General features: G+C 43.2%; 7 protein-coding genes across 11 annotated transcripts; 3 read left to right on the top strand and 4 right to left on the bottom strand.

Annotated features, from left to right (window-relative positions):
* Positions 1-54,088: 54,088 nt before the first annotated feature.
* On the bottom strand, positions 54,089-55,687 carry LOC306934433 (uncharacterized protein; the record flags this gene model as incomplete). Its single annotated transcript, XM_079517002.1, has 2 exons — positions 54,682-55,687; positions 54,089-54,097 (listed from the first exon to the last, which is right to left on the bottom strand). Exons 1-2 carry the CDS (start codon positions 55,357-55,359, stop codon positions 54,089-54,091), a joined length of 687 nt encoding a protein of 228 aa, XP_079373128.1. The 5' UTR covers positions 55,360-55,687.
* A 16,884-nt stretch (positions 55,688-72,571) lies between these two features.
* On the top strand, positions 72,572-118,177 carry fam81b (family with sequence similarity 81 member B; the record flags this gene model as incomplete). Its single annotated transcript, XM_079517001.1, has 8 exons — positions 72,572-72,615; positions 74,671-74,878; positions 79,504-79,622; positions 102,939-103,068; positions 103,622-103,728; positions 113,822-113,957; positions 114,957-115,158; positions 118,044-118,177. 8 exons carry the CDS (start codon positions 72,572-72,574, stop codon positions 118,175-118,177), a joined length of 1,080 nt encoding a protein of 359 aa, XP_079373127.1.
* Positions 118,178-162,222: 44,045 nt separating this feature from the next.
* nol6 (nucleolar protein 6 (RNA-associated)) lies at positions 162,223-205,530 on the top strand. Its single transcript, XM_079517169.1, has 26 exons — positions 162,223-162,430; positions 164,373-164,606; positions 165,085-165,201; positions 166,424-166,603; positions 167,621-167,789; positions 168,009-168,143; positions 168,489-168,649; positions 170,451-170,571; positions 170,822-170,880; positions 171,322-171,423; positions 172,209-172,324; positions 173,637-173,814; positions 174,494-174,616; positions 175,002-175,150; positions 180,908-180,983; positions 182,804-182,944; positions 183,738-183,855; positions 184,304-184,458; positions 185,364-185,527; positions 186,207-186,359; positions 188,417-188,514; positions 190,212-190,336; positions 198,079-198,168; positions 199,866-200,066; positions 200,827-200,928; positions 204,724-205,530. The coding sequence occupies exons 1-26, from the start codon at positions 162,392-162,394 to the stop codon at positions 204,871-204,873; spliced, it is 3,456 nt and encodes a 1,151-aa protein (XP_079373295.1). The 5' UTR covers positions 162,223-162,391; the 3' UTR covers positions 204,874-205,530.
* On the bottom strand, positions 176,153-180,736 carry LOC306934556 (E3 SUMO-protein ligase ZBED1-like). The gene is made up of 4 exons (XM_079517173.1): positions 180,389-180,736; positions 179,609-179,842; positions 177,995-179,017; positions 176,153-177,521 (listed from the first exon to the last, which is right to left on the bottom strand). Exons 1-4 carry the CDS (start codon positions 180,647-180,649, stop codon positions 176,970-176,972), a joined length of 2,070 nt encoding a protein of 689 aa, XP_079373299.1. The 5' UTR covers positions 180,650-180,736; the 3' UTR covers positions 176,153-176,969.
* On the bottom strand, positions 193,190-195,710 carry LOC306934563 (cocaine- and amphetamine-regulated transcript protein-like). The gene is made up of 3 exons (XM_079517183.1): positions 195,515-195,710; positions 194,477-194,560; positions 193,190-193,310 (listed from the first exon to the last, which is right to left on the bottom strand). Exons 1-3 carry the CDS (start codon positions 195,650-195,652, stop codon positions 193,203-193,205), a joined length of 330 nt encoding a protein of 109 aa, XP_079373309.1. The 5' UTR covers positions 195,653-195,710; the 3' UTR covers positions 193,190-193,202.
* Positions 205,531-222,912: 17,382 nt separating the features above from the next.
* Positions 222,913-239,541, top strand: LOC306933336 (aquaporin-3-like). The gene is made up of 6 exons (XM_079515517.1): positions 222,913-223,116; positions 230,335-230,461; positions 235,311-235,448; positions 236,102-236,217; positions 236,796-237,013; positions 238,146-239,541. Exons 1-6 carry the CDS (start codon positions 223,009-223,011, stop codon positions 238,351-238,353), a joined length of 915 nt encoding a protein of 304 aa, XP_079371643.1. The 5' UTR covers positions 222,913-223,008; the 3' UTR covers positions 238,354-239,541.
* LOC306933335 (uncharacterized protein) lies at positions 228,985-286,923 on the bottom strand. Of its 5 annotated transcripts, XR_013791213.1 has the most exons (8): positions 286,770-286,923; positions 284,575-285,002; positions 282,259-282,409; positions 277,805-277,903; positions 276,983-277,073; positions 275,881-276,018; positions 270,768-272,764; positions 228,985-229,030 (listed from the first exon to the last, which is right to left on the bottom strand). XR_013791213.1 is itself a non-coding variant. In XM_079515513.1 (7 exons), exons 1-7 carry the CDS (start codon positions 286,825-286,827, stop codon positions 272,566-272,568), a joined length of 1,164 nt encoding a protein of 387 aa, XP_079371639.1. In that variant the 5' UTR covers positions 286,828-286,923; the 3' UTR covers positions 269,020-272,565. The 5 variants fall into 5 exon arrangements, 4 of the variants coding, with proteins under 4 accessions (XP_079371639.1, XP_079371640.1, XP_079371641.1 ...); XM_079515513.1 differs by lacking the exon at positions 228,985-229,030 and having other exon boundaries at positions 269,020-272,764; XM_079515514.1 differs by lacking the exon at positions 228,985-229,030 and having other exon boundaries at positions 269,020-272,761.
* Between the last annotated feature and the right edge of the window lie 1,435 nt (positions 286,924-288,358).

Genomic DNA, 288,358 nt, shown 5'->3' with positions numbered 1-288,358 from the left:
AAAACGCACTTTATAGTTTTGGGCCGCACTTCAAAAAAACCTCTGCGTCCACGGGATGCACTACTGTACTCAGCGTACAGTAATAATAATCCACGTGGGGGAAAAAATCGCGGGAAAAAAATGCGGTAAAACAAATAATCTACGGACACGATCATTTTGCATGGCCGCATGCGACCTCATCCTACGTTATAAACGATAAAATCCACGTAGGACTCGTTGTAGAACCACTAGTTTGTAAGTTAACAACAACACAGTCTGACGGGCGCCGCCATCTTGCTCAGAGACGAGCGCTGAGCGGAGCGCAGCCTGGAGACCAGAGCCGTTTAGAGAGAGAGAGTGACGACAACATACCGTTCAGTGACTCATGAAGCTCCGTGAATAAACAGTGAACGGGGTTGTCGCAACTCTCTCATCTACACGGCGCTGCCTCCGACAGAAAGACAGGCGAACATTTTTGAGCATGACAAACAGAGTAGACCCGATTGAATGGGAAACACACGTTGTGTACTGTAACAAACGCCGACACTGTTGTATGTTGTGCGTTGTGGACCGGTGCCACCACACATTAACATGCCCCCCCCACCCCCCAAAAAAAGAAGTGCCAAAGCCAACTGCAGGGCAACAAAACATATTAGCAACCCTATTTTCTAAATCTAACATCATCATCTGCTAATGATGATGATGTGTGCTGCTGTGCACAGCCTACCTCCTCCATGACTGCTTCTACTTAATCTCCAGGTTAGTTTTGTAGCATTCATTTTTATTTTGTATGTATTGTGTAATGTGTCATAAAAACAACATTATTAACAGTTAAAACTGGCAGAATTATTATAGATTTCATATAGCCAAAATCATATGAAATATGTATGTAGTATGAATGTAGAGCATTTTTTTTTAATTCTAATTTATTTTGCTAGCTTTAGTTATAATAATAATTTCTTCTTCGTTTTCTACATGAATATAACCACATTATAACCATATAAGATGAAATGGGAGTTAAATGCTGCAATTTGTAAAAATGGCAAAATATGACTCTTAAACGTCGCTGAAGTGGGACTCATTAAATGTCCCTGGGACTCATCTAAAAGACCACCCCTGCATCCCGGGACTCATTACATTGAAAACCTATTTACATCACTGAGTAAGTAGAGCTTAAAGGACCACTTCACCACTTTTCAACCTATCTATCATCATCGTTGGGCAGGTTCTTTTTTAACTAATATTGTTTTTTACAAAAATGTTTGGATTTTTATTATAGTGAGGCTTCCATTTTCGCATTGCAACTTTTCAGGACTAGAAAGCCTGCAGCTTCAATTAGCTTGGATTCCTCACCGATGATGTCACTGGTGGACGGGTTTGTGAACTGCCCACAGCCCTCCCGTGAGACACAGACAGAGTAGGAAAAAATGGTGCCATTTTATCATGATTATTACCAGGATTGGGAAGGTTACTTTTAAAAAGTAATCCCCTACAGTTACAAGTTACTTGATAACAATTGTAGTCAGTAACGTAATCCGAGTACCACAATTTAAAAAGTAGGGGGTTACTTTCAGTTACTTTTGGATAACTTTTAAGCAAAACTCTATTTAATTAGATAAAACACGTTTTACCATTGATAACCAGACTAGGCAAGGCACATGTTCAGTTGTTCACACAAAAGGCAAATTCATTCCAAATCATAATAATATATACAAATATAAAGAATATAGGCCCTAGCCAAAGTCATGCTGTAGGGCACTGTAGACTACAACATGATATTGATAAAAACAGGAGAAATTTGTTTTGGCAATTTAACACTAAGGGCTCCATTTTCGTCACCGCTAAACTCCTTAACCCTAAACATCTTTGTCTTTTTTTACTATTTTGCAAAACATTTTTGAATAGTTAAAATGGACAGTCTATAACCTCCCAACATGTCAATGTAGATTGGCTAGTTGAACTATTCAAAAATGTTTTTCAAAATAGTAAAAAAAAAAGGCAAAGAAGTTTAGGTATAAGAGGTTTAGCGGTGACGAAAATGGAGCCCTAAGTTGTCACAGGCAGGCAGGCAGGCAGGCAGGCAGGCACGCGCACACGCGCACACACGCACACACGCGCACACACACACACACACACACACACACAGCTTTCTAGCGCAACAGAGCTGATGAGTTTCAGACTTTGCAATGTGTGACCCAGCGCAAGGCATCTGATCTATCTATTGGTCACAGCTTAAATTAATCGCATATTTAATTACAACTGATTCAACTGAAACTCTTTGGATTTGTATGCTGCTGCATGTTATTATTATGTCCATAGAGTTGTGTTTTTTAGCAAGCCTACAGTGTTAAAGTGTCATTTGAACGGTGTCTTTTATATCATTTTTCCACTCCGTGTCAAAATCTCACCCAGAGCGCTCCAGTCAGTCCACCCCGCCTCGGCGCCTCCTCTCACTGTCCCCGGGTACAGTAGCCTACAGATCATTGTCCGCTGGTTACAGATCACAGCACTATATAATGAAATATAACATAATATAATGGGTCGGGACTGGGGAGTCTGACCGCGGGGGAAACCACTGCCTGGGACCGATGTGGCTCGTGTTGGAGCCGAGCCGCGCGAGCCTGTGTGTTCACTGCCAGTGGGCAGCAGCAGCAACACACACACAGCGCATCATGTGCCATGCCCATGAATACTATTAAGACTTGATTATTTTATTGTTTGGTGTTTTAACTTATTTGTAGCCCTAAAATTGATGAGGGGAAGGGGAGATTGTAATCAAGCCTGTATCCCCCATTACTATACGTCCGTTACTACTGTAATCCAGATTACACATTTTAAAATGTACCCTAAGACGTTACAGTTACTGCTTTGTTTTACTCCGATTACGTAACGCCGTAATACGTTACTTCCCAACCCTGATTATTACTGAGGAGGACCTATTATATGAAGATAGGTTGAAAAGTGGTGAAGTCGTCCTTTAAAGGAGAATTCCGGATGAACCATTTTCTTAGCTTAATATGATGTTATTATATTCCATAACGAGTGGTACAGGTGAAAGATTACATAACTCCATCTAGAGTGTACTGCAGCTTCGATCACTTATTTTGATCGCTCGAAATTCATATATTTTTCTACACATCTGTCTTTCATAATGACCAAAGTCGTTGCCCAGCGGGCTTCTATAAACGAGGCGAACGAGCCTAAGACATGCTCTGAGCTGCGGTCCGCTCTGAATGTTTTTTCGCTTTTCCTGGTTGTTGGATATAATAACGTCAGATTACGGTACTAATAGGCATATTTCACAGGCCGTCTCACACAGCTCTAATCAACAATGCTGCTATACCTCGTGAAATCGAGCCTGCGTTAGTTCATGCAGGGACATGTTATGCAAATGCCTCAGCATTGCAGTAAATGGTTAAAGATGGAGTGCCGTGATTTTTTTTCCACCCTAAAACATCATCATCAGGTCTTATTGTTATATAAGGAGGTATAATTCTTTCAAAAAAAGTGTACAGTATTTGTTAAAATGTTGTCTTTATGTGGGCACGCCCACCAGTTCATTAAGTATGCCTGGTTTGCCTGGTGATCCACCTGAACTGAAGCCACACCCACAGCTGTAGTTGTATGATAAAGGGGGAAGGGTTAGGGGAGGGGCTGATGTCACTATATTACTGTTTATTTCATTGGCCCGTTTGACTGTCAAGGGTTCAGCCTCCAGGAAGAAACCCTAAATACAAAGTTAATACACCATTGGACAAAAACGACTCCAGGGTGTCTAATGAAGTACTATCACCTCATAGACACATGAAAAACTGGAAAAATACAAAAATTGTGGCACTCCCTCTTTAATCTATTCTGATGTGAGTGTTTCCTGTCTGAACCGCTCAAAAAGAAGGAATAAAATCTGCACTCAGTAATCTTTTAGAGTCTTGTTTAATAATAATATACAGTAGGTCATTAGGTCAATAGTGTGTGAAAACGTGTACGTACATTACAAGGACAAGGAAAATGTTGTGAACAAACACGGCTGTTCTTAGATACTTTGTTGAGCGTTATGTATCTGCGCCCGTGCGCCGTACAGCCGAGATCCAAGCCATTCTACGTATTTTTGTAAACTCGTCAATCTGGGTTCCTTGATGCTGTCTCCATGCTGGAAAGCTGAAAATCTAATTCCGTTTTCTGGCTCATTCCCTCGACGTGACCTGCTGTGGCACTTATTTACTGAACAAGTCTGCACCATTGTGAGGTCAGTTTAAAAAAGAACGTATACAAGAACACCTGATAGTCGCTCAATGTAAACAAACCAGACAAGCCAACAAGTATGGCGGCCGCTACCACGTGACACATATGTTGACTCCAGGAGATTTTGGTACATACTATAGGTCAAACCAAACAGACACGTTTGGGCGTGCAGGCCTTCATCAGTGTAGGAATGTGCATACAAGCGGAAATTACATAGAATTTCTGATTAATAAAAAGAAAACTCTGGCAGACTGTCCTTGAGTTGAGCGAGCCTTTCGCTTGAAGTCACCTCTCAAAAAGAACACATCAGATGAATGAGCAATGTGTCAACCACCTTTAGCACTCAAACCATTTCACAACAACCTCAATGACGGTGAAATTACTATATTGAACTAGATCGGTCGATCGACCTCTCAAAAAGAACAAATCAGATGACTCAGCAGTGTGTCAACCACCTTTAGCACTAAAACCATTTATCCACCTTAAATTTAAAGGGATATTTCACTTTAAAACAACAAAAAACGTTTTGTCATTTTATCATCTACCCAGACAGCTTCCCCGCCCCCTTCCTATACCAACTCATTGTAACCTCAAACTCCGTTTTAATCGTGATAGATTCATCGAAAACACCCGTCATTTTTTCGATAACAATGGGCTTAATGGCAAGTATATATATATTATTATCACAGCAGAATCAGCATCACAATATTCCTGTAAAAAGAAACTCACCATGGACTCCAAGCTCGTGGATGTAAGACGCTGTGCGTGTGCGCGGCAGCAAATTATAAGTGTGTCTGTTTGCTCAAACGCTTGGCCGTTTGTTTACATCCAAAAATGTGCGGACAGAAGTGCGAGCGCACATAATCGCGCGTGTGCGTGCGCGTGTGTGTATGTACACTGTATGTCTGTGTGAGTAATACGTATGCACAAGGGTTTGTATGTGTACAGTACACTGTATGACTCTGAGCGAGAGCGTGTGAATGCCAAATCATCATCCCCTGAAGAACAGGCAGCGTGTCAATAGCAGATGTGCATACTAAATGAGGAGAGGAGGGGAGGGATCGAACCCCTGTCTTAAAGGCTCTGGGTATCATGTGTCCCCATGGAGGGGTTGCAACGCGCACGCGCACGCACACGCACACACACACACACACACACACAGTCTACATCATCAAACGATGGCTGGCTAGTACTTCTCACACTTCTATTTGTGGAATTTTACAACGCTGCCATGCTCTGGCAGCATCCCTGGTATTTGTCCTCAGAGACCGAGAACACAGATGGATGAGAGACACAACATACCGAGACAGAGAGAGAGAGAGAGAGAGAGAGAGAGAGAGAGAGAGAGAGAGAGAGAGAGAGAGAGAGAGAGAGAGAGAGAGAGAGGGAAGGAAGGAAGGAATGATAAAGGGAGAGAAAATAGATCGGAAGACAGAGGGTAGACAGAAAAATAATAAAAGAGGTAAAGTCAAGTTTGTCACAAATCACAATCATTGCATGAATGCCTACGGTATTTCAGATAATCATAATTATTTTGCAAAAATAGCAGAAATGGCAGATCTACAAGCTCGGCTATGTCTGCTATTTAAAAATACATAAAAGGGTAAAATGATTAAATATGATCACTTCTTTATAATGTTTAAGTTTTTTGTCATAGCTGCTCAATTTTGTTAAAAAATAATTAAACATTTAGATTCAAATTCACATTTTCATACATAGCAGATCTACAAGCTTCGTGCCGCACTATGAGCTTGTAGATCTGCTATTTTTTATTTGCCAAAGTATAAAATAAACAGTGGATACAGTCGTTGGAATCTAAGATGACACATGCAGATGCATTCCCGGGTGTGAATGAATGGGTCAATTCACAAACAATTAGTTTGTGAATTGACAAATAGCAGCCACCTGTTGCCATTGGCCTCCGTCACTCATCTCTGGTTCCATGGACACTGAGGCGCTGTGGGGGCGTGGCCTGAGGTCAGGAACTGGCCAATCACGTGTCTGTCTCTGTAACCGTCAACCTCGCATTCAGACACGGCCACAGATCCAGTGATGGATTTATTATTATTCTTTTTTTTTTACTTGAGTAAAAGTATCAATGCCCTATTGTAGATGTAGTCTGTTACAAACTGTTCTATTGTAGATATAGTCTGTTACAAACTGTTCTATTGTAGATATAGTCTGTTACAAACTGTTCTATTGTAGATATAGTCTGTTACAAACTGTTCTATTGTAGATATAGTCTGTTACAAACTGTTCTATTGTAGATATAGTCTGTTACAAACTGTTCTATTGTAGATATAGTCTGTTACAAACTGTTCTATTGTAGATATAGTCTGTTACAAACTGTTCTATTGTAGATATAGTCTGTTACAAACTGTTCGGTATTCGAAATGTGCTGAAGTATAAAAGTACAAAAGTAAAAAGTGCTCATTATGCAAGTTTTCAAATCATTATAATGGAGTAAAAATGTTCAATATTTGCCTCTTTGTGATTAGTGGAGTGGAAGTATAATAAAAAAATAGAACTTTGTAAATAGTGAAGTACGTAAGAAAAAGTACAGTTGCTTGAGTACATTTACTTACCACCACTGGACTTACATACAAAGACAGTGTCAAGTACAAACAGATGGCTTAATCCAATCATATGCAGACACACACACACACACACACACACACACACACACACACACACACACACACACACACACACACACACACACACACACACACACACACACACACACACACACACACACACACACACACACACACACACACACACACACACACGTTGCCGGAGGGTTTTATGTCAATGTTGATTTTTCAGGGAAATGCATTTGAGCTGACCTTTTGAATGTTTGCAGTACAAATAGTAACATCGGTTTTGAAAGTTGATAAACTCTTCTTTTGTCCAACAGCTCATGCAAATGAAAAATCGGCATCTGAGAGGGGGAAATTAAGAGAAAACAAGCCAAATGAAATGAATCACTCTGGATTACACCGTGACATTCAAGGTTCTAACTTCTCTCACATTTTAAATTCGGAGCACACAACTTTCACTTGATTGAAAACAAAATCACTTTCCCCAAAGGCATTAGTGAAGCAGACCAAGTGACACTTTCAATTCGCTCTTTATATATCACAGTGTCTTTATATGTCTACACTGATTTTAGGACCACTTGTAAAGCTCTTTTTGGCAAAGTACAAAGTAGCAGTTCTTAAATCAAGGGTTGTTGCGACCGCAGGTCGCAGTTAACATTGAAATTGTGCATTTCCCGTCAGTCACGCCCCATATGGTCACCCTTACAGCGCTAGCATTTATTGAAATATTAGGATCAAATTCACGCCAGCATTTTTTCCAGTCGAGCTCTTATTTTGAAAAGCCACATCTCCAGTCTACCGGATGTAGTATTAACCTAGGACGCTGAACGGAGCCGAGACAGGCCTTGTTTACGATATGACCAAACCGGGGCACTGGAGAGCTCCACATCGCTGGCTCTGTGCCGTCAAAGAAACGCTGTTTTGACCAAAATGCCATCTGATACCTGTCCATTTAACCTCTAGACGGGCCTGCCCCATAGTTATTAGTGCAGCCGCACTATTCCATATGTTGATCTGACCCCCCATGCCAAAGCGCCAGCGCTCGCCCAGCAGTCTGCTGTCACCCAGGCGGATATGTTGATCTGAGCCCCCATTCCAAAGCGCCAGCGCTCGCCCAGCAGTCTGCTGTCACCCAGGCGGATATGTTGATCTGAGCCCCCATTCCAAAGCGCCAGCGCTCGCCCAGCAGTCTGCTGTCACCCAGGCGGATATGTTGATCTGACCCCCCATGCCAAAGCGCCAGCGCTCGCCCAGCAGTCTGCTGTCACCCAGGCGGATATGTTGATCTGAGCCCCCATTCCAAAGTGCCAGCGCTCGCCCAGCAGTCTGCTGTCACCCAGGCGGATATGTTGATCTGACCCCCCATGCCAAAGCGCCAGCGCTCGCCCAGCAGTCTGCTGTCACCCAGGCGTGCTTCTTGCCCTCAGGCATTTAACTGCTGGTATCCCAACCAAAGAATGGATTTCCATTTCACTTCCCCATCTCTCCCTCTTTCTTTATGTCTCTCTCTCCCTCTCTCTTAAAAGGTGTAGGGCAACGGAAATGGTGGCCATTTTATTTTGAAGTTTTAGCTGGAAACGCTGGCTCTGAAGTTTCTGAACCATATATTCTTTCAGAAGACTTAATGTGTCTCTCTCCCCCCCCTCTCTCTCTCTCTGAATGTAAATGTAACGGGTGTGTCAGAGGCAGTCAGTGCTGCAGTGTCCTATCGTTGTGACTGTCTGTGTGTATGGGGGCGGCAAAGGGGTTCTGTAGGCACAACGAAAAGTTTCTGAAAATATATTCTTTCAGAAGACTTAATGTGTCTCTCTCCCCCCCCTCTCTCTCTCTCTCTGAATGTAAATGTAATGGGTGTGTCAGAGGCAGTCAGTGCTGCAGGTACAAGCAGCAAAATGTTGGTGTGGCACAAGACTGTGCTACAACAGTAGTACAATTAATATACACAAGATGCTACTGTATAATAAATAAATAAATAAATAAATAAATAAATAAATAAATAAATAAATAAATAAATAAATAAATAAATAAATAGTTTAAAAAGAACAGATAAGATCCAAGCTGTAAACTTTCTGTAAAAGGAACTTTCAAAGCAAATAAAAAAAGCAGTGGGGGGGTGTGCAATAGGGAATTTAGTATAAGATGTATGTGCTGTAAGCTGTGTACATCTATCAGTGTTCAAGTTTGTAGTCTGTTGGTTCCTTTGTGTGTACTGTAGCAACAGCCGTGCATGTAAGAGGAGATAAAAGAGCGAAAGGTGCACCATATTGGCCGATTACAAACACCGGAGCACGATTGATTTCCCATGGATCATAGTCATACCATGGATTCTCTTCCGCCAACCTATCTGTACGAAGCAGAGAACTGTTCCGCTCGGTTTCCGATCCATCTCGGCAGAACTTTGTCGTATCTCAGAGAAGATTCAATCCACGTTCAATTCAACAATTGCTTAGCCTTCTCCAGATGAGATGGAATCAGTAGGATTAGACTCAGCAGCACCACCACAAAACACTCACTGCTCCTTATACCACTAGAATACAAGTGGTCTATAAAACGAAGTACTGAATGATACGACAGGGTAAAGCCGTTTCGAGGTGGTAGGGGCATGCACCATAGTATGATAAATTAGCTAGCATATTATGCTACCTAATTACCTGACATCTCTCATTACATGGCATAGCTAGTCATTACCAGAGAGTTGGTTCCTCCGGAGGTCCCTCGAGCTACAGAGACTATCAAATTGGAGAGACACATTTAATGGGATTGTGATGAACCACTTTGAAGTGCAGGCCTGAGTATGTTTTAATTAATATTGCCAGAATTGTTATCAGTTAACTTATCTTACAATAAATGCAAGGAATGTCTGTACATTTACGTTTGTAATTCTCGTGTCACGAGAATCGTTCGACAGACCTTTCCACAAAAGGCAGGCAGGCAGGCGGGCAGGCAGGCAGACAGACAGACAGGCAGACAGGCAGACAGGCAGACAGACAGACGGTTATAATGGGTATTGCGTAACAGGATGGGTCATGCATTCCCTTTTTGCATTGTTCACCTTCGACAAACGGATTAGCTCCGTGGTAAGAAGCAGTTTCTTCCAACTTAGACTCCTATCCAAAATCAAACCATATCTCCCTCCCAAACAATTGGAAATGGCCATTCATGCATTTGTTTCGTCACGACTGGATTATTGCAATGCATTGTATGTTGGCATCGCACAGTCTTCTCTTAGGCGCTTGCAGCTGGTCCAAAATGCAGCTGCCTGCCTCCTTACCAGCACCAGAAAACGCGACCACATCGCCCTCAGTTTAGCTAGATTACACTGGCTCCCTGTCAAGTTTAGAATTGTTTTTAAGGTACTTGTATTCGTTTATAAATCTGTACATGGGCTGGCCCCCTCATACATATCTGACCTCTTGGATGATTATACTCCAGCCAGACCTTAGAGAATTTAAGATCTAGAGGTGATCGTGCCTTCGCTGTTGCAGCACCCATGCTCTGGAATAGCGTCCCTTTTTATATCAAAAGTGCCCAGTCCATTGAACTGTTCCAAGTCTTAACTTTTTCGCTGCTATCTACGTTTATACACGTAGCTAGGCTATCGGTACCTACTGGTGCTAACTACGCATACGTTTGTAGACAACTGTATACTCCATATATGAAAGCAGCGACCGTCAATTTACCTTTTAGCATTGCTCCGGTTAGTATGGAGAACCTCCGTCCCCACCAGCTATGGGATTTTTAAATCCAGCTCGATTGAGCCTTCATTATAACAGGATTTTCAAAGCGCTGTATCTCAAAAGGTTCGAGCGCTGTCCATGGTGAGCCGCGACGGCTCACCATAGTTTTTTTTCTATGGCTTTTGATCATTCCTGATTTTTCGTTGTTGAATGTCTTGTTGCCATGTGAGTGTTCAATGTTTTTTATTTTAAATGCATAACTGTTTCTAGATTGTATTGTGTGAAGCACTTGTCAATCTCGATTGTTTTAAATGTGCTATATAAATAAAGCTTGATTTTTAAATAACGCTTCTAAATAAAGCTTGATTTTTTTTACGTAGGTGTGAAGCCCGAACCTCTATTTGCTTATGATTATGTTAAATTGCTTTATGAATGGGGCACCATTGCGTGTTTTGCCCGTTTAAATGAAGGTCAAATAAAAATCAGATAAATTGTGGTTCACCCTCACTGAGCCCTCTCCCCTTGCCTCTCACACCCTTCATGTATATTTCACATTGACATTTATCGCTCACTCCATCCCGCTTACATTTTAATTTACACACACACACACACACACACACACACACACACACACACACACACACACACACACACACACACACACACACACACACACACACACACACACACACACACACACACACACACACACACACACACACACACACACACACACACACGACGAGGTGGATCAAGTGGTGCACAAGAGGATGGAGAACTATGAACATGAAAGAGGAGAGGATTACACGACATCACTACACTGCTCTCAACGGCTGCTCTTCAACACAAATAGGATCAAGAGGCTACGCTAAAGAACCTTCAAACAAGAATGATGCCACATACGGTTGGAGGCCATCGATATTGTCCTTTTCTTTTTGCTGAGGTTTGCGTGATCTGCAGTTAACCCATTTTGGGGCGGGAACCCCTTTTGGTGTTTTAAACATTATGTTATAATTTAGCTATTGAAAAATAGCAGATCTACAAGCTCATAGCGCGCCACCGAGTGGCGCGCTACGAGCTTGTAGGTCTGTTATTTTTGAAAAATCGTGAAAATATTTATTTCAGAAAACTTGAGGATTTAGAAGGATTTTTTTAAATTTTGAGGTCAGGCCTAAATGGGTCAAATGATAAGGGACAATATCGGTGGCACCCAACTGTACAGTGATTATTATGCCAGCTTGTGTCACACTAAACCCCTTGAGAAGTAGGCTACTGTCATGACTCTAGCATCTTACTGAACCATTACCAAAATTGTATATCCTTACAGAGAAACTTTCCTGGCCGGATTCACCGGGTTTCCTGCGCAAGTGCCGAATGTTTTTTACCATTGACCAAATAGAGATTTGTAGGTGAAACAGGACCTTCGACACAATCTAAATGTCTCAATAGAAGAGCAGGGAGACAAAATACGACATATGGAATGAATTCTGTACTGGCCATATATGGAGCGTGTCATTTCAGTCTTTTTTATTCACTTATTTTTCTCAAGGTGTTCTTAATGTATTGTGTGCTTATGTGTAGTCTAGTGGTGTATATATGTATGTTGCTATGTCTTGTTGTGTGTAAAAAAAACAATAAAAACAATTTAATAATAATAATACCACTTTTTTTGAGTGGTGTAAACCACTCCTACAACTGGCTTTGTTAGTCTGTGCGCAAAAAATGAGCACGGTTGCTATGGTCACCCAGTTCACACGGGTGTGATTTCATTACGTCAGACATTAAGACATTACGTCAGACCACAGCTGATCAGACTATATAAGACCTTACACCACTCAGTTTTTTTGGTACGGACAGACACGTAAACTAACAAAGCCAGTTGTAGGAGTGGTTTACACCACTCAAAATATATATATATATATATATTAGGGCATTCACTAAAAAATCGATTTATCGATTTATCGATTTCATTAACACAAGTCGATTCACATTAGGACAAGTCGAAAGTTGAAAAAGAAAAAAAAAAAAAAAAGTTTTCCCCATATCATATTTTGTATTGTGTTATCGGGCCGCTGCGCTGTGCTGCGCGCTGCTGCTGGCGCTGTGTGCCAATGATGATCCCTCTCCTGTTGTGTTATCTTTTCTGGTCTGTGTTGAGTGATCCAACTATTGCAACTTCAACGGGGGAGAGAGAGAGAGAGTCGCGTTAGAGAGAGAGAGAGAAAGAGAGAGAAATAGAGAGACGCGTTAGAGAGAGAGAGAGAGAGACTCAGAGAGAGAGAGAGAGAGAGAGAGAGAAGGGTGGTCGCGTTAGCAACAGGCTAAGCTCACAGCATATCGCTACGTTCGTTCTATAAAGGGTAGATCCTAGGTCTAAAGTGCCTGCCCAATTTGAGGCTTTTTTATTCCTTTTCTCTTCCCCGTGGCCGGCGGCCCAACAAACGGTTCGCGACCGGGCCGTGAGCCTCTCCGCGGTAGCCTGGCTAATAAGCCAGACTAATATCACACAACACTGTCGCGGTATAGGCAATTTTGTTTTGCCAACGGCTGATTCGGTCTGGTTTATTAACCAGGCTGTCTCCGCGGCCCACGGGGACGCGCGACGCACACACTGTTTAGTATTTACTATTATAGTTTTATGTTTTGATAATCAGCGCTTTGCCATATAGATGATACATACACTGTGCCATATTGGAGAGGCCACTGTGTGTGTGCGCAGTGTTTGTTTGACATGCTCCGTATTTGAGCGCGCGCACCTCCACCCCCCCCCCGTCGTACAAAACGATAAATCGACTCAACTTCGACTTTACTGTCTGACAAGTCGACTTGGAAAAATCTCAAGTCGTTAATGCCCTAATATATATATGGAGCGTGTCTTGTGTAACTGCAGTTTTAAATAACATATTCAACTCCTTTGAACACTGTTTCAGAGACTGTTTCGAATTTCATTCTTATTAATGTACTTAAATCTATTGATCTTTATGTCTCCTGAGGTGGTGTGTCTGAAGCCTGTCCTGGACGCAACCCTGTTTTCCGCTTCCCGCTTTGGGAGGGGCTCGAAGGAGAGCCGCGGCTTGTGATTGGCCATGATTTAGCACGCTCGGTGGTGTCTCTTGTGGCTCAAGTTCGCTTGAGACCCCTCCGTCGCGGTCTAAAACTATAGGGCGAAAAAGGGGGACAGAAACCTGTGTCTAGGGTAGGTACCCTCACAAAAAACATGCAGTAATCCTGGTCTCTAAACTACCTCCCCCTGGTTTAGATTATTATACCAACTGATGCACATTTCCCTCTTTATGTAGTACAGGCAGTTGTGATGCCATAGCCTGAGAGGACGTTCGGGTGAATGTGTTGCGCAGCGACTTTAATATAGACCAGCGGGCGCTTCATACAAGCTTGTAAAAACCTCCCTCTCTGATGTTGAGCAGTGTGAGCAACTGTCACACAAAGCATGCACTTGTGCATTAGCTAAACTCAGCGGTTATTTATGTCTGCTTGTCAGGTATGGATATGTAGACAGGCAGGCCATTTTACCTGCAACCCGTCACAACAAGGCGGCATTGGATGTCAGGCTGATGTAAACAAATCAGCACATGTATGCTGGCAGCGGCTGAGGAGGTAGAGGGGTTTGGGAACTGGGCACCAGTTCCCAGTTCAATACCCGGCTCCTCCAGGCTCAAGTGTCCTTGAGCAGTAACGGCTCCCAAAGGCGTTGTTCAATACTTTGCCCACTTCTCCTAAAAGTTAGGATGGGTTCGAGCAGGCAGCAGGGCTTCTGAAAGTGGGAGGCGGGTCCAGGGTTGCCTCAGAATACTAATATTTGGAATTCATCAATGTCTTCACTGCAGTTTAACCACTTAGATCCCTTATAGACTAAACAAGATGGAACCGAGTTAAAGTGTACTTGCTGCATTATTTTTCAGCCTGCAGTACACCGAGGGCCCTATTGTTCACAGGTGCCTTTTACTGCCTTACCCCTTATCCCTAAACTTCTTTGCTTTTTTGTTTTATTATTTATTTATTTTTTACTATTTTGAAAAAACATTTTTAAATAGCCGATATACAAGCTCACAACGTGTCGATGTAGAAGTATTTTAAAATGTTTTTAGGTCCCAAAGGTCCCCAAGTCTCATCGCCAAAAATAGCAGATCTACATGCTCACAATGTGAGCTTCTAGATCAGCTATTTTAGGTGAAGTCCCCCCCCAGAATAGGAATGCTGGGGTTTAAATGGTTTTCAGTAATATTTCACCAATATTATCTCTTCTCTCGTGACATACTCCATCTTTGGGGGGGGAACTTTACATATTTACATACCGTTAATATGACAAAAGTAAAGTAACAATGTAATTCAGGGGTACCGTGTGGATGAAAAGGTTATTTACAGGGGTGAGCCAAAATGTTTGAGAACCACTGGGTTAGAGGTGTATGTGATTGGCCAATAATACCTCAACTAAAGGGGATACATTTATCATTATTATTGTTGGAGGGCAAGTCTGTAAGGATGCAGCATAGGTCGGTCTCTCTCTCTCTCATGTGACAAATACAGTCTTGCTCTTTAACTCAAAGCTTGTTTGGCTGTAGGGCTTTATGTTAGAAAGATGCAAAGGAATGTGAACAAGTAAAGGTTATGACGGAATATCATTATGAATCCATTGACTAGAGACATGCCGATTGTTAGCTACTGTAGTAGATGAGCCAAATACAGTAAATATGAATTATGTATGAGTGCTCTCTGAAACAACAAAGCAGAGTTTATGTTGATTGAGTTGATTGAATGTTTATTCCCAGCCAAGTCTCTCTCCTTTCCCCCTCAGTGCCATTGGGCACATGTACTTCTTTGTGCCATCAGTTACAGTTTGGTGCCACCGATATTGTCCCTTATCATTTGACCCATTTAGGCCTGACCTCAACATTTAAAAAAATCCTTCTAAATCCTCCAGTTTTCTGAAATAAATATTTTCACGATTTTTCAAAAATAGCAGACCTACAAGCTCGTAGCGCGCCACTCGGTGGCGCGCTATGAGCTTGTAGATCTGCTATTTTTCAATAGCTAAATTATAACAATGTTTAAAACACCAAAAGGGGTTCCCGCCCAAAATGGGTTAACTGTCCTTTTGCGCAGATCACGCAAACCTCAGCAAAAAGAAAAGGACAATATCGATGGCCTCCAACTGTACTTCTTTGTGCCATCAGTTATATCTGCTCTTAAGAAAGCCATATCCATTTGTACCAGACTACCAGTAGGTGGCGCCAAATGTCTTCTGAGTTTGAATCCAAATACAGGAGAAGCAAAGGCCTCTACCCTTTCTTGGGGAGGCATTGTTTTGTGTCTATTTGTTTTGTCTTGTGTTCTTGAGAAGTCATGCTGCTATGGACGACCTCATTGTTGAGCCTTTTTTCCGATGGCTACAGGAGGGTGACAGAAAACATTGACTTGGAAAATGTCCTTTGTGCCAGTAGCCATTAGTCCCCACAACCCACTGCTGCTGTAGGCCGTCTAATCTGAGCACGAGCACCATCAGGAACATCACAAAAAAAAAAAATATATTTTGAGAAACATCGTTAGAGTTTGTTCTTTTTCCCCGACACAGAAAAGTGTGTGTGTGTGTGTGTGTGTGTGTGTGTGTGTGTGTGTGTGTGTGTGTGTGTGTGTGTGTGTGTGTGTGTGTGTGTGTGTGTGTGTGTGTGTGTGTGTGTGTTTGTGTGTGTGTGTGTGTGTGTGTGTGTGTGTGTGTGTGCGCAAATGCATGCTTTTATGTTCGACTCCTGTCTGGTTTGCAAAAAAAGAAATAAATGAAATTGGTCAGTTACAGCTTGTTCAGAACACAGAATGCTGACAAAGCCCACACATTAGAGCACACATTACACCCATTTTAAAGTCCCTCCGTTGGTTGCCTGTTAGTTTTAGAATACATTTTACGGTCCTTTAGAGTGTTTTTGTTTTTTAATCATTAAATGGAAATGCACCCACCTATTTATCTGAATGCTTCTTAGGAACAGTACATTATGTACCTAAAAGAACTGGAACAGAATAGCAGCCTTCATCTATTACAGTCCTCGCGCCTCACAGAGGACCTACGGCTCTCTGAATCCATTGAGATTAAAAAATATGCCTATATATGGGGTTTAGGTCCGAGTCGGAGTGATGTTAGAGGTCCTCCCGCCCGCCGACAAGCAGACTGGCCCACCCTCCCATTAGGCAATTTTAATATAGGATAAGATATCCTTATCTTAGTGATAAATAGCACAATGTCAGAGCAGCATTTAGCCTTAGCAGGCCTCTAATTATGAGCGCTAGCATGAGTATAATAATCCAAGGACATCGCGGAATGCCTGGTGGCTTCCTTATGTAACCTATTGGCTACTGGCACAAAGGACCAACCGAGTCATGGATGGGGGGGTGGGATGGAGTTCATCAGGATAGCCTCCCACTTACTCCTCATCCTCTCCCTCTATGCCACCACCTGACCTTGTTGACACACGTGTTCCACACCACCACAGGGAGAGCAGTGCCCAGCACGAAAGCCCCTGCCCAGGCTCTGGACATGGCCCAAATTAGCCAACTGATCACACCTGATCACCCCTAGATGTCCATATATATGGAGCTGGCCTGTTCTGTCCTGCATTTCCAACTTGCATCGTTCCAAGTAGGCCAGTGCCCAACGGGCACTGCTCTAGTATGGATAATGAGTATGTATGCAGTGCATCAGCAATGAATGTATGAGTGAATATGCAGTAAATTAATCTCCCAACGGTTATCTGTCATGGTTCTGTGGTGCGGTGCACATCCCGGGGCTCCATGTGCAAGTCCCGAAGAGTCAAGCAGGAGTAATCAATCCAAGAACAGAACGGAACATTATGGAGATCAGGCTTGGTTGTGACAGCTGATGTCTAGTGGCACAAAGGAGTACAATCTGTAGGTAAATTTGGTAAATGGTTACATTTGGTTGAATCAGAACGCTGCTGCTCGAGTCCTAACAGTAATACCAAGAAAGTGGAGCATGTCACTTCAGTTCTTAAATCCTTGCACTGGCTCCTTGTGTGTGTCAAAAATATTGATTTTCAAAATACTACTGATGGTCTTTGAATGGTTTAGGGCCAAAATACTTTTCTGATCGATATCATGAACCAATAGATATCCTTATTTTTTGTGCTTCCCCAGAAAAAGGAAATGTGGGGAAGCAGCGTTTAGCTTTCATGCACCACAGAGATATGGAACAAACTCTCAAATCTAGCCTGAATCAGATCGGTGTCACTTCAAGATAGAAATCCGATTTTTTTAAATAAATCTAAATGCAGACAGGTCACATGGAATCCGATTTTTTCAAATGTGACTCGAGTCACATCCAGAGGTGGTTTCAAATCCGATTTAAATCCGATCCGAGGAGATCTGTCTCAGTCACATATCAAACTATCCAAACGTCACCCGCAGCGCGACGCGAGCGCTACTGACGTGACTTCATTACAGAGCGCGAGTATTTTTATTTAAGTAAACAAACAAGAGAGAGAAAAAAACAACCAAACGAGAGCAAAAGAAAACAAGCGAGAGGACAGAAAAGAGAGGAAAACAATATTGCAACACACGTTTGTTTTATAGGAATAATGTAATAATAGTCTCATAAGCATTGTGGTCCAAAAAGAAATAAACTGTCAAAACGATATGTCGGGGAGGTGTCTCTGTATCGTTACAACAGTCAGTCACTCATATTTGATACAGTCTCTTTCTAGCAAAAATGTTAATAATTCGGCAGCAGTAACATTAGAGTTTTCTCTCAGTCAGTTGATTCTTTATATCCATTTGAATCAAACAGCTGTGATCATTTGTTTATTTTTGAAACACAGAATTCCGAAGGGGGGGGGGGGGGGGGGGGGGGGGTTAAATGCAAACCGGGTAGGATGTGAAATGACAATGCGCTCCTCGATCCTGTCATGTCGCTTGGGGAGGAGACACACTGGAGGACGCCTCCGTTACTCCGTACAATATTCTAAACTTCTCTAAATGTACAGAAACAAGGCCGTTTATGAGGATATATGAGGAGAACGGCTACACGCGGTCCTATCTGCAATGTCAGATAGTTGTTGGTTAAAATAGAAAGGCGAGCTTGTAGTCCCTATGCCAAAAATACTTTTTAATGTATTGTAATGACTCTCAGAGGTAAATAAAATCATGCAAAGGACATACAATGAGTGCTGGCATTTTCTTCACCTCAACTTATATCTCGAGCCTTGAACCTACGTAGAAGGATTTTGTTTTAACCTGGAGTGCTGCGTGTTGTTACAATGCCATAACTTCAAAAAGCTTCAATACCCAGTAGGCTACATCAGTATTGCACCGCATTGTTCTTCTTTCTCTCAGAGGAGAAAATATAATAAATAAAATAAATACCGGTAATTAAATAGCAGCCTCTACTCTTCAGTCATTTGTTAATTTTTCTCTTTGTTAATTACCACCGCTGCTGTCTATTCTAATAATTGTCTCAATAACATTTTCTGCAATTAGGATGTGCGGACACAGCAATTAACAATTAGCTAAGTAGTTCTCGTGTTAGTATGTTACTGTTGTTATCTTTGTAAACAACAGCTGTTGCTCTTATTTTAACAAACTTTTATATTGTCTGCTAAATGCAGGGTGCTTGTTGGTGACAAAGAATCAATCAAGCAACGTCGTCTTTGTTCCTGAGCAGTATTTTGTGAAGCGCGACGTCCCCAAACAGAGAACACATCGTGATCAAGGTCAGTGACTCTGCAGCCTTGACATTCATTTACCGCCAGCCAGACCGGCAAGTGACATTGGCTGACTGAGAGGGTACCGCACGCACGCACGCACGCACGCACGCACGCACGCACGCACACTGACAACAGTGAGTATGATTAAGGTTGCACAGCTCGTAGGCACAACAAAACATTTGAACTGCCTTAGTCAGTCACACACCCCAAGCCCATCACCAATCTGATACCGAGGCATGCAAAACAAACATTAATATCTGTTAAAGTGCAGCCACAAATTTGTTAAAGCGCAAATAACATGCATTTTAAAACTGCTTTTAATATTTAATATCATATTGTCTATGTCCCTCAAAGTTATTTCTAATGGTTTGAGCCTCAATCACCACTCTGATATAACCAGTCCTTGTCATTTCTTTCTGGACTTTGAAAGCAGTTTAGCTGCAGTACCACAATGTCCTGAGGTGGTGGGGGTGCTGATATGCAGATTATTTAATATTTGAGTCATTATAATACTGATGCTAGATACAACCAGGCTTGTTTCCATTCCATGCCAGCTTGGAAAATCAACAATGGTGGACATTGTAAACAAAGTGGAAATGCAAATTTGGAACTGAAGACTAAAGAAGAGGAGGAATTATACAAAGTAGGGTGACATTGATGACATCACGATGAGACCAAAATCAGTTGAGCTGTTCATGAGAGCAATTTCCATTAAAGCACCCATATGATATGAAAGCCTGATTGTTCAAAATTGGTTATTTGTGGGGATAGAAAACACATATGGGAACCCCAAAAACACAAAATAAATTGAAAAAGTTGAATTTTATGTTATAGGTATAGTAGAGATAAGAGTATATTAAAAATGTCTATAATAAATTAAATAGCATCATGTGATTCTGTACATTAAGTGGTATCACGTATCGGAATGGCTTAGACTGACACAGGTGCCTCATGCACACGTGCCTGCATGACTTTCACACCGAATCACACCTGCGTGCATGTGTGATTGCGTGCGTGTGTGCTCATAGCCATCAGGGAAATATTGTGACTTCTGAAACCACTGCAGGACAAACTAGAATAAAGTGCCCCTCCACCAGGCCAGGTCAGGTTGTGGCCTCCTGGTGGCGCTATAATAGGCCAATGTTTTTTTTTTATCCCTCGATTTTTTGGCACCCCTGTGCCAATTATCTAATGTGATCCTGGGCTCTCTACACACCCTCCGCCAACCTAGGGGACATGGGGAGAGCAACGGACTTGAACTCATGCTTCCTTCCTGTCTGAGTGTCCAAGTTGCTCCTTTACACGTGACAGGGGGGAGTTTCCCTGGTTGGACAGCGCGTGGAAGGAACACGTTATTCCAACCAGTTCCTTTCCCCTCCATCAGGCGCCCCGGCTGGCCAGGGGAGGCAGTTTGTTTAGAGACCAGGATTACTGCATGGAGATTAGCTGGTAACAGACGGACAAACGGACGGACGGACGGACGGACGGATGCACACACAGACGCACACACACACGGACAGAGTGCAAAACATACTCTCTGCCCAATTCCCCATGCCTTCGGCCTGGTGGAGACAATAATGTTTTCCACCCATTCTGACTGACGAAGGTGGGACAGATTCTTCATTTTATTGAGCGACACTTATTGAAAGGGTTGAGTGATGAAGTACTAAATGAAGTTGACAATGCAATCTCAGGTGTTGAAAGCACTGACCGGCCTCCACACAAACGCTCTCTATCTAGTGAACTTTTCTTCTCTCCTCTCGCTTTTTATTCATCTCAACTTTGGCTCTCCATTCCTCTCCTCCTCACACTTTCTACCCCAGGGGTCAGCAACATGTTTGACATGAAGTGACATGAATGTTTTCATTTTCTTGATTGTCAGCCATATAAACATCAAGTATAATTATGACACCATATAAAAATGAAATATTTCCAACAGATTTTGATTGTCCAAAAACATTTTTCGTCTTCATTTGAAATATTTTCTTTCACATCAGGATATCGAGATGACCCACCTATTTCGCAGACGCTCTCCCCAGTCAGATGTAAGAGTTTGAAGGAGTATAGAATTATGTAGAGCATGTAATTTGCAAACAGAATTTAATTGACTACATTTTTTTTTTGAGTGGTGTAAACCACTCCTACAACTGGCTTTGTTAGTTTACGTGTCTGTTCGTACCAAAAAATGAGCATGGTTGCTATGGTCACCCAGTTCACACGGGTGTGATTTCATTACGTCAGACATTACGTCAGACCACAGTTGATCAGTCTATATAAGACCTTACACCACTCAGTTCACACGGGTGTGATTTTTTATTATTATTTACCAAATATCCTCTCTCTCTCTCTCACACACACTTATGCCAGTGTCCCAGTGATTACCCTCCCTCCACTGTGTCAATGTTGGCACCCATGCTCTATCCCAGCTCCTCTGGCTCTCACTCTCCATTTCTCTCTCCCCTCACTCCTCATTCCTTCTCTCTAGGAACCCACAGGGGGGCAGAAAGGAGCCATGACGACCGACCGACCGACTGACCACTCCAGAGCACAGCCAGGACAGCCGCCAGAATCTACTGTACATCCCCACCCGGAGTCTCGTCCCTTTCCCGTGGTCCCTCACCTGCACCTGTACCTGCACCTTCCATTAACGCAGGGGTGGGCAACTGGCGGCCCGGGGGCCACATGCGGCCCCCACCTTCACTTAATGCGGCCCTCAGGTTAATGTCAGAATTCTGATATAATATTGGTTTCAGCTGATTACAATTCCACAACATGCAAACATGACCCGCTTTAATTACTTCCGTCTAAATTAGTAGCTCAATGCTTCAACACAAGTATAATTAAAGGCATTACGACCGTAATATATGGCCCTAGGGAGTGAGTGTTGAAATATAGTGGCCCTCTCCATCGTCAAAGTTGCCCACCGCTGCATTAACGTGTTAACCCATTTTGGGCGGGAACCCCTTTTGGTGTTAGCATTATGTTATGCATTAGCTATTGAAAAATAGCAGATCTACAAGCTCATGAGCTTGTAGGTCTGCTATTTTTGAAGAATCGAAGAACGACTGACATAGAAACATAGCTTTTTCAGAAAACTGTCAGGATGTAGAAGACATTTTTAGAATCTGATCTCAGGTCAAAATGGGTTAATAAATCGCACCTGTACCTTCCATTAATTTACGTGTTAATACATCATTTAGCCTTCAGTAGAGCTAGTGAACCTAGAGCTAAGGGCTCCCCAAAGAAAGGAAGAACACACTATAGTGTCATTTTCCTAGCCAATTATCTCTGAGAGCGATGAACTTAAACCCCTGGTAGTCAAAGTGAGGTCCGGGGAGTTTCCAGGGGGTTCCAGGGGGAGTTTTCCAGGGGGTTCCAGGGCACAATTTAGGGGCAGTTTAAAGACAGCCATATTTTATGTTTCAGCTACTCGAAAATAGCAGATCTGGTTCACAAGTCGCTGTTAAAAATCTTGACAAATCTTCTCTTATGGGGGTTCACTTTACTACGGCACAAAGATCTTTTCTGTGGATAAATAGTTCATATCAATCTGGGGGTTCTTCTTGACATTAACATTTTTGAGAACCACTGCCTGTAGTGCCTTAAACAACAAACATAATGACATATACCTTTAAAGCATTTCCACATCCAGTTCAGTGGAGGGAGACAGGACAAATGGGATCAGTTGTGACACAGTGTATTAAAGTGTGCACCCATGTGATACACATCAACACTTACACGCATTATTTGGCTACATATAGTATTAGTATAGTATTTAAGTCTCTGTTTCTACTCACATATTCCTGACCATTTACTATGCATCTGTGTATGGCAGGCAGCCACTCTTGCCACGCTCTCTCCCTGTATGTCAAGTATTTACATGGGTAAATATTACCACTGTGTGGCCATTTGGGGTCCGTGCCTTCAAATAGTTTGAAACTGCACCCTGATTCAGCCGACTCTAATCCACAGAAGACATACGGCTACAGGTATTTAACCTGAGACGAGACCTTACAGTTACGGTCACTCACAATGGCCCAGTTTCTCAGCCTTGGGACAAATAGAGCACCAAAGTCCTGGCGTCACTCGCTCATCCCCTCGATTCCCCTGGTTCACGGAACTAATTTCTCTATGGAGAATAACAAGGGGTCATCTTAAATGCGTTTCATATAAGCGCTGTGGTCCAAAAATAAACAAGCTGTCTCAGTGTTATTGTCGGGGAGGTGTCTCTGTATCGTTTGCGACCGCCAGTCACTCATATATGACAGTCTGTTTCTAGCAAAAATTGAACTAATTCAGTAGCAGTAACATTAGCGTTTTCAGTTGATTCTTCATATCCATATGAGTGCAGCGGCCGGGGTGACATGTTTATTTTTCAAACACAGTACTTATATGAGGCGATCTAAAATCCCCCTATGGGGATTACAATGCAAATAAAAAGTACATGAACCCGTGTATTTGCGCCCTCTACCGATATTGACGTCAGACTTCGGTGCTCTATTGAACTGAAGTAAAAGTCAAGGAAACAAAATGATTAAATTAACTACATTGCTGTGTGATCCATCTTTTACCTAAATAAATCCTATTGGCATTGGGAATGGAACCCAATTAATTAGACATCAAAGGACTCAGAGACTGGTTCAAATAAATGTCATCCATCTCTATAATTTTTCTGGCCTTTACCTTGGCTCAGACTCTGCCTTGTAATTCTCTCTCTCTCTCTCTCTCTCTCTCTCTCTCTCTCTCTCTCTCTCTCTCTCTCTCTCTCTCTCTCTCTCTCTCTCTCTCTCTCTCTCTCTCTCTCTCTCTCTCTCTCTCTCTCTCTCTCTCTCTCTCTCTCTCTCTCTCCCCCTCTCCCTCAGTTCAATAAAAGGATAAATTAGGTCATATGTGCCTCAAATATTACGTACATTTTGTTCCCACACATCTCATTTGCCATTGACAATGAGAGGAACAGTTACGTCATATGTAGACGAGCAAATCAGCGAACCAATCACATATACAGCTTTTGTCCACACACGTCTCATATTTGCCATTGACAATGAAAGGAGAAATTAGGTCAAATGTCCACCAAATATGATGATATGATAATTTGTGGCAACACAAACATTAAATGCCATTGACAATGAAGTTAGATTTACGTCATATGTAGACGAGCAAATCGGCTAACCAATCACATAAATTCAGTTGTTTATGAGATGATGTATGGTGATGTATAATATCGCCCCTCACTTCACACGGGTGTGATTTTTCTTTCTATCGTGGTTGGCTAAGTTGACTTGTTGTCCAAACATCACATTCTGTTCCTCTTTCTGTTTAGCACTGACTCTCACTGTATGTCTCTGTCTGTCTCTTGCTATCTCTCAGGGAATCAATATAGTGGCTTTTAACACTTTGATTGCTACAAGATCTCGGCAGGCCTATTTGGATGTTGCTACCGTTTAACATTGCACAAAGGCCTTGTTCGGGGGCCCACAGCAAAATGTTCTCTTATAGCGAGAATCACACGCATACATCAAAAGAAAGCTGAACTTGTCCACTTCAATTAAAAAAATACATTTTGATTTTACCATGTTCCATTCTGGAGATATTGACCTTTTTGCAACACCTGCATTTGCCTGGAAGTGGTTATCTTGAACAGCGAGCAGAGTTATGGATGGTTTAAAGTCAGAGACATTGACAGGCAGATATACAATTGAACCCAATAAATATCCTATACATCCTATACACCGAATGAAAGCCCTGAATGTGTACTTTTACGAGGAAAAGAGTAAACATTGATCCCATGTACAGTTAGACAGTAATTGGTTATTGAATGCAGCTTGTGCCCACCAGATAACTTCAGAGAAGACATGGACGTGAACTCCTCAATATTCACAAAATAAGGCCTATAGCGACATATAAATACTATATACCGTATGAAACAGAAGACTCTCTGCTTTCATAAGAAAAAAACTTCTACTGTAGTAATAATAAAAATCACACCCATGTGAAGTGAGTGGTGCAACTCTGTCCCATATTCTGTTCTCTGCTTATTCAATACAGCTCGCTATATACAGACTGAGGCAGAAAGTCATGTAAACCTTTTATTTACAGTTTGGTCTGTAAACTTCTACTGTAATAATACAAATCACACCCCTGTGAAGTGAGCGGTGCAACTGTTCTAGAGAACAGTTGTGTTTAGGCAGCGATCCGTTCATTTTTTTTCCGAGAGACAGAGCCAGGACAGAGCCCCCATCTCGCAAGGCCCTCCTCCTGCAGGAGAAACAGGAGGGGAGGGGGGAATTGAGTAGTATAGTGTTGTGTGAAAGCCAATAGGTGGAGGAAAGCCTGGTGAGGCGAGGTTAGGTGAAATTTGATTCTTTTCACACACCGACTAGATCGGCATGGGCGCGTCCATTTTACACAGGCTTCTACACGTAAAGCGGCCCGACCTCCTGTTTTCAGGAGGGGAGGGTTTTTTTTTTTTTTTTTTTTTTTTTTCTGATCACGTGAGCGGGACTAAGCAGCAATGATAGGGGGCTGGTTCTTCATTGTCCGGGTGGGTAAAAAGATGAATGAAAGTATGCTATAAAAAAGTGATTAAAACGTATGGATACGTGGTTCGCACCCGACGTTTGATTAATTGATAACGTATTGATACGCGATTCGCGTCGGCTGTGTTAAGCGATTATAGCTTGTCTCAAGAAAAGCCCCAGAGATGACAAATGACAAAGGCAGAAAGAATAAAGAATTGAATTTACACAAATCTCTCCCCAGAGCATTGTGCTACAAAACGATGGCTAAGCTCTCCATGGCTATAAGCCAGGGGTTCCCAAACTTTTTTGGCCCAGGTACCCCTTGGGCAGAAGATTGTTTTCTAGGTACCCCCTCATCCTTGCAACACCGACATTTAGATGCCATTGGAACTATTTGTATTAAAACTTTTCAATCAAAGTCACAACACATTTTCACAAAATGTATTCAAGATGCTATCTTAGAATAGATGTAGACCAATTTGACAGTGCAGAAACATTTGCCTTCCTTGATGCATCAATTACACGTCAACGACCATCAGCTGGTCACAGTCAGACACTCAGCCTCTGCAGCACTGTAACTGAAAGTGACTGCATGGAGTCTGTTTCATTTCTATACAAAGGCCCTTGAATGATGGAATATGATTAAGATTTACTGTGATTATGGTAAACTCTGGTGTAAAAAAATATCGATATGAATCGGTAATCGATTTTAACCTTAACGATGCGACTACACCGATGCACGTGTGTCTGGATCGGTCAAAATAGCGTCCGAATTGGACGTTGGTTCGATCCTAAAGTTGTGAATCGATATAATTCAACTAACTGCGGGAAAAACACAGATGTACAAGCCCAAACCGCTGTGCATTGCGACGGGTAGATAACTTGTAGATCTGCTACTTCCAGCGCAGGACGGGCGCATGCTTATGACACTCTTAACTATGCATCAGCAGCCAGCGACAACACACGTCACACGAGCAGCATAAACCACTCGTCGTCAAACGGGGGTGCACACGCAGATATGACACAACATTATTGCACACATCTGTGCTTTCATCCACGCTTCCATAGCCTTTTAAATCTTATTTCCCATCCACGGGCACATCAAAGTGATATCAGCAGCTTCCACCCGATCTGGGTGGTGGTGGTGTTGTCTGACGAGGGTAGCTACTTGCTAGCATGGGAGTTAACATTAGTTTAACTCTGGTCCATATCGTTAGGAGTCCTCCTTAATAACACTATGGTACTTTCCATCCTTTCCTCAACCCCTCACACTCGATGCTGCGTTCACACGAGCAGACGCAAAGACGAATGGGAATATCATTTGGAGCAGCTACACGTCTTTGCATCGACATGTTGCTGGCTTCCTTTAACAATGAATGATAGACTGTATCCTTGCGTCTGCCCATGTTTAATGGTCAGGGTTTCACTGTCCACAGCAGGCAGACCTGTCAAAACTATATGCACTTCCCAAAACTCAGAGACATACCACCACCCTAAATTCAAACCCACCTCTAGAATATTGCTTTCCCCAGCTATCTCATTCCACTGTTTTGTTTTAATTTATTTTATTCCATAGTCTTAGTTTTTCCCTAATAAAGTTGTTTCTTATGTTCCCCTTGTAAAGCATCTTTAGGTACTCGATCAGAGAAGCATTCATATAAATAATATTATTATCACTATTATAACTACTTGTTTTATCTTATGTAGTCACTATTGATTCACAGATTAATTCATCACAAAGCCTCAAATTAATTAGATAACGTTTTTTAATGAAGTCCCAACCCTATTATTTATAGATCTAGCTTCAAATAAAAAATAAAAAAGGTTAAATGTGTCTGATCACACCGTATCGCATCAAATTCCACGAAATTCCACAAATTTGAAATCGCAGGTGTTGGAGGGGCTAGCTAACACCCCTCAATAATACAGCAACATTGTACTTAAAGGGGCATTCCACTCATTTTCAACATTTTACCATGTCATTAATATACCTTAGAGCTGTAAATAATAAAAAAGTCCCCCCATTCTGTGTTTCCTAGAACTGTAATTATGAAAAAAATCATTAACATGGTGAAACACATCTTGATGATGTCATCAAGATGTGTTTCACCATGTTAATGATTTTTTTTTCAATTACACAATTACTTACACGAAGACAATGATTTATTGTATTACAAATTTGACATTTTTAAATATGCGAATGAAGCATTATGTAGGAACATATGCAAAATAATCACAAATATGAAAAAGCTACTACTGTGGAAGGGTTATCATGTATTAATTTACTTGTATTGATCTTATAAACACTTTAATATAGGTCTAGTTTTTCCCAAACTTTTTGGAGCTCCGCCTCATGGACAGGACTAAGAACCTGTGTGTGTGTGTGTGTGTGTGTGTGTGTGTGTGTGTGTGTGTGTGTGTGTGTGTGTGTGTGTGTGTGTGTGTGTGTGTGTCTTTTGTAAGGGGTTTGGGTTTCACTCCAAAGCCATGAGAACTTAGTGGCTGCATACAGTACAAGAGGTCATTGGGAACTTCGTTGTGAACTTTGTATTTGTTGTTATGATACTATGAAACCAGCGGACATTTGTATGTATGTGCGCACCGCAAATATGTCCTGGCAGAACGAACAACTCATAACACAATAGTTCCGCCTTAGAGAATTTTGGTTCCTACCTAAACTACTGCGCTGAAACTGACACAGAGGCAGTTATAGCGGACCCCTGCAGATAATAATAATCAGTTGGTAATTCATTGATTTAATCAATTCTTGTTTATGGAAGAGAGACTATATGCTGTATGTCTATACCTCCAGTACCTAGACATAAAGAAGTTCTGGACCAAATGACAGACCATATCGGACCAAATCATAATGCAATAATTAACGTGTTCTTAGATTGGGGTCCCAGAGAGGCCTATAATGCAAATGAGGGTCTATAAATATGAAAAGGTTGAGAAGAACTGCAATGGACACTCCATTCAGTTTGAGAATAGAGGCTTCCCTAATTAATTAAGTTGTGCCATTGACCTTAAACAAGACCCTGCTATTTGAATGTCACCAGAGAAAGCCAATAGAAAAGGACTTCTTGACTAATGAGCATCACTCATGGCACAAGTTCAGTTAGGAAACTCAGTACAGTTGCTGGTGGACGGTCGGTCGGCGGTCTCTAAATCTAAGCCGCGCTTCTAATTTCAGTCACATACAGTTGGAGGCCATCGATATTGTCCTTTTCTTTTTGCTGAGGTTTGCGTGATCTGCGCAAAAGGACAGTTAACCCATTTTGGGGCGGGAACCCCTTTTGGTGTTTTAAACATTATGTTAGAATTTAGCTATTGAAAAATAGCAGATCTACAAGCTCATAGTGCGCCACAGAGTGGCGCGCTACGAGCTTGTAGGTCTGCTATTTTTGAAAAATCGTGAAAATAGAAATAGAAAACTGGAGAATTTAGAAGGATTTTTTAAGATTTTGAGGTCAAATGATAAGGGACAATATCGGTGGCACCCAACTGTACTCACTTCAATAAATAGAGGACCCCAATTAAACGGGGAAGTTTAAGGCATTGCTCACCCCTTGCATGTGGTTTGCTGTTGCTTTGCATGCTGCTGGTGCCGCTTGTCCGCTGCTGCTGTAAGATCGCTCCTCAGCCACTGCCACCCCAGGCAGCTACCGACCCGTTGTTTTGGATCTATGTTCATGTACTATGAGAGATTTTGAAGGCCCCTAAAGCTAGGGCAGATGTAGTGTGCTCCCTCGGAGCACTTAAAAGCAGATCCACTCATTGCCAAACCCAATAAATGTATGGCATTAAAAATCACACCCGTGTGAAGTGAGGGGCGCTATTATCATTGCACATCATCCATTCATTGTCAATGGGAATTTAATCTTTGTGTAGGACAAAAATAGCCAATTTGCTCGTCCACATATGACGTAAATTCTCCATTCATTGTCAATGGGAATGTTTGTGTAAGACGAAAATCTACACTATAGCCGAATATAGGAGGGGCTAGCGCCCTTCAAAAATATTATAATTGAATTAATGAGTTATCCAGGGCCAGAGTGACTGTCCTCCTGACACAGCACAACTAATTGGGATAGGTAATTACTATTAGTTCTACGTTGGGAACACTCATACAAAAAATATGACAAACACAGAAAGAATAAAGAATTGAATTTACACTAATCTCTCCCCAGAGCATTGTGCTACAAAACGATGGCTAAGCTCTCCATGGCTATAAGCGACTATGCTCTCTATTGTGTGCCCTAGGGCTTTTACATTCTTCAAAATGGACAGTGGTGGAAGTAGTACTGACATTTTGTACTTAAGTAAAAGTATCAATACCACAATATAGAAATACTCAAAGACCTGTATTCAAAATGTAGTAAAAATACAAAAATATTGGTATCAAAATAAAAGTAAAGTTACTCTTTATGCATAATGTCCCCAATGTCCCCATTTCACACATTTCCAAATGTATATTAAAAAGCCTTTGAAAATAGCCGTTTTCAATTTACATAAACCACCCTAATTCAAGCACTACACTGCAGCCTCATTTGCATGAGGCAAACAGTCAGACAGTCAGTGCAATGCTGTTGTTTGACTATAGAGCGCCAAAGTCCTGATGTCACTCGCTCATCCCCTCACTGGAAGGGGTTCAATAGCCGTTTTCAATTTACATAAACCACCCTAATTCAAGCACTACACTGCAGCCTCATTTGCATGAGGCAAACAGTCAGACAGTCAGTGCAATGCTGTTGTTTGACTATAGAGCGCCAAAGTCCTGATGTCACTCGCTCATCCCCTCACTGGAAGGGGTTCACAGAAGTAATTTCTCTATGGAGAATAACATGGGGTCATCTTAAAATCGTCTCATATAAGCCTTGTGGTCCAAAAATAAACAAGCTGTCTCTGCGTTATTGTCGGGGAGGTGTCTCTGTGTCGTTTACAACAGTCATATTTATGATACGGTCTGTTTCTAGTGAAAATCAAACTAATTCAGCAGCAGTAACAATAGTCAGTTGATTCTTCATATCCATATGAGTGAAGCGGCCTGGATGATATGTTTATTTTTCAATCACAGTTCTTATATTTGGCGATCTAAACCCCCCCCCCTATGGGGATTACAATGCAAATAAAAAGTACATGAACCTGTGGATTTGCGCCCTCTACCGATATTGGCGTCAGACTTCGGTGCTCTATATGGGGTTTGCTCTCCTCCAAGTAGATTGTGGACTAATGCAGCGGTTCTCATTTGCATGCCTTGAAGGGGACCACAAACTGATTAGGCCTCAGACTTTGTGCTTAGGGACCACCATAAGAGAAAAATGTCTGTTGTTAAATTAGATTTAGAATACAATACAATACTGCAGGTGGGGAAATAGCAGATGGTGAAAATCAGCCATCCTCAACTGCTGGGTTACAGCCTCAGACCTCCTTCCAGAGGTGCTGCCAAATAGTTTTTTAAACTATCAATTTAAGTATAGATAGATTTTCTTCAATGAGACATTTCACACCAATTTGCACAGTGCTAGTCAGCAGACTGTTGGCCCACTTCAGAATGCACTGGAAACACTCGTCAGAACAAAGATTGAGAACCTATACTGTGTGCAGTCCTTTTGAAATACAAAATACAATGTTCAAATAACACAATCTTGTTGACCTACTTTTTCTCAACACATTTTGAGTAAAATTAATTACAAATGACTTTTATAATAAAATAAATATATACTCATACAATGATTGAGAGTATATTACACCCTCCTGGCAGCTATTGTTAGAATTTCAGCTTATTTAGAACTTCTTGCTACAAATGTGATACGGATACTGATCAACGTGGAGTTTTTTCAGCATAGTAAGCAATGATGTGGAACCGATACACACCCACCCACCAGCAAAATGCTTATTTTATGACCACACAATGAAAGAGAAGAGCAAAAGAGAAGGAGACTGAATGAATGTAAATTGAAACACGTACTCATTTACTACTGGGACAGAAGGCTTCCTGTTTTAAGGGAAGCTCATTTGCAACTATCCAATATCGTTTAACCACCAAGGCCACTTCCTTGGTGGTTAAACAATATTGGATAGTTGCTTTGCATTGAGTTGCAAATGGCCCAGATTGTATTAGCATGACAAAGGGGGAAAACAACATGCCACATGCTTTTGTTCCAGAGGGAATAATCATAGCACACCTGCACCCCCTGTTCTCCTGTCGGTCTGTCTCTATCTGGGTTACAATTTAGGCATTTAGCAGGCTCTCTTAATCCATAGCGCCCTCCAGTAAGCAAGAACAACACAATCGCTCTCTTCCTTCCTTACCACGTGTCCGTACCATCGCAGCCTGCCTCTCCTCACCACATCCACTATGGCCTCCACTACCATCCTCTGTCTAAGCTCTGCACTGGTCTTTCTGTCCCTCAGTGACACACCACACATCCACCTGATCATCCTCATCTCTGCTCTGTTAAGCTTCTCTTCATGCTCCACGCACAGCACGTCCCCATCTGCTTTAGTGCTTTACCTTACAGTATATTCACCCATCCACACAATGACAGTGAAGGCAACCTTGCAAGGCACCAACCTGCTCATCGGGTTCAGTGCCTTGCTCAAGAACACTTTGATAGGAGGAGGCCTGGGATTGAACCAGGAATATTTCTGGTTCCCAAGCAGCCGCTCTTCTTCCTGAACCATTGACACCCATACAACAATGACACACATTCATGAGCGAGCACACACACACACACACACACACACACACACACACACACACACACACACACACACACACACACACACACACACACACACACACACACACACACACACACACACACACACACACATTACCCACAGATAATTAACACAAATTGAAACCGATGCCTGGGGGGAAAAAATCTGTTTGCCAATTTCCCCCCTTTTAGTCATCCTAATTCTGTAGCAGACAGAAAGCGCGACCTCTTCTTCATGGACATGTTGCTGTGTGTATACGAGTGTGTGTGTGTGTGTTAGGGCTACAACGACCAATTACATCAAAGGCCAAGAATAATTTCTGACTGCATACAATTCATTAAAGACAAGCACCATATGTGTATGTCTAAAATGTCACAGCACTCTTTTACAATTCAAATAGGTACTAAAAAAATACCACGCCATATTTCTGCTCTTCATCCTACAGTAAAAACGATTTAAAAAAAATAGCAGACCTACAAGCTCGTAGCGCGCCACTCGGTGGCGCGCTATGAGCTTGTAGATCTGCTATTTTTCAATAGCTAAATTATAACAATGCTTAAAACACCAAAAGGGGTTCCCGCCCAAAATGGTTTAAGGTTATTGTAGCAGTCAATTTATATTGGGGTTCTGCTCTTCATCCTACAGTAGACATAGTTGCTGATAATGTACAATAGACACTTCATCTTCCCTTTTTGGATACCATGTGATTATGCATAGGGCGCCACCATTGTTGTGTGTGACTCTGCACGTGCAACTATTAGCACATTGTAAGGGAAGGGAGAGCTCACTCCTAGTGAAAAAACAACCACGATTCATAGCACAAAACACCAGCAAATACTGGCCATTTCGATTTCATAGTCATTACAGTCATACCAATGATACTGTTAATGTTGCACATATCTGTACAAACACACTGCCCTCTTGCTTACATTTTGGTGTTTCCACTATTTGTTTGGGTAGACTGCTATACAAACAGTTGCAACTGTGTCTCATTCTTTGTTACGGTTTATGTTGCAGACTTTTGCCTACCTATACTACCTGTATTTGTAAGGACTAATTATCCTTCATCCTTGACAACATTCATTATTCCTTCATTCTTGAAGATATTTTGGTACCGTTCTTTGACACCACTGTCCCCCTGCACATTACATTTCTCCCAATTACTGCTGCCAACTACCTACCTCACTGTTCATACTCAATACTCTTTTGTACAGTCATTTCATGTTACTCACTACAATTACTCTTATATCCAAAAATAAAATTGCCTATGACAAAATATGCGGTGTGTAAATTTGTCCACAGATACAGATCTCCGTATTTGCCCAAAATGTGCTGAGCACCAGTCGCCTGTCGCCAGTGTGTGAGGGCCGCGCAACAGCCGGAACGTCTAGTCAGCTTAATTTGTATAGTGTTCCAGTTCAAATGTTGTCTTCTCATTTCTTTGTGTCATCACTTCCCATTGCATTTGTTCAATCTGTATCCTAATGAGTTCTCTATCCTGGATATAATTGACATCCTGACCTGAAAATACATTTCCTGTTTAATAAAGAGATTGTGAGACATGGAGACTCCGCTGAACAACAACATGCCATACAGCAATGAGTACTAGCAGAATATAGAGCGATTTAACACTTTTAACTTTATTTTAATACTTTTAACAAAAGAAAATCACTTGGTAAAACCTACCTTTAATCATATGCCTTCACAACACATACAGTACACACGATTAACACAGTGTCGCTTTTGTAAACCTTCAAACATACAATCATTACTGTACCCAACTCTTCCATTCAGCCTGGGCTCCATAGAGTATATATATAATAGAGACTGAACTGGCGCGAAGCTCCGCCCCCCCAGCTATTCATGTCAGTGGAAGTTGCTCAGTGGCGTTTTGAAGCACCCGGAAGACTGCCGGAAGTCCCTCCCAGGACCTCAACTTTGAGGTCCTGAGTGACGTAGGGCAACCGAGCGCTCAACGTTAAAGCCCAGCTGCACGGGGTTTCTCGGTCATGAATCCACGGGTCCGCCTGTAGTCCCTCCTCCTACCACTAGGACCCAGAGCTTCAACGTTGGAAAGTCTGCCTGCCCCCTTGCTGGGCTCTCCAGTGTGACGTGATTTAGTCTCCCTGTGTCTATTCATTGATCCTCACGCTGATCTATGTCTTTCCCATCTCTTGTTACTCTGACCGGTTGTGTGCACGTGTGTACGTGCGTGTCAGTGAGGAGGCTATGGATACGTGCTTGATCAGTATGCCTGGGTATTATGAGAAGAAAGAGCCAGAGGTCACTGTAACTCCCACATATAACAGTAAGACCAATGTCCTCTCTCTCTCTCTCTTCCTCTGTCTCTCGACAGCCCCACCCTCTCACTATCACCGCTCTCCAGGAGGGTGCTACAATACTCCTGATTTATTTAGTAGTCTGCGCAGTCACACTTAACATTATTTACCGTACACTCAGTGGCTCTATCACAGGCGAGCCCTCTAGAAATGAGGCTGTGAGGCAGTCAGTCAGTCAGTCAGTCAGTCAGTCAGTTGAGCACACTGCCAGTTGGCAAAGGAAGTAAACACCCCACATTTATTTGCCCACATACAGCATGTTTTTTGGTGTGCGTGTGACTGCGTGCGTGATTGCGTGCCACGTACGTTGTGTGTGTGTGTGTGTGTGTGCGTGTGCAACGTGCGTGAGGTTAAAAAGAGCAGGGTTCCCATTCCAACACTGCAGACAGCCTGGTTCCATCTGGTAGTGCACAGGGTGATATTTTGGTTTTTGTCCTTTAGGAAACTCAGCCCCCTGAGAGGTGGCATCAGATCAGAGACAGGATCAGACAGGAGACAGACAGGTAAGGCTGTCCCACAAGGACAGACACAGGGAGGGAGAACAAAAGGAGCCCATAGAAGAAGAGAGAGAGAGACAGTTTATAGATCTTTGGATCTAAGAATGTTGTGGGACAAAGAAAAAAGGAGTTGACCCGTGTGCTTCGGGGCATGACATTTACACACACAGCAAAATCCTCTCTTTTGCTACGAGTGTAAGATGGTCTTGTGTACTCTAGTCTACAGCATTGGTCTGCAACCTTTTTAAAATTAAGTGCCATGTTTTTATTTTCGAGATAGTCAGTGTGCCATGTTCAACATGCATTTTAATGACACCACATACACACAAAAACAACAACATATTTTGATTGTCCACGAATATAACCTTTTTCCCATTAAATATTTATAATGATCATTAGACTCATGCTAGAGCAATAACCCACCTATCTCCCAGACTCCCTCCCCAGTCAGTTTTAATGAATGTAGAATTATGTGCAGGATTATTTTAAACCAAAAACCCTCTATCACACACTTATGCCAGTGTGCCAGTGATCACCCTCCTTTGTGCCAATTCTATCACCGGTGCCAAAGGTTGCCTACTCTTCCTCTACAGCAGGGGTTCTCAACCTGTGGGTCGCGACCCCTCGGGGGGTCGCCAAATTATTTTAGGGGGTCCCCAAATTATTTAAAAAAAAAAAAAAAAAAAAAAAGTTTTCTTTTTTCTTTTCACGATTTAAAAAAAATAGCAGACCTACAAGCTCGTAGCGCGCCACTCGGTGGCGCGCTATGAGCTTGTAGATCTGCTATTTTTCAATAGCTAAATTATAACAATGCTTAAAACACCAAAAGGGGTTCCCGCCCAAAATGGTTTAAGGTTATTGTAGCAGTCAATTTATATTGGGGGTCGGGAGGGGGCGGGGCGGGGGTCCCATGACATTGCCAAAGCATTTCCGGGGGTCCCCGGCCAAAAACGTTGAGAACCCCTGCTCTACAGCACAGGTTTTCAAAGGGGAGCCGCGACAGACAGGGGCATTATAGGGGGGGCCAAAGGGAAAGGAGCGGAAAATGAAATATGTATTATATTAAAATAAATGATATATATAATTTTAATGTCAAACCCCCCTCCCCTTTTGCTAAGTCTGATCTAAAAGCTCTCAATGTGTCGTGCTGCCTGCAAAACAAAGAAGAAATCAATGGGAAAGGGGGAAGAGAGATCAATAAAAAAACAAATGATCTACATATTATTTACACATGGTACTGAATATCTATCCGATGTTGTAGCCTACCTGACCTACGTCCTTGACTACAAAAGGTGAATAACTCAAGTGGTCATGGATGGTTGAGCAGTGTTGGGAAAGTTATTTTTGAGTGGTGCAACCACTCCCTTACGGAGCTATGTGTGTGGGTGCCTGCCTGGTGGGTATGCCTGGTGCCGGCTGGTGGGTATGAGCACGAAAATAGCATGGTTGTTTTTCACCACCTGTGCACAACCTACTGTAACACACACACAAGCACATATTAACTGTATATATATATGATTTCGGGAGTGACAGTACAGTACAGTAGAGGGTACAGTAGAGGGACCCCCACACGGTAACTCTGTCATTTCTCTACCGTTTCGGACGGGGGGCGGCTCACCGGAAACCGGGCCGGCACCCTGGCCGTGGTCCTGTGGGTCTGGAACTTCCAGGGACCCCCTGCGGACCCCCACACGGAGTTGCACCACTCACTTCACACGGGTGTGATTTTATTTTATGAACTAGTTCAGTTCACAGTTCAAAAATTCGAACTAAAGTTCATGGTTCCAAAAAATTAACTATTAGTTATTTTGTTGTTTTTTTGTTTGTTTTTTTAATTATTGTCACAGCCCATAGGAATAAAGTCTGCTATTGGGAATGTCTGAACTCCAAACTTTGGGATTAATAAAGTGACAACTTTTACAATATCTCCATTACCATTATCCAAATTAATTCCTTTTTTACATTTTGGAAATAATACAGTAGCTCTTTTGCAATGTGAAATGGAACCGAATTCTTAATCCTTTTCCTTGTCTTCATGGGCCAACTTGTGAAAGCTGCATGTGAAGGCAAAGGTTTCTGAATGTTCTCGGTTCTCACAGCCTGCATATCTCTGCGTGCTGAACTACTGCTGATCTACAAGCTCACAACGTGTCACAACGTGTCGCGGACGTGACACGTTGTGAGCTTGTAGATCAGCATTACTGCGCTTCACTCACTGTGGGAGGGAGATGTCTTTTGTTGGCCGTTCGGACGATATGGACACTGTATACCTCCTCGACGCAAAAATAAAGAGCTATTGGAAGCTATTTTTCGTGGCACATTATGTTTAATCGAACAACACTGTTTCCTCAGTGTTTGGGTCAGGAGTGGGGATGTTCTGTGTCTGCTGTCTGCCTGCATGACAGGATCATCATGCAGTTTCGCGCTGTGCGCTCCAGTGAAATTGTACGGCTGAAAAAGATTAGTAAATATTTGTCGGATAAGGACTTATTGGTGGGTTTTCCGCTAGATATTAAGGACTGTTTAGGGTGTGTTTTAGCACTGGGGATTTTGCCTGGAAGGCTCTATGGAAACACTCACTCTTGAACGAAGTTGAACACGAGAAAGTGATGTCCACACACGCCAGAAATGAACACGTTCACAATGATGTTCATCAAGCAGAAATACAGTACGTTCAGTTCACGTTCACCCAAAATATGAACGCATTAGTGAACGATTGTTCTTTGAACGCGTTCAGGAACAACACTGGGTTGAGGTGCACTGGTACAGTAGTAGTTGGACAACTGTAAAGGTTACTCAGCAAGCTAAAAGGAAGACCCAATTGTTAAATGAGGATGTGGTCATGTTTACCGTTCAAAAACAGAAATTACTTGCTGATTAAAACCAATGATCAGGAAACTGTGGACATTCTGTCACAGTATGATTTACACATATGAACATACTGTACAGTATTTCTCCTATTCCATTACAAATTCCTCTCGTCACCTCCATTCCCTCCTTGTCTCCCAGTCCAGTGTTCACCCACGCCGTGCCATGTACTGTGCCTCCCTCGTGCACGCATGCTGGCATTCTGAAGATTGGAGTAGAAGGCAATAGTAGACCAAAAATCCAAACACTGACTGACAAATATCTATATGGACTAACATGGGACCAAAATAATGACCTGACCACTAATGCCAAAAAAAAAGAAGGGTCATTAGCTGTATCAGAGAGATTAAACATAAAGTCTTGATTTTGTTGCTAAAGCTGTCACGGAACCAGCATAGTAGCAGGGCTAAGAATCCCTTAGGACAGTTTTATTTTTACATCCAATTACAAAGTGAGAGCTAAAAACCCATAAATCTTGTGATGCCCGGGCAGCTTGGAGGTCTGGGCATCCTTGGACTGCCAGAGGCTGTCGGTGATGATAATGGATCTTCATCATTTGAGTCGCCATCATCCACACTGCTCCAGAACGGAGGCTGTCAGCTCCTTCCATGGAAAATGCCAACAGCGATGCTGCTGCTCAGACCAGCAGACCAGCACGGGTAACACTCTCTAATAATGAGACAGCATGCATTCACAGCTCGACTCACAGGGCCATGCTATCAGTGAACAGTACACAACACACCGGACATAAACATGTTGGCACCATGTCCAAATAAAATGTTTTATCAAATTGTTGGTCTAAAACAGGGGGGGACAAAAAATAAAATAAAAACTTGATCACAACAAAAAAAAAATTTGTCTAAAATCGAAAGTAAAACCTAGTCGTGGATTCTGAGAATTGCGAGTTGTGACACCCCTCCAATACAACACCCATGGGACGCACAGATTTCTGAAGAGAGTACAGAGATTGAATTGGGCAGATGCAGGAAAGAAAATGCTATACATACAACATACAGTAGTTATAGTCTATTAACGTGCTATACTGTATCAATGTGCTCCACCTGTTTTGCACTTGCTGCTCCAATTCTGTCAATAATTAGAAAGAAGAAAAAAACGGTAGGTTACAACACTTTTTTTGTTGTTTTTCTTTGTAATTATTTGTTTGGTCCAAAATATTGTTTGTGTTGTCATGAGTTGTCACGACTCGAGTTGGCTTTGTCCGCGGCGTAAACGTCTTTAAATAAATACTTTCTGAAATGTCTATGAGGAAAATGAACGGAGAATCATTTCCTGGTCCAGGGTAGGGGGCGGGACTGCGACGCTCTATTAAGCTGTTTTGGACGGTTACTAATAACCTTCATAGTAGATTCAATGTTGATTAAATCATTTTGGCAGGATCATTTCAGCAAATGACAAGCAGTGGCACAAATCAACTAAAGAAGGCTTCTCAAGTTGGTTGGTTGGCTTCTCTTCATTTACAGTATAAATAAATGTATTTGTTTTCCCTTCTGACTTTTTTTTGTAAGATATTTTATGGGCTTTTTCTGCCTTTAGCCGACAGGAAATGGGGGGAGAGAGATGGGGAGTGACACGCGGCAAAGGTCGTGGGGATCGGGAGTCCCCATACCAAAGACTGTAAAAATGGGACCCAATGCCTCCCTGCTTGACACTCAGCATCAAAGGGTTGGATTGGGGGTCAAATCTACTAATCAAATGATTCCCGAGTGCGGCACACGCTGCGGCTCACCGCTCCAAGAGATGGGTCAAATGTGGAGAACAAATTTCACTGCAGTAACGTGTGTGACAAAAATCACATGAATTTGACTTTGTTTATGCTTCTAGTCTGACAAGTACCAGTATTGACATTACACTGATGTATTTGCACTGTGCCCTTCTTTCCTGTGTTGTTTAACAGCTGGTGACGTGGTGGCTGGTGGGGTGGTTGGAAGAAGGTGAGCAAGCTATCTGTGTATGTGTGTATGATAGGGCTGGGTGCAATAACCGCCATGCGGTGGTTACAGTTGGAGGCCATCGATATTGTCCTTTTCTTTTTGCTGAGGTTTGCGTGATCTGCGCAAAAGGACATTTTGGGCGGGAACCCCTTTTGGTGTTTTAAACATTGTTATAATTTAGCTATTGAAAAATAGCAGATCTACAAGCTCGTAGCGCGCCACCGAGTGGCGCGCTACGAGCTTGTAGGTCTGCTATTTTTGAAAAATCGTGAAAATATTTATTTCAGAAAACTGGAGGATTTAGAAGGATTTTTTTAAATGTTGAGGTCAGGCCTAAATGGGTCAAATGATAAGGGACAATATCGGTGGCACCCAACTGTACTTCTGGAGCTGGAGAAGGACAGTCGGGACCTACAGTAGCAGGCAACAGCTGGGGGTCTCCGAGTCCTATGCTAAGAGTGACAAAATACGACGAGACAGCAATGGTGTAAGCAGACACCGTGACACACTACTTGGCTGAAGAAATGGTACCGTTTGGCACCGTGGAGAAAGGGGCATCCAAGGACATGGTGTACAGCAGGGGTTCTCAACCCGTGGGTCGCGACCCCTCGGGGGGTCGCCAAATTATTTTAGGGGGGTTTTTTTTTTAATTTTATTTTCACGATTTTTCAAAAATAGCAGACCTACAAGACCTACCGAGTGGCGCGCTATGAGCTTGTAGATCTGCTATTTTTCAATAGCTAAATTATAACAATGCTTAAAACACCAAAAGGGGTTCCCGCCCAAAATGGTTTAAGGTTATTGTAGCAGTCAATTTATATTGGGGGTCGGGAGGGGGCGGGGCGGGGGTCCCGAGACATTGCCAAAGCATTTCCGGGGGTCCCCGGCCAAAAACGTTGAGAACCCCTGGTGTACAGTACTTCCAACAACCCAGTGCCAAGACCACTCGGAAGAGTATGTGTATCTCTGTCCGAGGGGTTAAGATCTGGAATGGCCTACCAGAGGAAGTCAAACACAGTAGTAACTTTTCCAAATTCAAAACATTGCTCAAGCGAATCCTTTTGGCCAAATACAGCATACTATAGTGAAATTACGTATATTGTGGATGTTGACGTTATTGTATGATCAACTGATACATTTTGTACAGGTATTGATGGTGATGGTCGTATTGATAGTCATTAGTGCTGTCATTATTATTAATTAATTAATTTATATTATTGTAATTATGTTAACATTAAAATGTGAACAAAATGACATTACTCAGCAACAACATACATGATAATGATCATTGGTAATGAGGGTAATGTGAATAAGGATAATAACAACAATAACTAGAAAAAGTGCCCCTCGGGGCACAGGTCTCCACCAAGCCAGGTCAGGCCTCCTGGTGGCGCTATAATAGGCCAATGTGAAAAGGGTGCCATTTCTTCATACGCCTTTGATGGCAATTGGATGATTTGAGGCATTTTGTTCCAAAAATGTGTTTTGCAAAAATCAACCTGTTGGTGGTGCTATAACAGGCCAATGTGAAAAGGGTGGGATATATTCCTCAGCCTAGTAAGAAAATGTGTGAAAGATTTCACGTAAATTGCATGCTGCGTTCATGATTTGAGGCTTTTGTTCCAATTATAGCCAATTAGGATGGAATATGAAATATCGGACAGATCCGACTTGAGCACATGACCATAGAGATACTGTGTAACGATTTGTGAGATTTTTGGACAGAATCTGGAGGAGTAATATCAAAAAATGTGTTTGACAAAAGTCAGCCTCCTGGTGGCGCTATAAAAGGCAGATGCGGAAAATGCAGGTCAAAGGTTTGTCCTTGGCCTCTAGGGAGTGTGCATGCAACGTTTCACGCAGATCGGTACAGTTTTAGGTAACAAATTTGAAAATCTGCCTCATGGTGGCGCTATAACAGGCCGTTCTGGAAAATGTGGGGCAGAGGTTCATCGTTGGCTTCCAGGGAGTGTGTGTGCAAAGTTTGGCATCGACCGGGTTAACGGTGCCGGAGATTAGCTGGTAACGGACGGAAGGAAGGACGGACGGACGGACACACACACACACACACACACACGGACGGAGTGCAAAACATACTCTCTCCCCATGCCTTCGGCCTGTCTCGGCCTGGTGGAGACAATAATGTGTAATCTAATGGTTATATAGTGCTATGTAACTCATATGGATCCTGGTGGATCTCTACGGTGCCACTGGGGGGGTGGGGGGGGGTGTAGGGTGGAATTCTCGTATCTGACTTTTGTTTTGTGAATCTGTTAATGTAATGAGTATTACGAATCATGTTCTGTTGTAAGTAGGATAGGCATTTAAAAGCTTTTAGCTTCTGCCTACTCCTTTTGATCATCTTCATGTTTTGTTTTGTTTTTGTAACAGCTTCCATTCATTGTCTTTAAATATTGTATCTGAAACTGAAGGATGATCAACTAAACTAAACTAAACTAAACTAAACTAAACTAAACAGTACGTGTTGGACAGACAATATACACTACCTGACAGAAAATACTTTTCTGGGAAAGCAGTGCCGGCTTTGTATGATACAATGAAGGAAGATATTGTGCTGGATCTGAAGGATGTTGACTTCTACTCGTTGACAACAGAAGATCTATATCGACCTCACTCTGACCGTCACTACGGTCATAACAACGAATGATGCCCTCATCTTCCTCTTCTCGAGACCAATATATCAAAAATGTCATGCCCACATGACCCGGGGAGGCGGTCTCACCGTATAAGTTATGCCCGGTGAGGGCGGCTCCGCCTCTTTGCCTCTCTCGCCTCTCTCGCCTCATGAGACCTGTACGGTAGGTAAATGGTATCGTATCTGTTGAGATATATATACTGTTAATGCGGAATGCTTGGTTTTCGCTAGTAGTCTTTTTCCACACTCAATGCTTTGGTAACCCGTACACTTCGGTGCAGGCGCCTTGCGTTCCTGTGGGTTGCAGTGTTGTGTGACTTTATAGCCTACTGTGATTGTTTGCTAAAGCTAAACACTTTGTTGTTGTGTATACTTGTGTTGTTTGGCCTACAGGGTTTTTCCCTTCAGTTAGGCTGCCTTAAGAGTTCCGTTTGTTGCGGAACGGCCGGGATACGGCTACTTATTTTTTTGTTATTGTTTGTACACGTTGCTGCGCTGTCCGCAGCTGCGGGGGTTAAGTGGAGGCTCCATCCAAGTTGGTGGTAGTCCTGTCAATTCCGTGTGGGTTCGCATGCGATGTAGTTATCACACTAGTATTTCTAGTAGAGTCACAAAGTGATATTTTCTTTAACTTGTCCACCCTCCATACCGAGTGTATTGTGAGTAGGTGAGAAGAAGCTGTTTGCTTCAGTCACGTGAGTTCCCACAGACCGCTGTGCGCAGCAGGTGGGATTTGTTTTTGTTACTTGCTATTCTGCTATTCCCTCTCATACGTTCGCGTATAGTGAGTAAACGTTTTGATTAACATTGTTATTATTTAGTGCATAGGCCTACTGCTATTTACTACCCCTGGTGCTACGCTGTCCGCAGCTGGCAGGGTTTATTTTTGTTGCGTTAATTATTCCCTCTCATACGTGCGCGTATAGTGAGTAGACGTTTTGATTAACATTGGTATTGTTTGGGCATAGGCCTACTGCTATTTACTACCCCTGGTGCTACGCTGTCCGCAGCTGGCAGGGTTTCTTTTTGTTGCGTTAATTATTCCCTCTCATACGTGCGCGTATAGTGAATGGACGTTTTTGGTTAATATTGTTATAAAGTGTTGCATACGGCTATCTGCTACCCCTGGTGCTACGCTGTCCGCAGCTGGCAGGGTTGTTTTCACAAGTGGAAGTGCTTCTCTGCCTGGTGTGCTGCCCAGCAGGCGAATCCTGTCACCTGCAACGTATCCCTGGTTTTACGTTTTCTCCAGTCCCTCTTGGATGCTGGCAGAGCAGCCAGCACCATCAGGGTGTATTCCGCCGCTATTTCTCTCCGGCATGAGGAGGTTGATGGGCTACCAGTTGGTAGGCATAGTTTTGTCACTCAGTTCATGGCTGGTGTCAAGCGGCTACGCCCCGGACGGGCCTTGAGGGCCCCTGCTTGGGATCTCCCTCTGGTACTGCGGTCCTTGATGGGAGCCCCGTATGAGCCGATGGATCAGTCCGATCTGAAATCCCTCTCTCGTAAGACGGCACTTCTTTTGGCGCTTTCCTCTGCCAAACGCGTCGGTGAGCTGCAGTCAGCCAAGACTGCATGAGGTGGAAACCCGAAGGCACGGGGGTGTCGCTGTGGCCTAACCCGGCATTTCTGCCCAAAGTAATTGTTATGACCGTAGTGACGGTCAGAGTGAGGTCGATATAGATCGTAAGTTATGGCTATAACTATGGATCTATGAGACCGAACGATGACCGTCACTATCTCCTGTCGCTCGGAACGTTATGAGGCGTTCGAGGCTGGAGGCGGAGCCGCCCTCACCGGGCATAACTTATACGGTGAGACCGCCTCCCCGGGTCATGTGGGCATGACATTTTTGATATATTGGTCTCGAGAAGAGGAAGATGAGGGCATCATTCGTTGTTATGACCGTAGTGACGGTCATCGTTCGGTCTCATAGATCCATAGTTATAGCCATAACTTACGATATGTGGTCAAGCGTAAACATGATGCCCTACAAGAGCCTTACGTTACACTATTTGACGAAAGAGTGGGTGTTAAAAGTGAAGTGCTTGGAGACAGAGTTTCTACCAGAAAGCCAAACTGCAACAAATTTGGCTGCTGCCCTCAGAAACGCCCTCAAACACTGGAAACTGGACGAGAAGCGACTGCCTTGCATTACTACGGATATGAGACAGGAATTTGTTTTTCTTGTAAATGAGAGAAAGTAAAGGAGTCCTCACCACAAAAGTACAATTTCCACCTAAACAAATGTATGTTTAATGGACAATATTTCAGATTTTTTTTAGGTAAATTACAAATATAATATAAATGCATTGAAGAAGAATTTCTGCAAAAGGCCTTCTGGAAAGAAATGTTATCACTGTTATATTTTCAGAAGTTCACAGCAGTCTTTAGAAGTTACCTCACTGTCTGGAAGAAATCAGACCGTGATGAAATTGGGTCGGGTCAGATGGTTGTTTTATGTGCATTAAAAGGGGTCGGGTAGGTTCAGATAGGCCTTTGTGCGGAGTCGGCTCGCCGCAGGTTGAAAAAGGACCCGACCACTGCATCACTAATGATTGCCCAAGTGCTTTATTAAATGTGATTTTCCACCATCGATCCAAAGAAGATTATATTTCAAAGCTGCTATTCCAACTTCTATCAAACCATTCCATCACAAGTCAACATCTGACACAGCATAGCTGTGCGACTTATCTAATGCTAAATATTTTACAGTGCTCCATTTAAGCAGAGCTTGGAACAAGGCGGGAGTGAGCGGTGGAAACAGGGTCACGATGAGCCTGAAGAGCTGTGGTACAATTCAGAATTTGGGAATTTAAAATCACCAACTGGGAACACGATGTCAGGTTGGTTTAAATAAAACATTTTCGTTTAATCAGTCAAGTCGAAAGGGAAATTTAGATGTGCAGCACTCCACGATATTAAATACTGCACAGACTCCCTTTATTAACACTTATACCGCCATTGGCCCGAGATTAAAGCTCATTATTTAATAAAACCCTCAACACCATTGCCGTAGATTAATGGCAATTGCGCTTTTATAGCGCTTTCGATCGACCAAGCCATAATGCTACTTACGTTAGCATCGGGTTGCTAGCTGTTGTCATAAATGGTAAATGGAAAATGGTGCATTTATATAGCGCCAAGGCGCTTTACATAGATTGTGCATTACATTCACCCATACATACACACCATGCAAGGCACCAACCAGCACATCAGGAGCAATTAGGGGTTAAGTGTCTTGCTCAAGGACACTTCGATACCAACTCTGGGGGAGCCCGGGTTCGAACAAGGTTGCCATCTTGCCACTCTACCCCTGAGCCACCGCCGCCCCGTCATAACACTGGGTCGCCCATCTTAGATCGTCGGCACCATAAACACCCATTCTATCGGTTTCTTTCAATCGCCTGTATCTCCAATTCCTTGTCCCAGATGGCCTTTTTGGTCAAAACAAGGTTTATTTGACGGCACAGAGCCGACGATGTGAAGCCCTCCACTACACTGGGTTAGCTCCGTCTGATACACAGGACCTAAACACGCATCGTTCAACTTCCTAGTTTATGATCTGTTCCGGAAGTCTGGAAATGTGGCTTTTCAAAATAAGAGCTCAACTGGGAAAAATGCTGGCGTGAACAATATCATAATTTGTCAATAAATGCTAGCGCTGTAAGTGTAAAAAAAACAGAATTGTATTTATTTACTTATTTAATGAGGAGTTATACCAATAGCCGGATGTGACATACTGTACTTTACCCGATTAAAGAGCTGATTTAAACCAAGAAAAAGACCAGGCTTTATCGTGAAGGTCAAGGGCGTCGTAGACTCTCTGAACCACATCAGAGAGAGAGGGGGCAGTTTGAGATACGGTACCAGATGGGCTCTGCTGGAGACCAGCGAGATAATAAGAAACTGAATAAGAGTAGAGTCAAGTGAAGTGCCAAAGTGATTCTCTACAGAGGATAATGGATATCCTTTCAGAAAGAGAAAATATAGCCTGGTAAAAGGTGAAGCCGTTATAAGTGAAGGGGTGGCGGATAAGAGGAAAAGACGGTATTCCAGAATTGCATTGAGGCCAACCTGTACCCAGCTTGGGCTGAACAGACAGAACCAGTACAGGCCTCAACAGGTGACGTCTGAAGTACATTGGAGTGTCATACCCATGCAAACTGCATACAGCTCCAATTGACCATTGTGGACATTTTATGCCTTCATCTGAACAATGCATTGTACAGTTGGGTGCCACCGATATTGTCCCTTATCATTTGACCCATTTAGGCCTGACCTCAAAATTTTAAAAAATCCTTCTAAATCCTCCACGATTTTTCAAAAATAGCAGACCTACAAGCTCGTAGCGCGCCACTCGGTGGCGCGCTATGAGCTTGTAGATCTGCTATTTTTCAATAGCTAAATTATAACAATGTTTAAAACACCAAAAGGGGTTCCCGCCCAAAATGGGTTAACTGTCCTTTTGCGCAGATCACGCAAACCTCAGCAAAAGGACAATATCGATGGCCTCCAACTGTATATGCATAGAGCACAGAGGAGGGTACTCTCTGGCACACATAAGTGTGTTTTAAATGTAGTCAATTCAATTTAGTCCCCTCACATCTGTATGCAAAGAAATTCTACATTAATTCTTCAAACTCTGAACTAGCTAACTAGGGAGGGAGTCTGGGAAATAGGCATACAGCACATAATTCTACATTCATTCAAAGTAACTCTGAACTCTTGACTGGGAAGGGAGTGTGGGAGATGGTGGGTTATTCTCAGTGTAATGATTCTTACAATGTCCTGATGTCACAGAAATATTGTATTTTGATGTGGTGTCAAAATGAAACGTAATGTGTTGATATGGCATGCCGACTATCAAGAAAATAAAAACACTTTGCCGGTATGTTAAAAGGGTAACAAGGTTGCAGACCCCTGGCGCTCAACATCACTTAACAAAACGACTTACAAACAACTAGCAAAGCACCAAGATGAAAAACACCAATATGGTAAAACACTAGAACCAAACCTTAGAGAGGACGACTAAGTTATTAATAAAGCAGATGATGATGAGCTGCGTTTCACTAGCAATGGAAGTTTCCTTGCCAGGGTCTGTAATTCAGAGATTCAAATAGGGTGCATTTTGCATCCCAAAACGCAGTTTATAGTTAAGGGACGCAATAAAACAACGACCTCTGCATCCACGGGATGCACTACTGTACTGATTTTTAATTCTAGTTTATTTTGCTAGCTTTAGTTATAATAATCATTTCTTCTTCTGTTTTCTACATGAATATAACCACATTATAACCATATAAAATGAAAGGGGAGTTAAATGCTGCAATTTGTAAAAAAAAAATGGCAAAATATGACCCTTAACGTCATTGAAGTGGGACTCATAAAATGTCCCTGGGGCTCATCTAAAAGACCATCCCTGCATCCCGGGACTCATTACATTGAAAACCTATTTACATCACAAACAAAACAAAAGCAGTACTTTTATTCAAAGAAGAATATATATAATCTGCTTCCAGATTACGAGTACTCATTAAAACAATGACAAATCCTCTAGTTGAGGCCACTAGTGGGATTGTGACAGCACAGTTCACAGTTCAGTTTGTTTCCGCACACAGCCTGGAAGCCATTAAAGGATAATTCAGTGATTTGGGTGATTTGGAAAACCCCCCGGTCTTCCCCGGTAACAAGATGAGCACATACACGCACTACAGTGGGGAGGACACGCAACAGGCCAACAGCACGCACACCAAGGCCCGCCTCCGCTAGATCATGATTGGCGGAAGGCCCCTCTCTATCCTGATTGGATGAAGGCTGGGCCACCTAGCCAAAAACTAAACCTATGGTTTTTTGACCCCCAGGGGTTAACTGGGGACAGGGAGGAACTCCTTATATGGTCAGCACACTCTATAGTAGTGAGGATTATCACAACAAAACTAAAAAACAAGTGATATCACTGAATATACCTTTAAGCTGTTGACAGATTGAGACCGATAATGAAGAAGCCAGACTTTTGCAGACTTTGCCAGCAGCATAAACACAGAGTGGTTTTCAAACTTGTTTATGCCAAAGGATGTGCCACATTGTGAGTTTGTAGATCGGCTATTTTCACTATTTTTGAAATTGTCCACGCAGTTAGAGAGAGACAATAACTGCCAAAAGCAAACCATGTAGCTACTGATGTATGAGAGTATGAGAGATTAATATTAAGTCTGACAAGGTTAAATAAATCCTGTTTTAATGACATTTGATGTTCCCGGAGCACTAATGATACAATACACCCAGACTGACTAAAGAGTAGAACTATGACGGAGACAAAAGCATAGATAATGTATGACCTGTTGAATACAAAGAGTACATTTCTAATTTGCCTGTCAATCTGATGTTAACAGACGAAACATGAATGCATTTCTACCCTGCCCATATAATGTGTACGTGTACTTATATGCAGTTCCAACAGCCGAGAACAAGACGGTTTCTAAGTGTTGCTGTGGCCCTGACAAATATTTACAGACACACACTGCCTTGGATACACAAATGCACGCACACTCTCACACGCGCATGTGCACACACACACACACTCGCGCTCGCGCACACACACACACACACACACTCGCGCACACACACACACACACACACACACACACACACACACACACACACACACACACACACACACACACACACACACACACACACACACACACACACACACACACACACACACACACACACACACACACACACACACACACACACACACACACACACACACAGCTTTGCTTATTATATCCTTACAGTATGTAAGCAATGCTGGAATGGCTTTTAGAATTTGGCATTAGTCCCTCATTCACTCTCCAAATGAAACTGACCCTATATGAATATGAATGGTAAAAAGGGGCATTATAAATCTTGCAGTGGTTTGCGCTTATAATGTAAGCAGTAAGCACATAAGTGTTGAGTGCACATACTGTAACAGCGACATACAGAAGACACAAACACAACACAAACCAGTTTCTTCTCCAGTTCTCCCAGACCTCATCCAAGAAACGAAGACATTTGTGATGTGGCCTCTCTACTCGTACTGTGTCTGTGGCAATGACATTGATTCTGTTCTGGTGAATTTAAAGGAACCGTGTCAGCTGGTGCAACATGATATCCCGTCTTGAAGCCCAGAGTTCGGCATTTTGACCATCGCCATAGTGCCGTGGATTTGATGGTAGCCATGGATGAGAGGGTGGAGCCGTGGAAATGGGACTATAATTAACATCATGCTGTATTGAAGAAGACTTGAAACTAGCGATTGAGATCATACAGACGATACTACTGTAAGCTCATTAGGGAAATTGGCTGGGTTGCACATTGCCTTCATTTAGATTAGGCTTAGGCTATTTGAAAATAGCCCATGTACAAGCTCACTGTGACAAGCTAAAAATAAACCTTTACACTAAAACAAGCCCAAAGTCGCTTTTAATGAGCAGAAATGGCAACACTGGTAATCTTGATTATGAATACCTAACTTTATAGCAGTGTTCAGGTGGGGGTGGCAGGGTTTTCGTGTTTCAGTGAGTCTTCATGCACCAATGTGTGAGGTGTCACAGCAAGGACCATGATATTTTTTTGCACCGTCTTGGACCATGAAAACCAGTGTGAGGCTCGCCTCACAGTCATTTTGTGCTATTTTGGTCACTTTAGTTGGCAGAAGCCGACCCGAAATCACACACAGCCCCCTTTTATGTATGTTGTGCACTTGTCTATCTCAGGGGTTCTCAACCCGTGGGTCGCGACACCTCAGGGGGGGTCGCCGAGTATTTTGGGGGGTCCCCAAATTATTTTCAAAAAAAATAAATAATTGCAACTGAATGGTGTTTTCATTTGAGCTGCAAGGTGAAAGTGCTTTATAGGCCACTCAATATGCTACAATGTCTGGAAAATGGTCTATCTGAATGGCTGAATGATCGTATCCAACAAAACGGTCATGATGCACAGGCATATCCCTGCTTAGTTTATAATATGAACCCATTCACTCATGGACAAAAATATCATGTCAAGTTAACCTACTAAGATTAGTTGCACACAAGGAGCACCTCTTGTAAATAAGGCATTACACCAAAAATCTATGACTACTAGTAGTACTCTGTAAATTCAGTCACTCTATACACTCATATAATGCTGTTGGTACAATGGTGAGGGTTTGTTACATCCTTGGACTAAGTCCACAGCACACCACGGTAATGTACATAAACAATTCCCTGACTAAAGTATTATCACATTCTAATAAAGAATCATCTCACAATCTGATAGATTAACAACGCATATCTCTATAATCTAAAGAAAACAGACTGCAACAGTCTCTTTTTTGATCCCCACTCTTCTTTCTTTTCTTTCACTTTCTGTAAACAATCAAAAACAAAAACATTCTGTGTGGAGTTTGCATGTTCTGCCCATGTCCCCTAGGGTAGGTACCCTCACAAAAAAAACATGCAGTAATCCTGGTCTACCTCCCCCTGGCCAGCCGGGGCGCCTGATGGAGGGGAAAGGAACTGGTCAGAATAACGTGTTCCTTCCACACACTACGTCCGGCCGGGGAAACTCTCCCCTGTCAGGTGAAAAGAAGCAGCTTGGACTCCTCATGCATAGTACGAAGCATGAGGTCAGTCCACTGCCCCCCCCCCCCCCCCCCCCCCCAGGTTGGCAGAGGAAGTATAGCGCCCAGGGTTACATTAGATAATTGACACTGGGTGAAACAATGGGTTTTTTGAGAAAAACAAAAATGAATTTCATCCATTGTTTTAAACCTGTGATGTGACAATAAAGATGATTCTGATTAACTTTCCAGGAATAGAAAGGCTGTGGAACTCCTCACCGATGATGTCACTGATAGGCAGGTTTCATCCACAGCCCACCAGTGAGACAGAGTGAGTACTGTAGACGGAAATTGTGCAATCTTATGAGCATTAGTAAGGAACGATTATATGAAGATCAAGTTGAAGTGGTCCTTAAGCAATATGCCTTCATTTGAATAAATTCTATAACCAACTATCTTTATCTACTAGGTATCTGAGGCAAACAGGTAGAAACAAAAGCAAAACATCCAAAAGGCTCTGCAGTCACAGACCCACACCTTGAAAGGGTAAACGATTTGTCCGCGCACTGTGTTGTTCTTGCAAAGTAGCAGTTGCCAGGCTGCTGTAGACGTTCCAGACAAATGGGACATCCAAAGCATGAAAGATTAGTCTGAGAAAGGCATGATTAAAACAGTCTGTCTCTGAGTCAATGCAGACATGACAACCTCACTTCACCTGCTAAAAGGTTATTTGGCAACATCCATGCCCTTAGTGTAAACTGACCTGGCTGATATGAACTATGAGGCAGAATCAATTTCTTTGCATGGATTGAATATCTAACATTAGCAATCCTTCACCACTCTGCTGGGGACTTGCACTCACTCTAAGAAATTAAATGCATATAAGAGACCCTTGGTCTCAAAGGAGTTGAGGCCCAGGGTCTCTTACCCATACACTTAAACACTATCTACTTCTAGTACACTTCCTCTATTCCCACTAGAGTTGAGTCAATTCAGTAGGGAGAAGTGTATTAGAAAGTGCTTCAGTGCTTAATCACTGGAGGTCTGGACAATGAATGGAGACAAGCTCAGGATCAGTTAAAAATGTGATATACGATTAGACCAAAGACGGGGGAAAGAAATCACACTTCAGTGCCATTAGGTTTAGGTGGCATGAAATGCAATGTTACTAATGTGTCCAGAGATTTTGCCATGATAAAATTGCATATAGTACTGTGAGAAAGATATGTTGTCCATATCGGCCAGCACACTACAGTATACTGTATGCCATCGGCATATCTTTCTTTCCAAGTTATTTTTATTCATTTTAAACAAACAAGACAACAATAATTGTAATTGTGTTGCTGCAGTGTAACAAACAGGTCGTAGAGGTCGTAGAACAAAATAAAAACACTACCTCCTATACCCACCCACCATATTGATTCCTCATCAGTTGGCACAACAATAGGCTATAGAACAAAACCTTATCTCATGTTCAACAGCACTTTTTCGAGTCTATAGGCTACTGTAAGATGACCATAAGATGATTTGACTAAACAAGCAAACCGTCAAGGGAGGGCTGGTCTGGTTTCTGGCTGGGGCCAAATTGAAGCACACAAAATGATTATCTAACACAGCTCCCCCCCCCCCCCCCCCCCCCAAGAAGTGGTAATGGCCCCACACACCTGTACACTCCTCCTGTGTCTCCCCACCATTGCCTCTCTCTCTCTCAGCCTTTACTATTACTATATCTACACTAATATGTTTTAAAACGAAAACAATCTCTGTCCACACACATGCATTTTAGCAGCAATAAGGGAAGTTGTATTTATACAACACAGTTTCGGGAGAAGAGACCTCCTTCCCTCCTTATCAAACTCACCTGCCTTTCATTATCACCCGGCCAATCCCCGGTGCAATCACCACAGTATAAATACACATGCGATCTCTCAACCAAGTTGTTTGTTCTACTCCACGACAGACCAAACATGGGTTGTGAGTACTGCACTTGTAGATCGGCTATTTTCACTATTCTTCAAATTCGCCATCCTCCTCCACCCCAACCTCCTCGATTCTCTAGGAATCCAGGGGGGGGGGGGGGGGGGGGCAGTGATGGAGCAGATACGACCAACCTCTCATTCCGAGTAGAGCAAAGATGACCGTCAGCTCCAGAGACTACACCCCCACCCTGAGTCTCGCCCTACCTTGGGTTCCTCACTCCATTCCGCATTCATCTCATTCTGTTTCAATAAACTGTTAATCTTGAGCGAAGGTGTGGTCTCTTACTAGTGAATCTCTGTCTACACATTCTCACTCTTCAACTTTATAATAATCTTAAATGTATATAGATAGCACTTCTCTAAGTTCCCAAAGAGGCTACTATAACTATAATAGTGAGGGCAGGAGTGGGTCAAACTCATTTTAGGCTTGCTTTTCAGGTCTAGGGCAAAACAACAGGAATGTGTACATTGTCACTTTGTGTAGTAGAAATAAAAGGGGAAGGCCCTGTCACATTTACATTGTATTCATAATAATGGCACGTTATGGGTAAAGTAAATCACAATGATGTTCACGTCAGAGAAGCTACTGACTCAGCATCATGTGGCAAGGAGCCAAGGAATTCACCTGCAATCAATCTCAAGCATTGCTGGAGGCGTGCCTAGAATTCACTGGCCTACTGACCACTTTTTATGCGAAGAAAAGATGTGTGCACTGTGTGCCCAAGGGAAGGAATGCTCAGTGCATCTAAGAAAAAAAACATTATATGGCACACAGGGAGGGAAATTCAGCCTGAAAAAGGACAGCCCCCGTGTGTTGTTGGGAGATAGTGAAGAGGGATGCAAGCTAGCTGATATGAGCTTATTATCACAAGGTTTTCACAGTCCACCACTACACATGGACAGCAGCTGATTTCCATATGCATAATATTATGTGTGGAGTTGTGTGGGGGTGGTGATTGATATTATAATGCAGCATGACACATCAAAGCACACATGCTGTCAGCTTACTGTACGTAAATTGCTTGTGTCAGAATCATGCAGGCCTATAATACATCACATGTATAAGGTGCATGACTTATTCAGATGTTATCCATGCCGTTGTCAAACGCAAACGGCAAGACATAAGCACTGAGCAGCCCTAAAACACAATGTTTAGGAAAAATTGACCATTGGTGGGCATGACGGGCATCATATACCAGTATAGTAGCCATGTGAGCTGCAGTGACAGCGCTAATCAATGAACAGCCTACTTTCAGCCTACTCATTCATTCATTAATTTATTTTCAACGTGCAATGTGTCCGTGGTTGCTCCTTCACATTTCGTCCTACAGGGGTTGGGGAGAGAGAGAGAGTGGGGGGGAGAGAGAGAGAGTGGGGGGGTGAGTGTGTCACGCGCGTTTTATATACACACAAACGTGTTTTCCTAGTACTCACAGAATCACTGGTGTTCGTGTTCTTCATCATCATCACCGCCGGGTCGACCACCAGCTTCTCGAAGCACGCCGAGCCGAGAGAGGAGCTCTTCTGCTGGGTCATGATGAGCTGCTGGGGGACGGGCAGCTTGGGGCTGCCGTGGTGGACCGTGAGCTCCGGCTTGCTGCCCGTCGTGGGTCCCGCGGCCGCCCCGAGCTGCTGCTGCAGCGGCGGCTGTCCCAGGGCGCTGCTTCCCGCGCCTCCGCCGGGGCCCGAGGAGGAGTCACTCGACGACGGGCTGCCGGAGGTGCTGCTCAGGTTCGGCTGAGACGACGAGAACACCCGGTCCAACTGCGGTTTCTTTTTCCGTTTAAACATCCACAGCCCCGACTCCTTTTTGCTAGCCTCCGCGCCGCCGCCGCCACCGCCGCCGCCGCTGCTGCCACTGCGCCTCTCGGAGCCTAGTTTGGGACTCAGCCATGGTTTTTTCGTCTTCTCCTGGAAATTCTTCCACATCCTCCGTTGGTAGGACTCCTGGCCCCTCGCACCGCCGCCACTCTCCGGTGCACCCTTGCGCGGGGATTTGTCTGCCATGGTGCCCGTGCAGCAGCCGGCCAGCCTGAAGAGCGCACGCTGTGTAGTGAAACCTATTCAACCACCGCGGTGGGGTGGTGGTGGTGGTCGGGCTGATGATGGGTGCTGCTGCTGATGGTGCAGCAGCTCGGTAGCACTTGCACTGATGATCAATCAATCATCAAAGACCTGCTGCCTGCTATAATCTCCCGTGCGCCAAATCCGCCAATAGTGAAAGCTTTCAACAACGTGCTGCTGCAGTGGGTTTTTTCATGTCACTCTGTCAACGGATGTTAATAAACGGCACTAATTTGCCTCAGCTGCCTTCCTCATGGTGAAGTTGTTGCAAAGTGTAAAGTGGTCTTGTTGTATGTAGTGTCAGTGTGTCTCCTCCTCTCTTCCACCGCCCAGGGTTTATGCCAACTTCCCCATTAATTGGTAGCCTATATTCTAATGATAAGGGCGCATCAACGCGCCTCCCCCTGGTCAATCGTGTCAGTTGCCCGTAGTATAGGGCAGGCTACTCTGGTGGATTACATAACCATCCTAACCCTACGACGCAACAGGGAATCCTATCTTTATGTCCCTCTCTCCATCTTTGTTTCTCCATCTGTGTAGTTACTAGTTCCACACCAATTTGGTATCACAATGTCCTCCTCGGCTCCTCCTTATAATATGCTGCTACCCCTTTAAGCAGATCAAGCAGAATGTTATCTCCTATACACATACATGATGCAGTGTAGTGTCTTGTGTCGACTCTCAGCCTACTCCTTTCCACATTGAAATTATTGTCGTGGACTACATTACTGGTGTGTAGTTGCTTTTTAGTTTCTTTAGATGCTGTGCTATTGTGGTACTGTACAGTAGCCTATAATGATCTCTTCTTATCAGTAGGCTAATAACCTACAAGCAGTCGGGGCACATGTAATCATACACTGGTCTACTCTGGATGCACTGTACAGGCATACATGTCATGCAATCATGCATGTATCTTGTATGCATGAACACACACACACACACACACACACACACACACACACACACACACACACACACATGCAGAGCAGAGATCACAACACATCCCTCACTCTGCCATCCAGGAAGATTACATTTGACTTTGGGCCAATAAGGTTGCAAGGTCTATCAAGGTAAACTCTTATAGTTATAGCCTATAGCCTACAAAATAAATCATCGACACAATGGTGACAGCCCAATGGTCTGAGTAATGTACAGAGAACTATGGGATTACAAACTACTTGTGAGAATGTTAATGTTAATGTAAAGAGTCAATTGAACAATTAAATGCAGAATGAAGGAATGAGACGCTGGAGCATCACAGACATTAAATGCCATTTTATGTAGGTGCTATAATATCATGACAGAGGACTAACGTTTCGATGCCTTGATTGATTGATTGATTGATTGATTGATTGAGCTCAAGGTGCAGTCAGACACTTCACATATTGAACTAAGGGATGTCAAACTCAAATACACAGTGGGCCAAAATAAAGAAATCGGTCGAGGTCGAGGGCCGGACTGTGTTTCAACACACGGGCATAGGGTGACCAGATGTCCCCCTTTGCGTGGGACAGTCCCTCATTTCCAGGACTTTTCAGGCGTCCCACAAATTGAGACCATGTCCCACATTGTGACTAGCAGTGTTCAAATGCCCTATAGTCCCCTAACAGTTGGCTTTCTGTTGTAGAGCTCTCATTGCCTCTTTCCTGCAAAATATAGCCTACTATTAAGTCTGTTAAAATAACATGAGAAATATCCCCTAGGCTACGGTACCAAGTCAGCCATACTACCCATGACCAAAATTTGCATTTAACCCATTTTGAGCGGGAACCCCTTTTGGTGTTTTAACTAAGCATTATGTAATACTTTAGCTATTGAAAAATAGCAGATCTACGAGCTTGTAGGTCTTCTATTTTTGAAAAATCGTGAAAATGCGGCACAAATCTTTGAATATATATTCTTTCAGAAGACTTTTTTTTTTTTTTTTTTTACGTCAGGCCTAAATGGTTAACCAAATGTGAGATCAGAGGGGTTTAATAATAAAATGATAGGCATTATTAGGCCTATGGTCTAATATGACATCAACACATTTGAGTAATAAGTTGCTAACACCGCCCCGTCCCCCCTGGTTGGTTCCACACAAATACTTCTGTCCCTCAAATTAACAGTTTGGATTTGATTCTGCATGGTCATCCTAAAAGGGCATCAGCAGCTACAGAACAACAACATGGTAAGTGCTTGTCTATGAAGTCTATGTAATAGTGGCTCTGCAGTGCAGGGTGACAGGTTTGAACTGCATGGCCAGGAGCTTGAAACAGAACCTGTATTCTCAGTTGAGATTCTGGTTGGTTTACATTACTGGTCAGTAGTCAGGCTGCATTCAGGTGTTAATGGCAATACCAAAATAAGTCGGAAGTCCATGAGCCAGAGCTCCAAATTTGGGCTCCTAATCTGAGCATTATATGAAAATATGCCAGAATTTGCATAACTTTCCTTTCAGGATATAAGAGGCAACCTTCTTATTTAATTTTGTTTACATGTTAGAAGCAAAGGTTTTAAGTAATAAGTTCCGCCCCCCCGTCCCGTCCCGTCCCACACAAGTGATACTTCTGTCCCTCAAATGAACACTTTGGATCTAGTCACCCTACACGGGCACCGCGGTCATGAGGACGTCCCAGGCAAACAGCAAAAAAGTAAATGCATTTAAAGCTGAAAATGCATTATTATTAAGCTCAGTTTCCTGTTCTATGATCCTCACCAAGCACTGCTTTCATAGTATGTGATATGTGCCAATGCACTCGCAGTGCATTGTGGGACTTGTAGTATTATGGTGGTCCGTGCAATATACCAGAGGGCCAGTTCTAATACTAATTAAATATCATCCCGCGGGCCAAAGATAATTCACTCGCGGGCCTGATTTGGCCCCCGGGCCTTGAGTTTGACATATATTACTAGAACCTCGACCCGCCTACGGCAGGTCTCACGCCTAACGGCAAGAATTTGTGTTGCAGTGCGATCCGAGTGAGACACACACACTGTATCTGCCCCACTGACTGTGTGTTTTCTATATGCTGGGCCGGTTGTGTTGTTGTTGTTGTTCCGTGTTGTTGTTTCCCTGTGAACAGGGACGTGCATACATAGACATCAAAGGGGGCTTCAGCCCCTGCCCTTTTACTCGTCTGTAAAACAACTGCCCTCTCCAGACCACGAATGCAGCATAATTTACTATGGTGAAAGAAATGCACATGCCTCTCCTTTCCATGCCATACCGGAAGGCAGCATTCAGTTTCCTGAACTTGAACGCAGCATTTTGCGTTGAACATATTTGTTTCAAAATCCATGTCGTTACACCGCATCTCCACTAGCTAAAGAGTGCTGGGTTGCGTCCCGAAAATTGCTGATCTACAAGCCCCTGCCTGTAACACTCTCTGCGCGTCCCTGCCTGTGAATGTCGTGTGTACGCTGTCTGTGCATATTCTCGGAGCCATCGCAATTCGCATCACAGAAATCGGAAACCACAGAGCTGGGTTGAAAAACCCACGGGTAGGGTCGGTGACGTATCGTGGGCGTAGGCGGCGTTTCCGCATGCTCAGCAGCATGCATCACGGTCTATGACTTGCCGAACTGAACTCGCAACATGTTACCATGCAGCTCAAATGTATAATGATTCATCAACATAGCATAAACACCAAAATGCTATATCTGTACAGAGTAGAAAAAGGGAAAAAGCAGTTTCTGTGAATTTCTATGTTTTGTGCGCATGCACATTTTTTATCTTTACTGCATAGCAATATAATTCAATTAAGGCCTATTATATAGGAGAGCAATAAGGGAAACAACTCAGTTACTGTAGCTGTACTTAACTGAGTTAAGTGCATGCATTTTATATATGTATTCCCATGCTTTTGTTCTTGCCTAATATAAGTCGCTCTGGATTAAGAGCGTCTGCTAAATGCCTAAATTGTAATTGTAAATTGTAACTCCTTGTTGAGTTAAGTAGGGAGATGGACACATAACAGTTCCCTTGAGAATGCTATTGGCTTTTAGATATTGGCATGCTACCTTAACTGATGAGTCTGCAGTGCACAGAGCAAGCATTCCAAATGACTATGCACAGCACAATCTATTAAGTGTGCTGTTGTAGTGCATGCATGTATACACAATACACATGTATAACAAGAGCACACACACACACACACACACACACACACACACACACACACACACACACACACACACACACACACACACACACACACACACACACACACACACACACACACACACACACACACACACACACACACACACACACACACACACACACACACACACACACTCACAGTATACAGTACATAAACACTTCCACACATGCCATAGACATACATAGTCTCTCAAGCCCACTCTTCCCACAATAAACAAATAGGAAAAAAGAAAGTCTGTAACTGCACCTCGCAAAGGCTGACAGAAAGCTGTCATGGAAGTGGGGGGAAAACAGGACATTTATTTACGTACCCTTCTGATGTATACGGACTGGGTAAAGCTAAGCAGTTGAAAACTGTGAACACTCTCTGAGACTGCAGTCTCTCAGTGTACTGTAGGCCTATACTGGATATGGTCCTTAATTCCTGCACAAAATGCTTAAACAAACTTTGTTTTTACTTCTTTGGTTAGTTTATTTTCTTTTTTTTAGCATTCACCAACCAGCAAATAATGAGCTCACTGAGAAAGCAAAATAATGTTTTTTTGTAAAGCACACTTAAGCCCTTCTCTAGAACCCAACCACAAACCACAATGCAACTGACTGACAGATATTGTGAGACGTGTGTGTGTGTGTGTGTGTGTGTGTGTGTGTGTGTGTGTGTGTGTGTGTGTGTGTGTGTGTGTGTGTGTGTGTGTGTGTGTACTGTATATACTGCTGCATCACTCTTCATTTCATCTTTACTAGTTTTGACTGTATAAAAACACTTTCTGTGTTTCTGGTTATTGTAACCTCTCCCACTATAACACACACACACACACACACACACACACACACACACACACACACACACACACACACACACACACGGTAGTGATACAGCTCCACGGTTAACAGGATGTTAAAAGCAATTGAAACGAGGCGCCGACTCATCGAGCCTGATCTCCTCATGGCAAAGTAATACCATAAATAAATTATGATACAGTTGTTTTCACCCAGAGGGATGAATCATGGCTCTCTTCAAATTCATTCTTTTGTGAAGGAGACATCTGCATGAGAACGTGTATTGTTGTGAAGTACACTGTGTGTACACAAACTCATTCAATTATATTTCCTTTAATTATAATAATAAATAATAATATCCAGCTATTGAAAAAATGTCACAGAAAAAGAATGAAACAGAAAATGATATTAGATATTGGTATTAGTTGCCCCACTGAGAGCAGACACCCTTCCTCCTCCCATGGTCCAAAGCTGTATTGTTTTTGTTCCCCTTGCACTTTCTTTCTTGGTTTTTGTTGTTTCTCTTTCTTCTTTTTTTTTCTCTGTCCCTTTTTTTCTTTTTCTCCCTCCTTTGAAATGTTCATTCTGAAGTAATGATGTCCGGTTGCCCCTGTTATGTTGTCTTGATGCCATAGTGACGTAATCCATCTGGAAAAAGTGAGGACTATACTATACAGAGACACTTGGAGATGGAGTCACTTGGAGGGGGTGATGGGTGGTGATCCACCTGAACTGAAGCCGCACCCACAGCTGTAGTTGTATGATAAAGGGGGAGGGGTTAGGGGAGGGGCTGATAGTGTGGTGTCACTATATTACTGTTTATTTCATTGGCCCGTTTGACTGTCAAGGGTTCAGCCTCCAGGAAGAAACCCTAAATGCAAAGTTAATACACCATTGCACATACAAACAACTCCAGGGTGTCTAATGAAGTACTGTCACCTCATAGACACATGAAAAACTGAAAAAATACAAAAAATGTGGCACTTCATCTTTAAGAAGTATGTATTCTGTACTGATCTGCACTGCTTTTTCTAAAGAAAATAAACAATAATAAACAATAAAAGATATTGGTATTAGTCAATGTAAAGCCGTTTTCACAATTAAAAGAAAAACATATTTCAAACAGATCGAACGCTAGCAATGCTAGTTGCTCTACTTCCGGGTGCTTCATGCACTGGGTGAGCAACGTCGTTGAAATGAATTAGGGCCGTCCATTCTCTAGATATATAACTATAACTATGGGCTATGGCAGGGGTAGGCAACTATTGCTGCTATTTTTTGAAAAATCGTAAAAATGCGGCACAAATCTTTGAATATATATTCGTTCAGATAATTTCATTCACAACGTTTTTTTTATTTCGATGTCAGGCCTAAATGGGTTAAATAAACTATTTTAAAAAATGCAGTCAAATAAATGAAGTCCCTCACATTTGTGTGTAAATTACATCCTGCATTCTACATTCATTAAAACTGAATGTAAAACTGTTATTGCCCTGACTCTAATGAGCATTATAACAACGTGAAAGAAAATATTTAAAAAGAAGGAAAAACTTTATATGAATGAATGAATGAATGAATGAATGAATGAAATATTTATTTTCGTGTCATGCCACTTTGGCCCATGCCATATGGGATTATATGACACATTTTACAGATTACATTGGATACAACGTTAAAGGTTACTTTAGTAACCACGGTTGTATATATAAATTGAACGAAATACCTTTCGTTTATGGGTAGGTTTCCTTCAAAACCTAGCTGCAGAACATTATTTTATGTACTCCCAGGACAGAAAATTCTAGAATTTTCGCTGTCCTGGGCTCTAAGGGTGACGTAGGAAGCCACGCCTATCCCGTATAGATACCTGCGTGGCTACGTCAGCCCTCATTCGGAACTTTTCTTCTGCTTTAGAGAACAGAAGGGCGTTCCACGAAAGGTATTTCGTTCAATTTATATATACAACCGTGGTTACTAAAGTAACCTTTAACGTTGTATTATATAGAAATTTCACGAAATACCTTTCGTTTATGGGACTTTATGAACTCCCGTGACCTGAACTTCCAGTGGGTCCCAGGTAAACCTTTTGGGAGGGGCTCGGACCCTTTTGGGTCCAGAACCTAGTCCTTGTGGAGGGCAGGAGGCAGCGCTATGCTGCCCTGATGCCTTACTGAGCAGCGGCCCCCAAGACCGCGTGCGCTAGCGAAGGCGCTGCCACATCTAGGTTATAGTATGTGGCGAAAGTCGAGGGTGTAGACCAGCTTGCTGCTGTGCAGACTTCCTGAATGGAGACACCCTTGTAGAGTGCCCAGGAAGCTGCCACACCTCTTGTGGAGTGGGCCCTCAGGGCTTGAGGGGAATCCACGCCTTGGCTAGTGTAGGCCAGACGGATGGCTTCCACTATCCAGTTAGAGATAGTGACCTTCGTGACGGGCTTTCCTTTGGTCCTGGCACACCAGGACACAAAGAGTTGGCTTCCTTGTCTGAAGGGAGCCAGTCTATCCGCGTATATGCGTAAAGCTCTGACTGGGCAGAGGCAATTAAGCCTGCTGTCTTCGTCAGAGGAGAACGGCGGGGGATGGAAAGCCTGTAGGTTCACTGGCACACACACTGAGAGAGCATTTTTGGGAATGAAGGCGGGGTTTGCCTTTAGGGTGACCTTGGTCGACCCCTCATCGAACCTCATGCAGTCTGGAGAGATCGAGAGCGCATGTAGGTCGCTGACCCTTTTTGCTGTCGTGAGTGCGATCAGGAGAGCCACCTTCAGGGTTAGGAGCTTGAGGCTCACGGTTTGTAGTGGTTCAAAGGGTGCTGTAGCCAGCGCCTTTAGAACCAGGGACAAATCCCACGAGGGAACGAGGGATCTGCATGTCCTATGTTCCCTGCGTACACCCTTCATGAATTGTTTTACCAGCGGGTGCTTCCACACCGTCTGGTTATCAAAGCCTGGGTGGCAGGCAGAGATTGCCGCCAAATGGACCTTGACTGAGGAGAGGCCTAGACCGTTGTCTAGGAGCTCCTGCAGGAATGACAGGACGTCGATCACTGAGGCCTGGTAGGGGACTGTTTGGTCTGGTCTTCGTGAGCACCAATGCTCGAAGACGCGCCAGGCTGTGTCGTAACGGTCCCTTGTTGACTGGGCTCTGCCTTTCTGAATCGTTTCGATTACGTTCGGAGGTAGACCCACGGCAGTCAACATCACCCTTTGACGGGCCAGACCCATAGGTCTAGGTCCTGGGGGTGAGGGTGGAAGATCTCCCCCCTCGCTTGAGAGAGGAGATCCGCTCGAAGGGGAATTCTCCACGGCTGGTCGTAGAGGAGAGGGGTTATTTCCGACCTCCAGACCCCCCACAACGGGGCTATTAGGAGCACCTTCAGACCCTGAGTCCTCACTCTGTCCAGAGTGGGGCTGATGAGGGATAGCGGGGGAAAGGCGTAGAGAAGGGTTTTGGGCCATTGGTGTGACAGAGCGTCTAGCCCCAACGTTGATGGTCCCCTGATTGCGAAGAAGAGGGGACACTTCGTGTTCTCCTCTGTGGCAAAGAGATCCACCTTGGATTTCCCAAACCTGCTCCAGACCTGGGCCACTGCATGAGGGTGTAGTGACCAGTCTGAGTAGCGGAGAGGTCCTCTGGACAGCAGGTCTGCCCCTGTGTTCAGAAGACCTGGGACGTGACACGCTACTATTGAGAGGACGCGTGTGTTGCACCACAGGATCAGTTTCTGAGCCAGTTGATGAAGACGAGGGGACCTGAGTCCACCTTGTCTGTTGATGTAGCACATGGCCGTGGTGTTGTCTGTCCTGACTAGGACATGGCAACCCAGGATGCGCTGCTCGAAGTATTTCAGGGCGAGGAAGACTGCCATGAGCTCTAAGTAATTTATGTGAAGGGCACGTAGTGGCCCCAACCATAAACCTCTGGCTGTGAGTCCTTCCATCGTGGCTCCCCAGCCTGTCATGCTGGCGTCTGTAGTGATGACTTTCCTGATCAGAGGCTTTCCCATGGGGACGCCCTCTGAGAGGGTTTTCCTGTCTGACCACCATTGAAGGGCTAGTATGCATTGTGATGTTACTGTTACCTTCTGGTGCCGACGGTGCATTGGTACATGTAGAGAGCCTATCCATCGTTGGAAAGGTCTCATATGTAGCCTTGCTAGGCGGATTAAATAGACCGCAGAGGCCATTAACCCCGCCATCCGGAGGCATGCATGAAAAGGAATCGAGCGTCCCCTTTTGAATGACGCCACGCACTGCAGTGTTGCGTCTATTCTCTCTTGGCTCAGGCGGGCCGTGTAAGAGATTGAGTTCAGTGTTATGCCTATAAAGTCTATTGACTGTGTTGGCATAAGCATGCTCTTCTCGTGGTTTATTATAAACCCAAGCGAGTCGAGGTGGCTGAGCACACGATGTGTGTGCGACAGTGCTTCTCGTGGAGAGTCTGCAAGTAGGATCCAGTCGTCTACGTATGTAGCGAGACGGATCCCTTGCTGTCGGAGCGGAGCGATAGCTGCCGCGGTGCACTTTATGAAGACTCTGGGACTCAGTGACATTCCGAAGGGAAGGACTGTGTACTCGTACACTTTTCCTCTGAACCCGAAGCGCAGACATTTTCTGTGCGGCGGGTAAATCGGAATGTGGAAATATGCGTCTTGCAGGTCTATCGACGTAAACCAGTCCCCTTCGCGAATTAGGCGTAGGAGGACTGGTGGAGTAAGCATTTTGAATCGCAGCTTTTTTAAGTGACGATTCAATGCCCTCAGGTCTAGAATGGGACGGAGTCCGCCCCCCTTTTTCTTTACCAAGAAATAGCGGGAGTAAAAACCGTTCATTGATTGGTCGAGGGCCACCTCTGTGATGGCGCCTTTCTGCATTAATGAATTGATTTCCTCTTGCAGAATGGCGGCCTTTTGCCCGCTCGCTTCTGAGAAAATAATTTTCCTGGAAGTGGGCGGTTTGGAGGCGAACTGTAGCCTGTATCCTGTCTGAATTGTACGGATTATCCACGGGGAAGCCCCGGATATCCGCCATTGTGACAGATGACGTGACAAAGGGTTCCCTGTGCTTGTCAGCGTGGTGCATGGCCTGCCTAGGGGAAGACTTACTTTGTGTGAAATGTCTCCCTCTAGTGAATTTTTTCGGTATTGAGTTTGGAAAAAATTGGCGTGGAGTTCTTGGCCTGTGACAGCTAAAGCTGTCACAGTGTGGGTTATCTTTCCCACTGGGCCTATGCCCTTCAGAGTTGGTTTTATTGTTTTTTGTGTTTTTTGTTTTTTTGTTTTCTTTATTGAACAACGTGGAAAAACATACACATGTGAATTGCACATAACAATTTTCGGGGTCTGTACAACGGTGCTCACAGCACTGTGTACAGGCCCCCTTAAGCGCTTCAGCGCAGGCTCTGAGGTGAGATCTGTGATCCCCACCTCTGGCCTTGAACTCTGAGTGTGGTGGGGAAGATGACCCGGCCCGGGCAGGTCATTTGCGCTTCCCCTGGCCTCGGCCTCTGGGAGCGCTCCTGGCCTTGTAGGGCGGCGGAGAGGTGCGGCGGTCTGCTCTGCCTCGGCCTGCAGGCTGTCGCTGTCTATCTCCGCTCCGGTCCTGGGACCTGGGTTTGTCATCGGTCTTGGCCTTCCAGGGTGCCTTCTTAGCCTTGGGGCGGCCTACCGGGGCGGCCTGGTTGGCCAGCGGTTCGAGCGCCTTCATCGTCTTGGTGGAGGACTCGAGCTGTTGGATGGTCTCTGACATCTTGGCCAGAGCGTCCTTAAACATACTGTCTGGGTGGATATTTCCAGCCACAAACTCTTTCTTTGTCTCCAGGGAGATGGCGCTGGTCTGATCGACCCAACGCCATCTCTCCTGGAGGATGGAACATGCCATTGCCTTGGCGTTGTGGAGAGTGGAGTCCCTCTGGAGGGTGGCCATCTCGTGATTCAGGCGGCGTAACTCGGCCAGGTCTTCTGGCAGTTCCGCTAGCTGGACTTTAATGGACTTCTGTCCCATCTCAATGAGGAGGCTCTTCATGGAACCCTGGAGAAGTGCTCCTGCATTGAGGGCCTTCGCCACGAATGACATGTGTGCATACTGCCACTTGTTCAGTTTTGAGGCTTCCCTCACGCTGCTGGACAGGAGCTGCGGTTCCTTTACGTGGTGATCCACTCTAGGAGCTGCAGGGTTGGCCAGGTAGGCCGCTATAGCCTTGTCCATAGCTGGCATGAAGTCTATGGCGAGGGTTTGTTTATCTGGTATGTCGTTGGGCCCCTTGGCGCTGGCCTTGGGAAAATCCACCTTCAGGAGGGGTTCGTCCCAGGCGTGCATCATGGCCTCCTCGAAGACTCATCAGTCCTGCCTTCCCATGGTAGTACCTTGACAGTTGACTTAGGCCATGTGTGGTTACAACGTGCACTAGCCTTCCTGTATATCTCGTAAATATTGGAGTCATCCATGGGGGGTACAGGAGGCGGGGGGACAGGAGCCCTGGCTTGCTGGTGCTCCTGTATGTCCATGGCATCCAGGTCGTCGAAGGGGCGACGAGTGGTGCTGACGTAGTCCCCGGGGGAGAGGTCATCATGGCCATCTCGCTCGTCCGCGTAGGCCTCGTCCAGGACGTGGTAGTCCTGGAGTTGCTCCTGGAAGGAAGGGAGCTCGTCATCACGAAGCTCCCCTTCCTCCCTGGTAGTCCAATGCTCCCCACCGGGAGACATTGCGCGGTCTGGGGAAGGGTCCAGGCGGTCCACCATATAGCTGGGTGCAACGGCAGGCTGTCTGCGTCTAGCTGTATGTCTGGGCGGGCACTCAATGGTGGCCTGCACGACGTGTTGTCGAGCACGTGGAGCTGGGGAAGAGCGGCGCGGTGCGAAGGTATCCCTTGGCCTCGCGCCATGAGCCTCGTAATCAGTGGCCTCGTGAGCCCTGGTTGCAGAGGCTGAAGTAGCGTACCTGTCTCGGCTAGCGCCGGCAGGTGCTGCTCTTGAAGAAGAGGCTCCGGTTGGGGCTCTGTTGCCCGAGTAGTCGAGCCTCTGTCTCGGGGTAGCTCGTTGTCCCTCTCCGGTGACGCGGGGCCAAAGCCCCTTTGGCGGGACTTGTATGCGAGCTCGTCGCGGGGGAGGAGTGGGGCTCCTCTCTCGGAGTCCGTGGGCGGCAAAGTTGTCATAATACCTTTGGACACGTCCGAGCCTGTTGTTTAGGACGTCGTCGTCCATTTTCTCACAATGGAGGCAAACGGGACCGATTTCCTCCATGGACTCACGGGTGTGGGTGAGGCCGAGACAATACATGCACTCGTCATGCCCGTCTTTGCCCGACATCGTGTTCCCGCATCCCCAGGTGGAGCACGTCTTTTGTTTGGGGCCTTCTTGACAGTCGGCGGGCACCGGCTGTCCTCGATGGCGTCTTTCCCCAGGCTGGGTCTCCCTCGTCAGCGACATGGTTGCTTGTAGAGAGAGGAGTCCGAGTGCTTAACAGCCACAGGTTTATCTTCCTCGTGGCGTGTAATAGTAGACCACAGGCGTATCTGCCTAGTAGCGCTAAGCTAACTATGGATAGCTTTAAGCTAACAAACGCTAGCTTTAGCGAGAGAGAAAAAGAGGCGCGAGCTGTTTTTTCGACAAGCTAGCGTAGCAACAAGTTGCCTAGAACTCACTTGTGTCGAAGTTCGGCTTTTTTTTCTCGAGAAGTATCCTTCTGTTTGCTTCGAGAGTGTGCCAGAGATCTCACGGTCCTAAAGAATTAATCTCTCGGCCGAGTTTGCGAGATATATTACCCTGCACACACTGGAATGTTAAAGTTCGTTCTCGCAGCTTAGCAGAAGAAAAGTTGAATGAGGGCTGACGTAGCCACGCAGGTATCTATACGGGATAGGCGTGGCTTCCTACGTCACCCTTAGAGCCCAGGACAGCGAAAATTCTAGAATTTTCTGTCCTGGGAGTACATAAAATAATGTTCTGCAGCTAGGTTTTGAAGGAAACCTACCCATAAACGAAAGGTATTTCGTGAAATTTCTATATAATACAACTGACACTACAGTCATTCCTGTTCATACATATTTGTATATTATTAAAACAAAAAAACAAAAAAAACAAAACGAAAATAAACACAAGGTCATTTTACATGTAAATGGCCCTCCTCCTCATTGACCAGGCCTTTTCAAGGAATGAGGCAAATGAAAAGGTGTACTTTTGAAACAGGTGCCTCAGTCTCTCGAAGTCCTCCAACCATACAAATTCATGGTATGGGTCTATCTTAAATTCTTAATAAAAAGTCTTTCCCTAATAGAGTTGTAGAAAGGACAATAAAAAACAAAATGCATTTCATTTTCAATTTAATTTAGATCACACAGACTACATAGTCTTTCCTCCTCCACCGTACCTACATATCTACCTGTCTCAATATGCAGACCAAGTATGCCAGCTCTAATTTGGGCACACAAGGATCGTTTCTTTTTTGACAGATTATACTGTACATAGTTTTCTGTCTCGTAGATCTCACAGATCTCACAGTATGTGCGGAGCTTTGGTTTACACCATATGTCCAGTGCCCATCTATCCTTTACATTTTGAAAAATAATTTCTTTTATTACCTTAACCTCTATTTGTTGTTTATTATAATAATGGTCTTCATAACCCGCTCTCGTAAGAATGTCGTACATGTCCGTAGCCCAAGTGCCCTTGATCAAGATATCCCACTCAAGAATCCTTCTTACAATTCTGTTAGAGTTCAACTCCAGTATTCTGTTCCACAGACGTACCATGTGTACACTCCACCGTACCTCATTGGGTTCCCATCCCGTATCTCCTTGGATGGCCAGGGTTGGCGTGAATTTGTGTACCCCCAGGAAATATCGCATTGCTCTATTATGCACGGTCTCACTTTTGGGGTATTGTTTGAATCCCCACACTCCTGCTACATAATCCAGCACTGGACATACACAAGCCTGGTATAGTTTGGAGTAGGTAGAGAAACCAATATCCCTCAGGTTCTTGGTTTTAGCTTTTGTGGACAAGCAAAATATGTTGGAATTTTTCATGTGGTGTCATTAAAATGAATTAATGTTGATATGGCACACTGACAATCTAGAAAATAAAAACATGGCACTTCATTTAAAAAAGGTTGCAGACCCCTGGGCTATGGTACAGTATCTCACATAGACAAATTACATCGTCAACTTGCAACAGGCGTTATAGTCCCACTTGAGTAAAAGATGAAGTATTTGACTTAGATATTACATTGACTATATGCATATAGGCATACACAGGGATCCTTTTAAAAGCCTTCTTTCACATAACATAAACATGTTCCCTGCTGGCTCATTTATAATGTGATTTAAAAACATTATATTATCTGTGTTAGCACAGCTTTGCAATATCAGTGTGTAATGAGCTTAATTATTACATCACCTCAGCTATAGTGAAAAATATCCCTATAGGTTGACGTAAGCTTTTATCATTCCACCCCACAGCATGGCAATGGGTATTCAATTATGCAAATTCATAACAGCTATAATGAAACATTTAACTTGACTTGACTGAATAGCACACCAATATATCTGATGCCACAAAAACTAAACCTAAAAAAACTAGAGTACAGGAAGAACACATGATATCTTTGGTTATTATAAAAACGCGCTGCCTATAATATCATACTGCAGTTCCAGTAGTCAACACATCAGCATAAAATCAACTTGAGTTACACTCCGGTCATAAACTGTAAATCTGGGGTTGGCAACCTTTTCTGGCACGCATCACTTAGCTCTTTTCCAAAGCTGGTGTGTTCAGTGCCAAACAGTGAAATCCACCATTGCTTTGACGTGTTATGGTCTTATTACAGACTGCTTTAGAATAATATACAATCATAGAATAAGTACATAATAAAACCTAAAAAAAAAGAACGAGTCAATAATTGAATATGAATAATAAAAGTAAGATAAAGTCTGACTCTCTGAGAAGAAAGGCTGTATGCACATTGCACATCAAGCAATAGTGGTAATGGTTATTGGTTTTTTTTGGGGGGGGGGGTTTATCCCACGATTTTGTAACCAATTTTTCACCCATGTGTCAATTATCTAATGTGATCCTGGGCTCTACACACCCTCCGCCAACCTGGGGAGAGCAACGGACTTGAACTCATGCTTCCTTCATGCATGCATGAGTGTCCAAGTTGCTCCTTTGCACCTGACAGGGGGGAGTTTCCCTGGTTGGACATAGTGCGTGGGAGGAACACGTTATTCCAACCAGTTCCTTTCCCCTCCATCAGGCGCCCCGGCTGGCCAGGGGGAGGCAGTTTAGAGACCAGGATTACTGCATGTTTTTTTGTGAGGGTACCTACCCTAGGGGACACGGGGAGAACATGCAAACTCCACACAGAAAGGCCCTTTCGTCAACCCCGCCTCGGGTATGGGCACTGATAACACGGAGGAGGAAACACGCCGCCAGCACCCACAGTGTCCCCACCGGGAATCGAACCCAGGACCTTCTAGCTGTGAGGTGACAGCACTACCGACTGTGCCACTGTGCCCCTATGGTTATTATTTTTGATAATTGATCACCCAATCTGATCATTTAGGGTGGATAAAAAATAAGTTGTTGTCCACCACTGCTTGAACTGTTCTTAGAGCTTGCTGACAGTGTCAAAGTCACAGACAGACACATTGGCTGAAAGAACGACAGAAAAGAAAGGACAAGCAGATTTTCAGTTGTCTAAGCTGCTTAAAGGACAACTTTAGTTTTTTTCAACCAAGGTTCATGTTTTAGGTTGTTATTAGAGAAAGTAAAGGTGAGTGTAATGTTTTTTTCATTTGCTGCTTTCTTTCGTTTTAGGGATTTTAGCTGTTTTTGACAGTGGGGGCGGGGGCATTCGATTATGGGGCTAAATATGTATTTCTTTACAAAATGTTATAGTGATTTATTTTTGTATTAATTACTATAGTCCTACTAGACCCCAATAAATTATATTTGACCACAAAAGATCACAGGATCTACTGAATGTGTCAAACTGACATACCGTATTGAGCCTATGACACACAGTGTGGCTTCCCCCCAGTAGGCTACCTTCACATTCAGTAGATCATGTGATCTTTTGTGGCCAGATGTAATTTCTTGCGGTCTAGTAGGACTATAGTAAATAATAAAAAAAGAAATCGCTATAACATTTTGCAAAAAAAATACATATTTAGCCCCATGCTCGAATGCCCCCGCCCCCCTGTCAAAAACAGCTAAAATCCCTAAAACGAAAGAAAGCAGCAAATGAAATGAAAGTTGTCCTTTAAGTCAGGGGTTCTCAACGTTTTTGGCCGGGGACCCCCTGAAATGCTTTGGCAATGTCTCGGGACCCCCGCCCCGCCCCCGACCCCCAATATAAATTGACTGCTACAATAACCTGAAACCATTTTGGGCGGGAACCCCTTTTGGTGTTTTAAGCATTGTTATAATTTAGCTATTGAAAAATAGCAGATCTACAAGCTCATAGCGCGCCACCGAGTGGCGCGCTACGAGCTTGTAGGTCTGCTATTTTTGAAAAATCGTGAAAATAAAAATTAAAAAAATAATAATTTGGGGACCCCCTAAAATAATTTGGCGACCCCCCGAGGGGTCGCGACCCACGGGTTGAGAACCCCTGCTTTAAGTAATTTCAGTGTTGTGTTGTGTTGTTGATAAGTTCTCCCTGGCTAGTAGGCAGTGGCTCACACCCCTTTCACACCCACTACAGTTACCCAGTGACTAGAACAAACATACTGTATGATCTGCAGTAGTCAGGCAAAGAAGCAACGCCACTGTGTGAGTAGTCCATACAAATCATTTCTTCAATATGATAGATCTTTTCTTTTGAAAATTACTAAATAGATATTGATGTTAACACATTTTCTAAGGGTTTTCAAAGAAAAGACTATAGGTTTTGTGTTCCCTTCCCGTATATTTCTTTTTTATTGTTTATTTTTCTTATATATTGTACCATGTATATTTTATAGCCTACATCTTTTGTTGGAATCTTGCATTGTTGATAGTCCTGTGTTAATCATTTTATTTTGGGTGTTATCTACCCTAGAGCCAATGTAACTCCTTTGGTGTCTTCTATAATTTCAACTATAATAATATGCTCCAGTGCCTTTCATTGAATTCAGCTCTAAAATTCTGCTCTAGAATTCTGCTCTAAAAATACTATTCATTAGCATGAACATTTGGAGTGAAATTGTAACAAAAACAAAAATGTTTTCTTCTGACTTTTCAGGCCAAGGAGTAACCATGGCACAGGAGTCAGTGTTACAACCCTATCAACACTACAACAGGTACACTTAATTTAGTGTTATTGGATGCTTTCTTTATCGTGTGTGTGTGTGTGCGCGCAACGCCCAGAATTCGAACTCGGGTCTCCCGCATGAAAGTCCCATATCTTAAAGGGGAAAACCACCCATTTTCAACATTTTACTATGTCATTAATATACCTTAGAGCTGTTGTGTGGAAATAATAAAAAAGTCCCCCCCATTCTGTGTTTCCTAGAACTGTAAGTATGAAAAAAATCATTAACATGGTGAAACACATCTTGATGACATCATCAAGATGTGTTTCACCATGTTAATGATTTTTTTCAGACCTCTAGTTCTAGTAAACACAGAATGGGGGGGACTTTTTTATTATTTCCACACAACAGCTCTAAGGTATATTAATGACATAGTAAAATGTTGAAAATGAGTGGAATGCCCCTTTAACCATTAGACCACATGTGTGCATGTGTGCGTATACCGTACATGCGGTATACCTCCATATATCACATATTGAAATGTGTCACTTTTCCACAGCGCCATATTAGTGTTTTTCTTTTTCTTTTTTCCTTCTTTTTTACAAAACATAAATAAACAAACAACACAAGTAAACAGCGAGGAAAGCAAAAGGTTAAATCCTCAGGGACAGGTAACGTGGGTCAAGCCAAGGCCACATTGCCTCAGGGCATATCATATTTTTAGAAGCATAATTTAGGCGAGACTGAAGGAGCATGACGGCCATGGCCTTCATCGCCTCCCATTCATTTCCTGCCCTGGTGTATTTTGTAGTGATCGACCGATATCGTTTTTGGCCGATATTTCCGGTTACCGATTAGTGGAGAATCAAAAAGCCCGATAGCCGATATTATGAGCCGATATGAATTTAATTTAAGTTTTAAATTTACAGTAACATAAATTCCAACACAAGAATTCCATTAAATGCATTGGAGAACATTTGTTGCTTATAAAAAGGAAGTGCAAGAAGCACCAACATCGTTTCAGTAACACTTTCCCCCTCCATCAAATGCAGCTTTTTTTTAAATTCAAGTGCAAACATGTAGGCCTACTGTAACAGCATATGGAACATGGTGCTGTATGAAGTGGCTGCATATACTCCATATTTGGGCATGCCTTACAAAGAACTCCATATAGGCATAAAAGGGAGACAGACATAATATATGGGTGGGGCATTCATTTCCAACTTGCATCGTTCCAAGTAGGCCAGTGCCCGACGGGCACTGCTGTAGAGGCCCCACGGGCACTGTTTTAGTTTATCAAAATTGGTGATCTACAAGCCCACAGCACATTGCAGCATGACATGTTGAGAGCTTGTAGATCTGCTGCCCAAACTCTCCAAAGCCATGTGACCTTGTTGTTTTTACTCCACCATTTGTTTTTACCATTCATTTTTATAGCAATAAAAGACAACATGTCTCAAAACACTGGCCTACAGTTAAATTATTGGCAACTAAATAAATATGAATTAGAAATGAAGACAAACTGACAATGCTACTGATTGGTTCATTCTTCATTGGCTTGCAGTTAGTACATGCCAAAATGTAATAATCATATTAGGCTGGTCAGGATGGGGAAAAAAGTTGTCTTTTTAGAAAACATTCAGTTGGCACGCACACGCACACGCACACACACGCACACGCACACGCACACACACACACACACACACACACACACACACACACACACACACACACACACACACACACACACACACACACACACACACACACACACACACACACACACACACACACGCACGCGACAGGCAATCAATTTTGTTCATAATCCTAGTTGCCTGGAGTGCATTTTTCAAAGATTTTCAAACCTTCAAATTCTTCAAAATAGCAGTGTGAAGACTTTTGGGAGAAGAAGAGACATTGTAATTTAGAAATAAATAATGAAATCACATTTTCATTTTTCATTTTTAAATTATGAAATTTTAGAATTGTTTGTGCATTTAGAGTTATTTTATTCATGTTTCTTTTTTAAATATAGGGCATATAAGTGGTTAAACCATATGCCATCGACAGACACCCATGTGATGATGTTTGACCCCTCATTAGGACCGACGTGTTGGAGGGCCGTGTGAGCGGTCAGGAGAGGACTCTGGCTGTGCTGGTGGAAAAGGCCCTGAGGATCAAGGAGGAGGTGGCTGCCAGCCTGCACGCCACCCAGGGCTCTGTCCTGGCCGAGGCCCTGTCCCGCAGGCTGCTGGAGAGCCACATCAGCACCATCACGCACATCGTCAAGCAGCTCAGCGTGGACATACAGGTACGCACGGACGCACGCACGCACGCACTCACACGTCACATACACAGTGTTGGGGAGCACTTAAACTATGTAGTTGAACTACGATTTTGAGTATAAAAAAGCTCTATATAAATTGGATATACATTGGACAGTCACATTTTACTTGACAAACATACTGACGGACCATATCGTCACGCTCATGTCACCATGACACAGCCATAACCATATAAAGGAGTCCCCACTATAGCTACGCCCAAATATGGAGTGTGTTGTTTAACTTAAATATGTCGTCATGGCAGATTTCATGCAAGCCAGCTCCATATTTATGGGCACAAAGGGGGCATGAGCATATATGGGCAATTGGGCATATACTGATGACATCATCGATCTCCATATATATCTCCAAATATCTCAAATAGTTTTAACCAGGCGATTATGTAATAATTGTGTTAGGCCTATCCGTGATAGAGTACCTATGTTGGAGGTCTTTGGTCAAACGGTGCGTGTGTAATACCATATCCTGATTGGAAAGGAGTGAAGTCCGAATGACCTTCTCACTGTACTCAGCTGTCCTCAAGTCACCACTCTCTACAGGGACTTCTGGCCTCGAGGCATTGCGGTCTCCATGCCAGATGGAGATACAGCTCCTCAGTATGACCCAATGTAATGAGGATGGGAGGGTGGGGTGCTCTCTTCATCCATTGCAGGAAGTGCAAGTGCTACTGGCTTGGCTTGGCTACTATGGGTAGCAAAAAAGCAATACTAAAAAAATAAACAATAATTAGAAAAAGTGGTCTACACTAGGCCAGGTAGGTCATTGTGGCCTCCTGGTGGCACTATAATAGACCAATGTGAAAATGGTGACATTTCTACCTCGGCCTAAAGGGAATGTGCGTACAAAGTATCATGGCAATCAGGATGGAATATGAAATCGGACAGATCTGTCTTGATCACATGGAGATACTGTAATGAAGGCCTCCGTACGAGACAGGATATTTAGCCTTACAACCCAGATATTCTCCGCGATGTCTGGCCTTACAACCCAGACATCGTTGTGTCAGAGATTTCAGAATCCCGGTTAAGTTCTCACCGGACACCACTGCGGCGGGTCCTAACCCAGACAACCAGCCCTAGTTTGAGTAGTATCTTATAGATACTATGTACAGATGTGTTTGGACAAAAGAAGAGTAACATAAGACCGTCCGTGATTAACACATTTTCTTAGAAACAAAAAACACACGGTATTAAGTAGCTTCATGTACAAGGAACCAATTTAGACCTGAGGCCAATTCTAAAAATGCCTCCTAAAACCTGACTTAGAAAAATGTTAGAAAAATGAAAAGATTAATTATGTTGCTATGAGACACAGAGGTGTATGAGACACATCCGGCATGAAAGGTAAAACAATGTATAGGTTACACCAGCTCTAAATGGGTGCTGCTGTGCAAGCTCTCGGCTCTCTCCAACACATCTCTTTCCATGAAGAAGATCCCAAGTAAAGCGATATTATCAAGTCTGTTTTTGCCTTTTTCCCTCTCATCTTCCTCAGTTTTCCTTTAACTACCTTCTTTCCCCTCACTCTCTCTGTCGTGCCATTTCTCTTTTAATCAATCACTTACAAACTCTCACACAAACACGCACACATACTCTTACATAGGGGCATACATGCACACACGGACTTGGCACTCACTGACTGTACATGCCCTTTGATTTCACTTCATAGAGTGGTGCAATGCCCTGCAATGCCCTCCTGAATCCCATCACGCTTGTGAGACATTTTCCAAGTATAAGCAAAAAAATCACACCTGTGTGAACTGAGTGGTGCAACTACACATTTATTGTTATAGTTACTGTACATTAGAACCAGGAAAGCATCTGTGTCAGTGCATCTGCATCTGTGTCAGTGACGTCACATACTAACCATAGCAACCATGCTCGTTTTTTTGGTTGCTAACCATAGCAACCATGCATGCTCGTTTTTGAGTGGTGTAAACCACTCCTACAACTGGCTTTTGTGTGCAGAAAAAAATGAGCATGGTTGCTATGTTCAAAATAATTTCTGACGTAATTAAATCACACCCGGGTGAACTGGATGACCGTAGCAACCATGGTCATTTTCTCTGCACAAAAAAAGCCAGTTGTGAAATCACATCCAGGTGTGATTTCATTACGTCAGATCAGAGCTGATCATGCTATATAAAACCTTACACCACTCAGTTCACACGGGTGTGATTTTTTTGGTACGAACAAACACGGGTACACGGGTACAAAACCAGTTGTTGGAGTGGTTTTCACCAATCAAAAACCAAGTAAAGGCATCACACGAATATTGAGGTGTTCTGAGTGCTTGCCAATACCACTTACAGTATGGCACTTAGAAGGTTCATAGTATACAGTAAAGGCTATATAAACTGAGCACGGAATGTAAATTTGATTCATTAAACCAATCAATTTTCTTCTGTAATCTTAGGCAGAGAGTCAAACATCAGGCAACGCAGGGAGAGCACACCTAAACAAACCACTATAGTAGACACAATTGCATCATTAATCCGCTCTCACTGGGTCCTAAATGATAACACTGATTGTTGTAATCTAATATATCATCGTAATTCCATTCAGCTAATTCATTCTCTGCATGAGCGTTTGAGCGAGTAGCAATAAACCATGAAGTGAATAACCTGGAAAAAGCCTAGATGAGACTTGCTTGGTGCTTAATGCATCAAGTGTCATTAATGCTTAATGACACTGTCTCCATAGTGCTCAGTAATTCTGTTATCTGCAAAGGACACACCTGTGTGCCACTGGGTTATAGCACAGGGCCTGTAAGCATTATTACCAAAGCAAAGGTAATGTAGGCGGGCTTGACCAGCCTGCACAATGCCTAATTAATTTAGTCTGATGGGAATGAACCGGAATGAACAGCAACAGACCTGCAAAAGGCATGACAAGAAATGCACCCATTATTGTACTATATGGAGTCCAGTCTATGATGTCAGTTATATGACTGCTAGGTAAAGCAGCTTTTTCTGTCAGTGCTCCATTTGATTGGAACGAACTCCAAAAATCCCTAAAAATCAGATCACTACCTTCCCTAGGTTACTCAACAATGTAACTGTTTTAATTGATTCTCATCTATCTATTATAGTTATTTTAGCTTTGGACACTTTCTGTTTTACAATTCATATATTTGATATTGCTGTATTTAGTGTATGTTGTTGATTTTGTGTTTTGTATTTCGGCTACATTGAAAATGAGGGCCTGCCCCTCAATTGTATATAATCATAACCTTTATTTAAATAAAGGTTATGATTATATCAGGGATGAATATTATGGGAAATTGAGGATTTTTGTTTCCACCAGCCAAAGGCATGGGGAGAGAGTATGTATTGCAGTCCGTCCGTGTGTGTGTGTGCGTCCGTCCTTCCTTCCGTCCGTCCGTTACCAGCTAATCTCCGGCACCGTTCGCCCGATCCATGCCAAACTTTGCACACACACTCCCTGGATGCCAACGACGAACCCCTGCCCCAAATATTCCTCAACGACCTGTTATAGCGCTACCATGAGGGCGATTTAGGCAAAACACATCTCTGTAGATTACTCGTACTCATTTTATCCTTACATCACACAATTCGGTATACACTATTTCCATAGCCATGTAATCAACACGGATCTGCACCATTTCCCATCTTCCATCCTGATTGGCTAAGATTGGCTTCCAAAGCTCACATGATTGGTCCGTTTCGAACAAAATGCCACAAATCACAAACGCAGTGTGCAATTTCCGTGAAATTATGCACGCACATTTCCACTAGGCCGAGGATGACATGCCACTCATTTTTTAACAAATTAGCCTCATGATGGCGCTATAACAGGGCAATTCCTGTTTTTACCCATAAACTGCATCGATCTGTATACAACTTATGTATGCGCACTCCCTAGAGGCCATGGAAAAACAATTTCCCTGCATCCCTCCACATCTGCCGGTTATAGCGCCACCATGAGGCCGCTTTCTGGAAAACACATTGTTTATGTTAGTCGCACAGATTTCATCAAAATCTCACGCAAATCGGTACACATGATCTCTGTAGTTATGTGATCAAGACGAGTCTGTTGGATTTCTCAGATTCTACACTGATTGGCTAAGATTGCCTTCCAAAGTTCTCAGGAGTGTCCTGCTCATCCAGAATTCTATCCTCAGAGATGCTATGAGTGATCTGGATCTGCATTTCCTCAACAAAATGAAGAAAATTGTTGCAAAAAACCCCAAAAACATGTTTATATTACTCCTAAACATTTTGCCAAACATCACACACACTCCTATCCTCCTGGTGGAGACCTGTGCCCAGAAGGGCACTTTTTCTAGTTACAAACACTTTTGGAGGTGCACTGATCCCACCGACTTCACAACGGACACTCCCTCGGGTCCTCAGCGAGCTACACGAAATCTCTTCGCCAAAAATAGCCGATCTGCTATTTTTGACTAATGGTCACCCCCAGAATATGAACGCTGGGGTTCAGGTGGTTAAGTCCGATTTGCCTACTAGTTCATGGTCTGCTATCAACACTTCCTTGTATTTGACTAAATGTGCTATTCAATAAGTATTAAAGAGCATACCTACCAATGATGATAACCTTGGTCTGAACAGGCCCTGGAGAGCAATGTCACCCAGAGGGACTCGGTTACATCTGGAACCTCGTTTGCTGTGCAGAGTCTAGACCAGAAGAACATGGCTGGGATTGGAGACCTGAGAGGAAGAGTGGCCAGGTACTGCATGCACAATAGTACTGTATTTGACATTAGTCAATAATACAATTAGCAGTTAGCGCCAGCAGAATCAGCCAATCACAACAGAGCATTTCAAAGTCCTTTATTTGATATATAATAATACTCCACTCCATCACCCCTCCCACAAATCAAGTGTACTTCTCCAACTGCTAATTCTATTATTATGGAGGGCAAAAACAAGCAATAACATTTTGATTGATTTATTGATTTTGCACATATATATCTGTTAAACGCTGAGTGTAAATGTGTGTGTGTAAACTGAGTGTCATCTGTCATGTATTCGCGACTGACAATAATGCATGTGTTTATACAATTTGAGTGGGTAGACTATAGTATACGCCATTGGGAATCAGAAGGTCACCAGTTTAACGAAAGGTCACCTGGCTGCATGTCATTGGTCTACCCCCAAGTCTATTACGTGTCGAATTGTCTCTGGCCTGAGCAAGACACCTAACCCCTAATTGCTCCCTAGACACTCTATTAATGAAGCCCAATCAGGGGGGAAAGTGGGCCGGGACGGTCCGGAGCTCCGACCCGGTATAAGATCTGACCGCCGGAGCACACCGGAGCTATCAAAAGACTATATTAAATAACCTGCCACTGTGCCCACAAACGCATGTCCAAGAGGAAAACAATCAAAACATTATACCGCCCTATTATACCGCCCTATTTCTGTTCTAAGCTCCATCTCGAAAGTGATGGAAAAAATAGTCTGTGAACAGGTTGAAAAGTATCTTGCCACAAATAAATTAATGTACGAGTTCCAATCTGGTTTCAGAACATCCCACTCCACTGACACATGCCTCCTCTATTTGAGCGACCACATCAAACATGAGGTGGATGCTAGCAAATACTACGGCATGATCATGCTGGACCTCCAAAAGGCTTTTGACACCGTGAACCACTCCATACGGTTAACATGCTAAAAGCAATTGGTTTTGATAGCACATCAGTGAGCTGGATGCAATCCTACCTGGAGGGGAGAGAACAGATTTTGGAGATGAACGGAACACTGTCCCTCCCCCTCCCAGTGAGCTGTGGCGTTCCACAAGGAAGCATACTAGGGCCTTTACTGTTCCTAATATATGTAAACGACATGACATCAGCTTGTGACTGCAACTTGTTCCTGTTCGCAGATGACTCAGCACTGCTAGTCTTGGACAGGAACAAACTGCAGGTTGAAAATGAAGGCCCTCAGCTCTGAACTCTGCACCTGGCTCGCTGATAACAAACTATCTTTACACCTGGGGAAAAACTGTATCCATTCTCTTTGGATCAAATAGTAATCTCAGCAAGGCAGATGGCTTCTTGGTTAGAGTGGGTGACAATATTATCACACGAAAAGATGAAATGACCTACCTAGGTTCCATCCTGGAGGCTAATCTTTCCGGTGATAAAATGGCCACCAATGTAATCTAAAAATCACACCCGTGTGAACTGAGTGGTGTAAGGTCTTATATAGACTGATCAGCTGTGGTCTGACGTAATGTCTGACGTAATGAAATCACACCCGTGTGAACTGGGTGACCATAGCAACCATGCTCATTTTTTGGTATGAACAGACAGACAGACACGTAAACTAACAAAGCCAGTTGTAGGAGTGGTTTACACCACTCAAAAAGTCAACCAAAGAACAAGATTCCTTTACAGGATCTCCTCACTGGTCAACAAAAACACCTTGAAGACCCTAACAGGAGCCCTCGTAGGCTCGTACAAGGTTTCTTTGACTATGCATGCACCTCTTGGTACCACAACACCTCAAAGGCCCTTAAAACAAGGCTCCAGACTTCCCAAAACAAACGGGTCAGGCTCCTACTTGGCCTCACCCCCCGAACCCACCTCACCCCTGCCCACTTTGACAGGCTGGAATGGCTTAGGGTCGACGACAGAGTACAGCATCTTGCAATGGGTCTGGTCCACAAGATTCGATACACCACCAAGATACCATGCACCTGTCTAAATACTTCCTTAATGTTAACGAAGTCCACACCCACAACACCAGAGGGAGTGCAACAAACCATGTGCAACCAACCAACCAATTGTGCAACCCAGATTCGGCACAAACAAGGGTCTAAATTATTTTCGCTATATGCCACCAAAATGTGGAATGCCCTACCAACAGTCATTAAGACATGCAAATCTCTTGACTCCTTCAAAACCACTCTCAAATGGCACCTACGGACGGCTGCAATTCGAAACTGGCCCCCGTAAATTTCCTTTCCCTTTTTACCTCTTTTATGATGAATTCCTGTTCTGTTCTTTGGCTATATAGAAGTGTCTATTTGTACGTCTCTAAATGTTTTGATGAATTGAACAAGGTGGACCCTCTTGTAAACAAGTGTAATGCTTTATTGGGTCGTCCACTCACAGTTAACAGTCTTTGTATTGAGTTGTACTTGAAATGTACTTCTGCAAACTGTTAATAAATATTTCAATCATTCAATATTCTAACGTCAGAATCGGGCAGATTAACACACACAAGTGTTATTAGTTGAGTTTTCTTAATGAAGTGCATCTGAATTGTAACAGTGTGTTTATGTCAGTCAGCGATGCGATCCATTCCGTTGTTATTAATCCACCACCGCACATCCGCACCATACGCACAGACTGGGGAGAGGAGAAGTGTTTCTCTCCCTTCGGCTCGCATGACTTGCGTCAATGTGCAGGGAGTACCAGTTCACTTTGCAGGTTGAAAATCCGGTATAGAGCGGATACGGAAACGGACGTTCATCTCCCTATAGTCTCGCGTGGACAACTATTCCATTTGGAAATTGCGAGAGTCAACAGTCTGGTAACGCAACACTAATCTCCCTAAAATATGCGTGCATATGACAAGGACAGTCTAAGAAGGATGAGACGCGAAGACCGTACGGGCGACGCCATGTTGCTTTGGAAGGAAAGAAACATGCGCAGTTGAGACCAAGGAAGCTGAACGCGGAAGTGTTGGCTGCATATAGCCCATTGCGCATGTTTCTTTCCTTCCAAAGCAACATGGCGTCGCCCGTACGGTCTTCGCGTCTCATCCTTCTTAGACTGTCCTTGGCATATGACCGGATATAGTAGGCGGGCTCTACGACAAATTAAATTCCACCAACGTTCAAAACAGTTTCTGGTTGGCTGTCAGACTGACACAACGAAATACTTAGTTCTGATTGGTTCAGAACAAAAAAAATAGAAAACACAGGAAACTAAGGGCGTGTTCGGAAATAGCGCACTGAGCGCACTGTGCAATGCAAACTAATGCGCTCCCGGTGCGCATTTCCGAACGCACCCTGAATGAAAATTAGTGCCGGCAACTTTTGTTGAATGAGAAGCCACTCAGAAGAATGGGATTAAACAAATAATTTAAGCTAAATGGCAATGCAACGAACAATAGCTCAACTGTTTAAGAGAAAAGATATTTGAAGAAGCTGATAATGTAGTTAAAGAAAAAGTTAGAAAAACAACGCCAGGGGATTAAGCAAATTGAGACCAGAGTTGCTTGAGACTTGAGACAGATGGGGAGGAGGCAGAGACCTAGCCTGGCTAATAAGCCAGCAGAGACCCTGCAAGAAGAACTGACAGCAGGAGCAGATCCAGTAGCAAGCAGGTAATAATAATAATAATAAAAATAACTAGAAATATTGTTCCTGAAGAAACAATGTGGGGTCACTGCAATCCAAAAGATTGTAGGCCTACTATAAATCAGGTCCCCCAAAAAATGTACTACAGTATGTTCTGCTCCATTCTCAACCTTCTTTTGGTTTGCGTATGTCAGACTAATTGAAACATAGCACTGATTTTGGTCCAGCGTCCACTTTAGTCTGGAAATGGCACGTTTTTTTTACCTCTGACCCCACTGTATATTCGCCTTTTCTGTGTTTTTACACCTCTGCTACTTAGTGGAGAGTGTGGTGTTGTAGAGGTCTCCCCCTAATGTGTGCGTATGTCAGACTAGTTTTAGATATTGTTTTATGGTATTTATTTATTTATACACAAAAACATAATGTGTGTTGTATAGCATCGTTTAAATGCTTAATGTATAGTTTTAATGTTCAAACGACTTGTTTTTCAATGGATTCAGTTTAGATTTGCAAAAAAAACTGAAGAAAAACGAGCTGCTTTTACTTTCGGTTTCTTCTTGAGCAAAGCAATCAACTCAACCAAGATTAGTGTTACTCATGTACATACAGAACTCAGTCAGATCTACATGTCACTGATGTCAGAAGCCCTCCAAGTGTAGGTTACTTACATTTTTGCTATTTTCTAGAGCATCATTGGTATGTATAATAGGCTACTCTGTGTATAGAGACGCTTTCATTGATATTTTGTGTATGTTATTTGTAGTTTGTTTAAGTAAACTGCATAACATGTGATTGCATATATATCACTGTGTGTGTATAATGTTGTGGAGTCATTTTAGCTGTTGATATAACATTGTCTAGTTAGTTATTCTAGCTGCCAAACGTATTATTTTCTTGCATTGATGTGTATGACGGAAAGGAGTTTATACTATCTTGTATGTTTTTGTATTGTAGACAGTACAACCTGTTGACTACAAACGACATCTCCAGATTCGTGGTTGAAGAAAGGCGTATATCTGACTGTTGAATCAACTATCCAGTGTGCAGTGAGAACAGTACATTCATTTTTGTCTCCACCAGGCCGAAGGCATGGGGAGAGAGTATGTTTTGTTGTCTCCACCAGGCCGAAGGCATGGGGAGAGAGTATGTTTTGCACTCCGTCCGTGTGTGTGTGTGTGTGTGTGTCCGTCCGTGTGTCCTTCCGTCCGTCCGTTACCAGCTAATCTCCGGCACCGTTAACCCGGTCGATGCCAAACTTTGCACACACACTCCCTGGATGCCAACGATGAACCTCTGCCCTGCATTTTCCAGAACGGCCTGTTATAGCGCCACCATGAGGCAGCTTTTCACATTGTTTACCTAAAACTGCACCGATCTGCGTGAAACGTTGCATGCACACTCCCTAGAGGCCAAGGACAAACCTTTCACCTGCATTTTCCGCATCTGCCTTTTATAGCGCCACCAGGAGGCCGACTTTTGTAAAACACATTTTTTGATATTACTCCTCCAGATTCTGTCCAAAAATCTCACAAATCGTTACACAGTATCTCTATGGTCATGTGCTCAAGTCGGATCTGTCCGATATTTCATATTCCATCCTAATTGGCTATAATTGGCTTTCACAGTTTGCAAGATTGCCCCGTTTTGAACAAAAGCCTCAAATCATGAACGCAGCATGCAATTTACGTGAAATCTTTCACACATTTTCTTACTAGGCTGAGGAATATATCCCACCCTTTTCACATTGGCCTGTTATAGCGCCACCAACAGGTTGATTTTTGCAAAACACATTTTTGGAACAAAATGCCTCAAGTCATCCAATTGCCATCAAAGGCAAACATGTTTATATTACTCCTAAACATTTTGCCAAACATCTCACACAGTCCTATCCTCCTGGTGGAGACCTGTGCCCAGAAGGGCACTTTTTCTAGTTATATTTCTATTTTCTATCAGTCATTGTCAGTTTTATAACTCAGATTCAGATTTTACGGCGACCAGTTTCGAATTGCAGCCATCCGTAGGTGCCCTTTGAGAGCGGTTTTGAAGGAGTCAAGGGATTCGCATGTCTGTCAAAGTGGGCAGGGGTGAGGTGGGTTCGGGGGGTGAGGCCAAGTAGGAGCCTGACCAGTTTGTTTTGGGAGGTCTGGAGCCTAGTTTTAAGGGCCTTTGAGGTGCTATGGTACCAGGAGGTGCATGCATAGTCAAAGAAGCCTTGTACAAGGGCTCCTGTTAAGGTCTTCAAGGTGTTTTTGTCGACCAGTGAGGAGATCCTGTAAAGGAATCTTGTAAAGATAAAGAATCTTTACAAGAATCTTGTGAAGATAAAGTAGGCTAGGCTACTCACATTTTTTACTTAAGTAAAAGTATCAATACTGCAATATAGAAACACTCTGTTATAGGTACAAGTCTGAAATTCAACATTTACTTGAGTAAAAGTATAAAACAACTTCAAAGCTTCAAAATGTTCAGGGGTGCGCCCTTTATTACCTAAACAGGAGAGAGCTCATGTGCCATACATGCGCACGGCGACCCACTCACTGTATACTTTCTTCTCACCAACCACGCAATATGCGATTGCATTCACACCGCTCTCTCTCTCTGCACCCTCTCTCTCTCTCTCCTCCATGACCATGACCATGAAATGGAGAGCAAAATACAGCACGAGAATATAGTTTCACATGCGGCTATGCACACACCACGCATAGACATGTAGGCCTACTGCACATTGGCATTTAGCCTCGGTCCTTTATTGGTAGGTTAATATCCACAGTTTATCTGTAGCGGTCCGCAATCAAGCTTCGCACTCGGCACCAATACAAATGAAATCACTGCTCTGCTCTGCTGCATCCAATAATAAATATATCAGCCTACTAGTCCAGTGCGGACTGGTGATTTGACCCAGGCCAAATGCCATTGCGCAGTACACCAACAAGTCTAACTATGCGTGGTGTGTGCATTATGTGAAACTATATATTCTCATGTTTGCTCTCCATTTCATGGTCATGGTCATGGAGGGAGAGAGAGAGAGAGAGAGAGAGGGTGCAGAGAGAGAGAGTGAGGTGTGAATGCAATAGCATCAAATAGCGTGGTTGGTGAGACGAAATGGCACATCTCTCTCCTGTTTAGGTAATAAAGGGCGCACCCTTGACTGCATTCCGTTGTCACTGTGCCTGCATGCCGACAATGTGCGCGCGTGAACTTTTATTAGCCTGCCCTACATTATAACGTGACATTTATTATACACCTGGAAAATATAGCCACTCGCTCACAACTGGTTGTGGATGTGACACTTCTATAGGTCTGACTCTGCTATTATTTTCTGTGCAGGACTTGCCAAGTCGCCAGAGCAATGGTAAAGTGTCTATAATGTTTAAATGATATGGAGAGAAAAGTCGAGAGTCGGGATTTGGAGATTTACTCTATAGTGTGACATGCTGACAGACAATGAAAGAAATGTTCCACTTCCACTCACAATTTTGGTGGCTTTTAAAATGCGGTACTTATTCCTTCATTAAAAAATATGATTGGCACCTCATAAGTGTAAATATAAAATCAAATATAATATAGCCTACAATTGAAACCTGCTACTGCAGTGATTTTATCCTGTGTTCAATGCGTTTCTGCGTTTGTGTGTGGACACAGATATCTCTGTCGTATGGGCAGGGACGAAAATATCCGCTTTGCAAAAGATCCATATACGTGTAGCCCAGGCCTAAAACTAAAACTATGACAAAAAATGTTAGTCGACTACCTTTTTCCACTGATGAAAACTAAATGGAAACGAAATGAAAACTAAGGTATGATGACTAAGACTAAATATACTGACAATTTCATCAACAAATAAATGTTAGGAAGGAACTAGTGGACAAAAGATCCAGCATAAGTAATTTTACACTTGGTTGAACGAAAGTTGCGCTAATATTTTAGAAATAGGTCAACAATACAAATTACGTTATTTTTGTGAATTAATTAACTTTTACTGTGTGGCCCCAGTGCCCCCCACAAAATGACCGGAACTATTAATATTGACCAAAACCAGAGCAGAACTCCCACCACAGGACTCGGGCAATCAATTAATACAGTTGCAACCACTATATTAATGGCAAGTATTTAATACAGCTTAAATAAAACAAATCTGAACTATCCCTTTAATGGAAAATCTATGTAAAGCGCCTTGGATAAAGGCGCTATATAAATGCACCATTTACCAATAAGCCCGGCTTATGCACATAGCACTCCTTATTGAATAAGGAGTGCCATGCTCATTATTATTATTATTCAAGTATTTTTATTGAAGTTTGAGACAGGACAAACAACAGATACATAACAATTACAAAACAGACACAGGACAAAACTAGAAAAAGTGCCCTTCTGGGCACAGGTCTCCACCAGGAGGATAGGACGGTGTGTGATGTTTGGCAAAATGTTTAGGAGTAATATAAACATGTTTTTTTGTTTGTTTTGTTTATGTGCAGCATTTTGAACGAAACAGGCCACTCCTGAAAACTTTGAGAAATCCAACAGACTCGTCTTGATCACTACAGAGATCGTGTGTACCGATTTGCGTGAGATTTGGATGAAATCTGTGCGACTAACATAAGCAATGTGTTTAGCAGAAATGGTGGCCTCATGGTGGCGCTATAACCGGCAGATGTGGAGGGATGCAGGGAAAATGTTTTTCCATGGCCTCTAGGGAGTGCGCATACATAAGTTGTATACAGATTGATGCAGTTATAGCTAAAAACAGGAATTGGCCTGTTATAGCGCCACCATGAGGCTGATTTGGAAAATAATGAGTGGCATGTCATCCTCGGCCTAGTGGAAATGTGCGTGTATAATTTCACGGAAATTGCACACTGTTTTTGTGATTTGTGGCATTTTGTTCGAAACGGACCATTCATGTGAGCTTTGGAAGCCAATATTAGCCAATCAGGATGGAAGATGGGAAATGGTGCAAATGCGTGTTGATCACATGACTATGTAGATAGTGTATACCGAATTGTGTGATGTATGGATAAAATGTGTACGGGTAATCTACAGAAATGTGTTTTGCCTAAATCGGCCTCATGGTGGCGCTATAACCGTTGAGGAATATTTGGGGCAGAGGTTCATCGTTGGCATCTATGGAGTGTGTGTGCACAGTTTGGCATGGATCGGGCCAACGGTACCGGAGATTAGCTGATAACGGACGGACGGAAGGACGGACGGACGGACGGACGGAAGGAAGGACACACACACACACGGACGGAGTGCAAAACATACTCTCTCCCCATGCCTTCGGCCTGGTGGAGACAACAACAACACAACATAAAATAAAAAAAGTCTGAAATACAATGTAAAGTGCCATGTTCATTATCTGAGATAGAGAGTTATGCCTATATTGCCACTATAAGAAACTGTTCAAACAAGTACCTACCTACCTTATGCATACAACAGTGTTCTAGTTATTTTTGTCTCCACCAGGCCTAAGGCATGGGGAGAGAGTATGTTTTGCACTCTGTCCGTGTGTGTGTGTGTGTGTGTGTGTGTGTGTGTGTCCGTCCGTCCTTCCTTCCTTCCGTCCGTCTGTTGCAGCTAATCTCCGGCACCGTTGGCCCGATCCATGCCAAACTTTGCACACACACTCCCTGGATGCCAATGATGAACCTCTGCCCCAAATATTCCTCAACGACCTGTTATAGCGCCACCATCAGGCAGATTTAGGCAAAACACATTTCTGTAGATTACTCGTACACATTTTATCCATACATGACACAATTCGGATTCCATAGTCATGTGATCAACAAGGATCTGCACCATTTCCCATCTTCCATCCTGATTGGCTAAGATTGGCTTCCGTTTCGAACAAAATGCCACAAATCACAAATGCAGTGTGCAATTTCCGTGAAATGATGCACGCACATTTCCACTAGGCCGAGGATGACATGCCACTCATTTATTTCCAAATCAGCCTCACGGTGGCCCTATAACAGTGCAATTCCGGTTTTTACCTATAACTGCATCGATCTGTATACAACTTATGTATGCGCGCTCCCTAGAGGCCATGGAAAAACATTTTCCCTGCATCCCTCCACATCTGCCGATTATAGCGCCACCATGAGGCCGATTTCTGGAAAACACATTGTTTATGTTAGTCGCACAGATTTCATCCAAATCTCACGCAAATCGGTACACATGATCTCTGTAGTCATGTGATCAAGACGAAGCTGATTTCTCAGATTCTACACTGATTGGCTAAGATTGCCTTCCAAAGTTTTCAGGAGTGGCCCATTTTGTACAAAATTCTGCACATGTCCTGCTCATCCAGAATTCTATCCTCAGAGATGCTATGACTGATCTGGATCTGCATTTCCTCAACAAAATGAAGAAAATTGTTGCAAAAAAAAGAAAAAACATGTTTATATTACTCCTAAACATTTTGCCAAACATCACACACACTCCTATCCTCCTGGTGGAGACCTGTGCCCAGAAGGGCACTTTTGCTAGTTTATTATCTTTTTAAATTCAAGGACCCATAAGTGATATGAATGTTTGGTCGTGGAGGTAGAGACTTGTGATGTCAGAACAGGACAGCTCCATATATGGAGCCAGGGTAGGGGCCCGTGGCGGTTCTGGACAACCGTGGGTCAAACCGACTCGATACGGTCACTGGGCACTGCACTCCCTGTGGGGGTGTAGAACGTGTGTCGAATTTGAAATTGGACTCCCTATAGTTTGGCCATAGCCACTTGCCCAAATGTGCCCAAATGTGCTGACCTCATCACATTTGTGATGACGGCTATGGCTGTTTTTAGCCCAAGTATTGTTTTTCGTGCAAAGCTAATGCTTGTAATGGATTCAGAATCATGAAAACCCCCTAGTTTGATGTGGGATATGTTAGTAGACACCTTTACAAACACATTGGTGAAGAATATTCTTGGTAAGAAATGTATTCCCAGATTTGACATTATTCTGATAATATTCCCTGACTAAAAGCCTTTATTTTCAGTTATTTTTTCGTGTTGTGGGGAAACAACCCTTCAAGGGTGGAGGCGCCTAACTTGGGAGACGAGAGTGTGACGTCATGCCTCTTTATATGAACAGAATTTGAATGAGAGAATGAGAATTATTCCCCAACCACGAACAAATCTATTGCTCTTATGGCTTTTCCCAGTCTTATCGCTGCCTGCAGCTATATCTAGGGGTCACCCGACCCTTATTAAAGAACCAAGCAGTCCTGAAAGGACTTGGTCCTTTATTGTTTTTGTAGTTGTTTTTCTTCCGCCAAAAATAGCAGTTCTGGCTGAACCGTGCAGTCGGTTTTCGCGAAATTTGGAGATATGGTAGAGGTCCATGTCAAACGGTGAGGATGCGAAGCCCACAACCATTGGCCAAAGGGTGGTGCTATATTGAAAATGCAAACTTTGACCACGCATAGCTCATGAACCGTTTGACCGTCAGCAATGAAACCTCGACACACATATGCGTCTCCTCATGCCGAACAAGTGTCATGCTCTTACTTTTGACCTCTGACCTCTAGATCACCCGCCATTTTGAATTATATGAAAATCAATTAAAATGCATCTCCTCCCAGGATATTTGATCAAAATGCTCGAAAACTTCTACACGTGAACTTTGGACCTATACGGACATGGGAAAGTATAGTACGTTTTTTTAAGTGAAAAAATTGCAGTTTTGGAAATTGCAGTTTTGTGAAAATTCTTCTTTTGTCCCTAATACATACATGCAGCGTCATATGCTTTTGCAACTTTACAGTATGGTAGAGGGTCATGCCAAATAGAACTGAAACCAGCCTTAAAAAAACATGCAGCAAATACACTGTAGTAATGAATAATGGACCAGGACCCAAATAATTGTCATCACAAACACTGAATGATTCTGCTGTTATTAACAATAGAACAATGTCATGTAAGACCACATGGTCTAGTGGTTAAGATGTTGGACTTACACGCGGGATGCCCGAGTTCGAATCCTGGGTGTTACATTGGTGCCGTGAGCCGGATCAGGTTTCCCAGTGGGAAGTCAAAAGTGTAGCAGTGGCTCAGAGCCTCTGCCTGATGGTCTCAAAAGTCTAATATCTCCCCTGGTCCAGAGGGATATCCTGTTGGTCTAGTTAAGATGTTGGACTTTCATGCGGGATGCCCGAGTTCGAATCCTGGGCGTTACACATGTAGGTCTGTTTGAGTACTTATGCGTTGGTACTCAAAGTATATTTGCTTATTGCCTTCTTGAATGATTTTGCTGTTAACAATACAACAACTGATTGTGTCCGGATAGCTTTATTGTTAATACAAAAATGGTTACAAAGCTGATCTGTGATGTGACGTGTTATGAGCATATGTAGCAGTGGCTCAGAGCCTCTGCCTGATGGCCTCAAAAGTCTAATATTTCCCCAATCTAGAGGGATATCCCTTTGGTCTAGTGGTTAAGATGTTTGACTTTCATGCGGGAGGCCCGAGTTCGAAACCCGGGTGTTACACATTTATGTGTAGAACTGTTTGAGTACTTATGCGTTGGTACTCAAAGTAGATTTGCTTATTTCCTTCTTGAATGATTTTGCTGTTAACAATACAACATGAGTCTTCAAGAATGCTGCCATTCTTCATCTGCCACGTTGGAATTGGTGAGTAGATGATTATGTATTCTAATTTATAATAAAAGGTGCTGCATGTGTGTTATTTATTTTGAATGCTGTGGTAAAATTAAAGGTATATTCAGTGATTTCACTTAATTCAAATATCACTTCTTCTTTGTTTTGTTGTGATAATCCTCCCTACTATAGAGTGTGCTGACCATATAAGGAGTTCCTCCCTGTCCCCAGTTAACCCCTGGGGGTCAAAAAACCTTAGGTTTCGTTTTTGACTAGGTGGCCCAGCCTTCATCCAATCAGGATAGAGAGGGGCCTTCCGCCAATCATGATCGAGCGGGTGGCGGGCCTTGGTGTGCGTGCTGTTGGCCTGTTGCATGTCCCCCCACTGTAGTGCGTGCATGTGCACATCTTGTTACAGGCGCAGACCGGGAGGTTTTCCAAATCACCCAAATCACTGAATGCTTCTTTAATTACTTGCGCAAGCAGCAAGTAATGTTTTTTGTCCGCGTGCTCCGATGCGTATGTCCCGTGGCAGCGTATGACGTAATGATTAATTTGTGCTTGATATGGCATTGGTGTCAGATTACATACATGTATACATAGGGGCATTACCTTTAATCCACCCGACACTGAAACATATCATTATTACGTCACCATCGAGAGCCAGTTATACCCTGGCATTGGTACATATCTTCATCACGTCATATGCTGCTATGGGACATACGCATCAAACGACCCAAGTAACCACAGTATACTGCTAATCAACTTACAAATTACATATACATATATACAGTACATTTCCTTTAATCCACCCGACACTGAAACATATCTTTATTACGTCACTATTGAGAGCCAGTTATACCCTGACATTGGTACATATCTTCATTACGTCATACACAGCCATGGCATACGCATAAAACAACCCTAATTGGTTGTTATTAATTACGTAACCAGTCAATGTTTTTAAATCGTTTAAAATGAATTACGATCATTTACAAGGTTCAAAAGGTTCAAGGTTCATTCAAGAGTTGTCAAATAAGGAATATTTGCTTTCAGTCTAACAGATAAACCCAAAGAAGATACTTAAATATAATAGAATCTAATAGGAAGATGGCCTACAATAACATACAGGACGTTCAAACAGTGCAGTGTGACTCTGATCAGCCCATAGTGACAATCAAAGCAGATGGGGTGGGTTATTCTAGGAGCGTGGCAACAATCATGGACATTCGTAAGGAAAGGTGCATGTACCAGGAATGTCCCCATGAGGACTGCAAGGACAAGATTGTTGACCATGTTGAATGGAAATTACCGCTGTGAGAAATGTAGAAGAGAATTAGAATATAGACTCAATATAGCAGACTTTCGTGGCTAGAAATTGGTGTCATGCTCCCAGGAAATAGTTGAAGTCCTCCTGGCACTCGACAGAGTGCAGTTCTAGTTACTTCTGTTTTGATATTATGGCTGTTACGAAGGCTTTCACTTTATAGAGTTCCATATATGGGGATAACCTATAGTCCCATATATGGAGACAACGGCGATATCCAGCCCTGACATCATATTAATGTAGAAACCCCAAAGATGGATATACATTTCAATTCAATGGGCTTTATTGGCATGAGAAAACATACGTTTGCATTGCCAAAGCAGAAAGCACAATACAACAATACAGCAAATACAATCAAAACAAAAATTATGTACATTTGAAAGTCAGAATCTTCAATAGATCAATTTATATGTACCAAGATCACTGGATGCAGGTATAGTGCAGGAATATACACAATGATTAGTCTTTAGGGTGGTTGTGTTCCGTTTGATATCCTTCTCCTATCACAGCAACTCACAAATCTTGTTGCTGTGTTTGCACATTGTTGTACTTTGCCCAGCAGATATGGGAGTTTTTTGTCATTGATCATGTTTTCAAAATCTCTGTGTGTGGTTGTAATCTGTGGGAAGTATGTGTCTCTGATATCTTGGTACAATGGACAGATGGTTAGGAAGTGTAGCTCGGTTTCCACTTCATTTTGTGTGCAGTGGGTGCATAGTGTCTCTTCTCTCGGGATACAGGTCTGCCTATGACGGCCTTTCAAATCCCCAGTCTACAGGACCCAAGCAAGACACAAGATACAGAACATAGGACTCAAGACCGAAGACTCAAGATCACTTCAACACATACAAACAAGGTGCCTTACAACCCAGACCCCTTCGTACCGTATACGACTCCTACGCTCCGAGGTATCTAGCTTTACAACCCAGATACCTTGCATATAGCTTCACCAAGACCACCATTCCAATTACACCTGTTATTTGTTAAACATCCCGGTTTAAGTTCTAATCGGACACCACTGAGGCGATCCCTAAACCTGAATAACAGTCCTTATCGATCCTATTTAACATGGTCCTTCGAAAAGCCGGATCTAGGGTTTACCACAGTAGCAGGACGTTTAACATGTTACGGAAGGGTGGTCAGAGGCGGAGTGGAACAGTCCAGAAGAAGAGGGGCAACAAACCAACTGTTCAGCGTCCATCAGGACGTTCTGGTTCAGAATGACTTGAACCCTCCATTCCACCTTGGCAGGAAGGCCCTGGTGATGTCCAGCATCCATCTGGGCGTTCTGGTTCAGAATTACTTGAACCCAGTATTCCACCAGGGCAGGAAGGCCCTGGTGATGTCCAGCATCCATCTGGGCGTTCTGGTTCAGAATTACTTGAACCCAGTATTCCACCAGGGCAGGAAGGCCCTGGTGATGTCCAGCGTCCATTGGGGCGTTCTGGTTCAGAAGCACTTTAACCCCCCATTCCACCTCGGCAGGAAGGCCCTGGTGATGTCCAGCATCCATCGGGGCGTTCTGGTTCAGAAGCACTTGAACCCTCCACTACATCACGACACAGTTATTCGGGTAATCATTATTCTAGACATTATTCTAGATTCTAACAGCGTACCTATTCCAAGAGTGGATACTACTATTCCGAGCACCATGCCCGGACAGCAAGATATACCACCGACGTAGGAACATACAGGAGTCGGTGAAGGTCTAGCCTCAGAAACCCAGACGTTTTATTTCCAGGGAGAAAAAAAAGTCTGGGTCCGAGTCCACTTCAATTCGGCATAGAGTAGCGCAAACATCGCTCACTCTCTGCTGATTTCTGATCGTCTGCACCTTTGTTAAATTGACACACACACGCACACATGTACACACACACACTCCTCTCTCTCTCTGTCGCTCTAAGTAATTAGTCTCATGTCGCGCAGCTGCGCATAGTTTCTCCCGGCGGATCCTGCCGGGAGCTGCCTATGCCATAAAAAGCATAGGTGAGTTCCAGGCTAGTGAAGGTCTGGTGATACGCCAAACTTCTAATTTCCAATCATTACCAGAATATTTTAATTGCATGAAAAAATAAACACATACTTTTTTCTCTCCAGCTCTTTTATAAACGGAAACTTTTCAGGTGGGTTGCCAGTTTCATCCAGGAAAGAGAACCCACTTTGTATATAGTGTTCCATTGTTCACACACACACACACACACACACACACACACACACACACACACACACACACACACACACACACACACACACACACACACACACACACACACACACACACACACACACACACACACACACACACACACACACACACACACCTCCCTAGGGCAATGACGTAGAGTCTGTGGACCAGGGATCTCGGCCTCCATGAGGAATTGGACCTGAATATATATTCGCCTCGGTTCGTCCCGTTTGTGCCGCATCAGGTCGCGCCCGTTCGTGCAATTCTCGTCTTGCATTGACTTTGTATGTAATCGCGCCGCTCTAACCATCCAAGTCTGGCACCTTAACACGTCTGTTTTCCTCACTGTCCGGGGCGGGGGGTGGCGGGGGGTGGACCGCGTTGCATGTCCCCTTGTACACATGCAGATCAGGCATTGAAATGCTAATCTGGGTGCTTATTACTGCTTAACCTGCCAGGTAGGTAAGGGGATGCATGCATACAGTAGGCTACTGTACTCTGCTTCTTAGGCTACTTGTTCACAATGAAACCACCACCAGCAAGAACACCCTGGCTGCTAGCCTGCCGTTGAAACCTTCCGCCGCCCCAGCGACAAAACACAGAACCTGCCGCTTGTATTCAAAACCTTATTCTTTCGGTCATGACCCACACTTCATGACCATAGAGGTGAGAGTATGAATGAAGATTGCTCAGTAGACAGAAAGCTTTGCCTTCTGGCCCAGCTCTCTTTTCGTCACAACAGTGCGGTACAGCGATTGCAATACCGCCCCTGCTGCTCCCATTCTCCGGCTGATCTCCTTCTCCAATTACAATTTACAATAATTTAGGCAATAACAAAACAAATGACAAAAGCATGGCATACATCACATATATAAAAAGTAGTTATCATGACTCAAGCGTAAACTAAGAACGTAACAGTGGAGTGTCTATGTAAACTATACATACTATACTATATTATATATCATACATGTGTTCTATAAAGTGCTATGACTACATAAAAATGCAATTCTAGTGCTGTCTACGTAACAAGCTATAAGTCTGTTTAAAATACTATCTAAGTCTACATAAAGTGCTATCTAAGGGGGCTAGGCTAGGGCAAGTGCTATGGGTCATGGTGGAGTCTGAAGAGGTGGGTTTTCAGACTACGGCGGAAGATTGGGAGTGAGGCTGCAGTTCTGACTGTGATGGGAAGTGCATTCCATAGTTTTGGAGCCAGATGGGAGAAAAGTTTGGGACGTGTGGAGCGTTGTCCCGGCGTTTTTAGTGAAGGTACCTCCAACTTCCCTGCGTTGGCTGATCTGAGTGCGCGGGAGGGTTTGTATGGTACGATCATACTTGTGAGATATGGGGGAGCCATGCCTTTGGTTGCTTTGAATGCCAGCATCAGAGTTTTGTATTCTGTGCGGGCGGCGACCGGGAGCCAATGGAGGGAGCGGAGAAGGGGGGAGACGTGTGAGAATTTTGGCTGGTTGAAGACCAAGCGAGCTGCGGCATTTTGGATCAGTTGGAGGGGCTTAAGTGCACATGCCGGTAGGCCAGTAAGGAGGGAGTTGCAATAGTCAAGTTTTGACAAGACTGTTGTCTGGATTAGGAGCTGGGCTGACTCATGGGTGAGGAACGGTCTAATTCGTCGTATGTTATAGAGTGTAAACCTACAGGATCGAGTGACAGCTGTGATGTGTGTTTTGAACGAGAGCTGACTGTCCAGGACAACACCAAGGTTCCTGGCTGTCGGGACAGACCTTACCAGGGCGTTGTCTACGGAGATAGTTAGCTCCCGCATAGGGCAGGACTTAGCTGGGAAGAACAGAAGCTCCGTCCTCCCCTCACTCGTGAACAAGACCCCGAGATACTTAAACTCTTTCACCTGGGGTAATGTCTCATTCCCTACTTGGACTGCACAATCCATCAGTTTCCTGCTGAGAATCATGGCCTCAGATTTGGAAATGCTGATCCTCATCCCAGCCGCCGTACGTTATTTCGATTCTGTCTTAATGGAAACGGATGATCTCATTTTTTATTCTTAGTTTTCCTCATGGCATACTGTATGTAAGGAGAAGGATTGACTTATCTGTCACTGTAATATGACACGTGTAAGGTCTGTAAAGTAATGTAATTCAGGGGTGCCATGCATAAAAACAGTTATTTACAGCCAGTTATTTTATGATACAGAAAAAGTCTAAGAATCACTAGCACACACATCAACAAGTTAAGGAACCAATTCTATGCCTCCCACAGGTGCAGTGTACCTGCATGAGTGTCCCATCCAGCCATTCATCCCTATCTACCTGCTGGGGCTGGGTTTTAGCCTGCTGATGCTGACACTGCTTGCATCAATCTACAACTACCTGCGGGAACATGCCGATTCTAAACTGGAGTTCCTCTTGCCCGATTCTCCGCTGACGGCAGGCATTTGGTTTGTAGTAGTATTGGATGCCATTTTCCTCTTATGCTGGTCCATCACTGGTGAGTTTGAAAGCCTGGTTTCTCCATAAACATCATACATGGAATGATGGAACACACTCTCACTCTCTCTCTCTCTCTGTGTGCGTGTACACGCACGCACGCACACACGCACACACTGTGTGTGTGTGTGTGTGTGTGTGTGTGTGTGTGTGTGTGTGTGTGTGTGTGTGTGTTAAAGGGGCATTTCCCTTTAAAACACTTTTTAACATCTACTCGGGCAACACCCAAGATGGGTTTTACATAACTTTCATGTAACATATCATATTTAAGGTGCAAATGAAATAATATTGACAGTTGCGTATAGGCTAGTGTTGGCGGAAATATGCACTCTACTGAATGTAATCTTTCAAGATATTGGTAAAAGGCTAAAGCTCTATATTCTGATAGTAATCATTGCTATAGAGTGTTTGTTCATTAGGGGTCTTCCTGTCTCTTCAGCTTCTTAATTCGTTTACCGCCATTGAGGTAGATCTAGGTCAATTAAAGCCTAATTTTTTATACTACGCTTACCTCCATTGGCGTAGATTAATGGCAATTAGGCTTTTATAGCGATTTTGATCGATCGAGCCATAATGCTACTTACGTTAGCCGGTTAGCTAGCTATGTTGTTGTCACAGCACTGGATCGTCCATCTTAGATCGTCGTCGCCATAATAATCCATTCTCTGTTTCTTTCAATCGCCTGTATCTCCTATTCCTTGTCCCAGATGGCATTTTTGGTCAAAACAACGTTTCTTTGACGGCACAGAGCCGACGATGTAGACCTCTCCAGTGCACCAACATATATCGATCTTATAAACAAGGCCTGTCCAGGCTCCGTTGAGCTTACTAGGATAATACTACTTCCGGTAATCTGGAAATGTGGCTTTTGAAAATAAGAGCTCAAATGGGAAAAATGCTGGCGTGAATTAGATCCTAATTTTTCAATAAATGCTAGCGCTGTAAGTGTTAATAAAATATTTTCTTAGGTGGGTTACTAATTTCAGTCAGTCAGCACTCAGGAGAGAGTATCAGCTTAAATTACCAGTTTTATCTGATAATTTCTTTGTCATCACTTCCAATTTCACTCTGATTGGATAAAATTGGTATCCCGACCCGGAAAGGAATATTCTGTTGAATTAAAAGCTGGAGTGGAGACTTCTGTTTAAATGAACAAACTATATGTTACGTACAAAACAAAACAAAAAATCCAACATGACTTAACCAATGTAGTGCTTTATATGTTACAATGCTGTTCTATTTTTACCCCTAGGTAACGTGTGGATCTACTATGTCTATGAGCCCAACTACAGTAATTCTACGTCGGATCAATATTGTGATCAGACTGTCTACCTGTGGGCTTTCTGGAACACCGTTGGGTTTGACCTCTTACTGGGTCTATTGCTGATAGGTGGCTGCGGAGCCTGCGGTAGCCTTGTTTGGGCACGCATGAATGGTGGTTATGAAATTTTCTGATCTCTGATTATTTGTAGGATCATATCTGCCGATACCAATTCTGACCAATTCCGATATTATACAGAGAGAGGACTGCAATGGAAGCAAGCCTATAGCCCTATAGGGGCTTGGCCCAAAGCCTGTTAATAATATTCATTGATAGTTTATTGACAGTATTCAATCAATCAATAAATAGCCTATACTCTTTCCCAAGTGTCTGTTTTCACAACTGAATGACTACTGAATGAGATACAAAAATTAAATGTAGAAAAATGTAAAGACTTGTTGTAAGATTTTACATCATATTTTATTTGGCTTTTGTTCTAGACTCGAGGTACTAGAAACGTTTGATTTATATTGAACTCATTGATGAGTTTTTTTGTATTTTAATTTTTAATTTTTGCTGGTGAAAACCGATTAAATAATCAGGATTATTTTGAGACCATTCCGATACCGATATGGCATTTTTATGGACGATATGGCCGATTCCGTTTATGCTACTGATTACATTGTGCATCCCTAAATAAAAATAACAACTGATTTTTCTGACTTGTCTACAAAAACAATGTATCTTCTAGTTTTGGGAGAGACTATGCGTCCTTAATGGTCTGAAGATTCAGACGTCGGTAGTCAATGTACAACCAGACCTGGCCATTCTTCTTCCGGAATGGAGACTCTGACTCTCTGATGATAACTCCAGTGTCAAGAAGCTCTTAGATGTGTTTTTCACTTGCATAGTTGCATTAAAGTTACACTTTATTGTTTGGTTGTACAGCAGTCTGTTTAGGTGTTGGAAGAAAAAGATTGTAGCAAACAAGTCACTGACTATACTCACACCAGTGATTGCAATTAGCAATCACTTTCACTGACTACCATGAAGACACACCCGAATATAAAACAGCCTGCAGTAGCATCACTCTGAAGCTGTTCTGTACAACATTCATCCATCTATAACTGCACCAAGTCTCTGTACGTCTGTCTGTACGTCTGTCTGTGTGTAATCCGAGAACCTTTAGCCCCAGGGGGTGCCGTGCCCAGTGTCGAGTCGGTTGGACCCACGGTTGTCCAGAACTGCCCCCAAAAGGCCTCTGCCCGGGCTCTGGACCGGGCCCCTGCCCAGCGTCCATATATGGAGCTGGCCTGTTCTCCATGCTCCTAATAGTCAGGATTGGTAAAATGTAGAGAACACATACTGTATGCACAGATGTACAGTGAGACGTCTGTCTGTCTGTCTGTCTGTCTGTCTGTCTGTCTGTCTGTTGCTATTTGACTGGTCAGGGGCGATCACATTGTTATAGCTTGTAGCTGGTTCAGGTTAGACAGTAGATATAGTTAGTTTAGTTAAGTTCTGTTTGGGTTTGGTGAGGTTAAGGTTAGATTTCTTTACATTACAAATATAAGTACAGTTTGCTTTCACCATCTTTGTTGAAGAAGAATCTGGGCAATTATGTTGTAGTTTCTTATGGCAGTGTTAATTTTTGTTGGCTAAGACTAGACTAAGTATAGTACTAAATAGTACAATTTAAATTGCCTAAACAGGCCTAAGCTAAATGGTGTGTTCAAAAGACTACGGCTAAATCAGAATTAGCTAGTAACACTAAGATTTGGTTAGAGTTAGCCTTGTATAGGAGACTGCAGGTTTATACCAAACATAACCTACAATACCAACTAATTACAAAAAAGACAAACCAAGCACTGGTCTGGACACCACCGATTGGTTCACAGAAGGCTGGTCAATATCATCAGTCGTCTGTAGAAAGGTTAGCATGACTCACTACCACACAAAATGATTCATGGTTCACCAAGGATCATTGAAAACCTTTCCTACGCTAATCAATGACCTCTTCTAGGCCAGTCATGAATAAGCAAGTAGGCCAGGGATTGGGACTGTTATACACTAGCTGTACAGCTAGTGCAGGGGTTCTCAACCCGTGGGTCGCGACCCCTCGGGGGGTCGCCAAATTATTTTAGGGGGTCCCCAAATTATTTAAAAAGAAATATATATATATATATTTTTTTTTTTAAATTTTATTTTCACGATTTTTCAAAAATAGCAGACCTACAAGCTCGTAGCGCGCCACTCGGTGGCGCGCTATGAGCTTGTAGATCTGCTATTTTTCAATAGCTAAATTATAACAATGCTTAAAACACCAAAAGGGGTTCCCACCCAAAATGGGTTAAGGTTATTGTAGCAGTCAATTTATATTGGGGGTCGGGAGGGGGCGGGGCGGGGGTCCCGAGACATTGCCAAAGCATTTCCGGGGGTCCCCGGCCAAAAACGTTGAGAACCCCTGAGCTAGTGAACCACTTGCAAAAAAACAGGGAAATAATGTGGATCTGAGATGAGACAGCGCTATTATTTGTAATTGGGCTGTTGGGTATTTGGCTGTATTAGACAAATTATGACAATTAAACACACACACACACACACGCACGCACACACGCACACATGCTTGCATGTGGGCATACACGCACGTATCCAACATAATATAGCACAATACATTTGACATGCCCTTTGGCCCAGCTGATAAATGTGGTTAATTTATTTTGGCCTGCAAATTACATCCACCTAATGGCAGGCTCCGTGACAACCTCATAAATGAAGTCTCAAGGGCCATTTTTAAGAGTTACACTGAGAGCCAGAGCTGTAGTAGAGGAGGCTCTATCTGATCAGTCACACTGTTCACACACAACACAGGCTTTCCGTTTGCTGGAAGCCAGCACTCATGGGAAACCACACAAATATTTATCTGTTCTGAGCTAGTGATTCATCAAAGCTCCAGGCAAACAATATCGCAGTATCAGGAGCCATAACATCAGATTTCTGAGACTGCTGAACAAGCGCTAAGCCCTAGCTGTCCCCATTGCCTTTAATCGAACGCTCCTTTAATTTAACTAGCGGTTTGGTCACATTCAATCTTTTATAAATGAAAACCGTATTTTACACTTTGTTCACATGATGACGTGTTCTGAGCTTGTAGATCTGCTATCATTGATATATTTTTTTTAAATATATTTTTGAAAGGTTTTGCCTACATGGGGAGGTCAGGTTGAAAGTGGTTAAGTCTCCATTTAAAAACGAACAGTTTTGGATATTCAATCATTCATCTGATATTCATGTCCGGGTAGCTCAGTCGGTACAGCTCTCGCCTTTGGACCACAATGTCATGGGTTTGATCCCAGGCAACGCCAACTCAGTGTATGGTTAGCACGGCTTGGGTGCGGCAAGTCGTGCGGTGTCTAGTTTAGCGCATTAAAACGGGGATACTAGGGGCACGGTGGCACAGTCGGTAGTGCTGGCGCCTCACAGCTCCTGGTCTCTAAACTGCCTCCCCCTGGCCAGCCGGGGCACCTGATGGATGGGAAAGGAAGTGGTCGGAATAACGTGCTCCTTCCACACGCTACGACCGGCCCGGGGAAATTCCCCCGTCAGGTGAAAAGAAGCAGCTTGGACTCCTCATGCATAGAAGGAAGCATGAGGTCAACCCCCCAGGTTGGCAGAGGAAGTGTAGCGCCCAGGATTACATTCGATAATTGACACTGGGTGAAAACAATGGGTTTGCAAAATCATGGGATAAAAAATATAGAAAAAAATAAAGGGATTCTCCCACGTTCTCGGCGGATAGCGACAATAGGATTATCTGACCTATACAGTACGATATCTCATCTGATCTCCCTCCTGTTTGTCTGTTCACCCTCCGCCCGACCACCCCTGTCCTCCACTACTCCAGGTGTGATGCCAGCATATCCAAGCTGAGTGCTGATGTGAGGTCTGGGGAACAGCAGACCGTCAGCCTCCGTCAGGAGGTGGCAGAACTCAGATCCGCTTTGGATGGAAGACTGAAGGAGATGGAGCTCAAGGTGTGGTGTCCTCATTATCTATCTATAGCCTACTATCTATCTTGTTTTACTGACAAACATTGCCACATGAGTGAATAGTATATTTCGCCATGCAACCTTAAATAATATACACAGTGATTGAGTTTTGTTGATTTTCTGTCATTGTTTTTAGTTTATTGCATGTGAAGGGACGCTATCATTTGTGGTCTCACACTTGCATGACCACACTCTCTGAAGGGTGAAATGAAATCACCCCAGAGGAACCAAGGTCTCATTGTAAACTGGTTCCTCATCCCAGTCTGTTATGGTGTATTTCCTCCATCACAAGATCGATAGCAGAAAAAACAACCTTGACAGCCTGCTTTTAGAGCACATGAGACTCCCCTAGCACAATAAACCTGACCTCTCTCTCTCTCTGTGCACACACACACACAATGTATGATGCATTCACTTCGACATAAAGACACAAGCATTTACGGTTCATATCTTCCATAGTTGCCTTAAAACAACGTACATTTTATGGAATGTGTGGATGGTGTGCATGTGTGTTTGTGTGTGCGTGTGATTACTATAGCTGTATCAGGTGGAAGGCAGACTAGAGGGATCTCTAGCAGAGCAGTCCCAGGGCCACAGGAGGACTTTGTCTGAACTGCAAAGCCAGGTGAAACTACTGGAGGCCAGGTGAGCCCATGTTGACAAATTGATAATCAATTTACCAGAAAGTACTTACTTTAAATAAGGTAATTCTTTCCCCAAGCCGCGAACCCCAGAGGACCGTCAGGGGTTCTTGGAGGGGTTCCATGAGTGTTGGTCGACAGCAAACGTAACTTATATACTTTGCGCGTCCGATCTACTGTAACCTCACAACACGTCAGAATGTGATGCGTCGTTGTTAGATTGTAGATCCGCTATTTATTTAAAAAATAATAATAATCTTGGATTAATGTTCAACACAAATCTTCAATTCTTGGGGTCCCTGGAACAGTTATTTTCAGATGGGGGTCCTTGACATGAAAAACTTTGAGAACAGCTCTATTTATATTCCGACTGAGCAATCACTTAGCAGCAAGATGTGAAAGAAATCACACGTATTCTTTGCTTCAGAGTTCCGAGGTAAACTCTGAGATATAAATTATACAGTCAATGAGCTCTCTATTTTTACCTGAGATCAGATTCTAAAAATGTCCTCTACATCCTGACAGTTTTCTGAAAAAGCTATGTTTCTATGTCAGTCGTTCTTCGATTTTTCAAAAATAGCAGACCTACAAGCTCGTAGCGCGCCACCGAGTGGCGCGCTACGAGCTTGTAGATCTGCTATTTTTCAATAGCTAAAGCATAACATAATGCTAACCCCAAAAGGGGTTAACTGGATTTCTCCTGTTGCAGAATAATAGCAGGTGTTTCTCCAATGGTTCCCATGTCGATCATTAGAATTCCTTAGAGAAATGCACTTTACTCTTTTAGCTATAGCGGGACAATACAGATGGGCACAAATAATTGGTTCCACGCTGTGCAATCCAGAGGCATTATTAAGATAGAGGATAGTTTCAGCTCGCTTGAAGTATCCGGATAACCCCCCCCCCCCCCCATCCCCCTGAGACCTGAGCGATGTTGCTGTGAATGTTATTTAACGCTTCCTTGTTCTCCATCAGGCTCTAAAGGGTGATTTCGGTGAGGTTGGTGCATTACAGTGAAAAGATAAAGCTAGGCTACTATACAGACAATGATGGCCATAAATAATATAATATGTAATAATATGTTAGAATTTTCATGAACATTCTTCTTTGAGAATGTTCGCTCATAATGACATGCCTAAAGTAATGACGCAAGTTAAAGCGGCACCTTATTTATGTATAAAATGTCTTGGGCAGACATTCGGTAATTAAATAAAAACAATCACACCCATGTGACTTGAGGGGCGCTCTTATCATCATACATCATCTCATTTCGGCCAATTTGTGTTTACACAAATGCGAAAAGCTGGGCATAGGAGGGGCTATAGCGCCCCTCAAAAAGAGTAATTTAATTAGTCAATAAAGTGTCAAAGATCAGGAGGGGTGTTCATTATTGAAAGCTTTCTTTAAACATCTCAAGGTGAATCTTAAGCCATTGCTTACATATTGTAGTAAGTAGTAACGATGCAAGAGTTACAGTAACCCTCAGGACCACTGTGGTCAAGGTTGGGTGTGTTCCTAATCAGGTTTCCCACAGGCCGTTCGTTCTACAGCTGTGCAGCAGAGCAGCAGAAAGGCTCTGGTAGGCCATAGCTTGTGCAGGGCTGCTGAAGAAGCATGTGGAACCAGCAGAAACAGACGATAGAACTCATAGTATTTTAATTATACGTGCTTCTGCAAAAATAAACAAATAGTAAGCGTTACTGATGGGAGAGGGAGTGTATACGGTTTGGGGATTCTAGGATATTGTTTTGCAGCTCCGGTCTATGGTAAAACGGTGTGTTAGACCATGTGTGTACAGTATGTTAAATCATGTGTGTATGTTAGACATGGACAGGTAAGGGATTAGATTGTTGTTGACATTGACATATCTATATAATAGAGACGCATTCATTTGTAGCAGAGCCATGTATTGCAGCCTCACTGAGACAGAGAGTCAGAGAGTCCGTAGAAGTTATGACTGTATAATGGAGAACACACGCACGCACGCACGCACGCACGCACACATCCTGCCTCATTGATTTTCTCAGCCACTTCATTAACAACAATGAGAAGAAAGCCAACTGAATGAATTGAAGCTCCTGGCTGTATGAACTGTAGATAATAGAAATTTCCCCTAAGAGAGAAGTCGTAGTGATTCATTGTCCGATGGCCAGAACGATGCAGAGATACTATTTACAGTATCAGCATATCCGGTGGGGTGTGTGTGTGACTGCGTGTGCGTGCGTGTGAGAGAGAGAGAGACAGAGACAGACAGTCCAATAAACCAAAGAATACACTGGCAGAATACTGTAGCTAATAGCTGTCCTGAGGACTGTGATTGAACCAAATCTAAGAAAAGCCTTGACAATAAACTGTCCATCCTAATCTACACAATAGATGATCCCCTTTATGGAGTTTTGGTACACATTCTCTCCGCACACGCACGCTCAAACGCCTCCACAATTTCCACAACCATTGTTATTACAGCATTTTTTGTAGTTTTTATCCTATAGTATGTTGCAACGTGACTATACAGCTCTGTTTACGCATTTCTTTATTCCCTTTTAATTGTACATACTGTACTTGTCTTATAGTTAGTATGTGTTTTTTACATGTTTTCTCATGCCAATATAGCCCCTTGAGAGAGAGAGAGAGAGAGAGAGAGAGAGAGAGAGAGAGAGAGAGAGAGAGAGAGAGAGATACTTTATGTACAGAATAACTGTACCTCTGTACCTTTTACAGACAGACAGACAGACAGACAGACAGACAGACAGACAGATTCACTGTTGGCATGGGTCTCTGTTCGTGTTCCAATCTCACTGAAATATCTGCTGCCTCAGCCAGCACTTGCAGTGCAAGATAAACAGAAGAAAGTAGACCAGACCACTAGACTAAATTAATCCACTTGCAGCATGCTGTATTCTCTCTTGTCACTGCTTTGAGATTCTGCTGCTGTCCTTAGCAGTTGATCTGCTGGTTTAGCCGAAGATATTTAGTGCAGAGCGAAACCAGGAGGTGTTTCATAACATATGTTGTTTATTTTAGAGATACAGTATTATCTAAAAAAATACTTCTGGCTGCTCGGGCCATGGAATTTGCTGTGCACGGTCATGTGCCCTGGAGGAAGAACCCTATACTGATTTATGTGTAGGCAATGCTTTGGATGTGTTTTGTTTCACTGATTAACCACTTACTTAAACCCTATACACTTTGACGTAATTATAGAGCCTCCACAGGTTATACTTGCCCTAGCGTCCCTATTCTGGGGGGCGAAGAATAGCAGATCTACATTTCTAGGCTTTTCACAATTTGCACAGTGTTGAGTGTTGCATCATAAACCTTTCCTCTATCAACTCCTTCAGTTAATATACACGCCAATACCGCTGGATGGTACTGGATGGCGCACGCGCACGCGCACACACACACACACACACACACACACACACACACACACACACACACACACACACACACACACACACACACACACACACACACACACACACACACACACACACACACACAGGCCAGGGAAGAGGGCGGTACAGTACAGTACAGTACAGTACAGTACAGTACAGTACAGTACAGTACAGTACAGTACAGTACAGTACAGTACAGTACAGTACAGTACAGTACAGTACAGTACAGTACAGTACAGTACCACTCACTTCAGACGGGTCTGATTTTTACTTTTTGCTCCACAAATGAGATTGCAGGGCTCAATGGATGCAGATGTTGGTCTTTTCAACTAGCAGGGCTTTGAGATTCTAATTGTCCTTATGCACTCTGTTTCTTTGGAATTTGTTTCATATTTTACTCCTGTCTGTGAGTTTTGCTATTGAGTGTCCAACATCCCACTAAAGAGCACGTCGTATAAATGAAAATGAAAATCCAATTACACAAACTGACTCATTCATTAAGGCAGCAGAGAGGTGAGGCCCAGCGATGCAGGACGTCATAAATTACAGTAGTTTAAGTACTTACTGTAAGTAGGATTAAAGACAAAAGAGCGTTAAAATAATATCCAAGAATGATCCCGTTTAGACATAATTCCTGAGGATTACAACGTAGAGCGCGCAAAGACTGTGCAGGCATTAGGAGTAGCTTATGTGAATTAAGAAACATCCCTCTGGGGGGGTAAACAGGATGAACTGAATAGGAGCAGTATGGGTTTATCAGCAAGAGATGTACGCTGCTGTAGTTTAATAGCACAAGTTTCAGTAGGTTGTCTTATTGATTATTCAAATGAAAGGTCCTCTACAACAGTGCTGATTTCGTCGACTAAAACTATGACGAAAAATGTTCGTCGACTACCTTTTTTCACCGATGAAAACTAAATAGAAACTAAATTGAAACTAATAGCTTTGATGACTAAATCTAATACTAAATATATGGACAATTTAGTCAACGAATAAAAACTACACTAAAATGTTAGGAAGGGACTAGTGGACAAGAGATCCAGTAAAAGGAAAAGACACAAGTCATTTTACACTTGGTTGCATGCTGAAAATAGCCAATCTACAAGCTTACAACGCGGCGCGCTGAGACGCGTTGTAAGCTTGTAGATTTTCAGCAAGCGTAAAATCAGCGTAAAAACGTAAAATCAGCCATTAGGGCATCAAGGCCCGCAAAAATACTTTTTTGTTGACAAAAAACAACTGTAGATTTAGTCGACTAAAATTGCATGACATTTAGTCGACTAAAACTAGACTAACACTAAAGCATTTCAGATGACTAAAATATGACAAAAACTAAATTAAACTTTATTCAAAAGACTATGACTAAACAAAAATCAAAATTTGCTGCCAAAATCAACACTGCTCTACAACTATCAGTAGGGTTGTCTCGATCTGATCATTTTCAAATGATCGGAATCGGATCGGGAGCCAAAAAACGTGATCGGGACATCCCTATAGTATCAATATTATATCCATATCATGATATTAGACTGGATATTGTCTGTGATTTGGGATATTGTACTAGCCTATGGCATAAACGTGTTCTATAAAATATAAATATCGGATCGGGAAAAATCGGTATCGGCAGATGTTCAAAATCAAATGATCGGAATCGGATCGGGGGCAAAAAAAACGTGATCGGGACATCCCTAACCATCAGTACTGCTGTAGGCTACCGTTATTATCATTATACAATTATATCTTATAATCTTATTGTGACCTTCTTTGAGACTAATTATCAGGTGAATATTCTGCATACATAGCCAAGCATGCAGGATATTAACCTTTATACATACTGTAGCTACTGTACAAGAAAATAGAATCCACTGGAAACACACACAATAACTAGAAAAAGTGCCCTTCTGGGCACAGGTCTCCACCAGGAGGATAGGAGTGTGTGTGATGTTTGGCAAAATGTTTAGGAGTAATATAATTGTGTGTGTGTGTGTGTGTGTGTGTGTGTGTGTGTGTGTGTGTGTGTGTGTGTGTGTGTGTGTGTGAGACACAGCTTGGCCTGTTGTAGCGCCACCATGAGGCTGATTTGAAAACTGTCAAGTGGCATTTCTTCCTCAGCCTAGTGGGAATATGCATGCACAGTTTCACCGCAATCGGACGCTGCGTTGAGTAGTTGCGGCGATTTGTACAAAACGGGTACAAAGCGGGCTACTCCTGAAAAGTTTAGAAGCCAATCGTAGGCAATGAAGGTGGATTATGAGAAATGAAACAAACCCGTCTTGATCACATGACTATGGAGAGCATGTGTACCGATTTGCGTGAAATTTGGATAACATCTGAAGGAGTAATATTAGACAATGTGTTTTACATATGTCGGCCTCCTGGTGGCGCTATAAAGAGCAGATGTGAAAAATTGCAGGCAAAGGTTTTTCCTTGGCCTCTAGGGAGTTGGCAAAGGAGGTAAAAACACTTTTTGGCCGGTTATAGCACCACCATGAGGCTGAGTTGAAAATGTTCACGTGGCATTTCTTCCTCGGCCTAGTGGGAATGTACGTGCGCAATGTCACGGAAATCACATGATGTGTTCATGATTTGCAGCATTTTGTTTGAAACTGAGCACTCGTGCGAACTTTGGAAGCCAATCTTAGCCAATCAGGATGGAGTCTGAGAAATCTGAAAGACCCGTTTCGTTGAATGGCTCTAGAGAGACTGTGTACTAATTTGCTTGATGTTTGGACAAAATCTCTAGGTGTACTGTCCAAAAACTTGTTTTGCACAAAGCGGCCTCCTGGTGGCGCTATAACAGGCCGTTCTGGAAATTTTGGGGCAGAGGTTCATCGTTGGCATCCAGGGAGTGTGTGTGCACAATTTGGCATCGACCGGGTTAACGGTGCCGGAGATTAGCTGTTCACAGACGGACGGACGGACGGACACACGGACACACGGACACACACACGGACGGACGGACGGAGTGCAAAACATACTCTCTCCCCATGCCTTCGGCCTGGTGGAGACAATAAAGGCTGCATACCAATACCTCAAAAATCGATGCCTTACATTTATAGTAGCAGGCCAATTATAAAGATATTGGAAACCAAGCATGCATGCTGTAACCTGACCCCGCCAGATGGGGCAGCAGAGAGTACACTGGGTCCCCCCCTTAGAGTATATATGAATAGAGACGTCACCCGAGTTCTCCTCCCATCCACTTGCATTAAGTTGCTCAAAAGCGCATGAGGCGATTTCACTCCTCCTTCCTTGTAGGAACAGAGTGCATTCTGGGATTGATTGGGCCAAATTCATGCACGCGCTGCCATTGCACTGAAACCGCGTTCACGTGTCATCATGAACGTGCGCAATGATAGTCAACGGACCAGAGCGTTCATGAGTTTGGCCCAGCGCTGCAATACCAAATTCGGCCACTATGTCCATTGCGCCTCAGGGTTTCCTCCGGGTGCCGTCTCTATTCATATATACTCTAAGGTTCCCCCCTATATATATATTAACCTTTATACATACTGTAGCTACTGTACATATATAATCCACTTGAAACACACACAATAATAAAGGCTGCATACCAATACCTCAAAAATGGACGCCTTACATTTATAGTAGCAGGCCAATTATAACCTGACTCCGCCAGATGGGGCAGCAGAGAGTACACTGGAGTGTACTCTCTGCTGCCCCATCTGGCGGAGTCAGGTTAAGCATGCTGAGCACAGACTTCAAACTGGATATTAGTAGATTGGGTTGTGGGAAGAGCAAAGTGAGTCACTGTTATCTTTTTGTCTCCGTTGGAGTAATACCTGGTTGGCAGTGGTTGCTTAGTAACATTCTAAATTTGGAGCTACAGATTCTGTGCTTTCAACGAGCTTAGCCCAGATACCCTGGGTAAATATAGTAATCATTTCATTTCATTTCATTTCATACAGTAGGCTACCACAGTATCCAATATCCTATACTGAAAGAGACAGGTAAAAGCCCCTAGTCTAGGTTATTATTGTCAGCTAACTAAATCCGGTTGCATTAATTTACAGCAATAGCAATACAGCTGATCCTAAGATAGAGTTTGTATGCCGTCGTGTTATATTTTTATGTATTTTGGACACTTTTTTCATTTGAAATTTCACTGGAGAATATGCCCCTTAAGATGCAGCATATCGGCCTGGGCCATGGCTCAGTGGTCCAGGCACCGTGGCTGGTAATCCAGTCTGGCAGTGTGCCGCGGTTCGACTCCCGATCCCAACGGCCTTTACTGCATGTCTTCCCCCCCATCTCTCTCCCCATTTCCTGTCAGCCTACTGTCTGTTATAAAATAAAGGCGAAAGCCACAAAAAAAAAACATTTAAGATGCAGCATCTCATTTTCTTCTCAAGGGTCCTCAAAGCACAACATGAAACAAGAAAACACAAGACAAAGAACAAAGGACAACATATCAACAAGAACATACAATTTACAATTGACATTTAGCAGACGCTCTTAATCCAGAGCAATTTTCAGTAAGCAAGAACAAAATCAAATACATAAAAATAGTCATAAAGAATCATACGTAAGCTGATATTCCACCTAACTGTGGAATATTTATGAAACTATGCGTATACACTAGTGCTATGTCTACAAAAATGCTATATAAATTACATAAATTGAGCCTTTGCATATGCCTGTAAGGTCGTCAAGGCTAGGGCAAGTGCAGTAGTACGGCAAGTGCTACTGGCTACGACGAAGAGGTGGAAGACTACGGCGGAAGATTGGGAGTGAGTCTGCAGTTCTGATTGCAATGGGAAGTGCAGTTTTGGAAGAGTTTGGGACGAGTTTGGGACGCGTGGAGTGCTGTCCCAGTGTTTTAGTGAATGTACTTCCAGGCTTCGTACGCACATATCAGACGAACATGCTCTGTGCTGTCCGTGTTTCATGGCCGCCTCAATGCTTTTCCAATGGAAGTCACGTGGTTTGACCAAACAGTTTTGTGTGATGGGGGGAGGGGGGGGCAATCAAACACAAGTGTTTGGTCAAACCACGTGACTTCCATTGGAAAACCATTGGGGTGGCCATGAAACACAGGCAGAGCACAGCACACTGCACAGTTGTTCTTTATGTGTGTACGAAGCCCCAGCTTCCCTGTGTTGGCTGATCTGAGCGTGCGGGAGGGTTTGTAGCATCTGATCAGACTTGTGAGATATGAGGGTAAGAGACATGTGAGAATTTTGGCTGGTTGAAGACCAAGGGAGTTGCAGCATTCTGGATCAAAGAGGCTTGTTTGACCGCCAGGATTAATTCATCTATCTATCGTGCATTGCCAAGGTTTTATCGTGCGCAACCCTTATTTTGAAGAGCCACATATCCGTAACCAGATGTTACAATGACAAAGTGTGGTGTCTTGACCTGTTGTTGTTCTCTCGGTCGGTGGTGAAAAAACCTTGTTTTCACCAGAAACGACATTAATTCCGCCGATTTGGAGATACAGGCCATTGAAAGCACCACATAGAGTGCAAGTGGATGCGCGCGCATCTTCAAAATGGCCGCGGCCACTGTCCCACTTTGACTGTTATGCTAACGAGCGACAGCTAACCATTAGATCGGATCAAAACAATGGATTCTGGCGGGCTCCGTATTAAGTGTGCATGCCGGTAGGCTAGTAAGGACTCAAGGAGAGAGTTACAACATAGTCAAGTTTTTATATGACATGATGTCTGGATAAGGAGCTGGTGAGGAAACGCTCTAATTCGTCAAATGTTATAGATATAGAGTGTAAACCTACAGGATCGAGTGATCGCTGTAATGTGTGCTTTGGATCAGAGCTGACTGTCCAGGACAACACCAAGGTTCTTACACATACAGTTGGGTGCCACCGATATTGTCCCTTATCATTTGACCCATTTAGGCCTGACCTCAAAATTAAAAAAAAATCCTTCTAAATCCTCCAGTTTTCTGAAATAAATATTTTCACGATTTTTCAAAAATAGCAGACCTACAAGCTCGTAGCGCGCCACTCGGTGGCGCGCTATGAGCTTGTAGATCTGCTATTTTTCAATAGCTAAATTATAATGTTTAAAACACCAAAAGGGGTTCCCGCCCAAAATGGGTTAACTGTCCTTTTGCGCAGATCACGCAAACCTCAGCAAAAAGAAAAGGACAATATCGATGGCCTCCAACTGTTCACATAAAGGCTCTCCGCCATCTCAAACCCCACTTGTATCAGTGCACTAGTATACATAGAAATGCTTTCAATTGAAATAAAATAAAATTGAAATAAAATAAAATAAGACAATTCAGGTGGCCCAAAAAAATCAATCAGACAGCTGCAGTAGTTGATTCAGAACACTGCTGCTCGAGTCCTTACTAATACCAATACATTTGATAATATCCAGTTCTCAGAGCCATACACTGCAGGCTCCCTGACTGTCAAAACGTTTATTACAGTTTATAAAACATTAAATTGCTTAGGGCCAAAATACATTTCTGATCTTCTGCTACCTTATGAACCATCCAGCCTGCAGGCATCTCAGGTTGTCTGGGACAGGATACTGCTTTCATTAATTCCGTGTGTTGCACTCTAATTCTATGTAGTTTCTTTCTTTTTTTGGGCTATATTCTCATCTTATTATATTACTCTTATTTTCAATAATAACGTAATACTCTTGCGTAAAGCACTTTGAATTGCCTTGTTAAAATGTGCAATAATACAAAATGAACTTGTGCGTACAGAAGCTCTGGTGGGCTGCGGGATGCCATGGAGGAGATAGACAGTGTGAGGAAGTGGGCAGAACAGCAGCTCCATGCCTCTGAGAAGACCAATACACAGAGAAACCACGTACTGCACACTTCACTCCAGGATAAACTGGTAAGAATGGGGTCTTTCTTTACATACTTTCGTTACATAATATTATGTATGGGGTTCAGTGTCTTGCTCGGGGAAACCTCTTATGAAGCTTGGAGCATCCGGGGATGGAAGTTAAACATAAATGTATACTCTGTAGAACAAACAAAGGTGTCACTTTGCTGACAAGAACCAGTCTATAGCTATCATGCCAAAGTTGTTCACTTTTAGATCAGTTTTGTCGGCAAGCGACACCGTCCACAGCTAGACCTAGTGCACTTGACTGCAATTTTGCTGGTAAACTAATAGCCCTTTAACTGCTTATTCTCTTACTGATGTCAGCATGGACCAAAGTCCAAATAATATTACTTTGCGGAACCGTTATTGCAACCGTAGGTCGCAGATTACTATGAAAACCTGCTAAACCTGTCCATCCGTTGATCCGTCAGTCACGCCTCCATATATGGTTGTCAGTCCATCACACCTATGGGCACGTCACGCCACCATATGGTTGTCACCATATATGGCCATCTCCATATATGAAGATCACGACACTGACCTCATCAAACCCTGGATAGCCATCAAACTCTAGACAAGCCCGCCCCAAAGTCATTAGTGCAGAAACCGTCCAGTGAGTGATTTTATTGAGGTTCAGGCTTACGTTCAGAATTACGGTTTGGTTTGGCTTGACTAGGCAGGTAGTGTTGAAGGTTAATTATGGAAATAATGTACAGAAAATCATCAAAGGTACAATTGTGTCACTCCCCCAACTCTTTCCCCATTTCCTGTGTGTAGATACTGCCCTATCAATAGGCATAAAGGCCCCAAAACAAATATTTAAAAAAAGCTATTTCCTTGTGAGGACCAGAAAAATGGCCCTCAAAAGTTTTGTAACATTTTACTATACTTGTGGGAACACACACACACACACACACACACACACACACACACACACACACACACACACCCCTATCTATGTGCCTGACTGTGTGTGTGTGTGTGTGTGTGTGTGTGTGTGTGCAGGTGGAAGCAGAGGCCAGGCTAGCCGAGCGTCTGCGCGTGGTGGAAAGCCGTGCGGAGCACTCGGAGACCCATCAGCAGCGGAGCAGCCACGGCCAGCTGGAGAGACTGAAGCGCTCAGAGACCAAAGTCAGCGGCCGCATCAACTCACTGGAGAGCAGCCTCCGCCAAGAGCTGCAGCTGGTCAAACAGGACTACCAGGAGGGTAGGTTGGTGCTATGTATGCTTTAGTGTTGATTTCGTCTACTTAAAACCATGACGATGTCCATCGAATACATGTTTTCACAGACAAAAAACAAAAATAAAAAACTAAATGAAAACTAAGCTATATGATGACTAAAACTATAGAAGAGATTCAGTAGACATACACTCATTGTATGCTTATGGTTGCACTATGCACTTGCATGCTGGAAATAGCAGATCTACAAGCTCACGTACCACGTGTAAAATCAGCCATTACGACGCCATCAAGGCAGCTCCAAAATAAAAATGTGTTGACTAAATCAACTGTAGATTTAGTAAACTAAAATCGTATGATATTAGTTTTGTCAACTAAAACTATAGACTAAAGGTAAAGCATTTTGGATGACTAAAATATGACTAAAACTTCTAGAATTTTATTCAAAAGACTATGACTCAAACTAAGGATGAAGTGGAGGATAAATGAAGTACTCATATCCGCCCCATGCAGTACTTACTTGAGTCAAAGTATTGATGCTCAGTGGTGCTGACCGATTATGCTATTAGCAGTATCTGTCTTGAGAGAAAAGTCTTGCCCAAACATGGAGGGATGGTGGGACGGTGGATCTAACATTATGAATTCCCCAAAAAATATTCACACAAAAAGATATTTGTGACATGAAAAATAGTCAGTGTGTGAGATTAGCCACGGATAGACAGACTTCTTTTAGATGGCTCACCTTGTAGGAGCCACCCACACCATAGTCAGATAGCAAGACAGCGTTGAAGATGGAGGAGTCACTCAAGCAAGTGAAGCATTTCAGAACCAGAAGCAGCAGAAGCAGCAAACCAGCAGCAAGCTATCTACACATGTTAACAGCTAGACGTTATTATATGGAGCAGACCACAGAAAAACATGACAGCCTGCCTCTGCTTGAAGTGACACATCCATCTCCAACTCCTCACCCTACCAATTTGTAGCTCATTTCCCCAGAGACAAATGAAAGGGAAGACAGGGGTACGTCAGTCCATGAATCTCCTGTCCTGTCAAGACTCCAATATTCATCCTGGCACTGCAGGGACCATCCATCCACACCCCAATCCCACTTACAATCTGGAATGAATTGATGGAAGGAGATGGCATGGGATGGGAGGACAGCGATGCAAAATTGATAAGGCTCGTAAATATAAGACATACTGAAAGAGTGAGAGGAAGAGAGAAGACTGATGTGATGTGATGTGAACTGTTGTGAGAATCATTCATATTCACTCATACATTCACATGTTGAAGGACTGTACATTACCCAGATACTGCTGAAGGCTCTGTAAATAAATGTATATCAGTGTATGTATGTATAAGTATACCAGTCATATACCCACTGTTGACAGTCTGACGTTTGAACATATTCATATTCATTGGCCATGGATGTAGGCCTATATTCATGCATATTCACTGATTATAGATTGTACATCTATGCTTACGTGTATTGATAGATATACTGTGTACAATTTTGTTAACTCAGTCAGACAGATGTCTAGCATTTATTTATTTTGTTTTCATTGCATCTTAATCTCTGTTTTTACCTGGCCTGTGTTGAACTCTCCACGAGTATGACGTACCTGAACTCCCCCAGGGAGGGGGAACAAAAAAAGATGTATCTCATCTCAAATGAGCATATTGAGGGTTACTTAATAATATATAAACACAGATGCCGTGATAGAGAGAGAGAGGGGGGGGGGGGGGGGGGGGGGGGGGGGGTGAGATGTACGAGGGAGTGTATCTGCCTTCAAAACCTTTCTAGTTTCTATATTATTTACTATATTTCATCATACGGACCAGATATTTACATTTCAAACATGGGCAGCTTGGACTTCTGTTGTGTCTTGCCTCTGTAATGGCCGACACCAAACCATATCTATTTATTTTGTTTTGTTTATTTTATTAATGATGTGTCCTTCCTAAATGATGACGTAATGTCAATCGGTCAGAGGGTGGTTGGTTGTCATGCAGGTAACCCTTATTACCTGTCAGTACAGTGGGCGATGACACGCAGGTGCGACAGGGGAAAGGCAACACAGTTTCCGAACGTGCGTGGTCTTTAAGTGTGTGGTCATTGCGTTTTTGAGTGCTGCTGGAAAGAACGTGGATGATAAATAAACAGATTGGCATATCCAAAAGATGCAACAGCTGTGGACATTGAATTAATCATGCACGTGACGTGTCAACCGTTTAGTCAACCCAGTTGCCCTCCTGTATAGTCTACTACTGTTAGGCTTTACAAAGGGGATGTAAGTGATCATTTGTATTAAAAATATTTAGATTTTCATTATTGTGAGAACGATGGCTTCCATTTTCGCATTGCAACTTTTCAGGACTAGAAAGCCTGCAGTTTCTATTAGCTTGTATTCCCCATCGATGATGTCACTGGAAGACGGTTTCTGAACTGCCCACAGCCCTCCTATGAGACACAGACCGAGTAGAAAAAAATTGCGCCATTTCTTTCATGATTATTAGTGAGGACCTATTATATGAAGATAGGTTGAAAAGTGGTCCTTTAATGATTGCTATAATAATATTATTATTCCATCCTAAAAGAATCTGGATCTCAGACCAAAACAACAAAATGCATAGTTTGCATGATGGTGGAACTGGCGTTTTGGTCTTTAACTTTTAAACATAAGTCTCACATAAGTCTGTGTTTCATGTGTTCTATGTGTGTCCAGACAAATCTATCAATGTAAGTCTAGGTAGATTATGTTTCTTCTCCATCATTTCCTTGTGCTTGGGCCCCATTAATTGCTACTTTCTGCTTTAAATTGTAGACTCGCATTCTTTATTTCTTCCTTCAATTGGTAGTTTCTCTAAATTGTTCAGCTATACTAACTCCACAATTCCTGCTTTTTGGACAGGGTTTAAGTCGGTTCATGACGCCATCGACTCCCTGAGGCAGATCGTTGACGCCAGATCCCGCCTGGACAAAGAGAAACTTCAGAAAGACTTGAGACACATCCGAAGAAAGATGGTGGGACTCGGTGACCCGTGAAACATTTTCAAATCAGAAAATGAGTTATTTTCTGCAAGGCCACACAGCCATACTAGTGTAAATCATGCTTTAGTGTCACTCTCTCCACTCATATTCAGTTGTTCTTGTAGCAGGCCTATAAACGTTTGAGCAAGTTGAGGTTCTGTATAATTGTACCTATAGCTGCTTTTATCTTCCATCTGAAAATCCATTCTGTGAGGTCTTTACCTCAAAATCTATAGTTGTTTGGATGTAGTCTTGTGGCATTTGGCGCACAATACATTTTGCACACACAAAACAGTAGACGTGTAGGAGAAGGAGGGAGACCCGCACACTGCCACTTGCTGGTTCAAGAGCTTTTATTTAAATGAATAACGAGCAACGTATCAGTCTTGTGGAAGGTCACAAAGCTCTTGAACCAGCAAGTGGCAGTCATGTGCGGGAATCTCCCTCCTTCTCATACACATCTACTGCAGGGGTTCTCAACGTTTTTGGCCGGGGACCCCCGAAAATGCTTTGGCAACGTCTCGGGACCCCCGCCCCGCCCCCTCCCGACCCCCAATATAAATTGACTGCTACAATAACCTTAAACCATTTTGGGCGGGAACCCCTTTTGGTGTTTTAAGCATTGTTATAATTTAGCTATTTAAAAATAGCAGATCTACAAGCTCATAGCGCGCCACCGAGTGGCGCGCTACGAGCTTGTAGGTCTGCTATTTTTGAAAAATCGTGAAAAAAAAAATATCTTTTTTTTTTTTGAAAATAATTTGGGGACCCCCTAAAATAATTTGGCGACCCCCCGAGGGGTCGCGACCCACGGGTTGAGAACCCCTGATCTACTGCATGCTTTGTCGCCAATGCACCTGCTTAAAACTGAACCGGGTGTGCAGAAGTCTTCTCTGCACAAACAAAACATAAGTAAAGCATTGTAGAACTTTGTCTTGATTATAATGTACTCATTGTACTGTTAATTCTTACTTTCTGTGGGCATTAAACATATTGTAGGCCTGATCAAACATTAAAAGGTATTTTCAATTAACCATATAGTAAAGTAATTTAACACTTTCAAACAAAGGTCAACTTTAGACAGGCATAGATAATAAAGTGAAATGCAAAATAATAGAAACACGTTTTAAGATCATTTTATTTGATGAACTTTAAAGTCCCTCTCATAGGCCAACAATTCATGTTTTAGGTGTCAGGTGAAATTAAGTGGCTGATGACTCCATGTGTATCAGCAGACCAATCTTTATGGCTGTAAATGTTTTATTTTGTGAATCTGAATATAGGCCTACTGGATATTTATGTTCGTTTTCTGCTGTCATATAGCACTGGTGTACAAATTATGGCAAATTAGTCTTGCCGGACACTGCAGTCCCAAATAATAATAAAAATCACCTCATATGGCACCTCAGAATGCATTTCTAGTAATTATATAAGGAAAGGAAAAGAAGTGTACAGTATTTGTTAAAATGTCGTTTTTATGTGGACACCCCCACCAGTTAAATAACCCATTTTGACCTGAGATCAGATTCTAAAAATGTCTTCTACATCCTGACAGTTTTCTGAGAAAGCTATGTTTCTATGTCAGTCGTTCTTCGATTTTTCAAAAAATAGCAGACCTACAAGCTTGTAGCGCGCCACTCGGTGGCGCGCTATGAGCTTGTAGATCTGCTATTTTTCAATAGCTAAAGCATAACATAATGCTAACACCAAAAGGGGTTCCCGCCCAAAATGGTTAAATATGCCTGGTTTGCCTGATGGGTGGAGATCCACCTAAGTGAAGTCACGCCCACAGCTGTTGTAGTATGATAAAGGGGGAGGGGCTGATATTGTGTCACTATATCACAGTTTTTTTTTCCATTGGTACATTTGACAAGGTTTCAGCCCCCAGGAAGAAACCCTAATACAAAGGAATTGGGGAAGTAGGCTACTGTCACCTCATAAAACACATGAAAACTGGAAAAAATTACAACCCCCACACACACGCACGCACGCACGCACGCACGCACGCACGCACACACACACATACAAATAATTGATCTTTGTTTAGGAGCCTTGTATGATGAAGGCTGTGATTAGGAGTTCACACCATTGTAATATTGGAATAAATATACGAAGTCCCAACCTGGGATTCAAGGTTTGACAAAATAAAAGAGTTGACTTTGACTGCTGGAGAGCTGTACGAGACCACTGTCCCAGTAGAGGGCATCAGGATTTAGAAGTAGACGTAGAAGTAGAAGTAGAGTAAAGACATTTAGTGGAATGTGCTTTCCTTTCTATATATGCAAGCCAAGTATGATGAATGCTGTTTCAGTAAAGCTCAAAGAAACATGAAGGAATCCAAGCCATTACTATAATTGTAGACTTTTAACAACATGAAATAGACTTTGTTGTAATATGTTTTCACAATTACTTCATATATCAAAATTATCTGTATATTTAAATTAGAAAAAAATAATGTATATTTACAAATATTTTGACCTGATGGTCAAGATTCAATTCATCCTCTGAGCAAGCAGGCAGGCTCCATTAGACAGACAGCGCCTTGGGGCCAACTAGACTGATTCTGAATCAGCACTACACTGCATCTCATCCCAATGTGAGAAAAGAAAAGCAAGCCAGGTTCTTCAACATACATACAGCAGCTAAATGGCATGCTTGATGACCCCTTGTGGTATGATCAATTGCTAAAGAAGAAGGAGAACAAAGTCATGTATTCTTATTTATCTGAGATAATGGAAAAAACGAGATCATAATGAGAGTGACCGAAGGGACATGATTCATAAATTGCAATCCAAAGAGGGAACAAGATATAAGACATATCAAGCCATCAACCCAGATCTATCTGTTCATCCACTCTATTTTTTTTCTTTAAAGGAGCATTCAGTGATTTGAGTGATTTGGAAAACCACCCAGTCCGCCCCGGTAACAAAATGTGCACATGCACGCTCTACAGTGGGGGGAAGTGCAACAGGCCAACAGCATGTTCACCAAGGCCCGCCCCCACTCGATCATGATTGGAGGAAGGCCCCTCTCATCCTGATTGGATGAAGGCTTTGCCACCCGCCACCAAAACTGAAACTAGGGTTTTTTGACCCCAGGGGCTCACTGGGGACAGGGAGGAACTCCTTATATGGTCAGCACACTCTATAGTAGGGAGGATTATCCAGAAAAAAATCAAATCACTGAATATACCTTTAACCTTTATTCATTCAGGCAAGTCAGTTGAGAGCAAGCTCTCTTTTCCAATAATGCCCTGATTACAGTAAACATAACATACAATATAAACACAAATACATTACAGGATAAAAATTACAGCTAGATCTCAGATGGATCCTTACAAGTCTTTTAAAACGTTCAAGTGAAATCAAGTTATTCAGTTTTAAGATTGATTGTAAACAGTTCCAGCTCCATGTGAGGTGCATATAGTAATGAAAGGCTGTTTTACCCAATTCGGAATTCAATTCACATTCGGGATTTCTAAAATAAGGTAGTTTTGGGAGCTGGTGTGATGTTGGACAGTTTTGGGATGTAATAGGCTGCTAAGATATGTAGCCATTTTTTTTTAGTAGGCAACCTTTTCATACAGCCTACAGCAGGGGTGCCCAAAAGGTAGATCGCGATCTACCAGTAGATCACAAAGGCTGTGCAGGTAGATCACATGACATGCCCCTAGAGAGTATTTCATTTAAATATATTGAAGAAAAAAACCGATCTATTTCCCATTCCAAGTGCATTTGTCTTATACTGTACAGAATGTAACACGAACTCTACTATTCCGAAGCCCCCTCAGGTACATATTTAAACTATTTTCAGCAATGGTATAATAATTGATTTGGTGGGTAGATCTTGCCGAGCTGGTCATTTTGAAAGTAGCTCTCAAGTCAAAAAGTGTGGGCACCCCTGGCCTACAGTGATGGGTGAGGAACCCATCTCCAGTTATAAACCGGAGGGCATAGTAGTAGATTGTGTCGAGTGGTTTTAGTGACGACGGAGCTGCATGCAGATAATATCGCCATAGTCGATAACTGATAAAATTGTGCTTTGAATCAACTGCTTCCTATTGTTTGAATAGAGAGTATGCGCATGCTTAAAGCGAATGGCACATCGAGTGGCAAAGCAACATGCAAAGTGAGTTTAACATTGTTTAACGTTGTTTAATGCAATCAGATAGGACTTTTCTGTGTGGATGTATGGGCTGTCAAGGCCAGAAAGTAGTTTTTTGCCACTCAGTAGGCCTTCCTGCATAACTTCCTGGTTTGATGACGATGTCACGCGCATACCCTCTATTAAAGCAAGCTTTGTTTATATAGAGGAATGCTAGTTTTGGTTTCAGTTTTGTGATGAGTTGTGAAATGTGGGTTTTAAATGATAGTTTGTCGTCTATCCATATGCCCAGATAATATAGTTTGAGACTCTTTCAATAGGAGGCCCCCTCTCTATTTTTATTTTTTTATTTTTTAGAAAAGACCATATATTTAGTTTTTCCAGGATTTAATAACAGTTTAAGATTAGTGAGGGCCTGTTGAACTCTATACCAGCACCAGCAGTACACCTTACATTGAGGACTATTTGAGGATAACCTTTACACGGTTTCAGTTGTCCGCTCATAGACTGCATGTGAAAATGGAGTCGCATACCACCTGAGCAGCGTATTTGTCAATGTGAGACTGATATACTGTACAAAACAAACAGCACATACTGGTGTGTCCTCTCACACAAGACATCAGAGTGAAATATGGACACGAGTGTATTGATTTGAGCTCACTCTTTGTGTGCACTAACAGATGAACTTTGCGTATGCTACATGCCTGCCTGTCAATGTTGGACCAATAGAAAGCTCCTGTTGTAAAGGGATTGTGTGTTGTGTATTGTATATTTTAATGTATTGTACCTTTTTAAAGTTTTTATTCATGGGTTTTCGACTATTGTTTGGACCCAATGTTTTATACATTTGTGTCAATAAAGTAACTACTGTAACTATACCTCCATTAGGCTGATATCAGACCTTATTTTGATACCGTGCCCCATTTGGAGTTGTTTGTTGCTCTCACACACACACACACACACACACACACACACACACACACACACACACACACACACACACACACACACACACACACACACACACACACACACACACACACACACACACTATCTCTCTCTCTCTCTCTCTCTCTCTCTCTCTCTCTCTCTCTCTCTCTCTCTCTCTCTCTCTCAATTCAATTCAATTCAAAGGAGCTTTATTGGCATGAGAAAACGTACATTTACATTGCCAAAGCAGAAGTGGAACAAGACAATCAAAACAGAACAATGTATTTACAAATAAATATTGGATATAAATAGGAATTAAATAAAGGTGTAAACAGAGTTGTGTTATATTAGCACTTTGGGTAATACTATCTTGTGAAACTATAAAAAGCATTTTCTGTCAGAGATAGTTACACAATATACATCCATATCTATCTATCTATCTATCTATCTATCTATCTATCTATCTATCTATCTATCTATCTATCTATCTATCTATCTATCTATCTATCTATCTATCTATCTATCTATCTATCTATCTATCTAATGGAGTTGGAACAACTGATGTTCAGGAGGCGGAGGAACACACCTTGACCACACCTCCACGCCAATCTCCGCCCTCCACGCCAATCTACCTGAGCCTACTTATACCCGCCCCATACAACCCAGAATCCTCTATGCTTTTCGTATGTGTTCTGTACTAGCCAACCGCATTGTACTACGACTACCTAAAGCCAAAAGAAACAAAGTTTTTCTCACCGTCCCCATGGACTCCTCTGTCGACTTATTTGAGCTCTTCGCTGAACTGTCTTCCGGGAGCACCCAGGGGAGCCCGACGCCCGCTGGCGCCAGGAGCTCACCCTCAGTGGTCTCTGACACTTCCAGCACCTCCCGTACTGCTGTCACCAAGAACCCAGCCGTCGCCGCTTCGGTTCCAAACGCCGCCGCTTCGGTTTCGAGCGCCGCCACCGCGGCCCCTCAAACCGACGGATCCAACGGACCTCCCATCCCGCCGTCCGGTCACGCCACCACGGCGTCCTCAGTCCTGCCACGGACACACTCTCAGAGCAGCAGCACCAGCGGTTCGCCCTCCCACCGCCGCCACCGCCGCCGCTTCACGACAAGGGAACGCGGAGCACCGTCCGCCGTCCTCCCGTCGTCCTCCCAGCACAACGCTTCCCGCAGCTCCGCCGTTTCGCGCCACCTCCGTCAGCCACAACTACCCAGCCAGCCACAACCTGTCATCACGGATTGGACCGTAGCAGGTCTCCAGCGACAGCTCCGTGCCCGTAATATCACGTTCCCTCGCACCACCAACAAGGCAGGCTTGTTCCTGCTCTTCCGCAACACCATCGACCTGACGACAACAACAACAACAACTCCGGGGCCTTCCTCGAGCCGGACGCGCGTCGATGACGTCACGAGGACAACCGCCGATGACGTCACCCGCCGATCCAGGCGGTCCCGTGCCAACCCAGCCTCTCTTCCCCCCGCCACCTCCAGCGTTGGGACAACAGCCGATGACGTCACCCGCCGATCCAGGCGGTCCCGTGCCAACCCAGCCTCTCTTCCCCCCGCCACCTCCAGCGTTGGCACGCTTCCTTCTACTAGCGCAACCCTCCCAAGCTCCCTCTTTCCCACCAGTACAATCAGCGAAACCACTCCAAACCCTCCCACCTCAGCGCCTGCTCCCCACACCCTCACGTCCCTCCTCTCCCTCTTGTCCTCCTTTGTCTCGCAGGCCGCACCACCACCCACCCCTCCCCCCCCGTCCCTCCTCCCCACTCAAATTTCCTCCGTCCCCCCATCCCTCGCCGCCCTCGTGGCCGCATTGACCCAGGCTCTGCCCGCCTCGCCCCAGGCTACGCCAGCCTTCCCTCAGGCTCTGTCCGCCTTCCCTCAGGCTCTGCCCGCCTGCACCCCCTTCCCGGCCCCCTCACACCCTACGCTGGCTCTCCCCAGCGTCCTTTCCAACCCCTCCTACCCCCCTCCCCCCCACCCCCCCCCCCTTCTCTCTCTCCACAGCTGCCCCGGCGGTCGCCCTGCCCAACGCCCCCGCCAGGAACCCCCAGACCATCAGTGCCACCCTCCGCAACCAGATCCTACAAGGTATTGACATAGACCTCGCCACCCTCCTCCGCCCCTCCACCACCAACTCCGAATCCCGCCTAATCGAGTGCGGAGACATCTCCATCCAACTCCGCAACCCCACCCCCTCACGCTCCGCCATTCTCACCGTCGCCGAGTTCGGCCTGGCCTTCTCCTACTATCGAGACGTCATCTGCTCTGCCTACCCAGCCCGCCGCCAGGAGTTGGATGACTACCACACTGTGGTTTTAGACCTAGCCGTGAGGTTTGGTGGCTCCCTATTTCTGGAATACCACCGCCAGTTCGCCGCCACCGCCGCAGCCAGGCTCCATCAACTCAACCTTTCCACCTACTGGGGCCAACTGGACTTGGAGCTTTACTGCCGCATTTTTGCAGGAAGGCTAGCCATAGCCTGCAACCTGTGCGGCAACCCCACCCACCCCGCCAGCCAGTGCGTCCACGCCGCCCCCCCCGCCGCCAAACCCACCACCTACAGACCAACTCCTGGCCCCTCCTCCCTCCCCACCTTCAACAGACCAACTCCCGGCCCCCCCTCCCTCCTCGCCATCACTGCGCCCCCGCCACGCCCCCAACCCTACCCAGCTTCCCAAAACGCTCTCGACAGACGCGGCCGCCCTGTCTTGTACTGCGGATCTGCAGCCATTTGCAATAATTACAACGAGGCAGGGTGCGCCGCGTCTGTCTGCAGACTCCTCCATGTCTGCACCCACTGCGGGGGCGCCCACGCCCGCTCCACCTGCCCCCAACACCCCACCAAACCTTCCAAACCCAGTTGACATTCAGTACACCTCTCCACCCCCATCAACATCCCCGCCCTGGCCGCCGCACTTTCACGCCACCCAGACCCCGCAACCGCCTGCTTCCTCCTCGGCGGCCTAAACTACGGTTTCTCCCCCGGCCTCGTCACCCTCCCCACCAACACCCACACCTGCCATAACCTCCAGTCCGCCCTCACCGACCCAGACTCCGTCACTTCCTTGCTTAACAAGGAAGTGGCGAACGGATTTATGATCGGCCCTTTCTCCACCCCACCCTTCCCCACCTACCGCATCAACCCCCTAGGCATCGCCACCAGGAAATACTCCGGAAAAAAGAGGATCATCCTCGACCTCTCCTCCCCCCACGGCACCTCCACCCCCAGCGTCAACAGCCTCATCCCCAGCCCCCCTTTCTCCATGCAGTACGCCACCATAGACGGCGCCATCAACCTCATCAGACTCGCTGGCCAAGGCGCATGGCTGGCCAAAGCAGACGTCACCGCAGCTTTCAAAATCCTCCCCCTCCACCCTGACTCCTGGCACCTTTTTGGGGTCTCCTGGCAGGACGCCTACTTCTTCGCCGTCCGCCTCACCTTCGGCTGCAAGAGCAGCCCGAAGCTGTTTGACACGTTAGCCGAAGCCCTTTGCTGGATCCTCACGAACATTCACAAGCTCCCCTACGTCACCCACCTGCTAGACGACTTCCTCGTCGTCACTCCCCCTCACGCACCCCCCGCTTCCGGCCTCACCACACTCACCTCCGTTTTCAACAACCTCGGCGTCCCCCTCGCCCTAGAGAAGACAAAGGGCCCCTCGACCTCCCTCGAGTTCCTGGGCATCACCCTGGACACGGTCTCACTCCAAGCCTCCCTGCCCCCCGACAAGCTCAACCGCATCACTCTCCTCCTCTCCAACTACCTGAACCTCCCCCAGTGCAGCAAGCAACAGCTCCTCTCCCTGCTCGGCCACCTCAATTACGCAATACGCATCATCCCCCAAGGCCGCTCCTTCATCTCCAACCTCCTCCACCTCTCCACCTCAGTCCCTTCCCTCCACCACCAGGTCACTCTTGACTCCCCCTGCCAAATGGAGCTGCGCCTCTGGCACCTCCTCCTGTCCAATTGGAACGGAATCACTTTTTTTTACAATGACTTCATCTCCTCCCCCGAAGACCTCCAACTCTACACAGACGCGGCCCCCTCAGTAGGCTTCGGAGGCTACTACGCCGGAAGGTGGTTCTCCTCCCCCTGGCCCGACGAGCTCCACCTCCTCGACCCCGACCATTCCCACTCCTCCACCCTCTACGAACTATACCCCATCGCCATCGCCGCAGCCCTGTGGGGCTCCGAGTGGACGAGCAAAAGTGTCCTCATACACACAGACAACCAGGCCGTGGTCCACATTATTAATAAAGGCCGCTGCTCCTCACTCCCCGTCATGTCCCTCCTGCGCCGCCTAACCTGGCTCTCTGTCACCCACCAGTTTCTCCTCCGTGCCGCCCACGTCCCTGGCCACCACAACTCCATCGCTGACTCCCTTTCCCGTTTTCTGTTCCAGAAATTCAAGACCTTGGCCCCGCACTCCGATCCCCTTCCAGTCCCGGTCCCTCCATTTTCCGACATCATCTTCCCCTAGAACACCCTCTCCACCACCTCATCCTCCAGTCCCAGCACTCCATCCTGCTGAGCGTAGCAGACTCCACCCTCTCATCCTACCGGACAGCTTGGCACAACTTCCAGTCCTTCCACCTCCGCCACAATCTACACTTCCCCTCACTCGATCTCCTCTCCCTCTCCGCCTTCATCAGCTACAGCGCCTCCACCCTCTCCACCCGCTCCTCCACGATCAGAGTCTACCTATGCGGCATCAGCTTCTTCACCAAACTCCTAACCGGTTCGCCCCATCCATTCACCCAGCACCCCCAAATCATCCTCCAACTCAAAGGCTTGCAGCGCGGCGAACCGCGGCTTCCTCCCCGGCGCCTCCCCCTCACCATAGAGATCCTGGCCTCCTGCATCCACACCATCCGTTCCGGCTACGCCAACCAAACCCTCAACTCCACCCTAGAATCCATGTTCCTCCTGGCCTTCTACGGCTTCCTCCGTTGCTCGGAGTTCACGGCCGCCAACCACAACTTCAACCCTGCAATCCACCCCTGCCTCTCCGACTTAACCTCCCACGACCACGACACGTTGGTCTTCACCCTGAAAAGAAGCAAGTCCTCCCAGCATCGCCCAATTCCCATCTACCTCTTCCGCATCAACTCCCCCACCAGTCCTTTCGAATCCCTGGTCAACCACGTCCGCCTCAGACAATCCCAGCACGCTCTCCCCACAGACCCCCTCTTCACCAATGAACACGGAACCGTCGCCACCCGCTGCTGGTTCCTCCTCCACCTCCGCCAAATCCTCACCACCTCAGGCTACCCGTCAGAAAACTTCTCCGGCCACTCCTTCCGCATCGGCGCCGCCTCCACCGCCGCCAGCCGAGGCCTCCAGGACCACACTGTCCGCCTGCTCGGCAGATGGTCCTCCCAAGCCTACCTGACCTACATCCGCTCCTCCCTCCACGACATCAGACAGGCCCACAACTCCCTGGCCTAGTGGTCGCCCCCCGTCTTCTTTTTGGGGATCACGCCTTGATGTGTACCGCGGGCTGACCGCCACACGACCCCCTCCCCAAAGACTCCAGGGTCGGCGACCCCCCCCGGAACCCACGCCCCGCTCCCCCCACTCTCCTCCTCATCATTCCATTCTTTCATTCAATAAAATCTTTAAACCTTCCACATGTGTGTTCATTCCAACTAGTGAAATGGAGTTGGAACAACTGATGTTCAGGAGGCGGAGGAACACACCTTGACCACACCTCCACGCCAATCTCCGCCCTCCACGCCAATCTACCTGAGCCTACTTATACCCGCCCCATACAACCCAGAATCCTCTATGCTTTTCGTATCCCACCTCCATCCCCATCACCACCTCAGGACCAGCAGCATCTCCACTGCTCCATCTCCTCCTCCCTCTCTCCTCACCTCCTCCCTTCCTCAGAGTTCCCACGGGGGGATCACGCCTTGATGTGTACCGCGGGCTGACCGCCACACGACCCCCTCCCCAAAGACTCCAGGGTCGGCGACCCCCCCCGGAACCCACGCCCCGCTCCCCCCACTCTCCTCCTCATCATTCCATTCTTTCATTCAATAAAATCTTTAAACCTTCCACATGTGTGTTCATTCCAACTAGTGAATCTATCTATCTATCTATCTATCTATCTATCTATCTATCTATCTATCTATCTATCTATCTATCTATCTACCCAACCCAGGAAAAGGGACCCAAAGTCACACACTGCATACGCCACTGACACGTCACTGACACACTGCAACACACTACACTCACACGGCAGTGACGTCACACACTTACCCTCCGCGTCGTTCGGCCGCTATCTCCTCATATCGCGCCGAACGCCGACCCTCAAAACCACCCGCGGAACATTACTCATTGCACTGACACCAATGTTGCCTCACTTCCACACTCACCAACTCGCCTCCCTTCCACACTCATGCCACAATCGTCCCAACCACCCACACCCCCTGAACACTGTTGCCAGGTCTATGAAAACCAAGCCCACAAAAAATGCCACTCAACACGCTACTTACACACACTACAACTCGCTTACAACTCGCGCACCTGGCAACACTGCATCCTGCATCCATTGGCTACCATTTTGCCACTGCTAATTTATTGCCACATCTAAGAAAACCAAGCCCGCAAACCCTGACTTCCTACAGGCTACTTACACACACTACCACTCGCTTACAATACACGGACCTGGCAACACTAACATGCCCTCTTCCATTGGCTCTATCCCCAACACCAGCTTCCATGTTACATTGCGCACTTCCGAAAAGACAACCGGAAGTTACACACTACACACACATTACACGAACAAGACGAACACAACACTACACACACACACACACACACGGGTTGCCAGGTCTATGAAAACGAAGCCCACAAAAACTGCCACTCAACACCCTACTTACACACACTGGCAACATTGTAAGCACAGCACAACACACACACACACTCATTCTAACTTGGATGGACAGCGCCGCGATTACATACACAGTTTACCATACGTCCTCTTTTGGGGGCCTGTCCGGCCAGTCCGGGTGGTTTTATAAATTCCTTCAAATGTCCGGGGTTTTACACGTATCGCCTGTAGTGTATCGCTACGCTCACAGCCCATTCAGACCAATGTGTATTACAATGCACGTTCAATGGTTCGTAGTGGAAAAACATTGTGAGAGGTGGACTTTCAGCCCGAACCCCGGAATGTGTATTCTTCATAACTCTGCAGGCTCGCTGGCAGCTCCGCTGTCTGCAGATAGACAGACAGCGGAGAACTATCTCATCATTGACATGCAGAAAAAGTAGGCTGCTGTTTTCTTAGCTTTGTGACTGACCAATGACAAGCACATTGTATTGTCTGCAAAGGAACTATGTGTCTGTCACAAATAAAAGTTCTGTCCTGCAAGCCCATGTCATGTCAACACAGACAAGCCAGCTGTGCGCGCGGTGAGTCCTGCAAATTATATTGACCCAATATTATTTTGTACAACCTAGCAAAGCATAAGATATGATGGTTTGGAGAATAGGCTGGTCTCTCTTTTTACAAGACATAAGCCATTGCATACAGGTTCTCAAACTTTTTAATTTCAAGGACCCCCATAACTCTGAGAGTAAAACCAAATGGACCCATAAGAGTCCCATTTGATTCCATTTGTACAGTATCAGAGTTAAAAGTTAGAAAACAGTCCATTTGGTTCCATTTGTACACTCTCAGAGTTACAGACCTGTAAGGGTCCATGTGTTACACTCTCAGAGTTACAGACCTATAATGGCTCCATTTGGAACCCCCTCAAGGAACCATGAGGGTCCCTGGATCACACCTTTGAGAGCCACTGCTTTAAATAAATACATAACTAATATAGAGCATATTTGATCAATTTATTGTTAGGCTATAGATTATTTTGACATCTGAATTTAACAGAACCGCCCACGCACGCCACATGCACATGCACGACGTGCACGCGCATGTGCACATCCACATCCACATGCACGCGCGCATGTGTCCTCTTTTTGGTAATTCAGAATATGGTATGCCTACACAGTTACAATAATGCAAACACGACAATTGCGCGAACGACTGCGTCGACACCTGGCGTGGAACAAACGGGACGAACCGAGGCGCATATATGGATAAGAACAACAACACTACACGCGCGCGCACGCGCTGCAACACAAAACAGCTGCATAAAACGCGTGTCACTGTGGACTTCTGTATCTGTGGACTTCTGTATCGCAACGCGGGGCAACGCAACTCTGGGATGAGCGGGCCGAAGGCCCGCGAAATTCTAGTAGAATACGTTAGTTTTATACTTTTGATAAACAGTGTACACATATGGTTTGTATTCCTTAAGGTGCTTGTATTCCATTTGACATCCTTCTCCTGTCACAGCAGCTCACAAATCTCGCTGCTGTGTTTGCACATTGTTGTACTTCACCCAACAGATATGGGAGTTTTTTGTCATTAGTCATGTTTTCAAACTCTCTTTGGGTGATTGTAATCCGTGGAAAGTATATGTCTCTGATGTCTTGGTACAGTGGACAGACGGTTAGGAAGTGTAGCTCTGTCTCTCTCTCTCTGTGTCTCTCTGCCTCTTATCTCTGTAAGTTATCTCTATGTAACTCCTTCCCTCCCTCCCTCTCTCCAACTCTCTCTCTCTCTCTCTCCAACTCTCTCTCTCCCTGGTTTACCCCGAGCCAGGACTATAGTCTCTCAAGACAGACTGTTGACTCCATCATATACAAAGGAAAAGAGGGCGCTGGTTTTCCTTTATTTTTTGACGATGGGTTCTCAGATTGCCCTGGGACAGGTTAGCTGTTTTCTGAAAGAAATATGTTGCTTCCTAGTGGTTCTCATAATTCCATAAAGACCAACAAAATGATATGTAGCTGCCGACCCTCATCTCCAAGAAAGAAAGAAAGAAAGAAAGAAAGAAAGAATGAAAGAAAGAAAGAAAGAAAGCATCCATCATCCTTCATTGCAAAAGTCCACCTAACAGTACTCTTCTTTCTTTTTTTAAGATATATTTTTTGGCCTTTATTGAGAGAGGGACAGCAGCAAAGTAGGGGGGTGACAAGCAGCAAAGTCTGTCGGGATCAGGAGTTGAACCCACACGGCATGCTGCACCTTGGCTGGGGTTCCCCAGATGACTACGCCAGCCGCCTGGGCCAACAGTACTGTTCTTATCTGCATGCCTCCGTTGCCCATGCAGGCTGCAGACGTGAAGGCCACTTGTGACGCTATCATTATATCATTCACGACTTTTAATAATTATGCTCACTGAGCTCTGATCTGCCAGAGAAAAGGCCTTGCCCCTTCCCACACACACACACACGCACGCACACACGCACGCGCACATGCACATGCACACGCACACCATTCCCAGGCCTTGGCCAGGAAGTGTCTCAGTCTCGGACAAACGCTCCAGAGAGAAGTACAGCATTATTCTTCAATGATGAGTCGGCCCTCACCTGAAAACTGATTTCAGAGCGACAAAGCATTATGGATGAGGTACAGTTGGGTGCCACCGATATTGTCCCTTATCATTTGACCCATTTAGGCCTGACCTCAAAATTTTAAAAAATCCTTCTAAATCCTCCAGTTTTCTGAAATAAATATTTTCACGATTTTTCAAAAATAGCAGACCTGCAAGCTCGTAGCGCGCCACTCGGTGGCGCGCTATGAGCTTGTAGATCTGCTATTTTTCAATAGCTAAATTATAACCTAATGTTTAAAACACCAAAAGGGGTTCCCGCCCAAAATGGGTTAACTGTCCTTTTGCGCAGATCACGCAAACCTCAGCAAAAAGAAAAGGACAATATCGATGGCCTCCAACTGTAGGTAAAACTATTTTTTCCCTATCCTATGGATTTGGTTTGTAGGGTATAGGCTATACTTGGGATACTTGGCTAATAGTCTGAGAACTTAGACTAGTCTAAGTTCTCTAGTCTTTACAGGCCTATTTGCCCATTTGAATTTAGGATAACAGATGTTGATAGTCTTCTTTCTATCTCTAAATTGTAATTAATATTCCAGACATGTGATGTGTGCATATAGCTTTCAAATTCCTGTGGAGAATTTGCTTTGAGCTTCAGTAGGCCTATATGTATAGCAATTGTTTTAGTAGAAGCCTAAATAGACTACAACTGTGGGGTGACTGTGGCTCAGGAGGTAGAGCAGGTCGTCCAATGATCCGTGGGTCGGCGGTTCGAATACCGGCTCCTCCTGTCTACATGTCGAAGTGTCCTTGGGCAAGACACTGAACCCCAAATTGCTCCCGATGTGCTGGTTGGTACCTTGCATGGCTTCCGTCACCATCGGTGTATGAATGTGTGTGTGAATGGGTGAATGTAATGCACAATCTATGTAAGTGCCTTGGATAAAGGCGCTATATAAATGCACCATTTACCATTTACTACCTATAGTGGGCTATTGAATAGGAGTTTGGTGTGTAGCCTCTGTTTTCTTTTTCTTTTTTTTCCAGATAAAACAATGTCAATAAACATTTTAAAGCAAACAAATATAAGGAAGTTCATGAATAAAAAAAGTAAATGAAAAACGTTGTGTGCACTTGTAGATCTGCTATATTCACTAGTGTGGGTATAGTCTCGCGTGGTCAGACTGTTGCCTCCTGCAATTTCCAAATGCTTCTGTCATACAGTCTGGAGCACGGAAGCTCTGATCATGAGCAAGCGATAAAGCGGAAGTGAAGCATCCTCCCCACTTCCGTTTTGTCTTGACAGTCTCCACAAATTTATCCTAATATAAATCGAAATCTAAGCACATATAGCTTGCAGTTTAGCAGAAATGTTGAAACAATATGTAACGATATTTTTAAAATATATTGTTGTGAATAGAAATGCCAGCTTCTTTCCTCGGATTTCGGGAGGTGCAGTTGCCTATATAAGCATTCGGAGATTGTGGAATAGTTGTCTGGCTACGTGAGACTATAGGACTATAGGTCCTGGGGCAAACGTCTGAGCGCTCTGCTCGGTCTCGACCTGAAATGTTTGGGAAGCACTGCTCTAGTGAGTCTACTGTGTGTCTCTTATCAGTGTGAGGACCAGGGGGAGAGGAACCTGCAAGTGATTGTCAAGTTGGAGGACTGTGACACTGGCCAGGTGGAGAAGTACACATCTCCTCCCGGAGGCCTGGAGGTTCGCAGTGATGGAAAAGTGGCTGGAAATCGATTACTTTGTATTATTGTGTTAATTTGTTTATTCTATGTTGATGAATTGAATACACTATAGAGCGGTGCCCGTTGGGCACTGGCCTACTTGGAACGATGCATGTTGGAAATGCATGCCCCGCCCAGTTATTAGGTCTGTGTCCCACTTACGCCCATATATGGAGTTAAATCAATGTTATTAACTCTGAGAGTTGTACAAAAGTTATTATGTCTGTGTCCCTTTTATGCCCATATACTGTATGCATATGGAGTTAAATCAATGTTAATTTAACTCTGAGAGTGCAGCACAAATGGAACCAAATTAATTTCTATCTCAGAGACCCCAATTTATATTGTAAAATCAACGTTTATTTAACTCTGAGAGCGTACTCTCCGAATTACAGACCCATAAGGGTCCCCTCCAAACTATCATTTAGCTGGGGACCCCCTGGAACTCCCTCAATCGGACCCCACTTTGAGAACCACTTCTCTAGTCTAAACTGTGTGTCTTTTATCAGTGTACAGAGGAGGACCAGGGGGAGAGGAACCATGAAGTGGTTGTCAAGATGGAGGACTTTGACACTGGCCAGGTGGAGAAGTACACATGCAGTTCCATAAGCACCACCAGGGATGTTCACTATGATGGTAAAGTGGCTGGAAATCCCAGCGGAACAGAGGTCAGTGTAACGGCTGTCGTCCAATGTGACACATATTTATTTGCATAGTGGCCCCAACTCTAGATGTGAGCTTGAGGGCCGTGAAGCAGCCATAGTGTGTGTGTGTGTGTGTGTGTGTGTGTGTGTGTGTGTGTGTGTGTGTGTGTGTGTGTGTGTGTGTGTGTGTGTGTGTGTGTGTGGACTAAGCCGAATTATAAAACAGCAAAAGGAAAACTATCTGAAACATTGGAAAGAAGCAACACAAAAGCAGAGTAAACTAGAATGCTATCTGGCCCTAAACAGAGAATACCTGAGCACCGTGACTGACCCAAAAAAAAAGACATATCTAGGTACGGTACAGACTCAGTGACTCAGTGAGTCTTGTGATCGAGAGAGGCCGTCATAGGCAGACCTGTCTCCAGAGAGAAGACAGACTATGCACCCACTGCACACAAAATGAAGTGGAAACAACACTTCCTAACCACCTGTCCACTGTACCAAGACATCAGAGACACATACTTATTTTTTTAAGATTTATTTAATGATCATGCAAACATCATCATTCAAAACACAGAATTACAGAATCATCATTTTCCTTTTTTTAAACAAGACAAGACAAACTCAAAAAAGAAAACAAAAAACAGACACACGTACTTCTCACAATGACGAGCCATTGAAACACTTCCAGGGCCATTCAAGTCACTAGAAATGTAATTTGTAGGCCTATAGGATTGCTCCAAACTCCTTCAGAACAATAGCAGCATCTTATTATTATTTGTGTTATAAATGTTATGTTCTCTAGTGGTCCTATGTTTATTAATTACCTTCCAGGTTGTCTACAACTAAAATGTACAACACATAAACAACCTCGGAGACAAAGCTCATCTAATATACAGCTAATCTACAGGTCAAATTACAGTGAAACAAATAATAAGGTTGAGAATTAAATTGCATGTTGAGACTTGTTTATTTCTATCTGCAATTTTGATGCAGATAGAAATAAACAAGTCTCAATATGCAATTTAATTCTCAACCTTATTATTTGTGTAGGTGGATGTTCCACAAAGACAATACAACAATAGAGGGTATGCGTGTGACATCATCAAACCAGGAAGTTATGCAGGAATACCTACTGAGTGGCAAAAAACTACTTTCTGGCCTTGACAGCCCATACATCCACACAGAAAAGTCATATCTGATTGCATTAAACAACATTAAACAATATTAAACTCACTTTGCCTGTTGCTTTGCCACTCGATGTGCCATTCACTTTAAGCATGCGCATACCCTCTATAGTATCATTTGAAAAGTAGGGTCAGATATAATGAAGCAGAAATAAAGAATGTAGATACAGTAGATGCAATGGGGGGAAAAAATACAAAAAGTAAAACTACTACTAGCCTACTAATAATGCTCTAACACACTCCAATAAAAGTCGCCAGCATAATGTTCTGTTCTAATAATGTATCTGAAAACTCTTGACTCAGTGAATAAGAATTACAAGTAAAAATAATAGGTCATTTAAACAGTATGTTAACTTGCAATGAATCAACAAAATAATTTAAAAAAAAAATACCATAATGGATCACCATAAATGAATGAAGCTCTTGTCATCCTGTTCACACTGAACAGATGCATTGTGTGTACCCTCATGACATATTGGGTTTTTTGAAGTAGTAAAACTCTTTCCACACTGACCACAAGGGAACAGTTTAAACCAGTGTGTACAACCTTGTGAACTTCTAAATGATTTGATTGACAGAAAGCTTTTCTACACACATCACAGTGTGAATTCTCTGGTGTTTTTTAAGGCTGGACATTCTAGAGAAGTGTTGTCCACACTGATCACATCCATAGGGTTTCACTCCAGTGTGAATTATCTGGTGTGAATTAAGATGGGCCAATTGAGTGAAGTGTTGTCCACACTGATCACATCCATAGGGTTTCTCTCCAGTGTGAATTCTCTGGTGTGAATTAAGATTGGCCAATTGAGCGAAGTGTTGTCCACACTGATCACACCCATATGGTTTCTCTCCAGTGTGAATTCGCTGGTGTTTTTTAAGGCTGTACATGTGAGTGAAGTGTTGTCCACATTGATCACACCCAAATGGTTTCTCTCCAGTGTGAATTCGCTGGTGTTTTTTAAGGTGGGCCAATTGAGCAAAGTGTTGTCCACACTGATCACATCCATAGGGTTTCTCTCCAGTGTGAACTCTCTGGTGTATTTTAAGGTGGGCCAATTGAGCAAAGTGTTGTCCACACTGATCACATCCATAGGGTTTCTCTCCAGTGTGAACTCTCTGGTGTATTTTAAGGTGGGCCAATTGAGCAAAGTGTTGTCCACACTGATCACATCCATAGGGTTTCTCTCCAGTGTGAATTCTCTGGTGTGAATTAAGATTGGCCAATTGAGCGAAGTGTTGTCCACACTGATCACACCCATATGGTTTCTCTCCAGTGTGAATTCGCTGGTGTTTTTTAAGGCTGGACATTATAGAGAAGTGTTGTCCACACTGATCACATCCATAGGGTTTCTCTCCAGTGTGAATTCGCTGGTGTGTTTTAAGGCTGGGCATTTGAGAGAAGTGTTGTCCACATTGATCACACCCAAATGGTTTCTCTCCAGTGTGAATTTGCTGGTGTTTTTTAAGGCTGGACATTATAGAGAAGTGTTGTCCACACTGATCACATCCATAGGGTTTCTCTCCAGTGTGAATTCGCTGGTGTGTTTTAAGGCTGTACATGTGAGTGAAGTGTTGTCCACATTGATCACACCCAAATGGTTTCTCTCCAGTGTGAATTCGCTGGTGTTTTTTAAGGCTGGACATTATAGAGAAGTGTTGTCCACACTGATCACATCCATAGGGTTTCTCTCCAGTGTGAATTCGCTGGTGTTTTTTAAGGCTGTACATGTGAGTGAAGTGTTGTCCACATTGATCACACCCAAATGGTTTCTCTCCAGTGTGAATTCGCTGGTGTTTTTTAAGGCTGGACATTATAGAGAAGTGTTGTCCACACTGATCACATCCATAGGGTTTCTCTCCAGTGTGAATTCGCTGGTGTGTTTTAAGGCTGGGCATTTGAGAGAAGTGTTGTCCACACTGATCACACCCAAATGGTTTCTCTCCAGTGTGAATTCGCTGGTGTTTTTTAAGGCTGGGCATTTGAGAGAAGTGTTGTCCACACTGATCACACCCATAGGGTTTCTCTCCAGTGTGAATTCTCTGGTGACTTTTAAGGCTGGACATGTGAGAGAAGTGTTGTCCACACTGATCACACCCATATGGTTTCTCTCCAGTGTGAATTCTCTGGTGTGTTTTAAGTTTGGATATGGTAGGGAAGTGTTTTCCACACTGATCACAGCAGTGGTGTTTTTTATTTGCCAAGCTTCTTTGTTTATTCATCTCTGGTAGTACAGGGAAGTCAGCCTGATGACGTGACACTGGATTGGAAACATACAAAGGAAAGATTGTTTATAGGTAGTGACAGCACTTGATAAAATGACAAAAATCCCTGACAAATCCCTGTCATGTAGCGAACTACTGTAACAATAACCTTAAAAAACATAATACATTGCATGACTACAAATCTAGCCTAGATATTAACACTTTGAGAGCTGTCATTTAGTGTTTATGTCTATGTACTTCAGCGCCATGATTCACATCAACTGTATATGAGCCCCGCTTCCGTGTGTCACACGCCTCACACAGACGAAACCGAAAGCACATTGTAGTCTTAGCAGCTGGCGATGTTGTTTATCTTTCACCAGAAATGGTAATATGTGGGCTGCGATGCGATCAAAAATCACTATTCACATCTGAACGCCGGACGGATTTGACAAAAAGACAGAATTTGGAGTATTTTTGAGTGGTGCAACCACTCCAACAAACAGCAATGTCCGTGTCCGCCTATGTGACTATGTGCACCAGTAGTACCAATGAGTACCAAAAGTGGCGCTGTTGTGCCAGAAACAGAGAGAGAGAGATAGTGCTGCACTGTTGCCTGCTAATGAGAGACAGGTGTGATTTTTCAGAGATTTTTCAGTGAAATCACAGTAAGTGGATTCCATTTACTAGAATCAAATTTGCATTCCATAGTTGATATTAGTTGTTGCTCTGATGCAAAACAAAAATGACCTACAGCAAAGCTACAGGTCAAATTGCAATGAAACACAATGTAAGATTCAGAATAAAATGTAGAATAAAATGACAACTGAGAATATTGAGGGGGGAAAAGATCACACCCGTGTGAAGTGAGGGGCGCTAATATATTAAAGTCTAACTCATGTTGATTAGGTGATGTAATGGTGATGTAAAACAAACGGTGACAAAACAAACATTACATTTTCTTTATTGTTAATGGCATTTAAATGTTTGTGTTAGGGACAAGATGACGTTCATTTTCCCTTCATTGTCAATGGCGTTTTTTAAAACAAATATTCAACTAAAAACAAACATTAAACCTGTATATAGGAGGGGCCCCTCAAAAACAGAACAGGGGTAGTGAAAACATACTAAGGTCTTTGGGGTCCTCCTGTTCAGCAGACATTATCCCTGGTGGGGCAGACCGAGTTAATCTTCACCTGAAGTCTGGAGTCCACAGTCCGATCTGATCAGAAATGATTGACATCCTGGAGTTGTGGAGAAATGACACAAACCAAGTCTTCTTATACTAAACAGTCTGGGGTGAATACAATGATTGCTTTGAAGTCTTTACTCTCTTCAACCAATAACAATCTAACATACTTTGCTCCACCCCTCCCTCTTCCCCAGACATGCTCTATGCTACCTTCTAGAAATAAAGTGGTGACAAAATAATCAATCTTTGACATACATTGTTTTGTTCTCTGTACCCAATAAATAAATGTTTGTATGGGTATACACTTTGGAACATAGCCTATAATAGCATTAACATGTTGTTACTCATTGTTAGATCCTGTGTCATAAATGGCATGGTAGGCAATTGAACATTAATCTAAAAAAAAACTGCAAAACTATGCATCATTACTTATATTCTTAAAGATGAAATATGTAGTATTAACTCACAGACAAAGCTTCTCCAAGGCTCAAAACAGGTGGATGGCAAGCGATTAAATATTCTGGAGCATACTGTGTGTTTTCTCAAAACAAAAGCTGACCAGGAACCTTAAGGAAGGTCTGTCTTGTAACATGTGATCACAACTACCAATAAGAACACAGGGAACCTAGTAGAACACATCTCAAAGCAACCACTAGATGATGCTAAAACTCCTTTTCCTTCAAGTGGCATCACAGTGGAGCTGACTATCATCACCTGGATATGAAGATCACAACACTGGCCTCATCAAACCCTGGATACCGTACATCAAGCATGGGCAACTGGAGGCCCGGGCGCCACATGCGGCCCCCACCATCACGTAATACGGCCCACAGGTTAATATCTGAACATTGATATATTATAGATTTCAGCTAATTACTAGTATTAAAGTGTTATTGTCTTTTTTATGTCCAATGTATTTGTATTTCGTTCATAAAGTTAACATAACTATAACTAAATTAATTTGAAATTAAATTAAAAAAAACTATTCAGGATTTCAATTCAAATATAGCAAAAAATAGCCGATCTACAAGCTCAAAATGCGTCGCACAGCGATGCATTTTGAGCTTGTAGATCGGCTATTTGTGCTACGACAGTAATATGCAATGTGGCCCTCTGGAGTGAGTGTGGAAATATAGTGGCCCTCTCCATCGTCAAAGTTGCCCACCCCTGCCTTAGATCCACTAGTGCTGGTCTCCTAGAGATTCCAGAGACCCCTAACACTAAGAAATATGGAGAAGCCGCCTTTAGCTACTATGCCCCTGTGCTGTGGAACAGCCTGCCAAGGGATCTATGGTTCTCTGAATCTGTGGACATTTTTAAACGAAATCTTAAAACACACCTTTTTAGCATTGCTTTTAACTAGATCATTGCATGTCCTTTTCCTGTTTTAGTCGCTCTTTTTGTTATTACTATGTAGTTGATGCTCTCTTGTTGTGTTTTGCTCTTTCTTGTTATATTTTTGCTCTTACTGTAAAGCACTTTGAACTGCACTCGTTGTATGAAATGTGCTATATAAATAAAGATTGATTGATTGATTGAAGATTGATGTCGGCATCGGAAATTAGGAGTTGGACAATATCGGGATATCGGATATCGGCAAAAAAAGTCAATATGGAACATCCCTACAGTACATGTGAGCATGCAGGGACACACTCAGCTTAGGGCTAGGGGTATAATTTAATTGTAATGTTTTCCTAGAAAATTCCTAGCAAAAACAGGTCATCTGTCACATAGTGAACTGTTGACCAATGACCTCACGCACGCACGCACGCACGCACGCACGCACGCACGCACGCGCGCACGCACACATTGATTTTCTGAAACCTAAATGACAGAACTTATTTTCACGTACTTCTTTATCCCTGTGATGTGGCAATAAAGTGGATTCTGAGCCTCAACTGTTCTAGAGAGTAATAGTTTAAAACAGTTTGTGTCACACTATAATGAACTGTTATCCTCGCCTGTAGAACTAGAGGTTTGATGTGTTGTTGTTGCCTCTCTTTCCTCTGCTGTTTGTGTTATTTTCAGAGTTCATAGACATGGTAGACATTGTGTCAGAAGCAAAGCACAAAGTCAGCATTGATGATGACATTCTATTGATCCGGTTCAGGTCCTAGATTAATCATTGTAGTCAAAGCTCACACTGGAAGCTGATGACTTTACATTTATATGCTGTCTCCTGATGCTCTGTCTGTCTGTCTGTCTGTCTGTCTGTCTGTCTGTCTGTCTGTCTGTCTGTCTGTCTGTCTGTCTGTCTGTCTGTCTGACTGCCTGCCTGCCTGCCTGCCTGCCTGCCAGCCATGCCTGCCTGCCTGCCTGCACGCAAGCGAATGCACGCATGCACATGTACACATGCACTCACGCACTAAGCCCCGCCCTCTCAAACTTAGACACTTTCCAGCCTGGCTCATTCCTTCCAATGTAAATATCATGGATTTTACACAGGCTCATTTTTGGAATCAGACCTTCAAAATATCTTCCAAATCTGCAGTCAAAAAGACCTGCCATATGCACTGGAAAAATATGTGCGTGACATTTCTTTTTTTAAACAACGTTTTATCATAATAGGAAAACTATTGGTGGAGAGGTTTGTCTAGCCCAGAGTAATCTAGTAAGAGAGTGGCGACACTAGCGTTGACTCCCATTGTAACAATGGAATGCGGAAGTGCTCATTCTATCTCAATGGAATAGTTCCAATGTTTGGAACTATAGCCCATAGCACCCCGCTTTGTGGCGAGATCAAAGCGTGTCGCCACTCTCTTACTATTCCACTCGGGTCTACCGTCTAACCCATGCCATGTTATGCTTAGCTGTGATTGGACCATAGCAGTTTGGGGAGGGGCTTAGCTAAAATCTCTCTCTCTCTCTCTCTCTCTCTCTCTCTCTCTCTCTCTCTCTCTCTCTCTCTCTCTCGCTCTCTCTCTCTCTGTCAGAGTCTGTGAGGTTGGTGAATGGAACTAGTCGGTGTTCAGGCAGAGTGGAGGTGAAGTCTAATCAGTCGTGGGTCTCAGTGTGTGAAGGTGACTTTGACCAGCAGGATGCAGAGGTGGTCTGTAGGGAGTTTGGCTGTGGGCCTCCTTCTGTCCTCCAGGGGGCGCTCTATGGAGAAGTGGGGGCTCCAATGTGGACAAAAGAGTTCCAGTGTGAAGGCAACGAGTCTGTTCTCCGGGACTGTGGAACGTCAGACTCAATCAGAAACCCCTGCCGCTCACCTGACAAGCCTGTTGGACTCACCTGTTCAAGTAAAACACATACAAGCTGCACTTTGGATTACTATTTTACAATTATTAAAATAATATATTATTTAACCCATTCTGGGCGGGAACCCCTTTTGGTGTTTTAACTAAGCATTATGTTATACTTTAGCTATTGAAAAATAGCTAAAGTATAAAAACATAAAAAAACACAAAATAGCTTTTTTTTTTTAAATAGCAGACCTACAAGCTCGTGGCGCGCTATGAGTTTGTAGATCTGCTATTTTTGAAAAATCATAAAAATGCGGCACAAATCTTTGAATATATATTCTTTCAGAGCAAACGTTTTTTTTTATTTCGACGTCAGGCCTAAATGGGTTAAACGATAACCATATTTTGTTTCCCTTTATACAGGACCCGATTATGTCAGGTTGGTGGGAGGAACGGAGCATTGTTCTGGGCTGCTGGAGATGCAACACCAGGGAGAGTGGCTACCGGTGGTTGATTGGTTCTTCAACATGAAGTTAGCGTCCGTCGTGTGTAGACACCTGGACTGTGGATCTTCTGTTTCGATAAGTAGCCCTGATTTTGCAGTTCGACCCGTGTGGTGGAATGTGGGTCGCTGTTCGGGATCTGAACCTTCTCTGGGGGATTGTGTGACACTGCACGCCTCTCGTACTTCCAAAGATAGCCTGAAGGTGATCTGTTCAGGTAACACAACATCTCTTCACCACTGAGAGTAACAACAATAACAATAATCTGATCCGCCATTTTCCTTAAAATCGTTTTGTACTTTCTCTGTTTTGTATGTGTCTATTAGAGTTCTCAACGGGCCTGAAAATTAAGGCCCGGCCTTAACTAGGCCCTAACTGACCCGATCCGGCCCTAAAACTTCGGGTCGGGTTTACACAACCAGACAGAACAGAAATATTATTTTTATATATTATTAAAAAAAATGCTAAATACTGTATATATTTTTTTTTTTTCGTGGAGCCCGAGGCCCGGCCCGGCCCTACTGATTAGCATGCCTTTTAGGCCAGGCCCGAAAATGTCGGATCGGGCCTGGTCATAAAAACATAAAAAACATAATTTTAACACTTTCTGATGACTTTTTTGAAAAATAAATCTTCCTCCTAGTATAGTCATAGTACCTAATGATCACGCTTTAGGGGGAAAAAATCATGGCACTTAAACTTTTTGGCCAATGGATTTGCCTATTGTTATTTTGTTTGATCAATGTGGATTGTATGTCCATAGTCAGCAAGAAATGTTCACCTAACAAGAAGGGCAATTACAATAAATCAACCATTCGGGACAAATTCTTTCTGTTCAACACTTGCAATATACAATAGCATGACAGGTGTCTGAGGTGAATTATCATTTTAACTTTTTCATGAAATACGATCTTGTTGGAACGCTGACCAACGCATCTCTTCCAGATGTCTGTTGGTGCTGCTTTGGCAATGTAAACGTACGTTTTCTCATGCCAATAAAACTCCTTTGAATTGAATTGAATTGAAAATTGAGAGAGAACAGTTGATACAGAATTGCATGATATCACAAACTAACAATCAAATGGCACCACCTTGTGGTCATTGTTATGGTGATGCACATTAGCTTAAAGTGTGTTAAATGTCCCCATATATCACAGAACTGAAAGTGTGTTCTAAATACCTACTATCTATCTACTATTTAGTATGACTGTCTTTTATTGGTTTGGGTTTTATTGGTGTGTATTTGTTAACCCCCTGCACTGCATGTTTTGTATTGATTTTATTGTTGTATTGAACAAGTTTTTTTTCGTGCTAGGCCTGTCCCCTTTCTTTCCCAAAATGTATTTGAGCTAATTATAAACTTTTCACTTTATTATCTTATCTGCCTCACTGATGTATTGCCCTAACCTTTTAATATATACTGTGTAGTTATATATAAATAAAGTTGTTACATTTTCCACAAATGCCTCTCGTACATTGTTCCTGTTAAAGGGGAAGTTGGTCAAAGTTTACACTCTAGGGGTTCCTCCTGCCCCCTCAACAAGCGAGAGGTGGCGTAGTCAGGATATTAGTACCAATTTGTTCGCTTGTACAATTAAAATTGTTGTTCTACAATTTATGTGTCATTTATTTATGTCAACATTGTGCATTATCTATGTCAGGGTTGGGCAACTTTGATGATGGAGAGGGCCACTATATTTTCAGTCACTCCAGGGGGTCACAATGCATATACTGTCAAAAATAGCAAAAATAGCAGTCTACAAGCTCAAAATGTGTTGTGCTTTGATGCGTTTTGAGCTTGTAGATTGGCTATTTTTTAATTGGAAAACTGAATTATGTTTTAGCTATTTTTGAATTGGTTATGGTTTTGAATTATTATTATTATTATTATTATTTTCCCATATGGTATGTTACCTTAATAACTTAATTACAAATTCATTGGACATGAAAGAAGGCAATAACATTTTAATACTAGTATTAAGTCATTAAGGGCGTTTTACTAGTTAGTAATTACACTTGTTGCAAGGTCCCCATTAATCACATTAGAGCGGACCTTGTGTGAATTATTTAAATGATATTCAAATGAGGTCCCCATCAACCATGTTAACCAGATTTTTCACAAGTCCCCATATGGCATGGTCCAGCAATTACTTCATCAATTCTGATATTTAAAGTCGTGTATAAGCTTACAAAGCCATAGTTGTTATACCTGATTTTTTTCATAGCTGTATAACCTTTAGAAAGGGTGGTCCCCACGAGGGATGAAAAAAATGTTGGTCCCCACAAACCACAAAAACCAGTATGTGTGTGTGTGTGTGTGTGTGTGTGAAGCAGATATCCGGCAGCTCAGCAGACCTGAACTCTGCTCCCTCCTGGAGGACTGTTAGCGACACACACACACACACACACACACACACACACACACACACACACACACACACACACACACACACACACACACACACACACACACACACACACACGCGCGCGCGCGCGCGCGCTCTCTCTCTCTCTCTCTCTCTCTCTCTCTCTCTCTCTCTCTCTCTCTCTCAGGCACCATACAACTTTACCCAGACTGATCTTTGTCAAATGAGCCACTCCTGCAAACTTTGGAAGGCAATCGTAGGCTAAATCGGAATCATACTTCATACATGTTCACATGACAGAGATCATGTGTAGGCCTACCTATTTTGTAGAAAAGGAGGAGTTGCAAAAGCGGTGTTTTGTAGAAAATACTAAACGGGTGTGGCCTATACATTTATCCGCGGCTCAAGAGTCATAGGCCAAAATGTGAAGCGGCCTGTTATAGTGCCGCTATGAGGCTAATTGGGGGTGGGCGTTCTTAATTCTTTGCTCTCTGCTGACGTTACCTCACCTCTCCTTCTAGATCTGTCACTCATTCCTGTGTGTAAAGAGGAGAGCAGTCCCAGCCTGGTGACTCTGGTCCAGGTGAAACTAGAACCAGAGGAACAGCAGGAGGAACGACTTCAAAGACCACAGGAGGCTGATCGGTTAACATTGACATCATATAGACTTAGGCCTACATATGGATCCGGATACGTTAGACGTATGGAATATGCAGGTACTAGGTACATCACTTTCTCACGCATCTCTCTGTCTCTCTCTCTCTCTCTGTCTCTCTCTCTCTCTCTCTCTCTCTCTCTCTCTCTCTCTCTCTCCCCCTCTCTGTAGAGCTGATATTATATGAGCTCTTCCGTTCATTGTATAGCTGTGTTTTCAAGTAGCGTGTCTGTTTCAAATAGATATAGTGACCTCTCTCAAGCTAAAACAACTCTAACTTCATGCACGTTTGTCCAGAGTTCCCTCTCCTGCCTGTGTGTCCCACTGAACACGAAGAGAGGACCTCCAGTCCCATCCGGAGGGAACCAGAGCCTCCGCAGATACCACAGGAACAGGAAGAAGAGCCACTTCAGAGAGCAGAGGTGGCTGCTGGGTCATCGTTGACATTACCACTAGCAGTGGAAACTGAAGAAGATGATGAAAGCAGAGAGAAAGAGCCTGTAGCCAGCACCTCAGCTGAACACACGAAAGCACAAGCTGACGCAGAGGACTGTGTAGCATCACAACCAACCAGTGATGATGAGCGGCTCCTCTCTTCACACGGTTCTGGTGAAGACATCGCAGGAAGCTGGACGTGTCCAATGGAGAGCGATGAGAACATGGACGATGAGTCAGCTTTAAACCAAACTCACAGAAGACGCAGAATGTGGAGGGACCACGCTTGTCTGCCCGCAACGAGCTGTCCCAGGGCCAGAGATCATCAAAACAAACTCCATCCACGAGGAGTGGCACAGGGAAGAAATGCTTTACTTGTACGGAGTGTGGCAAAGTCTTTGGACGCCCGAGTCATCTGAAACGACACAGGAGGACTGTTTGTGTACAAGCAACAGTATGCAACAGTATGTGAATATGCTCAAATTATAGTAAATATATAGACAGTTTCTTAATTTTAAATGTCCGATAACCAGGCCCGGTTCTTCCTACAGGCCGACGAAGCAACGGCTTCGAGCGCCACGGGGGAGGGGCGCCAAAAAAAAAAAAAAAAAGAAACTTTTATTTTTATTTTTATTTTTTACTTTTTTTTGGTTTTTGTTTTTTTACTCTGTCCCAACTCTGTCTGCCCAGTGTCCCCCCAGTGCCCCCCCAGTGCCTCCCCAGTGCCTCCCCAGTGCCTCCCCAGTGTCTCCCCAGTGCCAGTGTCCCGCCAGTGCCTCCACAGAGCCTCCCCAGTGTCCCCACAGTGCCTCCCCAATGGACCCCCAGTGCCCCACAGTGTCCCCACTGTCCCCCCAGTGCCTCCACAGTGTCTCCTCAATTTTTGGGACAGAGTAAAAAAAAAAAAAAACTTTTTTTATTTTTTTATTTTTTGAGGGGGGGGGGGGGGGGGTGGGGGGGGGGGGGGGAATCCTGCTTGGGGCGCCAGATTGCTCAGGACCGGCCCTGCCGATAACCAACACTGTGTCTCCCCCACAAATATGTTGATCTGTCATATTTGCTTCTATAACTGCCCCACCCATCAGGTCTGAAGTCTAAAGCTCTGAAAGTTGTGAGGAGACACAGGACTCAGGGAAAAACCTGCTCGCCTCATCTGTCTGGTATGTCTAAATGGTAAATGGTGCATTTATATAGCGCCTTTATCCAAGGCGCTTTACATAGATTGTGCATTACATTCACCCATTCATACACCGATTGCGGCGGAAGCCATGCAAGGTACCAACCAGCTCATCGGGAGCAATTTGGGGTTCAGTGTCTTGCCCAAGGACACTTGGGCAAGACACATGTAGACAGGACACATGTAGACAGGAGGAGCCGGGATTCGAACCGCCGACCCATGGATCATTGGACGACCTGCTCTACCTCCTGAGCCACAGTTGCTACAGTCCCCTTACAGTAGTACTGTGTTACTGAAAGGGATATCTCACTTTCTAATATGTTTGATTTTGCTTTTTTATTAGAATTGTTTTTTCATGCCCCCCCCCCCCAAATTATAAGAAATAAATGTAAAAAAGAAAAAGAAAAAAGGAAAACACACATAGGCCTACTGTACAAATGCATTGCATTTAAACAATACTTTGTGAACAAAAACTAAAAAGAATGAGCCCTTTTTATACCTTTCTTTTTTTCACATGCATGCACTGCATTTCTAACATTATATCATAATTGTCTGCGGTTTGACCGTAATGTAACCTTTTTCTGACCAGTGTTTGGATCTGTTGTGTATTGTGCTTTTTGTGCAGATCCAAATAAAAGTCAAATGTGTGTGTTCTTCATGCAGGTGTTCAGGCGACGGAAGGAGCAGAAGTGCGTTCCAGTGACAGGAGACCAAGCGATGAAGTGGAGAACGAGAGCGGAGAAGACGATGAGTGGACTCCTGATCTGTCTGGTAAGTACAGTTTAGTAGTACGTACAGTAGTGTTTCTTAAGTTAGTTAAGTCTGGCACTTAGTTTAGACTAGTGATTCTCAACCTATTTACACCGAGTACCACCTCAGAAAATATTTGGCTCTCCACGTACCACCATTATGACTTAGGTTAAAATACAGTAGCGTACAACTACCCCATCCCGTCCTGCAGGAAGCGAATTCATTAATATATATACAAATATATAAGAATAATATATTTTCCACAGTTGTCAGCCAAAAAACTAAATGATAACAATAAAACTGGGACTCTTAAAGTTCTCACACGACAGACAGACACGCACACACGCAGGCAGGCAGGCAGGCAGGCAGGCAGGCAGGCAGGCAGGCACACACGCACACACGCACACAAGCACACACACTCCTGTTCTGCAAGTCTATCCTTGAACTACACACGACTCAGTGGATAGCTCTCGACCATCTCAAAAGTATATTAATGTATGCAGCTATGGACATGGGGAAAGCCAAAGCACAGAATTGGGTCACCAGAAGGGAGTATGACTTAATTAGTTAACAATCCGATATCTGTATCATGGTACAGTACACCTTGTGTGTGTGTGTGTGTGTGTGTGTGTGTGTGTGTGTGTGTGTGTGTGTGTGTGTGTGTGTGTGTGTGTGTGTGTGTGTGTGTGTGTGTGTCTGTGTGTGTGTGTGTGTGTGTGTGTGTGTGTGTGTGTGTGTGTGTGTGCGTGTGTGCGTGTGCGTGCGCCTGCATGCGTGCGTGTGTGTGTGTGAAGTGAACATGAACTCCTAATCACAGCCTTCATCATACAAGGCTCCTAAACAAAGATCAATTATTTTTATTAACGTTGAGACCCGACCTATTCTCCTGATCGTTTAAGGTGAAGATTTCTAACTCAAATCTTTGCCCTTGAACAAAATGTTTGGAGATGAGCAGCCAAATGCATATAATGTTGGTGGTCCTCCGTCCTTGACAGGAAAAATGTATGAGGAGAACCACTACGAGAAATGTCGACCATCTGAAAAGTATATTAATTTATGCAGTTAATACTTGGTCTGGGCTACTTTTGAACAAATTATGTCATCAATGGGGTGTGGCATGGAGGTGATCAGCCTGTGGCACTGTTGAGGTGTTATGGAAGCCCAGGTTTGCTTTGATAACAGCCGTAAATTAATTTGTATTGTTCAGTCTTATGTCTCACACCTTCCTCTTGACAATACAACCTGATTCTCTGTGGGGTTCAGGTCAGGCCAGTTGACTGGTCAGTTAAGCACAGTAATACCATGGTCAGTACAGCAGTTTTGGCACTGTGGGCAGGTGCCAAATCGAGATGGAACGGAAAATTAGCATCTCCATAAAGCTTGCCAACATACTGAAGCACAATGTACTCTAAAAAGATGGCTGTGTTGAAACCATTGTTAAGTTTTCACTGTCAGTGGATCAACACCAGCAAATAACAGTCTCAACACAACCATCTATTATGATATTTTACAGCACTGTGTGCCTCCGTACATTGACAAGCTTTATGTTGATGCTGATCTTCCTTTTCCAGCAGCGTGTGTTGAGATTCTGGACATGACAAAACACAGTGATGATTTAGGCCATGTTATCTGCTATGGCAGTGGCTCAGAAACAAGCCAAATAACAATATATTCTAATATGTCTCTCCATCTTTTTCTCTAATTGCCAGCCTAACTGTCATTATCGGGTGTGCATGCGTGCGACGTGCGTGCGTGCGTGCGTGCATGTGTGTGTTTTCAGTTTAAGCAGTCAGGTATCCCAAACGCAGGTTTAGGCGTGTTTTACAGTGGACTCTCTAAGCTTGCTGCTGGGACTCACTTTGGGTCGTATAAAGGAGTCAAGGCAGGCAAAGAGGACGCTGTGGAGAGTGGATACTCCTGGGTGGTGAGTCAACAGCTTAATGGTGGCGCTAGACTAGCCTGGCTAATAAGCCAGACCGAATCAGCCGTTGGCAAAAACAAAATTGCCTGCCGGCGGATTACGGTCTGGAGAGGCTCAATTGTACGCCCATTTCCTACACCAGAGAACTGGTGTGGCCAATCGGGACACGGTATGCAATATGGGCGGGCTTTGGTACAGTGACGTTCAATGCTTGAGACCTTTGACTGACAGTAGCTCTGACCAATCGCGTCAAAGAGAAAATGTTTGAACCCGCCCCCCGGGAAACAAGATCCATACACAGCATCTCCAGACTCAAATACCACACGACAGTGTGATTTGAGTCTGGCTTATTAGCCAGGCTAGCGCTAGACCAGCACTTCTCACATGGCCTTTTCATATCACGGTCGCCCAAATTCATATTTGGCCACTGAACTCCATCTGATAATAATGTTTTGTATATATGAGCTACAAATAGCTTTTTTGAGAAAGACTAAGGAAATTTTCTCTATGATTCTTGTTTGTTTTAGTAATTTTTGTGTTTAGTTTTAGTTAACCACAATAACCCAGTCTGCCAAACATTGAAAATGGAAAACTAAGCGTATTCATTAATCTGATCAGATCTATAGTAGGTCACTGCTCAGTAGATGTGTAGATATAATGCCATGTCATACAGTATAGAAGTACATACTGCAGGTTAATTGCAACAGTAGGTTGCAGTTTACTATGAAAACCTACAAAACCTGTCAGTCAGTCCGTCCGGCAGTCACGCCTCGCGACGCGCTCCATATATGGCCAATACAGAATTAATTCCATATGTTGATCTGACCTCATCTGACCTCATCTGACCTCATCAAACCCTGTACACTCAAGACAATTCCCCCGCTGCCACCCTTAGATTTCCATATATGGGCTGACCTATTCTGACATTCCATATGTTGATCTGACCTCATCAAACCCTGTACACTCAAGACACGCTCCATATATGGCCAGTACAGAATTCACTCCATACTGTATGTTGATCTGACGCCCCATGCTGTCACGCAGCCAGCTTCTCGCCTTCAGGGCATCTAGACTTTTTTGTTTTTTGTCATGTCATGATATCAGTATCATACTTATTGTTCATAAATGTCTTTAGATCCGGAGGAAGAGAGGCCATTATGACTACATTGATGCCAAGGACGAGACTCAGTCCAACTGGATGAGGTGGGTGGGACATCATTTTCTGTTGTAGGTTAAACTCACGCACCTTTGTCAATATGCCACAGACGAAAAACAGTCCAAGTCCACACTATTGATCCATAATGTATAAATGATAGATAAGGGGTCAGGACAACGAGGCCTTTTCGTGGAGGGGTCAGTATGAAATTTGGACTTTTCGTCTGTGGTACTCATTATTGTCATTCAACTTTTTCCACGTAAGAAAGTATTCAATCAATCAAACAAACAATCAATCAATCAATCAGCATAATTATAAAGTTCTGAGACTATTTCAGCCGACAGCATGGAAAGTGTTGACTCCCACATTACAGAACAAGTCCCCTTGCACTGCCTCATCAAATGGCTGAAATGTATGTAAGGCTGAAGTTGTTAATGTATGTTTTGTAATAATAATCAAAATCTACAAAGTACTGGGCCACAGCCATTTATACACATGGCTTTTCCACATGGCTCAGTGGAAAAGCCTTATGTCTGTAAACTGTGTGACAAGAGTTTCAATAAATTAGGTAATCTGAAGACACATATGCATCTCCACACTGGAGAAAAGCCTTATGCCTGTAAACTGTGCGACAAGAGTTTCAGTCTGCCAGTTTCTCTGAAGAGACACCAGGTTGTCCACACTGGAGAAAAGCCTTACGCATGTAAACTGTGCGACAAGAGTTTCAGTCAGCCAGTTCATCTGAAGATACACCAGGTTGTCCACACTGGAGAAAAGCCTTACGCTTGTAAACTGTGTGACAAGAGTTTCAATGTGTCAAGTATTCTGAAGAGTCACATGCGTATCCACACTGGAGAAAAGCCTTATGTCTGTAAATTGTGTGACAAGAGTTTCAGTAAGTTAGGTAATCTGAAGAGTCACATGCGTATCCACACTGGAGAAAAGCCTTTCCAATGTGATCAGTGTGACAAAGGTTACAGTCAGGCACATCGCCTGAGGGATCACAAGCATCTCCACACTGGAGAAAAGCCTTACACTTGCAATACGTGTTACAAGAGTCTGAAGTGTGTTAGGGAGTCTGAAGGCACACCATGTTGTCCACACTGGAGAAAATCCTTACGCATGTAAACTGTGCGACAAGAGTTTCAGTCTTTCAGATTCTCTGAAGAAACACCAGGTTGTCCACACTGGAGAAAAGCCTTACGCATGTAAACTGTGTGACAAGAGTTTCAGTCAGCCAGGTCATCTGAAGAAACACCAGGTTGTCCACACTGGAGAAAAGCCTTACGCATGTAAACTGTGCAACAAGAGTTTCAGTCAGCCAGGTCATCTGAAGAAACACCAGGTTGTCCACACTGGAGAAAAGCCTTACGCATGTAAACTGTGTGACAAGAGTTTCAATGTGTCAAGTACTCTGAAGAGTCACATGCGTATCCACACTGGAGAAAAGCCTTATGTCTGCAAACAATGTGGTAAAAGTTACAGATTTTTAGATCAGCTGAAGAGACACCAGGTTGTCCACACTGCAGAAAAGCCTTACAGCGTGTAATCAGTGTAATATAAAAACGGTTTCAATCAGTGAAGTCGCCTAAAAAAAAAGAAAATAAAATAAAAACACCAGCATATTCACACAGAGACAGAAGTATAAACACTGTCCACTGTAAGCGGTTGGTGGTGGTTATACAAGCAACATGTGATTACACTAATAATACTTAACACGTTACGATAGGAGAGAAAACGGAGCATACTACTAGCTAACACTAACCCACCACTGCAGCCCACAACCCACCGTTTATAAAGTACAACATTAAAAATCACACCCATGTGAACTGAGGGAGGGGCGCCCACTGTGGCTGCCACGTGGTGTCACGAGTGGGGTGCTGTTTTTTCTTCTTTTAAAAATGTTAAAATAAATAGAAACATTAAAAGTCCATAGACTTGACTTGGCCAGAATTCCGTAATTCCCAAAGCCAAAATAAGATTTATTTGAAAGAGTTTCAATTAGTGCCTCCTGAGCAGATTGTGTTGTTTGTTGTTTTTAAACTGTCACCTTAACATTTCAGTCCAGTCCTGTAAACATTCTCAAGTATTGCTCAGGCGCATAGCGTGGATAAAATCATATTTGACTGGGCCAACTGGGTACAACACTGGGCGATAGGTGAAAGCGGTTTTGCCGCCGCTAATGGGGGAGTGTGGGGGGGGGGGTAATAAAACTAAGGCGGCTTGCCCACATCTTTCAGAAGCTAGACTGGGCAAGATCTCAATATTGACTGGGCCTGGCCCCTGTGGGCCTGGCCCCTGTGCTCGTGTGGCCATTGGGCCACACGAGCACTTCCGGTATTGCTTTCTATTCAATAACAGTTGTGCTAGTCACGGTTTTGATTTCATTTGCTTCACCAATTTACAGATCAGCAGGTTCACATGTTTTTCAATGTTTTATCATTAAACGTACTGTAATCATTCAAATAAATTCTTCCACGTTCCACTCGTTCTCATGTAGCCCCTGTGGTACCGCTGTGAACTCCTAGGGGCACTCATACCATTGTCATATAATTGTCTCCTGAATTCAATATTAATTTATTGTGATGTTCCTCAGCCTCCTCGGTTATAACTGTTCTGTTCCACCTTAGCAAATTAAAATGAATGTGTAAGAAAATGTCTCATAAAAACAATTAGCAAGGTGTGATTTTATGTGTAGCAAAATCATATTTTCCGGACACACTAAGGGCCTTATTTTCATTACTAGTGCCCCATATCCCTAAACCTCTTTTGCCTTTTTTACTATTTTGAAAAACATATTAAAATTGTTCAACTAGCCGATCTACATCAACATGTTGTGAGCTTGAAGATCGGCTATTTTGAACTATTACAAAAAAATCAAAATAGTAAAAAAGGCAAATAAAAATAAGTTTGGGATAAGGGGTTTAAACCACTGATGAAAATAGGGCCCCCAAATATCTTTACCCAGAAACTGATCTATAAGCTTCCTGTGATAATCACCACTGTGCGTGTATCCTTACAAGCAAACCAATCATCGGTTCAATTGGTAATAAAATCACACCCGTGTGAAGTGAGGGGCACTGTAATTGTACATTGAGGTGCCCACTCTTCCTTTAGTGCCCAAGGACAGTAAGGTGACATTCACACCAGAAAGCTTTACTGCGATTAAAACGAATCCTCCTGCACATTGTCAGAAAGTGCGCTTCGTTTGGCAGGTGTGAAGCATCATTCGAATTCAAAGATATTCCTAGATGCTTTGTCATTGGTTGAAAAAAAACACCCGTGTGAAGTGAGGGGCACTCTTATCAACATACATCATCATAGTTTCATTGGCCTCATTCCGGCCAATCACAATTTGCGTCCTCACTTTTGTCATCAATGTTTGTGTTTACACTTGCCTAATGTGCACAAACACTCAAAACTAGTCATAGGAAGAGTAGCAAAACAATGTTTGTGTTTACTGTTTACAGCCTTTTTTAACACAAACACTCAAAATTAGTCACCAGTGAAATGGTAGCCAAACAGTGTTTGTGTTTAGACAAACCCTCAAAAATAGGAGGGGATAGCGCCCCTCGGAAATGGTTTAACCGCTTAAGCCTGGCCTATACTCCAGATAAATAGACAGAAATAGCTCAGCTACAAGTTCCAGAGCTTGTAGTTTTTTAATAAAAGGTTTGAGCAACTTTTGACAAATTAGAAAAGTTGCCCAAAATTGTGATGTTCCAAATGGATTATTATTCAGTCTGAGCAGATGCAGGCATAAAAACCTAACCCCACTGGACAAATGAATGACCAAGGAAGGCCTTTGGAGAACAGATGTTTTTTCGAGGCTGCACATAACCACTTAGAACGTGTATGTGTATATATATTTCTTGCATTATTTTACTACTATGTTTGTTTAACCTGATTGTTTTATATTGTGTCACTGTTCAGCACTTTGTAACCTTGTTTCGAAAGGTGCTTTATAAATAAAATGTACTTACTTACTAAATGAGAACTTCACCAATTTCAACTGAATTGGTCCTCACTGATGGTGGTTTCATTTCTGTCTACTCACTCTATGTCTCAGAGGAGGGCTGTGGACTGGACAGTCCATGGAAAAATTGGCTTTTCCAAAATGTTAAAAAAAAAAATCACACCCGTGTGAACTGAGTGGTGTAAGGTCTTATATAGACTGATCAACTGTGGTCTGACGTAATGTCTGACGTAATGAAATCACACCCGTGTGGTAGCAACCATGCTTATTGAGTGGTGTAAACCACTCCTACAACTGGCTTTGTTAGTCTGTCTGTCTGTCTGTGCACAAAAAATGAGCACGGTTGCTATGGTCACCCAGTTCACACGGGTGTGATTTCATTACGTCAGACATTACGTCAGACCACAGCTGATCAGTCTATATAAGACCTTACACCACTCAGTTCACATGGGTGTGATTTTTTTTTGGTACGAACAGACACGTAAACTAACAAATCACACCTGTGTGGTAGCAACCATGCTCATTTTTTGGTACGAACAGACAGACAGACAGACAGACAGACAGACAGACAGACAGACAGACACGTAAACTAACAAAGTCAGTCGTAGGAGTGGTTTACACCACTCAAAAATATATATTTAGAAAATTAAAACATGCTCGAACATTCGACAATTAAGGTCTAATATTTCTATAATTGCAAAAGAAAATAAAGAATAGCTACAAAACCAGCATATCCCATCATTTTGGGCATAAACAAGAAGTTTAAGGATGGGTACATCATCTGATAATGATGTACCGTGCATATTCACATTATGTATACTTTACATTACTTGTACATGTGCTGTAACAAGTAATGTAATTGTACATTGAGGTGCCCACTCTTCCTTTAGTGCCCAAGGACAGTAAGGTGACATTCACACCAGAAAGCTTTACTGCGATTAAAACGAATCCTGCTGCACATTGTCAGAAAGTGCGCTTCGTTTGGCAGGTGTGAAGCATCATTCGAATTCAAAGATATTCCTAGAAGCTTTGTCATTGGTCGAAAAAAACTCGGTCGCAATGACTAACCAATCAGGAAGCAGACAGGCAAATCGACCAATGACAAAGCTTCTAGGAAAATCTTTGAATGCAGATTGCGGCCCCTAGATGTGTCACAGAGACTAAATGTTTTTTGGGAGCGTTCTACCCATTGCTGGCTGTCTGAATAAAAATAAAATAAAATAAAAGATCATTACATTTTTGACATATTATTGCTTATAGCAGCTTTAATCGAAAGACATTATTCTAAAAATATACTTAATAAATACACGTGATTGCATGATACCCTGCAGTAGTGTGTGACACGCAGGGCATCTGTGTGTCAGCAACATGACTGACACAAGAACCAATGTGGCGGCTCAGGGGTAGAGTCACAGTGGCCGGTAAAGCAGCTGGATGAAATTAAATTAAATTAAATGATTACTATATTTACCCAGGGTATCTGGGCTAAGCTCAAGAACTTGTTTCCAGCCAGGCCCTGCTCATAGAACATTTCATCGTAGTGGTCCAATGCCTTGTTCAAGGGCACTTCAGCGGTGGTAATTTGAACGTGTCGGACCGCTGATTCGAACTGGCGACCTTCCGGTATCAAGACCGCTCCGCTATTCGTTCGGCCACCGCTGCCTGGGAGCCATGAGGTTCCCAATTCGATCCCGGGCTCCCCCAGAGTTAGTGTTGAAGTGTCCTTGAGCAAGACTCTGAACCCCAGAGCTCCTGTTGTGCAGGTTGGTGCCTTGCATGATTTCCTCCGCCATCGGTGTGTGTGAATGTAATGCACATCAATGTAAAGCGCTTTGGATAAAAGCGCTATATAAATGCACCATTTAATGTTTGGATTGTCATGAAACTTGGCAAGAACACAATATGAGGTTTGATCCATTGGATAATCAAGTGATACATATATTGCCTACTGTACGTGACAACACTGTGCTGTCAAATAATGCCATAACATACAAAGTATGTCTGCGTGTGAACAAAATAACCGATAAATCATCAGGCTGCTCCAAAGAGTTAATTAACATTTTTGGTCACAACGCCGGCCAAAGTGACACTCAAGGTCCAAGATCCAAAGAACGGATGGGTTGATTTTCATGATACTTTGTGGAAATGATCAGTGGGCTAGCTGCCCCGAAGACTTATGCTGTTCCAAAGAGCTCTGCCTGAAGTCAACCCACTCAGGTCACTCACATCTATTTAAAAAAAAAAGGCTATGTTTTTTGCAAATTACATTATTGACGTTCTGTTTTTTATTACTTATTTTGTCACATCTGTTTTGTATTGCGTTGCGTCCTAGTTCATTTTCCGGTGTCCTGTTTTGGATTGTTTGTTTTTGTCACTGCCTGCTCCCTTTCCCCCTCTGATTCTCAAGCCCGACATTTATTCCCCTGCTCTCTGGTCTCTCTGTCTGTTTCTCTCTCCTCCCTCTGCCCTCTGTCTCTCCTTCGGACACACCCACATTACTGTTCCACCTAAACTCATTCCCTTTAACCTATCCTGTTTTGATTGCCCTTTGTGTTCATTACGCCTTGAGTCTATCTATAATCTATATCTATATTGGCTCAGTCTATCGAGTTGTCTAGGTAGCTCTACTGCAGTTCTGTAATATCCCCAGCCTGTTTATGTTCCCAGTACCTGTTCTGTCTACCTTAGACCTGATGTGCCTATTTTCTGCCTTTTACTGTAACATTCTTCCAGTTCTGTCCTGTCTAACATTAAATGCTGACATCTCTGTCAGCTTGTCTACAAGGTTTCTCATCTGCATGTGCAATTGTGCATGTTTGTTTACGTGCTTGTCATTGGGTTTGTGTTCTTGTCATGTCTTAGCTATAGTCATTCTCTCAGTCCGCATTCCTGTCTGACCATTCCCATTCCATCTCAAGTCCTGAGATGCTAATTTCCTGTACTGTAGTGTTTGGTCGGTTTGGTCTAGTGTTGTGATTCTGATGTCTGTCTGCTTGTTTACAAGGTCTTTTTGAACGTTCCTGCGTGTTCTGTTAATTTTGTTTTGTTTTTGTTGTTTGTTCCGTCCCAATCCATCCTTCCCCCAGCCAGTCCGGCACTTTTGTCCTGTTTCTGTTCTCCGATGCTCTGCCTTCAGTCCAGTACTCTTGTCTGTTTCTATCCTAATGCTGCTGCTCTGGCTTACCCTGCCTGCTCGCACCCAGTCCAGTACTTACCCTGTATTGTCCATCCCATGCATGACCTCTGCTCCCTCTGGCCATGTTCCCCGGCCCTTGGCCACTTATTCCTGGACATCATATTCAACCTGATCTCTCGCTCTGCTCTGTGACCTGACCTGGCCGCCCAGTGTCTCCATCCATCATCTATGTCATCTCTTTATTCTTGAAGAGCAATCTCCTCCACACACTCCTCTTCTTTCTGTATCGCATCTGCAACTCATTCAAGCTCTCCTGCATGGCATCCATGTTGTCATTAATGCTCAGCTGCATTGCCTCCACCTTTTCAATAACACTCCGTTGCATTGGCCCCATCTTTTCATTAAAGCTCTGCTGCATTGCATCCATCTTTTCCTTCAAAACCTGCCTTTCTTCGGCCCAAAGAATCTCTTTCTGTCGGAATTCCTTCTTGACGAGATCCAGCTGGCATTGGATGTGTTCATTCTCCTCTGTGATGAACTCTTGTCTCCTGGAGGTGACAGTGTTCCGCTCATTTTGCTCTTCTAGCCTCCTGTCATGTTTGTGCATCGCCTCTTCCAAGGACTTTTTCCAGTGTTCTTCACACTTATGGATTTCCTCTTTCCAGGCTGTGTCTATCTCAAAAATCCTGCTGAGATCCTTGTTGTGTCTCTTGTTCAAATCTAACAGAGCCTTATAATCGGCCTCTAGTCTATCCATGTAATCCAGCAACTTCGAGGCTGTGTCTGTCCCCAACGGCATGAAGCACCTCTCCTTGTTCTCCTCTTCTGTCTGACTGTCTTGTAGGGTGGCGACGACTTGGTCTTTCCCTTCGTTCGCTCCCTCGTCTTCCGGAAGCAGTGTCAGGGCCTCCTTTACCGCCTTCAACTGTCTTTCTTGGTCGCTGATCTGCTCTGCTGCGGTCAGCAAGTCCTGCTGGGCCAAAGCTTCCTTTTCTCCTGGTTGGTTTCTTTCCTCCTTCCATTTCCTCAGCATCATCAGACCATCTGTGGTTGCTTCCAGTGACTTTTCAGTACTACGAACGAGAGCTGTCAAAGTGAACATCCTTTAAGCTTATTTAATAGAGGTGCACCTGCTGGACTACAATGGCACTGTTAGAGGCTTCTGTTGTGTCCTTTTTACACCTGTAAACTTGTGCTGTGACAAATAATGAAGGAAAAAGTAGAGTCATATTAAGGGCATCTTATCAAATCTTTTATACTGAACAATTACCACAGTCGTTGCATCATCAAGGACTTTGATGATGTCACCTGCCTCAAATCCCTGTGAATGGCTGTTGTCAGCCAGAGTTGATTCAGCCATCATCAGCCAATGAGCTTGTTAGAGTTCATAACATGGCTATTATTTTCTATCTATTACTTTTTCTGAGCGGCGCTAACTGCTCCAACCTGTGGCTTTGTGTGTATGTCTGTCATATGAGTGACGAGTGCAGTGTGACAGAGAGATGGGGAGTGACACGGAGGAAATGTTGTCGGCCTGGGAAATGTTAATCCCCAGGCCCACAACCTTTGCTCCGACAACAACTTGCTGTCAGGCTGCATTAGATATATGGCCCTATTTTCGTCAGTGCCTTAACCCTTGTCCCTAAACTTCTTTGCCATTTTTGGAGTGGTGCAACCACTCCAAGGAACAGCAATGTCCGTGTTCACCTATGTGTTCACCCATGTGTTCACCCGACTATGTCACTATGAGCACGAGTACCAATGACTACCAAAAGTGGCGCTGTTGTGCCAGAAACAGAGTAAAAGAGAGTGCTGCACTGCTGCCTGCTAATGAGAGACAGAGAGAGAGAGAGAGAGGGGAGGGGGGGGGGGGGGGGTGAGTTGCACCACTCAGTTCACACAGGTGTGATTTTTACTATTTTGAAAAACATTTTAAAATTGTCCAACTAGCCGATCTCAATCGACACATTCTGAACGTATAGATTCTGTATATTTTAACTAGCCTATTCAAAAAATGTTTTTCAAAAGAGTAAAAAGAAGTTTAGTGATAAGTGGTAAGGTAGGCTATACTGGCGAAAATAGGGCCCACGATATGTCTTAACCACTAGGCAATTTTAGTTTTACTTCACCTTAATTTAAATTGCATTGAATTGAGAGAGAGAGAGAGGATAGTTGTTTAGAGTTAACACTAGAGAAAGTTCATTAGTAAACAATTCCTGAAATGTTAGGCCTATACTTATCATTGGTATTCACATACTCACCTTTTTATCATTATCTAGCTGACCATTTAATTGCACAAAATAATTTGATCACTTTGGAAATGAATGATCTGTGAGTTTGACATTCTACACTGATGAAGGCTGCATGTTAGCATAACGATGAAGACATTGATGAAGAATTTTCGCCGCTGCGACTTGGTAAACTGGCGAGTTGTGGCTGCACATTACCCATGTCACCCATGAGTGACTTGAACTTGGGGGGGGGGGGGGGGGGGGGTGAAGGTCAGAGGATGAGAAGGAGCAGACTCTTACTGAGCCCTACTGAGCTCATTAGAATCAGAATCAGAATCAGATTCCTAACATTACATGTTAGGAATTTGGTATGGTGGGACAGCAGAGTGCAGTTACAACATTAGGACAAGTGCAAAACAGGACAAGACAGTGCAAAGAATAGTGAATAAAATAAAGTGCAGAGAGTTCAAGTGATCGGTTCAGAGCACAGTGACTGTAATGACAAGAAAGCTGTTGATGCCAAAGGGGCAACAAAAAAAAGTGTTACACAGAAGACAGTATATACGTATGACCTGACCAAGCATGAAAATCGCAGATCTACAAGTCCACAATGCACAATCGGAGACATTGTGAGTTGTAGTCGACCTACTAAACACATTTTTTATTTATGTATTTATTTATTTGTTTATTTAATTGTTTGTTTGTTTGTTTGTTTGTTTGTTACCTGACAGGATCTCTTCTCTCGTTCATAGATGGCAAGGGAGTCTAATAAATAGAGGAACGCCTCATTGATATACAGAAGTAATCAAATAAAAATGTAAGAAAGATAGCCTGTGGTATTTCCAAGAGATGTGGTCTTCAGTTCTCAGTGCTCACAACACATTTTCATTAGATTTGACAGGTCAGGAAGAGATCTCGACTGGGGGTCTATATAGAGAGTGTATTGCGCTCTCGTGTGGAAACGACATGCAACTACACCTTTAAATGACGTGTGTAGCCCGGGTTCTGCTCATGCAACCTACCTTGTTCAAAATGGGAGGGAACTGACTTAGCTGAGAGCAGGACCAATCAGCGTTCACTGAAGTCGCGCTCAGGCCAATCAGAGAAATGTTTTCCAGCCTCCAGGCAGTGGCGTTAGGGTGACCCATTGCACATGTGAAAACCAATGGTGAAATAAAACACATTTAGGGTGACCCATTGCACATGTGAAAACCAATGGTGAAATAAAACACATTTATCGGTAGCCTATATTCGTTATTGTAATCACAGACGAAGTGGATGATTTTTCGTCATTAAAAGCAGGAACAATTATGATCAGCACAACAACGGCCGCGGAGGATACAGAGGAGGTAAGAATGGAGTCTTTCAGAATAATAACATGATGGGAACTCAGAGCTGCATTATATAGCAGCCTGCTGCATGGCTACTTCAACACCACTACTGCCCACACGTTACACCCAGAGATGGATGAGATAATCATTTCTTATAATTATTACTGACCGTGTTCTAATTAGGTAAACCGTTACAATTTAGCAGATGCTCGTATCAGAATCGGCTAATAAATAATAACTACAAAAAAGTATTTGTTGAAGACAGTGTGACAAAGTACGATGAACAACTATACTAGGTATCAAACTTACAATTTGTCTAAACTCTAAACATCATGGTATCTAGACTAAATAACATGCCTATTTGTGGTCAGTCAAACAAAATATAACTGGATATTATAACATTGATAGCCTATGCCCTATGGCATCAGAAAATAGGAAGTGGGATAGGACCACAATGGAAACAATACGTACGTCCCCAGAACTTTGTTTGCGCTAGATGTTTTTTTTGTTGTACCTTCTATTTACATTTCTTAATCTTGACTAAAGTATTCAATCAAAAACAAAAATGGTTATGAGGAGCGCCAGAGGGTGAGATAGAAAAGGGCGAGCGAGTCTGCAGTCGTACTGATCAGGGTCGGAGGTCATTCCACAGTTGGGGAGATGGGAACATAGACTTTTGGAGCTACAGGGAGGGTGTCATGGGAGAGGCAGACGACAGTTAGTTGATGTGGGAATTGGATCATGTCTTGAAGGTAAAAGGATGGCAAGTGTCATGTCATCATCATGCCATTGATGGCCTTGTGCCAATCACCAGTGTTTTGAATTGGATGCAACCACGCCGACCAGCAACTGCGAAGCCAGTGAAAGGGATTCAAAAGGGAGAGAACTAAGTGAAAAAGACCAGGTATAATTCTATATCAGTTGAAGGAGCATGCCAGGAGATCAGCAAGGAGAGAAGTGTTACAAGTCAAGCAGCGTGGACTGGAGATGACTGATACTAAAGGTGTATTCATATAGTTATTACTCCAGTTTTAGGTGATAAGGTGACCACTGAAATGCTGGTGGTTATAAAAAAAAAACAATAGAGATGAGCGGTGAGTCGCTTACCACCACGACTGATGTCATGTTGTAGTTTTCGGTTTGATTGATTGATTGAAAGATTTATTAACAGATTGGAGAATTACAGTACATTTCAAGCACAAGTCAATACAAAACTGTTAACTGTGGACGACACTATAAAGCATTACACTTGTTTACAATAGGGTCCACCATGTTCAATTCATCATAACATTTTGAGATGTACAAATATTCTATATAGCTGTTTATGGCTTCTATATACTGTAGCCAAAAACAGGAACTCATCACCTTATCACCTAAAATGAATAGTATGAATAGAGCGCCGAAGTCCTGACGTCACTCGCTCGTCCCCTCGATTCCCCTGGTTCACGGAAGTAATTTCTCTATGGAGAAAAACACGGGGTCATCTTAAAATCATTTCATAAAAGCTGTCTCTGCGTTATTGTCAGGGAGGTGTCTCTGTATCGTTGGCGACAGTCAGTCTCTCATATATGATATATATTTCATATATCATGTATTTCTAGCAAAAATTTAACTAATTCAATAGCAGTAACGATAGCGTTTTCTCTCAGTCAGTTGATTCTTCATATCCATATGAGTGAAACGGTCGGGATGACTTTCAAACACGATCTAAAATCCCCCTATGGGGTTTACAATGCAAATAAAAAGTACATGAACCCGTGGATTTGCGCCCTCTACTCTACCGATATTGACGTCAGACTTCGGTGCTCTATAGGCCTTTTAGGATAAGGAGCTAGGCATGTGAGGAAGGGTGTGATCCATCCATCTGCTGTTGTAAAGTGCAAACCTACCAAAAACAGGAACCTACAGTAGTACTAACTGACGTGACGTGTACGACTGTACGTCTGCTTCCACTGCACAGATGCCTCTGGCGGATTCATCCCACGGCGAAGAGGATGAAGAAGAGGAGCAGGAGGACGACGGCCCGACTAAAGCTAAACGAACCAAACCGGACGATGGAGACGGCATGGGCACCCTGGTGGCCAGACCCATCAAGATGTCCCGCAATGACCTGTACAGACCACCCACCGTGGATGAGCTGAACCAGCTCAAAGAGGCCGAGAGCCTGTTCCACTGCAGCCTGCTGAAGATGCAGGTCAGACGGACATGATGATGCAGCATTAAACGTTATCCTAACGCAGTGGTTTTCAACCTTTTTCAAATCAAGGTCCATTATTTATTCAGCGTTATTCAGATTTAGACTGTTAAAACTTAGAATATGTTGTTATCATTGGGTAGGATTTGCTGTATTGATGTTGGTACCATAGAGAGATAACAGGCTGATCAAACAATGATCAAAATAACAATTCTTCTACATTCTCAATTTTTTTACGGGTCCATTTGGTTTCGTTGTACAACTACACTCTCAAGAGTTAAAGACTCATAAGGGTCCATTTGGTTACCAACTGTCCATCATTTTAGTCCATCTTCAAGGACCAGTGGTGGTCCCTGGACCACTGGTTGAAAACCACTGTCCTAACCTAATGCAATAACTATGTTCTTTGGGTGAAATGGATACAGGTCTGAATAATATGCAATTAAAAACAGTGTGTTTTATATCATGATGATGACAGATGGAGGAGTTGCTGAAGGAGGTTGCCCTGAGTGAACGCAGGAAACAGCAAATCGATGCCTTCGTCCAATCAGTCACCGAGTTGCTTCAAACGGTGCCATCATCTCCAGCCGTTGAGGTGTGTATTCCTGGGTGTCAACAAGTTCTTAACCCATTTTGACCTGAGATCAGATTCTAAAAATGTCTTCTACATCCTGACAGTTTTCTGAAAAAGCTATGTTTCTATGTCAGTCGTTCTTCAATTTTCCCCCACCTTTCAAGATTTGCCATTGACGATGAAGGGAGAAATTAGCTCAAAATTCCGCTAAATATGACGTAAATGAAACATCAAAACATTAAACGCCATTGACAATGAAGGAATAATTTACGTCATATGTAGACGAGCAAATCGGACAGCTAACCAATCACAGGCAACAGGCCTTCTGATTGGCCAATGGCCAGTATGAGATGATGTTCGATGATAAGAGCGCCCCTCACTTCACACGGGTGTGAATTTTCTTAACTCTGGATTACTATTTTAGGAGGTGAATTGCATTTTGTCGTTCTAGCTGTTGGAGCCAGAATGACAGATTTGAGCCATATTGTGTTTTCTAGCTGTTCAGGTAGAAGTTACATTTTGACTAAAGGAAAAGGCTATGAAACTCCACAGGAAATGAGTCTAGACCACGGCCGAGAACTAGTGGTCTGGACTCTCAAATAACAGTGTATTTATTTCAAACTATGTCTGCTCATTGAGCTGCCACCATGAACACTATCACAAACTATGTCTGCTCATTGAGCTGCCACCATGAACACTATGTCTGCTCATTGAGCTGCCACCATGAACACTTTCACAAACTATGTCTGCTCATTGAGCTGCCACCATGAACACTATCACAAACTATGTCTGCTCATTGAGCTGCCACCATGAACACTATGTCTGCTCATTGAGCTGCCACCATGAACACTTTCACAAACTATGTCTGCTCATTGAGCTGCCACCATGAACACTATGTCTGCTCATTGAGCTACCACCATGAACACTTTCACAAACTATGTCTTCTCATTGAGCTACCACCATGAACACTTTCACAAACTATGTCTGCTCATTGAGCTACCACCATGAACACTTTCACAAACTATGTCTGCTCATTGAGCTACCACCATGAACACTTTCACAAACTATGTCTGCTCATTGAGCTACCACCATGAACACTTTCACAAACTATGTCTGCTCATTGAGCTACCACCATGAACACTTTCACAAACTATGTCTGCTCATTGAGTTACCACCATGAACACTTTTACTAATGTGTTTGTTGTCCCTCCGTCTCTCTCCCCCCCCCCCCCCCCGTGTGCAGATAAGTGATCTGTCGTGGCTGACTGGAACGGTAAAGGTTCCTTTTTTCCTGGTGCCCAAGGTGACCAAGGGCAAGTTCCACATGGCTACTCCCACCTCTGTGGATCTGATAGGTAGCTACCCTCTGGGTACCTGCAGCAAACCTCGTGTCACTGTGGACCTGTCTGTCACCATGCCTGCTGTAAGTCGCCTGCTGCAGCCACGTCGATACATACATCAGTCTGGCCATTATATCGGCTATTATTTTATTTGACTCTTTTGATGACGCCGCCGTCGACAATTATGCCACCGATGTGTCCTGATTTTTGAGTGGCCCCACTAGCCCCTCCTATGCACAGCTGTGTGTGTTGGTGTGTACCAAATTTGAAATGATTTGATTGGCTGAGCACGGTATGATGATGTATGACGATAAGAGTGCCCCTCACTTCACACAAGTGATTTTTTTTTAACCACCTTCAATCTGCGTGCTGTCCCTATGGGATGTAATTATAGGCGATAAAGACGCTTTTCTTCAAAACTTTATACAAAAAATTGCACATCTACAAGCTCACAACAAGTCATTGCGACACGTTGTGAGCTTATAGATCAGGACTTTTTGTTTTTCAGAAAGATTAGGATTGATTTAGCACTTTTTGACACAATACCAGTCAATACATTGGTAAGACTTTCCAAAATCTGGATTGGCATCGGACCAAGAAAATGAATCTGGCATCAGTCAGGCTCTAAATGTTATTGATATAAATGGGCCTGCTTCAGGCCTGGAATGCCATATTGGAATCTGTCAGTGATAACATCTAGGTCAGGGGTTCTCAACGTTTTTGGCAAGGGACCCCCGGAAATGCTTTGGCAATGTCTCGGGACCCCCGCCCCCCCCCCTACAATAACCTTAAACCATTTTGGGCGGGAACCCCTTTTGGTGTTTTAAGCATTGTTATAATTTAGCTATTGAAAAATAGCAGATCTACAAGCTCATAGCGCGCCACCGAGTGGCGCGCTACGAGCTTGTAGGTCTGCTATTTTTGAAAAATCGTGAAAATAAAATTAAAAACCTTTTTGGGGACCCCCTAAAATAATTTGGCGACCCCCCCCGAGGGGTCGCGACCCACGGGTTGAGAACCCCTGATCTAGGTCATGCAACGTTGAGTAACAAGTGCATGTTTTACAACAAGATAAATGTTTGGTTGTGCTTGGACATCAGGAGATCCTTCACCCCAAGGACATTCTGAACCAGAGGTACCCCAGGAAGAGGGCCCTCTACCTGGCAGGCCTGGCACAGCATCTCGCTTCCTCCTCCGAGATCGGAGACATGCGCTATTCTTGTCTCCACGGCAACCGCCTCCGGCCCCTTCTGCTGTTGACCCCTCCAGGTGTGAATCATTGAAAATGACACCATAAATTACTAGATATATTCCATGTGTGATGTATTACTTTCATTCTGCGTGTCCAATAACTTTCCCAGCCCGGTTATGAGTTTATATGTGGAAGAGGTGCGCTCGTATTATGTCCAGCGTTAACATTTGTCACAATAACCTGTAAGCCCCGTGAGTGGCTGTTATACTACTAATAATGTTAATTTCTATTATTAGGTAAGGAATCTTCTCGGTTCACCGTGCGCGTCCATGCCTGCCCCCCTCCTGGCTTCTTCAAGCCCAGCCGCTTCCACCCCAAGAGGAACAACATTCGGACGGAGTGGTACACTGGCGTCCAGGCCTCCCAAACTGGTGAGAACTAGTGACTTTAAGGTAGTGTTTACCAAGCTGTCTAGGGGAGCAAAGATTGTCTGTTAGGAGGTAGTCCAAAAATCCAGACATGTTTCGAATGATCTTAACTGGCATCCCTATTTTTTACAAATGTCTTCATTTCTTTGTATATTTAGGTTATTCTTCAAAGCCAAACAGAATTGTAAATTTATTCAGATGTTCCAGCGTCCAACGACAAAAAAAAACACAATTAAATCGTTAATCGCAATTATTTGTGTATTATTTTGTGTATGTAAAATGTCATAATCGTGACATACGGCTACGCGTCCCAATAACCTTTGATGTTGTTGTTGTCTGTCCATGCAGAGAATGAACCCCCCACTCCACATTATAGTAGTTCTATTCTGGGGGACCTGCTGCCCAGGAGTCACCTCCAGTTCCTGTCTGCCGTCAGATCCAGGTGCTCGGCCTTCGCAGACGGAGTGGCCCTGCTCAAAGTATGGCTCCGACAAAGAGAGCTTGACCAGGTAAGGGGCCATAAAGTCACTTTTCAACTGAAGGAATACCTTTTTGAATGTCGGAATTATTATATTTTTTATTTATTTATTGTGTATAGGTAAATCCTTCAAAAGTGAAGGACGTTATTATCTGGCTGCCTTGCATTATCAAAGACAAAAAAGGTGCTGCAAGCTACTCTGTTTTGTCGACCGCTCAAAAAGGCAGTCCTGCTGCCTTAGCATGCATCTACGGTTGGAGGCCATCGATATTGTCCTTTTCTTTTTGCTGAGGTTTGCGTGATCTGCGCAAAAGGACAGTTAACGCATTTTGGGCGGGAACCCCTTTTGGTGTTTTAAACATTATGTTATAATTTAGCTATTGAAAAATAGCAGATCTACAAGCTCATAGCGCGCCACCGAGTGGCGCACTACGAGCTTGTAGGTCTGCTATTTTTGAAAAATCGTGAAAATATTTATTTCAGAAAACTGGAGGATTTAGAAGATTTTTTTTTAAATTTTGAGGTCAGGCCTAAATGGGTCAAATGATAAGGGACAATATCGGTGGCACCCAACTGTACAATTTGGCCTGTTACACACTGTCGACCTGTGTCATGTCTGTTAAAGGGCTATTCATACTCCAGTTGTAGGTGATAAGGTGACCACCAGAACGGTGGTTAATAAAAACAGAGAGGTGTGTTTGGGTGAGCGGTGAGTCGCTTACCACCGCGGTGTGACGTCATGTTGTAGTTTTAGTAAGAACAAGAGAGATGTGTTTGGGTGAGCGGTGAGTCGCTTACCACCGCGGTGTGACGTCATGTTGTAGTTTTAGTAAGAACAAGAGAGATGTGTTTGGGTGAGCGGTGAGTCGCTTACCACCGTGGTGTGACGTCATGTTGTAGTTTTAGTAAGAACAAGAGAGATGTGTTTGGGTGAGCGGTGAGTCGCTTACCACCGCGGTGTGACGTCATGTTGTAGTTTTAGTAAGAACAAGAGAGATGTGTTTGGGTGAGCGGTGAGTCGCTTACCACCGCGGTGTGACGTCATGTTGTAGTTTTAGTAAGAACAAGAGAGATGTGTTTGGGTGAGCGGTGAGTCGCTTACCACCGCGGTGTGACGTCATGTTGTAGTTTTAGTAAGAACAAGAGAGATGTGTTTGGGTGAGCGGTGAGTCTCTTAACCACCGCGGTGTGACGTCATGTTGTAGTTTTCGGTGGTCACCTTATCACCTAACACTGGAGTATGAGTAGGCCTAAAGAGTATAATAACCGATATATCTGTGTGTTTATTACATGGCTTGGTTGAATGCTTGATTCTGATTGGTCAATCGCTTATTTCAGCGGTGAGTTATCTCATCATAATGACCGCTCCGCTGTATAACAGACCTCTGCCTAATCAAACCCTCTGAGCACCAGCTGCGCGGCTGCGCCCCGCTTGATTTACTGCTGTTTCCAACATGACAGCCATGTAAACACACACACACACTAGTGACACACAAATAGCTAAACATTGCTCTCAAAAATGTTTTTGAAAACATTTGAGCGAGAAATAGACGAAGCAGGACCCGAACATGGATTCTATTTGATCAACTCACTTCCTTGTTTTCCGACAGTGCTGCAGCCCTGCAGCTGGCCAGACGCAGCCAGCGCGAACTTCTGGAATACTTTTTTTGTTGTGCCAATATATTTATTTATGTTAGGTAGCCATGTAATAAGCGGGATAATATCTGGCTTCGCCTCGGTGGTTAAACTCCCTGTCGGTGAATTATCTCCCGACAATGACCACCTAGCCAGATATTATCCCTTACATATTTCATGCTCTCCATTTCTCCCAGGGAACAGGATGTTTCAACGGCTTCCTGGGCTCCATGCTGCTGGCCTATCTCCTGACCACCCACAGAGTCGGTAACAGCATGACAGCCTATCAGCTGCTCCGTAACAGCCTGCACTTCCTGGGTGAGAATCTTGACCGTGTCCCGTCCGTCAGACCTGAAACAAGAAGCACATAATTTATACTATCCAATCGCACAATGGTGTCAGTATAAATTAGGCTTTGTGCATCAACAAATGCTGCTGTTATCTAATTGTATTATTGTGTTATTATTCTGTATAATCTGCTCTTGGCTATACTGATGGATATTATATTGGTTATTATCATAATGCTGCTACTTGTGTTCCAACTTTTCCATCCCTCTCTTAACCTCAGCTTCCACGGACCTGACCAGTAATGGAATTACCCTGGCCAGAGATGCTGACTCAACAGCAGTGAGTAGCCTGGCACCAAAGGCCTCAAAATAGGAAACCTACAGTTGGAGGCCATCGATATTGTCCTTTTCTTTTTGCTGAGGTTTGCGTGATCTGCGCAAAAGGACAGTTAACCCATTTTGGGCAGGAACCCCTTTTGGTGTTTTAAACATTATGTTATAATTTAGCTATTGAAAAATAGCAGATCTACAAGCTCATAGCGCGCCACCGAGTGGCGCGCTACGAGCTTCTAGGTCTGCTATTTTTGAAAAATCGTGAAAATATTTATTTCAGAAAACTGGAGGATTTAGAAAAATGGGTCTAATGATAAGGGACAATATCGGTGGCACCCAACTGTAGAGTTTGTTGAACCCTCTTTGTTTCGTTCTTTGAAGCGAATGCGTACTGTCTATAATTTTGTTTTTTTGTTCTATCGTTCTTTCCTTTTGTTTTTCCCTGCAGCCGTCCCTGGCCGACTTTCACAGTGCTTTCCAAGTGGTGTTTGTGGACCCCTCCGGTCATCTCAACCTGTGTGCTGAGATGACAGCCTGCACCTACAAACAGGTGAACTCTTTTTATTTGGATAAACCGGGCGACAGATTACAAAGCACTTCCTTAACACATTGAGAGCCCACGCAAAACTGCCCAAAATCACTTTCACCTAGAAAATCCATTCACATTTTTTATAATTCAGCTGACTGTGGAGACACATGCTGGAACTTTTTACTTTGAAATGTTTTATAGTTTCTGAGTTATTTAATTTAAACGCCAAATGCATTCTCAATGGCGAAAACACAAACTTTGGCACCACGTGTTTTTCAAAGACGTCCACAGACGTCTTGGGCTATGCACGTGCGGTAATACCCAGGACGTCCACAGACGTTTTGGGCACAAAATGTGTTAAATTACCTTGTGCCTTCTGCTACATAGGAAAAACAAAAAGGGAGTTAAGAACCAGATCACAGAACAAAAGCAATATCGGAAAAACAAAAGATGAAAAGTCGCCTATAGCCATTCACTTCAACAGTATTTGACAGGATATATGTACCATGAGGTTTCAAGGCATAGAATATATAGATCCCAAAGCCTACTGTATACTGTGATTGTCCAGTAGCCAGTTGGAAGTGGTTCATTTTACTACCTACAGTAATAGACAGTTGTAGAGTTCTGTACTCAATCTAGCAACTAAGATCTCTTATGGGGGTCTCTGGCACCAAATCTTTTTTAAATGCGCTGTCCTCGGTCTAATAAATGCATATCAAATTGGGGGCCCTTGACCTTCCATTGGTGTATTAACACATGTCATGGATGGTGGTTTGACCACATTCCCAAATGTTATCGCTCCTCAGGTGCAGCACGAGGCGACGTCGTCCATGCAGTTCTGGGACGACCCCACGGTGGACGGGTTCCACGCACTCCTCATGACCCCCAAACCCATGATACGCACGTGTGACCACGTCTTCCAGTACGGGCCTGTTCAACACTTTGTTATACTTACAATTTAGGCATTTAGCGGACACTCTTAATCCAGAGCCATTTACGATAGGCAAGGAAAACATGAGGTACTACATCAAATGCATAGAAATAGTAATCTAGGATCATAGCAGGTAAACCAATAACCTATCGTCAGTCTAAACGGTATAATATCAAAAACATCTATAGTCTGTACTATACAAACTATAGGATGCCAGGTCTACATAGCGTGCCATCTAAATTACATTTTAGCCTTTGCATAAGCCTGCAAGGTCGTCAAGGCTAGGGCAAGCGCTTTGGCAAGTGCTACTAAAGGCCAGACCGCACCGATGCAGCTAGTCGCAACACCTTGCAACAAAACAGTTTTAAAGCCCAAACCACACCATCGGGTCGGGATGAGACGGTTTCTAAGGTAAACCACACCAATGCAACTCATTGAGTTGCAATGACTTGCATTGGTACCTTAACACAATCTGTGCCGGGATTCCTTCAGAATAGAAGCTCGGGGTGCCGGGAAGACATGGACCCTGTAAAGCCCCCCCTTCGGTCCGAAAACAAATCGGAGACATATTTTTGCTTGCTTACCTCGCTAAGAATCCGATAATAATCGCTGATGATCCCTCGCGTTCATATTTTTGAACGAGAGGCAGGTCAGAAGTCGGAAACGAAGAGCTTAGTATATCCATCAGATCAAAACCACAGAGAGTGCCCTAGATTAGGAGATACGAGGCATTCTTTCTGCAGCGGTGAACGAAGAGCCTTGGAGTCCAACAAAAAAAAAAGAAAGGAAAACAAATCTGAATATTTGATATCATTGAAGATGTGCTAGGACGTGTACACACGTCCTATGGATCCGTCGGTTGGATTGCTTATGACGTGTGGACACGTCGGGTGGACTGATACCGTCTCGTCCCGACTCCAGACCCGACCCTTTGGTGTGGTTTGGGCTTTAGGCCTGTCCGCACCAATGCAACTCTTTGCAACTTCCATTGGGGATAATGCTTGCAAGTAGTTGCATGGGTTTTTCAGAAAACTGAAACTGATCTGTCGTTCTCAAAAATAGCAGACATACTGTACAAGCTCTGTTTAGCGAGCTTGTGCATCTGCTATTTTTTTGAACATTAATGTTTTTGAAAAATAGTTGGTGTTACATTTTCCCTGCTGTGTCCCCTGGCACAAAACATAGTCCGACGGGGGGTCCGCGGCCAAATGCATATCGTTCTGGGTAAAAAAAGAAAAAAAAGGTTTGAGAACCGCTAAACCCAACGTTAATTTGTGATGTTTTCTTTGTCTCAACCGGTCAGTCTCTGTGAGTTGGTGAAGCTTCAGTCCAGCTGTAAAAAGCTCAACCTGCTGGGTGAACTGATGGACCACAGTGGGAACTACGTCCACACAGCGCTGCCCTACATCCTGTCCATCCTCCGGCGAGGTCTGGGCCAGAGGGTCCAGCTGCTCACCCACTCCCTCTCTCCTGACCCGGAGGTAAGCGGAGTAGGGACTAGGGGTCCCTACAGTTAACCCATTTTGACCTGAGATCAGATTCTAAAAATGTCTTCTACATCCTGACAGTTTTCTGAAAAAGCTATGTTTCTATGTCAGTCGTTCTTCGATCTTTCAAAAATAGCAGACCTACAAGCTCGTAGCGCGCCACTCGGTGGCGCGCTATGAGCTTGTAGATCTGCTATTTTTCAATAGCTAAAGCATAACATGATGCTAACACCAAAAGGGGTTCCCGCCCAAAACTCTTTTGGTGTTTCAGCCCATTTTTAGGCCTGACGTCGACATTTTAAAAATGTTTTTTTTAAAAGTTTTCTGAAATACCTATGTTTCTATATCAGATTCAGTGGTGCTCAAGATTTCATGTCAAGGACCCCAAAAATTTTATGTAATTGGCCGCAGAGGCATCTGAAAATATTAGAGCAAAAGCAGCAGATCAACAAGCTCACAACATGTTGAGCTTATAGATCTACTGTATATTGGCTATATGACTATTTCAGCGTGTACTATTGTAAGACGCAAAAAAAAACACGATGCTTAACCCTGCCCACTCTCCATTCATTTTCTATCTTATACACCTTTCAAAGACGAGTTGCATTCCGTGCTTCGCTGCATTCATCAAGTGTAATATTATTATTCCTTTGTGCATAAATTATGGTCACAGTGGTCCGTAGAGAGCGCAGCCCCCCAGCACAAGGCTCAGCCCCCCATATCGTTTGGGTTGATCTTGAGGCCAGAGCAAGCGGCAGCCGTCCTGGAGAGAGGTCCACCGGCAGACAGCCCCAAGGTACACACGTGTGTGTGTGTGTGTTACAATTTTTAATTCATGTTGACGTGAGACGATAAATCATGGACAAAAGTCAATTTATTTTAATGGAATAATTGATCTAGTGATAAATCATGTAAAATATTCCACAGTTAAAGAGATACACAATATACTGTTTATTTATTGTAATAACAGAGTATACAGTGTATACGTTTTGTATTTTGTGTGATCATGAGTGAATAAAATACTGCTACTACAATATGCTATTGTGCACCAAATAGTGAATAACATTTTATGTTACCTTTTTGACTGCTGGGTAGTCCACCAAATTAATTGCATTTAAACATGAATCGACAGATGTACAGTACAGATACCCACAGTAACCTACAGTATGTTCTCTTTCTAGGCAGTGCCGTTTCGCCAGCTGTGGGGCCCTCTATCCGACCTGAGGCGCTTCCCGGACGGAACCATCATTGAAACGGTGGTGTGGAAAGGACAGACCGACTGCCAGAAAAGACTGATCCCCAAACAGATCATCACTCACCTGCTACAGCTGTATGTATTTCTACCCGAGTGGGCACAATTGTGGTCCATTTAGTTTGTCAGTACATGGTTAGCGTGGCAGTCACATGGAAACACTGTTACTTTTCAGGAAAAGTAGTAGAGAGCTTAAATGGATCCAATGTAGTTATTATCTAAGTCACAAGCTCTTGTTAACACCTTGAATGTCCAAGTCGGAGTTATCCGTCCAAGTTCAAGGTCACGGTCAAGTGCCCAACACGGAGATTGATAAACAAGACAGAGATTAATGAAAATAAAACCGTTCGCATCGCTCTAGAGCCTTGGAGCGCTTGTTGCCTGATCCGATGACGTGTAATCGAAAGTCTCCCCTGCCTGTTTAGCTGACGAAAACGAAAATCTTAAAACGATCATAACTCCCGATCTAAATCATCCTGTCTAATTCTGAAAAAAGATCCTGTGTTAGACGGCGCTCAGCGGTCCAGTCGCTAGTCGCGATAGATTTATTATTACCTCCCGTTGTTGTCGATAGACTCTAGAGTGGTGTGGCTATTGTTAGCTGCTACACAGACATGCACACCAGCTTCCGGTGCGCCGGTAATAGTGGTCTGTGCGCTACAAATGATGGGCACCCTGGATGAAATAGTTCCGGGCTTCTAAGGTGTTTAGGTTCACTATTTATAAAACACACAGACAGACTGAAGTGGTTACACTTCAACTTTGTTTCTAAACCGTACCAAAACCAGCAGATCTGAAAGCTCACAGCGTGTTGCTTCGTGACACGTTGTGAGCTTACAGTTGGGTGCCACCGATATTGTCCCTTATCATTTGACCCATTTAGGCCTGACCTCAACATTTTAAAAAATCCTTCTAAATCCTCCAGTTTTCTGAAATATATATTTTCACGATTTTTAAAAAATAGCAGACCTACAAGCTCGTAGCGCGCCACTCGGTGGCGCGCTATGAGCTTGTAGATCTGCTATTTTTCAATAGCTAAATTATAACATAATGTTTAAAACACCAAAAGGGGTTCCCGCCCAAAATGGGTTAACTGTCCTTTTGCGCAGATCACGCAAACCTCAGCAAAAAGAAAAGGACAATATCGATGGCCTCCAACTGTACATCTGTACATTTAAAAAACAATATTACTGTATATGGATGAAAGGTTTCTGCCCGACAGCATCGTTAGAGGGACAGTAATCTTCCATTTTCTGTTGGGGAGAGAGAGGGTGATTTCGGGGGCCCAGTTTTGCATCATGTGATGCACAATGGTTTGGATCTGGATATTGGTACATCTGAATCACAGACTAAGCAGAACATTATATAACCATGTAGAATTGTGAGATAAAGGCAACCATATGTAAACGCCTACACATTCAACATCCTACCAGGAACATGCCTAGGCTGCTACAACTACTGCAGCACTGTGTAACTTTTCTTTTATGAATAGATTTTAATTTCGTCCAATATGTACAGTATGTTTGATACAACATAACTTATACAATTGGTGTGTGTGCTATTTTGCCCCCCTGCTCTTCTAGTGAGACATTTTAGATTGTGTCAAAGGTCATGTCTCTCTGACACAAATTTTGACCTGATGGTCAAGATTCAATGTATCCCCTGAGCAAGCAGGCAGGCTCTATTGGCTCAATGGTAAAACAAAAAAAATGTCAGCACGTGCAGGAAACAGAGTTCAAATCTGGGGTAGAAGAGAGGAAAGTTACATAGTGCTGCTTTAACTCCACGATCAAAAAAAAAAAGAAATCCAGATAATATGCATATATATTCGGATATTCATATATCTTTAGTAAAATGTCCACATTCAAGTACAATATCTACAAGGACGGCTCCTTTACTACCCATTCTTATTTAAAAATATCATCATGTCGACATGCTCTGGGCTGAGTCTCGTCCGCATTCTCGCGTATGTCCTTCTGTCTTCCGAGGACATCAGGTTTGAAGGTACCGATACGCCAGGTATGCATAGGTAGCGTTTTGCCAAAATTGCCAGGCCGGGGAATCTTGGACCATTAACCCTCCACCAGTCGAGAGGATTTATGTCCAGCGAGGGCGAGATGTCTCTTAAGTAGTACTCCACCTGGGCCTCGGAGTCATCCGCGTAAGACGAGCTGTAGTTGTCGCCTAGGAGTAACAGCATTGCGTTCTTGGCGTCGCCTGCCTTTGGCTGGGATGCTTGGCTGACTGGATGCGTGGCCAACGTCTCCATCTTTTCGATCTTGGCAGCTAAAACGGTACTACTTATCACGTCCAACTTTGAAACCATTTCATGCAGTTTGACTTTTGCGGCCAGTCTCACAGTGGGTGTCAGGAAGCTGAGGTGCTTGTGACGAGGGTCCAGCATGGAGGCCATCAGAGCTGGTTTGGAGGCCAGGTCACCAGCGTCAACCTGTGAACATTGAATTAATGTTGCGGCTTCAGGACATTTTTATTGACAAGTGTGAGGTACATGACACGGAGGAAATGTATGCAGGTCAACATAAAAACAAAGACAACAGACAACAAAGGCAGGTAATATACTGCCTTCTACAGGTCACTGAGAGATGCAGTATAAGCACATAGGCCCTCATTTATCAATGATTTATCAATTTATCAAACCAGCTTAAATGAGCTGAATATTTGCATGTGGGATGAAGGCTATATAATGGATAAAGTGATAATGGATCCTGTGGCTTGTTATAATTTGCTGTATATTTAGTTTGAATGTGAAAGCAATGCGTCAAGTACAATTCCTTGTAAGGGAACTATATACTGTATCTGGCTGGCCAATAAAAAGATTCTGATGATCTCCAAATTATCAGGCCTGTCTACTCTAAATTAAAGCATTACATGGTAAATCTAGGCGGTTGTGACTGTGCCTACCTCCATGTGTTTCCTCAATGACTCCCGAACCTTGATCTTAAACTCTGAGACTAGTTTGCTCTCGTGCTCTCTCGCTGTGAGGTGAGTGTGGAGGAGACTGAAGGTGATGGGGTAGATGTTGGAGACCGACGCCTCCGTTTCGGCAGACATGACCGTCATCGCCCACTTCAGAGTAGCCATCACGGGCGTGATGTCCTCGATCATTTGCCAGTACTCGTCCTTCATGTCGAGTGCGTGGGCCTCTTGCCTGCTGGTGACCGTGCGGTCAGACAGAACAGCTTTGACGGCCCACCTCTGTTCGATCAGCCTCTCGAACATGTCCCCGATGGTTTCCCACCTGGTCTTGCTGGACTGGATCAGCGTGTGGCCCGGCAGACACATCTGGACCTGCCTGAGCTCCAGAGCCATGCCCGCGTGCGAGTTGTGGTTGAAGTGTTTCACCAGTTTGCCGGCGGCAGCGACGACACCCAGAACGTCGCCGCTCACGCCGCGGCTGACGGACGACTGCAGCGCGCAGGCGAAGCACACCACGGAGTCCCAGGTGACGCGCGCACAGCTGTGGGCCGCCGTCGTGACGTTCTTCGCGTCGTCGCGAACGCAAGCGGTCACTCGGCCGGCGAGTCCCCAGCCCCCCACCGTCTCTATGAGCTTCTCAGCGAGGTCGTCCGTAGTACTGGCGGACGGCGCGTGGCCGACCGGCGGCATGCCGTGCGTCTGCAGCACCGCCCTCCTGGCGTGCCAGTCCTCCGTTATGAAGTGGCAGTAGACGGTCATGTAGCGCTCGGCGGGCATGGCTGCCCAGCGCTCCGTGCACAGAGCCACAGCCTCGGCCGTGTCCAGCAGCCGCCTCAGCTCGTGGGCCTTTGCGCGGAAATGCGATTCGACGTGAGCCGTCACCTCTTCGACCGTGGGCACCGTGTAGTCGCGCACAATGTAAGCCAGCAGTTCGCGGAATCCTACGCCGTCCACCATGCTGAGGGGAAGCATGTCCTTCTCCATCATTACACAGATGCGCTGGGTAACCTGCAATTACAAGGTTAAAATGTAGTCATGTAGCAGACACGCTTATACAGAGCCACTTGCAGAGAGCAAGAACAGTCTAAACCCTAGTCAATAAATAAATGACATGGTAAATGGTCATTCAAATACAACAAAGACCTAGTTTGACCTGAGATCAGATTCTAAAAATGTCTTCTACATCCTGACAGTTTTCTGAAAAAGCTGTTTCTATGTCAGTCGTTCTTCGATCTTTAAAAAATAGCAGACCTACAAGCTCGTAGCGCGCCACTCGGTGGCGCGCTATGAGCTTGTAGATCTGCTATTTTCAGGGCGGGAAAAGGCCAACTAGAAAGGCCAGTCCACACCAATGCTAGTCCCTGAATCACTAGCCTACACCAATGCAACTGGTGTGGTCGCAACTTGCAACCCAGATGCACTTGCAAGAAACGGCAGCGGTCAGGACTGACCAGTTGCAGATTCGGGGATAGCCTAATGGTTGCAAGTAGTAGTTGCAGTTGCATTGGAGTGGACTGACATTAACTCTGAGAGTGTCCAGATCGAACCAAATTGGACCCGTTTGGGACACTACAAACATGACGTCTGTCAAAGAGTCACCTCTGAGTGCGACATGGCCTCGGCGGCTGCCTGTGGTGGGTCCCCGCCGCCGGTCCCCTGGTGGTGGTCCTCCTGGGGCGCGTGCGAGTGCTTGTTCTTGATGTGGTACATCATGCTGGTGGTGCTGCTGAAGTACTTGAGCTTGGCGTCGCACAGCTTGCAGTGGACTTCGTTGTCCGTCTTGACGAACACGTCCCACACGGAGCTGCGCTTCATGCGCTTCCTCAAGCCCACCTGCAAGGTTAGATTAGGCCTGGCACAATTATTACATAATCGCCCTAATCGCAATTATTTGAGATAATCGCAATTATCAATTGTCAATATTGTTTCCATGTTGAAAAATGTCCATACATTTTCAAACAGTTTCAGAAATAGCAGATCTAGCTTGTAGATCAATTATTTCCACTTTTCTATATTTTTTTTGGCAAGAAAAATATGAATGTTTTAATGTGTCAGTGATTTCTTTCTTTATTTCTACATTGTCATATCTGCCCTGTGCAATTTGTGATTACGAAGCCTAAAAAAAACGTTACAATGTTCAATGCAAAAAAACTGAATCGTTAATCACAATTGATTGAAATTGATTGCATTTTGTATTCAGTTTGTAGAATGGGTATACAGTTCGACGAAAGTCGAAAGTACAGGTCAATACAAAACTGCTACGAGGATAAACCCATAAAAAGCACACGCATATGATACGACAAGCATACGACTTGTGTGACAATCGTCAAATTAAATGTGCAATCGTGATGACACTGTGTGTGCGTGGCAGCCATATACCTGCAGCTCGCTGCTGGAGGTGGAGGTCCCGCAGCTGCTGGTGTTGTGCAGCGGGACCATGTTGTTGTTGTTCTGCATGGGGACCGAGGAGGAGGAGGTCGCCTCCTCCGCCGTCGGTCTGAACGGTCGTGCGGGTCCGGAGGTGGAGGAGAGCCGGTGGTGGTGGAACTTCTCCTCCGACTGCGGCGGCGCACATCGGGATCCGAGGCTCGACGTCGTGGGCTTTTCGTCCTCGTCGTATTCACTCATCATCTGCTCCATTTATAGTTTGGATTTATAAAAGATCGCCGTCGAGAATTAACTTTTGCAGGCCGTGTGGTCAACGTTTTTTTGTTTGTTTTTTGCTGGGTAATGTGTTATATTTTATACTCGGCAGCTGTGTTTGTAAGCTGTCAATATCATCGTCCGTTCAATCCTGTCTTCTTCCGTGCGTTTTTCTCTGTATCAGACATGCAGACATCCCAGGCCTGAAACATCTTCTTTTGTGTGTGTGTGTTTTTTTGTTTCTGTACTCTGTAGACATGCAGACATCCCTGAAACATGTGTCACGTATGTCGGGGCGGCGATGGACGACGTCATCAGCGTGGGACGGGAGGTATGTAAACAAATAAATATATAATACTACTAATAATACTCGTAGTTGCGGATATTAGCCAGTAGAGGGCGACGCTGTTCCAATCACAGTACCTCAGTGATTCTCTCATGTCAGCCCAGATTTGATATATATATATATATATATATATATCCAATCTAAGGAAGACAAAAAAATTGACCTTTACTAAGAATTAGCTCTGGTCCATAGCTCTAATGCATTGCATTTAGAGCTATGTTACTCTCAACTTCCGCCGCTCGCATGAATGCAGACCAGCCTCTCAGTGTCATTAGAAAGCCTACTTTCCTTAGTTGAAGCACACGTATAAACGGTACTTTTTGGCCAGAAAGGGATTTTTTTTCACCAGAGGAAAAATATTCTCTATGAGGCAATTCTCTGAGCAATATCGGTAGAAGGCGCAGTGGAGTAACTAAAAGTATTTTTTTTTTCGGTGGAAAAAAGTGCCGTTTATACGTGTGGTGGGGGGCTCAGAGTGCTTCCACTAAGTAAACCCGCCTTTGTTTTGGTGAGTGGCAAAAACGTTCTTTTTATTTACGCTAAAGACGAGAGGCTGGTCTGCATTCATGCGAGCGGCGGAAGTTGAGAGTAACATAGCTCAAAATGCAACGCATTAGAGCTATGGACCAGAGCTAACTAAGAATCAACCTGGGGACCACTGTTGTTTTGCAATGGGATATGGGCTAAGATTAATGCTTTTGTAACACTGGAATGCATCCCATGTCTTCTCAAACGATGGTCCACGGACTTAACTGGTATACACTACTGACACATGTGGCCCTATCTTGGGAGGGCCTTAACCTTTATCCCTAAACTCTTTTTGCCATATTTCACTATCTTGAAAAATATTTTAAAATAGTTCAACTAGCCGATCTACATCCACACATTATGATCTTGCAGATCGGCTATTTGAACTATTTTAATAATAGTAAAAAATAAATATAATATATATACACACACGGGCAAACTCTGTCTTTTAATGTGAACGCGTATGCTGGCACTGGGAAGTGGAACTGGGGTTTAATGCTAACAGCTAGCGGTAGAGATAGAGTTAAAGTCTAACTCATGTTGATTAGGTGATGTAATGATGATGAAAAAACAAACCGTGCCAACACAAACATTAAATGCCATTAACAATAAAGAGACAATATGATGTAAATTTTCCCTTCATTGTCAATGGCGTTTTTAAAACAAACATTGAACTAAAAACAAACATTAAACCTGTATATAGGCAAAAATGGCAAGTATGTGCAAGATATAGCACATGATTATATGGGCACATTTCCTATTTATGACTCAATCAGGCAAGCTGGTACACTTACCCTTCTTGAGATTCTAACTGCCTTTTCTGTGGAATTTCTTAACCTCAGACTTCCCAGTAATTCTGATAAACATTGACGCCCTTCCACGGAACAGTGCACAAAAGTTTAGTGCACTGTTCCGTGTTAGAAAATACAAAATCTTCACTTTGCTACATTACTAAATACATGGTCAGGGACCACACGCAATACCTTCACGGACCGCCAGTTGAAAACCCCCTGCTTTTGGGTCTCGACCTGAAAGGTTTGACAGTTAAGTGTCACCATTGTCACAGGCTACGGCAGTGGTTCCCAGTCACTTTGTTGGGACCCCCTGGAAACACCTTAAAGGCTTTCCCCGGACCACTGCTTTCCTTTGAATTTACTACAAAAGCCTATGCGTGCAAAATGTGTAGCCTATTTATCAGAGGAATGGTGCAGCGTGTTTTAAATACTCAATATTCAATAGCTTCTAAGTGTTTGTCCAATGCACGCTGTGTCCATAAGGTGCCGAGCACCGGAGAGGAGGAGAGTCTGGCGGTCATTCAGTCTTTTGATGACCTCAGTGGGAAGCTGTGGAAGCTGGAGGGTCTCCCTCTGTCAGTCACCTCAGTACAAGGAGCCCACCCGGCCCTCAGATACACACAGGTACTATTGTTATTATCCACTTCATAATTATCCATTATCATTTTCTAATTTCTATTATAATGTTCCTTTCCCCCGTTCAATATCTCATATTCTTCTATTATGGTTACTTTCTCTTGTGCTCATGAAACACTTGAAAAGGGCTATGAACATAATCATTTATTGTTGTTGTTGTTGTTGTTATTAACACAAGCAGCTTCTATTTTTAGGTAGAGTTCATCTTGAATTGAACAGTTCAGTTGCAAAAGTGGTTGTAAACGATGTAAAGTGTCTAAACCATCTGTGTCTTACCAATGAGCAGGAATTATATAGTGTGGAATTTAAGCCCTATCACAAGTATGTTGGTCACTACTGTAATTATATGGTTGGGGGATGCTTGAACTTGAATAAGCCAGACCGAATCAGCCGTTGGCAACAAAAAATTGCCTGCCGGCGGATTACGGTCTGGAGAGGCTCAATTGTACGCCCATTTCCTACACCAGAGAACTGGTGTGGCCAATCGGGACACGGTATGCAATATGGGCGGGCTTTGGTACAGTGACGTTCAATGCTTGAGACCTTTGACTGACAGTAGCTCTGACCAATTGCGTCAAAGAGAAAATGTTTGAACCCGCCCCCCGGGAAACAAGATCCATACACAGCACCTCCAGACTCAAATACCACACGACCACACGACCACAGCCAGATTTGAGTCTGGCTTATTAGCCAGGCTAGCTTGAACTACCGTAGGGATCTTGAGCGATGGCGATCTTGTCCTGTAGACGTGCTGCTGATGTTTCCATGATCTCCTGTCCAGGTGTTTCCTCCTGTGCCTCTAAAGTTGGACTACTGGTTCTTCGACAGAGAATCCTCGTCAAGGTCGCTGGTTCCAAAGGAAGGAAAACCCTGTCCCGTCTACATCACCCCTGTCACAGGTACATACGTCATCCTTTGGCGACATGTTCAGAATCAGAATCAATGCATTCAATTCAAGAATCAATACAGTTCAGGCTCATCATTGCAGTTAAAAGAAGTGTGAAGTGAAATACAATTGAGTGCATAATAAAGTGTGTGCGCGCATGTGTGTGTTTTAATATCGTTTAGCTGATCAAAGCGGTTGGTGCTGAGGGGTCTCTGTTCCTCTCTCTATATACACTATACAGTATGTCCACCAGAGGGCGCTCACGTCCTAGCTTGTTCCGAATTACAGGCCTCTTTACTAGAGCCACACACAGTTTTCTAAAAAGCTGTGCTCCTGAATGTTTTGATGTTTTTCCGATGTATTCTTATTGAGTCATTATGTAGAATCTGGTCTCAGTCCTAAATGGGTTAATGTAAATAAACATTTGCATGCTAGTAAGCCTGGGGTCTGTCCTGTTGCAGTGATCTGTCACATGGAGGGCAGCGGGAAGTGGCCACAGGACCGCCTGGCCATCCGTCACCTCAAGGCTGCCTTCCACATCAGCATGGCGGAGCAGCTTCACAAGCAGCACCACTACACCTGTAAAGCCTGCCCCACACACCTGGACGTGTGGAAGGTAAGCAGCACCACTACACCTGTAAAGCCTGCCCCACACACCTGGACGTGTGGAAGGTAAGCAGCACCACTACACCTGTAAAGCCTGCCCCACACACCTGGACGTGTGGAAGGTAAGCAGCACCACTACACCTCAGTAGCCTCGGAAACCCAGGCGTTTTTATTTCCAGGGAGGAGAAAAAAAAGTCTGGGGCCAAGTCCAAGTCCACTTCAAGTCGGCATACAGTAGCGCAAACGTCGCTCACTCTGATTTCTGATCGTCTGCACCTTTGTTAAATTGACGTACACTCGCACACTCCTCTCTCTCTGTCGCTCTAATTAATTAGTCTCATGTGGCGCAGCTGCGTGTAGTTTCTCCCGGCGGATCCTGCCGGGAGCTGCCTATGCCATAGAAAGCATAGGTGAGTTCCAGTCTACTACACGGGTCGCGGCCTGAAAAAATGTGCTAGAGCACTGGTTCCAAAACACTGGGTCGGTGGGACCCATTTTTATGGGTCCCTTGGTTTCCTAGATTTTGTTTTTAATTATTATTATTTCAAAACATTTTCACCCCCCACCCCCCCACCAAAAGGCAACATTTTCCATGAATTAAAAACAAATTCAATGGTTTATTTCAGTAATTTCATGAAGAAATAAAAGAAAAAATTTAAGAAATTCCATAAATTAGAAAACGAATGTTTAAGTAGTAGTGGAAATAGGCGATCTACACGCTCACCACGCGTCGCTTCCCCGCGTGGGAACCACTGTACTAGAGGGAGAGAGAGAGAGAAAGAAAGAAGATTATCAAGGTTAGAGCCTGGCCAGTCTGATATGTTTTGGAAGGCCTAGCCTGCCGATTATATATTTTTAATTATATATATATCTTTTTTCTTCTGTGTGTGTGTGTGTGTGTGTGTGTGTGTACAGGACGGCTTAGCGTTCCGTATCCAGGTTGCGTACAAGCGCGAGCCTCAGGTGCTGAGGGAGAGCGTGAGCCCCGAGGGACTGCTCCTGGTCAGAGACAACGACGAGGCCCAGGCTCTGGAGATGGAGACCGTTCACAAGCCCCTTCTGACCAGCATGCTGCACGGGTACGGCTCACACAGGGACATGAAAGTGTTGTGTGTGCGTGTTTGTGTGTGCGAACGAGCACATTTGGCGGCACTCATGGGTAGAGCGTGAGGTTCCCGGTTCGATCCCGGGTTCCCCCCCCCCCCCCCCCCCAGAGTTGGTGTCGAAGTGTCCTTGAGCAAGTCTCTGAACCCCTAATTGCTCCCCATGTGCAGGTTGGTGCCTTGCGTGGTTTCCTCCGCCATCGGTGTATGAATGTGTGTTTGAATGGGTGATTGTAATGTTTGTAAAGGGCTTTGGATAAATATATAAATGCACCATTTACTATTTACCATTTAATTGAACCCGGATCTCCAGTGTGGGAAACCAAACGTCTACCTCCAAGGCCAGAGGGAAATCCCCCATTGGCCATGGAAGATGTAGATACGTTACTCGACTGCACACTTACAGTATTTCTACAATGTGTGTACACTAGTTTGTGTTGTGCACACAAACTAGTAGTACTGTAGTACTGTAGTCCACACATAGTGCATGCTGAATGCAGTGATGCATCTTATCACTCTGATCTGCACCAGTCCTAAAGCATTTCTCATATTCATCACCTCATTTTATCTTTTCCTTTTGAATCTACTTCTCTGTATCTTGACCTCTCCCCTCCTCCTCTCACCGGCCTCGTTCCACATGTGTTCCACTCCTCAGCCTCCAGCAGCAGCACCCGTGTTTCGGGGGAGTGTGTCGCCTGGCCAAGCGTTGGTTGGGTGCCCAGCTCTTCAGCGACGACGTCACAGAAAACGTGGCAGACCTGCTGGTGGCGTTCCTCTTCCTGCAGCCGGCCCCGTTCACCCCTCCTGGGTAACTGGTTCTCCATTAATTTCACCCATTCTGGGTTCTCGTAGCGCGGCACCAAGTGCCGCGCTACGAGCTTGTAGATCTGCTATTTTTGAAAAATCTTGAGAATGTGGCGCAAATCTTTGAATATATATTCTTTCAGAGCGAACGTTTTTAACTCATATGTTTTCTGATGGGGGTTGGCAGACAATTACATATAATTTTTGGGGTCTCAACATGAAATTGTTTGAGAACCACTGACATAGAAACTTTTAGAATTAGAATCGGCCTCATGCCTAAATGGGTTAATTTAAGCCTAATTTTGTCACTGTCGGGTGGAAACCTTGTATCTCCAAAACCATGACTTTTCAGGAAATGGAAAAAAAAATAACCTGTGTTCCAATGGATTGAATCCAATTGTAGTTATTAGTTAGTCACAAGTTCACTTTTCATTAGTTCAATATTTATAAAACCCACAGATGCGCTTAACCACTTTCACTTAATTGTTTTCTGCAAGCTGACAACGCACTCGCAAGCATTTGAATGCTCGTTCATAATTTTCCATAATTATACAATGAAATGTTAAGTATGATGTTCTCCTTGATTGCTTCTAAACATCTGTGACAAACCAAACCAAGGTTTGGTCAGTTTGGGTTGAGCTCAACTTCTGATCATCATTCGCTATCATTTGGTTCTTTCACTGTCAAATGTAAGGGTCCAAGTATACTGTCAGCCTTAACGCGTTGGGAAAAATGCTTATTAGTGGGCGACATGGCGGAAGAAATAGTCGTTAAAATGCTTTTCTATTGCTGATCACAGCATCTTTACAATAATAAATCATCTTCCCGCAGTGTGAGAGTATAGGCTTTTATGAGATGTGGAAATTATAATCTTTTGTGTTTTTCCCATTTCACTTCTTTTCACATTTAAACGACCCTGTTGCTCCAATCTGTACCAAACTTGGTACAAACACTGTTCAGGGGTCCGCCATGAAAATAGCCACACCAAAAAAACTAATTTGCACACATAAGAGCCACAACAGCAGTGTTTAACACTTCAAATGGCCATAACTCGGTTAGCCTCGGTCCCAGGCTTATCTTCGAAAAGAAAAGCCTGCTCACAACGTAAGGCAGAGAAGCTATCAGCGAATGTATCCTCCGGAACATCCGTCAGATGTATTTCCCCCGGATACGGTATTTTCCTGACCAATCACAACACTTGTTTCATTCGCGGAGAATGTAAACTGATTTGTAAAGCATCGTCATTTCCTTGGGCGATACTTCCGCTAAAATCCCGCAACTTCCGCCCAAACTAATGATAGTCTTTACAGCGTAGGTCTTGCCCAGGGTGTAACTCGGTAGCCTGAAAGATCCCTGTGCTTTTCTGGGCATAGAGGTTGCGGAACAAACTAGCGCTGGAAACCTAGTAAGCTAAAATAGCGCAGTTGGAACAAAAGCATAATACGAAATATAATGAAAAGAAACGACACAAACAATTCAGCGCTATGTAACTTCCTGTCTTACATAGAGGCAAAATACAACCACCCCAATTGTATAAGTTATGTTGTATTAACATACCGTACTCTACAATACAGATTGGACAATTACATTTCATTCATTAACCCATTTTGACCTGGGATCAGATTCTAAAAATGTCTTCTACATCCTGACAGTTTTCTGAAAAAGCTATGTTTCTATGTCAGTAGTTCTTCGATTTTTCAAAAATAGCAGACCTACAAGCTCGTAGCGCGCCACTCGGTGGCGCGCTATGAGCTTGTAGATCTGCTATTTTTCAATAGCTAAAGCATAACATAATGCCAACACCAAAAGGGGTTCCCGCCCAGAATGGGTTAAAGAAAAGCCGGCTTTGAACTGTAACTATAATTGTAAAAAATATTTCAAAACAATTCTTGCTAACTCAAGCAGATGGCAGAGTAACTAATGACGACGGTAGTGGTGAACCATATTTAGATAGTGCTTGGTGTGGACAGCCCTCTACTCCATTGTATATTCCATACTAAAAAATCTGTGCCTTTTGTTATTCACCAGGCCACGTGCATGAAACGTATCTCTCTCTCTCAGTTCTCTTCAGGTGGGCTTCCTTCGCTTCCTCCATCTACTCTCTTCCTTTGATTGGAAGAACAATCCCTTGGTGGTGAACCTAAACAACCAGCTCACTGGTAAGCGCACAAAGAAGAGGAGAGGGCATATCTGCACACTCTCGCATGCCCTCTTTCTTCCCCCACCAAAATTACTTTGGTGATTGTGTGGGTTCTGGGAACATTGGTGCTTTCTAGTGAACTGTACAGTTTATCCGCGCACTCTCAAATGCCCCTTTTTCCCACCAAAATAAACTTTGGCTCTAGCACCGGTTCCGTTATAGATTCTTGGAACCGGCCAGCATTTCCACTGGTTTTAAGCAGAACCATTGTAATCAACGGAGGGCGTTGATTCCTGCAGCTTCCCAAAGTAAACTCTGCACGCATATTTGAAAGACAGCCAATATTGTAAGATGTTTAAGCTGTTAAGAATGCGTATATATATATATATATATATATATATATATATAGACTATCTAAAGTGAATATGGGGCTGATTTGTGGGTTGCATGCACATGCACGTGTCGTGCAACAACGCTATTCCCTACAGCTTCCCAAAGTAAACTTTGCACGCATATTTGAAAGACGCACAATATTGTAAGATGTTTAATCCATTGAGACCTGGAACGCATCCATGTCACGTTAGCGTTTAACCACATTAACCATTAACCCATTTTGGGCGGGAACCCCTTTTGGTGTTTTAAACATTTTGTTATAATTTAGCTATTGAAAAATAGCAGATCTACAAGCTCATAGCGCGCCACCGAGTGGCGCGCTATGAACTTGTAGGTCTGCTATTTTTGAAAAATCGTTAAAATGTGCCTCAAATCTTTCCGAAAATTGTCATGATTTAGAAAACTTTTTTCTTTTAAATTTCGACGTCAGGCCTGAATGGGTTAAGCCCTTAAGAATGTGTAAAAAATTGAATATGTAAAGTGGATATGAGGCTGATTTGTGGGTTACACACACATGCACGTGTCATGCAACAACAAAGACAGACAACAGGGAAAGTGAGAACTTCATTTTCTGTAGTGACATTTATGATGAATGCCATTATTATTATAGCGCTTTTCCAAGTGCTCAAAGTGCTTTACAATGGTTGGTTCATTCATTCATACATTGGGAGGTGAAGCGGCGAACAGTCGACCCCAGCGTCCTCACTTCCCACATTCACACACCAATGGTATCAAGCTCACACCGACCGACGCATTGGAGCCAATCTAGGGTTCATTGTCTTGACCAAGGACACTTCGACATGTAGACAGGAGGAGCTAAACATAGATACAAGCTTTAGTATCAAACTAGTAGACTAATGCACTGTTTTTATTTTATGATTTAAAAAAAAAAACTTTAATTCACCCTTATTTACATTGCATCTGCACTATAACACTATAAACCGGTTCTAAATTGGGCGCGAGAACCAGAACAGAACCAGTTCCAGGAACCAGTTCCAGCCACTTAAACCCTAAATAACATGATTCTCGTGACACATTGTAAGGTTGTACATCAGCAATATTTGCTGAATGTTTTATGTTGTGTAGATTTGCCTCCCTCTCTCTCTCTCTCTCTCTCTCTCTCTCTCTCTCTCTCCCTCTCTATCTCTCTCTCTCTCACTGTATCTGTGTCACACAACAGACACACTCACACACATCCACATCCTACACACACATCCTGGTCCGTTTTATACGCCCCAGTTTGTTTTAGACTAGGGTCAAATTGTCGTCGCCCCCCCACCAAACCCCCCCCACCCACCCATGTTTCCTCTCTGTCACGTGTAGCTGCCGACTACACCGAGATCAGGAATGACTTCATGGCCTCCAGGGAGTCTCTGCCTGTCATGTTTATCGCCAGCCCCCAAGACAAGAAGCGGTCTCTATGGACCAAAGTGGCTCCTAGTGTACAGGTCAGAACACACACACACACACACACACACGTGCGTGTGCATGGATTCAAGTTCTTAGCAGTAGCCAGTCATTTGGATTCCATAGAAGCCAGCATGTCTTCCATGGAAGCAGGATGCGCAGTGAAAATAGCCTGTCTACAAGCTCTCAATGCGTCGCTTTGTTTAACAAATGAAATCACACATTTGGACATGGCCATACAAAAACAAATTCAGTCGTGAGATTAGATTTTTTTGCCTAAATCCATGCGTGCACACGCAGCCACGGGGTTATTTAATCCATTAAATCATAGCGCCCAGCGATTTAGAGCAGCGGAGCACTTTTACCGATGGACCGGATGTTATCCCGGATGTGGCTGAAGCAGCTAGATGTAGCCAAAACACTCGATCTACAACAACGGGAGGTATGATTAATTCTACCGTGACTAGCGACGGGACCGCGGTGGGCCGTCTAACACATAATCTTTGCTTAGAATTGGACGGAATGATTTAAATCAAGAGTTATTAACGTTCGGTCTCGTCGGCTAAACAGGGGGGGGAACATTTTCGATGACGTCCCAGCCTGTGGAGCTATGCGATTCGGTTTTGATATCATTAATTTCCGTCCTTTTGATCAATCTTCGTCCTGGGCGCTGGACGTTACTAATTGAAAAGGCGGAGAACTTCGTCCTGTGCGCTCGGGGTGTTAACAAGAAATTCTTGAACACAAACAATAGTAGATGCCCAATCTTGGAAAACTCAACAAGTGTTTCAGGATACAGGTCATGGGTACAAAGAGTATCGCTTCCTCCATAAATGGCGACTGCCAATTATCACAGATACTGAACAGAATTTTGCCAATGCCTTAGCTCTTGGGCATGGGCATTCCTGCAATCTGCAGTCCTCTCACAACTGATTTTTGGATATTACTGAGGCTTCCTACACACACACACACACACACACACACACACACACACACACACACACACACACACACATTGTCTTTCGGATCCCATTTTTATTATTATTTAACATGAAGAGATGTTGACATAACAGTACAACCTGCAAAACAGTGGTGAATAAAAGGAGCCAAACAAAACACTATTTCTAATGACTCGTCGGTGGAGTGTAACAATAAAATGACAGACTCACAGGAGGCACATTCAGTATATAGTCACTCTGATTAACTTGGACATATTGCTTGGTACGCGCCCTAAAACATGCAAATACACTGTCTGCACATACTGTATAGACATTATTATTATTATGTATAGACATTATAGACACAGTATGTACGTATTAAAAACACCTAGCCAACAGCTTACCCACAACCTACCCTACAAATACACACCTACAGCAGTATGCTGTACATACTCATACTTAAATACACAATATGCAATAAAGAGCATACAATGATTACCAATTATGTAAATGATACTGTACAGTACTGACATAAACAGATTCCTTTAACATGTAAAAATAGTGTCAGTATTACAACACACTGAAATATGTCTACAATAATGGATCTACTGTATAAACCTTTTTTTGTCACATTGAGGTAAAAAAGAAAAGGTTTGAAAGACAATGCAGTATAAAAACAAGCAATGATAAGAACATAAATATGCAATAATTACACCAATGAAATAATGAAAAATAATTAAAGGGGCATTCCACTCATTTTCAACACTATATCATTAATATACCTTAGAGCTGTTGTGTGGAAATAATTTAAAAAAAAGTCCCCCCCCCATTCTGTTTCCTAGAACTGGAGGTCTGAAAAAAAATCATTAACATGGTGAATCACATCTTGATGACATCATCAAGATGTGATTCACCATGTTAATGGGTTTTTTCAGAAGACCGTGGTCAATGAAATATATAGGGTGTAAGTGATTTAAAGGTGTCATGACCTTATTTTTCATTTTTCTTTTAGGTTTATGACCTCAATTACACCCAAAAAACCTGAACTCTGAACATTCAGTGGATTTTCTGTGGTCTGGGATTTTCTGTGTCTGTGAAGCCTTTTGAGCTGCAAGGAAAACAGGCAAAACATTGAAAACAGTGACATCTGCTGGCAAATTCCTATGTCATATTTGGGATTTGTGGACTCTTACCTCACAGTCCACAGGCAAATCGGAGCACTTTTTTTAGCCAGAAAACCCCAGACCACAGAAAATCTACTGGATGTTAACAGTTCAGGTATTTTGGGTGCAATTGAGCTCAGAAAACCTAAAAAGAATTAAGATTACAAAAACGTTTTTTTTAGTAGCACCGGTAATATATTACAAATGATAAAATACAGTTGTTGTGCAGTTATTAACGGTTCACGAAACAAGGAAAACGTAAATACTCAAGTAGACAAAATAGAATCTTTTAACAAATACATTCAACGTAGTTGGCGTCGTCGTCGTCGTCAGTGATTTTGTGTCATGGTTTCGTTCTTTCATAGCAGTCAAAAATGTCGGTGTAAACAGAGTATAGAGAGAGAGACGAGGAGCAGTCACCTGGAAGGTCTGTATGGTGTTAGTCTAGTTTTAGTCGACTAAATGTCATACGATTTTAGTCGACTAAATCTACAGTTGATTTAGTCGACTAAAATGTAAATGCGTTGCGACGCGTTGTGAGCTTGTAGATCTGCTATTTTCAGCATGCAACCAAGTGTAAAATGACTTATACTGGATCTCTTGTCCACTAGTCCCTTCCTAACATTTTACTCTAGTTTTTATTTGTCAACGAAATCGTAGGTATATTTAGTCTTATTTTTAGTCACCATAGCTCTGTTTTCATTTAGTTTCCATTTAGTTTTCGTCAGTGGAAAAAGGTAGTCGACGGACATTTTCCGTCTTAGTTTTAGTCGACAAAAACAACACTGACGAGGAGGGAGAGAGTGTCACAAACAGCGGTGTAGAAAGGAGTTGCACGTTCTGGGCAGGGGGCAGTCGCACAGTTTTCCAATCCTGGAGCCTTTCCTCAGCGCACACTGTTCCCCTGGGTCACACTGTGGATATAGAAACACACCATCAGCAGCAGTGTCACCAGTAATATTATTTTATGGGTCGCACGTAAATGTTATTTTAAAGGATTTTCAACAAAAAATGTCCCAAAGAATGATCACAAATGAAAAATAATTTCCCCAAATTCTAAACAAACAAAAACATTTTTTTAAACTTTAAATAAATAGTGGAAATGGCCAATCTGCAAGTTTACAATGTGGGTTATTTTTCCACGTTTGGGTCATGGGGAGATATCGTCATTATCAAACGCATCACTATCGCATCATGTGGCCTTAATTCTGCATTATTTGGCAACTTCCTTATTATGGGTGTAGTGGACAATAGATCCTCATCACAAAAGGATTGGGAAATATTCTCTAGCTGTCCCAAATAGCTTCTATATTGAACCAGAGATAGGATCCAACAAGAAAGCATGCACACCTCAAAAATTCTAGGGGCGCTGAACAAAAATACGTACAGATGAGGGAAGATGAAGTTCGCACACCGGTCTTGCGCTCCAAAGGTTTATTGAAGAGAGATGCAACGTTTCGACCCCTTCGGGTCTTCGTCGGGACAATTCCTGGCGAAGACTTCAATAAAGTGCAATAAACCTTTGGAGCGCGAGACCGGTGTGTGAACTTCATCTTCTCTCATCTGCAGTATATTGAACCGTGCATGGTTGGTTCAATATAGAACTGTAAAAGTAACGCTTTTAGTAGCCATGCGACTGAAGAAAATGTTTTATCTTTGGGTGTAGTAGTGTACAGTTGGGTGCCACCGATATTGTCCCTTATCATTTGACCCATTTAGGCCTGACCTCAAAATTTTAAAAAATCCTTCTAAATCCTCCAGTTTTCTGAAATAAATATTTTCACGATTTTTCAAAAATAGCAGATCTACAAGCTCGTAGCGCGCCACTCGGTGGCGCGCTATGAGCTTGTAGATCTGCTATTTTTCAATAGCTAAATTATAACATAATGTTTAAAACACCAAAAGGGGTTCCCGCCCAAAATGGGTTAACTGTCCTTTTGCGCAGATCACGCAAACCTCAGCAAAAAGAAAAGGACAATACCGATGGCCTACAACTGTATGAATGAGAGAGAGCACACGTTCTCTGTGAGATGAGCGGTGGACATGGTGGTAAATGAATGTGTACATTATCATCACCCACCATAGGCAGATAACTCTGCTTCTTCCCCAGCGGGGGGAACCTGTTGTTCTTCAGCCTCTCCAGGACCCCGTGCAAATCACTGATCTGCAAACAACACCACACGTTCTGTGTGTTAACACCACTTGACCCATTCAGACATGAGGACGATTCTAAATCAGTAGTTCTCACAATTTCACGATTTTTCAAAAAAATAGCAGATGTACAAGCTCACAGCGGGGCACGACAAGTGCCCCGCTGGGTGCTTGTATATCTGCTGTTTCTGAATAGCCAACGTATACAGTATACAATGACACAGATTGTCCAGGTTTTATAAACCCTGTCTACAAAACAGTACTTCATTGACTGGAGTACCCCCAGGGGTCTATACTAAGCCTCCTCCTTTTCCCCCCTCTACACCAAAACGTTTTAGCAAAAAAATAGCTGATCTGCAAGCTTGCAATGTGCCACTTTGTATGCTATTTTCAACAAATGTTCATTTAGACAGATTATGATCTAGGATCTGTATTATATACAGTATTAACAGTAATAATGAAATGGTAATTATTAAAAGTAAATATGTAAATAAGTAGATGCATATTATGTAAATGATTGATTAATTAACATGGTCCGACTGAAATATGCACATCAGTAGCTGTGGTGTTGATTGAATAAAATATTTAAAGCTATTTAACCCATTCTGGGTGGGAACCCCTTTTGGTGTTTTAAGCATTATGTTATACTTTAGCTATTTTTGAGAAACCGTGAAAATGCGGCACAAATCTTTGAATATATTCTTTCAGAGCGAACGTTTTTAACTCAAATCTTTGCTTCTGAGGGGTTCCTGGAACAACATATTTTCAGATGGGGGTCGGTGGCCAATTCCATATAGTTTTGGGGTCCTTGACATGAAATATTGAGCACCACTGATACAGAAACATGGGTATTTCAGTAAACTGTCAGAATTTAGAAGACATTTTTTTAAATTTTGACGACGGGCCTAAATGGGTTAAAAAAAAGAAAAGAATGCTCACTTAGAGTCTCCCTAAACCTATTTCTCACCAGTTTCTTTTCGTTAGAGTCCTCCGAGGAAGAGAAATAAGTCAGATACGTAGACTGGATCTCCCTGGTGTGAGCGGGTTGGTAGTGGTAGCAGACCACAGCGGCACACAGCAGCGTACGGAGAAGGTAGACCCCCATGGTGTTTCCCCTGACCCAGATAAGCTTCCTACTCCGTCCGCAGTGCTCCGCGGTCTCACTTCCACCTCGTAGACCTTTTGTTGTTGACACACAGAGTCCCTGTGTTGTGGTTTTATACCCCTCTGAGCCGGGGGGGGGGGGGGGGGGGGGGCTGGGTCCTCTGTGACGTCCTGCTTTAGAGGTGTCGTCCACTCCTCACAGACACAACGGCATCATGAAACATCGCTGTGTCGGGGTGGAAACCTTGTACCAAATACTGGAACTTAAAAAAAAAAAAAAAAACCATTTAGACCAGAGTTAAAAACATTCACTTTGAAAGAATATATATTCAAAGATTTGCGCCACATTTTTACGATTTTTCAAAAATAGCAGACCTACAAGCTATGAGCTTGTAGATCTGCTATTTTTCAATAGCTAAATTATAACATCATGTTTAAAACGCCAAAAGGGGTTCCCGCCCAAAATGGGTTAAAGAAAAATACTGAAAATAGAAGATTACATGCTCACATCATTGTCACATCATTACACGGTGTGATCTTGTAGATCTGCTATACATTCTTGTATGACGAAGTAGGCCATTCATTTACGAGAAAAGTGGAGATCAAAGTTTCTGCCCACGACAACTATAATGCTCCATGGATGATGGACCATGTTAGGTGGTTCTTTTTTCTTTCTTTTTTTTGGACTAATATCAAAATCAAAGTCACACTTTTTCAAATCTCCCTTTTTGTCCAATTGATTTAAAGCTGCTATAAGCAATATGTCAAAATTGTAATGACTTTTTTTTGTATGCAGACAACCAACAATGGGTAGAACGCTCCCAAAAAAATGTAGTCTCTGTGACTCCTCTAGGGGCCACAATCTGCATTCAAAGATTTTCCCAGAAGCTTTGTCATTGGTCGATTTGCCTGTCTGCTTCCTGATTGGTTAGTCATTGCGACCAGGTTTTTTTTCGACCACTGACAAAGCTTCTAGGAACATCTTTGAATTCAGATTGTGGCCCCTGGATGTGTCACAGAGACTAATTTGTTTTGGGAGCGTTCTACCCATTGCTGGCTGTCTAAAAAAAAAAAAAAAAAGGCAATTAAAATGTTGACATATTTCCTTTGCTATTGTGTGTTTGTTCAAAAAATAAATAAAAATCTAAGTGATAAAAAAAAAAAAAGAATGTTGACATATTATTGCTTGTAGCAGCTTTAACCACTTAAATGATTTAACCACTTAAATCCTATATACTTAATTCAGTGGTTTTCAACCAGTGGTCCGGGGACCACCGGTGGTCCTTGAGGGGGTTCCAGCTGGTCCCCAGTTAAATGATGGAGAGTTGGTAACTAAATGGACCATTTTAGATCTTTAAGTCTTGAGAGCGTAAAATGAAACCATTACGTAATTTACAAAAGGTCTACATAATTTTTATCAATGTCTGCCTGTTCCCCTATTATGGTACCATAATAGGGGACATAGCGACCTTATGAGCGACAGTATGAGGCCCCCAGGGGGGGGGGGGGGGGCAGAGTTTGTTATTGTATTGAAGTCGATGAATAAAGAGTATGAGGTGGCTGTGTCATTGCCAGCATGGATGCAAACATTACCCTGGTTCTCTTGCTGATGCTGTGATCACCACCATTATCGTCCTCATGGAAAGAGGTGTCACCATAAGGTTGGTCAATAGTACTTCATCAACCGGTACGCTACAATCACCAACGTCTGTAATAGCAGCACAACGGTGGTTGTTTGTTGTTGTTGTTGCTGTCGACCAGCCTTGTGGTTAGAGTGTCCGCCCTGAAACTGGGAGGTCGGGGTTTGATCCCCGGCCGGGTCATACCAAAGACTGTAAAAATGGGACCCAATGCCTCCCTGCTTGACACTCAGCATCAAAGGGTTGGATTGGGGGGTCAAATCTACTAATCAAATGATTCCGAGCGCGGCACGGCTGCAGCTCACCGCTCCTTGGCAATGGCTGCGGCTCACCGCTCCAAGAGATGGGTCAAATGCGGAGAACAAATTTCACTGCGGTAACGTGTGTGACAAATCGTATGACTTTGACTTTGTTAACAGCAGTAACGTCAGGTGTGGCTGCGGAAATGTAATAAGAGGTTAATTTTAGACGTTAAACTTAGAAACAAATTTTGTTTTTCCTCCTTCGTCCTCTTGTCTTTTCATTCTCGCTCTCTCTCTCTCTCTCTCTCCTGTCACTTGACGACCAAGACGCCAAACCGTGTGCCTGCTGTTCAGTTTGTGGAATGTGATGTGACGTTCCCGGCATAAAGGAATAGTCTACTGCAGTCTGGACTGGGGGAGGGGGGGGGGGGATTTTTGAGGGGGACATTGTTGTGTTGTGTTCTGGACCCTAGGTTCTTATCACTGAAACGTGTGTGTGTGTGTGTGTGTGTGTGTGTGCGTGTGCGTGTGTGTGTGTGTTACAGATGCTACAGCGTGTGGTCATGCTTGCTGCAGAGAGCCTCAAGGCTCTGGAACCCCAAATGATGGACAGCAGCCAGACACATGATGTCAAGGTTCGTATAATGCCAAAAAGAGGGGAAAAAACAGCGCCCTGTTCTCCTTTGAATTTGCCTCTGGGGGCGGCACCAAACAGAACGTGGATAACAGGATGTTGCCCCGTTTGCTCGGCCTTAGGCCCTCTATGTTTTCATTCCCACTAACAACAATGTACGTAGACACGCCGTCGGAGCATACGAGCGAAGTGGAGCGGGGTGAAATGCCGCTCCTCGCTCCAGGGGTCTGTTGTGACACTCGCTCAGACCGGTCCGCTCCGCTCAGACCGGTCCGCTCAGCAGCAAAAGAATATTAAATATGTATTTTTGCTGCGTGTCCGAATTTGAAACACGCATCTACAAACACCCGTCTACAAGCTCACAACCCGTCACAACGTGATGCGGTGTGATCTTGTAGATCTGCTATTTTTGGTGAAGAGACTTGGTGTCCCGTAGGCTGAAAAAGAACGCACCAAGTACTTGACCACCAAGTACAAACTAAGAGAATTTCATGCTAGGAGGCTTTCTTACCTTTCGTTGCAGTTGTTAGGTCCGCACCAAAGTGGTCCAGGTGTTATTTTGTGCAAATTATTGGCTATTTCCCCTACCCCTACCCCACCATAAGCCCTGAATGAGGTACTGGGTTTTAGTGCTAATTCGCTTATTTCCATTGCTCCAAAAAAAAAAAGTTTTTGGTGCATGACATTTTTCTCCATAGTAACACCGTTGCTGTGTTCCAGCCGTAAAGCGTGAAGTCTCGTCTATCGACCTCGCGAGACTTCGCAAGCTCCATCCACTTGCATGGAGCTCGCAAAGTCTCGCGAGGTCTTAGACTAGGGTCTAAGACGGTTAAACTGAAGTTACACTGATGAATTCCAAATTATCATTGTACATCTGCACATGTTTGGATGTGTGCTAGCCTTTGTATAGGCCTACATATTTATTCCTGTTTATATTGGACATTGTGTATTGGCTCGTTACTTAATGTGTACCACTTTCGAGATTGTTATTGTATATATTTTATACTTTTTGAGGTGTATCATGGATGTATTATTGTCATGTACGATGTAGCATTGAAGTGTAACTTTATTTCTGCCTCTTCAGTTCCCACTTGTAAAAGAGACTCGGTCTCAATGTGTTTTTACTGGCCTGAGGCCTAAATATAATATAAGATATAAGGTCTGTTACCTTATATCTTTTAACCACTTTAACCATTATTATAAACTTTTTTCTGCTATTGAAAAATAGCAGATCTACAAGCTCATAGCGCGGCACCGAGTGCTATTTTTGAAAAATCGTGTAAATGTGTGCAAATCTTTGAAAGTTTGAATACCGGTATAATATTCTTTCACAGCAAGCGTTTTTGAAACTCAAACATTTGCTTCTGGCGGCGGGTCCCTGGAACAACATATTTCCAGATGTGGGTCGGCGGCCAAATACAGATAATGCTGGGGGTCCTTGACCTGAAATAGTTTGAGCACCACTGACATAGAAACATAGGTTTTTCTGAAAAATGTCAGGAGTTAGATTTAGATGTCAGGATTTGTAGAATCTGTTCTCAGGTCCAAATGGGTTAAATAAAGGTGAAATGAATACAATAAATATTCTGAGGCCTTGTGTCAAGGCACCCTAGGGTGCCACGGCACCCACTTTGCCGCTGCACTTCATTGATTTCCTTAACCGACTCCAGTGTGTATGTGTGCGTGTGTGTGCTGCAGGTGGCGCTGCGTCCTCCGCTGGAGCCCTACGACGTGCTCATCCACCTGAACCCGCTGCAGGTGCCCCTGGTCAGCCAAGCGGTGGACCCGCCCGCCGTCAACTTCAACCGGGGCGCCATAGAGGGCAGCGTGGCCCCCAGCGGAGGGGCCCTGCCCGTCATCGGCTACAACCCTGTGTCCTGCTACCTCACAGAGCTCCGGGTGAGTGCTGCTCTCTCTCTGCGTGTGTGCGTGTGTGCGTGCGTGCGTGCGTGCGTGCGTGCGTGCGTGCGTGCGTGCGTGCGCGTGCGTGCACGTGCGTGCACGTGCGTGCGTGCACACTCTGGACATTGCTCTGGACATTGCCAATAATAAGCAATTTAACACATTAAAGGGTTCTGCTTTATAGAAATATGCATCACCTTTTCCAGATATCGATTCAGACATCTCCCTAATGGGAGCCAAGCCTACATATATGACGCTTAGAGGTGATACAGAGACCACTCCCCCTCATTTTAACCGATAACCTGCGGGGAACAGTACATGGCACTTATCCTACCCCCTTAGATAGCACTTTTAGACTTAGATAGCATTTGAAACAGACTTATAGCATGTCATGTAGACAGCACAATAATTGCATTGTATGTAGTCATAGCACATCATAGAACATATGTATAGCATAGCATAGTATATATGTATAGTTAATATGTATAGCGTCATTATATAGATGTGTTCTAGTTACGTTCTTAGCTTACGCATGTTTATTGATAAATGCATTTTATATATGTGATGTATTCCCATACTTTTGTTCTTGCCTAATGTAAGTCGCTCTGGATTAAATTGAGCGTCTGCTAAATGCCTAAATTGTAATTGTAATGGCACACCCCTCCCCCTCCCCGAAAGGAGAAAACTGTACGAGTAATCAAAAGATGAAAGGCATCTGTTGTGACGCATACTGTATGTTACTAATCCATTCCAAAAGGATGCGTTTGGGGATTTGGCTCTCTTCTTCTACGACCCCTATGGCGGCACAGTGATCGCAGTGCTGTGGAAGCCAAAGGCTTTCATCTTGGCGCCGTTCAAGGTAAGAACAACGTCTGTCTCCCGTTTTTCCACCAGGCACCGATAACGTGCATCATTTCATGCTGGTCGTAAGTGGTGGTCTGGTGTGGACTCTACCTTTTTTAATGAATACAATTCGTTTCGAGGAAGCAACATGATTGGTTGAACGAGCATAAAGGAACACCTAATCAAAACATAGAAATCAGATGCTCTGTTCTCCCAGAGATTGTAGATGGGCTAAAAATGTTTTTCAAAATAGTAAAAAGTCAAAGAGGTTTATCGGTAAGGGGTAATGCACTGGCGAAAAATAGGGCCTTTTGTTCTCCACCGTATGTGTCGTGAGTGACTAACAACAATTTGTACTTGATGAATTGATGCTTTTTGTGGTTTTATCCGCGTAGCAGTTTTGTGTATTTACCTGTACTTTCTCTGAACTGTACCCATTCTGCAAACAAGTTTCAATCAATCAATCAACCCACCACGCCCGGCGCCTCCCTGTCTGGCTACCTCTGTCATTAAAAAATTATGATTTCTTTTTAGCGATTATCTTAGTTTTAACGGTACCTGTTGTATAACAGTTCTCTGGTTTAACTCATATCTCCATCTTAGACGTCAGTCTGTCTCGTATCAGGGGAACCGATCGGCATTTAGAATTATGGACCCCAGAGTTCTTCCCTGGGGCCTCTGCTTTTCTCTATTTTTATTAATGACCTGCCCACAATCTGTTCCGATTGCCTTATTCAATGATATGCCGATGACAGTCATCTATTCATCAAAATCTGATATCGCCCAAATCCAGCGTACACTACACTGACTTTGATGCCGTTCAAAGATGGTTCTATCTCAACAAGCTGATATTGAATAAGAAGAAATCTGTTAGCATGCTCTTTTCCACAAGACCAACTTCTTTGCCTCTGTGGATTATATTTGCTGATGGCTCACAGCTCGAAAAGGTGGACAAATTCAAATATCTCGGCCTCTGGCTCGACCCTCAACTCCCATTCAAGCCTCATATTACCTCTGTTGTCCAGAAAGTAAATTTCAGTCTGAAAGTACTCTATCGATCAATTAACTGTTTCACCCTTCAGGTCAGGAAAAGAATCATCTCACAACTAATCCTCCCAATATTAGACTATGCTGACATTGTTTACCAAAATACCTCCGATACACACCTCTGTCCCCTCAACGTAACACAACAATCTCTACAGATTTATATTGAGGTGTCCCTATATGACCCACCATTGTGCCATGTATGAGTCTCTCAACACTAAAAGCTCGAAGACACTCTCACTGGCTACTATTTATCTTTAAATGCATTTACTTTAACTACCCTGAATATCTAAAACAATATCTGCGTCCCTTCAGCTCACCATACAACCTGAGGCACACAGATTATCCTTACCTCATTGTCCCCACCAACATCAGGAAAGAAGTTGGTCGACGTGCTTTTAAATTGAAAGCTCCTGTCGACTGGAACAATCTCCCTAGTTCCCTTAGATCCATTAACTCCTTCAATATGTTCAAAGTGTCTATCGTTACTCATCTTCAAACACCCTGCTCCTGTTTCTAAACGCCTCTGATTGTTCTCTCTGTCTCTTATTTCATGCTGCAAATGTGTTGTACTTCAACATGCTGTCATTCAACTACTAAGGTGCATGTGCATGTTTGTACTCTGTGTATTCACTCACCGGATGTTGTTAATGCAGGACATCGCATTTGCATGTCCGTTATGGCAGGGGTTCTCAACGTTTTTGGCCGGGGACCCCCGGAAATGCTTTGGCAATGTCTCGGGACCCCCGCCCCGCCCCCTCCCGACCCCCAATATAAATTGACGGCTACAATTTAGCTATTGAAAAATAGCAGATCTACAAGCTCATAGCGCGCCACCGAGTGGCGCGCTACGAGCTTGTAGGTCTGCTATTTTTGAAAAATCGTGAAATAAAAAAGAAATCTTATTTTATTTTTTATTTTTTTTGGAAAATAATTTGGGGACCCCCTAAAATAATTTGGCGACCCCCCGAGGGGTCGCGACCCACGGGTTGAGAACCCCTGCGTTATGGTTTTTGTCCTGTCTTTGGCTTCCCGTGTATGATGTTCATCCTTACATCTTTATATCATTACAGCGGCTAGTTTTAGGAGAGCGTTGTTGTATTGTTCTGTATTTGCTGTATGTTGCTGGACCCCTATATATACTGTACATCTCAAGGGGGTATCCTTTTCTCAATAAAGGTTCACATATATATATATAATTGCAATATTACACTCAAGGGTGATCTTTGCCATCATTAATGCACGCCTGCGATGCTACAGGAACTCACCCGCAGGGCGAGTTCCGAAAGGAAGCCCAGAAGTGGTAAAGAACACCCTCTCGTGTATGTATGTTAATACAACATAACATTATTCAATTGGGGTGGTTGTGGTTTTGTCTCACCACTGTTCCATTGAGACTATTTAGATTGTGTCAAAGCCAAAGGTCATCATTTCTCACCTAGACACAGGATCTGACACGAATTTTAACCTGAGGGTTAAGATTCAGTTTAGGCCGGCTCAATGGTGAAAAAGAAAAGAAACAGCAGCACTTGTCTGAGCAGGAAAACAGTTCCAAATCCGGGGTATAAGAGGAAAGTTAGTTTACAAGTAGAAACTAAAAAGGTTTTATCTGTACTTCACTTGAGTATTTGTATTTTTTTATACTTTCACTCCACTACATTTCAGAGACAATCTACTCTACATTTCTTGGAAGGGAAAAAGTACATTATTAATCACTTGAGCCTTATTTCAATATAGTGAAAATACAGATTGTGAGCTTGTAGATCTGCCATTTTCATTATTGTTTTTATTTCACGTTTTTCAGGAAAATCTGTGAATTTTGGGGTAAAGCTCTCTACATTGTATTACAGCTATGCACTGATATTAAAAAATAAACTGCTTTGTTATTTCTACTTTAGATTACTTCTCTCCAGTACTACATTTTAACTCTATTTCAAATTTGACAGAGTAACTTTCACTTGTAGTGAGTAATATTTGACCAGGAGGACTATTATCTATATTTTGACTTGAGTTCTGCGGTTGAGTTACTTGAGTACAGTTGGGTGCCACCGATATTGTCCCTTATCATTTGACCCATTTAGGCCTGACCTCAAAATTTTAAAAAATCCTTCTAAATCCTCCAGTTTTCTGAAATAAATATTTTCACGATTTTTCAAAAATAGCAGACCTACAAGCTTGTAGCGCGCCACTCGGTGGCGCGCTATGAGCTTGTAGATCTGCTATTTTTCAATAGCTAAATTATAACAATGTTTAAAACACCAAAAGGGGTTCCCGCCCAAAATGGGTTAACTGTCCTTTTGCGCAGATCACGCAAACCTCAGCAAAAAGAAAAGGACAATATCGATGGCCTCCAACTGTACCTATTTTTACCGGAACCTTACCCCTTGTCCCTACATTTATTTTCTTCAAATAGCGATCTACATCGACACGTTGCGAGATTGTAGATCGGCCATTTGAACAATTTAAAAATGTTTTTAAAAATAGTCAAAAGTCAAAGAGGTTTATCGGTAAGGGGTAATGCACCGGCAAAACACAGGGCCTTTTGTCCTCCACCGTATGTGTCGTGACTAACAACAATTTGCACATCTGATGAATTGAAAAGGGAGGACCCTTATGTAAACAAGTCTTAGTGCTTTTAATGGTTTTATCCGCGTAGCAGTTTTGTGTATTGACCTGTACTTTCCTTGAACTGTACCCATTCTGCTCACTGTTAATACAAGTTTCAATCAATCAATCAAGCCACAGTGCCTCCCTGTCTGTCACCCAGACATCCCAGGTATCTGCCCGGCGTGTGGAGGTGAGCGGCGAGCAGGCTCAAACCAGCCCCAATGTGGAGGCCATCATCGAGGACTTCAGCATCATGGGGAAGGGCCTGGTCAAGTCAGTGGAGGCCAGGACCGAGAGATGGGCAGTCTAGAGACCAGTTGTTTCTCAAACCGTAGTAGAAATATATCTCATTTTTTTTGCCTCCGTTTCATACATTTAAAATGATTTCAAAAGATTTAAACACAAAAACAAATCTCAACTCTTCAAATGTTTTTCAAAAGTATTTCATAAATAAAATGAATGAAGAAACATAAAGTCCTTATGCACACCTACAGAGGACAGGATAACTGGAACTGGAGAAGTAGGAAAACAAATGAGATCCCGCACACTGTCTTCACTTAACAGCATTTTATTGAGCAACGTTTCGGTCGTTCAGACCGCCATCCGTGCGGGATCCCATTTTCTTCTACTTCTATAATTAAAATGAATAAAATCTAATAATGTCCATAAATGGTTTAAGAAACTATTTTCACTAGTTTGGCTCCTGGGCAAACCTCCAATTTCTCACACACACACACACAAAGGAATGAACCGTCAATTTCAATGGATGTATTATAGATATTCCATTTGTGTTTTGGATTGTTCTTTTGTTTGTTCGGTTTGATAGTTGTTGTTTTTTTTACCACCCAATACAGTACAATTTATGAATCTGTTAACAATACATACAAGATAAATAATCATTTTAAGTATAATGTTTGTTTTGTTGACACGGCACCATGTCTAATAAAGGCATGCTTGTTAAATCTTGCTTCCTGCATTGTTTGTCTCCATCCTTCAGTCCAGCCATTATTGTGTGGCGTTTGATATAAAGGAGAAAGTATGCTGATGGCCACTAGATGGCGATACACAATGTGACTATGTGATGAAATCACATTGGTTGGGCTCTGACAGGTTCTGGCAGCATGTCTTGTGGGGTTCTTGGAATAATTCTGTGGTCGACTGGATATTAACCTATTTTGACCTGAGATCAGATTCTAAAAATGTACATCCTGACAGTTTTCTGTTATGTTTCTATTTCAGTCGTTCTTCGGTTTTTCAAAAATAGCAGACCTACAAGCTCGTAGTGCGCCACTCGGTGGCGCGCTATGAGCTTGTAGATCTGCTATTTTTCAATAGCTAAAGCATAACAATGCTAACACCAAAAGGGGTTCCCGCCCAAAACTGGTTAAATGCCTTTCAGTGATGTAAATAGGTTTTCAATGTAATGTTTTCAATGGGGGGGGGGGGGGGGGGTCTGTCTTTTTCAGAAATGAATTTGGTCATGTCACATGTGCAAAACTTAAGTTAAACATGCAAAGTGACCGATTACTTTACCTGGGTTACATCGTCTTCTGATACATGAATGTTGTGACATGTAGTAATGATCACGTACCGTGTAGTGTTTTGTTTAATTTAGCGTGAGCGGGACAAAATATAGCTGCAGCTTGTTGTTACCCTGCTGGAGCTGCTCGCTGAACACACGTGAACGGTAAAGATACCACGGATTTTTGGCCTTGGCCGTGGCTCAGCGGTCCAAGCACCTTGGCTGGTAACCCAGTCTGGCAGTGTGCCGCGGGTTCGACTCCCGATCCCGACGGCCTTTACTGCATGTCTTCCCCCCCCATCTCTCTCCCCATTTCCTGTCAGCCTACTGTCTGTCCCTCCATAAAGAAATATAAAATAAAGGCCAAAGCCACAAAAAAAACATTAAAGATACCACGGATTTGACAGTGATGTCCCTGTTATGCTACGCAACACAGAAGTAACACAGACCCAAAGCGGTTTATAAACCACAGTCAGTGACGCCGTGTCGCTGACGAATCCTTGGTATCTTCATTCGACCGAGTCAACTTGTCACTACTGTCTGGCAAAGCCTGGTGAAGCACTGCCGGGAAAACTTGAGATTCCCTAACTTCTCGCGTACCAGTGGCTGTGGGACATGTCCCGTGTACGGGCAACGGTCCGTGTACCAGTGGCTGTGGGACATGTCCCGTGTACGGGCAACGGTCCGTGTACCAGTGGCTGTGGGACATGTCCCGTGTACGGGCAACGGTCCGTGTACCAGTGGCTGTGGGACATGTCCCGTGTACGGGCAACGGTCCGTGTACCAGTGGCTGTGGGACATGTCCCGTGTACGGGCAACGGTCCGTGTACCAGTGGCTGTGGGACATGTCCCGTGTACGGGCAACGGTCCGTGTACCAGTGGCTGTGGGACATGTCCCGAGTACTGGCAACGGTCCATGTACCAGTGGCTGTTTTAGATGGGTCCCAGGGACATTTTATGAGTACTACTTCAACAACATTAGAGTACAGTACTGAGTACAGTATTGCAACCTCTATGATTGCAACCCAGGACCCCCGGAGGGTAGCCATGATCGCGTCCTTTCTCTTTAGTGAGTCTAAGAATGCAGGCTATTTGCATCACTGCCCTTTCGTGCGTTTCTGGTCATTTCAACTTTATTTGTGACATCATACATATATGATATATCATCGCTGTCTGGAAACCTTGTTTGTTTTCCAATCCATCCAACGTAGATATTATTTAATGAAGCTCTTGTTAATACTATTGACTGGTTAAATAATTGTAAAACCCTAAACAGACATAACCACTTTAAATATGGTATCCGTATTTCGGTCAACTTATTACAGGTTGTAAAAATGTCAACATCTTTGGGGTTTCTGCCCAGACGTATGCAACGATACATGCAGTGAAATGTTGGTGTGATTACACCAGACTGCGTGTGTGAATGAGGTTGAATGGCTAGCTAGTGGTATTCAAACTTTCTCCCTCATGAGACCGCCAACCAAATATTTGTGAGAGCCCTCGAGCCCCCCCCCCCCCCCCCCCCCCTCCCAACTAATACAAATTACACATTTGTCAGCGTGCCTCGCATTTCGATTACCACTGGGTGCCATTCATCTCACAAAACGTAACTATTTGTATGAAGCCAACTCTGGCAACGTGTGCTTTGCAATCCTTAACAATCTTTGCTTTTTGATTGTAACCAAAGCTTTTTTGGGGGGGGGGGGGAGAAGAGAATTACACTGACTGTGTTTTATTTGAAGGTGGTAATGCCAAAATAATGCCAAAAAGTAATATAGAGAACCTTGGTGGGGCTTAATGCAGTTCGGTAACCTGTCATGTGAACTATGAGAACTTAATATAACTGTCCCGTCCTTTTCGCTGCAAATTCAATTCTGCATGTTGACAGATAAAAATAGTCTCCACTTTCTTTCAATTCTGCCCTCTTAACTGAAAGTTGGTCAAAAAGCGGCGCCTGTGTGGAGAAGTGGTTGACCAACAACACTCACCCCTCCCTAAACACCCACTGTTGAAGTGCCCCTGAGCAAGGCACTGAACCCCTGCAGCTGCTCCAGTGGCCGACACCATAAAACTGTGGTTATACTGCAGGGCATGGTGGTCAGCTCCTAGTACAACAGTATACAACTGTGGTTGTGCTGGGAAGTTCCCAGAATGTGCTGTATGTACGTACGGTAATGGTGAGTGAGTGTGAAGCAGGAGGACCCACTTGAAAAACAGATGTGGTTAAATAAAGGATACAAGCAATGATAATCGGCAGCGCAGTCAGTTTGCTCTGTTAGCAATGCATCGTTCTTTCTAGCAACTCCGTAATGCTGGGCCTTATAGGCAAATAGGTTGCAGATGTCCTCAAATCTCACAATGACATGACCATAATTATGTCACTGTTATTGTTGTTGAGTAGAATTTATATTGAGATCAAATTTCAAAAGAGTGAAGCTGGCGAGGAAGTGACGGTACAGTTGGGTGCCACCGATATTGTCCCTTATCATTTCACCCATTTAGGCCTGACCTCAAAATTAAAAAAAAATCCTTCTAAATCCTCCAGTTTTCTGAAATAAATATTTTCACGATTTTTCAAAAATAGCAGACCTACAAGCTCGTAGCGCGCCACTCGGTGGCGCGCTATGAGCTTGTAGATCTGCTATTTTTCAATAGCTAAATTATAACATAATGTTTAAAACACCAAAAGGGGTTCCCGCCCAAAATGGGTTAACTGTCCTTTTGCGCAGATCACGCAAACCTCAGCAAAAAGAAAAGGACAATATCGATGGCCTCCAACTGTAGGTGCCCCAGGCCTTGTGCTGTCTCAGTCAGATGTCTGGGTTCTGCCCAGTGGATAAAGCGCATGAAATGTCAACGCAGTGAAAGCACCACAATTTTGTTCACGATCAGTCAAAGTAATCTGATGGTGCAAAATGTAATGTTTCACCCCGAGCAACGATTTCAAGTATTGGATTGTCAACATCAGAACCGGAATTCAAAGCAGTTCATTCAAGGATATTGATTGGCCATAATGGTGCGGGAACCCCTTTTTGGTGTTTTAAGCATTATGTTATACTTTAGCTATTGAAAAATAGCAGATCTACAAGCTCATAGAGCGGCACTCGGTGCCACGCTATGAGCTTGTAGGTCTGCTATTTTTGGAACAACTTGTAGGTCTGCTATTTTTGAGAAAATGTGGCGCAAATCTTTGAATATATATTCTTTCAGAGCGAACGTTTTTAACTCAAATCTTTGCTTCTGGGGGGTTCCTGGAATAACATATTTTCAGATGGGCGTCGGCGGCCAATTACATATGATCCTTGACATGATTTTTCAGAAAAGTGTCAGGATTTAGAAGACATTCGTAGAATCGTTCCCAGGTCTAAATGGGTTAAAGTAATTTGTGATCAAAACTTTTAAGTGGTATATTATATATTTCACAATAACCGGTGTTGGACACGGTGTTGGACACTCTACAAATAGACACATGTATTTATTTTCTCCATTTTAAAGTTAATACATACCATTCCTGTCTGGAATACCCTTGGCACTAGCACCCCGCAGCATTCCTTTTGGATTGAAGCTTCCATGGTTTTGTTTCGAACTGAATTGTAGGAGTCGCGGTTTCAGACCATATAGACAGAGTGTGTGTGTGTGTGTGTGTGTGTGTGTGTGTGCGTGTGTGGTCAGCTGACACAGAGCTTAAACCCTATATCATTGCTGTTGGGTGTAAACCATGTATGTCTGTTATGTGTGACTGTTACTTTTTCAGAACCTGTGACTAAAATTTGACTGAGGGACTGCCATTGGATTTTTTTTGAATTTTCGTTTTTTCACGTCATATGAAAGCAGGGAATCATAGCTTCAAATTGACATATTGGTTGTTCAGTTTGACCCACCAGTTTTGGAGATATGGCTTATAGAGTAATGTCTTACAGAAAACAGAAAATTGAGAAAACAGGCTTGAAAGGTTCACTTCTGTGGTCTCTACCATTACACCTAGCTACATGTTTAAGCATTTATTTCATATTTACATGTCGATTTCAGCTCTGACACTTATTTCAGACATGCTCTAGTATGTGAAGAGTCTGCCTGTGCTATAAACTCATTAAAAAAGTCTCTCAGTCAAATCTGGTCACATTTAGTCACAAGAGCTTGTGACATTGGTGTAATATTTATAAAACCCACAGACTTAACCACTTTTTCACTTAATAGAAATATTCAGCAGTGCATCGCCGATCTACAAGCTTACAATACATCACATTTGTGACACATCGACATTGTGAGCTTGTAGATACAGAGTGTGACACTCACTGGTATGACGAAGTAGGGCATTCATTTACAATAAAACCAAATGTTGAAATATGGAGAGATGCTAGCTTTCTGCCTGACAGAAACGATGTACTTAGTGGACCAGAGATCCCCGGGCAGGGGGCTATACTTGGCCCCCCTTCTTTTTCTCCTCTGTCTACACCAAATCTCTTTCTCTGCATCAGCTGTTTAGCTCTGGTCAGTGGATACTGTTACGGGGCGGCCTGTGCTGGGCAAGAATATTGTGTTTATACAACTGTCTCCCTCAACGATGTTGGAGGGGAACAATAGGAGTGATATTAGTGACACCTTAGCCTCGGGCATGCACACAGGACAGCAGTTTGGGGACAAGAAATAAGTTACAATATAGTAAAGCACAGAGACAGACTTAAAGCAATGCTGATAATGATCATAAAGGAGAGGTTGAGACCTTGTTAACGGGCCAATGAGTACAATTTAGGCATTTAGCAGACGCTCTTAATCCAGAGCGATTTACATTAAGCAAGAACAAAAAGCATGGGAATACATCACATATATAAAAAGCATGTATCATGAAACATGCGTAAGCTAAGAACGTAACAGTGGAATATCTATATAATGAAACTACATACATGCTATACTAAGCTATACATATGTACTATGACGTGCTATGACTACATACAATGCAATTATAGTGCTGTCTACATAACATGCTAAAAGTCTGTATCAAATGCTATCTAAGTCTACAAAGATGCTATCTAAGGGGGTACAGTCAACTGTTTAGTATTTTTGAAAACAAAACACTTAGACTTGTGCCAACACAGGCTCAGAGACAAAAATCTGATAGGAGCCTGATAAAAAAGTTGTCGTCGATTGAATAGTTACACATACTATACAAAGTAATGTAAATTTGTATTCGCAGTTCTAAATGACAATCCCAAACATATGCAAGGAGGTTAATTGTGCTAAGTTATTGTCTGAAAATAAAGACACAGTTGAGCTGGAAGGTCATTCATTGTTCAGAGCTCTGATAGCCTGAAGCAAAAAGCTCTTTCTGTGTGTCTCTCTGTTGTGGATTTGTGACAGTGCAGGTGATTGTGTGACCACAGCAGCACAGTCTAAGTTAAGTCAATAATATCGTCTCTGTTGGGTCAGGTGGAAGCCTCATGCCGTATGCCCAAAACTGTTACTTTTCACGATATAAAAAAAGGCAAAAGTAGCAGATCTACAAGCTCAAAGCGTGTTGCTTTGCGCCACTATTCGATCTAGCGGAACACAAAGTTAAAATATGAAGATAAGAGGCATCCATTGACAATGGGCCCACGGCAGTGGACAGTTGGCCGGGGAACGGTTAGGGCAGCAGAGGTTGCCAACCTTTTCTGGGTGAAGGCCCGCTTGAAAATCTCAAAAGCATTCTGCCGTTCGCCGCCCACCCATCTGACCACTTAACACGGCAGCCGCACGCGGGTCGGGAACCACTGAGTTAGGAGTTGAGTGACTTGCTCAAGGGCACCATGATACGATGGGACCGGCAACCTTCCAGTAAATCCAGTTCCAAATTATGCAACCGCTCAGGGGGGTACCCTGAGCCACAAGCCCCCATTGTGTTTTTATCGTAATTATGTATTTGCTCACACTTGCTCTCCGTTTGGGCAAAATTTTTATTCTCATGTAATTGACTCATGGGAAAAATGTTATTCATAAACGCAACACTGCTGCAATAGACTTCTTATCTTACAGGCTTGCAGGTACATGCCTGTCATTTTTAAACACACAGTATGGTGTGTGAGATTGATATGTTGCGTGACTATCCCTGGTCCAGCCAGCCTCGGCTCTTTGAGAGATTTGTCTTAGATTTCACTTCAGGTTAATGAGGGGGCAGTGAATTTGATATGTGGGGAAAAGGTTGTGTTTGATGAAGCCAAAGAATAGGGTTTGACAGTAAGGGAATAGCAGACTGTAAGTTGATCAAACAATATGTTTTAATCCATTACACTTACTGTGGAAAATATCAGATTTGAATTTATTTTTAATTTTACATGCCCAGAATTTGTCACCTGCCTTTTAACCAAGCAGCAAGCCTAACATTTGGAGCAGTGGACAGCCAGTCTCCAGATTCCCAGCTGACGCTGTGGGGCCAGTGTCGGGACCATGCAAATGTCTTTTTGTGGGAGGAAACCCACTTGAATACAGGGAGAACAAATTCCACACAGAAAGGCCCCAGCTGGCCCCCAATAGGATTCGAACCCAGGACATTCTTGCTGTGGAGCAACAGTACTAACCATTGAGCCACCATGTCACCCTAAATAAGACTGTTCCCGAGTTTTACATACAGAAGTGAACATATCCAGATGTCAGACTTCTTTCCATTCTCAACCACTTAAACCCGCTTAGTTGACTGGAGTGGCACAGGGTTCTATACTAGACCCCCGCTTGTTTTCGCTCTGCACTAAATAGCCTCTCACAACGCAAGCTTGTAGATCTGATATGTTCACCAAATCTTCACTTCAGAATAGGGGCGATAGGGTTCAAGTGGCTCAATTTCAATGTGAGTTAGTTTGCAATCCCAATTCCAATCTACTACTCTCACATCATCAATAGGAAGGAACACAATGGAAATAAGCTCTCTGGGGTTTTTTCTTTCTTTTTTTTGTGTGTGTTATACTTTTGACTACTGGTGTGCATCTCAAATGTTTTTTTGTGTCAATATAAATAATAATAACAATAAAACTGTATTTGTATAGCACCTTTCATGACATAAAATGCAGCTCAAAGTGCTTTACAGAGCAATGGAGAAAAAAAAGAAAAGAAAAGCAAGGCATAAACATTAAAAAACAAGAGCAGTAATGCAATAAAGTGAGGACATAACAAAAAATTAAAAGATCAATTAAAAGCAAGAGTGTAGAAGTGGGTCTTGAGCTGCGCTTAAAAAATGTCTACAGAGGCTGCCTGTCGAAGGTACAGTGGGCGTTTGTTCCACGCCGTCGGCCCGTAGAAGCAAAACGCTGCTTCTACGGTCAGAAGTCGGTCAGTCAATCAATCAATCAAATTGACCCCGATTGGCAGGGCTGTTGTGGACGGGGTCTTGGCTGGGGGCTACAGGTGGAAAAGGGGCCCAGTGTGTGTTTACATGAAACAGAGTTCTTTTGGCGGTAAAGGGGTCTGGGTGTTTTTACATGAACCAGGGTTATTTTGGTGGAAAAGGAAAAGGGGCCGAGGTGTTTTTACATGTACTTGGAGGACCGTCATTAGAACAGATGATGACCTTCTCTCTCACACACACACGCGCACGCGCGCGCGCGCGCGCACACACACACACACACACACACACACACACACACACACACACACACACACACACACACACACACACACACACACACACACACACACACACACAATAGTCATAAATATTGATGTTGTTTGTACCTTTCATGTATGCTCCTACAATCAGCACTGAAATATATAAAGGCAATATGATAAAACAAAATATAGTTAATTTGTCTGAGTTACAGTACATGTGTTGACGACGACGACTCATTTTTGACATGGCTCACTTGATGAGTTGCTTCATTTCGGGGAATATTGCGCAACATTTTTTTTATAGTTTTTTTCTCAGCCTTCCGATTCCAAGCAATCGTGTCATAGATGGTACTGTGTGCGTGTGCGCGTGTAAGAGTAACTGTTGACAGGCAGAACATTATTTTAATTACTGACTAATTATAGGGGAAAGTAGAGAACATGGAAATGTACCGGGGACAAGGCAGCCCCAAGGGTTCCCAAACCTTCAGGCTGCAACCCCCCAAAATAATCATATTTGAACTGGGGAACCCCCACCTTGACACTTTGAATTGTAGGCATTACATTTAGTTTGACTTGGTTCCACAGATAAATAGCTATTTTCACAATGTTTTCCTCTTTCTTACGTAATATTTGACAATTTATATTGTCAAATATTATATTGTTTGTTAATTGTTCCTACGCTTGTCCCCTTTTCCAATGCATTCCATCAAACTTCCGGTTGGATTGGGGTTTTTCTTTTTTGACTGCTAGTTTTTTTTTTTTTTTTTTTTGTGTGTTTTTCTTGTCTCATTCTTTTGTGTAAGTCATGTGTATTTTGTATGCTTTATTGTAAAATCATTAAAAAACTTTGATGACAAAAAGAAAAAAAGAAAAACTTCCGGTTGAGAAGGGTTTCTTTGTGTCCCTGCACCTTTCAGTCTGGCTTGGGCCTCCCTGGTCGACTCCAGTCAATTATTGTTTAATAACGTTTAACTTGAAGGTGTTTCAGCTGTGTGTGTTGCCTGTATAGACCCTCTCGCCCCATCACATGCTGGGGAATTTGGAGGTTTTCCTTTTATAGTTTCCACGAACCATTGCAAAGTGATGACCTTTGCTGCGACAGTGAGTGTTGTTGTTTAGAGTAGAAAGGAGTGCTTTCTAGCTCTTTACAGAGCACATAAATCTCTGTCTCTTTTAAACTCCACACTCCTACAGTACCATCTCTCTCTTCATGGAGTTCTAATACGTTTCATTAGAGTAAACTTGATTTTCCCTTAAATAGAGGGTATGCGCGTGACATCATCATCAATCATACCCAGTAGTTAAGCAGGAACGCCTATACTGAGTGGCAAAAAAAACTACTTTCTGGCCTTGACAGCCCATATATCCAGACTTCAGAGAGAAAAGTCCTATCTGTTTGCGTTAAACAACGCTAAACTCTCTTTGCCACTGACTTTTTGCAGGCGCATACCCTCTATACTCTATAGAGAGCCTAAAACCTTCAAGGGGTCCTTGAATTTAAATTTACATATTCTTTCCCGGTTGGAATGGGTTAACTTAATGGTATCCACTGTTCCTAATAGGTAGGGTGGGTTAAAGTAAAAAAAAAAATCACATCTAGTGTCTAAACTAGCAAACTGTGTGTTTGTTTGCTGGTCTGTCTGTGGCGTGTGTTTTGTGTGTTTTGTGTGTGTGTGTGTGTGTGTGTGTGTGTGTGTGTGTGTGTGTGTGTGTGTGTGTGTGTGTGTGTGTGTGTGTGTGTGTGTGTGTGTGTGTGTGTGTGTGTGTGTGTGTGTGTGTGTGTGTGTGTGTGTGTTGTGCCCATCCATGTGTTATGTGTGCAGTGCCACTCACATACTGTACGTGCACACACACAAATGTGTCTCAATGTTTGTTTGTATGACAGTCGCGGGATAATTAAGCCCACTGTTGGCCTTGTGGTTTTGATTATGAGATTATGAAGCTACGTGACACGCATCACGAGGGCCACAGGGACGGGTCATGGTTCGTCTTGTCTGCAGTGCACCCAATACAACGAAGACTGCGCAAAAGGACAGTTAACCCATTTTGGGCGGGAACCCCTTTTGGTGTTTTAAACATTATGTTATAATTTAGCTATTGAAAAATAGCAGATCTACAAGCTCATAGCACGCCACCGAGTGGCGCGCTACGAGCTTGTAGGTCTGCTATTTTTGAAAAATCGTGAAAATATTTATTTCAGAAAACTGGAGGATTTAGAAGAATTTAAAAAAAAATTGAGGTCTAAATGGGTCAAATGATAAGGGACAATATCGGTGGCACCCAACTGTACAATACAATGAAGACTGTCTACACCGTCCGGGATGACGGGTGAACCACAATTCTTTACCCAATCACTGAGATAAGAATCGGATCGTGTTTTAGCGCGAGCGCTGATTCACCATGGTCTTCTGTCGAAACAACATGAAGAGGTTTAGGACACGGACGGACACGCCGTATATTTTGCAAGACGGACGCTGTAATAATAATAACACAATTCTTCATCTTGCCTGTTCGTCAGCTCACGTGGCTGGTGCTGTAGACCTGACAGTCGGCCTGGAGGCGATGGGTTAGTCACTGATATTCATGCGTGGACATGACTGCACAGTTCTCTACACTTTCACACAGCGGATTCATGGAACGCCTGCAGGTATATACCGTATGTACAGTACTGTAGTGTACACTACAGTAGTCCCAGCCATTCCCAACCTATGTGGGCCGTGAGGATATTGCAAGTGAGTGCCTGGATGGTTGCCAGTTCGAACCCGGGCTCCCCCAGAGTTACTGTCGAAGTGTCCTTGAGCAAGACACAGAACCCCCAATTGCTCCCGATGTGCTGGTTGGTGCCTTGCATGGTTTCCGCCGCCATCGGTGTATGAATGTGTGTGAATGGGTGAATGTAATGCACAATCTATGTAAAAGCGCTTTGGATAAAGGCGCTATATAAATGCACCATTTACCATTTATAGTGACTGTATAGCCATGCGATGGTTCACAATGTTGACGACGGGGACCCATGTATCCCCAGGGGTCCATGAAGGTGCTCCAGGTGGTCCCCCAGCTAATGATTGATAGTTATAGAGAGAGAATAATTTATACAAAGACTAAAATAACATGAAACCCATTAAGACCTGAGGCTGATTCTTACAAATGTCTTTGAATCCTGATTTATGATGTTTCTGATATCGTTTTATGATATCTGTGCTGCTCAAACTCCCAGAAGGAGCGAGTGCGATCTCCGGCAGCGGAAATCAGACGCGGCACCGCCGGGGGGGAGGGGCGGCACCTGCACAGGGACGGTGGGGGGGGGGGGGGGGGGGGGGGGGATTGTGTCACTCCACCGCTGCTCCGTTCCGCGGCAGTGTCGGTCCGTTCCATTGGCCCGACGCCGCAACTGCCGAGTAACACTGCCGTGGGTGCACTCGCTCTCCCTCCAAACTCTTTCATGTCAAGGACCCCCAAAATTATATCTCAACCGCTTATCCGCAGTCAGGCAACATCTCCACCACAGAGCTCCAGACTTTCCTCTCCACAGCTACATTAGTAACTTAATTCATTTTGGGGGATCCCGAGGCGTTCCCAGCCGATTTCTGAGATATAAAACCTGCAACTCATCCTCGGTCTGCCCAGGGGTCTCCATCCAACGGGATGTGCATCGAGGACCTCACTAGTAAGACACTCGAAAGGCATCCATTCCTAACCGCATGCCCGAACAACCCAAGCTGGCTCCTTTCCAAGCGAAGAAGCAGCGACTCTACTCCGAGTCTCTCTCGCATGACTGAACTTCTCACCCTATCTCTAAGGGAGATGCCAGCCAGTAGCCACCCGTCTGAGAAAACTAATTTTGTCCGATTGTATCCGCGACCTTATTCTTTCGGTGATGACCCACACTTCATGACCATAGGTGAGAGTAGGAATGAAGATTGCTCGGTAGACAGAGAGCTTTGCTTTCTGGCTCAGCTCTCTTTTCGTCACAACACTATACTGTAGGAACAGCGACTGCAATACCGCCCCTACTGATCCGATTCCCCGACTGATCTCCTCAGTCCTCCCCTCACACATGAACAAGACGTGAATAATACATGTAGATTAATACATGAATAATACATGATCGTATTTTTCGAACAAAGAAGTTGTACATTTACTTCATCCTTTATCTAAGACGTTATTAGATAGACCCAAGCACTACATTGGATTGCAGGTTAACTACCAAAAGCCATCATTTCAGACAGAAACACTCGCATCAAAGCATTTATTGCAACAAATGGAATACACTTAGACTTGGTGTTAAAGGCTCCGGTCTGGGAGATGTTCTCTGAATTGTGTCTCATCATCATCATCATTCGAGTGCCCTTGAGATCTGCGACACGCAAGCTGCTTTCACTAATGTCTGTTGCTCATTGCCACTCCAAGTTCATTCACAGTCCCTACTCAGAACATCTGGAAATGTGAGTGGTCTTGTTCCTCTTGATGAGCAGGGTAGTCTCCACAGAAGAATATCCTAAATGGCCTGGTCTTTTGCTCTGTGGCAGGGTCCAGCAGAGCTAAGCAGTATGCTAAGCAAAATCAGGGAACGTTAGCAAAACCCCCATAGGGATACAATAGTAATACATTGACATTGATATTTAGCTTGAATCAGCAGACATAAATTCACAAGTGTTTGAGCCTATGCCAGACAGCCCAGCCTCTGATCAAAAGGTGGAGACTGCAGGTGCTACTGTAGCTTTGCCAGCAGCAGCAGCAGCAGTCTGTGAAGCCACTGAATCAGAACTCTGTAGCCATATTTAAACGGACCACCTTGTTGAGGGAATGAGGTGTTGTATTGGAGTATGGAGGAAGTGTGACGTAATGATTAGCTGAGACATGAATGAGGAATAGGAGGCTGATTAGATTGATATAATCAGCTAACTGCTTCAGCTTCATTTACATTAATTGTGTGATAAAGTCTAACGCTAACGGCCATAGCTGAATCGATAGAGGAGGCCGTCCTCTGGGATGTCCTCCCAGTTCGCCCACCCAGTCGGCCCAGCCTATGTGTCGAAGTGTCCTCGAGCAACATTTCCCCAACTGCTCCCAGCAGATATTAGCACACTGCTCCTAATAGTTGGATAACAATTCAGACGTCAACTTTCCCGTGCAGTGACGAAAGTAACCCAGAACCCAACCTATAAATGGATAAAGTGGTTTAACTGATTGTGATGCTGTATTAACTCATTTTGCTGGGGACCCCCTGGCACCCCCCAAGGACCCCTGGGGGTCCCCGAACCCCACTTTGAGAACCATATCTATTGCATGCTGCATTATTTAAAGTGACATTTCACCACTGGAAGAAACTGCAGTCACTCAATGTTAATAGTATCTGTAGTAGATAACAGTAGCACAATTTGAAATGTGCACCCTGTGGCCAGAAAAACAATAGGGTTTGACTGGATTGCTGAATTCCTACAATGCCCATAATGCTTTAGTGCACTTCCCCTCCTTGTGGAGAGGGGGGAGCTGTGACTTTGTAGTCCAGGAAGGAAGTGAGACCACATTTTCACGATTCATTGGTCATGAACATGGCTTCATGACTAAAAAAACTAAAAAAACGCATAAAAACCCCAGGAAAGTTTTAAGTCTTCAGAACACAACGATGGATTGGAATTTTACCAACGGTGCCCAGCTGGCAACAAATAAGGAATCACGTAAACAGAACAAGTTAATAGCAGGTTTAAATGATTCACATGACAACATCAACATGACAAAATCTATGAATCCATTTTATAGGAACGTCGGCTGTCATCATGTCTGAGGAACTGCAAACTTGTTGGAGGGCGATCAATCTATCGTCACCCTTCGACACCTGCAGTGCACGTCCTTCTGGCTGTCTTCCATGTCACAAACTAATTCTAGACTGGCACTGCAGGCCCTCCTACTGCGGGGACATTACACATCTGGTTAGCATATGGCACGCAGACCTGCATAGTGCATATTATAAGCACAACCACTGTCTGATGCTGTTTACTGTGGAACGTAAGGCTATTCTCACTACGTATATTATAAGAAAGCCCTTCTAAGATGTTGCTGTTTGCTATTGCTACTAATGCATATACTCAGTTAATCATCACACAGTTGATTTAATCAATAATACATATTTGGGGGGATCATTTTTGAAACACTGTTTTCACTATTTTCAAAAAATTGCTTATCTATCTACAAGCTCACGTTGTGTTGCCTCGCAACATATTGTGAGCTTGTGTATTGGCTATTTTATCTGTTTTTGTATGACACCATTGTACACCAAAGTATAAAAGTGTTAATCAATCAATTTTGTCCAGTGTTGATTTGTTGATACTTATATCAACAAATTGACATGAAACATTAATAGGCAACATGAAACACACACACACACACAGCGCCTCTAATTCTAAGTAATCCATAGAATAACCATTAAGAATTCTATAGCTGATAGTTGCAGCCCTGACCTGAAGAACTCGTGCATTTCTGTTTGTTGTTTTTCTTTCCCTCGTTTGTGGGCATACCTCCATTATCCTCCTGTTATTCCCCGTATACTCCTCCGCAGTGTTTTTCTTTCTGAGCCAGTCTTCCTCAGAAGGGGGGCTGGGTGAAAACCATGTGGGCACAAAACCGCTCCTATGCATCTGTTTTGAAGTAGGTCAGTCATGGGATTCATACTAAAAGACAGAAGTTTGGAGACGGGGAGAGCAGAAAAGCCAGAATGTAATACATTTTTACAAGGCGAGTGATGCGGGTACAATTCCAATTCTAGAATAGACATAGGTCTACTGTGGATTATGTCCATGTAGACTAGAGGATCCCGTCATGAACATAACATTGGTAACACACACACAAAGAACATTCCCTGCACTCCATCTGGAAAACATTTATGTTTAACAACGTTATCATTTTCTCCAGCGAACACTGCCAGTTGTGAGCGCCCAGCCAACTTATGCCACCCAGATCCAGATGCCCCAGTTGGACCTGGAATACTTTACCTTCATTATCATTATTCTAATCTTATTTTGCTCTTTTTTTTTTCCTCCTCCAGGTTTTACATACATTATTAGGTGCATGTTCAAATGCAGCCTACCGTACCAAGCCACCAGCTATGCATTATGTAATACTTTAGCTATTGAAAAATAGCAGATCTACAAGCTCATAGCGCGCCACCGAGTGGCGCGCTACGAGCTTGTAGGTCTGCGATTTTTGAAAAATCGTAAAAATGCGGCACAAATCTTTGAATATATATTCTTTCAGAGCGAACGTTTTTTTTTATTTCAACGTCGGGCCTAAATGGGTTAAGCTAACATCCTTTAAAGCGGGGGTCTTCAACATTTAGGTTGTGACCAGGCTTTTTCTCCCTCGCAGTCGCAGATGAGTAAGGCTGGGAACGAGGCTAGTCAATGCATGCTGCGTGGTGCACTGAAACAAGGGTAGTGCTCACGTCAAGTTTACCTTACTGCAGCCCCAAGCCATTGCAGTAACATAAACCTTTATGTCTGTAAACACACATTTACAAACATTTGTTTGCCTGCGTCTGTTTGGGAATCTGCGTCTGCCAGCTAGCTTTGTTTGACATTCTGCACTAGAGTATAGCAGCGCCCTAGTGTCTGGCAGACTGATTGACAGGTGCCATGATCATAATTATTATTGGTTGAAATTGATCCGGACTTGCTGATGCAATCGCGCGTTATGTCTGTGTTTGAAAGTAGTTGAGATTGGACTTTTCGGGGACTTTTTTGGCATCTATTGTCTCTCCATTATGACCACGGATAAGCTAAAAACATACTTTCCATTTGAGCTGGTCAACAGCCAAACCTAACAGTAAAATTAACTGATAACTGCTGTGTGTGCAGCAGCCAGGCCGGACGGGGGCTTCAAGGCAAGGTTTATGCTTCGTCTTGCTCAGCGCCAACTCTTCTTCTTTGCTAAAATGACGCTGTGCACACATGGCTTGAGATGGCCAGCCTAAAGGTCAATTTCAACCACATTGTGCATATCTACGCAAACAGCACTAACTCACTTCTCACATTTTTGTGGAATGATGATGATGAGCTTGGAGTTCTGTTTAATTCCATTCCTTCCTCTTTTGAGTCGACAATACAACTTTGCCTCACAGCAAAAGGTTGCATAACATGCATGACGCAGGAGTCCAAAGACGTCTGCTTTTTTCGATTGACATGACTCAGACTCCCCCAGGCTCTACCAGACAACTATAGACTATAGACAACTTTCTCCACCAATCTGTAATTTGCCAGCTATGTTTTCACTTCCAGAGAAAGACCGTACAGAGATCTGTACCAGTAACACATGAGTAGTTTCAAAACAGGAATTCCTGTTGTGGTTTTGGGACTAAATATCGTTCCCAATGAATACAAACAAAAAAGCATGCATATGCCTACTGGTAAAACGTGTGTTTCAAAACAGGAATTCCTGTTGTGGTTTTGGGAATAGATATCGTTCCCAATAAGTACCAAAAAAGCATGCGTAGCCTAATGGTAAAACATTCAAAACAGGTTTGGTTTTGGGGATAATTAGTATTTATATCCACATAATGATGATTCAGCTGTCTTCTCTTTCTCTTTAACTCTGCATGGAACCACATGAATCTCAGTAAAAAGTTTAACACATTACACTTAATACACCAAAGCTCTATTCAAAAATAAATAATCTAAAAGTAAATGTATACCTACAATATTCTAGTTTGATGTTCAATTTGATTGAAACTTTTGATAATACGCCCTGTAGTTTGAGAACAAGGCAAATATAGCTTAAGTGGAACCAAATCCCCACCAAAAGCCTGGGTAAAGAAGAAATGGTACACTGATTTGTGCTGATTATACAGCCATAGATGTGTGTGGGGAAAATGTTCTCACACCTCCATTGAAAGCAGACAAAGCAGGAATAATGTTGGGTGATGAAGTTTCAGACGTGGGACAAAAGGACTGGACATAGAAAAGGAGGAGAGAGAGAGAGAGAGAAAGAGAGAGAAAGAGAGAGAATTAGAGGTGTGAAAGGATACAGGTGTGTGTGTGTGTGTGTGTGTGTGTGTGTGTGTGTGTGTGTGTGTGTGTGTGTGTGTGTGTGTGTGTGTGTGTGACTGTGTGTGTGTGTGTGTGTGTGTGTGTGTGTCAGACAGAGTGACAGTCAGGAAGGGAGGCGTGGTTCTTCAGTGGGTGGGGTTGGACACTGCCTGGCATGGGTCCAGCCCCAGCATGCATTGCATGTCTTGTGTTTATAAGAGCTGGCCACCAGGTCTCCACTCTCCACACACACCACAGTCTCCACAGACACAGAGGACACATCATCCCTGCCTGCTTAGTGTATTGACACCTCCAGCCAGACCTAAACATGGGTCTACAGAAGGTGTACCTGGACAAAATAGCACAGACCTTCAGGCTGCGCAACCTACTGCTTCGTCAGGCCCTGGCTGAATGTCTCGGAACCCTCATTCTGGTGGTAAGTGTTTGTTTGTGTGTTTACATTCATCTTCTCTTGCATCAGAGGTTTTTGTTAATTGCCAATTAATGCTAAAACCAGCCATGTTGTGTGTGTAATGTTACACAGGTAGGCTAGCTGTTCCGTTCAGGTCAAACCGAGTCAGGGTGCTGGTATTGTGCATGTTGACTCACTGCAAAGGCTCTGCTACATTACATGGAAAAGAGCCTTATATTTAGTAGTATCATTGGTAACACCTGTGAAGGATGTAACTGTTGAATTTATTATGTCAGTATGGCTGCTGTGGAAAAAGGTCTATTGCACTTAATTTCCTCCGTTTGTTTCAAAGAGAACCTTCACCATGTATGCACACCATTGCAAATGCTTTGGGTTTTCTGAAGTCCTTTTTCCATTGTTCTTCTTCTCAATATCCATGATGTTCGCTATCTGTAAAGGGATGTAGAAGGGACACACATCTATCTGAGACAGAATAGTAAAAAAGCAAAGGCTTTCCAAGGCACAACAGAAGAAAAAGGGAAGAGGAGCTCTGCCTCTGTGTCTCACATGAACAAACTGCATGAGCCTACAAACAAATTAGGGTTTCAGGTGTGCTGGAAACAATTGAGCTGAGCTAACACATCTGAAATTACTAAACACGAATTACTGGCTCTGTTACAGCAATCACCTCTAGGAGGTGCAAAAGAGTACGTTTTTAGAAGGCCACACAATGTGTGACATGACAGTATGGCACCTTTTTTTTTTTTTGTCTCACAGTTAGGAAAATATAATAAGAGAATCTTGGAAGAAGTACAAGATAACATAAAAAAATATAAATATCAGATTTAACAAGTGAAATCTTTAATTATCCGAATGTGAAGATTCTGTCTCACGCCTTAAATTATTTTCAGTCTATAAGACCTGTCTTTCTCCAGGCTTGGCACCAATAAGGAGCAGCTTCCCTAGAAGCATTCATAGCATTGTATTCTAGTATTTCTGAAAAGGCTCTTATCTTTTCATAGAGATTGATTCATGTTGCAGTGCCATTGTTTTGTGTTGACGAAGATTTGATGTCTACAAGAAAGAAAAGACATCTTTTGAGAGACGTACCCCCAAAGAGATTGCAGTGGTGATGTGTTTATTTGTATATGCAACAGTCGGGATGCTATGATGATGGTACACCCTGGTAAAGCTTGGGGCATCAAAAAGTGTCTGTATTGAAGACAAACTTAAGAGGTCTGCAGCCGAGATGATGCCTGCACTACGTACAGTAATGTCCCCGGGCTGGAAAGCCTCACACTGTCCACACGCTGACACTGATGCAAAAAAACAATAATAATCTTTGATTTAAGTCAAGACATCTGTGTCAAACAATGCTCAAGTAAGTCCAAAATAATTGGTGCTGCTGAGCAGTGTTGGAAAGTAACTTTACTTTAAGTACTGTATACTTAAGTGCTTAGAGGCACTTTTACTTTACTTGAGTTACATTTTTCAAAACTTTATACTTTAAACTTCACTACATGTCAGTGGCAAACATTGAATATTTTTTTTTACTACACTACAATTATTTGACGGCTTTAGTTTACAGATCTTGTTGTCAATACTTATTTATACGATAAATGAAATATACAAACTGAAACTTGTCAAGATGCAACAAGTTGTAGATCAGCTATTTTTGCTTTCCTTTTTTCGGTACATTTAGATACCAATACTTTGGTACTTTTACTCGAGCACATTTTGAATTCGGGACTTTTACTCAAGTAAAAGTATCAATACTGAAATGTAGAAATACTAGATTTTACTCAAGTAAAAGATGTGAGTACTTCCATCACTGCTAGTTTACTCACACAGTGAACACAAACCTACTGTTTGCAGGATGGATCCGGGACACATGAGTTGACACAACCTCACATTGCCTTCTCGTGTGTGTGTGTGTGTGTGTGTGTGTGTGTGTGTGTGTGTTGAAGTACATGTTTTTAAGGCAAGTTTGTTTGTATAGCATATTCCAAGGTCACATTTTTCCAGGGCTTAAAGGAGAATTCCATGCTAGAAGGCTTTCTTACCTTCTTTGTAGTCGTTACGTCCCCACCAAAGGGGTCCAGGTATTTTTTTTTTGTGCAAAAGCTCCTTATTGGCTATTTCCCCTACCATAAGCCCTCAATGAATTGCATTGAATGGAATGGGAATTGAATGGGGCTATGGGGTGTTATGCTAATTCGCTTATTTCCATCGAAATAAGTAGTAAAGTGTGCCGCTTGGGATATTATTTACATTATGAAGAGAGGATGTATACAAAAAAATTATAATTTTGAGCGATGGAAATAAGCACATTAGCACAACACCCCATAGCCCCATTCAATTCCAATGCAATTCATTTAGGGCTTATGGTAGGGGAAATAGCCAATAAGGAGCTTTTGCACAAAATAACACCTGGACCTCTTTGGTGGGGACGTAACTACTACAAATAAAGGTAAGAAAGCCTTCTAGCATGGAATTCTCCTTTAATATAAGGCATTGCAAATATAACAAATAGTTCCAGTCCTGACATCTGATCTAATGGAGATATACCTTTCCAAAGATGAGATTTCACTGTTTGTCCAAGGGTAAATTCAGCACATACAGTAAGACAACTTTCCCTTCAGTCTCAGAGGTCTAATCTGTCTTAGTCTGACTTCATCCCATATGTAAGCGCTTCATACAGTTTGATATACAGTTAATATTTAAAAGAAGTCCTCTAATCCAGGTGCATGGACTCCTGTGTGAGAGGCCAAACAGCTACCACTCAGTCAAGAGGCATTTATTGGCCAGGGTAGATGCAGTGCTGCCTGCACTGTGCTTATGAGCTCCAGTACTACTACTTGTGAACCGACACACCAGTGTCTAATTCTGTCAATGGAAGAGTATGGAGGGCACCTCCAACCACTACAGTAAAGTCAATTATAACGTACTCTAGTCTACCATGTACAGCAGATTGGTTTAAAATATCGTTACATTTGTTGATATAAGTTCTGAATTGCAGCTTTAAGGGTATTCGAGAGGCTTCCACGCAGTGTAGCTCAGAGTTGAGTGACTTGTGGCTTACTTAGTGGTGAATAAAGTAATTGATCAACCTGTAGAGACCTGTACCCTTTCATGTTGACATCTCCTTAATGGCCACTCCCTAAACCACAATAACCCACAGTAGCTGCCAGCACTCTAAACAACAAAAGGCAATATATGCAAGTAAATTATTCTGACATTTTCCACTCAAAACCCCCCTATAAGGATCTATTTTCTGAGATTCTGAAACCACATCTTTTTATTTTTAAAACATTTTATTTTAGGTGGCATACACGTAAATAAAGTGAGTTACAGAACCGTTTTAATTCAGCATAGACTGTTTTGGTAAGGCTTATCTGAGAATTAAGCCACACCAGTAGTTGGTGATTTATTTACGTAGTATGTTGCCTGCCGGCAGGTGTGGCACGTCTAAGCATAACAATACATGTATGCTATCATGTGAAATGACGTATATAGATTCATAATCATCCAAGAATCACGGCACACCAGTGACTACTACTACCCATCGCCGTGTGCTGTAACTGTAAGTAGGTACAGTAGGTGATTTAGTATGCTGCCGGCAGGTGTGGCACGTCTGTTCAGCAGGTGACATGTGAGTCGAGTGCTGGGTGGGACGGCAAGCTTAACAATGGAGGTGACACACGATGAGCATGCATGCTTGACATATTTCTACTTCCTCTATTAGAGATGTCACCGTGGGTGCGTGTGTGTGTGTCTGTACTCACTGAGTACTGAGTAGTGACCAATTAAGAAGTGAGTTTCATTCAGGCCAACCACAGGCTGGTGGATATATATATACTGTGTGGTTGTCTTTAATGTATGTGCTGTTCCCACAAGGAGGACATTGTTCTTGTAGGTCAGAATGGGTTGATGTTCTTGTAGGTCAGAATGGGTTGATGTTCTTGTAGGTCAGAATTGGTTGATGCGGCCTGGGCCGTGGCTCAGCGGTCCAGGCACCTTGGGTGGTAATCCAGTCCGGCAGTGTGCCGGGGATTCGACTCCCGATTCCGACAGCCTTTACTGCATGTCACCCCCCCCCCCCCCCATCTCTCTCCCCATTTTCTGTCAGCCTACTGTCTATCCCTCCATAAAAAAATATAAAATAAAGGCGAAAGCCACAAAAAAAAGAAATGGGTTGATGCTAAGCTTTCACAAGTGATCAACCAAAAGAATAATTTAACCACATGAGCTTCCCTATTCTGGGGGCGCACACTCGGAAAATGGCAAATCTACAACATGGGTTTTCCACTGGTGGTCCACAAAGGTATTGCATGTGGTCCCTGACCATGCATTTAGTATGTAGGAAAGTGACAATTTTTATTTTATCGACCAATCGAGCATGATGGGCACGATTATGTGCCCTCAATCAATCAATGGCATGTCTGCTCGCTCATACACAAGTTGCATGAGTTTAATATGGACTGTTAATTGCCACACCCATATCCCCCCCCCCTCCAAACACAACAGTAGTCCTTAGGTTGATTCTGAGTCAGGGTGGTGGACGGTGGTCCCTGGTTGGTTCACAATCGGTTGAAAACCCCTTCTCTACAAGCTTGTGGATTGGCTGTGTTCAGTGAAGACATGTGGTGTAGGGGCGAGCGAACAGAGTACTTGATGTACCCCCAGTCAGCTATAAGTACAATGTATAGGGTTTAAGACAAGTGGTTAAAACGTGGCGAGAGTGAGAAAGGGGGTGTGTCGTGAAATAAGTGAAAAGGGAGTTGTCTGAACAAAGAAACAATGGATTCCTTTTAAAAAAAAATGTTTAAAGTTACGATCGAAAAATGAATTGCCCGTTGGAATGTCAAACGTGGTTCTGGACGCCTTCGTCCAGAATTACATTTTGAGAAGAAGGTGGCGTTGGTGATTTACTGTAGTTCCTGCGATAGTCAGTAGTGATTTAAGGTTTTATTTCCATTCCAACACTCGTAGATCACTACTGAGGCTTCTCTGACTCACTCTGTCCGCCTCTGCTGATCGAGCTTCTGTCTAGCTGGACAGCCATGTGCATCAACTATTAGAACACTTTTTTTTTCTTTTTCAAAGGACCTCCTGTATCGAACTGCCTATCGATAAGAGCTTAAGTGTGTTATTGGTAAGTGTTAATTGCTTACGGATGGGCTTTTTCTGGTGTAATCCCACATCTCATCTCACTGAGTCATTTGGCACTGTTGCAGGCCAAGTACTGTACCTGCTGCCTACTCATTTGCAATGAGATGCCTCTGACATTCAGAAAAAACTTGGAGCTCTGAGTTAAAAGCAATGCATCCATATGCACACACGAGCACTCTTCTACTGTACCGTGGCACTGATCTGCCACTATAGTGGAGGCTTGGCTGGGTTGAATGGGGGCTGAATAGAATTTAGACTGAGCCCAGTGAGGGTGAAACCTCCATTAGGCGCCGGCTCCGTGCAGTGTGGCAGCCTCAACATGTGTGCCCTGTGGTCTGGGTGGAATGCTGACTTGTCGGGGGGGGGTGGGGGGGGGGGGGTTCCGAGACTGGCAAACTCAGCAAGGACCACACGCAAACCTGTTGCTGGAACAGATGCAGTACATACAGGACTTGGACGAATGCACACATGTGACACAGATACAGTTGGGTGCCACCGATATTGTCCCTTATCATTTGACCCATTTAGGCCTGACCTCAAAATTTTAAAAAATCCTTCTAAATCCTCCAGTTTTCTGAAATAAATATTTTCACGATTTTTCAAAAATAGCAGACCTACAAAGCTCGTAGCGCGCCACTCGGTGGCGCGCTATGAGCTTGTAGATCTGCTATTTTTCAATAGCTAAATTATAACATGATGTTTAAAACACCAAAAGGGGTTCCCGCCCAAAATGGGTTAACTGTCCTTTTGCGCAGATCACGCAAACCTCAGCAAAAAGAAAAGGACTATCGATGGCCACCAACTGTAGATCATGTTTTTGCCCGATAAGGTGGGCGGTACGTGTCACCCATGTTTTGCTCTTAATGGAAAGGAAACGCCTTCCAGGTTGAAACTGAATATTTGTTCATCAGATAAAGCGACCATAATGGCTAGCTACAGCAGTCCTTTTTTGTTTTTTGCAGGATTCAGATGTCAACACATTATTGATTTTCTGCATAACATCTCACCTTCCATTCAACGACACAATGGAGGACATTTTAATCAAAAGGCCATTCGGTTTCCCAGATAATGATCATGTCCCCACTTCTCACCCCTTCATGACAGGAGTTACGAAACGCCACTTTATGACTTTATATCAGTTATTATGAAACGCCATAAATGAACAGTATTCGTGGTTTGCTTGTGTCTTTCAGAGAGGTTTGTGCAACACTTCAAATCTCTCTGAAGCATTTCCAATACATTTCTTTCTACTTTATTTATTCTTAAAACAAATTAACCACTGTATGCCAAGGTAATGGATATACACATAAGGGCCTCTTTATGTCTAGAAGCAAAATTCAAAACTCATTGCAGTCTGTGTTGTGATTTGTTGCTGACTACACAGAGTAAGAAATGGAACACATTTGCACTCACGACGGCTGGCTGTGTGTTACAAAGGATAAAAACCTGATGAATACATGATGCTAGACAGATGCTAGGTTTGATGTTTACCTCGTGTCACAGTTTCTTTGAAGTACTACAGGGTTCTCTTTGCACTCTACTTAAGTGACTTTACCTTGTTTGCTTGACTACTAGAGTGCCAACTCGACTTCTTTCTCAGATATTGCACTTGTAAGTAGCTCTGGATAAGACTAAAGAGCGTCTGCTAAATATAATTGTACATACTGTTAGGTGCTTTAAGCCACAATTTATACTCTTCTTCAAGCTTACAAGTCGCATAATCTTTACAGCTTCACAGCAGCTCAAAACACTCAACCATGTCAGCCGGATGGTCGTGCTGCCGGTAAATGATCAGATCATGACGTCAACATCATAATTGCAATGTCCCCAGAACCCGATTCTGGACCCAAACCTGTGTTGCATGCATGTCTTTCTCCCCCGCTACCACGAGCCCCCAATCTCTTGGAAAGAAAAACAGACTAAAACATCTTAAGTTAAAACGGAAGCGGAAAACGAATATCCGCTGGAGAAGCTAGGACGAGTAAGTCGAAGGAAAAAGTGTGTGCGTGTGCGGCGCTTAAAACTAGGACATGCCGTTAACCCATTTTCTCTGTTTTTCTTCTTCTCCAGATGTTTGGTTGTGGTGCCGTGGCCCAGCTGGTGCTGAGCAAGGGAACGCACGGCATGTTCCTCACTGTCAACTTTGCCTTCGGCTTCGCCGCCACCTTGGGCATCCTGGTCTGCGGCCAAGTTTCAGGTACGTTAACCACTTAAACGGCACACAATGCGACACGTTGTGAATGAGCCTGTACACGTTGTGTGAACTCGTAGAATTGGCTATTTTTGGTGAGAATGTGTAGAGCAAAAACGGATAAGTCGTTAGTATAGAGCCCCGAGGGAGTGTAAGTTAATTAAACATATATTGTAGTTACAGTATGTGTGTGTTAACTTGTATATCTGTACAGGGTTCCCATGGTCATGAAATTCCTGGAAACGTTTTGAAATGGATCAAAGGTCCTGGGGAAAAAAAAATTACTATGTATTTTTTTTGCTAATTATTTTGTACATAAAAAACATTTCCAATACATTTTTACACGAAATATGTAACGAAAGTAGTTTTTCCGGGCTGCGCAATTGCAGCGTAATGTATAGGGTGTGACAAAATGAACAGAACGACAAACTCGCATTGATTTAATTGATTATGAAAATTAACAGGGAAAATTAACAGTCCCGCCCTCGTCGGGTGCGGGACTGCGACGCTCTATGGGCTCGCGGCGAGTACATGAACCACGTGACCAGGCTGTTTTCTGCCCCCTCAATGTCGTAACTCCGTCTTACTCTATGCCTCTGCAGTGCATGAGCGGAACGGTGGGAGCACAGGAGTAAGAGACCCATTATTGCGCTTACTGATTGTTATACAGTCCTGGAAATAGGGTTAAATACCCTGGAAAAGTTTTGAAATGTCATTGGAAAACAATGTGTGGGAAACTCGTCTGTAGTGCATGCATGTTCGGGTTAGACTCACACATGACAGGACACACGGACCCACGTTCGACCCTGGACAGGTCACATGGACGATTATCAATGAAAACACACACGCAGACCACCTATACATAGCAACACCTCGACAGATAACCAGTTCACAGCTGGATTTTCTCCCATTCTACACGAACATCCCCCCCCCCCCCCCCCCCCCGCGCGCAGACACACACACACACACAACTCATGTACGTCATATGCACGGGAACCCGTTCACCTGAACATTCAAAATAAGGTCGGAACAAACAAGATCCAGGCTTCTCTGGACCATACAACTCAGAATGCACACACGCTTTCACTACGGTGCACGTAGACTGTAGAGCAGGGGTGTCAAACTGGCGATCCACAGGCCGCATGCGGCCCGCGGAGCCACCCAATGCGGCCCGCCGGCCATTTATTAATACAAAAAATAAAACTTTTTTTTAATAATAAAAAAACATGTCAAAAAAATGAATGTAAAACGTGGGCACTCTGGGGTTTTTTTTTTTTTTTTTTTAAAGTAGTGTGTGGGCACACAAAGTGTTAATGAGTACCACAGACGAATAACAGTCTAAGTCCACACTATTGATCCATAATATATAAATGATAGATAAGGGTTCAGGACAACGAGGCCTTTCCGTGGAGGGGTCAGTCTGAAATTTGGACTTAGACTGTTTTTCGTCTGTGGTACTGAACAGCTGAGTACCAGGAGTGTGTGTGTGTGTGTGTGTGTGTGTGTGTGTGTGTGGGAAGAGCTATGGCCGCGTGCGGAATGTTGTCACTGATGGGCTCGTTAACAGTCTATTCAACTACTAGTTGAGTTGTTGTGGATTACTCTCCTCACACTCTGATACAGCAGGACATGGAGAGGCTAACCATAGTTGTTACAGCTCAGTAGTTTCATTTCCCTTACCAAGTGAGGAATATAGTCTACTTACACACGATAGTCAAAGCAAAGAGATGCAAAGTGTCAGATTTCATGATGGCTACATGTCATTTGCATACCAAAGGTGCGAGGTTTGCAAGCCCTATAAGGGCTTGCAAACCAAACCTTGGTATGCAGATTCGGGGGGTGCGCCATTTTGGCTGTGATGAGTCACTACTATACCTGGCCAACGGATAGGCATACAGTGGTGGACAAAGTACTCAATTGTTTTACTTAAATAAAAGTACCAATACTGCAATTTAGAACTACTCCGTTACAAGTAAAAGTATCGGCATCAAAATGTACTTAAAGTACTAAAAGTACTCGTATTGCAGGTCCAGCAGACCACCATGGTCCATCACCATTACTTTTTTTTTAACCGATATTGATAAGATCCTGCTTCTCAAGACCGATACCGATAACTGATAATACATTCAAATATATATAAAAAATATATAAAGATATAGGCTATTTGTAAATGTATATTAATCTATGTAGTATTAGCACACCTGAAGGTAACAAATACTAGTAGTGGGCAAAGATGGATTTAACATAGCTTTGACTTAACCAAATACAGTTTATCATGACTACAAAACCCAGAATAGTTCTGACTGAAGTCCTATGACACTGTTTTCCCCACAAGCAGGACTAAAAACCTATGGGTGCTTTGTCACTTGTCAAGAAAATAAAAATATAGCCTACCCTAATAATACTAGGGAGTCGGGACTTTCTGAGAAGGGCACTTCTCATTGAGGTTTTTACACACTGAAAACACGAGTGTCCATTTAACTCTGACTCTCCCGTACACTCTTAGTAACCTCAGTAGTTAATTTAACTCGTGTTTTTAGTGTGTAAAAACCTCAATGAGAAGTGCCCTTCTCAGAAAGTCCCTAGACATATGAGCTGGGGGTATATTTGAATGTATTATCTGGTATCGGTCTTGAGAAGCAGGATCTTATCAATATCGGTTAAAAAAAGTAATGGTGATGGACCATGGTGGTCTGCTGGCCCTGCAATTATGAGTACTTTTACTTTTAGTACTTAAAGTACATTTTGATGCCGATACTTTTGTACTTTTACTCAAGTACATTTTCAATTCCATACTTTTACTTGTATTGGTACTTTTACTTAAGTAAAACAAATGAGTACTTTTTTCCACCACTGTATGCCTATCCGTTGGCCAGGTATAGTAGTGACTCATCACAGCCAAAATGGCGCACCCCCCGAATTTGCATACCAAAGGTGCGAGGTTTGCAAGCCCTATTTGCCATTTTGGATATTTTTGATAAAATAATGATTGCATTTTTAACTATTTTCGAGTGGTTTATTGGGTCTTTTTTCCACATCTCATACCAAACGTCTTGTAGCCTACAACTGTAATACAAATAAAGTCAATTTATGTCAATAAACAGTCTAGAAAACAAAGCCAAGTATCAAGTAGTGTAAGTCAACCCATGTGAGCTGCAACTGGCCGCGGCCCTCATCAAGTCACCTTTCGCGCAATGTGGCCCTTGCCCCAAAATGAGTTTGACACCCCTGCTGTAGAGGGTCTGTAACTCTGAGAGTATACGGGTCCATTTGGTTCCATTTGTATACTCTCAAGTTAAATTTACATGTTACACAAAGTTGATTTTACATTTTATATAAATTGAGGGTCCCAGGGATAGAAATGCGATTAAATGGGGGTCCGTAGACTATAGTGCATGTCAAACTGGGGGTCCTTGAAATGAAACGGGTTGAGAATCACTGCTAAAGCCGTACAAATCTTCTCTTATGGGGGGGGGGGACCCTGGGGTCCCTGGCATATGTTTTCAAATGGCGGTCCGCGGGCTAATTAGTGTCAATTTGGGAGTCCTTGACATGAAAACGTTTGGGAACCACTGCTATAGGGCATTACAGTGGGTTTGGTTTTCTGTTCCACTGAACAATCAGCCATTCATTTTTCCAGTAGAGATTTACAAAAATATTCACGTTGATTATTTGAAGCCTAGAATCAAGACATCCTGGTGAATCATGAGCATAAAACCTTTCATTCTGTTTATTTTTATTAGTATATCTTACTAAAAAATAAACACGGAATCAAAGGTTTTATGGTCATCTGCAGTGGTTGGAGATAGGGATGTCACCATCACGTTTTTTTGCTCCCAATCCGATTCTGATCATTTGTTTTTTGAGTATCTGCCGATATCGATTTTTCACAATAGTACAATATCCAAAATCGCAGCCTATTATTCCAGTCTAATAGCCCCGATTCCCGATCACGTGATTGGATCGGGACAACCCTAGTTGGAGGTGGTCTCCCTATGCGCATGCTTAAAGTGAATGGCACATTGAGTGGCAAAGCAACATACAAAGTGAGTTTAACGTTGTTTAATGCAATCAGATAGGACCTTTCTGTTTGGATGCATGGGCTGTCAAGGCCAGAAAGTAGGATTTGCCACTCAGTAGGCATTCCTGCATAACTTCCGGGTTTGATGATGATGTCACGCGCATACCCTCTATTCCATTGAGAAAGTTCGACCCTGGTGTCGGGGTAGGACGCCTACCGTTTGGCAGACGAGACGGCACACTAGATTTGACACTGGAGGTGCTGCATTCTATATTGTCATTTCGACATTGTTGCAATTCTCCATTAAGAGGGCTGTGTAAAACACTGATTGTATACTGTAGCTTAAAAAAACCTAAACGAACATCACTGTGAAAATTCCTTCTCAAATACCTGCTAATCGGTTTCACGTTGTGGATCTGGGACCTGTGCCCATCTCTTCACCTCGGGGTTATCCGGGCAGAAATGTTGTGTTATGAGGTGCAAAAAAATATTGCTCTGCTGCTCCACGCCTTGATAAAGGAGATGATGCATTGAAGTGTTTGCTGTTTAAATAACTTCAACATGTTAACAAATACTATAAATAACTTAAAAGTACTTTTGTTGCCGTGGTGTAGAAACCTTATCTCCATATTTTTGTTTTTTATTTTTGTATTTTCATAAATGAAATGTCGTACTTCCTACCGATCTACATACGTACGACGCGCTTTGAGCTTATGTATCGGCTATATTTTTGCCATCTTTTAAATTTGAATCTTGAAAGTATGTTTTTGGACATGAGGTTTCCACACTACAGTTTTCTCAACATGCTTTGTGACACATGCATCTTTTTCGCAGGAGGCCATCTGAACCCCGCAGTGACATTTGCCCTGTGTCTGCTTGGGAGGGAGCGGTGGAGAAAGTTCCCAGTATACTTTTTATTCCAGACTCTGGGTGCTTTCTTGGGTTCTGCCATCATCTTCGGCATGTACTATGGTGAGGAATGGCTCCAGGCATGTAGCCAAGATCAGACGAAGCTCTCTCTCTCCCCTGCCCCCCCCCCCCCCCCTCTCTCCCTATGCTCAAGAGAGTTGAATACTAGCGGCTTACTTGGCCGTAAATAAAGTAATTGATCAACATGTACAAACATAGTTTTTCATGCAACATCACCTTTCATGTTGTCATCTCTTAATGGCCACTCCCTAAACCATAATAACCTCGCTTGTACAACAAAGGTTCTATACGCGAGGGGGGAAAAAAACATGACATATATATATATATATATATATTAGCTCTCTTCATTTAAGATCTCAAAAAGCTAATCTAAATGGAGTCATTTTCAATGATTCTGAACTCTCACTCACATCTATTTTAGGGGCCATGTATACAAAGTGAGTGGTTTTGGTAAGGCTACATTGTCGTTTACTTACCAATATAAGCACATTTACATTGCATCTAAACTGTGCGTCCTCCCTAGTACAGTATATAATTGACCAGACTGGACACAACTGTCTCTCTGCAACCACATTGGATGCCTGTGGCATACAGTGGCATACAGTACGTAGTATGTGTCAACAGTGTCATTCTACTTAATTGAAACCAGAGAGCATATAAAGAAGAGCCTGTATCTCTTTGTGTCCCTTTTTTAGATGCACTGTGGGACCTCCCTGGAAGTTTCAGTCTGACTGGGCCCAACGCCACAGCTGGCATCTTTGCCACTTACCCTGGAAAGCATCTCACCCTCCTCAACGGCTTCTTTGATCAGGTAGGACTCTCTAATACAGGGGTTCTCAACGTTTTTGGCCGGGGACCCCCGGAAATGCTTTGGCAATGTCTCGGGACCCCCGCCCCCTCCCGACCCCCATTATAAATTGACTGCTACAATAACCTTAATAATAGACAATACACCATAAATAAATACTGAAACCAGATATAATCATTAGGGAAGGTGTATGCATGTACTATGTGTACTATATGTAAACTCTTCATTTCCACTTTCCAGCCATTCAGTTGCAAAAAAAAAATACATTTGGGGACCCCCCAAAATAATTTGGCGACCCCCCCCCCCCGAGGGGTCGCGACCCACGGGTTGAGAACCCTTGCTCTAATACAGATTGTTCAAATTAACGTCGGAACGTCCCTGGTATGAATATTATATCCATATCATGATATTACACTGTATATTGTCTGTGGTTGGATATTCTAGTATTGTAATATGGCATGTGTTCTATAAAAATATAAATACCGGATCGGGGGGGAAAAAGCGTGATCGGGACATCCCTGGTGCCTAACTGTCCTATAGTACGTCATACTGACCAGACCTTCACCTCATTACTCATACAGATCATCGGGACAACGGCTCTCATTGTCTGTATCCTGGCGATCGTGGACCCGTACAACAACCCCATTCCTCAGGGCCTGGAGGCCTTCACGGTGGGTTTCGTGGTTCTGGTCATTGGACTGTCTATGGGCTTCAACTCCGGTTACGCTGTCAACCCTGCCAGAGACCTGGGACCACGTATTTTCACTGCCTTGGCTGGCTGGGGCCCCGGAGTCTTCAGGTGAGTCTTCTATATTCTTTTGTGTCTCGTCTTGGTTTAACCACTTGAACGGCCAGCATCCCTATTCTGGGATGTGCTCCAAAAAGTAATACAGAGAAGGAGCACGCTGGACCTTTTTGTCCAGCACCAGCAAAGAACTGGATGTGCGCAAGCCATTGCTTTATAATCCATTGAGACCTGGAACGCATCCATGTCACGTTAGCGTTTAACCATTAAACCAAAAAATAATAGTCACGTGAATAGAAGATTTGGTGTAGAGTGAAAAAAAATTGCAGTTGCAACTCGGGACTGTTTTACTAAGTCTACAGAGTTTAAATGGTAACACTCACGTCAAAGTAGATTAACCATTTATTGCAACAAATGGAATACAGTTAAACCTAGCGTTAAAGGCTCCGCTCTGGGAGATGTTCTCTGAATTTTGTCGAAGCAGCATGCTTCAGAATCAGGGAACGTTAGCAAAACCCCCATGGGTATACAAGAACGGGCACATATCAAGACAGTTAATGAGATTAACTTGAGTCATGCAAACTTGAAACTTACAACTTGAATGCATTTTAACATTAAAGCCATAGAACATTCAGATTAGAGCTATACAACATTTAATTATAGTTTATTTAGAGCCATGCACACAGGAATCGTTTCCTTTTGTTTACATGTTTTAGCAATACATCGACATTGATATTTATATTTAGCTTGAATAAATGCTAAGCGCATCTTGACATCATCATCATCATTTTTCGACCGCGGTCGAGATCATGGATTTCACAATGCCACGCCAGACTTTAAATGTTTAAAGTACTTGATCAAAAGGTGGAGGCTGGGGTGGTGGAGGCAAGCTTTGCCAGCTGCAGCAGCAGTGTCTGTGAAGCAATGGACGCATTGTGTAACAGAGGGACGTATTTAAACGGACCGCCTTGTTGAGGGAATGAGGTGTGATTGGATTATGGATGTGTGACGTAATGATCAGAGATGATATGTGAATGAGAAATTGAAGCTAGCTAGGCGAATTTACCAAATCAGCTGACTGACAGGTGTGCCTGTATCAACTAACGCTGGGCTTCATTTTTCCCTGTGGGGGGGGGACAAAGCCAGATCGCTAACTAACGCTAATCGCTTTTCTTGTTTACCTCAGTTATGGGAACTGCTGGTTCCTGGTGCCGATCTTCGCTCCGTTCCTGGGCACCATCCTCGGCGTGATCATTTACCAGCTGATGGTCGGCTTCCACGTGGAGGGAGAGTTCCACGCCCGGCAGGAGAAGGACCAGGAGAACGAGCGAGTCCGTCTCACCAACGTCACGACCAACGACCACTCTAAAGAAGGAGAGAAGGAGATGGTGTGAAACAACCCGCGTTACACAAGGATGTTACTCTAGCATCATATGAATACATAGTCTGTAAATACACACACACGCAACTAGAGGATTGAGCATTCAAACACTGTTGTCTTTCTAAAAGCACCAGTTGGGACATATTCCTCCACAGACTCTTGACAGCTCATGTTCATGGGAACAGCCAAAGGCATAACGGTCTGTAGTAGTCTCTGCTTAATAGGCTAAAATAATCATTTCACTTGTGACTATTGTGCCGTAGAGGAATGATTGTTTATGAACATATTGGGGGTGAGGAAAGCGTTTTTGTTTTTAAACACAGAATTACATTAATTCTTAATCTTAGTGTATTTTAGACATTGTGTTCGGAGAGTATTGTAAGCTTTGTACCGAAGTAGATATTAGTTTTTCATATATTTGTATAGATCGTTTACATTGTTCTACTGTATATGTGCATCCCAGCCTTGACCAGATATTTGTAATATTTTGTCCAGATCGTTTCAATGCTAGCATAAATAATTCAGGGATATTGTCTTTAAAGTTCTGATAGTTCAATTTGTCCATACATCGGTTTGAGAAGAATTCTCCTTCTCAAAACTAATGTAAATGTAAGATGCATAGTTTAATTTAAAAGATATGTACTAAATTTTTCTTGTTAATTTATCAAAGGCTTTAAAGATGACGACAAAAAACATGGACTACTATTTCAAAAGTAATTGTGTTGCTGTTGGGCAGAAACCTCGTAGCCTACTTACTGTATGTCCAGGACTTTTACATTTCAGGAAATGGAAACATTTTGTATTTAATCACAAGATCTTGTTTAATATGTAGTTATTGTTTATTCACAATCACTTGTTGATACGTTTTCATTGGTTAAAAATGTATAAAACCCACACAGACTAAACCACGTTCACCGTTCACAAATGTTTTAAAAATAACAAATAGCCGATCTACAAGCACAAGACACGTTGCATGCTAAAACATTTGAATTATGGAGATGTAAGCTTCCTGCCTGACAGCGACAATGTGTTGCCCTTGTACTGTAAAGTCTTCTGATGTGTCAGTGCCTTTGTGTTACACTCTATGGCAGGGTGCTGATGTGCCTATGCTGTGAAACCCTTTTGTATTTTAGGTTTTTGGTCAAGTGGGAGATGCTTTTGTATATTGACATAATAAAGTCCTTTTTATCATTGCCTAAAATGTGGGTCATTGTATGATGTTACACCCTTTCTCATTCTGTCTACTTTCTCACGTCTGGTCCTTTGGTTGATCGAGGCAGTAAAAAATGACACCCGGTGAAAGTGCCAACTCCACCTGGTGTTGTACAGTGTCTTTCATTGTATTCTAAAGGGGCATTATGTACAACAATCTTTAATTCACATGGTCATATAGGGTTGTTAAAACAATAATGAAGGTATTTAGCCCAAAGGTAATTAAAGGCATTACATTGATTTATTTCATTCATTGAATACTTTATTAGTCGCATATGGTACAATAAGGCTAAAAGGATAGTCTGGGGCCGTGTGTGTGTGTGTGTGTGTGCGCGCATCTGTAATCCATGTAACTCGAGAACCGTTCGTCCCTCTGACTTCAAATTCGCCACACGCTTTCCACACCACCAGAAAGAGTGCAGTGCCCGGCCTTGAGTCGGTTGAAACCACAGTTGTCCAGAACCGCCACAAAAGGCGGAGAGACATGCAGCAAGGGTCGTCATGAACGGGACTCGAACACGCGACACGCTGTCAGGCCAGAGCCTATATGTGGCATGCGCCTGGACCACTAGGCCAGCAGTCGCCCCAAGGCCAAGGCACTCTTATAGAAATATAAAACGCCTTTCATTTAAAGTGGCTTGCATTGAATGAATTTTAATCTTGCAATGCATTAGCCACATTTTATTTTTCTGCCTTGGTGTGCCTTGAGTGCCATGGACCCATTGAACCCATTGATATTGGCTTCTACTCTGAGCCATCAGCTAGCAAAGTGTGTCGGAATCCGGTGGCTCTCATGCACGGGTTCAAGGCCAAGAAGTTGACGTTCGTATCAGTTTGTTTTGGGAGGTTTGAACTGAAGCTTGGTTTTTAGTGACATTGAGAACCAAGAGGTGCAAAATGGCTAGAGTCTTGAGAGCACTTTATTTGATTTGTTGACAAAAGAGGAAATCCTGCCCGTCTTATGATTGGAGTTGATGATGATTGAGTTTCCATAATATCATAATATTCCCCTGCTTATACATCAGGGAATGGTGCTGGTTCAGGTTGCAGCCTCCATCTGGTTTGGACTGGTTCATTTGGGTATGACCAGAGCCATAGATTAACGTTACGACAACTCCGTTCACTTCATGGGGCCAGTCCAATGACGGCTCTTCTACATAGAATTCTGTTGAATGGGAACAAATCCTGGACTGGAAGTTGGCAGAAATGCATTGGACTCAGGCAACGGCCAGTTGGCTGAGTCCCTTTATTTTAGATTGTTTTTTTTAGTAATAGTACAACATAAGCATTACAGACTTTAGTTGTCAGTGTACAATACTTTAAAGCAGTTGTCATGTTGCACACATGCCTAAAATTGCTCTTATTTGTGCCGCCCTTGTTGAAAACAATGTATTTAAAACTCCAGCTTGTCACTCTCCAGGCTGCATGAACAGCACTCGAGCGCTCAGTTTTCTGCCCCCTCAATGTCCTAACTCTGTCTTTATGGCTCTGGGTATGACTTAATCAGCCAATAGATTTTGAGAATGTATAGTTTATATTCAATAAGCTGCAAATATACTGTAGTACAGCTTCTAATATGTGCAATACAATTATGTATATCTCTCTCTCATATATATATATATATATATATATAGTTATATATAGTTATATATATAGTTATATAGTTATATATAATATATATAACTATATAACTATATATATAACTAATACAATCTAATAAAATAACTATATTATAGTTATTTTATTAGATTGTATTAGATAGCACTGCCCCTTTAAGGGGCATACAAGGGATGGCCAGGTTTGAGGCCTCATGTTTGGCAAGAAGCCTGATTTGATTGCCCAAATGTGCTGACATCAGTACATTTGGACATCAGCACATAGCAACTTGGGCAAGTTGCTATGGCTAAATTTAGCCCAATGAGTGTTTTTATGCAAAACTAATGCTTGGAATGGATTCAGCATCATGAAAACCCCCTAGTTTGATATGTCACATGCTACTTAAAGCATAAGGAAATTTAGAAAATATTGCCTTATAATAGGATGTCAATGGTGGCATTTTGAAAAATGGCTGCCATGGGTGCCATGTTGAAAATTCAGGATGCCTCCACGTCCAATTATGTTTGGGATGCCTTTGGCTATATGTGTACCAAATGTCATGCTTTTATCACAAACTGAACGATTCCTTTATATATTGGAGCTAAGCAGCTGGACTATGAGTGTTTGTTGTGGACCTGCATTGAGGCATGAGGTCAGGTGTACATCCTACTAGTACTTGGTAAGAAAACCAAGTGTTGATGCTTTGATAATACATTTTGATGGGGATACATTTTAATTAGTGGCATTTTATATTCCATTCATAGAGTTCGGCAGGTGTGATGTTTAGGGGGAGCTGGGACGCTTCTGGAATCAGGTAGGGGAATGGGTTTAAAGAGGGTTTTTGACATGGGGACAATGTTGAATGTTAGTCAACTGTTAGCCTAATTGTCTCCACCAGGCCGAAGGCATGGGGAGAGAGTATGTTTTGCACTCCGTCCGTGTGTGTGTGTGTGTGTGTGTGTGTGTGTGTGTGTCCGTCCTTCCGTCCGTCTGTTACCAGCTAATCTCCGGCACCGTTAACCCGGTCGATGCCAAACTTTGCACACACACTCCCTGGATGCCAACGATGAACCTCTGCCCCACATTTTCCAGAACGGCCTGTTATAGCGCCACCATGAGGCAGCTTTTCACACGTTTTACCTAAAACTGCACCGATCTGCGTGAAACGTTGCATGCACACTCCCTAGAGGCCAAGGACCAACTTTTGACCTGCATTTTCCGCAACTGCCTTTTATAGCGCCACCAAGAGGCCGACTTTTGTAAAACACATTTTTTGATATTACTCCTCCAGATTCTGTCCAAAAATCTCACAAATCGTTACACAGTATCTCTATGGTCATGTGCGCAAGTCAGATCTGTCCGATATTTCATATTCCATCCTAATTGGCTATAATTGGCTTTCACAGTTTGCAAGATTGTCCCGTTTTGAACAAAAGCCTCAAATCATGAACGCAGCGTGCAATTTACGTGAAATCTTTCACACATTTTCTTACTAGGCTGAGGAATATATCCCACCCTTTTCACATTGGCCTGTTATAGCGCCACCAACAGGTTGATTTTTGCAAAACACATTTTTGGAACAAAATGCCTCAAATCATCCAATTGCCATCAAAGGCGTATGAAGAAATGGCACCCTTTTCACATTGGCCTATTATAGCGCCACCAGGAGGCCACAACCTGACCTGCCCTGGTGGAGACCTGTGCCCCGAGGGGCACTTTTTCTAGTTTATCCTCCAAAGCCTCCAGGTCCTTTCCTGGGTTAACCACTGAATACCCACAGCCTGGGACATTGACTGGGTATGTTTTGGTATTTATTTATTTTTCTTTCTTTTTTTTGTCATTTTGCTATATTTTGTATAATGTAATTAATTTGTATTGAGGGTTAACCAGACGTATTATGTGATCTACTGCAGGAGGACAATTCTAACCTACAATCTTTCACTTATCCCTTTTTTGAGACTGGGTTTTACCAGATTTTGTTTTTGGGCCATGTGCCATAGTGGTGTTGAGGACATAAACTGTAATCCAGTCTGGCAGTGTGCCGCAGGTTCGACTCCCAATCCTGACGGCCTTTACTGCATGTCACCCCCCCCCCCCCCCCCCCCCCATCTCTCTCCCCATTTCCTGTCAGCCCACTTTGTATCTATCCCTCTACAAAAATAATAAAATGAAGGCAAAAAAAAGTTATACTGGGTAGGGCATTAAGCAACTAGTCGACTAGTAAATCCACTAGTCGACCTTGTTGGTACTAGTTGATAAGATTATTTCCCACCGATTTTGTAGACCTCAAAATCAGGTAGATTATAGTTATAGTCACCAATGTACACAGTTTTTTATGTGTACAATGTTTATTTCCAAAAAAATAAACATAATAGGTAGTTAAACAACTAGTCGACTAGTAAACTAGGCAACTAGTAAAAATGACTAGAAGTGAATGCCCTAATACTGGGCCATTAATTTATATTGCATGGTTTGGATTTTGTTTCCTGTGATTTCTTTAATTACTTAATTTGCTATTGTTTTGATTTATTTACTTGCTTTGTATGTTTAGTTTGGAGGGCCCAGTAGGCCCTGAAGCCACCCTACAGTATATCACCTGCACTTGGGCTCAGATAATAATAACCCTCTACATGTTGAATAAACTTGACACTTTTGTTACATCAGCCTTCTGTACATTCTGAATTGGGGAACCATACCATGTTCAGTTTGTCCAGCATATATAGTATATGGCTAATGCTGTTGTTAGTGTGTTTGTAGGACCCCTCACTGCTATTTGTGAGGGTGGCATAGTCATTTAATAATTTCGCCCTGCTACATAGATATTTCATATATTACTATTACTACTATACTATAAGCGGTGTTGCTCAACGGGTGAAATTCAGTGCAAATATATTTTGCCGAAATGCTGATTTTCAACAACACTGTTTTTTCATAAAGTAAAAGTAACAGACAGCGGTAATATTACTCAATATAACGAAAATAACATCGCCTGGATGCAAGTGGGACATATCCTCAGTGATGTATCCCAAGGTCATCAGGGTTTCGGGTCTCTCGAACATCATACCCCTCACTCGGGTGACACAGCTGGGGTGATCAAGTCCCGACTTACGTCCCAGTAGCTACCCTCGATCAGACCACTAGGGAAAGACAGGGCCGTACAATCCGTTGGGACCACTCCGGAACTACTATGCCGGGACTGAGAGGTACAATTCTGGTATGTGGAGGAACTAGGCTCTGTGGGTTGCCTCCTGTCCGGGCCCCTCCTACGTCTCACCAGGTCCACTCCTGCTCTCACCAGGAGTACTGCCAGGACCTGTGCGTTGCACCAGACTCCCAGCACCAGCCACTTCATTCAGGAGTGGTGGATTCTTGAGCCGCAGTGGTTCTGCAGGCTCCACCGCTGGGCAACGGTAGTACTGCAGACTCCACTTGCGACTCGACTGGCCCTCCTAAAGGCCTCATCAAAGGTTTTTGGGCTTCCTCCTCACGGAGGATGCAGGCAGGGGCGCTAACCCATACTGCTCCCGGGGTGCCGTCTACATTCCGGCTGTCACCCGTCTCTCCGGTGGTCACCAGACTATACCTGGTTGTCACATAGTCTATTCCTATGAGTCACTACAAACAGAATACCTCAGAACGAAAATAACATCGCCTGGATGCAACTGCCATGGGACGTATCCTCAGTGATGTATCCCAAGGTCATCGGGGTTTCGGGTCTCTCGAACATCATACCCCTCACTCGGGTGACCCAGCCGGGGTGATCAAGTCCCGACTTACGTCCCAGTAGCTACCCTCGATCAGACCACTAGGGAAAGACAGGGCCGCACAATCCGTTGGGACCACTCCGGAACTACTATGCCGGGACTGAGAGGTACAATTCTGGTAATATAAATGCTAATTGCTCTCTCTCTCTCTATTCACAGGCTGTGGACAGCTTATATCCTCTGAGCTGGCACACACCAGAATGCCAGGAATGACTGCAACCAATTATTCCACCAGCTATTTGAGGTGTGTCATTTCCAGAAGGGGGGAAAAAAGACTGGACCAGACAAGTGAGTATTCCTCACACATCTTGGTTTTGTAAAGTATATTCTGATCATTTATGATGTAACCAATACAGCCAGTGAACTGGTGGCACACCAGAACTTCACTTTTTTTTGAATGACCGTTGGGGGGAGGGTGGGGACACACATGTTGACGTGTGCCTGTGCCATGTCATCTTCTGTCTGTAGACTATGTCTTACGGTGTGCCGCACTGGACGGGTGTACCGGTAAGATGTGGTGTCCACGGAGGGCATGAAGGCCATGGCCAATAAATGCCGAAGCCCAGGAACAAATTAGCCATTGGGCCAGTGGGGCCGTGGCCCAGGGGCCCTTGGCTCTCAGGGGCCCTTCAGGGAAATTGGACCGAGGGGTACTGGGTTTGACGCCCTGAAAAGGGCTCCTGGGGCCCTTCATTGGCCATTGATTTAGTTAAATTTAGGTCAAAAAGATGATAAAAACACGGAAAAACACAGAAATGTCGTGCGCACGCGCGCTATGGGGGCCCTGCAAAAATTACCGGCCCAGGGGCCCTTGTTGGGGTTAATCCGTCCCTGCCGAAGCCGCACCAAGAACTGAGAAAAGACCAGCCTACAGCAAACTGCAAGTTTGCCCAAGTGCAATGGGCAGAGCACATAATGGGAGGCGAGCTCCCCGCGCTTGTTCGGCAGCCTGATGACAGGCGGTGTCGTCAGCCTGGGTCAGACCTTAGCTCTCCTTTGAACCTACCCGTGGATTATAGAGGGTATGCACATGCATAAAGTGTTTGTCAAATCGAGTAGCAAAGTCATTTAGTCGTTTAATGCAATCAGATAGGGCCAGAAAGTCGTTTTTTGCCACTCACTAGGCATCCCGCAAAACGTCCGGGTATGATGATGATACCCTCTATACCTGCAGGGACAAAGGACTTGACCTTTTTTTTTTTGCTCTACCTCATGGACCGATTTTGCGGATTATATACGGTCAGTCTTATTGTGTAGATTATGTGGTTGACACGCACTGACATTCTGCATGCTGACTTTTTGTCTTTTAATGTCCTTAAGTAATTATAAGTATATAATGTACAGTATACACCTGCTGCTATGCTCATGCACCCTTATACCTCATCTCAGGTTTATGTGTAAATATGTAGATTTCTTTTAACTTTGTTTCTTTTCTTGATCTCCTTTTCCGCTTGCCCACAAAAAACAACACAATGGGAATGATGCACAAAAACGCTCTCTCTTTTACTCTGTAAATCTGTGGTGACAATAGAGGGTATTGCGGGTTATGCGCATGCATAAAGTGAGTGGCCAAGTGAGTTTATTGTCGTTTAATGCAATCAGATGGGACTTTTCTGTTTGGATGTATGGGCTGTCAAGGCCAGAAAGTAGTCTTTTGCCACTCACACTTATGCGTTCTGCCGTTCCCGCATAAATTCTGGGTATGTTGACGTCACGCGCATGGCCTCTATGAAGCTGATTCTAAGGCAAAAGAAGAATTGTGTTGTTTCTAGTTGTCTAGTATTGTCTCTTTTTTTTCCATCTTTGTTCAAAAAATGTAAACATGTTGCCAGTATACAGTGTCCTATGCCCTTCAGAGCAGGTGTAGTGTTTGTATTGTGTCCCATCTCCCTCACAGGGTCAAAGAGGAGTAAACACAGAGTAACAGCAATTAAATGGAATTAGTCCGTCAAACAATGTCTGTCACTTTTAGACGTTTTAAACTTTAACAAGATAACTTTACTACTGCACGTCCTCTTCAAATGGACGATGTGTGTCAACACTAACTGTGTCCTCCTGACGACAACAACAACACACTATACCCATGGCTGGGGGAGATATTAGACTTTTGAGGCCATCAGGCTGAGGCTGTGAGCCACTCTGCTACACTCACCCCCCCCTCTTGACCTCCCATGGGGGAATCCCTATCCGGGTCATGGCACCATTGTAACACCCGGGAATCAAACCCGGGTCTCCCGCATAGAAAGCCAACATCTTAACCACTAAGCCAAAGGGATAACCCCACCATGACTCGGGGCAGATATTAGTTGCTGCGAGCGTGCTCCAGGTCTGTCTGCATCCTCCTTCTCCTCCAAGGAGCGCTGAAATCTGGGAACCTGCTACTGGATTTGTTGGCTCACCACCTTGTACATTCCAGGTCACCCTGCCCTTCACAAAGAAAAGAGAACTCTTCCCGGGGCTGCCGCCGGCTTATAAGGGGTCGTTTGCGTTACTGCGCTGTCATGGCGCCTCGAGGCGCCTGTCTCCGCCTCCCCGAAACTAACTCCCTTTTGATTGACCGGGGGCGACCGAGACCATCGCCCCCAACCCATCGAGCGGCGTAAAAAGATGCGTTTTTGCCGTTGAAGACGTTAACTGAAGCTAAGTTTATGAACTTATGTTGTGGTTCAGTAATCAGTAGGCCTACGTCCACACTTATATAACGCGCTTAGTCTCTTTGATGGGACACAAGTCTGTGGAAATGCTGTGAAAAGGAATTGAGGATGTGTAGTTCTATTCGTGTTTAAAAAAAAGTGTTTAAAAACATAAAAAGGTATATAGAGACGTGTTACGATCGATTAAAGCTAAATAATAATAGTAATCATAATAAAATGGTGGGTATATATATATATATATATATATATATAAATGAACAGGTATAACAATACATGTGATCTATTATGTATATTTTTTATATATTATGGAAGCAAAAAAGTAATTTCTGCTTCTGTCTAGACAATTTGTTTGCTTTATTTTTCTTTGTTCGTCATGTATATATTCAGATGTAGTAAGGGTAGGCATAATAAGCTAATATAGCTTCAGCCTTTAAACATTATTTTGTTATACACTTGAGTGTATACTGTTGCATGAACTGATGACCAAAATAAATCATTGAAAATAAGTGATTCAAAACTGGTGTTAGAATTGTCTGTTTTTGACATTTTGCATAGTACTATACTTTTGGTATATTTGATGCCAATACTTTTTGTGTGCTTACTCAAGATTTTGAATACCAAACTTTTTCTACAATAGGGTATTTGTACTTTTACTTAAACAAATGTCAGTATACGCCAAATAAATGCAATAGTTTCTACAGTTGGAGGCCATCGATATTGTCCTTTTCTTTTTGCTGAGGTTTGCGTGATCTGCGCAAAAGGACAGTTTACCCATTTTGGGCGGGAACCCCTTTTGGTGTTTTAAACATTATGTTATAATTTAGCTATTGAAAAATAGCAGATCTACAAGCTCATACAAGCTACGAGCTTGTAGGTCTGCTATTTTTGAAAAATCGTGAAAATTTAGAAGGATTTTTTCAGGATTTAGAAGGATTTTTAAAAGTTTTGAGGTCAGGCCTAAATGGGTCAAATGATAAGGGACAATATCGGTGGCACCCAACTGTATGTGCTTGTTTGTTGTTGCACGCCCTTTTATATTTGAAAAGAATAGAATTGGGGATGTCCCGATCACGTTTCTTTTGCTCCCGATCCGATTCCGATCGTTCGATTTTGAACATCTGCCGATACTGATTTTTGTTCTTCTCCCGATCCGATATTTATATTTTAAAGAACACGTTTTATACCATATCACAATAGTACAATATCCAGTCTAATATCATGATATGGATATAATATTGATTAGGGATTTGAAAATGACGTGATTGGCCCAGATTTCTGATCATCTGATTAGGACAACCATATTGTTTAAAGACACTACTGTTAAGCACTATATGCACTGTTGGGCACTGACACACATCTAGGCTTCATTAATCTCTCAAATACAGCTCTAATGTATAGGCCTATATACCCCTATTGCTATTTTGCTCCTAAGCACTTTACTAGGATCCATAAACGAGACTTAAGTGATCTTCAAATGAAGCATAAATGAGAAATATAATGTATTACTCAAAAGCAGAAGATCTGCGTAAAGCTGCTAAGCAATATGTCCAAATTTTAATGAGCTTTTTGTTATTATTCAGAGAGCCAGCAATGAGTAAAATGCTCCCAAAAAATGTAGTCTCTGTGACACATCTAGGGGCCACAATCTGCATTCAAAGATTTTCCTTTGTCAAGCTTTGTCAATGTTCAAAAAACCCTGCAGAAATGACTAACCAATCAGGAAGTAGACAGGCAAATCGACCAATGGGTTTTAGGGAAATCTTTGAATACAGATTGTGCCCCCTAGATGTGTCACAGAGACAAAACATTTTTGGGAGCATTTTACCCATTTAGTCAAGGAATATTATCAGTATTACCAGTCAAATCTGGGAATACATTTCTTACCAAGAGTTTTCTTCACCAATGTGTTTGTAATGGTGTCTACTAACATATCCCACATTGGGATATATTCAACCACCCTAGGGGAATTTTTCGACAGCTGCTGAAAGTTGGGGTACCATCAACAGCCAATATATGGCAAAAAGTTCTAAATTTCATTATGCTTTAAATAGCATGTGGCGTGTCAAACTAGGGGGTTTTCATCATTCTGAATCCATTCCAAGCATTAGTTTTGCACGAAAAACACTCCTTTGGCTAAAAACGGCCATAGACATGACGGCTATGGCAATTTTTAGCCCAAGGAGTGTTCAGAATGATGAAAACACCCTAGTTTGACATGTCACGTGCTACTTAAAGCATAATGAAATTTAGAACATTTTGCCTTATAATGGTTGTATGGTACCCCAACTTTCAGCAGCTGTCAAAACTTCCCCTAGGGTGGTTGAATATAAACCAATGTGGGATATGTTAGTAGACACCTTTACAAACACATTGGTGAAGAAAATTCTTGGTAAGAAATGTATTCCCAGGTTTTATTAATATCCCCTGACTAATTGCTGGCTGTCTGAAATATATATTACAATTTTGAGAAATACTGAGAAAATATTGCTTATTGCAGCTTTAAAGGACCACTTTTCAACCTCTCGTCATATAATTGGTCCTCACAATGTTCATGATAAAACACTTTTTTTCTCCTACTCAGTGTCTCATAGGAGGGCTGTGGGCAGTTCAGACACACGTCCACCAGTGACATCATCGTTAGGCCGATTATTGTTATTATTATTATTATTATTATTATTATTTTAATATATTTAATTTGTATTATCGTGAGAACGATGGCTTTCATTTTTGCATTGCAACTTTTCAGGAAAAGAGAGCAGTTTCTGAACTGCCCACAGACCTCCTATGGGTGCTGCCACACTATCGAAAGAGCCGCGCACGTTCTCGGCTGTGCGCAGCTTAAATTCTGAGTTTTTAGACAGCTGGTGGATGGAAAAGAAGCTCCACCTCCGCAGACTTTTTGCGCGACGGCCAGATTCCCTGAAACGCTCTCCTCCACGCAAAAAGTCTGCGGAGGTGGAGCTTCTTTTCCATCCACCAGCTGTCTAAAAACTCAGAATTTAAGCTGCGCAGAGCTTAAGAAGTGCGTGGCTGTCGACCGTTTTGCGCTTAGGTGTGGAAAGGGCTTATGAGACACAGACCGAGTAGGAAAAAATGGTGGTATTTTATCATGAACATTAGTGAGGAGTGAGACCAAGAAGATAAGTTGAAAAGTGCATGGTGAAGTGGTCCTTTAAAATGAGAAGCAGATTTTTCCTCTGGGATAGCCCTGCTATATATTTCATATAGTTTGATTACTAAGCGGTAAGCGTTTAAATGTGGTGTTGCTGCCTCTATTTGCACCAAGCTCACCGGGTGAAATTCAGTTTTTTGTATGTACAAATAATTTGGCAAAATACTTAGAATATGAATGCTGATTTATTTGTTCAATGCTTTTGATATGAGGATAGAAGATCCAAAGTTTATTGAAGCAAGGTTATAATAATTTTTTTCCAACAACACTACGCGGTTTACATAAAGTAAAAGTAAGAGACAGCTGTAATATTACTCAATATAAATGCATGTTGTCGAAATATTTTATTTAGCAAACCTTAAATCAAATCCAGCGTGCTTCTCAAAGACAAAAGACCTCAGTCAAACCAAAATCAAAACATCACAGTGAGCAGCTGGGCAATGTGGAGGCAGTGTTGCCAGATTCTGTGAGACTGAGAGAAATAAGCAATCAGGTCGAGGAAAACCAGTCCATAAGAAGCGACTATTAGGCCACATCATGAGCACATTAAAGGTATATTCAGTGATTTCACTTAATTCAAATATCACTTATTTTTTCTTATTTTTTGGATAATCCTCCCTACTATAAAGTGTGCTGACCATATAAGGAGTTCCTCCCTGTCCCCAGTGAGCCCCTGGGGTCAAAAAACCCTAGTTTCGGTTTGGGCTTTGGGTGGCAAAGCCTTCATCCAATCAGGATGAGAGGGGCCTTCCTCCAATCATGATCGAGTGGGGCGGGCCTTGGTGCACTTGCTGTTAGTCTGTTGTACTTCCCTCACTGTAGAGCGTGTGCATGTGCACATCTTGTTACCGGGGTGGACCAGGGTTTTTTCCAAATCACCCAAATCACTGAATGCTCCTTTAAAACATGTATACTGTATACAACCTCATTGGAAAATAGAAGATGGGCTATTTAAAAAAAAACTTGAAATAAATCCATGGCATGAAAATATTTGAGAATCACTAGTTTAACTAATAATTAAAAAATAAAATAAAATGGAAAGACCAAATAAGCAACTGCACTTTAGAAACAAGCCCCCCCATGCGAAAAAGGCACCCGGTAACCAATATTTACAAGTGACTTTACAGAAAAAGAAGCCCAAAGTCACTTATAATAAGCTGACATGGCAACACTGAGTGGAGCTCAGCTAAATATATAGACATCTCTATTCCCTCAGCTGCAAGCTCTTTAATAATCATTTTAGGTTCCCATGTTGAGACCTGCTCCATCATTATACCGTGCACAGCAGTACTTAACCATGCTATATTTGGTACTAACTTTCATTCCCAAGTATAGCTCAGCCTCCACATAGAACAACCCGGGCCAGCAGCGTTTGGTCACGTGTATAAATCAAAACAGCCTCTTGTTTTGGCCCCTTTGTCTTCTCCATTCTCCTCAAAGTACACACTTGATACAGTAAATCATATCTATCGCATATGCTGCCTATCCCGAGATGAACTCATTGCCATATTTATGACGATGGTAATTTCTTCAACATTGCTACAACAAAAACTCCCCTTTCTCTTCTGTGTTCTTGACTTTGTTCAGCTCAATTCATCTTTCCTTTAAATACTGTTGATGGCCGGATTTTGGTTGTGCAACAGGTCTGAATGTAGCATTGTGTGATTAATTCCAGCAGGTTAAGGCAGCTCACCTTGCATGTGTGGGAATCCCTTGATTCACCACAAATTACTCACACTGCATTGCCGTCAGCACACAGGACGTGCTAATGCAATAAGATCTCGACCTTGACCACAAAAAAAGGCTTAATTTATACTCACTGTGTTGCTCGCAGTACATTGTAGATCGCTTGTGCTTGTAGATCTGCTATTGTCAGTAGAATTCATAAGCATCATGCTCAATGATGATTCATAAATGTGAACAGTTTATGTTCAGTTATTGCGAACGCAGTGATTGCGAACGCAGTGAGCATTTACTATGAGACCCAGCAGATCATGTCTGTGTGTGTGTGTGTGTGTGTCACGCTGTAACACCACCCGCCCACCACCAGAGGGCGCAGCTGTATCACACACAAAAACACACACACACATGCACGCACACACACACACACACGCACGCACGCGCACACACACACACACACACACACACAAAACTTAACTTAAAAAAAAACTTAACTTAAAAAAAAAACTTAAATAGGAAAAACTTTAAAAGGAAAAACTTAAAAAAAACTAAACTTAAAAAAAATTATTCTAATTGTTTTGCAATTTACGAGCTGCGTTCGCTTCCCGCGTTCGCGCGTCTTACTTGTTGAACTCTGTACTGTATGTGGAACAGTTTGTCTTCTGCTTTTGTGCGCAGCACTGACCAGTGTGCAGGGACCAGCTCGATCAAGGGCAGGAGTACGTCTGCAACACGCATGTCTTTCACTGTGGGACGAGATATTAGATGCCGCTATAGCCTTTAAGCTAACGTTCTTCATAGTAGATTGAAGTCCCCTTCAGTTCTTCTTGGATAACGGGGATGATTTAATGCCTCCTACTCAGCTCTTGGTCGACATGTTCAATCTTAAACTGACTAACAGCTATTTTCTCGTTGAAAATAGTTTCTTACTGCAGATTGTGCTATGGGCCCAACCTTTGCTCCGGATTACGCAAACCTTTTCATTGGTCGTATAAACAGAAAAACAAATATTGATTCCACCAACACGTTTTATTGTAACCGCTCTATCAATATATTTATTTTCTTTTTGTGTTCACAATCTGAGTTGACTGCCTTTGGAGAATTCCGAGAATACTACATCAATCAACTTTTAATGAAATCAAACTTAATTCCAGTATTTTTACCATTCACTTTTTATACAGTATCAAGTTACCTTTCCTTGACTGACTGCACTAGTGCACCTTGGTGCATTAGATAGATTGCAATCGGGCCAACAATGGGACAAGGGAATTGGCATACTCAACTGAGAAATCTTCACAGTATGATCTGCCATAAGATGTATTTGGGTGTAAAGTTGCCGACTCAGAATCAAATGAGCACAGACGCTTTATTCTCACAGGTGAATCCGCTGTAGCTAGACACTTTCATAATAATAATAATAATAATAATAATACATGTTATTTATAAGGCGCCTTTCAGGGCACTCAACACAGTTAAGAGCAAAAGCAGACAATAAAGTATATCTTGCAGCAGAAAACACAGATCAATCATAGGCCTGCCTAAACAGGTGGGTTTGAAATGAGGTGATTGAGTCCATGTTTCTTATATCAGGGGGAGGGAGTTCCAGAGGTGAGGGGCAGAGCGGCTGAAAGCTCTTGACCCCATGGTGGACAGACAGGCAGGGAGGACTTTCAGTTTGATGGAGGAGGCAGACCTAAAAGACCGGGTGGGAATGTCGACGTGAACAAGGTCAGACAGATAAGGGGGGTGAGGTTATGAATGGCCTTGAAAGTATGGAGAAGGATCTTATAGTCAATGCGGTATTTGATGGGAAGCCAGTGGAGTTCTGGTGATGATACGTGCTGCAGTGTTCTGGACCAGTTGGAGTTTATGGAGAAGTTTATCACTGCGTTCCACTGCAATTGATTTAGATTCTGTGGCATTGATAATGTCAATACTAGCCTAAGAAACAGATCCTTAAAGTAAGAAACATTTTACAATGTGAAAGCATATGTTTGGGCTGGTTATTTATGATTAGGTCTGTTGACTGTTGTGTATGTGACTGTGTGACATATCGTGAATGTGTGGATGCATAATGGTACGACCACACGTATGCTATGCATCAGAAGCGGAGTAGCAAATGTTGCGAGCATGTCAATTACCCATATCGTATCGCAGATTGTGTGTAGTGAATTTTGCGGTGTGTAGTTGGAAGACTATTAGGCCTAAGTTGGAGTGGTTGGCCCACCGAAAGAAAACTACAAACACAAAAGCCTGCCATATGTGGTCAATCACGCACCACTTTCTCATTGGTTGACGGCGTCAACCAATGAGACCAATTGGTGAAAATTGGTCCACCATTTGGTCTAATTTGACCGGGCGTCAACTTGACACCTGGTCAAATTTCACCAATGTTGAAGGCCAGGGCTCCACTCCTTCGCTCCCATAGAGTGGAAGTGATTCTTCTGACATGCATGCATGTATGGACATTGATGTGTGGACAGTTCTTGCGTTGTCTCAATTGTTAATTTGTAACCATTAAATTAGGACGCTCAGCGATTTGTTTCTTCAGGGCCCTTTTTAAGGTGCACAAGGCGCCATCTTGGATGTAGCTGAAGTAGCTAGATGTAGCCAAAACATCCCCAAGGTGATCGACAACAACGGGAAGTATGATTACTAACGCGACAAGTGACAGGCCCGCAATGGGCCGTCAAAAACATAATCTTTGGACGGATTGATTTTATTCACATTTTAAGATTTTCGATCTCATCCACTAAAATGGAGGGGGACCACTTTGGATGACGTCCCAACCGGAAATGACATCGAATGTTGCCCAAGGGGTGCTCCCAGCTAGCCTGTGGAGCGGTGCGCTCGGTTATGATATCATTAATGTTCCGTCCTGTGATTAATCTCCATCCTGAGCGCTGAGCGTAACTATTTGATAGGACGGAGCTGAGACATCTGATGGAATTATTTGTAGATTTGTTGTTTTGCGGATGTCATATTACATGTGTCCTGCTTAATAATACATCTTATGCCCCATGCCCTACAATAATTATGAATCGGTACATGTGCCCTAGGCCTTTGTATCTTCATGCCCTGTGTCCTACTGATTTTAATTCTTCCCCCAGTCAGCGAGTAAGATATAGAATTGTTGTTTCCCGTTTATCTGCTCCTCTCTGTGGAAAACATGTTATTTTGGCCTTGGTGCTTTGCCAACGCAGACAAGCCGTCTCCAACTAACCAGCCTTAACTGGACTACAAAGTCACCCTTAAACTACATATCCCATGCATTATGGTTCCTGGTTTTGACCTAGGTTTTGACAGGATGTGATTGTATGAACTTCCCTGGTGGCTTGACACGTTGCTCTGTGTGCCTTCTCAAATCTTGATTAAAATGATATATAGAGTCTCCATTTTGCGAGACGGGGAGAGACATTTTGTAATTGGCTGTATGTGGATCTGTTCTGTGCTCTCCGAACTAAAATGAATTGGCGAAAATCATATCTGCTCCTGACTGGACCTCACTTCTTTTTTGTGGACTCATCTATTGGGTATTTAAAAGGTATTTTTCTAAAAGTATGTCCTGCTGAAGGTAACATTTGGATATTGATCATTCTCCTTAAAAGTATTCCTGTTAAAGCTAATTCTTAACTTTATCATCTAAAAGGTTTAAAACCATTTTAAAGGCTCTCTGCCTAGATCTTTGGTGCTGAGTATTTATTTGTACTCTGATTACTTTCAAAAGTATTGTTATAGTTCCGGAGTTTAAGCTCTGCTATCGAAGTAAAGTAGTATTACAGTATAGTCCTTCCTTATTGACATTATTAAATATGTAATCCTTAAATGTACATAACAACATCCGTTTATGCTGCTCACTAATGAATGAATATACTTTTGTTAAAGGTTTTATAAAATCCACAGACACACTTAACCAACTTATTCACTTCCTAAGTTTTTCAAAAATAGTCGATTTACAAAAATAGTCGCTCTACAAACTCGCAACCAAGATTGTTTTTTTTAAGCATTTATTTAAATAAAAGAAAAACGTGAAAAGTTGAAATATGGAGATACACGGTTTTTGCTCAACTGCAATGATTCGTAATCCAGCTGCAGTTACGGGGGGGAACAGGAAATGTGTGACGTGTCAACAACTCACGTTCTTCCATTGAATCCCCATGCCTCAACCAGACACATGGTGTAAACACGTTTGATGCCGGGAGCAGATGTGTATAGCTCTGTGCTAAGCACCTACGGCAGGTGGTTTCGTCGCCAGATTAAACCGTAATGATCATAACAGGGTTAGTGGGCCAATAACATAAAATACAAAACAGACCGCTACTAGCCTATATGCTCTCACAACAACAGGGGTGAATTTTTTTAATTCAATCAAAGTGATGTCAGAGAGATGCTCTTATATATTTTATGACATAATAACGCCGAATAAATTGTAGATTTACATCAGCGTTTCCTGAAAGCGCCCGCATCCTTCTTAAATCCCAACGGTCAGAAACGTTCACAGTTAAAGCGGCCATGTCACGCCAACCTGCCTGCAGTGACCATGTGTTTACCAGCTGCAGTGCCAAGGATACATACCGGCATGCGAGCGTATAATGGCTCAAATTTAATCGGTTACGCTTGTGTGTATAAGATTCAATTCAGTTTAATCCAAAGTAATGTTATCCCCAGCCAGGGGACAATTAGTTACTGGGAATGCAATCAAGAATCAACAACAGGACATAGAGGGCTTGTCACATCCACGAGGGTTGTGGTAGAAATCCTGATACAATTTTACCAAGAGCATGGTGGTTCGAGCCCTCCCGGGGATGGCTAATTGTTATTCCACTCAAATTTATTGTGAGAAATAATGAATTGCATTTTTATAGCGCTTTTCAAGTGCTCAAAGCTCTTTACAATACTCGCATTGGGAGGTGAAGCGGCGAACAGTCGTCGCCAGTGTCCTCACTTGCCCAGGTCCGTCAATGGCTTTGTACGCACAGAGCAGCCAGTCTGCCTGTCTGTCTCTTTAAGAGCACCAGCTGTTAGTGGGGAGGGGGGATTACCATCTACTTTCACCAGCAAACAAAGAAATCAAGTTAAATATAATTATAATGTAATATATCGGAATCTGTATCGGCCGTAAGATATATATATATCTATATCTAGATATATAGATATATATATATCTTGTGTGTGTGTGTGTGTGTGTGTGTGTGTGTGGCCCACATTTGTAGTTATATGTTGTCTAGTGACATCACAGACTAGGCAGATAAATACTCACCACGTCTGCCCCCTCAATGTTATGACATTGAGAAAACAGCGGTCACGCGGTTCATGTAACTCGTTTGTCACTGTAAAGCCTATAGACGCCTTATCAGACGACGTCACACTGATAAGAAACGGCATGCGCGCGCATAAAGGCAGCAGAAGAACACCACCTCTCATAAGATGCAATGGAAAAGTTCTAACTGCACTCACGTGTAAAAAATGCCCCATCAAACTTTCAGATGCTGTTTTTCTCCCAGTGTGGAGGAAGAATGATTAGGATTTTTATTGTGATCTCTCGCCCTTGAAATATATAATCCTTGGTTTCTGTTGTGTTTGAACAATAATAGCAATTCAAAACAGTTGTCCTCAAAACCACACCTCCAGTCGCTGTCATGCGCTCATGAACACGGCAGCAGAGCAGACCTCTACGCTCACAACAGTCGCATCTGCGATGCGATGTGAGCTTGTATATCAGCTGTTCTCTGTGCGCAATACTGTTGGGCTTTGAAGTATAAATGTCTCCTAGGGTGCATCTCACTAGCCAACTCACAAGAGGAGGTTGAATGGACTGAAACCAGCGCTCCCCAAAACAACAGGTTTGGAGATCTGTTGGGAATTGATTACATGAAACAGTCACCCGTGCGCCCAGTCCCAATGTTTGTAAACAAATAATTGGTCTATAGACGGCGACGCCAATGCATTCCGTAAACTTCCGGTTCAGGCCTTTGTCACTATTCGGCAATAGAAGTCTATGTAGAAGAGCCTCATGAAGTGAACAGAGTTGTCGTAACTCTGTCTTACTCTATGACTCTGGAGTTGGGATTAAACCTTGCCCATATATGGAGTCGTATGTGAAAGATACGTCATTCCGTAGTTCAGTGGACTGACATCATTGACTGGCTCCATGAAGTCCGAGATCCACATGAAGCCATCGGATCCACCACTATTGTTGCATGAAGCTTAAGGCATCTCTCACTACCTATAACTATAATACAGTGTAAGGCACCGTGTGGCCTTACACTAGAACAGGGGTTCTCAACCCGTGGGTCGCGACCCCTCGGGGGGTCGCCAAATTATTTTAGGGGGTCCCCAAATTATTTTTAAAAAATAAAATAAAAAAAAAGATTTTTTTTAAATTTTATTTTCACGATTTTTCAAAAATAGCAGACCTACAAGCTCGTAGCGCGCCACTCGGTGGCGCGCTATGAGCTTGTAGATCTGCTATTTTTCAATAGCTAAATTATAACAATGCTTAAAACACCAAAAGGGGTTCCCGCCCAAAATGGTTTAAGGTTATTGTAGCAGTCAATTTATATTGGGGGTTGGGAGGGGGCGGGGCGGGGGTCCCGAGACATTACCAAAGCATTTCCGGGGGTCCCCGGCCAAAAACGTTGAGAACCCCTGCACTAGAACAGTGAAATAAAGTGCACATCATATTGTGCTTTGAGAGGGTATAAATGAAATGAAACCATATCACTTCACTGAGCTTCCAGTATTTGATGAGGTGCGTTCCCTTGAAGGGTTCAGCCAAGCTCCAGTTGAAGCTTTGCAATGCAATAAAATGTATCTCGGACCTCTTACCGTCTTATCTCCCGTAAATATTCTATGGAATCTCGAGATTCAGACATGAATTCCCAAGGCCTGATGTTTTCGTGTGAAGCACCGGGAGGGATTAGCCAGAAGTACCATAGTGCTGCAACAATGTGCATTAACCCCCAAAAGTTTTGAACCCAAAATGAAGGATCAAGGACCGATCCTCATTTTTATCATTGCCTACTGAAACACAAGCATCTGTGCACATCTAGCCTCGGATCCCAGGCTTAATTTCCTTCTGGCAAAAGAAAGAAAGGGGAGTGTTGAAGTGAAAAGTGGATAGAATGGGGTTGGTCTGTACATTAAGACACTATAGGCTATAGCATAGGTGGCCATTTTGTGGTTCCACTCAAAAATAGGCCAAAAATATCAATTATTTTAAGCCTAGAATCAATGGAGATGGGTGGAGATGGGTGAAGCCACCATTTTCACCCTGGGGCTGCATGTTTGCATGTTAGGGTCAGCTATTTAAAATGCTCATTTGTTAATTGCATGGTCGTCTCTCTCTCTCTCTCTCTCTCTCTCTCTCTCTCTCTCTCTCTCTCTCTCTCTCTCTCTCTCTCTCCCCCTCTCTCTCCCTCTCCCTCTCCCCCCCTCTCTCTCTCTGTCTCTCTCTCTCTCTCTCGCTCTCAAGTTCAGTCTTCTATGTTTCTATGGCTTATTGTGCATGGCATAGTCTTTCTTATTGCTCCTTCCTTGACCCCTGTTATCGCTGCTTGCAGTTATGTATTATCTTATCTCCATAAGATGAGACAAGTTCTTAAGAACCTTTAAGCCACACAAGTCAGATCCACATTGGAGCCACGCTGTTCCCATGTGAATTCCGAGATCCATATGATTTTTTTTACATCATGGTAAATGTATAAATTATAAGGGAGCTAGAATAGGAGAAAGTGGTGATGTTTAACAGAACACAACACAAAGATTCATATCTGAAATGAGAGGACCGTGTGTTGGGACAGCTAGTCTCACCTGTGAACAACCTTCCCTGTGTAAGACTTTGGCCTGACTCACACCTTTACAACAGACTGATGTATAGCTGATGCATGAGACTTATTTACTGATGCAAGCTCGCAATTAATTTCCAATGGGAGTCACATGGTTTGACACAACATTTTTGTTGTATGAGGGGGTGGGGGGCAGTCGAAACACAGCCGAAAGCCGTACAACACAAATGTTGTGTCAAACCATGTGACTGCCATTGGAAATGCATTGGGGCAAGATGTAAACAAACCCTTTCATACATCTAGCATGCATCAATGTTGTATGCTAGATGCGAAGGTGTGAGTCAGGCCTTTGTCAGGCCAATTTGAAACCAGAGAGTGAAGCATCATCTGATCTGTGAGTCCTTTCGTCGTTTGTGACAATAGGCTGTTTGTTTGTTTGCACACAGCAGCAGTAGAACTGTCTTATGAACTCTTTGTTTTGAACACCAGTTCAGTTCGACTATATTATCATGTGTATTATAATATAATTAATTGTCTCTCTCTGCCTTAACACATCACAACATCTAAAACACAGGGCACACCATCCTGAAACCAACAACATTACCTAGACCTACATACAGTAGCTACAGGTGTACACAATATACAAATTACATAATTTTCACAATATACTGCACGTTAAAGGATTGCATTACATAATATAATATAATATAACAGTATATATATAATATAATACAACAGTATGCAGTTTTTTGCTGTTTTCTTTTTGTTTTCACAGTCCTTTCTAGCACTGATTCTCAAAATTAAAATGGTGTCCTTAACACCTTGGAGGCCCGGGGCGGAGTTCTCCGTCCAAGTTCAAGGTCATGGTCAAGTGCCCAAGCCGGAGATTGATAAATAGTCAACGAAGGCACCGAAGAGACGAAAGCCAGGCCAACATCTCTAGCTGGTCTGGCTGCAAACGATGTGGGAACACAGGGCACATAGCATGCTGTCCTGCACCGGAACCCCTGAGCCCTCCACTCTCATCATATCACTATTAAACTGACACAGCAAGGTTGTCCCGTCTCTATTGGTCCAGTGCCATGGACCCCCATTTGAAAGGATTTGGTTATCCCTTTTCTGACACCGATGTAATGACTGACCGGTATAGTTTGCTGTTCAGAAGGACCAGCCATGATTGTGACCCTGTGTTTACCCCTATACGGCTCACGGTTTTCACCAAATAAATACACAAACAAAACCGCACTACATGAAGAAAAATAATGTAATGCCCACAGTGCATTCCTGTAGTAACTGACAGCACAACAACACAATAAAAGAACGACAATTTGTGTACACCCTGGGCCTGCGGGGCGTGCTGGGGAATCCCCCTCAGCCACTGCGATTCATTATTGTTATAGCCTGATTACTCCCAGCTGTAGGATTATTGGGTGCACTGCAGGTAAACATACACTGTGACATTTTGCCCAGAAAGTGGAAGTACAGCATGCATTGCATATGATTTTCAGGAGCTATACTCGCTTGCACTGCAAGTGCCCCAGCAATGTGTCACGTTCCTGCTGGGGCCACTTTCATTCAAGTCTCAACCACATCATTCCTTGGCGCGAAGACATTTGGTCATTCCACTAAATGTTTGCTCAACAGACAAACGTAGTCAGTATTTTTATCTTGCTGTAAGAGTGCCTTATGTGTGACCTGTCTTGTGGTGGAACTGTATTGTTTAGAGATGAGCAGGATGTGACCGTGGTTGGACTGTCTTTGACCGCGGTCCCTGAGAGACAACTGTCCCTGTATCAAAAGGGCAAACGGCGGCCTGGGCCGTGGCTCAGCGGTCCAGGCACCTTGGCTGGTAATCCAGTCTGGCAGTGTGCCGCGGGTTCGACTCCCGATCCCGACGGCCTTTACTGCATGTCTTCCCCCCATTTCCTGTCAGCCTACTGTCTGTCCCTCCATAAAAAATATAAAATAAAGGCGAAAGCCACAAAAAAAAAACGGCAAACGGCTAACCGCGCACCTTGTTCGTTTGACATTTTCCCATAGCTCCGGGTGAGGACACTTTTTCAATATTTTTGTGTTGTTACATTCTATATACAGGTACTGTATATGATAGTAAAATTGTGGATTTTAACTAGTAGTACTGAAATAACAATAGTAATTGTAAGAATACAATGAAACTTGCACACTGTAAGGTTCCTTTGTTAGGTGCTAGGCCTTCAGTGTGCATGCGAGTCCTACCTCTAGACATTTTGTGTGTGTGTGTGTGTGTGTGTGTGTGTGTGTGTGTGTGTGTGTGTGTGAGATAATATGTAGTATGTATAAGGTGTTGTGTGTGTGTTTAGGCAGTTGTTTGCCTGTCTGTGTGTGATTGTATATGCACAGCTGCAAACTGAGGCAATGGGCCTTACTTTAAGCCCCAAAGTCAAATCAATTGCGGTGGCATCATTTTATCATCTCGTGGAAGTTAAGGAGGAAATCCGGCGTGTTAAGATGGCACCAATTTATTTCCTGGAGCAGGAAGCATCTGGAATTTAAACAGAATTCATTAAGAAGTTCTTTCCCTGCAATTAAAATTACGTGGAATGTCCTGTTTATTGTGTAACTTGCATATCTGATTCATGAAGCAATCCTTGTAGAGGGTTTTGAAGAGGAATGGTCCAAGACAATCCAGACATAGAGTAACATTTATATGAAAATAAACCCTGTTTGTCTGATCATCACTCCAGGATTGTGTGTGCTTTGTGCTGCTGTGTATGCAGTGCAAGCCTGTCAATTAAGCTGTCAACTACTATAAAGCCTACATACCACAATACCATGATTCCATGCATAGCTGTCATTACTACTGTTATGATACAAGCCCATGCACAGTACATCTTAGTCTATGTACTTGAACTTGAGATAGGCTACGAGAGACATCTAGGTGACAGCAAGGTCAGCCTTGCTGCAGTAGGCACGTTCTTATCTGTCTCATATCTTATTGTTACGTCATTATGATCCAGCACTATATATGTTTCCTGTTTGTGTAATAAACTTTGTGAACCTTAGCGTGATACTGTCTCGTGTCTCGTTAATTTGTTCTCCCGAGTACTTGCCGCCGCAGTCGCCGTACCAAAGGAATACTTCAACTGGATTGTCACACACCACCCAGCCTGCACACACTACCTGTCGGTCAATACCAGACGAGGGTCCAGTACTTAGAGATATATTACAACAACTACCTTCATAGCATCATACCACTATACCATCAGCCTCGATCCTTACCTGGACCATATATATATGCCTAATTCATTTGACCACAATCCCACTTTGCGCCATGTTTGTGCAATATGTGGCAGCGTGTGCATATAAACAGGAGTGTAGCACTATTATATAAGTGCTGTTTAGAATTTAGAAGTATTTTAGAAGTGCTTGTTTACCTCTACACCAAATACAGTATATTTGTCAAACATAGCCTAGGACTACATGTTGTGAGCTTGTACATTGGCTATTTTGAGCTAACGTTCGCCCCCAGAATATGGTGCTCGGGGGTTAGTGGTGGTCTTGACCACTCTGTGTAAATTCGATACAAGTATTTCGTTCTCTCACTTGCAACGTATCATTCTGGTTGTCTGGTCTGTTTTTCAGTTGCACTGCCTCTTAATGGTTCACTGGAATAAAGGACTTCGTGGGGTATTTGAGTATTATGTTTATTGAGTTAATAAATAGGGTAGGCCTATATGCGTGTGCATAAAGTGAGTGGCAAATCGAGTGGCAAAGTCAGTTTAATGTCGATTAACATGGTTTAATGCAATCAGATAGGACTTTTCTGTTTGGATACATGGGCTGTCATGGCCAGAAAGTATTTTTTTTGTCACTCAGTAGGAGTTCATCCAATCATAGAGGGACTGCCAGCTGATTAGGGCCAGGTGTGTGTTGTGTTTAGCTTTTCAGTTCAGTATGCTCTGCTGGCAGCATTCTTGAGGGAAGTGAATTACACTACAGAGAGCTATTCTCATGTGCTATTTTCTTTGTGTTTTATAATTTAAGCCACAGTATTAGTTGTTGTTTTATAATTATTAGTGTTAGGTCATGTTGTGAACCAGTTCTTGTAAATAAACACCCAAGCTTGCCTTGAAGTGACGACTGCGAAGCCTCTCACTGCATTCCATTGCACCACAGTGAAGGTAAAGTGAACTATCCTACTGAGGTGGATTCCACAGAACACAGTGGTGAAGTGGTAAAATGTGTTTCTTATAGCAGGTTGAGTTCTTTTTAACCACAGCCTCACATGCTTTGTCTAAGTTTGCACTGTGTCTAATAGGCCTACTATAGCTTCACTGAAGAGCATGCCAGTCAGAATGTGAATATGGAAAACACATTTAAAATTGTGGTTGATTTTAGCTTTTCGATGTCATTTTCCTACGCCCATGAAAGTCAGTTCCTCTGTAGGCTACAACTACAGACCATTCCCAAAACTCTTCACAGCTTGTAAGCTATGTCATCATATATGGCTCAAGAGATACATTTATAAACAGAAGGTTCTGTTCAAAACTCAGAAGGGACACATGTACCGGTATGTAGAAAAGTGAAGGTCCAGGCATGTTAATTAATTCTATTAATAGAATTAATTGTGACAAAAAGTAGTTACAAATATGACTTCATGGTTAGAATCGATCCAAACAATTACATTTCAGGAATTTATTGCAACAAACATCAAGAATTAAATACAACAAATGCTGTATTGTGTCATGCTGTGAACAATTTAGGCATTGTATAACATGCATTAACTGTGCTGTATGGCTGTTATGACATGACTATAGTAACTTGTTTGATATACTATTGTGTCAGTGAATTAATAACAACTAAACTCCTTTTTTGCAACAACTCCTAGGAACAGGCCATGTGGCAGCTACGGTTTTACTGAAGCTGAAAGTTAAATTGAAAACAATTACACAAATAATCATGAATTGCTGATAAATAATAATAGGCTAATAATAATAATTAAGTGGTTTCCCTCTACAGGTCTACACCTATTAGCCAGTAGCCTAATCAAACTTGGCTAAGTCTACCCATTTACAGCAGAAAGTCAAGTCAAGTTTACCACAAATATAATCACTTAATCATTATTGAGGTGTTTACTGAGGCTGCATGTTCTTAATCAACGTATAATTACATCTGGCTTGATGGAGTTTGGCTAACGTGACCACCACAAAAACACAAAGAACAATTTCAACCTTTTTTTTCTCCATATATTTTTATCCCACGATTTTTGTAACCCATTTTTCACCCCGTGCCAATTGCCTAAACTGTAATCCTGGGCGCTACTCTCCCTCTGCCAACCTGGGGAGAGCCCCGAACTGTGGTCATGCTTCAGTTTCACCCACTTCTTTACACCTGTAAACCTGTGATGTGACAATAACATTGATTATTACCGTATTGAAAGTCAACATACCAGTATTTTGTTCCATCCATTCATCCATCTTCAACCGCTTATCCATAGTCGGGTCGCGGGGGCAACAGCTCCACCAGAGTGCTCCAGACTTCCCTCTCCAGAGCAACATTAATGACTTCCTCCTGGGGGATTCCGAGACGTTCCAAGGCCAGTGAGTCGATGTGTTTCCTCCAACTGCGCCTTGGTCTGCCCCGGGGTCTCCTCCCAGTGGGACTTGCGTCGATAACCTCCCTAGGGAGACGCCCGAGAGGCATCCTAACCAGATGCCCGAACCACCTAAGCTGGCTCCTTTTCAGGCGAAGGAGCAGTGGTTCTACTCCGAGTCTCTCTCGTGTGACTGAACTTATCACCCTATCTCTAAGGGAGATGCCAGCCACCCGTCGAAGAAAACTCATTTCGGCCGCTTGTATTCGCAACCTTATTCTTTCGGTTATGACCCACACTTCATGACCATAGGTGAGAGTAGGCATGAAGATTGCTCGGTAAACAGAGAGCTTTGCCTTCTGGCTCAACTCTCATTTCGTCACAACAGTGCGGTACAGCGACTGCAATATCTGCCCCTGCCGCTCCGATTCTCCGGCTGATCTCCTTCTCCGTCCTCCCCTCACTCGTGAACATGACCCCGAGATACTTGAACTCCTTCACCTGGGGTAATGCCTCATACACTCGGCTGCGAACCGGTCCAGTGAGAGCTGAAGGTCTCGGACCGATGGACCACATCATCTGCAAAAAGCAGTGATATACCCTCTCCGCCACGACTTCGCCTCGAGATCCTGTCCATGAAAATCACAAACAGGATAGGTGACAATGCGCAGCCCTGGCGAAGGCCAACCCCCACCGGAAACGAATCCGACTTACTGCCAAGCACACGGACACAGCTCTCGCTTTGGGTGTACAGAGATTGGATGGCCCTCAACAAGGTCCCCCTCACCCCATACTCCCGCAGCACCTCCCACAGGACCTCTGGGGGGACCCGGTCATATGCCTTCTCCAAATCCACAAAACACATGTAGACCGGATATGCATACTCCCAGGCCTTCTCCAGGATTCCTGCAAGAGTATAGATCTGGTCAGTTACCCGGTAATTTGTTGTCATTTTGAATATATCCTTTCCTATTGAGTGAGAATACAATATATGACAATAATTCCATATAGGCTACATATATTATAAGAGAAATCTTTTCATGATTTTTTTGGACGTGTGTGTGTGCGTGTGTGTGTGTGTATGTGTGTGTGTGTGTGTGTGTGTGTGTGTGTGTGTGTTGCACGCGCAGCATAGCCACTGAAAACACATTTGCAAATTAAATGGGAGTGTTTCTGAAACTTTCGACACACACGCATACCTACATCTGAAAAAACGAAATTGTGAAATAAGAATCCTCAAAACGAAAAGGTTGTGGGAGAGTTAACTTCAGCTAGTTTGCCATTTTAGGAAAAGCTGCAGCACATTGTAAAGAAAATTGGCAGGCATGTGGGATGTGGTCTGGAAGGGTGTGTGATGCTGTTTGTTGTTCATTAAATCTATAGAGGCCTCTCATTAGAATAAACATTACCAGCAGCATACCAGGGGAGGCAGAGGACAGCTGTAGCTTTAACTGCTACTTCGTCCAGAATAAAATACTAAAAGCACAAATACCTTAGTTGTGGAGAAAACACAAGTTCAGAAAGATTTAAGTGTTCAATTTGAGAAATACTTGGCTGAAAATGTAAAATACCTGTAAACACTTTTATAGCTTACAAAGTATAAAATAGGGCTTAACGTGGTCGCTATACTGTAGGTATTTAAGCGCTAGGTCAGGTCAATCTTCAATTGTTTATTTTACACATAATTTTCTTCTCCCTTCAATCCACATAATACCAGTGAGGTAAATTAGTATACAGCTAGTACAATTTACAAGCATCAGCTTGCAGATCAGCTTTTCCAAACTTTTTTTAAAAAAAAATTTATTTTGGAAACTTGTGTGAGATGGGACATTCTACGTAATACTTTTACTTTGGTACTTTATTAAAGTATATTTCGATGCCAATACTTTTTTGTATACTTTTACTCAAGTAAATTCTGAATATACCAGACTTACTTTTACGTAACAGTAGTATTTCTACATTGCAGCAATCGATACTTTCACTTATACAGAATGTGAGTACTTCTTCCGCCACTGCATAATATACTATGTGTGGCCTGGGCCGTGGCTCAGCGGTCCAGGCACCTTGGCCGGTAGTCCGAGTCTGGCAGTGTGCCGCGGGTTCGACTCCCGATCCTGACGGCCTTTACTGCATGTCACTCCCCCATCTCTCTCCCCCATTTCCTGCCAGCCTACTGTCTGTCCCTCTATAAAATAAAGGCGAAAGCCGCAAAAAAACCCATTAAAAATATATATTTATAAACTGTAATATACTATGTGTGTCAAATCGCAGTTGTGCTGACAATATGTTGGATCACATTCACCCTGCCCGGCGATGCCTGTGCCAACAACATGAAAACGGCCCTCTGAGCTCTCTGCTGTAAACGGACCAGACATCAGACTCCATCAGACTCCTCCTGCTGAGAAGTTTCCGTGCCACAGGGAAATGCCAAAGTCCGACCTCAACATGTCTGTGGCGGCTACTGCCTCGCTACAGGCTCATGTGAGCACAACAATAAATGCATGTGCTTTTATCATCCTTCCTCTTGAACAAAATGTTAAACCACTGCCCCCCCCCCCCCCCCCACCCCCCAAACGGTCCTCGAGAGGGTTCCAGGGGGTCCCTAGAAAAATGAGGGAAAGTTTAACCCATTAAGAAGGCCTGAAGCATTCTACAAATGCCTTCTAACCCCCCCTCCACCCCCCCCCCCCCTTATCTATAGCTGCTATTTTTTAGTGGTGTGCAACCACTCCTAGAACCAGCAATGTCCTTCCGTCCCTCTGTCTGTGTCTGTCTGTCCGTATGTTTAGGGTACCAACAGGGGGCGCTGTTGCACCACTCACTTCAGACAGGTCTGCTTTTTGAATATAGCAAACGCTAAAATGTAAATGCTGTAAATGACACCGCTGTTTTCCCGGTTTCAAAGGGTTATTACACACTTACAGTAAGCTCTAATTTAATATTTCTAGGCTATTTTAGAACGCTAATGCCGACATAGCTTGACATAATTATGTTGACACTTGACAGTGTTGACATGTTGACTTCTTTTATGGGGATCCATGGCACAAAATCAATTTGGGGGACCATGGGATGTTTGAAATCCACTGCGCTAAACCACAGGAAAAAGGTCAATGATGCAGAACGCTAGTCTGAAATGAACACACAAAATACATTCCTGGACCCAGCATACATGTGAAATATATTTACTGTGTAGGTCATCAGAAACGTACTGTACTGTACCGCCAAAAAAATTAAATAAAGGCAATTCAAGTTATGTAATTAGCTCATTTCTATCATTTATTAACTTGTTATTGTAGTTCGGTTAGCTCACAGACATGTTCATCATCTACAACTACTTTGATTCAGCTCTAAAACATGGTATACAACTTCATTACATGTGTAAATATGACACGGTAACTTGAAGATCAACAATGTCCGTTAGTCATACGATGTCATAAATATTATGGCCGATTCATACTCCTATTTTACTGCTGTAGTGCCGAATGATTTCGGCTCGTCAGAAATTTTCAGTAGCACCGAAGAGCTGACTTTAGGACGGTACCCGCCCCCCCCTCCCCAAATGACGTCACATTGTAGGCTCTACAGAGCCGAACTGACTTTTATTCGGCTCTAAAATAGGAGTATGAATCGCGCCTAATACTGTGAAGAATGTAGATGATCAAATGATTTTCCGGCAAAAGGTTTAATTTGGGGCACCAGGGGATGGCAGTTGCATTTGCAGGTGCCACCCCCATATAGCGTTCGCATTTAAAGGGACACTAAATATATGTTAATGATGTTTTAGATATTTTTGATTTTAGCAGTGAGCCCAGTGTCTCTGATGTCAACACTGGGCTAACTTCCTTCCTTGAGTTGTCACTCTTTCTGCCACCAATTTTTCTGAAATTATGGCTCTGTTTACCAGCATTACATACCTGTAAACAATAGAATATAACTTGGTCAGTATACTAGGGTTGGCCGGTATACATTTTTTCATACCACTTTTACTAATTTGGTACTATATATGGTATTATGGGGTAAGAAACAATTGCATTGGGTTGGAGGGAACCATATTTGCACCTCAATGCACAGAATTACCTCCTGATAGATAGAAATAAACTTTACACACTAATCCACCTATCCCTTCACAAAATGTAGGCTATAACACTAATTTAGCATAGGCCTATAACAGAGATAATCTCACAACGTTATGTAACATTACATTTCCCTCTACCTTCCTTTAGGTTGGTTTAGCCATAACAAAAATAACTACAAAATACATTCTCTAACAAATACGTTGGGACACATGGACCCCACACCCTATTGACATGGTCGCTGCCCATCGTGCCAACCCTGTCTGGCAAGACTTGCATCAGGGTACTCGTCAATGTTCTGCCACATAAGAACATACAGTAGTAGCACATGTCACAATCCAGTGTACAGTAAATCCCTCTCTGCCAGTCATCTCAATATGGCCGCGGTCTGTCTGCCGGCTGTGTAACCTTCTGCGCTCAACTTTTCACATCACTCAGAACGAGCTTCAATGGAAGAGAACACACGCTGTGACTTTTCATTGCATCACTGTTTCATAACCGCGTTGAAATGGATACCGCCGTCATTTTCAAACACCCTCAGGTTACCGTATTACCGTTACACGGCCCAACCCTATAGTCTGTACATGCAGCCTTGTTTCTTAAACGTCTGACATACTCTATATACGGCGGATGACAATCAACCTACAGTTGGGTGCCACCGATATTGTCCCTTATCATTTGACCCATTTAGGCCTGACCTCAACATTTTAAAAAATCCTTCTAAATCCTCCAGTTTTCTGAAATAAATATTTTCACTATTTTTCAAAAATAGCAGACCTACAAGCTCGTAGCGCGCCACTCGGTGGCGCGCTATGAGCTTGTAGATCTGCTATTTTTCAATAGCTAAATTATAACATAATGTTTAAAACACCAAAAGGAGTTCCCGCCCAAAATGGGTTAGCGCAGATCACGCAAACCTCAGCAAAAAGAAAAGGACAATATCGATGGCCTCCAACTGTATCACATAACTCGAGTGGTTCTCAACCTTCTATTGCAGTGGCACGCCTACATAATGTCACACAATTGCAAGGCACTTATTTGTGTTTCTGAAAGGTCACATCAAGCCTAAACGCAGCCACATAAACACCAACATCATTGTCTTCGAAGTTGATAACTATATGAAAAACATGCGGAACCTATTTCAATCTATTTCATTCAGGCAAACATCCCACAGCAGGCCATGATCGAGTAATTCCTTCACAGCAGAACCCCCCCCCCGTTCACAGCACAGCACACCTAAGCTCACTTCATGCCAAGGAATAACATATACATTTCTAAGTGCTCTTATAAGCCCTAGGCTATCGCTTGTTTTAGCTTTTAGAATGTGTTATTGGTAATTCTACACATGCAACAGAGAAGTTCTACAATACACATGACCATTACTCAATCTGCTGAACTTATCCACCCGGCACTCACATCTCCAACACCTGTGTACAAGCTGCACTCTCTCAGAGTGCTCTCTTCTATCTCTCTCTCTTTTTTTTTTTTTTACATTGTTATGGGCTCTTTGCACTTCATGTTTCTGCCAGCGTTGACTTGAGACAGCTTTCATCTTCACCTGGCTGGCTACAGTACACCTCTCCAACATCGGTCCACATCCATGAGCTCTCCAGACATTTACGGGAAAGACCTGGTATGATCTACAATGTTTTCATGACTTGACCACGGCCTGGATTTTAGCATCACTGCTACTGAAGCCTAATTTATACATACTCCGCATTGCGACGGTGTTGCTTGCATGCCCTTGTCGGCAAGCAACACTGTCGCACAATGTAGTATAAATTGAGCTTAAAGGGTCCTTACAGCCCAGGAGCGACGCAAATAAACGATACAAAAATACATCTTCTGCGAATATTATCAATATAAAACTCACTTTATCGCTGCCTAACATTCGCGTTCAGTGTGGCTGTACTCACTAAGACACAAACGGCAGGAAAGCGGTCCGACACGTTAAAATTACCACCGCTGAAGTGCCCTTGAACAAGGCATTGAACCACTACGATGAAATGTTCTATGAGCAGGGCCTGGCTGGAAACAAGTTCTTGAGCTTAGCCCAGATACCCTGGGTAAATATAGTAATCATTTAATTTCATTTCATTTCCCCAATGTCCAGAGTCCAGACCATAGAAATACAACGTTTAGATAATAGCAACTCTGTGGACTTTCGTGACAAACGTAGAAGAGGTCGTAATCAATCCATCCAATCTGTCATGTATTTGTTTGATGTGAAGATGCATTCATCATCTGGTATCCAAGCATCATCGTGGTGCCGGTGAACATATTAGTAGGGCGCTTATGGCCTATCTATACTTTTCCATCTATGGTTCAGACGTACTGAAAATGCCCTACAGATTACCGGTAAACCAGGCTGTTTGACATCTGCAATAACTATAAGTACATTCCCTGTATGTCTGTTCCTTTTACCATTAGTATTCATGGGGCAGTTCCACACACACTAAATGCTTGTGCACGTGCATGAAAAGCCACATGCACGTGGCTCTTCTCTCTCTATCACACACACAAAACAGTGTGACTCTTAACTCATCCATCGCCAAGGACTTATTTAACTTCTTTTTCATGATGTCCTGGAGCGCCAAGGACGTGTTTTTCGTGTTTTATAACATGGTAAAAAAAATAAAAAAATATAAAATAAAATAAAAGATATATGGTGGCGGTCTGGGCCTTTTGGCGCCCCCTGGTGGCGATGAATGAGTTTTAAGCTTCGTAGAGAGGGGTAACCGTGCCATCTTTCCACTGGATTAGGATCTCTCCTCGCTGTAAAGCAGGGGAGGAGTGAGGCAGGCGCATGGCGTGCTTGGTCAGCGGGGCTCTTTCGTTGGGGACGGGAGACCCCGGCTGGCTCACCTCCTCCCTGGGAGTGTAGGATTTCAACACGCACACCACCTTCTTCCTACTGGGGGGGGAGGGGGAGGGAGAGAGAATGTTTTAACCCATTTTGACCTGAGATCAGATTCTAAAAATGTCTTCTACATCCTGACAGTTTCTGAAAAAGCTATGTTTCTATGTCAGTCGTTCTTCGATTTTTCAAAAATAGCGGACCTACAAGCTCGTAGCGCGCCACTCGGTGGCGCGCTATGAGCTTGTAGATCTGCTATTTTTCAATAGCTAAAGCATAACATAATGCTAACACCAAAAGGGGTTCCCGCCCAAAATGGGTTGGCTATGCTACTTAATTTGTACTTGCTACTTATTATGAACTTATATGTACTGTATTGGCTTAGCTTTGAGCTGCATGTCATATACGATTGTTATAATTATTTGCAACCGTAGGTCGCATTTACTATGAAAACCTGCATCTCCTGTCAGTTAGTCACGCCTCCATATATGGTCACGCGGCACCTCGTGACATGTCACGCCACCTTATATGGCTATATGGCACGCCTGGGCGTCTTACTGGTTATTATAAGACCCAGTGCTGGCTGTCAGATGAAGTTTAACTTTAATATCATCATCATCATCATCATATCATCATACTATAATTCACTCAATGTCTGAGTGTCGTAGCTCCTCACTGCCTGCACCAATCGCTCCGACTTTTCACACAGGCATTGACAATAATATTACGGAGGTCTTAACGAAGCCCTTTTTTCACTTTAACAAATTATTGATTAATAATGAATGTATTAGTGCATTCAAATTTCCCATCCACTTACATGGGAAAATGCGCAAACTCACATCAAGTATTTTTCTCTCAGAAACCGTCTGAGCTACAGTCACAACACTTGGAGGGGAGGTTCATAATAATTATTAAAATGAATGTAATAAATAATTAGATCAGTCGGCCTCATGGTGGCGCTATAACAGCCCACTTTACATTTAGCCTTATAACTCTTGCACCGTAGGTCATACAATTCCACTTTCCCTGGATTCCTTGGGTCATGCCGCATCTCCCCATATAGGCCATATAGGATACATTTTCCGCCCATTTTGACTTTTCTTCAAAACACACTTTTTGCTCTTCCACCTACAGCTTTTGTGCAGATCTCACAAAAAACAGTACACATGATCTCTGGACCTATCCGATTACAACACCACAGGCAGAATGTAATGAATTGATTCATGACTGTTGGTACAGTATGTCTAATCAATGTATGCACCCCACGGGCAAGTGCCAGTCTGACACCAGACTGATTACACCTCAAAATACATAAATCAATAATAGGATATATATTACATCGCTGTACCCACACTGTACATCATTTGGTGTTCATATATTTGAACGGGTAATTACAATTTCAAGCAGCATTTTCGGTCACTTCAGGAGCTGTCGGTATATATATCATCTATGATACTATGGTGCTTCCTAGATGACAGGGAAGCACCATAGGAGATAAAATATAGCACTCTTCATCTTCGGGTAAAGGCACTATATAACTTAAGTTCCATAGAAAAATTCCAGCACGCACTTGTCAACTCTAAAATGATTTATTAAAGAAGGTCAACGTTCGGTCACAAATACCTTGACAACTCAACCATAATCTAACAAAGTGACGGGCTTAAATACAGCCCATAATTAAATGATAGTCCATGGTTGTATTATAATTTTCATACTATCATGCAATTGTGGGCTGTATTTAAGCACTGTATCACTTTATGGTTGAGATGTCTTGGGAAATGTTTTTAATATTTTGTTTATAAATCACTGTCTGCAGAGGTCATTAGTTTGCGGCATGCGACAGATTTTCTTTTTTTTTCTCCAATGGAATTGGATCTTTGAGGGACTCGATTCTCTGTACCACAGAAGAGACAAAGGGGTGTGTGTTTTGCCTTCTATTTGACAGCATGCTACAGTAACATAGGTAACTAACGCTTTCTCCAAAACACACTCGCACTCAGCCCCTAATATTAGTTTTTCACCAACAGTTAACACACAAAAAGCAAAAACTTCACACCTTTATCTGCACTAGACTCTGATGTCAATTACACATCACCTTGTTGTCCAAACACTACACACAATGTCCGGTTGTTGCATAGTAAATTCCCACGTGACATCTCAAAGCATCAACCTACAACACACAAATATTCAAATCTCTAAACATTCGGATCATGGAGGTGGCTTGTGGCGACGTGAGTGAGTGAGTGAACGCTGCTTGGACAGGGAGAACATTGCCTGTGATGTGGATGAGGCCATCGATCTTGCCAGACAAGAACCGGAGGCATGATGCCTAAATCTTATTTTTTGTGAAGGGGGGTGGGGGTGTGGGTATGTGTGTTTAAGGGCCTAAATGGAAACAAGACTTTTTTTTTTTGAACTATCCCTTTTGGACTGAGTGTTTGACTGTACTCTGTTGCTGTTTATACATTCTGTCTAATAAACAATTCAATCAATCAAAGGTGTGTGTTTGGGGGTTACAGTAATGGGGGAAAAATATATATAGAACAGCATATTTGTGTGCTGTTTGACTATGAACAAAGTAGGTCTACACTGAGTCCTTTGCACAAACGGAGAAATGGCTCACTCTCAGAGTCATTGTCATTCATATGGTGTGTTCCATTTCTACGATTGTGTTTTCAATTTTACACTTCAGTGTGCTGCAAATGCTTGTTGGTGTGCAGCAAAGGCTTAGTTGTGTGTACTCAATGTGTGCGTGTCATTTGAAAATATGTTCCATTTTGGGAACAGTTCAGAGATTTGATGGCGATGAAGAGTCATCATGCAAAAGGAGTGTCAGGGTTTAGCATTTTGTGTGTGAAGTTCTCAGTTTTGTGTGTGCAGTTTTGAGAAAGCCGTTATTGTTTTGGAAAACGTGTGTTAACAATCGTGAAAAACTGTAAGATAGGAAGTAGTAGTATGCCAAACACAGTTACAACTACGCAGGCGCGCCGTCTAAATTGGACTTGAACCACGAGACGCACCGCAGAGCGAGCCCAGGCGAGCGAGTTGCCGTGCTGAATGTTGCGAAGTCCACTTCAACCGACTCATCGCCGTTTGAAATGCGTCCCAATAGGGACCCCGGCCAACCCCCCTAGTCTCGGTACCCCAGAGACGGTTCTGCTGTCCAGAAATACCTGGTGGGCCCGACCATTCCGGATTTGTCGGTCTGACCGCTCCGAGGTTGCCAGATTTGATCCGGGGTGGGCGTGTTTTGGGGCGAGCATTCTTGCATTCCTACTAGAATTTTCGTGCGCCTGATGGAACGCTCACGTCTAGGAGCAAAAAAATAAAAAAATAAATAACATTGGTGTTACACGAAGAACTGTGACCCATAGAATTAGGTAATGGCAGTCTGCCTTCCCCGCATGCACCTGTAACCCAACATGTATTTCACTGTGACGCGCATAGCCAATCGGTAATACACTGCATGACGAGCAAGTCTTATTGTGATCAGGCATAGCCAATCGCCAGAAAGAATTTGCGGCGCGATGCTAGGGGGTTATATTGGCGTCAATATAAGTAAATGAAAAGAAAATGCACGCACATTGAAGGTGGTGAAAGAAGCCTACATTGGTGCCAGAGCACAGATCAATGTCACGCAAGGGGCATGGAGGCACGCAATAGAGAGAACAAGATTCGTGTTCTTCAAGATTTTTTGAAAATAGCTGATGGATCCGATGCGTTGTGACTGTGAGCATGTAGATCTAAGAGTGTAGGCACATAGTAGCGTCGCCGCGAAGATGCAAGATGTAGCTTAGAGCAGGTGTCACTTCCTGGTTTTTAGACAGCTGGTGGATGGAAAATGAAGCTTGCGCGTGGCTGCAACTCGCTTCCTGTCTAAAAACCAGGAAGCGAAGCCTGGAGGACGCGTTTTTCTTTTTTTGCGGCTAAGGTGTGCTCACGCCCTAACCGATGCATATAGAGTTAAAGTGGCTCCCATTTCCCTCTATCAGCCACTACATCACTGTGCTGTAAGACACAGTCCCTCAGGCTGTGTTTTGGTTTTGTTACACTGTTGTTTATGTAGATGTTCATCAGGACAGAAGCACGTCTTTATCTATTACAGTTAATTATTACTCAGGCTATTATGTTTAGGGTAAAAAGAAATGCCCCAAAGGTAAAAATGGCATTCATAAAATTGCTGTGCTCAATGTTTGTGTGTCCTCAATTCTATACTAATACAAACGTGTGTGTGTGTGTGTGTGTGTGTGTGTGTGTGTGTGTGCGTGCTCTCACCTGTTAGCATAAACATTGACGATAAGTATCACAGTCCCCAGCACTAGAGCCAAGGAGCTTAGTACCAGCATGGTTATCTTCCAGCCCATACCTGTGTGTGTGAACGTTCAACAGATTTCCACACATTTTCTTTCACATCAGGATATTGTAATGATCATTATACTCAGGAATAACCCCCACCTATCTCACAGACTCCCACACCATCTTAATGTATCAGTTCAGAGTTTGCATACCTGGACTTATCGATTTATCACATCTTTTCTGCTTAATCTTTGAAAGAAAAAGAAAATCCTTTCTCTCACATCACCTATGCCACTGTCCCAGATATAGTGTGTAGAACGTTTCAGAAAAACTCCCATTTCATTTGCAAATGTGTTTCCACTGGCTATGCTGTATACGCACGCACACACACACACACACACACACACACACACACACACACACACACACACACACACACACACACACACACACACACACACACACACACACACACACACACACACACACACACACACACACACACACACACACACACACACACACACACACACACACACACACTAAACGTTCCTTCTCTGTTCCTTAATGTTTAGCTCCCCCTAGTGGTGATGGAGCTGTACATACATTTATGCACTTTGCTGTGTGTCTTCACCCCCCATCTCTCTCCCAGTTTCTATCTATCAATAAAGGCAAAAAAAAGAAGCCCAAAACATATCTTAAAAAAATCAGTTCCTACTTCCTACCTAACCCCTAACCTTTTTGACAAAATAATGTGTTACATCTTGAATGCAGCACGACTGCACGACAACTAAAACTCACCATAGTCCATGGTGAAGAACACCATAGTGGGATCATCTGAAGATGTTGTATTGTGGTTTAAAGGAGACAGCTCTGTGACAGAGTCCATAACACCTTCAACTGGACGTGAAAGAAAAACACAGGCATTTCAATGAATACAAGAAACCTCGAGCCAAAAACACGCTCACCCCAGGTCAAATCTGGCGACCTCAGAGCGGTCGCCACTCGGTATTCCTAAACTATGCCTGAACCTAACCTTATAGAGGGTATGCGCATGCTTAAAGTGAATGGCACATCGAGTGGCAAATCGAGTGGCAAAGCAACAGGCAAAGTGAGTTTAACATTGTTTAATGTTGTTTAATGCTATCAGATAGGACTTTTCTGTTTGGATGTATGGGCTGTCAATTTTTTTGGGGGGGGGCACGGTGGCACAGTTGGTAGTGCTGTCGCCTCACAGCTAGAAGGTCCTGGGTTCGATTCCCGCTCGGGGCGCTGTGGGTGCTGGCGGCGTGTCTCCTCATCCGCGTCATCGGTGCCCATACCCGAGGTGGGGTTGGAGAAAGGGCCTCTCTGTGTGGAGTTTGCATGTTCTCCCCGTGTCCCCTAGGGTAGGTACCCTCACAAAAAACATGCAGTAATCCTGGTCTCTAAACTGCCTCCCCCTGGCCAGCCGGGGCGCCTGATGGAGGGGAAAGGAACTGGTTGGAATAACGTGTTCCTTCCACGCGCTACGTCCAATCAGGGAAACTCCCCCCTGTCAGGTGTAAAGGAGCAACTTGGACACTCAGGCATGAAGGAAGCATGAGTTCAAGTCCGTTGCTCTCCGCATGTCCCCCATATATGGGGACTAGGCTGGCGGAGGGTGTGTAGAGACCAGGATCACATTAGATAATTGACACAGGGGTGAAAAATGGGTTACAAAATCGTGGGATAAAAAATATATTAAAAAAAAGAAAGTAGTTTTTTGCCACTCAGTAGGCATTCCCGCATAACTTCCGGGTTTGATGATGATGTCACGCGCATACCCTCTATTCCTAAACTTAACCTCAGTAAAACTATATGCCTGAACCTAACCTTATTCCTAAACTTAACCTCAGTAAATCTATGCCTAACCTAAACCTATTTCTAACCTTAACCTCAGTAAAACAAATACAAGAATGCAAGAACCGCTGGGGGTGAGTGGTCCGCAAAAAAGGGGGCAAGTGTGTTTTGGGGCAGGCATTCGGTTACTAGGGGTGTAACGATACATTTTAATAGCGATACGATATGTATCACGATATATGGTTGACGATGCGATACATGGACGATATTGGTTCATTACGGCGATCTGATACGATTCAATGATTTGAAATCGATACAGTAACTATTTAAAATACATTGACATTATTTTAAACTAAGTAATTAAACCCCCCTTTCTTTTTTTTCTTCTAAAAATTGCTAAATACTATACACACAAAAATGTAGTATTGATACAATCGATTATTTGCGTAGCAAAACGATTCGATACTGATTATTTGCATTGCAAAACTATACGAGACGATACAATGTTGCTGTTTTCATTTCGATATACTTCGATTCTTGAAATTAAAATCGATTTTTCGATGCAGTTACTATATCGTTACCCCCTACTGGTTACCATTTCAATGAGTTACATATATAAACCTAGCCAGGCCCATTTTACAACTGATGTAACAGAGTTGATGTTTATCTTGTCTACTCAAAGCTTTTCTATATAACCCCCCCCCCTTCTTTTTGTGTTGTTTGTGTTGCCAAGTATTGCAGTACATCTTTTAAGAATGATTGTATATATTGCCACGGAAACGGATGATAACGTGATGTCACAGCATGACATCATATCACTTTCATATAAGGTGTAGAGAATAGAAGAGAGTCGCATCGGTACATAATTAGAAGACTTTAGACTTTCCCTTTCCCTCCCCAGCTCCTAAGAAGAAATACAGATCCTTAAGCTATAGACCAATTATTTGTTTACAAACATTGGGACTGGGCGCACGGGTGACTGTCCTGTAATCAATTCCCAACAGATCTCCAAACCTGTTGTTTTGGGGAGCGCTGCGCACAGAGAACAGCTGATATACAAGCTCACATCGCATCGCGGATGCGACTGTTGTGAGCGTGTAGAGGTCTGCGGGCACGACACGATCGCGGGACGAAGCATAAATTATACTTGATGGGCTGCTGGTGCGGTGCAGCCAAGGACAACCAGGCTCTGCTGCCGTTATCATGAGCGCACCTCCCGTTCTTATGACAGCGACTGGAGGTGTGGTTTTGAGGACAACTGTTTTGAATTGCTATTATTGTTCACACACAACAGAAACCAATGGATTATATATTTCAAGGGCGAGAGATCACAATACAAATCCTAATCATTCTTCCTCCACACTGGGATAAAAACAGCATCTGAAAGTTTGATGGGGCATTTTTTACACGCGAGTCCATTGCATCTTATGAGAGGTGGTGTTCTTCTGCTGCCGTTATGCGCTGTTGCTTATCAGTGTGACGTCGTCTGTTAAGGCGTCTATAAGGCCTCCCCAAATAGGGAATCTGACGGTTCCCTACAAATGTAGGAGAATCTCGGTTACAGTATCTATTATTATATCAATATTTATTATGTTTTGATGCCTCAGAATATACTTTTCAATTCATGTGGTTAATTATCATCAGATAAAGAACTCAATGGCTGGAATAGTATAGGGTTAGTCAATAAACACGTTTTAATGGAGGGAGACGGAGACCAGAGTGAAAGAGAGAGAGGGATATCTTATCAATTTTAGTACAAATAATACATAAACCATTTCACAAATCAGTTGAGAGATGGTTTCATGTATCATGCTGACTCATGCTACCCCCCCCCCCCCCCCCCCCCCCCCCCCAGATGAGGGCAGTGGGTTTATATCGATTGGTACGAAAAGCTCTTAACTAAATGAGATCCAGCCCACCCTCAACCTGAGAGCGTGCATCATTCTAATCCAATCTGCAGCCCCGATGGGAAATACAGTCGTCTATATGCGACTAGCATCACAAAATGGAGCCAATGAAAACAAACATTAAGTCGTATAGGAAATAGAGGAAGTGGGTGTAGAATTAGCCGGAGTTGGCACTGTGAGAATACATGCAAAACGAGACGGGAGGGAGGGAGGGAGGGAGGGAGGGAGCAAGTCACTTTAGTTTTAAAATGCTCCAATTTTATTCACAGCAGTAGGGCTGTCACAAATCATGACATGGTATGATTTCTGTCGTTGAACAGGTTTTAGGCTTCGTAGGTCAGTCAAATTAACAAAAAAACATGAAACAACAGTGTTTAATATCGCGTGTTCCAAGAATAAACGAATGATCCGGGCGGTTTGACCAAGGGGCCAGTGAGGCACTGGGCCCTAGTGGTAAGAGGAAGGACTGCAGGCGGACCCGTGGATTCATGACGAGGAAACCCTGTGCAGCTGGGCTTTGACATTGAGCGCTCGGTTGCACTTCCGCATTTGACCACCAAAATTTGGTGGTCAAATTTGGTGCTTCAAAACGCCACTGAGCAACTTCCACTGACATGAATATACTCTATGGGTTTGACTCATGGATATGAAGCATCGACTGATGGGGAGGAAACGCTAACACCACCGCCGTGAACAGAACTTTATGTTTTCGTCAGAAACAGACCAACAAATATGAGTGACTTACAATCGTAACCGATACAGAGCCACCTCCCTGACAATAGCGCTGGGACAATTTGACCAAATGTTATTCTCCATATAGAGAAATGACTTCCGTGACCTAGGGGATGAACGAGTGATGTCAGGACTTTATATGCTCTATATTGGAGCATTTTAAAAGTTAGTTGTGAGCCCCCTCTTTTGAGTGTTGGACTACATGTCATAGAAATGAAAGATCTGTGATTTCAAATATTAACATGAAGTAGCAGATGTACAAGCTCACAATGTGTGTAGATCAACTATTTTCCCCCTCTACAACCAAACTGATTTGGTTTAGAGGGGGGGTAGGGGGCTAGTAGGCTACTATAGAGCAGTGGTTCTCAACAATTCAGGACGTGAGCCAAAATAATCATGTCAACTGGGGACGCCCTACCCTGACAAGCAATTGGAGTTGTAGGAGTTGACTCGGTTCCACAGATAAATATTCTGAAAATAGCACATCTACAAGCTTGTAAATCGGCTATTTCTGCCTCTTTCTGATGTTTGACCAGTTTTTATAGTATAGTTGATTAGGCAACTTGTGATGCAGAAATGGCCTTTATTTCTCTTTTCTTACTTTTTTGTGTGTGGAGGTTTAAATTGTCACTTTGCTGTAATCTGGGGACACCCCCGAAATCATGCGATGTGGCCCACAGTGGAGAACCACTGCTATAGAGTATATAGACCCCTGGGGGAAGCAGTCAACTAAGATAAGAATTGTATGTGAGAAAAGGAATATCGATATCATTCGACCTTGGCTGTCGTACTTACTTGGTTGAGGATGTTGATGGGAGTTGGACATGGACATGGCACTAGGTACAGAGGCAGGGTTCAGTGCTGGGTCCATGCGGCCATGAGGGTGATGGCTGTCTCTTTCACTGCACACCGTCTGGTTGTCCAGTGTCCTCCACCGACTGCCCTGCTTTTTAGGGGCAGAGTGTGGGCTTATTTAGTTAATCATACTGTAGTGGTGAAACGGTTGCCCAACTAGTGCGGACGGTTAAGTACTGGTAGGGGGGTACGCACGCTTATCATGACATTTAGGGGGCAGCGGTGGCCGAACGGTTTGCAGAGCGGTCTTGTTATCGGAAGGTCGCCAGTTCGTATCCCCGGACCGGCACGTTAAAATTACCACAGCTGAAGTGCCCTTGAGCAAGGCATTGAACCCCTACCATGAAATGTTCTATGAGCAGGGTCTGGCTGTAAACAAGTTCGTCAAGCTTAATCCATTCACCCTGGGTAAACAAAGAACTTTGCTTTGCTTTTAGCTTACATACTATAGGACCGACATGCGGAAAACGAACGGATTAAGGTTGGCGAACATGCGTTAAGGTTGGCGAACATGCGTTAAGGTTGGTGAACATGCGTTAAGGTTGGTGAACATGCGTTAAGGTTGGCGAACATGCGTTAAGGTTGGCGAACATGCGTTAAGGTTGGTGAACATGCGTTAAGGTTGGCGAACATGCGTTAAGGTTGGCGAACATGCGCTGCTCCGTGCTTGTGGTTATGGTTAGGGTTTGAGGTAGGTTGTCGTTGTCGGACCAACAGTATGTCGAAACTAAAGCCTGTACCCCTGGTAGGTATGGTGCTCCACCTGCAGCTTTCCGTCTCTCAGGGGTCTAGAGAGAGAGCATTGTAAAGAGGATAGACTCCCACGTTCTCGGCTGATACCGACAATATGCCTCATGTGCGACCTATTTACTCTACTTGCTTAATCCAACTAGTAGATTTTTCTTTTTTTTTATATAAAATAATTTTGTATTCATTATTATTCATTGTATATTATTATTATATCTTTAATACAGTAGAAAAAATGCATGCCCAATTTCATACAATTAGGAGAGAGAAGCTTCAATTGCGTTCAAATTCCAATTTTGTCTGCTCATTTTGTCGTTTCCTCACTTCCAAATTCACTTGTATGAATTCTCTCTCTGCTGATTGGATGAAAATCTGAAACAAACTTACATCAGAATATACTGTAGAGCTATTTATTTGGCACTTATTTTAACAAAGAATATCACCTACCTACAGTACGTACACCCGAAATGAACAGTTCCCCCCCACTCCATTATGCTTTTGGTTCCCAGTTATACAGTGGTTTGACAATAAACAAACAAAAGGGCTTTCTATGATGTGCCTTTGTTCCCTCCGGTAGCGGTCGACTCCAGTTTCACTGCAGACCTCCAATCTAGGTGAACAGGACTGTGTGCAGTTAACTAGCTGCTAGAGTTAATGGAAACAACCAGACGAGGGTTATATATATATATATATATATATATATATATATATAATAGTATTAGCGAGTATTACGGAGCCCCTGAATGGCCATGCATTCAAAATATATTTTATCTCGTCCGTACAAGATATTATCTCGTCCGTACAAGATAATAATTTACTTTTACGGACAAGATAATATCTTGTACGGACGAGATAATAATTATCTTGTACGGACGAGATAATATCTTGTACGGACGAGATAATATCTTGTACGGACAAGATATTATCTTGTACGGACAAGATAATGATTATCTCGTCCATACAAGATATTATCTCGTGGCCATTCAGGGGCTCCGTAGATTTTACTTGTTTTCTTTTTGCAGCTTTCGCCTTTATTTTTTATATATATATATATATTTTTATAGAGGGACAGACAGTAGGCTGACAGGAAATGGGGGAGAGAGATGGGGGAGTGACATGCAGTAAAGGCTGTCGGGATCGGGAGTCGAACCCGCGGCACGCTGCCAGGCTTGGGCTACCGGCCAAGGTGCCTGGACCGCTGAGCCACGGCCCAGGCCAGTGATTATACTTTTAATTACTTTTTGATTAATTCAGAAGCATGCTGACATGCACAAAATAGGGATCGAGTATTACACGATTAACTTATTACATTGTTCTGGAGTCCCTGGCACAAAATATTTTTTTGAGAAGAGAGTTCACGCTGGGAACATTTTTGGGGGTCCTTGCTTGACATGAGAAAAGTTTGAGAACAACGATTAAATCGATTCAGTTTTAACTGTTGCACGTATACCCCTACACTGGACTGGAGTTGTGAGCCAACTCTTCCACCAAAGTATTCATAAATCATACCTGCTTATGGTCCTTGGAGAGGAACACCAAGGTGGACTGTGGGGTGGCACTGAGGTGCAGCCCCTTGCCCAACAGGCTGAGAAGACCCTTTTTGTTGCAGGTCCATGCTTGGCTCGTCTCCCTCACCATATACACCTCTCCTTCTTCTCCGGGAGGAGGAGGCATCTCTTCAGCTTCGCCACAGGCCTGCAGGCTGACGCCCTCGTACTCTGCCCGCGGTGCCGTCAGACAGTCCCCCGTGTGCAGGTTACTGATGGCGTGCTGCTGGCCGTGGTGGCTCCTCCTCCCCCCTGCGGCCCCGGGGGTGACCCAGCGCCACTCCTGTAAGGGGGACCCCTGGCTGCATTCGTCCAGTGCCACCCTGCCTCCGCTGTGGACCTTCAGACATTTGCCCAGCAGCTTGTTTCTGATCAGGAAGCCAGATGCCTCTGTGAGGAATGCAATGGAAAACAGTAACTGCCGAGTGGGAAGCTTATAAATGAATAAAGAAAGAAAAGAAAGTATGTAGCCTGCACAGTCAGTCACACACCCACACGCGTGCACGCACGCACACACACACATCACACACACGCACGCACGCACGCACACACGCACGCACGCACGTTTATTACGCGCTATTACAGCAAGCTGATGCATGGCGCCACTGTTTCACTGGTTCATTTCTTATTTTCGATTTTTTTTTTAATGTCACATGATCAAATTAGAAAAAGTGCCCTTCTGGGCACAGGTCTCCACCAGGAGGATAGGAGTGTGTGTGTGATGTTTGGCAATTTTTTTAGGAGCAATATAAACGTGTGTGTGTGTGTGTGATGCGGCTTGACCTGTTGAGGCTGATTTGAAAACTGTCAAGTGGCATTTCTTCCAAAGCCTAGTGGGAATATGCATGCACAGTTTCACCACAATCGGACGCTGCGTTGAGTAGTTGTGGCGATTTGTACAAAGCGGGTACAAAGCGGGCTACTCCTGAAATGTTTAGAAGCCAATCGTAGCCAATGAGGGTGGATTATGAGAAATCAAACAAACCTGTCTTGATCACATGACTATGAAGAGCATGTGTACCGATTTGCGTGAAATTTGGATAAAATCTGAAGGAGTAATATTAGAAAATGTGTTTTACATATGTCGGCCTCCTGGTGGTGCTATAAAGAGCAGATGTGAAAAATTCCAGGCAAAGGCTTTTCCTTGGCCTCTAGAGAGTTGGCATACAAAGTTATCCACAGATCCGTGCAGTTAGAGGTAAAAACACTTTTCGGCCAGTTATAGCGCCACCATGAGGCCGAGTTGAAAATGTTCATGTAGCATTTCATCCTCGGCCTAGTGGGAATGTGTGTGCACAATTTCACGGAAATCACACGATGTCTTCATGATTTGCAGCATTTTGTTTGAAACTGAGCACTCCTGCGAACTTTGGAAGCCAATCTTAGCCAATCAGGATGGAGTCTGAGAAATCTGAAAGACCTGTTTCGTTGAATGGCTCTAGAGAGACTGTGTACCAATTTGCGTGATGTTTGGACAAAATCTGTAGGTGTACTGTCCAAAAACTTGTTTTGCACAAAGCGGCCTCCTGGTGGCGCTATAACAGGCCCTTCTGGAAATTTTGGGGCAGAGGTTCAGCGTTGGCATAAATTTGGCATCGACCGGGTTAACGGTGCCAGAGATTAGCTGTTCACAGATGGAAGGACGGACGGACACACGGACGGACACACGGAGTGCAAAACATACTCTCTCCCCATGCCTTCGGCCTGGTGGAGACAATAAGTTTATATAGACAAATGCGTTGGGATTCTCGATGTTGACTAACGTATCAGACACCAGCTAAATCGATCGACAAGTTTGTCATCAGATCTTTCGGGAAATCTCGGAATGCACCTGTCTAGAATTTTTTTTTAATAATAATAGAAAAACGAACAAAGTTTTATCCTTAATTGATTCCTTGCAGAAATTATTGCAATTTCAAAGCTATATCTGCATTCTTTAAAAAAAACGCTACAAAAAGTTGTGTAAGCAGATCATGAAATCTGCAAGGTTCCCATCCAGTGCAACGGTTATGCTATGGTACCATGCAGTGCGGTTTTATGCAGTTGCTACAGCGACGTCGCAAGGAAAATGGAACTCCGTGTAACTTTAACAACTTTAGGCTACAACAAGTTAGAATCAAACTCTAACATAGTTAGAAAAGAGTGTTACCAACTTACCATGGTAATTCACAGCGACAGCCATAATGCAGAGACCCAGCAGCAGTCTTTTCCACATGACGATGATGATAATACAGATGATGACATGCAGACAGTTTGTTGTCTCTCTCTAATCCAGCAAACAGTTACACTTGAGTCTACAGTTCAAGTTTGGTAGAGCTCTGCATCCCATTACCAGGAGGGACAGACAGTCACATCCTTATTGGCTATTGGTTGTCAGGGGAGACAATAGCGTAGTCCAAACCAATTAACCACTCAAATGGATACTGTATTTTTGGTGTTAAAATACGTGTTAAATTAAATAACTAGGTGTGACAGTAATCATCTCTATAGAATATTTGTTCAGTGGCATCTCCCCTGTATTTTGACTATTTTCAGAGTCTCAAACTTTGACCCGGCCTGTTACTGAACAAACACTAGCCTGTAGCAATGATTGCTATCAGAATATATAGAGCTTTCAAACGTCACTATTCTTTATTATTATTATAATAATTATTATTATTATTAGTATTTTTTCCTAAACTCTAGTCTTCATGTCTGTGAATGTGAACACACTCCTCTATCTATGATTCACATCACTATCTATCTATCTATCTATCTATCTATCTATCTATCTATCTATCTATCTATCTATCTATCTATCTATCTATCTTTGAATAAACATTTCTTAATAGTGTCCGGTTTGTGGTTGTCTGGCAACCACCTAAGCAGCTCGACCTACCCCTCCAGGCTATGGGATATGTTTGTGTGAACAATAAAGTGAAATTAACTTCTCTTTTTGTTTTCAGTCCTCCAATCAGAAGTGCTTGAAGTGCCAACATGTTGGGGATGTGTAACTGAGGCATGCATCACTTAAGTTAAGTATGTAGCGGGAAGGTATGTGTGGTAATAACATAAACTATACAAATTACTAGTTGGGGAGAATTAATACTGTAATAATCTGGATACTATAAGGCTTAATATTCTGATTCTAAATTTGACTGCAAGGTCAACTCACTTACATTAATAAATGCTTTTTATTTAAACTTTTTTTTTTATCGAGCTGTTTACATACAAAACACTGTGAAGCAACTTGGACTACCAATTAGATGAGAAGAGCATAAATCTGGCGATAAAGAGAAAACAGTGTCTGTGGCTGAATAGGATTGCCCTCACATTAAAGTGACAAATGGGACAGGCTCGGGGGGCCTGGCTGGTCACGTGATGTTTTTCTCAATCAGTTTATGTGCAAAGAATGTAAAATCTACTGATATAGTAGATATGGTTTAGCACAGTGTTTCCCAACCTGTGGTCCGGGGCCCCCCCTTGGTAAAGGCGCCAAAGCTCACAGTGGGGACGTGAGGCGGGGCCCCACTGTGGTCTGTTTGGAGGTTGTTCAAAATGTTAAACATGTTGATGTTGCACAAAATCGTAGGACTTTTATCCGCTGTCTGCCTGTGTGTTCTGAATGTGATATCGGTCCAAGTAATCATGAAGAAATTATTTTTTATTTTTATTTTTTTCAAAAAAGTTACAAGCACGTATAGCTTGTAAGCTATTTTCACTACTAGAGTGAGGGGGGGTATCTTTGGGACTGATGTTGTTTTTTG

This window comes from Electrona antarctica (genome assembly GCF_951216825.1).
Source record: "Electrona antarctica genome assembly, chromosome: 12".
Lineage (NCBI taxonomy): Eukaryota > Metazoa > Chordata > Actinopteri > Myctophiformes > Myctophidae > Electrona > Electrona antarctica.
Note: the sequence above shows the minus strand (reverse complement) of the source record. Positions and strands in the feature narration are given on the sequence as shown.

Bases quoted from the DNA above. Each gene is read 5' to 3' on its own strand.
- nol6 (XM_079517169.1), top strand. From the start codon at position 162,392: ATGATCAGCACAACAACGGCCGCGGAGGATACAGAGGAG. The intron at 174,617-175,001 runs GTACACACGTGT...TTCTCTTTCTAG, and splicing joins CACCGGCAGACAGCCCCAAG to GCAGTGCCGTTTCGCCAGCT. The intron at 190,337-198,078 runs GTCAGAACACAC...TGTGTGTTACAG, and splicing joins AAGTGGCTCCTAGTGTACAG to ATGCTACAGCGTGTGGTCAT.
- LOC306934556 (XM_079517173.1), bottom strand. From the start codon at position 180,649: ATGGAGCAGATGATGAGTGAATACGACGAGGACGAAAAGCCCACGACG. The intron at 179,843-180,388 runs GTATATGGCTGC...CTAACCTTGCAG, and splicing joins CCTCCAGCAGCGAGCTGCAG to GTGGGCTTGAGGAAGCGCAT. The intron at 179,018-179,608 runs GTGACTCTTTGA...TTGTAATTGCAG, and splicing joins AGGCCATGTCGCACTCAGAG to GTTACCCAGCGCATCTGTGT.
- LOC306934563 (XM_079517183.1), bottom strand. From the start codon at position 195,652: ATGGGGGTCTACCTTCTCCGTACGCTGCTGTGTGCCGCTGTGGTCTGC. The intron at 194,561-195,514 runs GTGAGAAATAGG...TGTTGTTTGCAG, and splicing joins ACTCTAACGAAAAGAAACTG to ATCAGTGATTTGCACGGGGT. The intron at 193,311-194,476 runs GTGGGTGATGAT...CTATATCCACAG, and splicing joins AGCAGAGTTATCTGCCTATG to TGTGACCCAGGGGAACAGTG.
- LOC306933336 (XM_079515517.1), top strand. From the start codon at position 223,009: ATGGGTCTACAGAAGGTGTACCTGGACAAAATAGCACAGACCTTCAGG. The intron at 230,462-235,310 runs GTACGTTAACCA...TCTTTTTCGCAG, and splicing joins GGTCTGCGGCCAAGTTTCAG to GAGGCCATCTGAACCCCGCA. The intron at 237,014-238,145 runs GTGAGTCTTCTA...TGTTTACCTCAG, and splicing joins TGGGGCCCCGGAGTCTTCAG to TTATGGGAACTGCTGGTTCC.
- LOC306933335 (XM_079515513.1), bottom strand. From the start codon at position 286,827: ATGTGGAAAAGACTGCTGCTGGGTCTCTGCATTATGGCTGTCGCTGTG. The intron at 282,410-284,574 runs GTATGATTTATG...GCCCCTAAAAAG, and splicing joins TCTCCAAGGACCATAAGCAG to CAGGGCAGTCGGTGGAGGAC. The intron at 276,019-276,982 runs GTGAGAGCACGC...TTTTGCTCCTAG, and splicing joins GTCAATGTTTATGCTAACAG to ACGTGAGCGTTCCATCAGGC.